Source organism: Sitophilus oryzae, unplaced genomic scaffold, assembly GCF_002938485.1.
Source record: "Sitophilus oryzae breed Bouriz unplaced genomic scaffold, Soryzae_2.0 scaffold_929_pilon_pilon, whole genome shotgun sequence".
Taxonomy (NCBI): Eukaryota; Metazoa; Arthropoda; class Insecta; order Coleoptera; family Curculionidae; genus Sitophilus; species Sitophilus oryzae.
In genome coordinates, this window is record NW_022147560.1 from 1 (window position 1) to 246,293 (window position 246,293).

The window sequence follows — 246,293 nt, forward strand, 5'->3', positions numbered from 1 at the left end:
TATATGTGTATAACAAGAAAAAAAATATTGATAATATTAAAGACGTGACAACATAGGCTGGATGAGGAAGGCTCGGTCGACTGTACCCAGAAGTAAACATGTGTACAAAAAAGGTTGTTTGTCCGCGTTGAGATGTAAATAGTGTAGTCTATATTTTATTTTAAGTCTATGGCCGTAACTGTGTGTTGTCGCTGAAAAAACTACGACACTGGTTACCATCTGGTTACTTTCTGTTGATGGAAACATGGAAACATCGCAAATGGCGGCGTGCGCGAGGATATGCGCGTAGCGTTCCCGCCAAAGCGAGTTAGCCTGCCGTGTGATTTATATGCCGTGGTATAGGTCTTAGTTCTGTTATCTGTGGATAGGTCGGAGAGAGAAATATGTGAAAATCTTAAAAATTAATTTCTTACCTTTTCAAAAATGTATTTAAAACCGTACCAAATCGTTCACTGATCACAACCATATCTAAACCGCCCACTTTTATTCCAAAAGAGTTCTTAAATCTGTGGTTAAGAATAGTTCATTTTTATTACACTTATCCTTAGTAGTTCATATGTTTATATTTCACTATTTACTATTTGACACATCACTAGTCTAGGTGGAAAATATAGGTTATGTCAGTTTTGTTTACGTGTAAAATGTTTAAAAAATGCATATAAGTTAAGCTTATTTGTATAATTTAGCTGACAAAGCTAAGAGATGTGGCTAGTTTGAAGACGAAGTTTTATTTTAATAAAATAAATGTCCTAATTAGAAGCTATAATGGAGGATGTTTCAATGTTATTTGCCTTGGCCATTGTAATGACCATTGGGTCTTTTTTGTCTGGAGCAATTCCTCTTTTCTTTACTTTTTCTGAGGTAACTATGTTGGTTCTAATGTATTTATTTAGTTTTGTGAATTGAAACATGTTTGTTTTAATTTTATTAATATATTTATGTTATAAATACTTTTTAGGACAAGTTGAAAAAAACTACAGTTTTTGGAGCTGGGCTATTAGTGGGGACAGCTTTAACTGTAATTATACCTGAAGGTATGTAATTATAATATGTACCCTATGACCGAAAAAAAATGATGACAGAGGAAAATGAGATGAAATCTTATATTCATTATACATTGGTTTTACAAAGTAGAAAATAATACCGTATAATCGAATAAAAACGGCGTCAGCGATGGCTATGAAATTAAGATCACTGTTATTTTATATGTAAATTTATATGGGAAATGTCATCGATCGTTATTTCCCAGCCAACTGGACTTCATTTTTTTTTATCATACTGTAGGTTTCTAATTTAATAAATTGTTTTTGAACAATTTATTGATTAATTTAATATAAATAGCAAATTTTGATTGTATCAGAATTGTGAAATTTTTCTTGATCTAAATATAAACATATCTCATTATCTAAAATTATTGGTGTAGACAATTATTGTGTAAGGTTGTTATTAAATTTAAACAAAGAAAACTTGAAACTTGTGGAGATGAAACGTTTTAGATTTGGTGTTAAAATTATTGGTGTAGACAATTATTGTGTAAGGTTGTTATTAAATTTAAACAAAGAAAACTTGAAACTTGTGGAGATGAAACGTTTTAGATTTGAAACTTGTGGAGATGAAACGTTTTAATATTATTCTATATAGAAGAATATTAAAGATAACATTACAGATAATAAACAGGTAAACAGATAAATGTAAATGTACGATTCTAATTAAGGAATCAAAAAAAGATGATCTAGTACAACATTTAAAGATATAACATCTGTAAGAATTAAAAGATATATTTAGCATGTATAAGACTTATTTTCGTATTTTAATCATAGGAACATGACTTTCCAAAGTTTATTAATTTATTCAACAACTCTCAAGAATAAAAAGTTCTAAATGTAGCTAAAAAATTATGATGGTTGATATGAACTAAATTAACAATAAATCAAGAATAAATAAATAAACAGATAAATTAAATGCAACATTATTTTAACTCCACCAAGAGTCAAAAAACACATGATAAAGTATAATATTTATTGATTTAATATTAGCTAGAATTAAAAAAATTTGCATAAATTAGAGTTCAGAATTAATTGAAAAATAATATTATAAATAATGAATAATATATACCTTTATAGCGGATTCATTTTTCAATATTAAAATACACACACTGGAAAAGTCTAGGGATATTACAATTTTATCCAGCCATCGTCAGTAATTTTATTATTTGCATTTCTGATATAATAAAATTAAAATAAACAAATAGTCTACAGGACGTATTGGAAATAAAAATGCGAAATTTACCGAATTTTTCAAATTTACCTTGATTTTTATTGAACTCAAAAAAATACACATATTTTTAATTTTATTCTAAGCTATGAATTAAAAAAAAAAGATAAAACCATTTTTACTTAATAAAGGGTATGGCCTCCTCTACTGTTCATTACAGCCCTACATCGTCTCTTCATGCTCCTGATCAGGTTGTCGATCTCTTCTTGAGGTACAGCCTGCCACGCTGCATTCACGGCCCGAACCAGATCCCTACGAGTTTCACGAGGCATACCCATTCTCAAAATTCTGCTTTGGGCCGCGTCCCGTACGTGCTCGATGGTGTTGAGGTCAGGAGATTGTGCCGGCCAGGGTAAGATGTTTAATTGATGAGCGTTGATAAACTCACTTACCACTCTGGCTGTATGAGGCCGTGCATTGTCATGCATGAGAATGAAGTTTCTCCCAAAATCATTGGCATATGGTAACACCACAGGCTCAAGAATTAAATCACGATATGTGATTCCTGTTAGAAACCTTTCAAGAAAAACGAGATCGGTTTTTCGGCATAACTGGACTCCTCCCCAGACCATAACTGTTCCACCTTGATAAGAGTGCACTTCCAGAACATGATCCAACCGAATAAGATTTCCCGGTTCTCTCCATACCCTAAGCCTTCTCTAAGCCGGATGAATTCCAAAGCGTGACTCATCCGTGAAGAGAATATTGGCCCATTGTTCATTTGACCACTGAACATGATCTTGAGCCCACAAATATCGTACCTCTCGATTTCCTCTCGTTAAGGGTTGAGTTCTCCAGGGGCGTCTGCTTCTTAAATTGACCTCTCTTAATCTATTGCGAACAGTGTCAGGACTAACGATTACATTATGTGTTTCCTGGAGAATTAAACTAAGTTCAGGTGCTGTAAGAGTCGGTCGGCGTCGAGCATTTAATAATTGTAAAAAATGATCTTGCTGAGGGGTAGTAATGCGATGTCGCCCTGTGTGCCTTTCAGGAACATCACCACTTTCACGGTAGCGTGCACTTAATCGCGATATTACACTTTGTGTTGTATTTAATGCTCTAACTACGTCGATTTGGCGCATTCCAGCTTCGAGCATACCCATGGCCCTTAGCATTTCGTTTCTGTTAAGATGTCTACGCTCCATAATGTCGTTTAATACTAAACAGAGTTATTTGAATGAATTCTGGCCAGTTATCATAAAAACATAGCCAGTACAGGTTAAATTCGAACAATTGATGCTAGGTGCTTTTTATACATTTGACAAAAAATGCACAAACACTTCTGCAAATATCCCAAATTTAGAAATAACTAGTGTGACTACTTCGTTTCAATCGAAGTAGAAAGAATCGGCCTACAAATATGTGGTTGTTTATTCAAAACATTTATTTTTAACCTTAATAAAATGATATCCCTAGATTTTTCCGGTGTGTGTATATATATAATAATGATCGATAATAATAAAAAACACGGCGTCAGCGCTGGCTATTATTATTATTACAAAAATAGTAGGCAGGTAAAACTCCATGAAACTATTGAATCGCATAACATATTTTTATCTATCATAGTAAAAAAAAATATTCCACTACCTACATTGAATTAAAAAAATAATAAATTTAAATTAAAATTAAGATCACCGTTTACAATCATATGAAGGGAATAGAAAATTGTTCCAGCTCTTCATTTTCATGTCTGTCTATTCTTAAACATATTGACATTGACACTTGTAGCATTTGTTGTCCTCCATTCACGCAGATGTGCCGCTCTGAACTGTTCAAGAACGCGATACTCTCACTCCATTCAGTTGAGTCATAAAGTTCAGAACTCTTCCGCGCCATATGAGGGCACCAGACTATTGCGCAGAGCTCCTTTCAGAACCGTTCTCGAGTAGCCAAGGGCGTAAAGCACTGGAACTTGAAGTTCGCGAATGGAGGACAGCAATTTACTGTCCTCCATTCACGCAGTTGTGCAGCTCTGAACTGTTCAAGACCGCGATACTCCCACTCCATTTGCTGTCCTCCATTCGCGAACTTCAAGTTCCAGTGCTTTACGCCCTGGGCTACTGGAGAACGGTTCTGAAAGGAGCTCTGCGCAATAGTCTGGTGCCTCCATATGGCGCGGAACAGTTCTGAACTTTATGACTCAATTGAATGGAGTGAGAGTATCGCGTTCTTGAACAGTTCAGAGCTGCACAACTGCGTGAATGGAGGACAGTAAATTGCTGTCCTCCATTCGCGAACTTTAAGTTACAGTTCTTTAGGTCCTGGGCTACTCGAGAACGGTTCTGAAAGGAGCTGGGGGCAATAGCCTGGTGCCTTCATATGGCGCGGAACAGTTCTGAACTTTATGACTCAATTGAATGGAATGAGAGTATCGCGTTATTGAACAGTTCAGAGCTGCACAACTGCGTGAATGGAGGACGGCAATTCAATTGAGTCATAAAGTTCAGAACTGTTCTGCGCCATATGGAGGCACCAGTCTATCGCGCACAGCTCCTTTCAGAACTGTTCTGAGTAGCCCGGGGCGTAAAGCTCTTGAACTTGAAATTCGCGAATGGAGGACAGCAATTTACTGTATCATACTGTTCCAGCTACACATTACTCTATTTGTAATGAAGCTTAAGAGACTATTACAGCGTTATTATCCAATTTTCTGTTATATCCTCTAAGGTTGCGCGTTTCACTGATATGGAAGATGTTCATGATGCATCCATATGCTGTCCTCCATTGGCGAATTTCAAGTTTCAGAGCTTTACGCCCTGGGCTACTCAGAACAGTTCTGAAAGGAGCTAGACTGGGTGCGCGATAGACTGGTGCGCGATAGACTGGTACCTTCATATGGCGCGGAACAGTTTTGAACTTTATGACTCAATTGAATGGAGTGAGAGTATCGCGTTCTTGAACAGTTCAGAGCTGCACAATTGCGTGAATGGGGGACAGTAATCGTAGCGACTTGCGATCTTGAAAGCCTACTCTTTTATTAGGTAGATCATTGTGTTAGCTTGTTTGACTATGCGATGATATGACTTTTGACTATCATGTGATACTCCCACTTCATATTTTCCGCAATTTCAATGCCTAGTAGATCTTTGTGATGTTGATCTATGAAATGAAAATTGCTGTCATTTTATATGTAAAATTATATAGGGAATGTCATCTATCGTCATTTCTAAGTCAACTGGACTGGTTTTTTTCGATCATAAGGTATTATGTACAGACTAATATAGTATAAAAAAACTCTTTATTGCAGGTGTAAGGTCTATAATATCCGAACAGCAAATAGCTCGAGCTCAAAATCAGTCAGACACTCACGCACATAACGATCCTTTATCTGTGATAGGTATTAGCTTAGTTGTTGGATTTATATTTATGTTAGTTATTGACCAAGTAAGTAGAAATATAAATAAATTTTATTTAAATATGTCTTAAGCTTAAGGTTAAAAATATACTTAAACACTATATCAAATGAATTATAATATAATATGGTTATTTGTTGTTAATCTCATGATACAAATACCTATAACTGTTATGCTATAACTAATGTTTGTGGCGTCACGTGGATTACACATTATTTTTTAATTAGGTATCTCAGAACAGAAATGACAATGTCAACCCTTCTGAAAGAAAAGCAACCGCAACAATAGGGTTAGTGGTTCATGCTGCAGCTGATGGTGTAGCATTAGGTTTGTATTAAATTATTATTGTTAATTTTAAACTCAATAATAATAATAAATAATGGCGGAATGCGATCAAAGTAATCAAAGATGGTAATTTTTTTTACAGTGGTAAAGAGATGTGAGTTCAAGTTAATTAAGAGAGAATAGTATTTTAAACTATTTGAGCTATTTTTATAAAAATTAAATGGAAAATAATAAAATATTAATATACCTAAAAAGTGTAAATAATAAAATATTAATATACCTGGAATATCAAATATTCATAGTACAAAGTCTCTAGCCTAGGTTTTTAAGTGAGTCATAGTGTTACCATACACTATGCTAACTCGAAAAATAGTTATGTGAGAAGGAATATGTACAGGGTGGTGCGAATTTTATTTAGGAAACTTCGGCATCGTATTCGGCAGATAAAAATAAGTAAAAAAGTTAGAAATTAATGTCCTAAAATGCTTCGTTTCGGAGATACAGTGTGTAAAAATTTAATTTTTATTTCGTTATTTTTCCAAATAATTTCTGAAGTAACGTCAATATTTGAATGAAAATTATTGGGGTATGGGTGTTCTTTATATGAGAAATTTGGTTTCGATGTCAATATGACTCCTACTTGAAAGGGACATCATCTACATGTTTCTTAATTGATTTGAAGTGTAGTAACTTTTCGTCCGTACCTGTATAAAACTACTGAGCGAAAAAAAATATATTTCCGTGATTTATTACGTAAAAAACGTTTCATGGTAAAAATCGCTACGAGCAACGGTTTTCAAGGTATTTACAGTGGAAATAGTCAATACAGGTCCATAACTGATAAAAATTATACATGTTGACTGGATTGTAACTAGTCTGAAATAATAAATTTGTGAAATTTATATTTTTTTAGACTAATTATGATTTTTTTAGAAAAAAAATACGATAAAACAGTTTCTGTCGTTTCTGTTGAATATTTGACACATAAACATTTTAAATTTATTATTTCAGACTAGTGATGTGTCGGTATTTGAGTAACGCGTGTGAGACTCCCCCGTTTTTGAGAAAGCTCACGGACGCCGAGTTGCCTTGGTTCGGTTCCTCGGGCGCCACCCCCAACGTTTAAAGTGTTTGAGAGACCACTAGTGCCAATACGGGTAGCTTTTATACAGTGGAGATACCAGGGAGTGATGAGATGAAAAGAAAATAAAACACAATTAACCATAACGTGACACTAGGTTTTTATTTAATAAATTACTTATGTACAAAAGTAATCAAAGAAAGTTCGCGTTCTCTAATTGTAACAATAATAAAAATAAAACAAATGTTCAGTACCTCGTAGCACAAGATTTACACTAACAACCGTGTGCCTCTAGAGTTTTGATCGATTAATCCCGATACGTAACTCTCTGACTTCTGATTCTATCACGCGAATTCAAAACGCGTTCCCGAAATTACGTTCTATTAAATAAGACGACGCGAGTTCCTGATCGGCGTCGAATTTAGCGGCGTCCTAATGAACATAGACACGTAGATACCGGAGCAACACACTCTACTACGACGCGACTCTCTAAACGGCGGCGACGTCGTTACAGGCGTCCCGATGGTCACAGCTAAATATTTATCGGAACGGCGTCCGTTTTGACAGCGAAACACGGACCTCGGATCGGTGTCGGAGTTAAAAGCGTCCCGTGATACATAAACGCGAGTCCTGGATCGATCCCGAAGTTAACAGCGTCCCGAGGGATACACAAATGCGAGTCCTGGATTGATCGCGAAGTTAACAGCGTCCTGTGGGATACGCAAACGTGGGTCCTGGATCGATCGCGAAGTTAACAGCGTCCCGAGGGATACACAAATGCGAGTCCCGGATCTATCGCGAAGTTAACAGCGTCCCGAGGGATATACAAATGCGAGTCCCGGATCTATCGCGAAGTTAACAGCGTCCCGAGGGATATACAAATGCGAGTCCCGGATCTATCGCGAAGTTAACAGCGTCCCGAGGGATATACAAATGCGAGTCCCGGATCTATCGTGAAGTTAACAGCGTCCCGAGGGATATACAAATGCGAGTCCCGGATCGACGTTGACGTTAGCGACGTCTCGGCGAGTTGTACGTCGTTCGGATGAGCGCAGCCCGCACACACACCGCCCGGTCAGGACAGCCTCGGGATTTCGACGAGATCCCGTCCAGCGTCACTGAAGCAGGGTGTCGTCCGGACGACACACCTAGAAAAATACGGGAGCTACAAAACCAGCTTCGGGATTTGGGCGAGATCTTGTTCTAGCTCCATGAACATTCGCGACTCGTGCGTGTACTGAACTACCCCGACTGTCCCTTAAGAAGATGAATTAATTATTAGCCCGTAATTAGCTTTCCCCGAGAGATACACTGAACCGGAGCAGATGTCCAACCAAACCAAACCTTTAAAAGAAAAGGACATCGTTCCTGGCGACCTGCCCGTAGCACAGCGTAGTCCCTTTCTGCCTGCTCGGCAATCCTGGCAATTTTAATATTAATGAAGAAAACTACGAACTCTCGTCTCATCAACCGAAGGATACGTCAGACCGGAGCAGATGTCAGACAACCTTTAAAAGAAAAGGACATCGTTCCTGGCGACCTGCCCGTAGCACAACATAGTCCCTCCTTGCCTGGTCGGCAATGGTTGTTCTCCCGCGCTTTTAATATCCTAACAATCCCGTCAACTAACTCCCTTATCCCTATAACACGTCCAGGTAGTCGAGTAAACGCTTAATAACTATAAAAATAATACGACCTACCCTCAATCACTTTGGCAGTGGGTGCTTACCTTATACAGTGCGGCGACAGGCGGCTGGCAGCAGGACACTTGGCAGGGCACTCCGGACTCGAACCTCACTGTTTTGCGTGCGACCACAAACTAACTAACTGGAGTTGCTGCAGCCAAGGTACTCGACTGACGCTCCCCTCCACTCAACCTGCACTAGCAGAGTAGGGCGAGCGGCGCAAACGTTTCGGTTTTTCGCATTAAACTATAGCGACCAAAACCGATCAAAACTCTCTTACAAAATGGCAATTAAATATTTAACTTATTTAATTCAACAATAGGAACACTAATGAAGTTCATTACAATAATGAGTTAACAATAAAATACATTGACTGTCATTATTAAAAGAGAATGAAGTCTCTATTATTATAGTATAATATTAACACAATATACAGGGTGTCCTAGAAATTTCATTAACTTCATTACACGCGATTTTGGAGCGGTATTTTTTTGTAACGTCGTGTCGCGCTCCACAACGCATCAGGAACCTGTTACTGAAGAACGACGATCATAATGACGACAAAATTATAAATGATTTATAATTTGCAAATAAATTATCTATAATCGCGACGTGTTTAGCTCCAGCCGTCGCGATTTCGTCGGTCGCCAACAGTAGTATCTCCAACTGGTATGTTCGTAGCGCCGCGCGATCTCGATCGGGACGTGTTCGCTCCAGCCGTCGCGCTCCTAGAGTTGTAGTTACCTGTCGCGAACAGAAGTAACTGCTGCAACTGATTATCGACGCTCGACCTCGGCGGCCACGTACTTCGTTCCAGCAGTCGCTGGAAGCCTTCTAGTGTTTCGGTTTTCCTGTCGCGATTTGGTCGGTTACTATTGGCGTTGGTGCTCCCGTAGCCGTCGCTACGTTACTTTCGAAATAGCGATTTTTGGTATGTACTAGGCATGGTATAAAATAATGTTGTTTGAAAGATGAAACGCAAAAGCAAATAAAATAAAATAAAATTATTTTATTTGCTTTTATACATGTATATAAGTTTTATTGTTTATATCTATTTTTAAGGTTAGGTTAGACCAATAAACAATTTTTTTGACAGTGGTTTGGACTTTGTTCTTGATTTTAACATTAAATATATTATATTGCAATACACATAAATATGACCCGTTCATTTTATTTAAACGAAAATTAACAAAGAAAAAAAAATAACAAGGAATGTCATCGATTTTCTAAAAAAGAGATAGATTGGCTATACACGATTATAAACTCGATATTTGGAAAATGAGTGGCGGATAAAAGTTACATTAATCTACAAATATAGATAAGTTAGATATATTTTTAGCGAGGACCGCAACAGTTTGGAAGTCGGAACCTCGGTTACAAAATCGCGGTATTTTGTCGCGGTATTTTTCTGGAACGGTCGCTATTTGCTGTCCTTCTTTCACGCAGTTGAGCAGCTCTGAACTGTTCAAGAACGCGATACTCTCACTCCATTCAATTGAGTCATAAAGCTCCAGAACTGTTCCGCGCCATATGGAGGCACCAGGCTATCGCGCACCGCTCCTTTCAGAACCGTTCTCGAGTAACCCCAGGGCGTAAAGCCTGGAACTCGAAGTTCGCGAATTGAGGACAGCAATTGTAACGCGACTCACGGGGAACCGGTATTCCCATCACTATTTCAGACTAATAACTAATCCAGTCAACAGGTAAAAATTTTATCATATTATGACATGTATTGACTATTTCGGTTTCAAATATCTGGGGAACCATTACTCATAGCGATTTTTCCCAAGAGACCATTTTTACGTAAAAAATGACAGAATATATGTATATTATATTTTTTTACTCAATAGCGTACTACAGGTACAGACGAAAAGTAATTATTCTTCTAAACCTTTTTAAAGTTTTAAACTGTTAAAAAAAAGTAGTAGTAAAAAAGTGAAGGTGGCGACTCCTACAAGTAGGAGTCATACTGACATCGAATTTCTCATGTTAAAAAATACCCAGACATCAAGTTTCTCGAATACAATTCTTACCATTCTCTGTATACAAAGAATATTGATTTCATTTTCGTATAATGCTATTTAATTAGATAAACCCTATGGATTTGTCTTCTTACTATTATTCTTATTTAGGTGCAGCAGCCACGACTAGCCATACAGAGGTGGAAATTATAATATTTTTGGCAATAATGTTACATAAAGCACCGGCCGCCTTTGGACTAGTCACTTTTCTAATGCATGAAGGCTTAGAGAGGTATGAATACAAGCATTGCTTTTATATTCTATAATTTTTTTACATCTTTAAATTGTAGACAGAGAATTAGAAAGCATTTGCTAATATTTTCATTAGCCGCACCAATCTTAACAATAGTAACGTATTTTGGAATTGGTCAAAAGCAGAAAGAAACTCTGAATTCGTTTAACGCGACTGGTAGTAATTAATTAAATTTAATAAATCTTAAAATAAAAATTGTATTATTTTAGGTATTGCCATGCTTTTTTCAGCAGGGACATTTTTATATGTAGCAACGGTACATGTTTTAGCAGACTTACTGCATAAATCACAACATGATAGCTCCTATACTAAACTGCCTCAAGTAGAATCAGGTAAAACGAACCCATCGCACTCAGCTGGTGCTCTGTCTTTTACAGAATTAATATATTTGGTAGTTGGATGTATATGTCCTTTAATAATATCACTAGGACATCGTGATTAGTAGTTGTTAGTAGAATTAATGATTATAATAAACCGAAGGTTGTTATACTAAGGATAAGAGATGTATAATATGTAATGAGGATAAAAAAAATATTTATAAATTACGTAAAAAACTATTTTCAAATTGTCTAAGAGCTAGCAACGTTTTCGAGAAAGTATTTTAAGACGTCTGGCTCTTTGATATATCTTCTACTATGCTCTCTGGAACAGCATGCGGCCCGTCTGTTTGCCGATACCCGTTGCGTTCACTGCTGCGCATCGGAAGATCCTATATTTTTTTTTAATTTAGTCCTATAAATTCTAGTACTGAATATAAATCGAATATGTCTCCATAGCGCAGTGCGTAGAGTTTCCGCCTATGAACCGATGATTCAGAGTTCGAATCCGGGTCAGGGCAAAGACTTTTATTTTATTTTCGTTTATATTCTGATAGTAAAGTATTAAATAATTCTGGTGATTAAAAAAAAACAAATATTTAATACTTTACTTACTAGAATATAAACGAAAATAAAATAAAAAAGTATTTGTCCTGACCCGGATTCGAACTCTGAATACTCGGTTCGTAGTCGGAAACTCTACGCACTGCGCTATCGAGACATGTTCGATTTATATTCAATACTAGAATTTAAAGGACTAATAATAATAATGTAGGCAACGCAACGTTTACCGGCAGCCAGACGGGCCGCATGCTGTTCTAGAGAGCATAGTAAAAGATATATCACAGAGCCAGACGTCTTAAAATACTTGTTTTTCCGACGTTGCTAGCTCTCGTACTATAACAAATTAGACTAATTTCGCGTTCATAATGTGTGTTAAATATAAAAATATTTACTAAAAGTAACTTTGACATTCCTTAAGTTATTGAACATCTATAAATTATTATTTATAGATGAGATATATTATGAAATGTAATTTTATAAAAGCTGGAATTTATATAGTTCCTTTCAACTGGCTGTTTTAAAACAGAGATGAGTGAATTGTTTCCAAACTCTTTGTTAAACAGAGACTTATCAAATAAGTTACTAAAAAATTGTATTCTAGTCAAAATGCACAAGATACAAATCATTAACATGAAGTTGTACAAAAAAAATCTAGATTATTGTACTAAATAAAATATTTTCAGTTGGTTTGAAATCTACAATACTTCGAAAATCTCATTCTCTGTCAAAAAGCAGTTATGTGATGTATAGATTGTATCTTTATTTTTATATTATAAAACAGTTTTTAGTTATTATTATTCTATACTTTGCTATCAGATATTTATATATATAACCATTTATGTATATCATTATTGTATATTTCTTGTAAATTAATACATTGTTTGACTTTTTCAGATTACTTATATATATATTTTCAGTTGGGATCAATTAAAACAAGCCAAAATATTAAACTTTTTATTATAAATAATAAGTAATTAACAAAAAGGTAACAACAAAATCCTTAACAGCCATTTATATTATAAAGAACAAATAAATAAATACAAGAATATTTATTACAATTCAAACAAAGACAAAAGTATCCAAAACAGAAGTTAATGTAAATATTTAGGGATTGTTCGTGGATAGGAAAGTAAATATTAAACTTACGAAAATAAATAAAATATACTCTTTTCTGTACAATTATTTAACAACTTTTTTAAAAGTTATAAAAATAGGCCAATTATATTTTCTATACTTTTGCTAGGAATACTTCTTTAGACTATATAGGATTTTATAAATCAATCAATGTGATTTTGTGCGGTACTAACTTTTATATTAAAATATAAACTGTCATTTACAGAAAAGTAACTTTTCTTTTGAGTGAAGAGAGGCGTTAAACATATTCATTAATTTGTACTTAGTTTTGTAATATTACCTATTAAAGTACCTATTTATATATAATAATTTAGTCTATTCTTAGAAATTTACAATATTTAAATATTGGTATAAAATAGCCAATCACATAATAATTACTGAATATATACAGTAATGTAATAAATATTATTACAGATTAAAATCCCTCATAAGTAAAAAGGTTATTTTTTAATTACATCGAAATCTATCAGATCTGTCATTTTTTTTTCATATCCTCATATCATAAAAATGTCTAATCAATGTTTTCTAATGATCCAAGTAGAGATAGTTTTCGTATCACCTCTGCCTTTTGATTATCGTTTAGTTTTTCAATTAAGACGTCAACTGCATCAAGTGTCATATCAGGACATTCCTATAAAATATAAGTTATTTAATTTGTGCAGACAAAGAATATACAGGGTGGTGCCTCTCATACGCCGCGGAGGCTCCAAGAAGAACGATAGTTTGTATTGAAATGAAATTCTGTGAGCATATATGAGCATATTCAAATCACCTTTTAAAAATATGGAGAGGGTGTCCCCAAAAAAAGTTACATATCAAAGTTGTGTTTTTTGTAATGGAACACCCAATATATTAATTGACTTTCGGATTCTGGGAGAAAAATAAAGGTGAGTTTTTTAAGAGAAGTATATGACTAAAATGTGAAGTTTTTGACATATTTAACATTTTCTAGAAATAAAGAAAAAAATTTAAATTACAATAAAAGCTACCTAAATTGGAATTTACCCCGTATAGCCTTTATATTATAGTATTTTATATATAGTACTTTAAATCAAATTAAAACTTGATTCCTACCCCTTAAACAAAAGATTTTCCTAGATATTTTCATTTACATGATTTGATCTGAGTAGATCTTTATTATTTGATAAAATCTAGTTGGCTTTGATATGTCTGATGTTACTTCAACAAGCTGTCTAATTAGTCCAACTTTACCAACTAATTATCATTTTGTGTCACAAAAAAAAATTCTCAGAAATTTGCAGAAAATGCAAACTTATCCTACATTAGAGAGAATTAATATGATTTTATTAGTTGGTGAATGCAGTTTGCATTCACCAATTAATAGAATACTTAAATGCACATGGTTTTTTCTAGTCTGGGTTTTTTATGGGGTTTATGGGGATATGTTAAAGACAGTGTTTACAAAACTCGACCATTAATAACCATATTTTGACCATATTGTAGCTGCTTTTCGAGGTAGAACTCCACATATGCCTTTTAAAATGAAAAGATCCTTTTGAAAAGACAATCATTTTATACAGTTAACAGGAAAGGAAGCATTTTGAGTATTTGACTTCATCTAGCTAATTTTTGTCCCATAATTATAGGTTTATATCTAGTTTTAATTCTGTAATAATTAAAATATGTTTTTACGTTTAACAACGTGTATCTTTTTACTACCGTTGAGTATTTTACTCTGCAATCTTTAGTTTTTGTTAAATTAACAAAAGGTATATCACACAGCCACCTTAGATTTCTTCCAATAATAAAGATCTACTTACGCAAAATCATAAAAATTAAAATATCTAAGAAAATCTGTCTGAGGGGTAGGCAACCTTAATAATATTTGAAGATATATAAATTCCCCATTGAACAGCGGAAAAATATACTGGGTGTTCCATTTAAAATAAAGTAGTAAGTTGCTTTTAAAAGTGACTAATGTTCCATATTAATTTTGGTTCACCCTGTATAACTTTTCGGGTCAAATTTCAATTTGGTTTAACGTACAATGGTTACTGTAATTAAATATCAGGCTATACAAGGTCAACTAAAATTTAGGTAGCTGTTAGGTGCTCTAATTTGATCTACTTTGTATCTCTTGGCGTTTCTGAGACGCCATCGCCAGTGCTGAGAGTTGAATTTGAAAAACCCAGTATATTAGGATGAATACTTACTTCTAATAATTCTTTAATTTGACTTAAACCCGAATCCTTTTTAACAGCATGGATGTTATGACTAATGATTGATTTTTCAGCTGGCCTACTTAATTGATCTTCTAACCATTCTACTACCACTTCATTTTTGTCCCACTTGTAACTCTTTAAAATTAAATAAAAAAGTTAATTTATATTGCCATTTGAAGTTATCCAAATTAACTTACTTCTGTTGCTCCTTTATCTTCTATAAACCATCTCCTTAACATAGCTTCACTTTGTCCTAAGGCAATTTCAGGTTGAGCTTCTAAGAGAGCTTTTACAATTCGATCTTGAAGTAATCTTCTTCTTAGCCTCCAGTAAAAGTGATTTCGTGCTTTTTTCCATGGCACAATTTCCTGTAATTAACTTACAGTCTTAATCATTATAAAAAAAATAAACAAACTAGAACTCACAGAAATTGCACCTTTTTCAAGCATTCTTTCGGGTGTATCATGGAGATCGGCAAAATGCAATGAAACTTGATGATACATAGGAACTAAAAGATTTTCCCTTTCTTTTACTTTTTGTTCTAATTCTTTAATTTCTTTCGGTTTTTCTCTTTCCGGCACTGGTTGGCCAGGTGTTATACTTGAAGATCTGCAGTTAATATAATACAAATATTACATACAAATATTGTAACGAATAAAATATACAGGGTGAATTTTTAAAACGTGACAAAGTATTGCAATGCTATGGTGTGGATTCTGTTAATAATATCTATAAGATTTTATTACAATTTACATTACAACACATTAGTCACATAAAATGTTTTATAGAAATATTTTTGTTATTTATATATCGTTTTGTAAATTTAAAAAACACCCTGTATATAATGTGTGTAAAATAAAGTATATACAGGGTGGTCCGAACTGTATTCCGGAAACTTCGGCAACATATTCTGCAGATAAAAATAAGTAAAAAAGTTCTTATAAGTGTATGTCTTAAAATGCTTAGTTTCGGAAATACAGGGTGTAGAAATTTCATTTTTGTTTCGATTTTTTCCAAATAATTTCTGGAGTAACGTCAATATTTAGATGAAAATTGGTGTCTGGAAGTTTTTTTGACATGAGAAATTTGATTTCGATGTCAATATGGCTCCTACTTGTAGAGGGCGCCACCTATCATATTTTTTAACTGGTTTGAAGAGTAATAACTTTTCGTTCGTACCTGCATAAAACTAGATAGTTAAAAAATATACATTTACGACGTTTTTTACGTAAAAAAGGTCTCTGGGTAAAAATCGCTACGAGTAATGGTTCTCGAGATATTTGGAATCGAAATTACCAATACCTGTCATCATTAAACATGTTGACTAAATAGTTATTAGACTAAAATCATAAATTTGAAATGTTTTTAGTTGGTTTGGTTGTTTTATCATCATTTTTTCGAAGAAAAGTTTATGATTAGTTTAAAAAAATAAAAAGTTCCCAAATTTCTCATTTCAGTCAAATAACTATTTACTCAACATGTTTATTTTTAGTCAATAATGACATGTATTGACTATTTTGTTATTGTAAATATCTTGAGAACGGTTGCTCGTAGCGATTTTTACCAAGAGACATTTTTTAAAATCACGGAAATGTATATTTTTTCACTCAGTAGTTTTATACAGGTACGGACAAAAAGTTATTACTCTTTAAAACAGCTAAAACACATGTAGGTGGCGCTCCCTACGAATAGGAGTCATATTGACATCAAAATCAAATTTCTCATGTCAAAAGACTCCCAAACACCAATTTTTATACAAATATTGACGTTTCTTCAGAAATTATTTGGAAAAAATCGAAATAAAAATGAAACTCTACACCCTGTATCTCCGAAACTAAGCATTTTAGGACATACAATTATATGAACTTTTTTACTTATTTTTATCAGTAAAATAAGTTTCCGGAATACAGTTTGGACCACCCTGTATACAGGGTGTATCTTAATAAGTGCAAATATTTTTAAGAGTGGTATATTTCGACCCCAGAACACGTCCATGAGTTTATTCGCGAAAATATTTTATTAAAAATTTGAAATTTTTTGAAAAATTATTTGGATTTTTTTTAATTAGATAAAAAATATAATGTCTTCATCATATGGCAACATAGGTAGTAGATTAAATTTACAAGAAAGAAAACCTATCCAGTGTTTTTTTTTAATTTTTAAAGTAAAATATCTCAGTTATTTTGGACTTATTTGAAAAAAAAAAGAAAATATGCTTCATTTGTCGAGATCTACCAGCCCTGAAAATATTCGCACTTATTTAAGACACCCTGTATATATAACAATTTATAGGTGTAATTGTACCTTTCTCTGACGGGCTGTGCATCTTGGAACTTCTTAATTTGTTCTCCCAGATCTTTCAACACTGGGTCTAATCTGTGCATCGTTTTAAGTAAATCCTTCTTTTTGTACTTAACCTCCACAATACCTTCTGGTTCAAGAACACCACCTCTAGCTATGGGGTCTGCATACATCTCCATATATCTACAAAAAATATTTATATATTTATATAAAGTAATAAGGAATTCATTTTAATTCTTCAACTGTATAAAATATTAACCTAGAATTAATTGTGGGATCTACTACAGCCCATGCTCCTCCTCTCAGTTCGCCATTAGGGGGAATATATACAATAATAGGTTGTGTATATCTTCTCAGTCCATCAACAATATAGGCACCAAATTTCATGATTTCTTCATACATATCTATAAGAACAAAATATTGTACCTATACTGCTGAAATATGTTATGGTCAAACATTACCTTTCATTCCTCCACTAAAACCTCTCCAATTGGCAAAAATGAATAATGGCAGATCTTCTCTAGAAAAGTCTTGGATAGCTTGAGCAGTTTTGTAAGCAGAATCAGGAAACCATACTATAAATTTAAAGTAGGATATTTTTAGAATAAGATTATTACTCTAGTATTATACAGGGTGGTTCTAACTGTATTCCGGAAACTTCGGCAGCATATTCTGCAGATCAAAATAAGTAAAAAAGTTCGTATAAATGTATGTCCTAAAATGCTTAGTTTCGGAGATACAGGGTGTAGAAGTTTCATTTCTATTTCGATTTTTTCCAAATAATTTTTAAAATAAATTAACGTCAATATTTAGGTGAAAATTGGTATCTGTAGTTTTTTGACATGAGCAATTTATTCTGATGTCATATGACTCCTATTTGTAGGGGGCGCCACCTACATGTATTTTAACTGTTTTGAGGAGTAATAACTTTTCGTCCGTATCTGTATAAAACTACTAGGTGAAAAAATATACATTTCCGTGATTTTTTTACATAAAAAATGTCTAGTAAAAATCGCTACGAGCAACCGTTCTCAAGATATTTAGAATGAAAATAGTCAATACATGTCATTATTGACATGCAAATGAAAATTATAAATTTGTAAACTTTTATTTTTTTTGGCACAAAAAAATTTCAAATTTATGATTTCAGTCTAATAACAGTATAGTCAACATGTTTAATTTATGTCAATGACGACCGGTAATGATAATTTCGATTCCAAATATATCAAAAACTATTACTCGTAGCGATTTTTACCAAAGGACATTTTTTACGTAAAAAACGTCGTAAATGTATATTTTTTTGACTCAGTAGTTTTATACAGGTATGGACGAAAAGTTGTTACTCTTCAAACCAATACGCTCCATTAGTGGTGACGTCATATTGCGGAAGGTCAGTGTCGCAAAATCTAAACAAAGCATGAATTAACCCGTTTTTTTTTCTCGTTTATTATTATATTACTGTTTTCTTAAGGATAATTGTATTTTTCCAAGTAAGTACATTTAATTTTGAACCATACCAGTGCACTTTATAGTTAATAAATTCTATAATACTATGGAAATTCGTGTTATTTATTGTTTTAACATAACCTCATATTACTTATCCCTATATGTATCCTTTTATGTAATTATACCTATAGTAAACGCTTATATACTTACTCAGAAAGATACAAATATCTTTTGAACAGAGTAATATAATAAGAAATTAAGAAAAATTAGATTATCCCATTATATTTTTGCTTTGTTTGGATTTTGCGACACTGACCTTCTGCTACATGACGTCACACTAATGGAGCGTATTAAAAAATACGTAGATTGCGCCCTCTACAAGTAGGAGTCATATTGCCATCAAAATCAAATTTCTCATGTCAAAAAATTCCCAGAAACCAGTTTTCATCCAAATATTGACGTTACTTCAGAAATTATTGGGAAAAAATCGAAGTAAAAATGAAACTTCTACACCATGTATCTCCGAAACTATGCATTTTAGGACATACATTTACACAAACTTTTTTACTTATATAGTAAACGCTTGTATAGAACATGCTGCCGAAGTTTCCGGAATACAGTTCGGACTTCGGACCACCCTGTATAATTTAATACTTCAAACTAATTTAGACTGAAGGACTAGTGAATAATAGTAATGTTATGAAATAGGATACCTTGACCAGCTTGTGACACTGTTTTGGCTTCCGAATCAAGATTTGCTGGATCAGCCGGTAAATTTAATTCAACTGTCCTAGTTTCAACAGCAATTACACCTACAGGTATGCCACCTGAAAAATTGAAATTTGTTAATATTATTTTGAAAGGTATTAATGATAAATGTTCTATTTGCTGAGAATTACTTATGGTAAAAATCTGAAATTTTGTTTGCTTATATAAACGTATTAGCCGTCTGTATAAAATATTTTTAGTCATGCAGTGTTATCAGGCTCTACTCATATCGCTACGAGTAAATCTGGCAACATATAAGAAAAATATTTTATACTTGTATATAAAATACAAAAGATTTATAATATATTTAATCAGAATAATTATTTATTTCATATTTGCTAATTTTAAAACTGTAGACCGTGCTGGCAACTGTTACTTTTGGGTCGGTATTTACATGTGTGGAAGTAAATCGCATAAGGGATCTTATTAAGTCGGAGTAAGAGAAATGCGACGGTGTGCTGTTGCTTTGTTGCCGGTACGCCTTTCGCTATCAAGTAAAATTACGATCGCAAACCGCTTATCTTTAAAACTTTTTTTCGAAAAGGTAACTAAATAAAAAAAACGTCAGTAATCGCGATAATTTAAAAACTCAACTTTTTTACACATAACACGCCATAACTTAAGAACTACTTTAGATATTATATATAAGTTTTTTGTTTGCATTCTAAAATTTAAACAACCCATCCATTTACTTTTAGTGCATAGTAGTTTTCAGCAATCGTGTAACTTTTTTATTTATAAAGATTTTTGCGTACTGTCTGCGAAGAAAGTTTTTGAAAAACTACAATCAATCATTTCTAATAGATTTCGAGATATCGATTTTCGAATTCAGAGTTTTAATAGCGCGACCACTATCGAACACCAACTCAATTCCGCTTATTTTTACCAAAAATGCAAGTGTTTCCAACTTGCACTTAAAACTTTCAAGCTATAGGGAAAATTACAACGACTCGTTAATAAAGAAACAAATAAAGTATCACGAGACGTAATTAAATCGTGAAGCTGAACGCATGATGTACACCTTTCCCTAGAACTTTAAGTACTGACGTACTGATTGGGTCAACCGGTCCGATAGCGACACATCTGCTATATCCCCTGCCACGTCTCTTAGCAATGTGCACAGTTTCTCGGTTTATTTCATATGTTTGGCAACATGTTTACTGTTTCCTCTTTGTTCAGTACATTATAAACTTTGAATAAGAAGAATAAGGAAGGAGCATATCAAAAATCTTAGGTACACCGCGATGGGCCTCAAATATGGCCGACTTAAATTCCGGTTTATCAGTGTCGTTCTAATTTTATTTAAAAAATGTAAAACTATGATGTCGGGTAGACGTGGGGTATACTCAATAAATTTGTTGTTTTATTTTACGTTGTGAATAAATGTTGGGAGTTATTAAAATTGTTATAAAAATACATAATTCTAATAAAAATAGATAAGTTATAATAAGTATGTATTAACACAAACATCCGATACGCTACTGAAGCAGGTAAGTCAAATTAACGTATCTAAATTCTTTGACATCTAATCTTTGACAAGTAATAAATAAAAGCTAAAATGCACGAAAAATATAATTTAGTTAATTTAAGTGAATTTCATAAATGATCGGTTTACTACACGTCTGTATATTATATAGTCACTTACTAGCGAAAAGTTGTTCCATTATTTCACTCAATTTTTGCCGAGATCTACCGCACGCTACACAACCAACTATTTTAGAGTCTTTTGCGATAAATCGCGATAGTGTCACTATTAATATAAGTTCTGCCACAATTTCCATCTAGATTTGCTACCTTTATACAACTATCAGTAGTAGAATAAATAATAAATAACATAAAATAAGCTCCGTAAAGACTGACAAATCCACAAAATTTCAAATCAAATTCAAATGTGTCAAATGAATCGTTAAACAGAACTGTCAAGGATCCCCACCCTAGAGTGCTTTTTCCGCCCTCCATGCATGAATACATGGATAGCATTATGCTCCTTCCTTAGTCTTCTTATTCAAAGATTATAAACGCATTGTACTCTTCTTACATACGGAAATCTCGACTCAAGACTAACCTGTGCCAGCCCTTAGTATGTATTTTGTTTTTGAACTTATTAATATTGACTTTAATTTCCTAACTGTTTATAAAAATGGATGTTGGATTTTTACTTACCTAATTTTGCTCTTCCTGTTACTACAGTTTGAGCCCAAGGTCTTAGAATTTCATCCCATGATCCCCTGTCGAAAAAGCCCGATTCCCATACGGTTGGGTCGTTGGGATTTTCGCGTCCAGCCAGCATCCATCTCAAATATTAAAAATTATTTAATATTTAGAATTTTTCTAAATATACACATTATGAGGACCATGTTTGTCAGTATGTGACAAATATATGTGTTTCAACATTATTTTACAAGGTTTATTTTAAACGTATTTTTATAAGGAATAATTTTAATACATACCTAGGATCGTACGGCGTTTTCGTAGGTACATAATCTATATTTCTATTGATGGGATCAGATGACTTAATTATTGGCAGTGGAGACATTTTATCTTTAGGAACATATGAAAGCCATCTCAAAATTGTGTATATACCATCTAAAATAATATCGGTTCATAATATTCAATACAGTTAATTAATAATAAATTAATTGGATACCTAAATCAGACTGTTCAGTTTTATGCGAGATTCCATTGTTATACATAATTTGAATTCCACCTAGTTGGTTATTCGAAGCATACACTTCTCTACCGAGAAGTTTATTTAAAGCACTATACCTATAAAATTCAAATAAAATTAGTGTTTCTACGACAATATTAAAGTAGTTATTTCACATAGCTCTTCCTTAATAAATTTTGAAATTTTCTAAACAATATGAGCTGATTTCAGACACATCCGAAAGGGGATATGAGATAAATAATGATGTAGTATTGTTGAACGATCGTTGTATCACAGATTATACAGATTGTAAACTTTGTTTTTTCTTTCTTGTTTTTCGTGGTTCCAATTTTCGGAATCGGGCACTAGTTAGGTTACTAGTTTGCGCACATAGCACGCCTCTAAAATTGTGCACAGCGCCTGACCGGCCCAGTTATTAGAAAGATATGGGAAAACCGAATAGCGTCATGCAGTATTTACGCGTACCTTATTTTGACAGTTACGATATATGTTACGATATGCGCAAGTCAATTTTTAACGCAACGCCCGCTAATAACGTTACCGCCTGACGTAATTTGGGGATCAATTACACCCAAGAAGGGTAAGGTTAACTGTCTTTGAATTACACCAAGCGCTATTTCTAAATAACGTTTAAAAATTGCTTAAATGGGCATGTGCGGGTATTTGACAACCGGGGCCGGCCGGCGAGATCTTTTATTTTAGGTTATGTTTGAATTGTTTTGAATTATTACTTTAGTTTTATTAGGTAATTTGATATTTAAGGAGCTGGGATTAGTTTTAATTAAATAAATATGGCCCAAAATATGGATCCCACCTCTTCCAATATTAAAGAACCTATAAAGAGGCTTAGGTTTATAGCAGATGACGACTTAGCCCTTCTAAGAGAATTTGTTGCCCTAAACCCACTGACAGACGTTGAACAATAAAGCACTGGAAATAAGCACTTTAGCCCTTTAGTTTTAAAATACCTAGTAAACAAAACAATTTCAAAGTTTTAAATTCAAAGTTAGGTTAAATTTAAATAGCGGACGCGACGCGAACAGAATTCTTTCCGATCCGATAAGTATAAATGAAGAGAGTTAATACCACCTCACGTAAAGGAAATAACATCTGGCCTTATTAACGTCCATGCACGCTATTCGGTTTACCGATATCTTTCTGTTAAGCTGTTTATTGTTATTTTACCTAAGTTTATTTTTGCATACAGGAAATTTTACTCGTTTGCTCATCGTCATAAAAAACTATTTTCGTACCACGAATTAGGGATAAGATTTTTATCTGTATACATATAGTATACCTAATCTGTGGTTGTATCGACTATAGGCTTGATAATTGTTTTGAGTAGTTTATTATGACATAGCCATGATTCAATATTATTTCAATGCGATCAACATGAACGGTAACTAGGACCGCGTGAAATAAGGTGTTCGGACAGTTCTGATTTCTGCCGTACCGAGCGCTGCTGCCGGAATTTAAAAAAACCAGTTGAAACGCACCAAGCCTATACCAACTTTAAAAATATAATTTTTGAATTCTTTGACGCCTTATATTGAAAAATGTTATATGAGAAGAACTAGTATTGTACTATCATTATACAAGGAGTCAGTCTTCGTTGTTGTAGAAGATTACGAACTATATGATCTATTCCGTGAAAGAATATAATGAAAGTGATAGCTATTTTTTATGTTGCCTGTCGAAAATATATATTCTAGAACACCTTATATATTTATAGATTTATGGAAATGTTATTTACCCTGTCAGAACTATATAGGAGTTTTCAATTTGAATTAATCTCTGACCCAACCTAACTAGATATGAGCCAATACCAATCGCTCTACAGCTAACCATAGAAATAGTGACAATTTCGTCATATGCGGTTGATGTTTCACCTAAAATAACATTGTTATACATGTTTATTTCTTAAAATAACGAATAATTGAAACTTACCTGCAATCATACCCGCATACTTCAAATTTTCGACGCCTAATCCATCTTCTTTACCAATAATATCTGTGATTTTGTAACGAGATTCTCCCTCATCATCTATTAACTCAGATCTTACCTATTTAAGAAAGAGTTATAAAATTTGTTGTTGGTATATCTTTTGAATAAAAAGATTAAGGAAGGAGCATGTCAAAAATCTTAGATCCACCGCGATGGGACTCAAATATGGCCGACTTAAATTCCGGTTTATCAGTGCCGTTCTAATTTTATTTAAAAAGTGTAAACTTATGATGTAGGGTAGATGTGGGGTAGACTCAATAATATGTTGTTTTATTTTACGTTGTGAATAAATGTTGGTAGTTATTAAAATTGTTACAAAAATATATAATTCTAATAAAAATAGATAAGTTATAATAATTATTTATTAACACAAACATCCGATACGCTACTGAAGCAGGTAAATCAAATTAACGTATATAAATTCTTTGACATCTAATCTTTGACAAGTAGTAAATAAAAGCAAAAATGCAAGAAAATATACAGGGTGGCGCACCTCATTCGCCTCGGTTGATTATACGAAAACGGAAAGATGTAGAAACAAAATATTTTATGGGTATATGTGGGGAGACAATGTGCATAATTTAAAATTATTTTGAAATATACAGGGTGTTTCAGAACTAAGATCCATACCAAAGTTATATTTTTTTCTTATGGAACACCCAGTATTTTATTTCATTTTTGGATTCTTGGGCCCAAAAAAAGGCATTTATTATAAGGGTTAAATGTTTAAAATCTTTAGTTTTTGAGATATATAAACATATTTAAATTTGCATGTTACAATAGAATAGACTATTAACACCCTGTACATTACTTTTTACGAGTTTAAAGGTAGAGAAATAAACTTTACTGAAAAATGGTATTGGTTCCTTAAATTTATACAGGGCTATCAAAAGTTGCTGATCTATTTTAAGGACATATTTTAATATAAAATAATAATAAAGAATAAAAAAACTTCGTTATTTCAAATGCAACGCCCTGTATTTTTTTGGATAAATCGAAGCAGATTCAAATGCTCTTTCAAACTATATTAGGGTTTCCTATACCTATCTAGCTCAGATTTTGAATAAAAAGCGATTTTTAAATAAAATTGCAATCAAGATGGCTGGTGTCGCCATGGCAATTTTCTAGTGACAGTTAGTAACTATTTTCAAAGTCGACATTAGTTTATGGATATTATTATTTATAATTTATAACAGTTTACTTAAATTTACCTACAATAGTTTAATAACTAAGTATTCATTATTTTATCAAGAAAAATAAAGCAGTATCTGCTGGCGGAACGAATAGATATGTTACTAGTGATATTATTTTGTGAGGAAAATTGTTCAAGGGTTTATGCTCAAAGATATCCAAATAGGAATATTTCTGATAAGCGTTTCTTTGAAAAACTTCTTGTCCTATTTCGCAGAGATGGTAGTGTGGTTTATAAAAAACTTATTAGATTAGGCAGAAACCTGTCGTTGGAAGTGAATAAAATGAATTTGCCGAATTGGCTGTTTTATAGAAAATCCATATATCTACAAGTCATGGTAAAATAATTCAAAGAACTACTTCTTCGTTTTTCTTGATGGAATAATATACAAATATTTAATAAATATTATTTATTAAACTACTGTAGGTAAATTAAATAAAAGTAAACTGGTATAAATTTAAATAAGTCCATAACTAATTCCGATTTTGAAAATAGCTACTAACTGTCACTAGAAACTTTCCATGACAACACTAGCCATCTTGATTACAATTTTATTGAAAAATCCATTTTTATTCAAAATCTGAGCCAGATAGGTATAGGAAACCCTAATATAGTTTGAAAGAGCATTTAAATCTGCTTCGACTTATTTAAAAAAATACATAGTGTTGCATTTGAAATAACGAAGTTTTTATGTAAAGTAAATATTTAAAATAGACCAGCAATTTTTGATACCCCTGTATACATTTAAGGAAGGAATAACATTTTTCTGTAAAATTTATTTCTCTACCTTTAAACTCAGCACAAGAACTAATTCTGAAAAGTAATGTACAGGGTGTTAATAATCTATTTTATTGTAGCATGCAAATTTAAATATCTTTAAATATCCCAAAAACCAAAGTTTTAAACATATTTAACCCTTATAATAAATACCTTTTTTTGGGTCCAAGAATCCAAAAATGAAATAAAATACCAGGTGTTCCATAAGAAAAAATATAACTTTGGTATGTATCTTAGTTCTGAAACACCCTGTACATTTCAAAATAATTTTAAATTGTGCACATTACCTCCCCACATATACCCATAAAATATTTTGTTTCTACATCTTTCCGTTTTCGTATAATCAACCGAGGCGAATGAGGTGCGCCACCCTGTATATAATTAGTTAATATAAGTGAATTTCATAAATGATCGGTTTACTACACGTATGTATATTATATGGTCACTTACTAGCGAAAAGTTATTCCATTATTTTACTCGATTTTTGATCGAGATCTACCGCACGCTACACAACCAACTATTTTACAGTCGTTTTCGATAAATCGCAATAGTGTCACTGTTAATTTAAGTCAAACAGAACTGTCAAAAATCCCCACCCTAGAGTCCCTTTTCCGCACACCATGCATAAATACGTGGGTAGCATTATACTCTTTCCTTAATCTTTTTATTTAAAGGGTATACCTCATTATACTTACAGAATTAAAAGGGCTAATCTTGGCATAATCTTCAGGTGTTAGATACAAATACTTGAAGCCTTTTTCTTCGTCATTATTATCTATCCAAGCTATTTTATATAGATTCTTCACTTCTTCAGCTAATCCTATCCTAGCACCAGAATTTACTGAAATGTATATTCTGGGAATTTTAAGTTGTCTAGCCAGTTCTGATGCTAATCCATAAACCTGTAAATTAATATTTGTTGAAATTATAATAATGTTTTCAATTATAATTTCTTTTGTGATATTAGTTATGGTAGGCAATCAAAGATTTATTTTACCTTATCTTCTCTTGGTCCAAATGATCCAATTTTGTAAGTTAAATCGTTGGCAATTACAATGATATTTCTACCATCAGGGTATTCCGGTGTGTATAATGTTAGATTCCAAGCTACCATTCCAACATTGTTTTCACCTAAACATAAATAATGTATTTATTTTTTCTCTCTTTTATATCAAATGAAATCAGTTCAACAAAAGAGGGGACAGTCAAAAATTAACAACAGATAATTTGAATTAAAATAACATACAACAACTGTCACTGTCTTATATTTTCTGGTACACAGACTATACTTTTGTCAACTTACCAGCAACTCTTTTCTGCTCAATTAATCTGGTTTCTGTCTCTACATCTAAAACTAATTCAACAAAGTCCATAAGTTTGTCTGGAATTTCAACGTCTTCAGAAACTTGCTGGCTATATTGTTTCCATTGAAGATCAACCATTTGTCGGAACATTTCAGGGTAATCATAAACATATGTTGTTCCATTACTTTGTGCCTGGAATCTTCATAAAAAAATAAATAAACTATTGCTTTTAGAACTATGTATTTGAATTTAGGTTGTAGAGGTGCACCGTTCCAATTTTTTAATACAATATAACAAGTTTACACCATCTAATTATACCAACCTTTTTTGCTGTAGGTAATCTTTGGCTAAGTATGGCGTAGAAATAGGTAAACCGTGCATGGGACCCTGCTTCTTTCCATAAGCTTTAAATTTAATCTCTCCAGATTCTGCATCAGTAACTTCTGTATACATGTTGATATCTAAGTAATAGCCACTATCATTTGCTAAACATAAACGTATGGGTGTAGTAGGGGCATTAGGAGCTGGCCTAAAAATATTTATAATAGTTTAATTTATTTTATATTGCAGATTTTTAGACATTTATCCCTGATATTAGATATCACATAAGCAAAATTTAAAAATTGGTCAAGTGCGAGTCGGACTCGCGCACGAAGGGTTCCGTACCATTCATTAATTATACATTAGACACTATATTATTATAAACTTTTTTTCCAATTTAGCTGAAATTTTGAATGCGCGTATAAGTAATTTAAAAAAAATGAAGAAACACATTACTAAAAATTGTATTAATCAATAATAAATATGTAAAAAGTAAAAATAAATATGTAAAACTATGTAAAATTAAAAAAAAAACGATTAAAAAAAAGTCGCGTTGACTAGGATTCGAACCTGCCTTACTACGGCTCCAACGTCATAGCAGCGTAAAGTCCTAACGCTTTAACCACGCGGCCACCGAGGACTTGAAAGATTCTACGTAAAATTCTTACTTAAAAGATAATGTTTAGTGAAAGTACTTTTTAATTTATAAACATTTATTTAATTCTGTTTTTAGTATTTGTTCTTATAGCGGCAACATAGATACATTATCTGAAAAAATTTCAACTGTCTAGCTATAACGGTTCATAAGATAGACCTTTGTGACAGACGGACGGACGGACGGACAGCGAAGTCTTAGTAATAGGGTTCCCGTTTTTACCCTTTGGGTACGGAACCCTAAAAAAGGCATTAAAATTTTGTAGACTAAATGTATGACAAATAGTCACTTATAATTTGATTCACGAAAAAATCGTCCGTGCCGCCTCTGTCTAGTACGGTTTGTAAAGAAGTATATATTTACCTTATCAAGACTTTAATTTCAGCTTGTAGAACTCTAAGTTTCCATAACCTAGGCCCGTATCTTAGAACAGTGTTAGTAACTGCTTCCTCAATTTTAGCGGGATCCATAATCACAGTAGGTATAAAATTGAGGAATATATGATTGCAGTCAGTGCGCTTTGATTGTGGATGTGAAAACGCTACTTCTAGTTCATCCATGGCTTCGAGAAGCACTCTTTCACCTTAAAAAATATACAGATTTTTTTTTAATGTGTAAAAAATATAAACGTATAAAAATTGTTTACCTTCATTTTGTAGGTATTCAAAAGACGCTTCTTTTGTAATTAAGTCGGAATGTCTTATTATACTTCTAATAAAGAAACGATAATCTGTCACTTCCTTTCCTGGAGGTACTTTTGCTTTTCCTAAAGAACTTTGTAGTAAAATGAAATTATAATAAAATTGGGCATACTTACCAAGGTAAAGATGCATTTTCTGATTAGACGTCGGCAATGCTTCTAAATTATAAGATCTCATTCTCGTTAACTCTAATTGGAATGCAGCTGCGGGTTCTAAGTGGCGGTAGATTTTGTCCTCATTAAAACCGTCACGGGCTCTAAATATTTTGAAAAGTAAAACGCATAAATTTATTTTCCACGTTGTTTTTATTTCAACTTTCTTTTACCTGTATGTAAAGAATTTAGGGAACTGTTTATGTTTAAGTGCACTGAAAGTTATTCTTCTAATCCCTCTAGTAAGTAGTTCTTCTTTGTGCTTTTTACAAAAAGTGGCGAACATTTTACTCATTGTAGCATCATCCTTATCTCCTAGAATTGTAAACAGTGAGTAGGTATATGTAGTTTAAAACGGTATAGTTTAAACAAACAGAGTTTAAGAAAAGTATTTATGTAGGTGCCCAAAATTCCCGCAGTGCTTGCACAAAATTCATAATTTAATTTTATATGCTTATTCAAGTTAAAATTCTATGGATTGGGTGGTATACCGAACTGTATTCCGGAAACTTCGGCAGCATATTCTGCAGATAAAAATAAGTAAAAAAAGTCCGTATAAATGTATGTCCTAAAATACTTAGTTTCGGAGATACAGGGTGTAGAATTTTCATTTTTATTTCGATTTTTTCTAAATAATTTCTGAAGTGACGTTAATATTTGGATGAAAATTGGTGCCTGGAAGTTTTGTGACACGATAAATTTGATTTTGATGTCAAAATGACTCTTATTTATAGGGGGCGCCACATGCGTTTTGACTGTTTTGAAAAGTAAAAACTTTTCGTCTCTACCTGTATAAAACTACTGACTAAAAAAATATACATTTCCATGACTTTTTCCGTAAAAAATGTCTCTAGGTAAAAATCGCTACGAGCAACCGTTCTCAAGATATTTAGAATAGAAATAGTCAATACATACATACATGACTGAAATAATAAATTTTTATTTGTTTAAATTAATCATAAATTTTTCTGCGAAAAAATGATGATTGAATAGTTTCTGTTGAATTTTTGACACAAAAAGATTTCAAATTTATGATTTCAGTCTAATTATTTAGTCAATTATATTTAGTCAACATGTTTAATTTATGTCAATGACGACAGGTATCGATAATTTCGATTCCAAATATCTCGAGAACCATTACTCGTAGCGATTTTTACAAGAGATATTTTTTATTTAAAAAAAATTGTGAATGTATATTTTTTTACTCAGTAGTTTTATACAGGTATGGATGAAAAGATATTACTCATTAAACCAGTTAAAACATATGTAGTATGTAGGTGGCGTCCTCTACAAGTAGGAGTCATATTGATATGAAAATCAAATTTCTCATGTCAAAAAACTCCCAGACAGCAATTTTCATCCAAATATTGACGTTACTTCATAAATTATTTGGAAAAAATCGAAATAAAAATGAAACCTCTACACCCTGTATCTCCGAAACTAAGCATTTTAGGACATACATTTATACATTTTTTACTTATTTTCTTCTGTAGAATATGCTGCCGAAGTTTCCGGAATACAGTTCGGACCACCCTGTATAAGAGAACTCTTCGTAACTTACCATCATCTTTAATTCCAACATGTAAAATATGTTGAGGTTCCAATATAACATTATCATCATTTTGTTGCACTCTCGGACCATCTAGTGATAAACTAACATTTATTGATGTTGAATTTTTCCTTGATTCTGAACCTAGAACAATTACATATTAAGAAAAGCATATTATAGTTTTCAAAATATTTTACCTGATTCAACAGCATTTAAATCTCTGGAACTAATAGTAGCAGGATTAGCAAAATCTTCAATCAAATCCAGAATTTCATCAGAATATTGATCAAACTGCTGAAAGTTTTCAAAAGCTGCCATACATCCTGTTCTATGGAATGTGTCGATAATTGTAGGAGGATCTACATATCTGCCATCTAAAATAATCTTATTAACAGTCAAAAGAAGTAATTTTAATTTTTGAGCTTACCAATTTCAATTTTTTCCGTAAAATTATTGATTTTAACTAATCTACTTGGATGAGTTGATGGCAACACAAATTGAAAATGAACCACAGGGATTTCTCCACTAAGCTCAAAATGTTGTAAAGTAAGTATTTCATAACTTGTATATGCCCGCCTTACATAAACCTATTTAGAACATAAAGTAAAATACAGCAAAAAAAATAAAAGCCCGCGGTTACATTGGAAGCGGGCGTTTTTTAAACGTGCGTGCTCTGGCGGAATTTACTCGCACGACTATTTTATTTTAGTGGTTACATTAGATGCGCGTTCATGGTGTCCTGTTTGTCGAGTTTGTCAAAACGGACGCCACTACTTTGATACTGTCTGAGGATTTAATGTTAAAATAACTACTTATGAACAGAAGAAAATGTTAGGTAAATGATTTATATGAAAGAAAAAGCGAAGAAAAATAATACGTAAAATATTTGGTGAATTAAAACAGCAACCGGTCAAATTTTTTGAATATTTTACAATGTTTCCAGCAACATCAATATATCTAAAATAAAAATAAACCTGGTATTCAAAAATATTCAAATTTTTCGGGAATGTATTGGGCCCAGAGATATAAAAAATCGAACGCTCGGACGTGCACGTATTAAAAAAACAAACCAGTTTGTTTTCATCCGACCAACGGAAATTGACGTCCACGGACGCGCAAACTCCGATGCAATGTAACCGCCTGCGTAGATACCATCTGTTAGTTTTTTGCTGCGTGTACGTCCGAACACGTATGACCAAACGTACGGACACGCATCCAATGTAACCACGGGCTAAATTTCATTCTTTGGTACCTCTAAAGCTGCACTTGATACCGTCCTATTGGTATGGTAGAAGAAATCGTGCAGAATATCATAAATAGAAGTTTCCGACACAATCAATTTCTGTAAATTTTCTGGATGGAACTCGTGTCCATACATATCCACAGCCGATAAGAAAATGCTTTCCATTTGGTTATGGCGTAACTCATAAGCTGGTTGATGAGCCGCTATAAGAACTTGACGAGCTCTGCAAAAAGTATTGCCTAGAGATTTAATTACAATTTGAATTTTGCTACAAAATACCTCAACGCTACTTTGGAGTGTTCACTTTTATTTAGAGAAGTGAGCTCGGTTAAAACAGGAGCTAGTTCATCAGTTAAACCTGGCTCATTGGACCATAAATGATCAATCAACATTGTAATGAGAATATTCTTTTTTGCCACCTAAAACATCCATAATACAACCAATTTTATAGTCTAAGAGCTAGCAACGTTTTCGAGAAAGTATTTTAAGACGTCTGGCTCTTTGATATATCTTTTACTATGCTTTTTGGAACAGCATGCGGCCCGTCTGGCTGCCGATACCCGTTGCGTTCACTACTGCGCATCGGAAGAAGATCATATATATAATTTTTTTTTAATTTAGTCCTATAAATACTAGTATTGAATATAAGTCGAACATGTCTCCATAGCGCAGTGCGTAGAGTTTCCGACCACGAACCGAGGATTCAGACTTCGAATCCGGGTCAGGGGAAAGACTTTTTTATTTTATTTTCGTTTATTTTCTGATAGTCAAGTATTAAATAATTCTGGTGATTCAAAAAAAAAACAAATATTTCATACTTTACTATCAAAATATAAACGAAAATAAAATAAAAATGCCTTTGCCCTGACCCGGATGCGAACTCTAAGTCCTCGGTTCGTGGTCGGAAACTCTACACACTGCGCTATGGAGACATGTTCGATTTATATTCAGTACTAGAATTTAAAGGACTAATAAAAATATATGATCTGTCAATGCGCAGTAGGGAATGCAACGTTTACCGGCAGCCAGACGGGCCGCATGCTGTTCTAGAGAGCATAGTAAAAGATATATCAAAGAGCAAGACGTCTGAAAATACTTGCTTTTCCGACGTTGCTAGCGCTCGTGCTATTACTCAAGCAAACAAATAGTTAATAGACATAGGGGTCTCAAAAAGTTTGAAACAAGTGGGAATTTTTTTTGTAACATAATAATTTTGTATGTAATAGTTTTATCAATATATACCTGAGCATGTGAAAAAATTGTAGCAGACACGATTTTCATATCATCTTTGTGTTTTTCTCTTAAATGTGAGACACACTTATCGTATGAACCATGCTGAAATTGACTTTCCACGTCATAATATTGTTTTAAAAGGTCCTGCACAGCTGCCTTCATCCTACCTCTTATTCCATTCCTATACCTATATAAAAATAAAATAACATGTATCGTTGTAGTTAATTTAAAATAAAAATTAATTACTTCTGTACTAATTGAACAATGCCTTCTGTGGCTAAAAAGAATCCATCTCTCTCTGCTCTCTTAGTAAATAATGCTGCATGACTATCAATAATGCTCGCTATTTGTTGACTAGGAAATTGTGCTAAAACTGACGTTATATTTCTTTCATACAGCGTCATCAGCCTTCTAATTTTCTTTTCTACAGCAATGGGAATACGCCCTGAAATTGACGCCATCACTTCTTGTAGTTCAAGAAGTGGTAAGCTTGGATCGCGTAAAGATGACATAAATTTCTCTATCACCTTAAAAATATGAATATTTATAAAAGTTCTCGAATTAATAATATATTTTTTTATTATACCTCTCTTAGTCTAGGAGCATTATAGGGTTCAGGTAAACAATATCCTGCTAAAGTATTTTCTAGCATTATTTTATAGTTAATATGGATATGGTTTAATTTCTCTGGAAGGCCTGAAAGTGATGTATCCATTTCGGGGAAGGGTCCTTTATATGAAACAGCTTTTGTGACAAGACTAGGATCATCTAATTCTAAATTTGCTAAGATAGATCCAGCATCTAAAACAGCGCCGGGTCGTTTCGCGTATGTAATTATACCAGCTTCGCTTGCTGTAAGGGTCATAACCATTTTCATTACTTCAATTTCAGCATAAGTTTGTCCCTACGGAAAATTAATAATTAAATTTACTACGGAGTGGTTTTCGAAGTATGAATATATTTAGATTAAATTATCTACAGATTTAAAGCAAAACATTCAAAGTTTTAAAAGTGCCAATATCATTATTTGGAGCATATTTGGAGATAAACAATATTATTGTTACATAACCAATGTATAAGAAAGGCGGTGTCTTTGTTGAGATTTTTTTTCGATACAGTTAATAGCCGTGGCAGATAGGGTTTTATACAGTGTTTGGCAATAGTGCGTCGGGCATCTGTAGCTCCTAGAATAAAAAAAACTTGAGAATTTTGTTTAAGTGCAAACCTAAAGTATGTACCAGGATGGTACCAGGATGTATTTGCGGATAATATTTTAACTTCTATAGGGTGGCTCAAAAAAGTGTGAGTGGATCTGGATGATTTTTTTAAATGGAACACCCGGTATATTATTACATTTTTGGCTTCTTTTCAGATCACTTTACATAATCCTAAGATATGAGTAAATATGTTTCGATAATTTCAGAAATATTTATAAATAAATAAAAAATGTATATTTTTCACCTCTTCTTAAAAAAAATATTAAAAATACAAGAACTGTTCTGAAATCAAAACTATATTAGATATATACTTTAGATGGTTTGTTCTTACTTTGCTATAAATATGGTAATCGTTAATCATACAGGATGTTCAATATATTACGCCAAACTTTCAAAAATATAAAATAATTTTTCTTCGATTTTTTAAATGGAACACCTTGTATATTATTTTTTATTAGATGTAGAATTAAAAAATGAACCTTGTATTTTTAATATTTTTTTTAAGAAAAGCTGAAAAATTTGTAATTTTTATTTATTTGTATCTCTGAAATTATCGCAATATATTTACTCATGTTTTAGGATTATGTAAAGTGATCTGAAAGGAAGCCAAAAAATGCAATAAAATACAGGGTGTTCCATTTAAAAAAATCATCCCGATCCACTCACACTTTTTTAAGCCACCCTATAGAAGTTAAAATATTTTCCTGAAATACATCCTAGTACATAATTTAGGGTTGCACTTAAACACAATTCCCAAGTTTTTTATTCTAGGAGCTACAGCCCGACGCACTATTGCCGGAAAGTGTATATTATGTTGCTGGTTATGTTGTTGATTATGTTAGGAGATTTTACAAATATAATATGATAAACAGATTTTTTGGCACTTAGAACATTGTTTTTGAACATTGACATTTGAAAATAATCATTGTAAAACAGCAAATATGTGAATAAACAGCAATTTTGTACGTAAAAATTATTTATCAAAATATAAACTTCAATAAAACCACCTGGTATATACCCTGCATATCGGGTGTTTCTCGAAAGTGGCTCACCCCTATAACTTTTTTATTTTTTTAAATAAAAAAAAGATTTGATATTAGTTAGTACATGACATAAATTAGGATTGATTGACGTATTCAATTGTTTCCTGTCACTTCCCGTTTCACCGGAAATACTTACAATTTTTCATTGAATTAAATGACACCCTCGGTATTTTTTTAATTTATTGGATAGAAAATGACAATCTGAATAGCAAGACATATCATATTTCAACTTTTGACATTTTCGCATACGGTTTATTTAAATTGTAACATGCGGTTCATAACGACAATTTGACTCGAAATCTACTTGAAGTACGAGAACAGAAAATATACAGAGCCAATTTAAAAATTACAATTTCAGTGGTAAAAATTTGAATTCATATCATATTCATTCATCATAACATGACTGAAAGGAAAATTTGAAACAGGTAACATTCTTTAGAGCGTTTTCGAAATACTGGATCACCCTGGTATACCTATGGCTCAGTATTACAACTTACTTTTGAGACATGTCCACCATCTTCAATTAAAAATCCAATCAATTTACCAGCAGATGGAGACCTTAAAATTGTAGGGTCGTTTTCTTTTTCAAAAACACAAGTCTGATTGCCAATAACAATTCGATATCTGAAAAAAAAAACAGATTATTGTAATGTCAAATTTTCATATTCTTTTCATCTATTTACCTGTCTACTTCCTCTTTCATATAAGTTGTGAAAGAAGAACCGTCAATAGAAAGAAGTATACCTCCATCACTTAACCTATGTACTTCTATTTCCTTAAAACTTCCATTCATCTAAAAATAATAGATTAATATCATTTGTTGGTCATATAAAATATTTATAAGTTACTTGTAAGAAATATGTATTTGGTCCACTTTTCGTTACTTGAACTTTATATTTATTTCCGTTATTTATCAATTCAACATCAACCACATTAGTCAGTGTGTTAGATGCTTGAATTTGTCCTTTTTCTAAAGAACTAATAAACTCCTGAAAGGCTGTTTCAATTGATTTATCTGCGATATGCAAGGCACCACATACAACTGCAGCACATAAAAACAAACAAAAAGTTAATAATAAGCAATGCAATAAGTTATTTGTTATTATAACCTGCAAGCATGACATCAGGTTTTTCGGCTTGCACTTTTTCAGAAATTAAAATATCCAACCAAGCTGTATCAATCGTATTCTGCTGAAAATCGGCTGTTTCAAGTAGCGTGATGAGGTACTCAACTGTTGTTCTATAACAAAAAAATAATTTATTCAGTTATTAATAAATATCCATTTTTAACTGTTATTTTTTCTTAATTTCCTAACCAAAAAAAAGGACGTTTTTAAAACATTTAACGTTTATCTCTAGTGTATATACAGGGTCGCTGTAATGGATGGAAACCGTCGATTATTAGGTAAAATATAGGAGGTACCGCAAAAGGTTAAATACAAAAGTTATAGAATTTTTAAATATCTAGTAGCGAGTAATAAATTTAAGTATACAGGGTCGGTCATAAAGTCGTGGCATATAAAAGTTTAATTTTTTAAATACAACCCCCTGTATATTATTGCATATTTCAATTATTCCTACAATTCTAAGCAAAAATCGAAATACACAGAATGTAGCTCGAACCAACCGTTTCCGAGTTATTGACTTTTGAAAATATCACTTAAACAATTTGATTTAATTAATTTCGATATATTCAGTTTCATTTAACGATACCATTCTGCCGAAACTGTGATACTTAATAATATTTGACATTAGTTCTCAAGTTGGCATTTATAGATGTATAAAATGAGATTATATCAAGTCTGGAAATTACAAAATTTTCGTTTTAACATTTTAATTCTTTAATTTATGTACATTGTGTATTACTAGGTAAAATATAGGAGGTACCGCAAAAGGTTAAATACAAAAGTTATAGGATTTTTAAATATCTAGTACCGAGTAATAAATTTAAGTATACAGGGTCGGTCATAAAGTCGTGGCACATAAAGGTTTATTGCTTAAAATTTAAGGAAGAATTGAAATATGCAATAATATACAGGGGGTTTCATTTATAAAAAAAAAATAAAGTTTGATGTGCCACAACTTTATGACCGACCCTGTATGCTTAAATTTACTAGTAGCTAATAGGAATTTAAAAACCCATTACCACAGTATCACAGTTTCGGCAGAATGGCATCGTTAAATGAAACTAAACATATCGAAATTAAGTAAATCAAATTCTTTCAGTGATATTTTTAAAAGTCAATAACTAGGAAACGGTTGATTTGAAGTACATTGTATGTATTTCGATTTTTGCTAGATTGGAGGAAGAATTGAAATATGCAATAATATACAGGAGGTTCTATTTAAAAAAATGAAACTTTTATGTGCCACGACTTTATGACCGACCCTGCATATTTAAATTTATTACTCACTAATAGATATTTAAAAATCCTATAACTTTTGGATTTAACTTTTTGCGGTACCTCCTATATTTTACCTAATAATCGACCGTTTCCGTACATAACAGCGACCCTGTATATACAGATGAGTTCTATCCACATATAGTACGAGAGCTAGCAACGTCGGAAAAATAAGTATTTTAAGAAAGCTGGCTCTTTAATATATTGTTTACTATGCTCTCTGGAACAGCATGCGGCCCGTCTGGCTGCCGGTAAACGTTGCGTTCCCTTCTGCGCATTGAAAGAAGATCCTATATTTTTATTAGTCCTTTAAATTCTAGTATTGAATATAAACCGAGCGAGTCTCCATGGCTCAGCGCGTAGAGGTTCCGCCTATCAAGCGAGGAGTCAGTTTGAGACCGGGTTAGGACAAAAACTTTTTTATTTTATTTTCGTTTATATTCTGATAATAAAGTATTAAATAATTCTGGTGATTAAAAAAAAAACAAATATTTACTGCTTTACTATCAGAATATAAACGAAAATAAAATAAAAAAGTTTTTGCTCTGATCCGGTCTCGTACTCCTCGGTTCGTGGTCGGAAATTCTACGCGTTACGCTATGAAGACTTGTTCGATTTATATTCAATACTATAATTTAACGGACTACATAAAAAAATATAGGATCTTCTTCCGATGCGCAGTAGTGAACGCAATGAGTATCGGCAGCCAGATGGGCCGCATGCTGTTCCAGAGAGCATTGTAAAAGATATATCAAAGAGCCAGATTTCTTAAAATACTTTCTCGGAAACGTTGCTAGCTCTTAGACTAATATGCCTAAAAGATATGCCACTCGATAACATCACGCGTAAGAACCTGAAATATCTGATATTTTTGTTAAAACTTACCTAAAATCCCCTCTAATACTTAGTTCCTTTAAGGCTATAACCAAGTTTTCTCTAGCTTGTTCTCGATTCTCACCCCACGAGAAACAATGACCAAATTGGGAATCGGCAAACTCATGAAGTCCTCCAGATGCAGCCACAGAGAAGTAACCCCACACATTCTTCGAGGAACGGAAGTTTAGCTCTTGTACAGTTCCAGAACTTGGTTTAAAACCTACAAAATAATAAGTAATGTTGAAAAAAATGCCTTGTTTTATAGGTTTTTAATATATACCCTCGTCAGGATTCTCAGATGTTATTCTAGCTGCTATAACATGACCCCACGGTTGGGGTTTATGTCTAGGTTGGTCAAAATCAATTTCAGTTTTGCCCCATGGAGATTCACCATACAACAATCTATAAAAATTTAACTCTTATTTAATTGATATTGAAAAAGTTATTAAAAAATCAAAATTTTTACAAATTTAAGGTCAAATATTTTTTTGTAGTTCATATATGTATATGTATACTAAGGGCTGGCAAAGGTTAGTCTTGGGTCGAGATTTCCGTATGTAAAAAGAGTACAATGGCGTTTATAATGTACTGAACAAAGAGAGAACAGTAAACACGTTGCCAAACGTATGAAATAAACCGACAAACTGTGCACATTGCTAAGAGACGTGGAAGGGGATAAGCAGATTTGTCGCAGTCGACCGGTCGACCCAATCAGTGTGTACCTCTGTTAGTACTTCTAGTAAGTAAGTTCTAGGGAAAGGTGTACATCATGAGTTAAGTGCAAGTTAGAAAAACTGTGGTGTTCGACAGTGGTAGCGCTATTCGAACTCTGAATTCAAAAATCGATATCTCGAAATCTATTAGAAATTTTGTTGTAATTTATTGAATTGTAGTTTTTTTCAAAAACTGAAAGTTGCTATGCACTAAAAGTAAATGGATGGGTTGCTTAAAATTTTTGGTTTGGTGGATGGAATGGAAAAAAACCAGTTTATCGGTTTTTTCTTATTTAAACATATTGTAAAAGATCCGATCCTCAAAATAAAAAAAAAGTTTTAATATCTAAAGTGGTTCTTAAGTTATGGCGTGGTTATGTGTTAAAAAGTTGAGTTTTTAAATTATCGCAATTCCAGACGTTTTCGCGTTATAAAAAAATGGACACCTTAACGATATCCTTATAATTCCATATCAGATGCTCAGAAACATATCTAATTATTTTATCTAGTTATCTTTTCGAAAAAAAAGTATTTTAAGAATAAGCGGTTTGCGATCGTGATTTTACTTTACTTGAAAGGCGTATCGGCAACGCCGCAACAGCACACCGTCGCATTTCTCTCACTCCGACTTAATAAGATCCCTATGCGATTTACTTCCACACATGTAAATACCGACCCAAAAGTAACAGTTGCCAGGACGGTATAGGTACCTAATATCTTTAATATAATGTAAAGGTAGACCCATAGCAACTTGCAGTTGAGCTGCAGGTAAGTTAACATCGGACACCATTTCCGTACAAGGATGCTCCACTTGTAAGCGAGGATTCAGTTCCAAGAAGAAGTAGTCTCCAGATGTTTCATACAAATATTCTACGGTACCGGCTGAAACATAACCAACCATTTTGGCTAAACGAACAGCAGCCTAAAAAATATTAATTACATAGGGTCATATCTAGAAGAGATATTAAAAGATGTTTTAAAATTAAATCTGTGAAAATAATATAAATGATGACCACAAGAAATAATAAGAAATTTTCATTCAGGGTCTGCCAAAAATTTGCAGCAAATTCGTATATATGTTATTATAAAATTGCCCAATAATGCATGTACAGGGTGGGTCAAATTCGACGCTTTTAAAGGGAAACAGCCTTTTCTATAGGAGATAGACAAAAACTAATATCGGTGTCTGGAGTTCAATTTTTATTAAAAACATGATGGTGAAAACCGCACATCGATGTCTGTTACCGTTTCGCAGTTACAAAAGGGTGTTTTTCAAAAATGTGCATTTTTAACAAATTGCTGTAACTTTTTTGCTATGGAAAATTTTCTATTTTTATGAAAACATTTCCAAAGCACCTTTTTACGTAGAATTTAATGGTTTAAGTATAATTTTTTAAAAATTAATAATTTAAGAGTTATCAACAGAAAAATTGATTTTTTATTTGGGATGCACTATATATTTTTAATTAAATGAAAAGAACTTAAAATTACCTTTCCAAAAATATAGTACACTTGATATTTTGTTTTAATCATTTTCGAAATACAGAATTTTTAAAAGTTCGCCAGTTTTAACTAGTAGGCTTTGGACCCCTTACTGATGATCTGCCCCCAATGGAACTCGAAAACATATTTTTTCAGCAAGACGAGGCACCGCCTCAGAACGCTGAAATTATCAGCTAACTTTTGCAGCCAATTTCGTGAATAATTGATTAGTTAACCAAGATCCCAGCCGTTGGCCGTCGAGGCCGCCGGACTTAGTGCATATGAATTTTTATCTTTGCGAAAGAATTAAAGGTTCTTACTTTTAAATTGCCTGTATAATCTAGACAAGAATTAGAAGTACTTAGCAGTTATGCGAGGGTATCTTTCACTCATATTTAGTTAATGAATTCCGCGAGAAATGTTCAAAAACTGTCCCGTCTGTCCATAACAGAAGACGGTCGACATGTCAAACACCTGTAGCAAAATCTCATGTCTCGGTTTGCTATTAATTTGTATTGTTATTAGATATAGTTTAAATGTGTTGATGTTGTCAAATATAGTTTAAATTGTTATAAAATTCTAAATCTCTCATTGCAAATATTATTTTCGTTTTAATTGCTGCTCACAGCTACAATTTTTTTGCATTATAACAGGCACAGTTCAAAGCCTACTTATTCAAAGTTGGCGTATTTTTAAAAACTCTATATCTCGAAGAGGTATCGAGCAAAATATCAAGTATGTTATATTTTTGGAAAGGTAATTTTACATTCTTTTCAAGGAATTAAAAATATACAGGATGTCCCATATAAAAAATCAAATTTTCTGTTGATAATTCTAAAATTATTAATTTAAAAAAAAATTATACTTAAACCATTAAATTCTACGTAAAAAGGTGCTTTGGAAATGTTTTCATAAGAATACAAAATTATGCAGAGCAAAAAAGTTACAGCGATTTGTTAAAAATGCACATTTTTGAAAAACACCCCGTAACTCATAAACGGTAACAGATATTGACGTGCGGTTTTCACCATCATGTTTTTGATAAAAATTGAGCTTCCGACACCTATATTAGTTTTCGTCTATCTCCTGTAGAAAAAAGCATGTGTAATAAAATAATTATGTTTTATTATTGGGAAAACATGATTATTATATTTGTCAAGCGATAACTGCCATGGTCGTATTTGTAGCAAACTTTTTGACACATCCTGTATAACGAACTCCCATTTTCCTCAGCTAACTACCCACATTATTGTGGCTAAAAAAATAATTTGCAAAGAAAAAAGAATAATTACTTTCTCCATTTCTTCAAACACTTCAGCGCTAGCAATTGAGGCTGGGGCTTCTTCAATAATTTTCTGATGTCGCCGCTGAATAGAGCAATCCCTTCCAAATAGGGAAATTGCATTTCCATAATTATCTGCCAAAAGCTGAACTTCTAAATGACGAGCACCTTTAGCCAATTTCATCACAAAAATTGGCGAACCAGGTATTTCAGTTTGGACCTACAGAAATAACAATAAATATGTCGTTAAAAATGTCTATACCTATGTGGCGGATTCATCTCTCCAAAAAATCCTTTATAGGTATTTCGCCACTGCACTGCAACAAAATCTACAAAATAAAATAGTTATTTTTTGTAAAAACTTCTGGCGTTAAACCTAAACGGACGCTGCTTGTCAGAAGTTATATTTACAGTAATACAAATTTGCCTAACAAAGAAAAAAATGCTTAACGTTTCGGAAAGCTATCTCTTTCCGTCGTCGGAAGCAAAAAAAAAATACAAAGAATAAAGAAAAAAACTATTTAAAATATTTAAATTCAACTATTCGAGAACACTTCACTTTTTTAAAACAGATGCGTCTACAAGAAACCGTTGACGTTCTGTTAAACTGACGTTATATCAAGTTAAACTTCAAAATTATTAAAACTATTTTATTTTGTAACTTTTCTTGCAATGCAGTGGCGAAATACCAATAAAGGATTTTTTTTGAAATATGTCGTTGTTTTTAAATGTTGTTCTATATCTTTACCTGCCTGAATGCAGCTTGGAATTCATCGGGATGATCGACTTTACGAATTCCTTTACCACCACCTCCTTCTGAAGCTTTGATCATGACAGGAAAACCGATTTTTTGAGCTGCCGCCAAACCTTCTTCCGCTGTTGTAACGCATCCTCTCGCAAACAGTTCAGAAGAAATTTTAATTTTTTTACCGCTATATTGTGCTTTGAGGCCTAAATAGAAACAATGTTTTCGGAAATTGGCTTTTAAGTAATTGATATATCAATAGATACCTGAACCAGACCATGATAATGTAGGAACATCAGCCGTTTGAGCAACTATAGACGAAGCAATTTTATCTCCTAATGCCCACATAGCTTTCTCGGACGGTCCAATAAAAGTGATGCCATTCTTATGGAGCAATTCTGGGAGTTTTGGATTTTCTGACGCGTGACCCCATCCAGCCCACACGGCCTTTAATATAGAAAATTTAATATTACTATTTCTGGACGTCCTGTATAATTATACATAATTGTATTTTTACAATTATTTTCAGAAAAATTTTTGCAAATTGTAAGTTTTAAGTTCGTTAAGTTAAGGACTATTGTAGCTACAATTGAAAAATATTTTTACAAGATACAGAGTGTCCCAAATAAATAAAAAATATCAAAGTTGCATTTTTTTAAATTAAAACACCTTGTATATTATTACATATTTAGTTTCTACAATTAAAATAAAGGTAAGTTTGATTAAGGTTTACCGCATTTTAATCTCACCGTTTTTGAAATATACACAACCAAACTTATATGGAATCATCTATTATTTTTCATAATTTTTGAGATGTATGAAAATTTGACTTTTAATGAGAAATAATCATATAGCAATAAAAAAAAATTAATCAGTTCCCAAAATAAACAAAATGGCATTTTTTGGTTTCTGAAACGAAATTAAGATTTAAATTTTTAATGGCCAAAAAGTATAAACAAAAAGAAAATTGTTAATTTTAATATTCTTTGTTGCCACCTCTAGCCCTTATGCAAGCTTCTATCCGCACTGGCATGCTTCTTATAAAATTATCTACGTTGTCTTGGGGTATGTTTTCCCATTCTGCTAATGCTGCATCAATAAGCTGTGCGAGATTTCCTGGATTGCTTCGACGAGCTCTAACCCTTCTTTTGAGCTAGTCCCACAAGTGTTCGATAGGGTTTAGATCTGGTAGATAGACAGGCCAGTCCAAAACTATGACACCTTCCGTTTCAAGACATTCTCTAGTCACTCTGCTGGTATGGGGAGGTGCACTATCGTGCATGAAGTTAAAATTATCCCCAATTGCAGCTCTCCAAAAACTAACGATTGGTTCTAGCACCAAATCAACATATCTCCGACTCGTTAAAATTTGTTGAAGTGGTAACAGTGGTGTTTTTGCTCCTAGTATAATACCTCCCCAGAACATTACAGTTCCTCCTTTATATCTTGGTACAGATTTGGCAGCCTGTCTCGCTCGTCTTCCTGGAGCTCTGAGAACCCGAATTCGATAGTTATCTGATCTTAGGCAAATTCTGGTTTCATCCGAAAAAAAAAAACATTTTGCCAATTCGCAGTTGTCCAGTTTTGATGTTGAAGGCATCAATTTAGCCGGTCAATTTTATTTTGCCGAGATAGCTGTGGTATCCGTAGCTCTCTCCTACTGTAAAACCCTCGTGCACGAAGCCTTTTTCTTATGGTTTCAACTGAAACGTTCACACTTGTAGCTACCAGAAGTTGTCTTTGTAGCTCTGGATGAGAAACATTGGGATTTATTCTAGCAATTTAGCACAAAAGGCGGTCTTGTTGTTCAGTTGTGACTCTTTGACGACTTTTTCTGGGCCTATCTTTGTGTGTTCCTAATTCCAAGTACCTTGCGTATGTTTTCGATACAACACCCTGGGTAACGCCTACTATCTCTGCTACGTCTCTCTGGAGCATTCCTTGTTCGGTTAGAGCAATAATTCTTCCCCTCTCTAATCTGTTAATCCAACATAAGGCATTAATTTTTTTTTTGGATTGAATGAAAATTACCGGACAATCGTGATTTTACTACTGAACACAAAATTCAAAAGAAAATAAATCGCAGCAGTCGTTTATTCTTTATTATCATGTTCATTCACAACAAAAAGCTTTATCTTAAAGTTGTATATCAATTTTTATCCTTGTAAGAAATTTAGTCAGAAATAAAGAGTGATTCCATATAAGTTTGGTTGTGTGTATATTTACGTTTTTATCAAAATACAGTAATAATTTTAATGCTTTATTTCTCTAGGCGTATTTAAGTTTTTAAAACCAAATATTGTACTGAAGTATTTCTATTTACTAAATTTTGTGTTGCAATAATAAAAATTATACTACCTTATACAGAGTGTCTAAAAATTTAGTTTAAATAATTACTTGCTTTAAACGGTAATAACTTGTTTAATTTAAATGGAACACCCTGTATATTTTATGAGAATCAGATGCATAATTTAATCGTCTATCAAATTGTATTATACCATTTTTTACATATCTCTTCAAGTTTTCGTAGGAAATACATTTTTTTATAATTTAGACCTCATTGATCAATATACCTATGGAATATTGACAGTTTAGATTATTTTTAAAGATGTAACAAATTTTTAAAGTGTACAGATACTAATATTGTCGATATAGTTCATTTATTTCATTAAAAAATAAAAAAATATATTTAAATATTTGTTAAAGAGGACCAATTAATATGATTCCAGTATTCAAACTATATCAATTGACTGTTTGCGTTGATTAATAATAATTACTCCAAATACTAAAAAACTAAATTTTGTTATTTTGTGTATTAGACAGTGTGATAAAAAGTAACACCTAATTTTATTTCATTTTTTGATGAATGCTTATTTTTAAAAACAGACGTTCATTTTCATAACTTATTATTATATTGATTTGTGAGTCAAATCCACATTTATTTAGAATAATTTGTTAACTAACATAATTAAGTATGTAATTAATTAATATTTGGGCGGAAATAATGGTGGTATATTACTTAATTAATGGTATACTCTTTTATAAAGATTTAAATAGTTTTCTTTTTGTATACAAATGGGCTAGTAATATTATCGTTTTTAACACCTGTACATTTTTTACCTTTGTTGCTTTAAAACCAATATAAAATGTCAATATTCCATGGGTATATTGATAAATGAGGTCTAAATTATAAGAAACTGCATTTTCTACGAAAACTTGAAGGGATAGGTAAAAAGTGGTATAATGCAATTTGATAGACAATGTATAAACTCCAATAAATATTTAGTATTAAAAACTTTGATACCCTTGGAGAAATGAATCCTTAAAATTTTTACTGCAATTTCACAAAATTAAAAATATTTTAAAAACGGTAAGGTTTACGTGTGATAAACCTTAATCAAATTTACCTTTATTTTAATCGTAGAAACTAAAAATGTAATAATATACAGAGTGTTCCATTTAAAAAAATAAAACTTTGATATATTTTATTTATTTAGGGCACTCTGTATCTTGTAAAAATATTTTAAAATCGTAACTCTAATAGTCCTTCAACGAACCCAAAACTTGCAATTTGTAAAAATGTAATCGTTTAGCTACAATATACTCCGTGTCGTATGTGGTGAACAATCCTGTATAATATATGTTCTAGGTAATAAACCAATCAATGAAATTCCTTTAGGGTTAGTTTCTTAGTTGTCCCAGTAGCGTATGGATATTTTCGTTATAAAATAATTACACTAACTAACTATTCGAGCGCCACGGATAAACCGAAATTCAAGTTGTCCATATTGAAACCCCTTCGCGATCTAACCAATTTTGTTCATCTTTTAATTCAATGACTTGAGCGAATTTTAGTTAAGGTGGCTACACACACTACTGCAAGCTTGACAAGCATGGAACAATCTTTTTCTACACGCAAACTGTAGCGTCTGTAGGGAAAATTTGCGCAAGCATTTTAATTGTGCAAGCCGCTTGATGATTGATTGAATTTGAATCATGCAAGCTTGGACAAGCCATGCTTGCGCAAGCGAAACGATACGTGTGTACCACATGTATTCAGCTTGCAAAATTAGTTCAGTCCGTACAATCGAGGATTATTGAAAGATTTTATTCGCGCATACGAAAATCAGCCGTGTCTTTGGCGAATTAAATCACCAGAATATCATGATAGGGCGAAGAAGGATGCAGCATACAAAATTTTACTTAATAAGTATAGATTAATTGACAGCCAAGCCGATAAGGATGCCGTTATTAAAAGATAAATGTCTTCAGCATTCCTTCTTCTTTTTCTTCGGACGTCCTTCTTCTTTTTCGCGGCATAAACATAAATAGCTTAAAAAGCTTGTTCAAGCATGCATGTACCGTGTGGCGGCGAAGGTAAATTATGCATGGGCTTGTACAAAAAGATTGTTCATGCATGCTTGTCAAGCTTGCAGTAGTGTGTGTAGCCACCTTTATATTTAATCAATCAACTTACCTGAACTTGATATCTGATGGCTATGTCCACAATTAGTTCAACGTTGGCATAATTATTATTGTTGGTTCCTCCTGGAACAGGTACATATTGGTCGGCCATTTTAATGTATTCCGCATTAGCTTTTAAATCCTCTGGAGTTACCATGACGACAAAACGCACAGCCCTTTCATTTTTAAACATTTCGTAGGACCATCTTCTGACTGAGCGCATACATTTTACCGCCGCTATTCCGTTGTTTGCTATAAGAACCTTTAAGAAAAAGATAAACAATCATTAAACAATTTAATATCACTAAAGGACGGTCCACACTTGCTATATAACACTGCTATATAGCAAAGTTATATAACATGTTATATATTTTTTAGTCATATTTAGCAAATTTCGATGCTATATAACTTGCTAGATGTTATCCATTTGTAGTCGGTAAAGATCAAAAGATGTTGTGCAACACTGCTATTGTAACATGAAACAACGCGTCCACGCTTGCTAAATTTCTAGTTTAGCCGCTCATATTTTCAGGGACATGCGCGACAGAATCTTAGTGAGGTGAGCTGATATTGGTTTGTTTATTTACTGGTCAATAGTGGTCCAGTCGGCCTCCCGTCCAGTTGGCTTGGACATGACGATCGATGACATTCCCCATATAAAATGACAGCGATCTTCATTTCATAGTATGTATTTGGAAAGAGAAAAAGTTGAGAAAAAAATGCGTTATCTAATAGATCAGTTCCAGAGGGAACAAAAGAAATGTAAATCAGGTACTGCATGGTTTAGATGAAGTGGATAATTCAAAATGGTTTGCTTTTAAGTTATTAATGTTTTTAAAAGACAGAAACACACCATGAGAAACAGCAGAGGCAAGTATTGATAAGCTAATTGAGTTCAACTGTATCTAGATCTTGCTGGCAGGCTATGGCGGACCCAAAACCGCTTTTTTTCTCGACTTTCTTTCTCTTTGTTCAAAAATAATTACGCACGCCGCTGCTGCGATCTGAACCTCTTTCTCGCCAAAACGATTCATGATTACAAAAACTATAATGTGGACGGCTCCCGGTATTTTAACATGTGATATGTAGCTTGTTAAATAGCAATGTTATATAACATGTTACTGAATGTGGACCCTCCTTAACATCGTATTGTTGGATCAGATTTTTCTTTAACCATTATAAAAAAAAACAAAATTAAAATTTACTACCTCTTGTGATAAGATTAATTCGATTATTTTAAATTTATAATTTGAAAATTTTTTTTTTACATAAGTACGTTTTCTTTTTTTATACAGGGTCGCTGTTATGTATGGAAATGGTCGATTATTAAGTAAAATATAGGAGGTACCGCAAAAAGTTAAATACGAAAGTTACAGGGTTTATAAATATCTATTAGCGGGTAATAAATTTAAGTATACAAGGTCGGTCAGAAAGTCTTTTTTAAACGGAACCCCTGTATATTATTGCATATTTCGGTTCTTCCTTTAATTCTAAGGAAAAATTGAAATACACACAATGTACCTCAAAGCAACCGTTTCCGAGTTATTGACTTTTGAAAATATCACTTAAACAATTTGATTTAATTAATTTCGATATGTTCAGTTTAATTTAACGATGCCATTCTGCCGAAACTGTGATACTTAATAAAATTTGACATTAGTTCTCAAGTTAGCATTTATAGATGTATAAAATGAGAGCATATCAAGTCTGGAAATTACAAAATTTTCGTTTAACATTTCAATTCTTCAATTTATGTACATTGTGTATTATGATTATTGCTTAGAATTGAAGGAAGAATTGAAATATGCAATAATATACACGAGGTTTCATTAAAAAAAATAAAGTTTGATGTAACACAACCTTTTGACCGACCCTGTATACTTAAATTTACTAGTAGCGATGGGAAGCAATCCATTACAACAGTATCACAGTTTCGGCAGAATGGCATCATTAAATCAAAACCAAATACATGGAAATTAATTAAATCGTATTGTTTAAGTGATATTTTTAAAAGTCAATAACTCGGGAACGGTTGCTTTGAGGTACATTGTGTGTATTTCGGTTTTTGCTTAGAATTGAAGGAAGAATTGAAATATGTAATAATATACAGGGGGTTCTATTTAAAAAAAATGAAGCTTTGATGTGCCACGACTTCATGAACGACCCTGTATACTTAAATTTATTACTCGCTAATAAATATTTAAAAATCCTATAACTTTTGTATTTAACTTTTTGCGGACCTCCTATATTTTATCTAATAATCGACCGTTTCCATACATAAAAGCGACCCTGTATATTTATTATTAGTAATGTGTAATATGAATTTTTGACAATTACCTTGTTAATAACTTTAGTACCATCAAATTTTTTTACAAATTCGGCAGGTGTAGCTACAGTAAAATCTTTTTCCTGATGTCTATTGCTATGTAACATAACAGTTCCTTGGGACATAGACGGCCTATCAGAAAAAATACATGAAAATATGTTAATAAATTAAATAATACATTTAAAGGAAAATATTAAAATATTAATACATATTTATGGTTTCGGGTTAATAGATTTTCAATGATAATTAGTTTATTTACCTTACTTTTTAGTTTTATTACCTTACATCAACCAAAACCATAGTTTAGAAAAAAAATACCAACAACAACAAAACTGACGTAAATTCTGTCCAACGAGAGAATAAATGACAGTGTCAGATACTTCTGTCATTGTAATTAACAGGTTATTCACAGGTTATCTGTCAAAATCCTCCCTGACTCGTTGGACAGACTATACCTAATATCTTTGTCCCAAACTAAACCAGATTTTAACTATACTTACGTCAGTCCTTTTCTCGGAACACCAAGTCTTCCACTAGATTCTTGGTTGGCCCATTCTGTTCTACATTCCACTTGGGGGCTTTCTGTAATGGTGACATCGGGCGGAGTGGGCGAAGGCAATTCATCCTCCCCATCCCCTATGACAAACCTCTTACTATTCCTCCTCCCCAAGAAGTGTTTCTTCAACATTTTATTCGTCACAAAACTAAACGTAGGCGTGAAAGCTTCTTTTGGTGACACTTTTCGTCCGGGATCAAACGAGTCTTCCGGTGTACCGATGTCAGATAAACTTTTAAAAAGATCTGTTTGATTTATGCTATTGGCTACTTGTGCTGATTCTGGAGTATCTGACCCACTTTGATCAACATCCAATTTATCGTTGGAATTCTCACTTTTTTTACTGGAGCAATGTTTATTTTGATCTAGATTTGAGGCTGCCTTTGTAGATGAGGTCGGTGATGTTTTTGATGGTTTCAGTTTATCTTTTGAAGGTTTAGCGATACTATGATTCGATTTTGGCAAGTTCCCGTTTTGTAAACAATCTTTGTTACCTGTCCGATGTTTTTTCACTTTGCTTTTGAAATCTTTAACGGTTTTAGTGGTAAAACTTAGCGTATCCGGCCGCTTTACTTTTAATAAATCACTATCATCACCTCTCAGGTCGTCATTCGATGACTTGACATGCCCGCTACTATTCCTGATAGCGCCCTCCGCCGTTTTGCCCGTGGTGTCAATTGTTGTGGATTCTATAGTAATTCTAGAACAGCACGATTGATTCGTGCCAATATCTAGTTGTGCTTGTATTAGAGGAGACTCTTCGTTAAACGAAACTGATGTGTACACAATCGAACGACAATATTTAATTAAATCGAACAGATGATAAAAAAGAACGAATAAGGTTTCGAAGAAAACGTTCATCGACTTCAAAAATAAAACGTATAATATAGGTAAAATACTAATTGTTATACAATTACACTTTATTTAACTCATTTTCAATTTTTTTACGGGTCAATTACGGGTTTGAACCTAAAAAATAAAATAAAAAATATATAATTTATGTTTCGCGATTATTCGATGTCAAAATAATTTCAACACCGTCAATTACATGGTAGCTTTTAGATGATTGAAGATTTTATATGGCTATGGTCTTCAAAAAGATTTCAATAAAATATTTCTTGTATTGTTTGTTAAATACATTCAATATACAGGGTGGCGCACATCATTCGCCTATAGGTTGACTATATGAAAACGGAACGATATAGAAACAAAATATTTTATGGGTATATGTGAGGAGGAAATGTGCACAATTGAAAATTATTTTGAAATATACAGGGTGTTTCAGAACTAAGATTCATACCAAAGTTATATTTTTTCTTATGGAAAACCCGGTATTTTATTTCATTTTTGGCTTCTTGGGTCCAAAAAAGGTATTTATTATAAGGTTTAAATATGTTTAAACTCTTTGGTTTTTAAGACATTTAAATATGCATGCTACAATAGAATAGATTATCAACACCCTCTACATTACTTTTCAGAATTAATTCTTGTGCTGAGTTTAAAGGTAAAGAAATAAACTTTACTGAAAAATGTTATTGCTTCCTTAAATTTATACAGGAGTAACAAAAATTGCTGATCTATTTTAAGGATTTGTTTTACATAAAAACTTCGTTATTTCAAATGCAACACACTGTATTTTTTTGAAACGAATCGAAGCAGATTCAAATGCTCTTTCAAACTATATTAGGGTTTCCGATACCTATCTAGGTCAGATTTTGAATAAAAAGTGATTTTTCAATAAAATGACAATCAAGATGGAATTATCGCCCTGGTAATTTTCTAGTAACAGTTAGTAACTATTTAAAAAATCGGCATTAGTTTATAGACATTACTATTTAGATTTATTACAGTTTACTTAAATTTACCCACAATAGTTTAATCAGTAAGTATTCATTATTTTACCAAGAAAAATAAAGCAGTATCTGCTGGTGGAACGCGTGGATTTTATTTTGTGAGGAAAATTGTTTCTTGGATTCAAGAGCTTATGCTCAAAGATATCCGAATAGGAATCTTCCTGATAAGCGTTCCTTTGAAAAACTACTAGACCTATTTCGCAGAGTTGGTAGTGTAGTCTGTAAAAAATCTATAGGCAGAAACCTGTGGTTCGAAGTGTAGATAATGAATTTGCCGTAACTGGCTCTTTTTTATGGCAAATCCATATATCTACAAGTCATCGTAAAATAAAACAAAGAACTACTTCTTCGTTTTTCTTGATAGGATAATAAATATATATTTAATAAATATTATTTGTTAAACCGTTGTAAGTAAATTAAATAAAAGCAAACTGATATAAATTTAAATAAAGTCCATAAACTAATTTCGATTTTGAAAATAGCTACTAATTGTCACTAGAAACTTGCCATGACGACACTAGCCCCTCTTGCTTGCCATTTTATTGAAAAATTGCTCTTTATTCAAAATCTGAGCTAGATAGGTATAGGAAACCCTAATATAGTTTGAAAGAGCATCTGAATCTGCTTCGATTTATTTTAAAATATACAGGGTGTTGTATTTGAAATAACGAAGTTTTTATGTAAAACAAATATTTAAAATAGACCAGAGATTTTTGGTACTCCTGTATAAATTTAAGAAAGAAATAAAATTTTTGAGTAAAGTTTATTTCTTTACCTTTAAACTCAGCATACCTATACTACGTAAAGTTTACTTTCTTTACCTTTGTACTATGCAAATAGGCTTTCTATAGATATTAACATGTGGTTGGATATCGGGTTTTTAATTAAAATTAACTAAGTAAACAATCAAACAACACAAATTAAAATTAACTAAGTCAATCAATCAAACAAAAATCCGAAATCTCGTAATAACAGAATTATTGCCACTCGATCTGTAGTATTTTGGTTTTACTCAAGGTGGGCTTTTATATCATTAAGTAACATTATTCTTAGAGATGAAAACTGGTTATTATTGACAAATACGCCAACGACTTGATAGACTATTCAATCTATTCAGAGTTCTTATATCTAATTTGTATTAAAGAAAATATTTAGATTGAGTACCAAGATGAAATAAAGTCTCTTGAGTATTCAACTTTGCGGTTTTGTACCTAAGAATTTGTATTAGCTAATTAGTTTAGAAAATTTCAAGTAATTAGACTGAATTTATTATGAATTTCAGATTTAGCAAAGTTCTCTAATGACACCATTAGGTATCCGTTGAAATGTAAAATAAATTTTGATTATTAGGTAACATTTTTACATAATAAATAATAGATTAACTATTGTCTCTTTGTGGCTAGAAAGCTTTTCGGTACTAGAAGAAAATCTACAAAATAAAAAAGGTATGTTTTGTAAACATCACTGCGTTGATCCAACGGAGACCAATTATATAGTAGTATTTTACTACTAATAATAATTTTACTAATTTCGGGAGACAATAATGTAATATTATCGTCGTGGATAAAACAATATTTTTTTCCATAGCGAGTTACCTTTTAAAAAATATTCAGAAATTATTATTTCAAGGAATTTTTTACGAGTAGAAAAAATATTGTGCTAGGTTGGCGTTGCTTTGATGTTGTAATTTGACATTGATAATAAAGCTGGTTGGCGATGTTGTAATTTGACATTGACAATAAAGCTGTCTCTTTAGTTGTCAGTTTTGAGTCAATATTTTTTAATTCTCTTTCGTGTCGATTGCTGATTGAATTAGAGCATGCCCTAGACACTCAATGGTAATTTTATGGAACTATAAATTTAGTTACTTCCTGATCACCAGACAGCGCAAAAGACATTAAAGTACAGGTTTCTAATTTATATATGAAGATGGCATGACAGCCTCTATATTTACTACCATCTATGGTCTAGTTTTGGTCTAGTTGTCAAAATGTTGGTGATCCGTCAAGTTATTTTTAAATCATTTTTAAATAATTATTAATTCAGATATTCCTGATTTGCCGGAAAGTTCGGTGATTTGTGTTTATAGTTTGTGTTCTTATTAGTTTGTGCATTTTGATATTTACATCGTGTGAGATACTAAACTTTTTTTTAGTAAAGACCTTTTAGACATCTTAGATGAATAATACATTTATGAACGAAATGAAAAAACACGTTTAATCATAAATAAGTAAGTACATAGTTGGTAATATAGTACTTTAACAATTAGTAGTCTATAATATTTTTATTATAGACATCAAAAACATAGGCGCTATGTACTCTATTGTTGGTGTTTAAAATGTATGTATTCATAATTTTATTTTTAGTTTTGAATATGTTACACTTCTAATGATCTAATAAAATATAAAATAGGGTCTTGTGCAGAACAGGTCCCCACGAAATCGTGGTTTTTTAATTTTTAATGTGGATCCCATAGTTAATGGAATGGTTTAAAAGAAAAAAATTGTTGGATGAACCACTTTTTCTACGAAAAAAAATAATTGAAAATTCCAAATTTTCACTACATTTCAATGCGAAAATTCCCTATTATAACCTTCATAAAGACAGTAAAATACAAGGTTATGCACAGTGTTGCCATACTCACCCTGTGTAAAATCGACGAAAACGTTCTACTTTATATTCATTTTTTTTACATTTAGTACGCACTTTAAGAACACGAAAAATTAAAAATATAATAAACGAGGCAAAACAAAAACACTATAAAAATAAATTGACAATAAAATCATTACACAGTATTTAGCACAATTGTTTAAAAATATATTTTTCCCGGATTTGTTCAGTAAGATTCCGAAATGGATGTGATCTGCGTACTTCCAAACACTCCCCACCAACCTAACCTAACCAATGCATTAACACCCCCAAATAACCAGGCTAACCAATGCATTAACACCCTCCAAATAACCAGACTAACCAATGCATTACCACCCTCCAAATAACCAGAATATCTAACCTAACCTAACCTAACCAATGCATTAACACCCCCAAATAACCAGGCTAACCAATGCATTAACACCCTCCAAATCACCAGGCTAACCAATGCATTAACACCCTCCAAATAATCAGGCTAACCAATGCATTACCACCCTCCAAATAACCAGCCTATCTAACCTAACCAACCAATGCATTAACACCCCCAAATAACCAGGCTAACCAATGCATTAACACCCTCCAAATAACCATGCTAACCAATGCATTACCACCCTCCAAATAACCAGGCTAACCAATGCATTAACACCCCCAAATAACCAGGCTAACCAATGCATTAACACCCTCCAAATAACCAGGCTAACCAATGCATTACCACCCTCCAAATAACCAGGCTAACCATTGCATTAACACCCTCCAAATAACCAGGCTAACCAATGCATTACCACCTTCCAAATAACCAGGCTAACCTAATTGAGCCTAATGACAAAACTTCATTGATTACGCGTCGAAAAACAGTATATATTAAAAAAACTTATATTTTCGTAGAACCTGAAAAATCCGCAAATTTTATTTCAGAAATTGCTTTAAAATAATCCACACTAACGAATAAGCTACTAGACAGTTCAATTTTTGTTGCACTAAAGTGATAACTTACCGTTTTAAGTCCCTCCACAACAACTTTATTTCAGAAGAAAATCATATAAAGTAATTTTATTGACAACGTCGCAAATTCTATGCGAAGGCCATAGATGACATACCGATGATCGATTAACTGTCAATCGAAAAAGTCATAAAATTGCTAGCTTGAGCTGATGTAAATAAATATATTTTCTTAATTTTTATGCTTACAAAGAAGATTCGTTACATTTTTGTGCTTAAATTAGATCATTCCACGTCTATATAAGGTAATAAAGTACTAATATGTGATGTTTTTACTGAATCCGTGTAGAAAATTTAACATATTTACTGTCCGTCGCCTGTACCTAAAATACGTTTTTTTGCCGCTTTTTAAAGATAAAACACATTCATCCAACAATTTTTATGCTTAAAAATATTCCGTTTAAGATAATCTTGCAAAAAAAACCCAAAAAAGTGTTAAATGCGTGGGGACCTATTGTGCACCAGAGCCTATAAAATATAGTAAACAAGTCTATATTTATTATTTTATATATTACAAGGAATAATTTTGCGCTTGAATAACGTTACCGTTTTAGTTAGCTAGTTAGTTAATAAATAACGGAACGCTAAAATTATGTTATGCCAAAACTCTCCATTAGTTTATTTCGGATCACCAGGTGGCTCTAAGGGCTCAAACACACTGACGACCACAACTGACGACCAGGTCGCACCGGCCAAGCCGCACCTACGTCTAAAACCATTGAATCAAATGATATATAGCGCACACTAACGTCTTGGCCGTCCGTTGGTCGTTGCGACCAGAAGACTGCACGCAAATATTATTATTTTTGGCCGCTTGTTGCCGGTTTTCTTCCAAATTAATAATTTTTCAGATGAAATCCCTCAAATTCAAGGCACAATATTTTATTTTCTATAAGATATAGTGTTTTAGTGTAGTTTTCGCACACGTGCAGAAAATCCAAAGAAATAGTATACAGACTGGATCAAAGGTAAACTTAAATCTAATCCCTTTTTTTATCAAGGGTCGATTCTAGTAAAAACTCAAAACATTTTTATATGACATACCTACTCTATTTATAGTTAGTATGATACCTGTTATTATACCTTTGAGTTTCGATGTTTAAAAAATAAAAAAAATAATATTTAAAGTTTTTCTACAACCACTTGTTTTTTTTTATTAAATTAGTTTTTTTAGTTGTATTGTAGTCATGTACAAGGAGGACAACTATATTTTAAATATGATATTTAATTTAACGTTCTTCAAACAGGGTTCATTAGACTATATTTCTACTAGGTACATTATTTTGAAAAAAAAAATTAAGAAAGTAACTTAAACATTCATAAAAATAGAAGTAATTACTGTTGTAGATTCTTGGTTATATTGTAAACATTGAAATAACTGGAAGCTAAACTTTCTACCTGCTTATATTTAGAGCCAGTGTCTGACGATCTTTTTTTACGATGGCCCTAATATGTTTACTTTTAAAGTCGATAAGGGCGCCATATCAGTAGAAAATAGAAACAGTATCTCCCTTTTTGTCGGTCGCGCGTACACAATGCTTTTTGTTTGTTGTGAATAGCAACTTCGCTTTTTAGTTAACTCGGATATTTTAACATTTCTGAAACAATATTTTCTAATTGGTAAAACGTAAAAAATCGTTAGATTTGACAACTCTGTTGAAACTGGTCGTTCATCTGGCCGCAGCTAAAAACGCAATACATCCGGCCAGCCGACCGCCAGGTTGTTGCGACCTGGTCGTCAGTGAGTTCGAGCCCTAAATGACAGACTTATTTGTTTTATATCAGTGTCCAATCTATCTCTAGTACGTGGCATTAGTCTATGAAGTAGAGCCAGAAAAGGCTCAAAACGAAGTAAGTAAATTACCAACAGATATTCAGGCTGAAGCGACAACCGCCATATTCAAACTACTTCCATTTAAATCTCGAATATCTTTTGAAAAGGAATACAAACATTTTCAAAAATGGAAGCTATTAAAAAACGTGCGAGAAGAAATAAAGTTTTTAACCTATCCTCGCTGTTAAAGTATCATTTAATCTACCCTTGCGGTTAAAGTACTATTTTATCTACTACTTTTGATAGAGATAAGGCAATTTTAACAGTTGCTATGGAAAACAACAAATTTGCCCAATGGACAAATATGCTTAATGTTTCGGGAGGTATGTCTCCTCCCCTCTTCAGATGCAAAAAAAAATCAAAGAACAAAGAAAAAACTAGTTAAAATCAAAATACAACTATTCAAGAACACTTTTTTTAGCAGATACGCCTGTTATAAACAGTTGGCACTCTGCTAAAATGCCATTATATTATTATTTTTTAAGCAACTTTGTTTTATTAGTAAAATACTAAGACAAATTGGTCTCCGTTAGATCAACGCAGTTGGTGTTTACAAAAAATAACTATTCTATTTTGTAAATTCAAAAAATCAAGTCCTTTCAAGAAATAATGTTTGATCTTTAATAGCCAAAATACAAGAATTGATTTCAAACACCTGACTGTATGATCGAAAAAAAAAAACGGTGTCACCGCATTTAAAATAATAAAACGATAATCATTTTTGTATGGCCGACGTATGCCTATAATACCGGGTGCGTATCAAAAGTGGCTCACCCCCTATAACTTTTTTATTTCTTCAGATAAAAAACGAGATTTGGTATGTAAGTATATGACCTAAATTAGGATTGATTGACGTATTCAATTGTTTTTGGTCACTTCCTGTTTCACCGGAAATGACTACAACTTCGATAGAAAATCACACTCAGATAGACATATCAGATGTAAACTTTTGACATTTCCGCTTAAAAAAATCGTATTTTAAATTTCCATCTAGAGTGGCTGTGTTAAAAACACTAATTTTTAATCAAGGCGTCTTGGAAAATTAGATATGATAGTCTGATATTTTTCGCGTCTTATCCTGGTCAGTTAAAAGATGCCCAAAACGTATTTTTCGACATATCTCAATTTTTTCAAATGGAACAAGGAACAAGGGTGGCTCATTAGCATATTTGGAAAAAGCATCATTTTTTTTACGAATAATTGATAGGTACCTCACACTTTTTTATTCCGTATTTCGAGTCAAATTGTCGTTATGAACCGCATGTTATAATTCCAAATAAACCATATGCGAAAATAAACCATATGCGTAAAAGTTGACATATGATATGTCATTCTATCCAGAGTGTCATTTTCTATGGAATAAAGTAAAAATATACTGGGAGTGCCAATTAAAAATCAAAAATTGTGGTCATTTCAGGTGAAACAGGAAGTGACCAAAAACAATTGAATACGTCAATCAATCCTAATTTATGTCATATACTAACATACCAAGTCTCGTTTTGTTATCTGAAAAAATAGAAAAGTTATAGGGGTGAGCCACTTTTGAGACGCACCCGGTATGCGATTTAAAATCTGACAAAAAAATCACGTTTAAAAAAAGTAAAGCAATTCAGCACAAAATGTCAGTGTTTTCGATCTTATGATACCTATATTTCATTTTGAACTTTCAGTCTTTCAGAATTTGTTTATACGTAGTATATTCTTAAAAGACATTTTAGAATTACTTTGTGTACGTTAACAAACGACAATGCTCACTTATTTTTTTGCTGACGCAAATGATCAAATGTGTCAAAGTACAAGGTAAAGTAGTCTTATTAAATGTTTTTTCAAATTAAATTGTAGACTCGTCATTGTCCATTGGTTGTCACGTAAAAAAATAACAATTGTTACACAGTTTCAGAAAAAAATACATAAGGTTTAGGGGGAAACATTATTTGCTCGTAAAAGGTTTATAAAACTGTAAGGTTAAATACAAGCCGCTAACGTAATAGAATACATTAATTATTCATAAGAAAATATTAAGGAATTGGTTTGAAGTTTTAATTAATATTTAATTTGAAAAATTCTACGTCAGTATAAATTAAAAATATTAACATACCTATCTACCAAGAAAAAAGTTATTAATTATAACTTATTCGCGGTTTTTTTATTCAATAACTTGTAAGAATATGTAAGAGTTATAAAATTTAAGATAATTGATATGTAATATTTAACCGGCAATTTTCTGTTTAATTTTTTTTATTAATTTTATTAAAATAATATTATAAGCCCTAATGCGGATACATTACGTCCGAGAATAACAAACTTAACCTATACATAGCTTAACCTCAAAACCTAAAATATTTACACACCCACTTTCGAATAAAAATCAATAAAATCGGTCATAAATCGTGAATTATTAATAATATTTTTGTCGGAAAACCTTTCCAATTCATAATTTGGAAATGTCAACATCCTAAAGTAATTTTTTTTTATAAAAACTTTCTTACGAAAGTAGATCTTGTTTTTAATATCTGTAGGCCATTAAAACTTGTAATTTTCAGTGTTGAACATTGTTTCGACTGTCTAGTTATTTTTTCTTGTTGTAGAAGATATTGTTCGAAACACTCACCGTTTTCTCAAATATTCGCTTTTCCTTGCACGATACCTAACCCAAAACAAAGCCCAAAACAAAATTATTGATGTAATGACGCGATCTCGTACGATAGCTACACAACACAACGCAACTATTGGCGGGGAAAGCACACGAGTGAGTCGCGCACAGACTGGAGGTCGCGTTTAAAAAGGAACGACCCGCGCTTTCCGTCAATTACGTTTCTCTTTTTAATTTTATTATAACAGGTGGATCTTGGAAGGGACATATTTATTTATGTCTACACAGTGCAAATAAAAACTACAACATCTACACGATTAGTAGTTGTTTCTACAGTCTGTGCAACGAAAGAGTTTACAATGACCGTTGCGGTCGTTCACTCTAATTCAAAGGTACATTGTTTTCTCCAAAAAAATCCTTTATAGGTATTTCGCCACTGCACTGCAAGAAAAATCTACAAAATAAAATAGTTATTTTTTTAAACACTTCTGCGTTAAACCAAAACGGACACTGCTTGTCAGAAGTTATGTTTACAGTAATACCAATTTGCCTAACAAAGAAAAAAAATGCTTAACGTTTCGGAAAGTTTATCTCTTTCTGTCGTCGGAAGCAAAAAAATACAAAGAATAAAGAAAAAAACTATTTAAAATATTTAAATTCAACTATTCGAGAACACTTTACTTTTTTTAAAACAGATACGTCTACAAGCAACCGTTGCCGTACTGTTAAAATGACCATTATATCAAGTTAAACTTCAAAAATAACGATTACTACCTGATAACAATTATTTAATAAGGTAAAACCAAAAATCCCAAACTTTCTGTATGATTATTTTTAAATTTTACGTATGTTATGTTTATTTATGTTATGTTCTTTAAAATCAAAGAAGCGATTGCCATACATTACTAACATTTACAGATGCATGAGCAATACATTTATTTTTATTAGATTGAATTAAAAAAGCCTCTTTTCTTTTTCTTTTAGAGGCTATCGCTTCTTTCATTATAATTTTGGCGTTATTCAAATTTATTCTGTGGCCTGTGTCCCATGAATGCTGACAAATCTTAAATTTGTGAAAATCTCCCTTTCTTAAATAATCTTTGTTCTTTAATTATAACATTTAAGGATCTAGATGTTTCACTAATGTAAAATTTATCGCATTCACAGGGTATTTGGTATATTAAATTTTTTGTTGTTCTGTATTCATTGGTTTAGTATGCGATAAAATTGATCTAAGTGTATTTTGCGTTTTGAAGGATGTATGTTATATTGTTTTCCTATCCTTCTTATATATTAATTTAATTAATTTGTGATTTTCTTTTATTTTGTACAATAATATGATCTATTTGTATATTTTATATTACTTAATCAATTGTTATTTTCTCTTGCTTTGTTTTTGTTTTGGTTAGTTTTAAGGGGTTAAGTGGTAGAATAGCTCTCTAGCTAAACTTCGCCCTATGTTTACCCTATGTTATACCGTTTGTTTCAATTTTTGAGATTAATGAATAAGGACGTTTTATTATTATATTAGTATTATTTTTTCCGAAACGCCTCGTATGTATGGAATTGTAAGTTGTATATATTGTGTATTGTTATCATTGGTCTATGATTTGGGATTTATATTATTTTTATTCTATTTTATTTTGTAGATTTTTCTTGCAGTGCAGTGGTGAAATACCCATAAAGGATTTTTTTGGAGAGATGAATCCGCCACATAGGTATAGACATTTTTTACATTGTTTTTTTCTGAACGTCGTTGTTCTGTGGACATCATAATATATTCTCTCGCCTGGATAAACTATAGTTGCACATATCCTCCAAGATAATTTTTTTATCTAAAATAAATCATAGATTGCTAAGCTGTCATAACTAGTCAATTAATGTTTAATTGTTTTCGCGCGCGCGGTCACTTATAATATGCACTTTCGGTTTTTTTACCTTAATTTTTTACTGCATTTGATAGAAAATGATATTCTGAATAGAATGACATATATAATATGTCAACTATTGACATTTTTAATTAAAAAAAAAGCATTTTAAATTTCAACTTAGAGCATGGCCATAAATGTAACGACAATTTGACCGATGAGCTACAGGCCAGTTATGATTAAAAATACGATTTGGACATATTTTAATTTAATCGGCCAGGACAAGACACGAAAAACATTAGAGAATCAAATCTATTTTTTCGAGGCTCCTTTTATTAAAAAAAATAGTAAAAATTATGATAACATAAAACTTTATAATAATATCCTAATTTTAGACAGGTATGTCAGAAAATATTTAAAAGTTTAAATAATACAGAAGTAAGATATCAGAAAAAAACAACTTCGGTTACAAATGTTATTATATAATTTAATTAAAAAATTAGAACATAAAAAAGGACTAAAAAAATTAAAACTGCACATCAATTTTACCATTATTAAATATGCCACAAATAATTACTACAAAGCAAATAATGTTAGCAGAGACAAGATAATGCAAGTAACCTATGTTTCATTAGTGATATCAAAATGAAAAAAAAATAAAGCTGGTTTCGCATGTGTACGCATTTCCGAATTTTTTCCCAAAACAACATGAGCAATTTCAATAATTTTTAGCAAATTTTTCACCTGTCAGACGTATTACGATATTACCCATTAATTTTAGCCAAACTATTTTTTATATTAAACTGCTCAACATCTCTCACTAATAAAACTTCTTTAATCGCTAGAAAAAAAGTGAAAAAGTAAATAATCCAAACTAGTAGGCCGCCTTTATAATTTGACAATCATAATATCGGACGTGGAAATAACTCAAATGAGTAAATTAAATGTGTCTAGTAGGCTGCCCTCATAATGACTTGTTGTTTGCAAAAGCGGCCGTAAAGAAAAAAAGCGGCCAAAAAAGATACACTTTAGGGACGTTAATAGATCCGTAAAACTTTTTAGTGACACTCGTTTAAAAAATACTTTAGTTAATTTGTTTTTTGGTTTGGTTTGGTTTGGTTGATTGACCTATTCAATTGTTGTTGGTCACTTCCTGTTTCACCGGAAATCACTACAACCTTTGATTTTTAAATGGCATCCTCGGTATTTTTTTACGTAACTGGATAGAAAATGAGACTCTGAATAGAATGACATATCATATGTCAACTTTTGGCATTTTCTCATATGGTTTATTTGAAATTATAACATGCGGTTCGTAACGAACATTTGACTCGAAATACCAAGTCCAAGTGTGTGGTACCAAATTCAGTGGCGGCTCGTCAGGGTAGGCAAGGTAGGCGGCGCCTACCCTACAATTCTGTCTAATTTTTTTACATTATAATATTTATTTACTCTATTAATGTTGCCAATACATATTAAAATACTATTAATACACGGAAATGAGTTGTAACAATTAATAATAATTTAATATTTGTAGTCTTTTTTATATTAATATATTAACTACCGCTGGCGTATGCAGCGTTAGAAATCAAAATAATTTTGACCGTTGGAGTATAATGCCTGCCGTCTTTGTTCGGCGATTTCTAGCATCGCCTTTCAAATTAAATTTTGATCTCCCACTCAGCCGTCGATGTGTGTTTTTTGTCTCTGTCTAACTCATCGCGCGGTAGCGACGGAAATCGATGACTACGTCGAATTAAGGCGGGGTTTAGGCGATATCTTCAGTCGCCTCTGCATGCGCGTGGAGCTCGATAGGTTTTAGAAATTCGGTATTCGGTGGTTTCCATATTTATTATATTATTCATTATACGTTATCAGTATTTAAAACTTTAATTAAAATATGTTTGTCGACTGCCTATTATTGACTTGAATGGTGCATTTGGTGTTCCTGTTCGTGTACAGTGCATTTGGTTGTTAATTTCTAAATTAACAAGGAGGAGATATGGATAAGTATTAATTAAGGTTAAAATTTGGAGCAATTAATTTTGATTTTCAATATGGATAATCCTATTCACACAATTTATGCGACGTATAAATACATTCATACCATTTACTAGTACTTCGGTTGAGAGACATTTTTCATGTTTGAAACGCATTAAAAATTACACTAGAAATTCAATGAAAAATAAACGTTTATCTTCACATGCCTTACTTTGAATCGAAAAAGATATTTTCATAGCCATTCAACAATCTGATAACTTTACAAATATAATAAATAAATTTTCTTTATTAAGAAATCGGCGAATCAATTTAATATATAAAAAGTAATTATTCTTTCCCTTTGTTTATGAGTCTCGAAATATGTACCGTATGATCGAATAAAAACGGCGTCAGCGATGGCTATGAAATGAAGATCGCTGTCATTTTATATGTAAATTTATATGGGAAATGTCATCGATCGTCATTTCCCAGCCAACTGGACGCCGTTCTTTTTCGATTATACGGTATATGAATAAGGCAATCTGTTTTTCTTTGTAAATTTATTTGTCTATATATTTACCTATTGTTAAGTTATGTAAATAAATAAAAATAAAATAAAATCCTATGATGAACTGCCATGGTACTATTATCTACCTTATTTATGAAGGTATAAAGGAAAAAATCAAGGTAGAAAGGAAATAAATAAAACACACATATACATTATGTTAATCTCATTATGTTGAATGCTGTTAGTTTAGTTTTATCCTAAATATTCTTAAGCTAAGTTACACATAAGCTAACATATTGGTTTTTACGAACTGGGTTAGGATATTATATAAATTTTGGGGAACGAATAGACGCAATTAAAATTTTGTCGCCTACCCAGTCCCACAGACCACGAGCCGCCACTGACCAAATTATTAGTAAAAAATGCTTTTTCCAAATATGCTAATGAGCCACCCTTGTTCCATTATTTGAAACAATTGAGATATGATTAAAAATACGATTTGGGCATCTTTTAACCGGCCAGGACAAGCCACAAAAAACATTAAACGACCAAATGTATTTTTCCAAGGCTCTTTGATTAAAAATTAGTGTTTTTAACACATCCATGGCACTCCAGATTGAAATTTAAGATACTATTTTTTTAAAGCAATAACGTCAAAAGTTGACATATGAAAAGTTGTTATTCTATTCAGAGTGGCATTTTCTATTGAATAAAGTAAAAAAATACCAATGGTGGCATTTAAAAATCAAAAGTTGTAGTCACTTCCGGTGAAACAGGAAGGGATCAAAAACAACTGAATGCGACAATCAATCTTAATTTATGTCAAATACTAATATATCAAAAGTCGGTTCTTTATCTGAAAAAATAAAAAAGTTATAGGGGTGAGCCACTTTTGAGACGCACCCGGTATATAATTTAAATAAAACCAAAAAAATAGACTTATTTCAAATTAATTTAATTTAAATACCTAAGTTAAATGTCCATTGGTCTTTTAGATTTATGCTATATTTTGTTGGTTTATAAAATACTAACAACACATTTTAGACAACACATTCTGACTTGTGGACTGCTGAATTGTTAAATCTAATTACTGCGGATTTTCTGGTTTTCAAGTCTACCGAATTAATATGTCCTTAAAAATAAATTATGGAAATCTTCAGGTTTAAAAGTAATTTATTATCATTTACCACTACTTAGAGTCAAAATAACTGAAATATAGAAATAAAAATAAACAACATAAACTCGCCAAAAGGTGAAATAAGGTCGACAATGTTGTACGTTGTAGGTAAACAAAATATCGGTTGTATTTTGTTGTTGTTGGTATATTTTTATATCAGATGGTTATAATTATTTCATAACTTACTTTAATCGTTTTCTTCTTTCAAGCAGTGCGATCTGATCGGCGGGAGATAAACCTCCCAGGCCACCTTGCCCCACCGAGGGGGCTGCTGGGGGTAAATTGTCAACGTCATCGTTTGGTGGAAAGTCGTCGTACGATTCTCTACTGTCATCGTCCCCTATAAACAGAAAAATACAATTATAGACGGTATTATAATAATATATAGGGTGTCCCGATATGTTCGGTCTTTATACCGTAGTACGTTATGATTTACTATTTCCAAAATTAGCTTTTCCATCATACGATATTTGCGGAAAAGACAAACCGTTTGAATTTATAAACAATGCGTGCGTTGCGGGTTGCGGGCAAACAAAATCGCCCGCGCGACGTTAATCGCATCGCACGCACCGCACAGCACGCAACGCCCATATCGTGTTCATGCTGGACGTAGGATTAGGGGAACATCCGGTACACTTCATTCAGGGCCAGTCCAAGAACGGTAAACTTATAGGATTGCTCATCCTCATAAGACGTACGTTCGCCTCTTCAACAGGCAGTTGTGACGTCATTGTAGTCCTTGTCATGATAGTGTGTATTATTGGTTGCCTATGGTAAACTAATAAAAATAACAGCTGAGAAATATTGAGTTAATTATTTTGTCGATATTAAATGTGAAAAAGGTGTTTTTAAAGTTTTTAAAGCTATATAGTTTATAAATACGTACATTTTGTGTTATGGATTGTGATTAAGTGCTTACTAAGCGCCTACGATATTGTTTATTAATTATTTTAAAGCAAAATGTGAAAGTACTCTAAAAATAATGCCTGCAAAAGGTGATGCTGGAAACTGGTGTTCTTAAAAATGCATTATGCAAATAATTAATACGATTTATACAGTTAATTTTCTATACTGCATACATACAAAGTGTTTAAATAAATAAATAAAATAATGAAAGTTTTGCATACGGCAACCAATAATACACACACTATCATGACAAGGACTACAGTGACGTCACAAAGCGAAGAGTTTTCGCATGCACCTGGGAGACACATTTCGGCTGAGCAGTCCTATTAGGTTAACTGTTCTTGGGGCCAGTCAACTGAGATATACGACCTTGAATGATCTGTTAATTGCATATATATATTAACTAACTTTTTTAACGATTTGATATGTATATGGTTAATTGACATAGCAAATTCCTGGTGCGCTAGATGGCGTATTAAGGTTTTATAGTTGCCTAAAAATTGCGTATAAAATTGTAAAATTTTTATAGTTGACTAAAAACTTACAAAAAGGGAGATATTTTGTCAAGGTTAACTAGATAAAAAATGACAAGTGCACTATATGCGTATATTTGAAGTGAAACTTCTTACTAACAACTATTAAATTGAAGGATTTGAAGGACATGTTTGAAAAAGTGTAGGTTGAAATGTTGAAAAAGTAACAAATTAAAAATTAATAAATAAGTTGATTCACTTTCACAAAATTTGTATTGAATTACAAATAATGTACCTATAAAACTATTTCGAGGAAGTTTTTTCGAAAAATCTGATTGTTTCTGATAGTTTTGTATCTACATTTCAAACAACTTACATAAAAATAATAAAATATGGTATATTCAAATTTTCCACTAGGTTTAGTTCATTCCTGGTACACTAGATGGCGCCACTTTAAATTCGAAGCTAAGAAATACACGGAAGGTAGCGTTCTTCAGTATGTTCTGTAGTGTCGATCGATTTTTTAATAAGAAAATATCTAGGAGAGCTATACCGGAACACCTGGTATATTTAATACGTAGAAAACACCTGTATAGAAAACGTATAGGTAGTTTATAAAAAAAATATATAAATTTATAGTTTAATCGTTCTGCAAATTCATTACCTACTCATATTTTGATAATAAAAATTAAAAATTTCGAAAACATCTTTTAAATTATTCAATTTAAAAAATTTTAAATTAAAAGCTTCATTAAGAACCTCGAAAAAATTAGTAGTTTCAATTAGTCGTAGAAGTTTGTTCACCTAATTTTAATGTAAGCATTCAGAACGTTATAATTAGTGGTAGTAATTTTCATTTAGTGGAAAAAGTTAACAAACTTTTGACTTTTCCACTAATTATACTTCAAAATTTGCCAGGAATGTCATTTTGGCCTTTCATTATCACCCGTCAAGAAAAATTTTGGTTAGAAATGTATGTATGTATGTATGTATGTATGTATGTATGTAATTGTCTTTATTTCCCACAAAAATAAATACAAGAGAAGTAATGATACAATAAACACAATGATATGAACATAACAGAATAAAACAAATTCAGTGGAAAATGGAGCGAAATTAAGAACATAAATTATTATGTTCTGCTCTTCCATTTAACTCCAGAAAATAAATAAATGTTAAATAAAAAGAAAATGCAAACAATCGCGAAATTATAATTAAACGATTATAATATAACAATACAAATACACTCATTTATACATCTTTGCACTGCTCTTCGAAAAGCCATAAATAAACGAGCCCTGGTCTTGAACGAAATACTCGTGAAACTCTTTAAGTGAGATGGTACCTGAGCATAGATCTTTGAGACCGAATAACTGAATGTTTCGGGAGGTTTTGTGGTAAGGAATTGATATATTAGTTTTATGACGGATATTAATACTATGAGCCTCTTGTCTCAACTGAATTTTATTGAAAAGATATTCTGATCTATGCGATATTAATATATTGTGATATAATATAATATTATTTAAAAGAAATCTATTTTTCATATTTAACCAATGTAGTGTTTTAAAAGTATGTGCTACATGATCATATTTTCGCAAACCAAATATATATCTTAAACAATAATTTTGTACTTTCTGTACTCTCTACTCTGTATATATCATCCATACTTAATGACTGTGAGAAAACGACGGAACAATGAGAGAAATGGGACAAAACTAAGGTATTGCATAGATTGGCTTTTACCTTACTATTTAAAAAATGCCGCAGTGGATAAAGCTGTCTTAATGCCGAGAATGCCCTTTGAATAGATGCAGATATGTGTTGCTTGTATTTCAAATTGTGATCAATTATTATAATACCTAGATTTTTGGCTTCGGTAACAATATCAAGATTGACATTATTAATCTTAAATTTAGCTAATTGGCAAACTACATGATAGCAATTTTTACTTGAAAATATGACAACTTGTGTTTTAGTTGGATTCAACTGTAATTCATATTTTAGAGACTGTGCATATACAGGGTGTCCCAGGCAGTGCCAAACGAAAAAAAAAAAAACAGCGCAAAATTGGCTCGAAAATGATGCTGCTTTTTGAACAAAGCGTCAAAATATGACATGGCTAGATCTAGTGTTTTACATCACTTGACGTTTAAAGTCATAGGCTACTGGTCAAAATCAAGAAAAATATACGCTTTAAAACTAAATCTTAAATAACTCAAAAACGATTTATTTTAGGTACAGGAACATGTATAGTTAAAAAGTAACGAATTGAAAAGCCTTTTCACTAATGAAAGAAAAAAAAGTGGGTTTCCATTTGAAAAAAATGATTTATGATAATTTTTAATCGCTCAATTCTATGACAGCTGCGGCCATTATTATATGACATTCGAACAATTTAATATTTGAAAAAAATAGCCACATGTTTCCTCTTTATGGCACAGTGGCTGTGACAATCATTAAGTTGGACGTTTAGGCTAGACACATATTTTTGACAGGCAGATTTTTTCGTTCAAAAATTTTAAATAATTTTTTCCTCAAAAACGGTTAATGTTAGATATAAAGTGTTTAATATCAAAATTCATAAAATTTTACAGAGAACTTAAGTACATAATAAAAAATGAAGGCACCCATTTAAAATAAGAAAGTTGCTGTCAACTTCCGGTATTTCCGGAACTGTCGCCATATTGAAAATATTTTTAATCGATAGATCTCGTTGTGAAACTATGATGTGCAAAAAATCTCCAAGCTAGATGTTGTAGTTCTATAGAAACTTCTAATGCACGCTCAGCCTGTGACACCCTGTATATGTTGTAAATCTTCATTGATCATATTAATGGCAAAATTTAAAGAATTCCTAGTGTAGAACTCAGAGGAGTGTCATCAGCGTACGATCTTACAAAACTTAACATCGTTGTGAATTAGAGAGGTTATATATATATATATATATATATATATATATATATATATATATATATATATATATATATATATATATATATATATATATACAAAAAAGCAGAGGTTCAAGGATTGAACCCTGAGGAACTCCACGTACTAACTTTATTGGACTAGATGTTTTATTTTCCAGTTTGACTATTTGTTGCCTGTCAATAAAATAGTTTTTCAATAAATTTAATGCACTAAGAAGAAATCAAAAGTTTATTGTTTTATAAGCTAAATATTATGCTTTCTCTATGGATACAATAGACTACCGCAAAAAGCTTAATTCAGAATCTCCCAATTAGTGAAATAAATTAGTGGTTTCAATTACACTTTATACTTTTTAGTTTACGATCATTCACAATGTCTAAAAAACACAATTAAAATTAATAAAATATCCTAGCAACATCTTGCGGTAGTCTGTTGTATCCATAGAGAAAGCATAATATTTAGCTTATAAAACAATAAACTTTTCATTTCTAACCAAAATTTCTCTCGACGGGTGATAATCAAAGGCCAAAATGACATTCCTCGCAAATTTTGAAGTATAATTAGTGGAAAAGTCAAAGGTTTGTTAACTTTTTCTACTAATTGAAAATTACTACCACTAATTATGACGTTCTGAATGCTTACTTAAAATTGGGTGAACAAACTTCTACGACTAATTGAAACTACTAATTTATTCCACTGATTTCGAGGTTCTGAATGAAGTTAAAATGTCACTAATTACAGCCAATAATTATTTTTCTATGATTTTATAAAATTAGTAGAAATTCTAGTAGTGTATGTATTATAATTTCTAAAGTTCCATCCCAAAAACTTGTAGATATTTATTTTTTTAGTAATTACTAATTACCTATAAGTACTTACCGATTGTCCAGTGTCCAAGATCTCCATTTTGAACACCATTCTCTTGACTTTCTGTCATTATTATTTCGTGATTTTCTGGGGCTTTCACTTGCGACACATCAAGGGTTTTGGTTCTATCCGATTTGCCAAAAAGTAGATAAAATGATTCTGAAAGAAACATTTCAGATTAAAATTTTTGTTAATAGGTGTAACAAAAAATATTACCAAAAATTACACTTCTACTCGGCTACACATTATTAAATGTAATTCTATTTGAACATTGTAATAAGTAGTATTTCATAAATAATTCTCTTTAAAACCTCTGTTAATTTGCTGATGTGTAAAAAATGTTTAAGCTTTATGTCACCGTTTGTCGTAAAAAAACTATATTTTGGAATAAATGTCAAATGACAACACTCTTACGTAAATAATTAGAAAAAAATATTCTGAGAAAAGTTAAATACCTGAATAAAGAAAATATTAATATAATGTAATAGTCATTATTTATAAATGGTTTGTTTTTATATAATTATTTGGATCTTATCGAGGAGTAATATTGAAAATTTAGAATTATTAATTATTATACCTGATTAGACATTAAAACACCTGCTTCATTGATGCCGCTTCATTTAAAAAGTAGCAGTATCTTTATTATTTTAAATAGGACATCCGATATATTATTATATTTTTCAAAGATACTCGTACTATTTAAAGTATTTACTATTATGTATTTGCATTAGTAAATATTAGTAAGAAATTACCAAATATTTAAGATCAAAATATGCTATTAAAAATGTATCTACGTATGGAAAATACTCATAATGATTACGATAATAGTTATTTATATTTAACTTCTTTCTCATTCAAAGGACTTTCAATGTCATGACATTTAATAATTTTGTTGCTCTAATTCGAAGAGGTCAAAAATAGTTTTTAGTACGAATTTTTGACTTCAAAAATAATATAGATTTTAAATAAAATCACTATTTACATAGAAATTAACACAGCAAAATAATTTGGTTTTTGATGTAAAATACAGGGTGAGTCAAGTGCAAATATTTTTAGGGGTAGTATATATTTTGACTCCAGAAACACGATTATGAGGTTTTTTTCGCGACAAACTTTTGAAAATTTCTTGATAATATGACCACATAGGTAGTTAAAGTAGTAGATTAAATTTATAAGAAAGAAAACCCAGTAGAGATCCAGTTGTTCTTAAAATTTAAGCAAATTTTTTTTTGGAAATATTTAAAATAATATAACTCAGTTATTTTGGACTTATTTGAAAAACGGTAAAGAGAAAGCATGTTTCTTTTATCGAGATCTACCAGCTCTGAAAATATTTGCACTTGTTTAAGTCTCACCCTGTATACAAGGTGGTCCGAACTGTATTCCGGAAACTTCGGCAGCATATTCTGCAGATAATAAATAAGTAAAAAAGTTCGTATAAATGTATGTCCTAAAATGCTTAGTTTCGGAGATACAGGGTGTAGAAGTTTCATTTTTATTTCGATTTTTTCCAAATAATTTCTGAAGTACCATCAATATTTGGATGAAAATTGGTGTGTGGGAGTTTTTTGACATGAGAAATTTGATTTTGATGCCAATATGACTCCTATTACTAGAGGGCGCCACCTACATATTTGTTAACTGGTTTGAAGATTAATAACTTTTCGTCCGTACCTGTATAAAACTACTGAGTAAAAAAATATACATTTACGACATTTTCCACGCAAAAAACGTCTCTTGGTAAAAATCGCTACGAGTAATGGTTTTCGAGATATTTAGAATCGAAATTATCAATACCTGTCATCATTGACATAAATTAAACATATGTTGACTAAATAGTTATTAGACTGAAATCATAAATTTGAAATGTTTTTGTGCCAAAAGTTCAACAGAAACTGTTTTATCACAATTTTTTGTAGAAAAATTTATGATTAATTTAAAAAAATAAAAATTTCCCAAATTTATTATTTCAGTGAAATAACTATCTACTCTTAACGTGTTTATTTTTCGTCAATAATGACATGTATTGACTATTTTCATTCTAAATATCTTAAGAACGGTTGCTCGTAGCGATTTTTACAAAGAGATATTTTTTACGTAAAAAATCACAGAGATGTATATTTTTTCGCTCGGTAGTTTTATACAGGTATGGACAAAAAGTTATTACGCTTCAAAACAGTTAAAACGCATGTAGGTGGCGCCCCCTACAAACAGGAGTCATATTGACATCAAAATCAAATTTTTCATGTCAAAAAAACCCCAGACACTAAATTTCATTCAAATATTAACATTACTTCATAAATTATTTGGAAAAAATAGAAATAAAAATCAAACTTCTACACCCTGTATCTCTGAAACTAAGCATTTTAAGACATATATTTATACGAACTTTTTTACTTATTTTTATCTGCAGAATATACTGCCGAAGTTTCCGGAATACAGTTCGGACCACTCTGTATACAGGTTGTTAATTTGTTTATTACTCGCGGCAAGAGTTTTATGGTTGGAATATGGCAACCTCGGCCCGCTCGTCGATAGACGACGCGACGGGATGAGTCGGCAGAAAACCCTATGCGTTCTCAATAAGCAGTGTTGCCATTCTGTTCCCCTATAAGTAGCTGTCCAGTTAACAACCTGTATGATGCGTCTCAAAAGTGGCCTATAACTTTTTATTTTTTCAGTTAAAAAAAACACGAGATTTGGTATGTTAGTATACGTAACTGTTCACTTCCTGTTTCACCGGAAATGATTACAACTTTTGATTTTTAAATAGCACCCTCTGTATTTTTTTACTTTATTCGATAGAAAATAACACTCTGAACAGAATGATATATCATATGTCAACTTTTGACATTTCTGCATATGGTTTATTTGAAATTATAACTTGCGGTTCGTAACGAAAATTTGACTCGAAATACCAAGTGTGTGGTATCAAATTATTCGTAAAAAAATGCTTCTTCCAAATATGCTAATGAGCCACCCTCGTTCCATTTGAAAAAATTGAGATATGTTTATTAAAAATACGATTTGAACATTTTCTAACTGACCAGGACAAGACACTAAAAACATTAGACGATCAAATCTATTTTTCCAAGGCTCCTTGATTAAGGATGAGTGCTTTTAACATAACCATGGCACTCTAAATTGAATTTTAAAATATAATTTTTTATTAAGCGAGAATGTCAAAAGTTGACATATGATGAATGTCATTCTACTCAAAATGTCATTTTCAATCGAATAAAGTAAAAAATACCGGGGGTGCCATTTAAAAATCAAAAGTTGTAGTCATTTCCGGCGAAACAGGAAATGACCAAAAATAATTGAATATGTCAATCAATCCTAATTTATGTCATATACTAACATGCCAAATCTCGTTCTGTTATCTGAAAATATAAAAAAGTTATAGGGGGTGAGCCACTTTTGAGACGCACCCGGTATAGTTGTTGCAGTTTTTGACAATAGAATAATGCACAGAGAAGTTTGCAAATAAAATTCAAGGAAAACAGAAGGAATGTCAATTCATTCTCAAATTAATTGATGGGAATCAAAAGTAGAAAGTCAATAAATAAGAAAACTAAAAATCTAGTCCCAATTAACTTGAAAATCACAAGACGGGATTAATAAAAGTTGTATAGTCGCATTAATAGTATGGCTGATGAAAATGAAAAGGTATATGGATTACTCATACCGCTGCGGAAGGAAGCGTTATTACTCCTCATTTATATCGCTGTATATTTTGGTTCCTTATGACAGCCAAAATTGCAGCAGTGTTTTTAGCGGAAACTGTATGAAGGGGGGGGGGGGACTAATTAACATTCGTCAGTAAGATAGTGAATAATACTTTTATGGCTTTTCTAATCTATATAAAGTCTTACATATCGGTAGGGACTCAGAACTTCACTGTATACATTGTTTTGCTATTATGCAGAAATTAGTGTAGGACATATCGAAATATAGTATATCAAACTTAAAAAAGCACTATATTTTTCATATTTCAATTAATGTTTGATATTAGGAAGAGTTTTCAAACTTACAAGTTTTCAATATTAGTCTGAACCTATCTTGAGTTATAACAAGTTATAACTCATCATACAGCCTCAGGGCTAGTGTTGCACAAGACAAGAATTCTTGTCTTGAAAATCAATTTCTTGTCTTGTCTTGAAATTCAAGACAAGAAATTTTCAAAGTCTTGTCTTGCAGATTTCTTGAATGGCAAAGTCTTGTCTTGTCTTGCAAGACTCTTGAAATTTCTTGTCTTGAAAAATTTTACATTCTAACAAAAAGATAATAATATTTCTATATTTTATTTCATAAAAAGCGTCGTATACAAAATGTAATACGGAAAAATGAACAACGATGCTAATTTTAGCAAAAAAATCTTAACGGACCACAAACGAACTATGTCAACTCGCCCGTTTGACAAAACAGGAGCCATTACCAGGTAAAAGCTGTTAATTCTTGTTGGTTTATTATGTTCTATTTTGGTTACCCGTTTGTTACTTTTATTTTTTATGGTATTTATTTTATTTTTTTATTATGGAAAATTGGTTGGAAAAGTTTGGACACAGGGTGTACGAGGTCATGCTAGAGTGTATATACTATTTGCGCTATTTGATACCACTTTTTGTTCGCGGGGCAATTTCGTGCATGAAAAGTATTACCAAATAGCGCAAATAGCGTGCTCCACGAAGCCACCATTAGTTTCAACTACCGTTAGTTTTTTTTATAATACCATTATACCAATATAATTTTGTGTATAATACTAATTACCAATATACGGTTTGTTGCCTCGACTTTATTTTATTTCATTCTCAACTCTAAAACACTGGCTTTGATAGAAAAAAAAACACTAGTCAATATTAATGCCGGTTTTATACAACATTTGCATAAGTCGTAATCATAACCACAGTCTTAATCATCGTCATAATCACAACGCAATTTTAATTGCGTTTATAGAACATTTTCATAATCATAATTTTTATATCAGTGAAGTTGGGTAACATAATTAAAAGCTAAGGTCATGGTGGTGTCAACACGTTTATAAGAAGTGGATAGTTTAACTTTTATGATTATGACTATGATTGTGATCACGACTATGTAAATGTTGTATAAACCCGGCATAACTTAAGCGAAGACTTAATTATCACTTAAAAAAATATATTATTTCTAACTTTCAAGAAATCTTGAATTCAAGAAATCTTGCAAGACTCTTGAAATTTCTTGCATATTAAAGTCTTGTCTTGTCTTGAAATTCAAGACAAGAAATTTTGAAAGTCTTGTCTTGAATTTCTTGAAAGAGTCTTGGTCTTCAAGACTCTTGTGCAACACTACTCAGGGCTTTGACAAAACTGAGACGGTTTTACCAAAGCTTACAGAATATATTATTTGGTTTTACAGAGGTTAGTTTTCCATCTCCGAATACTTGTGTGTCTAGCCCCAGCAGGCAACTATGAAGCCCGACCAATTACGTTAGAGTTTTTGACCAAACACAAATGAATTAACACCCTCCAAATAACCACGCTAACCAACCTGATTGGTCAAGCTTAATACTTCCCTGCTGGGGCTAGACACTTCTCCGAATCAGTCGTACCAAAGCTTATGGCGCGAATGCGCGAATGGTTGTCCTCTCGGCAACCATTCTGGGTCACCAACTTTCAAAATAAAAAATAGAGGACAAGAGGGTAAAACATAGACATAAACTTTTTTTGAAACCTTGCCCAAACGTCAAGAGAAAATACTAGACATATAAATACCCTAAAGTTACTTAAACGTTATAATTTTACTTCAAAACATAAGCTAATAGTAGTAAGTAAAGATAAACAAGTAAACATAAATACCAAGCAAGTAAACATAAATACCAAGAATATACAACTTTGAGCAACACTTCACTGTATAGTACTGAGCAATAAAAATGATTGGAAGAGAGAAAAGTTTGCTCAGCATGTAAAAGACCATACCATAACGTGGTATGATACCAAACCAAAGCAGGGATTTGGGCCGAAAACTAAATACTCCGAATTAATGGGCACCTACACCAGCATCCTTCAGGCCGAAATCTACGCTATCGAAAGATGCGTACAATTTATCTTAGATAAGAACTATCGAAAACAGGAAATAACCATCTTTTCCGATAGCCAAGCAGCACTAAAAGCGACAACTCAGTAACCATCAATTCGAAGTTGGTCAAAGAATGCCTTGGGAAGCCGAACAAATTAGGCAAAGAAAATAAAGTCCTCCTACTCTGGGTGCCCGCTCACCAAGGGATAGAAGGCAATGAAAAGCAAACGATCTAGCTAGAAAAGGAGCGAACACTCCACTTGGACCAGGACTGTTTTGCTTTCCAAGCGGAAATCAACTTAAAGAGAACTCAAGACCCTGAAAGACTCAATTCGTAACCTGGGAATTAAAAAGTTTTTGAGAACTTACGACCAAGAAAAATCAAAGATTTTGCTCGATTTAAGTACCTATAAGAACAATCTTCGGATTGTCATGGGGTTTCTATAACAGGCCACTACGAACACCATATACGTATTATTTACAAATATACTCAGGGTTCCCTATTTAACCCCGTGTGCAATTTCTGTGCCGTAAGAAAAAGACAACATAACCCAGCTCCATATTAAAACTGCATAAGTCTATTTCACCCGGATATGGATTGAACTGCGATTGCGCCAAACTCCGATTGATTGTTGTTTTAGTTCTGTTTGGATTACTTTTTATTTGTGCGCGTAAAAGAGTGATTTTGTTTAGTTTATTGTTTCCAACTATTTTTTGTATTTTTCCAACTCCAAGATAATGTGTTATAAATAATAAAAATATAAATAAAATTGAAGGTTAGGTGAAATGTCAGTCAACCACTTCCCTTTAAAAACATCGACCAATGAAAACTTCTTCAGGTGAGGCATGCTCAGTTAAATGAATATCCGGGTGAAATAGACTTATGCAGAATTCCATATTGTTCTTTCACTGTTTGGGCACTTTTGGAGATTAGGCTGAGTATATTTGTAAAAAGTAATACGTATATGACGAACACCTCAGTAGATTGAAGCTTAGAAACAACAGCGAACGCAGAATCTATGGGGAAAACGGGGAAACCCCAGAACACCTTATTACTGCGCCGAGACGACAACCGTTGTTGCGTTGTTGCCATAAACTTTGGTGCGGCTGATATCGGAGTTGGAGAGCTTGTCTCTGTGAAGCCATATCTCAGATACTGGCTTTTGTCAAAGCCCTGAGACATAACTCGTTATAACTCAAGAAAGGGAAACACAATTATCTGTTAAAGTCGTGCTGATTAATCCCCCTCCTAAACATTCTACAAATAAACATAAAAGAGCTAAACATAATTATCGCTTCTACAAATATTTCTTATACGTAAATATTTCTTTTTTGTATATGTACTACTTTTCTGTACGAACGAGTGGGATAAGCAAAAGAAACATTGTTTTCAGGTTATTGATTTGGTTTACAGATTTGGAGCTTTGTGTGTAAAAAAGAAGACTTTTTCAATACGTGAGATAAAAAAAATGAATGTCTCTGGAATAGAGGACGATTGGCGACCTTACCTAGGTAGCCTCGGAATCTTACAGTAACATTATGGTTTATGAAAAACAGTTTCATATTCTACCCTGATAATAATGATAGGCGAATAATAAGAATAATTACAGGGGAAACCCAAAACAAAACAAGAAAAATAAAGCAGGTCAATATCCTTGTTTATTTACTTTTGATACAAGTGGGCGCAGGTGGTCACGTGAGCTCGTTTGTTGCGTATTGAACCACAGAGTGTACAGAGAATATCTCTGTATGAAATTGTACGAGAAAAAAAATAGTATTTGAGATATGGAAACCCAAATATATCATAAGACTATATTGCTAGTACCGCATTTACACAACGAGTGGAAAGTGAAGCCAAAGAAAAGAAATAGGAATATCAGTCTTGCATAAGTCTATCCTTTTGGTTCAACAGGATTTTCGTGCGCACGCGCCAAATAAAATTATCTGATTCGTCTATTTCATCGCTGAACGCTGTCACCTGCCCGCGCACTATTTTAAACTCTAAATATTAATAATGTATAATAATATTTTTTTTATTTATAATGGCATTATTTCAATCTGTTATTTTAGATATTCATCATAATATCTACCCGTTTCTTGTTTTTATTTAAATATGTCAGAGATTAAATTTAAATTCATAAGTAAAGGCGCGAATAGTCAGACGCTAAATTGATTTACGTGGTGGATAGAAACTTAGAAAACTACTTCTATTGGTTAGTATGAAATAAATCAACTAATCACAAAGCACTTCTCACGCTTGCGTAGTTCAAAGCTGTTGAGCGAAAAGGACCGACTTCTGTGGATTTTGTATAGCTCCATCTCAAAAATTTGGCTTCAATTTCTGTTCCTTACTAGCAATATAGTCTTATAATATATTTATGGAAACCCAATGGCCAAGAAATCCAAAGAAATCCCTTTTTAAAAGAAATTATATAAGAATTATAGACCGTATGGTCGAAAAAAAAACAGCGTTGCGTTGGCTGGGAAATGAACATCGATGACATTCACCTTATAATTTTACATATAAATGACAGCGAACTTCATTTCATAGCCATCGCCGACGCCGTTTTTTGCGAGCATATTGTATTTTCAAAAGTGAAATTTACGGGGTAAAGTGTTATTTATTAGAAATTAGGTGAATAGCATCATTAAAATTTGTATAAATGTATAAAATTTTCTAAATAAAATGTCACAGTTTTAAAAAGAATCCGCCAAATGTAGTTATTCAATAATTAAACAAATTATTTACCATAATCCTATTTTTATAAACTTTAGTATTTGGCATATTATACATGGTTAATCGAGGGGTTGTTTTTTTACCGTAATTTTGAAACACCCTGTGCAATAATTTCGTGTGTAAAATTTCCTAAAATATAATTTTACGGTTAAAACAATGTATCATGAGTATTTTGTTTTTTGGATCATGTCAATACATGCCTTGGTTAATTTTTAAGAGCGAAATGAACTTGCCTCCAACAATTTGCAATTTTTTAAATTATAATTTTTTTTTGAAGTTATTTTTCAATATGACAAAGCGGCTTTGGTGATTATTGTTAACTATATACTACTATGAACTGCCCATCATGTTCGACGTTTGGGAAAGGCTTGGCAGGAGGGTTAGTGGTCACGAGGCGGTTCCAGCTTCATTAAATGAACTTCGCTTGGTCTTTAAAGAAGAATGGGAAAACCCATAACGCAATATGATATAATATGCAGCCTCAATGACAGTATGAACGGACCTATACAGGCAGTTATAGCAGCCAAGGTAGACAATACAAAGTATTAGGGTAGTTTTTACATATTTTTTTCTGTTTGTATGATGATGGTGTTTTCTTTAATATCGTTAGTTTATTGTTATTAATGTTTATTAAAACCCAGGCTGTATTGTTAATCTTTAACGTTTTTTTTAATCTAGTATAGAGTATCCAATGTAGTGTATTATGACGTTACGACAATAGTCACCAAAACTATCTCATATTAAAAATTACATCAAAATGTAATGATAATTGAAAAAAATTGCAAATTGATCCTGATCAGTTTATTTCGCTCTTAAAAATTAACCAAGGCATGTATTGCCATGATCCAAAAAACAAAATGCTCAGGAGACATGTTTCTGACCGTAAAATTATATTTTAGGAAAATTTACACACGAATATAATACACAGGAATATAATAATATGCCAAATACTAAAGTTTATAAAAAAACTGAGTTTAGGAATTAAAGTTGATATAATTATATACAGTTTGCTAAAAAATTCATGAAAATAGGGCTAAAAATAACAAAAATATAACACTTTAAATGTGACCAAAAATTTTTCCGTTGCGTTTTATTGCATCGGAGTGTATAAATTCTTTACTACAGATTATAAACTCACTTGTAAACGTTGAAACGAGCCACTTAGATGACAATATTAATCCAACAACAAAGAGTGCCACGATGATCATACACCAGATAATCCAAAGACAGAGAGGAGCACCGAATTTTCGTAAACTGTAATCCAGGACCTACGAAATATGAACGGTGTAGGAATCATAAACCGTACTGACAACCACTAATCTGGAGAAGCGCAAATAAATTGATGTAAATTTTAAATTGGAATATTACTGATAACCTTGACGTGATTGGCCGCTGTACCCTTGCATGACTTTAAGGAAAAGAAAAAGCGCCTATTGAAAAACCGTCGAACATTTGTCAAAACAAATTATTATTTAAGTCGATGATAAGGAGAGCCTGGCACTAATAACGTTAAGCGCCCACAGCAGTTATCACGCCGGCCTATGTGTGACCGTGATAAGTTTTTGGGGAATACTGTGATGTTGATTTCTCTGTAAACAGAAGAAGAAAAAAAGAGTACCATTAGCTAGTACTAAGATTTTTAGAATCTAAAATTGTAAAAAAAATTCTAGCACTAAGATAATGTCAATAAAATGAGAAGATGCATGACAATGAAAGTTGCTATCTGTCATTTTAATTCACAGGCAAATGGTAATTTCTGTCAGATTTTCGATGTCTGTCTCATATTTTATCATTTAGTACAATGTGTTGTTCAATGTATTAGTTATCCAATGAAAATCACCTAACCCATTACTACAAAACAAACACATGAATGTTAAAATTAAACTTGTTTTAAATTAAAAAAAAAGTTGTAAAAAATCTTTGAAATAGATAATAATATAAAATTATGTCATTATATTTTTCCCCAATTTCTTCCCATCAGAGATCCACAAAATGACAACCACAGCGCAGAGATAGTTAATTCCGACTTGTCGGAAAGTATCGGTTAGATATTAAGTCCCGAACGGGAGATAGCGGCCTGCGTGCAATGGTCTCAATCCCAAGCTCACCTGATGATGGAGTAGGGCTCCGAAACCGGTAGTGAGAGCAGGTTGGTCCGCATTATGACAAACACAGCGTAGAATTAAATTTTTATATTAGCAGTTAAGTGGCAAGAATCCTTATATAATTTTATTATTATATATTACCTCTACTGCAAGAAATTTGTTTTCTATTTTATAATTTGGCTTGCCTGAAAAAAAAGCCTTTTACCATCCTTTTACTATCGATAGTTGCGCCTCGGTGGTACGAAAGTACTACCATTGCACGCAGGCCGCTATCTCCCGTTCGGGACTTAATATCTAACCGGTACTTTCCGACAAGTCGGAATTAACTATCTCTGCGCTGTGGTTGTCATTTTGTGGATCTCCCAAGCTCACCTGATGATGGAGTAGGGCTCCGAAACCGGTAGTGAGAGCAGGTTGATCCGCATTATGACAAACACAGCGTAGAATTAAATTTCTATATTAGCAGTTAAGTGGCAAGAATTCTTATATAATTTTATTATACCTATACCTCTACTGCAAGAAATTTGTTTTCTATTTTATAAATATAGAGTTATATTTTATTAAAGGTATATTTAATATTATTAATCCAAGAACAAAACACATATATTTGTGTTTCTGAACAAAATAAAATAAGAACAATCATGGTAGTATCATCATACTGCAGTAAATACCGAATCCTATGAATGAAACCAAACTAAAAACTTAACCAAACCAAACCAAACCAAACAACGCAAACAGCTCGAGCGCTTCGAACTGCCGCGCCGTAAAGTATGCACGCATGGCTCCGAAGCGTATGTTTGATGTACTGCGACATGACTGCGACAGAGCCGAACCTAAACGCCGAACAGTCGAAACAGGCATTTTATGTGATCGCAACAATAGGGGATCGCAAGCACGTGGAGCACCGCGAGCGTCGCGAGCGCGGCGAACATCACGCTCCGACTGTTTGCCATGTTTTTCGTGTTTCACGTGTTTGTTTGGCCTGCTTGCGAGCAATGTGGATGCAGCTTATAACTCATCATACAGTCTCAGGAGGAGAATTGTCAAGTCAGGGGCTCTAGCTATAAAGTTAGTTAATAAGAATTAATAGGTGTAGCATATTTCAACATTATTCACTGGTTTTAAAAAGATCAAAAAATATGCATGTGTGTTTATAGTATAAATGAATTGCTCCTTACGTTAGTTCTTATTGATATAATAGCAAAAAAGTATAAAGTATAAGCGCAATTTTATTAAAAATATGTTATTCTAAGTGATGATTGATGCTTCTGAAACCAAAGGACACGGATAGGAGTATTTAGGCCGAAAACTAAAAAGATGCGTAGGTACAATTTATTTTAGATAAGGAACTATCGAAAATAGGAAATAGCCATTTTATCCGATATCCGATAGATCCGAGAAATTTTGATTTTTATCTTAACGCACATATTTAAAAATTTACATTACAAAATACTTATTAGTAAAGATGTCACGTTTTGTCATAAATTTTTTACTACTTTCAAATTCAAATATCATTAAAATGATTTATTATTTTTACGCCAACTACGAAATAACATGTTCATACGATAGAAGATTTGCTTCAGCCTACCGCTATAATATGTTATTTATTAAGAAACTGACCAAAATTAGCATTAATTAGTAAAAAGTAAAGTATCGAAATACGCCATTCCGATTATTTGTACGCAAAATTATCCACTGAAAATTATTTCCTGAAAATAATGTCCAATAACATTTTTGTCTAATAATTCTAATTTTTGACAACTCTTTCTCTTAATGATACGATATTTAGGTACATATTTGCAATTCGACATTAGATATAGGCTTGGTGCATTTTAGTTGATTTCAGCAAATTCCGACCGCAGCGCGCTCTACTGCACAAATCAGAAATTATCAATATATAGTTCAAGCCGTCATGTCGATCGTATTAAAATAATATTAAAATCGGGGTTTTGTCATAATATTTAAGTATTTTAGTTTTTTGCTAGTGCAGTTATTGAGACTATAAAACACTCAGGTACGAGGTTTGTGTGATGTAACGCTGTTTCGGGTAGTAAAAAATAAGTGAAAAAGAATTCGAACTAGGCGTCTTGTTGTGTTGTGACAAATTCAAATGTTAATAAAATTGCCCAAAAAAAATGTTGACGCGTAAAGGAGAGCGTAATTAGGGCATTGTTGGGTGCAATAACATTCAATAATTCAACTTTCCCGGATATTCAACTCTCCCGAAACAACATTTTATAGCTTCATAATTTCTTACACCGATTTCATCAATAGCAAAAATGGATTCAAGCAGTTCGACGAAACAAGTGAGTAAACATAGTGCTCGTTACATAATCAAAAAATTAAATAGACACTATGATAGGATGAAATATAATTTGCAATATTAATGGTATACCTTTTTAATCAACTAGTGATTAAATGTTTTATGAACATCTTCTAAAATTATAATTATGTACCTTTAAAAAATTTCGTTATAGCCGAATTAGCTCCAATTATGCCCCACTAGCAAAACCGGTGATAAAACTATGCTCGTTACCATAGCTGAACTCATCTAAAACTTTTTTTTAACTGGAATAATAAATTATAATGCAAGTTAGACCTTCTGAAGATATCAAAATATTTATTTACTTTTTTATTTTTTTGTTTAGAATTTCCACAAATTATACTTTCTAACACTTTTAGAATAATTATATACTAATTTTTTCGTTTACTCGCCATTTAAACCCGTGTATTTGTATGTATTCGTTATTTACAATATTCTCCGGCGGTGGCAGCACCGGCGGAGATTGCACCAAGCCTATACTGAGCGATTTTTGTCACTTTTCTAAGAGGATTTGTCACATTAATAAACAGGGTAAATAGTAAATATCGTGTTCTTGGCAAAAGTCATAAACAACGATAATAAATTGCAAATCAACAATAACAAAACTTTATTTATTAATTTTAATAAAAAAAACATTCTAATTTATACCATCACACAATCTATTTTTAGCATTAATGTGAAAATATTATGCATAAAAAAAAAATAAAAACATTGTATATAAAATATAGATTTAGTTATACAGTATTAAGCCATGGTACAAAGAAAACAAGGTATGATCGATAGCGGCTCCAATTTCGTTAAGTTTGCGCATACCGCCTGTGACGTCATACGCCATACAAAAAAATATCCATATTGTTCAATTGCCACTAATAAAAAAAGACCTAAAATAGGGAAGAATTAGGACATAACCCCAAAAGTTATGTTTTGACATCGAGCTTGACATTTGAAAAATTATTTTCACATTTTGACACAATCAAATTTCACAGATGACACAATCTCTTTGACAATTTGAAATTGGCGCGCAGAGCTTGCCGACCAATGGTGCCGTTTATCACCTGTGACGTAGTAACCAACCTGCGCAATATCATTGTATTATTATCATTGTATTATTATATACCTTGTATTCTTTGTATCATGGTATTAAGCTATACATACCTATAGCTTATTCTTATTATCAAAGTTTGCAGAATGTATAATCTGCTATAATACTGACTTTGGAATTATTCTCTTCATGTCAATTCATATAAAACAATTAATAAATTTGTCATGTTAAGATGTATATAATAATAGTCTCCAGCATACAGTGTTTACATACCTTGAGACACCCTGTATTATAAGGTTCGCTCAACTTGCCAGTTTATTTTATTAGGCCAGTCATCTAAGACATTTAAAAAGGCGAACATCGCAAACGGGATTGTATCTACCATTTTTTAATATATTGACCCATGAGACTAAGTTATGCCCAATTTTGCAACCCTCAAAACCCTGTGCTACTCCCGTGATACTCAAAAAACCTCAAAATTTTGGTACTTATTTCAGTTTTTTTGAAAAAACTATGTTAAGAAAGCATTTTTCAAATTTAATTGTTCTATACTTTTATAAAGTCAACTAAATTTCCTAGAATCTAAGCCCAACGCGAACCCTCTAGGCCAATTCGTTGTCGAAATACAGCCAGTCAAATATCGGCTATTTTTTTGAAAAATTAAAAATGTATGAGTACGGTCACATTCCAAAGCACGTATCGCCTAAACTAATAGCTCTAGAGAAAAGTCATGAGGAATAAAGTTGTAGAGAATTTATTCAGCTTTAATTTGATATAAGAATAGGGCCGCTAGGTGTCGTATTTTCCTCAAAAACGAAAAAATTGTTCACTGAAGAAGGAATGCGCAAGGGTACTAAATCTTCCTTCTATTCAGCATTTACACCGTTCGCTAAAAACATTATCCCAGAAAACAAGGCGTTCACAGTGGTCGATGGTGGTTACCTCCTACACAAGGTAGTCTGGCATCGAAATCATTCAGTAGTATATTGCGGCTGGATACGTCAGCTACGTTTTAAACAACTTTGGTAAAAATGTTGCAGTGGTTTTTGATGGATACCCAGAAGATGCGGCTATGAAAAACACTAAATCAGCTGAATGTCTGCGGCGATCTGCTTCTCTTCCTGTGGTGACATTTTGTTTGATGAAGCGACACTCATCAAAGTGCCGCAAGCAAAAGTGCTCTAAAATGAATCGAACAAACGTCGACTGATCACCATAATGTACCGAATTTGAGAGACAGGGTATCGAGGTACATCAATCACCAGAAGACGCCGATGCTGAGATAGTGAGAACTGCCCTTTCCAAGAGCTCATCGTACGACTATGTTTTTAACATGGGAGAGGATGTTGATTTACTGGTCCTCCTAAATGGCTTGAGCTGTAGACAAACAAACGTCTACATCCAGAAAGGCGGTAGAGGTGGATCTGAGTGCGCTCAATATGAGGCAAATTCTTTCTTAAGTGGAAAAATGCAGCTTCCAGGAGAGATGGTTTTGTTTCTGCATGCAATCAGTGGGTGTGACACCACTTCTGCTCTTTTCTGGCAAGGCAAAATGAAGTGGTGCGAATGTCTACAAAAAAATCCCCACTGGATAGACCTCGCCACCATTTTCTTTGATCCAAACTCGACGCAGGAAGAAGTAGGAAATGCTGGCGAGAAGAATGGAAGGGATCAGGGCACGCTGAACAACATGCTATACTTGGCATTCGTAAAATCGGCAGGAATGGCCAAAATAAACCTTGCCCGCCTTCCCTCAACTACAGAAGCTGCCAAATATAATTTCTGGAGAATCTACCATCAGGTCCAAAAATGGTTGGGGGTCGAGAAAAATCCATCCGACTGGGGATGGACCACCAGTCAACAGGGTATTATGCCAATAACTATGCGTGCAGAGCCCGCCCCTCAAAACCTGCTTAAGATGGTTGCTTGCAGATGCAAGAAAGGCTGCATAGGATCCTGCACTTGCAGAAAAGCAGGACTGAAGTGCTCCACCCTCTGTTCCTTTTACCAACGGCAAAGCTGCAGCAACGTTGCTCTCATCATCTTGGATGAGGAGGACGAGGAATTGGACGATTTAACATATAAGGACCCACATCCTTAGTCCATCGTCAGAGAATGTCCTTCCTCCTCCTCCTCCCCCCTCTCCGGCTGATTCGGAATGGATGGGGCCCGGTCCATCTAAGAGGGCCAATCCCCTGAATGTCCGACAATATGCTTATCAACAGGGAAAATCAACAGAACTGGCCCTCAACAATTTGGTAGGGGAAATTAAGAGTACCTTTGATCGCAAAGAAATTGCGGTAGGGATATTCTTAGATATTGAGCGAGCATTCAACAATGTCACCCCTCAATCGCTCCTAGGGAGCACGAGGAGTCGAAGCAACCATAACTGAATGGATTGAGCAAATGCTCAAAAATCGAGTAGCAACGACCTCGCTCAGTGGTGAGTCCGTTAGGTTTGTTCCGGGCAGGGGATGCCAGCAAGGAGGCTCTCTCCTCTTCTGTGGACCCTGTTAGCGGACGACCTGATGGCAATCATCGATGCATACGAGGTTGAAGCACAAGCATATGCAGACGACCTGGTAATCCTAGTAAAAGGACACAAAGAGGAGGACATCTCCTCAAAAATAAAAAGTCCTAGATGCAATTCACGGCTGGTGCACACTGGAACAATTAAGTGTAAACCCACAGAAAACCGTGATCATACCATTCACCAGAAGAAGGAAAACAGACGAACTGAAACCGCCCATTCTTCTTGGTGAGACAATTCCGTTTGCGGAGGAAGTTAAGTATCTAGGATTAAACCTGGACAAAAAACTTAGCTGGACCTCTCATCTGGAAAAAACATCAAAAAAGGCTTGCTATGCTCTATGGGTATGCCGCCGAATTTGCGGTAGAAACTGGGGATTAAACCCCAAAAATATGTACTGGCTATACGTGACGGCCATCAGACCTATTATCACGTATGGTGCAGTTGCCTGGTGGCAGAAAGCCAACCAAACAACGGCAAAGAATAAATTGTCGAAACTACAACGACAAGCATGCTTAACGGTGACTGGTGCCTTCCATTCCACGCCGTCAAAAGCTATGGAAACCCTACTCGACCTACCTCCTCTTCAAATTCTTTTGGAAAGAGAGGCGAGATGGGCTACATATAGGTTTCTAAATATAGCACGAGGAAGCCAAGGAACAATTATGTTCATACAAAACCGACTAGTAGAAGAACTACAGTCGGATGAGATTCTGGGAATGATCTCGGATCTTACACCACCAGTCCAACTCTTGACGCGCACCTACAACGTCCTGTGCTCACTGCAGTGTACACGGGCCACTGCCGGCTGAGATTTCACCTACAGAGGACGGGACTGGTGGAAAACGCCGAATGCCGACTCTGTATGGAAGATGACGAAACAATGAAGCACGTTATGTGTACCTGCCCCGCTGGGAGCAGGACCAGGTTTGAGATGTTTGGCAAACCCATGCTAGACCTATCAGACCTAGGAGACATATCGCCCTCAGACATAACGGCCTATATTAGGAGGCTGGGTCTTGAGGGTGAACTTTGACGCTCTTGTAAATTAGAGCGTGTAGAAACTGAGCCACAATAGGCCCTCGCGGCCTCAGTGGAGGGTCCCCCCATGGGACCCACTCTTAGTCAATACAATACAAGAGGGCCAAGTAAAGTACGGCTTTTGTATTATATTTTATACATATTATATTAATGTTGTTTATTTTTAATTACGTTTAATAAAATATGTTTTCATGATACCTCCCAAACTTCGATGTTTTACTATACTTTGGTTTTTGAGCAAAATACGACGCCTAGCGGCCTCATTTTTACATCAAATTAAAGCTGAATACATTCTCTACAACTCTATTTCTCATGACTTTTCTCTAGAGACATTAGTTTAGCCGATATGTGCTTTGGAATGTGACCGTACTCATAAATTTTTAGTTTTTCAAAAAAATTGCCGATATTTGATTGGCTGTATTTGAACAACGAATTGGCCTAGAGGGTTCAGGTTGGGCTTAAATTGTAGGTAATTTGACTTTATAAAAGTATAGGACAATTAAATTTGAAAAACGCTTTCTTAACATAGTTTTTTCAAAAAAACTGAAATAAGTACCAAAATTTTGGGTTTTTTTGAGTATCACGGTACTAGCACAGGGTTTTGAGGGTTGCAAAATTGGGCATAACTTAGTCTCATGGGTCCTAACAATATATAAAAAAATCGTAGATACAGTCCCGTTTGCGATGTGGGATGTTTTAAATGACTGGCCTATATAAAAAAATGAAAAAAAAATTTTAAAAAAAAATGGACAAATAAAAATTAAACTATTTAATATTGTATTACATCAGCATAACATTTTCCTATTATTGGATCTGTACTGGTACTGGTATACGTAAATCATTTTATGACTTTAGCTCTTTTAACAAACTTGGTAACAATTCAGATAAACGTTAAAATATAACAGAAAAATAAAATTTTCTGTTATTTTTACTAAACCAAACTAAACTGACAACTCATCCTTTTACAAATACTATAGTTATATAATTTTTTATCTTCATCAAATTAAACAAGCCCGAAATTTTGTTCTGCTAGATAAACTATCACGGAGTATGTTTATTATTAATAGCAAAAGATCATGATAGCTAGGAAATACATTGAGTTGACAGACACTGTGCAGTATTATACAACAGTGAAAAAATTGTACAATAAGGTAATTGTTTTGGTAAGAATAAGGGAGCTACTGTTAACAGAAATTGACAAATTCCCGTTTTGGTATACTCCATCATAAAATAAATAGTGTCTACTGCCTAACTTAACACTACTTAAAGGTTGATTCTCACTATACCTTCCGTTTCCATTCCATATCTATTCCGTATTTTTTTTTATTGTATTGACGCTATACGTAAGCTTTCGTTCCGTATCAGTTCCATACTTTTTATTGTACAATTTATATCATTACAAAAGTTTTATTTTAAAAATTTGTATCTTTTGAAAAAGGTTATAGATTTAATTAAGAGGTGAAAGAATAAATAAATATCAGCAAAATGTTAACAGTGCTGGACAAATGTAAGAACTTGACAACACTGTTTCCGATATGCTTCAATCCGTCCGCCAAAAAAAATGTATGGAAGGCAAGGATATGGAACGGAAGGGAGCTGATACGGAAGGTATAGTGAGAATCAACTTTAATTAACCAACGGTCAGGCCCACAAATTTAGATATTGCCTCCACACTACCTGATACACATCCGAAGCCGGATAAGAAAACAAAAACTTGACTGTTGTTGTGCGAAATCTAGAAAGCTTAGAAATTTTCGGAAAACGGCATTTAATTGGCCAAGATCAAAAATATAAAACTACCAACTTACGTTGCAATAGATACAATAGTTCTGAAGATATTGTCATTTAAAATAAACGTATTATTTTATTTTTTTTTTGGCATAAATCCGAAAAAGATACCGGGGTCTTCTTCATAGGTGTTTGTCAAACTTTTAATTACGCAACTTTTGTCCCATTTAACCGAATTCGTATCTCTCGTAGTTTCTGAGATGCCAATGTTCACACACCAATGAAATTGTCACCACCAAAGATATTTAAACTCAACTCGAGTTTAAATATCTTTGGTCACCACCACTGTGTATATACACCAACCAAACTTATATGGAATCACTCTTTATTTCTGACTAAATTTCTTGCAAGGATAAAAATTGGTATACACCGTTAAGATAAAGCTTTTTGTTGTAAATAAACATGATAATAAAGAAGAAAGGACTGCTGCGATTTATTTTCTTTTGAATTTTGTGTTCAGTAGTAAAATCACGATTGTCCGGTAATTTTCATTCAATCCAAAAAAATTAAAAAATCCCTTATGTTGGATTAACAGATGTATAGAGGGGAAGAATTATTGCTCTCACCGAACAAAGAATGCTCCAGGGTGACGTAGAAGAGATAGTAGGTGTTAGCCAGGGTGTTGTATCGAAAACATATACAAGATACTTGGAATTAGGAACACACAATGATAGGCCCATAAAAAGTCGTCAAAGAGTCACAACTGAACAACAAGACCGCCTTGTGTGCTAAATTGCTAGAATAACTCCCAATGTTTCTCATCCAGAGCTACAAAGACAACTTCTGGCAGCTACAAGTGTGAACATTTCAGTTGAAACCATAAGAAAAAGGCTTCGTGCCCGAGGGTTTTACGGTAGGAGAGAGTTACAGATCCCACAGTTATCTCGGCAAAATAAAATTGACCGGCTAAATTGATGCCTTCAACATCAAAACTGGATAACTGAGAATTGGCAAAATGTTTTTTCGGATGAGACCAGAATTGGCCTAAGATCAGATAACCATCGAATTCGGGTTCTCAGAGCTCCAGGAAGACGAGCGAGACTTCAGGCTGCCAAATCTGTACCAAGATATAAAGGAGGAACTGTAATGTTCTGGGGAGGTATTATATATATATATATATATATATATATATATATATATATATATATATATATATATATATATATATATATAAACTCCATTGTTACCACTTCAACAAATTTTAACGGGTCGGAGATATGTTGATTTGGTGCTAGAACCAATCGTTAGTCTTTGGAGAGCTGCAATTGGGGATAATTTTAACTTCTTGCACGATAGTGCACCTCCCCATACCAGCAGAGTGACTAGAGAATGTCTTGAAACGGAAGGTGTCATAGTTTTGGACTGGCCTACCTATTTACCAGATCTAAACCCTATCGAACACTTGTGGGACTAGTTCAAAATAAGGGTTAGAGCTCGTCGAAAAAATCCAGAAAATCTCGCATAGCTTATTAATGCAGCATTAGCATAATGGAAAGGCATACCCCAAGACAACGTGGATAATTTAATAAGAAGCATGCCAGCGCGGATAAAAGCTTGCATAAGGGCTAGAGGTGGCAACAAGGAATATTAAAATTATCAATTTTCTTTTGGTTTATGCTTATTGGCCATTAAAAATTTAAATCTTAATTTCGTTTCAGAAACCAAAAAATACCATTTTGTTTATTTTTCATTATAAGTAATTTTTTTTTATTGCTATATGGATTATTTTTCATTAAAAGTCATTGGTAAGGACTAAGTTTTATTCATAAACATAAAATTTTCATACATCTCAAAAATTATGAAAAATAATAGATGATTCCATATAAGTTTGGTTATGTATATATACCTGTACATTTAGATGAACAGTCTCATTTTATAAAAGGTATTTCCGACGACCGCATAGTAAATACTTGGTATAATACCAGAAATATGCTGTTTTCGCTTGTGAAATTTCTGATGAAATAGTTGCGTAACAGTGGTGTGCTGTATAGGGGGGCACGGGGGGGGCGACTGCGCCCTCCGCCCTTAGCTCTGACTGAGTTCTGACTAATAGTTCCATTATAGATGAATACCAAATGTTTTGTAACTTACTTGTAGAGCTTAGACATGATGGTAATAATCTTCTGACAGAAGAAATTCTTCCTTTTATTATGACAAACCATTTAGATGCCTCATATCCTGCTCTCACTGTTTTGTTAAAAATATTTTTCACCATACCCTCTAACAGCGCTGGAGCAGAAAGATCGTTTAGCAGGTTAAATAAAATTTTGAATTTCCAAAGATGTTCAATGACTCAGGAAAGGACAAACAACTTATTACTTAGTATCGAATCGGAAAAAGTGCAATTAATCGATTATGATAAGTTATTAAACAAACTTTAGTCTGTAAACAAGACGCTTAAAATTTTAATTAAGTATTAAGTAGATAGTTTTATTTTTTGTTCGTATTTTCCCTAGTAGTACAGTAATGTAATAATGTATGAATAAATACATCCTAATACAACCCCTATAATCCGAAGTACTGTATAATCCTATAATTCAAGCGCCCCAATCGTGTAAAATGAACTATAATCTGAACACCTTGAATTCGGCAATTTGAATTACTCTGCATGTACCCGGCGCTCTCAACATAGCTCGCCCACCACGCCCTTTTACCTACGGCACGCTACTGGTGCGTAATCCTTTCATTGTTGTATAAGCTAGCTGCACAATGGTATAGTTTGTCCAACGATTCAGGGAAGATTCCGACAGATGTCCAAAAAATGACAGAAAATACATTTTACCTCTGTGATTTAAAATAATAGACACAAGTGTCACTGTCACGAATCCCCCCATACTATAGTTCAAGTTTAGATTACTCTTTTCTTAAAGGGCAACGGCCCAGCTACGTCAAAACACCGGTTCCCATTAGAACACCGAAGTTAAGCGACGTAAGGTGATACTAGTGGATGGACGGGTGACCGGTTCGAAACTCTGTATCGTGCTGTTGTCCAATAAAGGCAAAAGTGTAAAATCTATTGACACACACTGCTCATTCACGCCGGTTCGAGGCCGGATGAGATCGGATATCTCGTGAGTAAGAGTTTATTTAAACACTTGCCAAGTCGGTAGGCCATTATTGACCATGATATGGCCGAGGACCGCGGTTCGGGTTCCGCGTAAACAAAGTAGGCCCCGTCCAGATTAGCCCTGGCAGCAAAAAGGAGACGTTAACTGAAATCTTTACTTTACTTTACTTTATTCTTTTCTTCTAAATTGTTTTTATTTGCCTTTAAAACAGTACGTCATCGATAATGGTATTCCTCCTTGGCCTTGGAAAAAACAAAAATATAGACTCAGTTCATAATGTAGAATGTTTAGCAGTGGGCTTAATCACCGCGACCTTACAGATCTATTGTGTGTTTCCTTTTCTTGAGTTACATACAGTCTCAATGCTTTCAGAAAAGCCAGTATCTGGGACGGCTCCACAGAGGCCAGCTCTCCATCTTCGACATCAGCCGTACCAAAGTTTATGGCACGAACTGTCGTCTCGGCACACTCGGTGATAAGGTGTTCTGGTGTTTCCCCATTTTCCCCACAATGAAAATATAAATTGTTCTCCATTATGATTATTGTTAGTTCCCAGTAGTTAGTACACAGAAAAAAAAATCGTGGGTGTTTGGAAAGGCTTGAAAGGAAACAATGTTTTTGCGACGTTTCGCGACTTTATTGTCGCTTCTTCAGGCACTATAGGAGAAGCAGTTTTTTTAGAAATATCAAAATGCAATTAACTGGCCACTTACCCAAAACATATATTAATCCATTTTATGCCTACAAACACCCTAACCTAAGCGAAACGTCGCAAAAACATTGTTTCCTTTCAAGCCTTCCTAAACACCCACGATTTTTTTTTTCTGCATAAATTGTTCTATACATCTTAATCGTATTTCTAGAATATAAAATTAAATACAGTTTCCTATTTCCTTCATCATGTAATGAACTGATAACATTCACATTATACAGTGGTGATCAGGGTCAGGGTTACTGTTTCTAATAATGGATTATAGTGCGCGTGATGGTAAATTCACGCAAGTTTGACACTTTCTGGACTTTCATTATCGTAATAGATAAAGCAAAAATGTTTTATTCGAGTAGAAAAATTGGTAATAAGCTTACTTATACCCTTCTTATACCTATGTAGTACACGCAAAAAGAGTACGCAAGAGAATATACCGCTCATGGCAAGAAAAATATTTCACTGATAAAAATATAACTGCAAGTACGATAAAATCATCGTAAATATTGTATAATTCCGACATAGCAGAGATAAATATTTATATCTCCAATAAAAATGTTTTCATTTTGAGAAATGTAGTAAATCACCAAACAATTTTAATCACCCAACAATTTACAAGATAAAAAGATTTAGATACGTTACAACATTACAAGATAATTCTGATAATCTGATAACATGAAGTGACTTCATGTTGTGACGTCATATATGGATTACATTGTGTATACTACCCTTAAATACTATACTATTCAAAAATCAACGGCATTAGAGTTGGTTAGGAAATAAGGATCGCTGTCATTTTTAGGGTTCCGTACCTAAAGGGTAAAAACGGGAACCCTATTATTAACACTTTGCTGTCCGTCCAATGCGCTATGTAACCCGTCCGTCTGTCACACAGGTCTATCTTATGAACCGTTATAGCTAGACAGTTGAAATTCTTACAGATAATGTATCTATGTTGCCGCTATAAAAACAAATACTAAAAACAGAATTAAATAAATGTTTATAAATAAAAAAGTACTTTCACTAAACGTTATCTTTTAAGTAAGAATTTTACACAGAATCCTTCAAGTCCTCGGTGGCCGCTTGGTTAAAGCGTTAGGACTTTACGCTGCTATGACGTTGGAGCCGTAGTAAGGCAGGCTCGAATCCTAGTCAAGGCGACTTTTTTTAATCGTTTTTTTTTATTTTTTACATATTTATTTTTACTTTTTACATATTTATTATTGATTAATACAATTTTTAGTAATGTGTTTCTTCATTTTTTATAAATTACTTATACGCGCATTCAAAATTTCAGCTAAATCGGAAAAAAGTTTATAATAATATAGTGTCTAATCTTGTATAGATAATGAATGGTACGGAACCCTTCGTGCGCGAGTCCGACTCGCACTTGACCAATTTTCTTTGAAATATCATAGCAAATTAACACTGAACTACGGTAAATTCATCTGTATGTAATAAAAAAAATACTACTCGTATATCACACTATATCTTATAATTAGCTGGAGACTTATTAATATAAAATATAACAGCTTTTATAACAACTAATAATAAGACGTAAGTTATACTTTTTTTGGGGACACTGAGCATCATACGTATGAGTATGTAACCGAGCCACTGTTGCCAGAATTATCGCCATTTGGCCTACTTTTAAGGGATGGCTTGCCATCCCAATATGGATTATTTAAGGCTATCTGTTTTTCTTTCAATTTTTAATCATCTAAATCAATTTTAAGAGTTGTGGTATTACGAATTAATTAATTTATTAATAAGAAACCCAGTTCATAATATACCGTGTGATTCGGTGTGATCCTTCCTTTCCAAACAAACTGTGGCGCAAAAGAGCGTTGCCTAGAAGACGTTTGATCATATTCTGTGGATAAGTGCCTTTACTCTATAATATCCCTCGATATGTATAATATACAGTATGTCCCCGGATTGTCTTTGCAACAGAAAAAACTTTTTTATTGTTGACATTTTGAGAAAAATGCATTCTTCGTGAAAATTTTTGCTCGTCGTTCTAGAATGGGCAATCCCGTTTATACTTTTTCAAATAAATTTCCATATACCGAGAAAATTAAAAAATACATGAAAATAAGGTTGAATTTTTTTCCTAAATATCAAAACGTGTTTCTATGGTAATATAATTTCGTGTTCATTCTTTGATAGATTGTTATTGTAGAATTTTAATTAACGTCATATTTATTGCTGTTTTAAAATGTTAAAGAAGCCAAAATTTATTTATTCCGGGTGTTGCATCGTCGGACGGGACATAGGAAATCCCATGTAAATTTTAATGGGGTCAATTACCTATTGGCTTCCCTAATTATTTTAGAGAATAATTCTATTTAGGTTTATTGAAGAGCACTAAAACCCACATTCAAAAGAATAACTTTAGACTTTTTTGATTAGCCCGTTTACGAGTTATCGTCGATTTCTTTTTAAATATTTCTCCTTTCTTATGGCCCTGTATTTACTTATGAGCACCAGTCAAGGTAAAAGATAACTGTCAAATGAAGTTGTCATTTCAGAAATTTATCTATTTAGTGCTTTTTATTATTATTAAAACTCATACCTACATCGATAATATTAGCCATGAATTACACTACCGAAGAAAAAGTATTGATGATTAAATGGCATTATCAAGGAAATAGTTATCAAAAGGTGTCGGACATGTTTGCTGCTCTGTATCCGAATAGACCGATACCTGGAAAATCTACAATCGCAAGGAATATCCAGAGATTTGACACCAAAGGTACCCTAATAAATAACTGCAGATGTGAAGCAAGGCAGGAACAAAGAGAAGATGCAAGAAATGATACCGACTTGGAAGTTTTATTGTGCATGGAAGAGAACGATGGAAAACGATCAGCACAAGGAAACTTGAGGATGAAATAGGAATAGATCACACTACAGCGTTTCGAATTTTGAAACGACATAAATAATATTCCTCAAACGTGAAAAGCACCAAGAGATGGCGACGAAATACGGCGGCATACGTTTTGTTTTGATATGATGGAAAGAGCAAACACGGATAGGGAATTTTTAAAAAAACATATGTTTCACTGACGAATGCACGTTTACCTTAAATAATGAACCCAATGTTCAAAATTATCGATATTGGAACAAAGAAAACCAACACAGGTTTGTCGAAACAAGGACGCAATATCCACAGAAAGTAAATGTTTCAGCAGGGATATTCGGACACAATATTACCGGGCCATTATTTCTTACGCGAAATTTAATGCAGAATATTATTTGGAACTACTCGAAAATCATATTTAACCTGCTTTACATGATGCCGCTAGGGAAAATCAGGAAGTTTGGTACCAAATGGATGGCTGCCCGGCACATAGTACCCTGGCTGTTCGGGAATATTTAGACAATAGTTTTAACGGAAACGTTTTTGGCCTAAATCATACAAATGATTTCTTTCTCTGGGGCCATTTAAAAAACAGGATATACAAGGATAAAAAATACCCAAATCTAGACGAGTTAAAAAATGCTATTTCTGCCGAATGCAATAGAATTTCAGTTTGCCAACTAGCGAATCTAAGAAGAGAATGTTATGATCGCCTGGGTTATTGTCTAGCAGTCGATGGAGGAATATTTGAACATGTTCTTAAATTCAAAAGTTCTAACAATTTAATAGTACCTAAATTAATAAGTTCTTGAATATTGTAATAATAATATAATTAACCTTGTAATTGATTACTTTATTTAATTTACTTTAATTCATATTAATTTGTATTTATAACTACATCTTTAAGATTTCCGATGTAGGAATGCGTTTTCAATAATAATAAAGCACTAAATAGGTAAATTTCTGAAATGACAACTTCATTTGACAGTTATCTTTTACCTTGACTGGTGCTCATAAGTAAATACAGGGCCATAAGAAAGGCGAAATATTTAAAAAGAAATCGGCGATAACTCGTAAACGGGCTAATCACAAATATCTAAAGTTATTCTTTTGAATGTGAGTTTTAGTGCTCTTCAATAAACCTAAATAGAATTATTCTCTAAAATAATTAAGGAACCCAATAATTGGCCCCATTAAAATTTACATGGAATTTCCTATGTCCCGCTCGACGATGCGACACCCGGTATAGTTCAATGCTACAGAAAGGGTGATAATAGTTATGTATAATCATAGAGGTTATAATAGATACGGTAAATATGATACCCAAGCAAGTATCAACTTTAAGAATAGCAAAAAATATGACGTTAATCAAAACCTTAGATCTTATTCATAGATAAATGAAACAAATCTTATTAGGTATTTATATAAGATCTGATATTACCATAGAAACGCGTTTTGATTTTTAGAACCTCTGTTTAGAACTTCAAAGAGCTGCAAAGGAAAGATTCAACCTTATTTTCATTTTTTTTAATTTTCTCGAAAACTGTATGGAAATTCGGAAAAGTATAAACGAGATTAAACCATTTATTTCTAAAAAAGGTTTTTAAAATTAGAACAACCAAATTCTTTTATGAAAAATGCATTTTTCACAAAATGTCAATAATAAAAAGTTTTTCCTCTTGTAAAAACAATCCGCAGGGACGTACTGTATAATTGTCAAAAATAATAATTTAAATTTAATTTTAATTTAGAGTCTTAAGCGATACAGATAGGTGAATTAATTAAATGCGTTTATAATTTATAAATAAATTTATAGTTGTTACGTAAAAATGCAATTTTATCGTTAACACAACATATAAATCCAATATTTAACTTACGAAATAGATATTGCAACATATCGTGATTTTCTTATTAACTCATGCTCTGGATCTGTTGGTTAGGACATGTTGCGATTATGGCTTATTACTTTTTGGCGACATTTTTATAGAATTGCATGTTTACATGGTAAAATCTGGCAATGCTGCCTTTGGATGCTTTCGACTGTAAACACAACCATGTGGCCTGTTCGACTTGCGCCAATCACGTGACGTGCACCGATCTTCTGATACCTTGCAACCAATCAAAATATGCAATTTTTCAGAACGATATTTACAGGCAACTCAATATTTAAAATGAAAAAAATTACAAGAAAATCATTAAAGAATGCTTTTAAGGACAAAATCTGACAATAATTGTTAGAAAAATCTGACTTTTTTTTATTAAGCTTCACTAATCATAAACATTAATAGCAGATAGGTATATAAATTAAACAATGTTAAATAAAACTTTTAGGATTGTAAATAAAAGTCAAGTGATCATAGATATTGATAGTATTAAATCATGAATCATTTGTTTTAATACAGAAAATGTTTTTTTTATAATATCAAAACTGTCCTAAATAGGAAATTACTGAAATAAAATGTATGATTATTGTAGTATTCTAAGTAAAATTTTATTTAATTGTTCCGCTCTATATTAATAATAGTGACAGTGACACACATTTCTAGATAAGCAGTATTCTCACCTGAATTCCACACAATAATTACAGTTTAATTATAAGAACAGTAAATTGCTTCTACATAATATTTTAAAAGACAATAATTATTAGATTTAGAGTCAAATGCCATAAAGCTTCAAACAAAGCAAAAATATTAATAAAATTTAAATAAATTACACACGTAGTTTAATTTTTAATTAGTGTTGGCAACAGAATATATTTGGAATTCCATTATGTGCATACGCCTTAGTGAATTTAAAAAACATAAATTAAATAATATTTTAAAATGCATAGACATTCTTGCTACTTACTACATCTTACCTAAATATTATTCCAAATTATTGATAAATATCTGTAAATATAAAATATTGCACTTAACCTCACTCTGCGTTTACGATGCCCCGAACCGATAAATACTGAACCACCCGTTTACATTCGTAGGCTGATAGCCAAACGGACAAAAATAAATGAATATTCATTTTTTAACGCCCTGAACACGAGTTCAGGGTGCATAGGGCATTTTTTGAATAGAATATTGATAGGCTTATTCAAAAAACTTAGATATTGTAGTACCAACTCACAGAAATTTGCCTATCGAGTCGAGTAAACAAACACCTTACTACCACATCGACAGAGTGGGGTGAAGCAAAAGTAGGAGGAAGTCAGGAGAGAAAGGAGAAAATAAAAATAAACAGTTAATCTACTGTCATGGTCTACAGTTATTTCCAAGTTGGTAGAATATTATAGGCATGAATCAATTTCAAGATAAAAATGAATACCTATTACAAAAAAAAATTTTTAGTAATTTTTTTATTTTTTTACAACCCTGTATTTAATACACATACCTGAATTAAAACACATACCGGTAATTAAATTCCACATTATCATTTTTATTATGTCGTATGTCTGTATAACAGTTAAATCATTAGTAAATTATTAGTTAAAAAAATACATTTAACAAATACCGACATGTATGTACTTAAAAGAAACGCATAATCAAATTACATTTACTCATTTACATTACTGTGTTAGTAATTATAATAAAACTGTTATTTGCATAATTAGAAAATAATTAAGAATGGTATTTACTGCTAAAATATTTGAGTATTATTAAATTTATCATTTATAAAAAACTAACTATTTTAGAAAAACAATACCATGAAATTCCCGTTTATCTAAATTATCTTACTAAAATACCAAGCGTACTTTTAAAAATTACAGTTATAAAAGACGTGTCAATGAAATTTTACTTGACGAAATGGCGAATGCAATTTAATATTATACGGAAAAAGAAAGTTGAAAATTTCTTGTTTTGATCCTAAGTTTTCCTACACATTTCTATACCGTATAATACAATACAATCAATACAATCGTTGATAATTTATGTCGGGTTGTACTCTGTAATATGTTCATACTTTAATAAAAACTTAATAAAAATATTGCGATCCAATATAACGGACTTTTATTATATTCCGGTTTATATAATATACAGGGTGGTCCGAACTGTATTCCGGAAACTTCGGCGGCATATTCTGCAGATAAAAATAAGTAAAAAAGTTCGTATAAATGTATGTCCTAAAATGCTTAGTTTCGGAGATACAGGGTGTAGAAGTTTCATTTTTATTTCGATTTTTTCCAAATAATTTCTGAAGTAACGTCAATATTTGGATGAAAATTGGTGTCTGGGAGTTTTTTGACATGAGAAATTTGATTTTGATGTCAATATGACTCCTACTAGTAGAGGGCGCCACCTACATATTCTTTAACCGGTTTGAAGAGTAATAACTCTTCGTCCGTACTTGTATAAAACTACTAAGTAAAAAATATACATTTACGACGATTTCCACGTGAAAAAGGTCTCTTGGTAAAAATCGCTACGAGTAATGGTTTTCAAGATATTTGGAATCTAAATTATCAATACCTGTCACCATTGACGTAAATTAAACATGTTGACTAAATAGTTATTAGACTGAAATCATAAATTTTCAATGTTTTTGTGCTAAAAGTTCAACAGAAACTGTTTTATCGTCATTTTTTGCAGAGAAAATTATAATTAATTGAAAAAAATAAAAATTTCCCAAATTTATTATTTCAGTGAAATAACAATCTACTCAACGTGTTCGTTTTTCGTCAATAATGACATGTATTGACTATTTCCATTCTAAATATCTTGAGAACGGTTGCTCGTAGCGATTTTTACAAAGAGATATTTTTTACGTAAAAAGTCACAGAGATGTATATTTTTTTGCTCGGTAATTTTATACAGGTGCGGACAAAAAGATATTAAGCTTCAAAACAGTCAAAACATATGTAGGTGGCGCCTCTCTACTAGTAGGAGTCATCTTGACATCAAAATCAAATTTCTCAAAAAAAACTCCCAGACACCAATTTTCATCCAAATATTGATGTTACTTCAGAAATTATTTAGAAAAATTCGAAATAAAAATGAAATTTCTACACCCTGTATCTCTGAAACTAAGCATTTTAGGACATACATTTATACGAACTTTTTTACTTATTTTTATCTGCAGAATATGCTTCCGAAGTTTCCGGAATACAGTTCGGACCACCCTGTATATCAGTGCTCTTCTAATTGTATTCACGTGTAAAATTTAATGTAAAGAAGACAATAAATATGTTATTTTATACAGGGTGTTTCAAAAAACATATGCAATCTCTTGTGGAGAGATATATTATGTAAAAATAAGATTTATTTTTCATATCAACAGGATCGATTCTGCTTTGTTTCGAAGCTACAACATTTTATAGCTTCCTAGCCCCAACAACATTTTATAGCTTCATAATTTCTTACACCGATTTCATCAATAGCAAAAATGGATTCAAGCAGTTCGACGAAACAAGTGAGTAAACAAAGTGCTCGTTACATAATCAAAAAAATTAAATAGAGCAATTGGATGGAATGGAAATGGATGAAATATAATTTGCAATATTAATGGTATACTTTTTTAATCAACTAGTGATTAAATCTTTTATAAACATCTTCTAAAATTATAATTATGTACCTTTAAAAAATTTCGTTATAGCCGAAATGGGTCCAATTATGCCCCACTAGCAAAACCGGTGATAACACTATATGCTCGCTACCGTAGTTGAAAGAATCTAAGAATTTTTTTTAACTGGAATAATAAATTATAATGCAAGTTAGACCTTCTGAAGATATCAAAATATTCACCTTTTTATTTTTTTGTTTAGAATTTCCACAAATTATACTTTCTAACACTTTTAGAATAATTATATACTAATTTTTTCGTTTACTCGCCATTTAAACCCGTGTATTTGTATGTATTTGTTATTTACGATATTCTCCGGCGGTGGCAGCACCGGCGGAGAATGCACCAAGCCTATATTGCCCTGCAGAGTTTATACATTTTGTAAGAACCAGTTAGTTTATTATAATATTCTAAAATCTTAAAATTAAGAAATTGGCGCTTATCAAGTTTTTTCCATGGGCCCTTCAATTGCTAACAGACATTATAAAAAAATATAAACAGCTATTAATTATTGTAACACGTGGGAAATTAAATCGCGAACAACGTCGCGGGCGTCAGCTATTAGCTAGTGTATACCGGGTGCGTCTCAAAAGTGGCTCACCCCTATAACTTTTTATTTTTTCAGATAAAACAACGGGATTTGGTATGTTAGTATATGACATAAATTGGTATTAATTGACGTATTCAATTGTTTTCGGTCACTTCCGGTTTCACCGGAAATGACTACAACTTTTGATTTTTAAATACCACCCTCGGTATTTTTTTTACTTTATTCGATAGAAAATGACACTCTGAATCGAATGACATATCATATGTCAATTTTTGACATAGTCACTCAAAAACAAATTCTATTTTAAATTTCAATCAGCCATTGCTGTGTTAAAAACACTAATTTTTAATCAAGAAGCCTTGGAAAAATAGATTTGTTCGTCTAATGTTTTTAGTGTCTTGTCCTGGCCGGTTAAAAGATGCCCAAATCGTATTTTTAATCATATCTCAATTTTTTCAAATGGAACGAGGGTGGCTCATTAGCATATTTGGAAAACGCATTTTTTACGAATAATTTTATACCACACTCTTGGTATTATGAGTCAAATTGTCGTTATGAACCGCATGTTACAATTTCAAATAAACCATATGCCAAAATGTCAAAAGTTGACAAATGTCAAAAGTTGATATGATATGTCATTCGATTGAGAGTGCCATTTTCTATCGAATAAAGTAAAAAAATACCGAGGGTGCCATTTAAAAATCAAAAGTTGTAGTCATTTCCGGTGAAAGAAGTGACCGAAAACAATTGAATACGTCGTTCAATCTTAATTTATGTCATATACTAACATACGAAATATCGTTTTATCTGAAAAAATAAAAACGTTATAGGGGGTGAGCCACTTTTGAGACGAGCCCGGTATTTTTCTACTAATTATAAAACGTGAACTTGTCAACTATTGATTTAAAGCAATCATTGCGTTAGTTTGCTACTTGTTTTATTGTAATTTAATTATAGTCCCGATTTTTAAATGTTTTAATTTCGTGTTTAACAAATTTTTTGACTAATGTTTTAACGCATTTTAAAAAATTATTTTGTTGAGCGAATTTTATACAGGGTGCGGCAATAGTGCGTCGGGCATCTGCAGTGGTGAAGCTATGGGGGGTGATGGGGGGGATGCTCACCCCCAATGCATAATTGAGTTGGGAAATTAGTCATGACAACGCGACGTCTAAATCGACGACACTAATGCTCGGTAAAATCTCCTGGTCTAATAAGTCGATGAGACCACTCGGATGTGGCGTCCTCGACCGGAACATATATAAATTGTACTAAATACAGAGATATAGATGTCTATATATTTGACTAAATAGCGTTTTCGGTTTATGCGCTAAGGGTAGTCCTATTTCTTATTACTTCACTAAATCATTTTTAGTACGTCACTAAAAAAATAGAAATTACTTTCACATGACGCTCAAAGTAGGGCCACAGGCACACGCTACACTTTTGTTTTGATTTTGTGTTCTTTTTATTAATTAAATTTTGGTTGGCAACAACGCGTTCTGCTGAACTGGAGTCTGGAGTTCCCCGTTTAATGTGCAGGTTGCAGTTATATTTTATATCACGATACATTATTACATGTATTATGGCCTCTAAAAAAAGTAGGATGTTGGGAAAATTGCTTGTCCTTCAAATGTCGCCAATACATAAAAATACTATTAATACACGGAAGTGCGTTTTAATAATCAATATTATTTTAATATTTGTGGTTTTGCATATTAACATATTCACTACTGCTGGCGTACGCTGACCGCTGACTGTGCCACTGAGTTAGAAAACAAAATAATTTTGACCGTTGGAGTGCCTTTGTTCGGCGATTTCTACATCGCCTACTATCAGAGTCGATGCACGACGTACGGCAGTTTTCTGTCTCTATCTAACTCATCGTGCGGTAGTGACGCGACGTAAGTCGGAGTTGTATCGTATTAAGGCGGGGCTTAGGCGAAATCTCCGGTCGCTTTCGCATGAAGTCGTGGAGGCTCTGTTATAGGCTTAGAAGTTAAGAGGATATTTCCGATATTTCATAAGGGGATATATCACATTTCGTTAAGGGGATATTTCATATGATTCATTACGCAGCATTTAAAACGTTTATATGAAAATTCAAAAAGCGTTTAAAACAAATTGGAAACGTTATTAAAAATGATATAACCGGTTGTATTTCAGAACACGCCACAAAAATAAAAGAATCCGAAATAAAATAGCGCGTTATTTTATGCGGTGTAAGAAGACGATACAACATATATTACAGAACTAAATGTTTTTAACCCAGAGACAACATATATTTACGAACTAGGGTATTATGTAAATTTAGGAGGGGGGGGGGGCAAACAGACGCAACCAAAATTTTGCCGCCTACCCAGTCACACGGGTCACGAACCGCCACTGGTGTTTAATTAGTATAAATTGCGTGTAAATAGTAAATTTCGAAGAAAAATAAATTCGTTAAGTATTTTATCGTGAGTATAATTTAGTGGACCCACAGAATCTGTAACAATACTTTAGGTTTGCACTTAAACAAAATTCCCAAGTGTTTCATTCTAGGAGCTATAGATGCTCGACGCACTAGTGCCGGACCCTGTATGAAGCCTTGCAAGTTTATTTTAAGTCTATGCTTGCAAGACAGTTTAGTTTTATACCTCAAACTAGTTTTGTCGATCATATTCTATTAAAAAAGGTCTAAAACACCAATCTTATATTACACACTATATATTTTCATTATACAAATAAATTTATTTACTAATATACAAATTATATTATAGGTACTTATTGACTACAATATACACATGTAATAATTTTGCAAATTAGTTGTATCTACTAATAAAAAATAACACTTAATATATTATATACAGAGGATAGTTATAATAACTTATGACGCATTTATAATAAGGGCAGTTATATAGGATTTAAAGGAATTTAATGCTTACTTTCTAGTCATTAAAAAAGAATAAATAAGCTGTAAATATAAGTTTTAAAAACTATGTTTTTAGTATTCCACCGTAACACATTTTGTTTTCAAATATTCATTGAGAGCGTCTTGCCCTAAATCTTTTCCGAAACCGCTTTGTTTAAACCCACCAAAAGGTGCAGCTACGTCAGTTTTATTGTACGTGTTGATAAAGACCGTTCCTGCGTCTATTTTTTCCGCAAATTTTAAAGCTTTCGAAATGTCCTTTGTAAATACGCCCGATGCTAAACCATACTCTGTGGCATTGGACCTTTTGATTACACCATCTATATCGCTAGAAAAAAAAAGTTTAATTAAAATTTGATTAAAATTCATATCAATTATACAGGGTGTCCCATATATAAGTGCAAGTATTTTAACTGGGAGTATAGTTCAACCGCAGAAACACGCTTATGAGTTTTTTTTCGCGAATTTTTTTTTGTAAATTCGGATTTTTTTGAAAAAATTTTTGGAATTTCTTAAAATTTTTAGTTAAAAAACATAATTTCCTGATAATATGGCAACATAGGTAGTAGATTAAATTTACAAGAAAGACAATCTAGAAAAGATCCAGTGGTTCTCAAAATTATTGCAAAAAATATATTTTATAGTAAAATTATCATTTTACTGTAAAATTTTTATTTTACTATATTTTATCACCACAATACACCAAAACACTTTTACACTGGACGCGCGTTTCGCTAACCATGTTAGCATCATCAGCAGATGATTATAAACTAAAGTACAATCTACAAGTTGAGCGTTTATATACTCGCTCAGTGGGCACCGAGTGGGCGTGGCAAAATCTAGCCAACCGAGTCAGAGCCAACTGAGCGTAACACTAACTATTACGCTCAGTTGGCTCTGACTTATAATCTTGGCTCTGAGTTTATAATCATCTGCTGATGATGCTAAAGTAAAAGTGTTTTGGTGTATTGTGGTGATTTAGTGTTTTTATTTTGCTGTGTAACACCAAAGGTTCCAACCCTCAACTGTAATTTACTATATTTTATTAGTAAAATTTTGGACTTATTTGGAAAATGATAAAGAGACAATATGTTTCTTTTATCGAGATCTACCACCCCTTAAAATATTTGCACTTATTTCTGAGACACTCTGTATAACATACAAGCGATACCAATTAAACTTTTAGTTACGTAATCGAGGGCGCGATTTTTAAATTCATTGTTGCCAACCATGGACAATGGGATCCAGGTGGTATCTCATCTGGTGTAAAAATGTGAAATTGTCACATTTATTTATTTATTTCCTGACATGGTCATTCGTTTTGACACTTTAGATTTGTATTTACGAGTTTTTAGATTAAATGAATTGTATTATGATACTTTAAGCATAAACATTTTTACTAGCAGACCTTGCAGTCGAACATTGTTCTTTTTAGAACTTCTTTTAGTGCGAAGTGCACAAGATAGCTTAATAGTCATTGCAAAATACTCATCGCAACTTTATTAGAATATTTTAAACAGAAAAGCGGTAGTAATGGCCCTTTATGTCTCTTAAGTGCTGTTAAGGATGTGAGTTTTGTTGATGTAAAGAATAACTGTTTATATATTTATAATTAATTTATTTTTGTTTCCTAAAATATTTTGATTAAAAGAAAATATGTAAAATTGGACAACGCTGTGCCGGTCAAGCTTAATCACGTGACTAAAAGTTTATTTGATATGACCTATTGTATAATCCTAATTCTAAGTAGTAGTAATGTCCAATGTCCTGAAATTTCTATATCCTTTTAAATGCAGTGTCCAATTACTGGTTTGGAAATGATGATCGATGACGGGAAATGATTTGAAATTTAATAGAACATGAAAATAGATAAAAGTTGTGTTGGTTTATGATATAAAATATAGTGCGTTCCATTTGAAATAACGGTCAAAATTATTATATCTAGCTTTGGCTCACCCTGTATATACCCAGCAATAAAAACTGTTTTAGTATTATTATAAGTATTATAGTATTGGAAGAAAACAGTATCTTCCTTTTAAATATTAATTATCCTTATTAAAAACATGAATAATTTATTGAGTTTTAAATTTGCAGAAAATTTAATTTAAAAATGGTTTCCATTTCGAAAATTATTTCCATTAAAAAAAATATCGAAAAATATTTTTGAAGCAACTGACATATCAACGAAAATACTGTTATAATGAACGAACAAAAGTGGCTTACCCCCTATAACTTTTTTATTTCTTCAGATAAAAAACGAGATTAAGTACCACCTATGTTAGTATATATGACATAAATTAGGATTGATTGACGTATTCAATTGGTTTTGGTCACTTCCTGTTTCATCGGAAATGACTACAACTTTTGATGTTTAAATGCGATTCTTAACGACAATTTGACTCGAAATACCAAGAGTGTGGTACCAAATTATTAGTAAAAAATGCCTTTTCTAAATATGTATGCTAATGAGCCACTCTTGTTCCATTTGAAAAAATTGAGATATGATTAAAAATACGATATGGGCATCTTTTAACCGGCCAGGGACAAGACACGAAGAACATTAAACGATCAAAAATATTTTTCCAAGGCTCCTTGATTAAAAATTGGTGTTTTAACACAGCCACATGGCACTCTGGAATAAAATTTAAAATTCGATTTGTTTTTAAGCGAAACCGTCAAAAGTTAACATATAATATGTCATTGTATTCACAGTGTCATTTTCTATAGAATAAAGTAAAAATATACCGAAGGTGCCATTTAAAAATCAAAAGTTGTAGTCATTTCCGGCAAAACAGGAAGCGACTAAAAACAATTAAATATATCAATCAATCCTAATTTATGTCATATACTAACATACCAAATCTCGTTTTTTTATCTGAAAAAAAATGAAAAAGTTATAGGAGTGAGCCAATTTCGAGACACGCTCAATAGAAAACCAGATATTGAGCTTGTACGGAATACTGCTGGATAATACTGGACTACCCTGTACATACGAAATCACTTACCCATTATTAAATTTGCTAATAACCATAATTGGACCGAATGATTCCTCTTTAGCAATATACATGTGATCTTCAACGTCGCTAAATATCGTTGGTTCAAAGAAGTATCCTAGTCTTTTAACTCTTTTGCCACCATATTCTAATTTTGCACCTTCTTTAATACCTTTGTAATAAAAAAAACATATTGTTAGGATTAAGCCCGGACCCCATTAGCCAACACGCTATGCCACGTGATGCCATGCTACCCCACGTCATGAAGATCTGTGCGTATGTTTTTCTATTTAATTAAATGTATTTTGCGTACACACTAGGCAACACGCGACGCCATCTGACGCTATAACACGCTATGATACGTGTGATGTGTGATGGTCGATTCGTCAGTCCCAGATCTCACCGACGTGTGTTACGGCGTGTTGTTCCCCGCTTGCCTGTCTAGTCCCGCAGCTATCTACTTTTGTAGTTGATGTAGGTATGCCCCAAAAATAAAATAAATCGATATTTTGAATCGATTCAACAACGGATATAACAAGATAGATCCAGAAAAAATCGGCAACAAAAGATTCATCCCCAAAAGATTGATTTAATAATATCGATATCGATAGTCGATTCTGAATATATTGGTGTACTGGTATTACGATTATAATCTAATATCGGTATGGGTATCGATAATTCTAGTATTTTCGTAACCCTAGCTACTGATAACTTCTTTTAACTCTAATAAAAATTTCAGGCGTGTTAACACGTGTTACCTAATGGGTACACCCATTTCCACGTCGCAACACTTGCCTTGACGTGGGATAGCGTGGCATCGCGTGGTATCACGTCGGGTATTGGCTAATGGGGTCCCGGCTTTATTCTTATCACTATACTCCGAATTAGTTTAAAGAATTAAACATTTTTGTTAAGTATACAGTATGTCCCCGGATTGTCTTTAAAAGAGGAAAAATATTTTTATTATTGAGGTTTTCAGAAAAATGCATTTTTCATAAAAACATTTTGCTTTATTTTGAAATAATTAATTCCGTTTATACTTTTCCAAATTTCTATACCGTTTTAAAGAAAATTAAAAAAGCATGAAAATATAGTTCAATTTTTCCGTAGTAATAATAAATTATTAAATAATAATCAAGTAAAATATATTTTTTTTCCATAGCAACTGTTAAAATTGCCTTATATCTATCAAATTAATATAGTAGATAAAATAGTACTTAAACCGCAAGGGTAGATTAAATGATACTTATACTAAAAAAAATAAAATAAAAACTAAAACAAAACGCAAAAAGGCCTCAGCCTGAATATTTGTTGGTAATTTACTTATTTTGGTTTTGAGCCATTTCTGACTCCAATTCAATTAGAAAGAATTAAAAAATATTGACTCAAAACTGACAACTAAAGAGACAAATTACATACATAAAAAAGAGACAAATTACATAAAAACCAACGCTAACCCAACACAATATTTTTTTTACTCGGAATAAATTCCTTGAAATAATAATATCTGAATATTTTTTAAAACTTAGCTCGCTATGGAAAAAAATATTGTTTTATACACGACGATAAAATTGCATTATCGTCTCCCGAAATTAATTCACGAGCGATGAAATCGCTCATGAATTAATCTTTTCGGTCGACGATAAAATACCATTTTATCGCCTTGTATAAAAAATAACTATTCCTTTATCTATGAGTATAATTTCATTTTCCTTCTTTGATAGATTGTTAATAGAATTTTAATTATAACGTCATATTTCTTGCTGTTTTAAAATGTTAAAAAAGCACAACATTTATTTAGGTCATAATAGTTATCGGAAAATGTGATGCTTTAACGACAGCAAAGAATATGACGTTAATCACATGTTCTTTCATTTAGTTACTTGACTTAAAAATTCAACCATATTTTCATATTTTCTTTAAGTTTCTCTTAAACGGTATGGAAATTTGGAAAAACATAAACGGGATAAATCATTTTAGAACAAGCAAAATTTTATAAAGAATGCAATTTTTTTTAAAAATGTCAATCACAAAAAAAGGTTTTCCTCTTTTAAGACAATTTGGGGACATACTGCATAAATGACTCCCTCACCTATTTGAACATATTGTAATAATTTATTAAGATGGGCTAAGTGGTTCTGAGGTCCATGAGCTGTAGACTTATTAAGTGGATCACCAATAGCAATTTTCTTAGTTTCTACAACGACTCTTCTTATAAACTCATTGTATACGTCTTCTTCTACAAACAGTCTACCAGCTGCTATACAATTTTCACCTTTGTTAAAGAAAACTGACTGCATGCCCTATAAATATTACAAAATACTAGTTATAACAGTGTATCTACCTACATCTCAACTATTTTGAATTCTCATTCGTTATCGAGATTGATGTGTGATTTACTTCTTAAAGTTTTTTTTATTTAAAATTAAAAGTTTTTTTTATTAAAAGGAAGAAATGTAAAACAATAATATTAAGTAATAAGGGGATATCTATACCAATACCATTTTGTTATATAATCTTTTAAATATAGTTCATTTCACGTTATTTTTCCTTGTTTCGATATATTGTGTAAGAAATTAATAGATTAAGAAATATTGAGTGGCATTATTTCTATATAAATATTACAGGATTTCAGTCATATCGTTGGAAAAATTTCGCCGTTTGGGCAGTTTGGGTGTTTATAAAAACTCAAATTATAAAACAACCTAGGTTTTGGTATCGTTTATCGCGTATAATATTTGGTTTAGTCAATATAAATCAATATTTAAATTTTTAATATAGAAAAAAAATTAGTTTTAGTTGCCGTATCTTTGTCGTAGCCGAGGGTTTGAAATGCAGCGCGAAATTTGTGTAGGTAATAATTCATAATTTTCTGGTTCTGGATAAATTATGAACTCTTGTTGATTGATTTTGAAATAGATATTTTTAAATAGACAACATATGGTGTTTAGTTTGTAAAATCTTGCGATTAAAAGAAAACAATTGCTTACATTTCGAAAAAGGTTTAGAGAAATAATTCACTTATAAAATATAAAAAAATGTAAAGTAAAACTTTTAGAAATGTGCATGTGTATATATTTTTGTGACATTATTATTTAAGTGTCTTTTAAATCCTACCGTGGAAAATTTGTGTAAAGAACATTGACTGGATTTTTAGTGAAATGGCACTAGACCACCTGTTTAAAAATGTAAGGGTAGGTTTCATTTTAACATAATTTGTATTTATTTTTAGATTTATTTTCCTTTAACTAAACGTACAATTACCTTGTAAGAAACCAATTAAATTTGGTCGTGTCTTAAAAAGATCGACGCAATATTTTTAGATATAGACCTCCCTACAATAATAACCACGAGCCGCCATTGATATCAACACTATAAACAACCATTAATTCGTTTCTTATTTTAAATATTTTATAATAGTGAACCCTTTTCAAAACTAGTTATACCAAAACGCAGTATAGTATATTGCCTCGTATATACGGGAGGAAACTATCAGCCGAAGAAAAGAATACGAAATTTCACTAGCCATAGACTTTAAAGACTTTTAAGAAGGCTTTCCACTCAGACAAAAAGTAGTTGAGTTAGCCTATCACGGCTGGCTGATGCCGAATGTTGGAGGCCCGCAACAAATTAGGAGGTCACTGCTGTCAGCTTAATTTTCATTTCCGTTTCCGGTTATTCAATGGCGGGTCCTCTTTCAGTTCAAATGTATTTTGTATTTTTACTTTTCATAAATAAAACCAAAAATAATTTATTCACATATATTTATTTGAAATATGGAACAACGTGACTAAATAAATATAAAAATATAGAGGATTGTATTGTTTCAATACCAATTAGTTAATTATATGCACTTTTAACGTAAATTAGTTAAGGTATAAGCATGACTTACAGTAATTTGTAAATAAACACACGCATTCGCAAACTTCAAGGACAGAAAACGGACACAGGAACATGAAAACGGGAGCCTTATACAAAAACCTGAAAACAGAAAAACAATTTTTTTATACAAAAATTAACAATGTAAAAATATCAATAGGTATAAAATATAAATAAACTGTTTAAAAAAAGCGTCCATTATTCCCAAAGAACCTGGCTTATAAATCAAAAAGATGCAAAAAGAGACTTTTAGTCGGATAACATAATCAGATTATCAGTCCGATTTATTGCTTTATTGACAATAAATCGCACATACTGGAGATAACTAATGTTGGCTATAGTTAAAAATGATCTTACCTTGCTGTAAATTGTTTCCATTTTCAAAAAAATCGCCGATCAAAGAGATTATAACACCATTTTCTTGCATCTAAAAAATGTAAAAACAGTGTTTATTTACTACCTATTTTTGATATACATGGGACATACCTACTACTGCAGAAACGTCATTTTCTCCAGGATTCTTCATGTAATTTATATTTTATATACTTTATTACCTTTATATTTATAAATTTCAGCCGAAATATTAAATTGAACTTCCAAAACGAAACTAAACGGAATGAATTAAAATGGCGTCGAATATTTTCGAATTTGTTCTAGAACAAATCTGAAGTTGTCTCTGAAACTGAAATCTGTCAATTCTAAACTGTGAAGTTAGACAATAGTTAGACAAAAACAATGCTGTCCTTGTCTAGGCGGCCATACTTGTCGTGAGGAGAATGACAGGAATGACACTAATGACTGTTTCCAATTTTCCTATTTCACTGTCACCCCCCTGTTCACACCTAAGCGGCATTTGGCAGCAGCAGAACCGAAACAGTAGAGCAGGTGGATGACACTTCTTATGGGAGAACTGGCAATGGTTGAAAACTTGACTACAAGCGATTTTCTAGGAATCTTCCTTACCGATAAATTATTGACAAGAGTGACAGATAAAACCTTGACGTTCTTTCAGTATTCCAGTTCATCTCTTTTTCTTTCTAAAGTGTGCGTTGAAAGGAGACAAAAACAATTTTTGGTGACCCATAATCATAGATAAAAGAAAATAATCTACTATTAAGATAGATATGAAACTTAATAGTAAAATTTTGGGTCAAAGCGCCCCTCCGTGTTTTTAATGGAGACTACGTTTAACCCAGCGCCTTCGCCTTTTCTGCTGTAAATGTTTTTTATGTTTATATTTGGGATTTATTTTTAAAGTTACACTGATATATTAGTATATCAGAGAGTATAATAATATATATAGATATATATATATATATATATATATATATATATATATATATATATATATATATATAATATATATATATATATATATATATATATATATATATATATATATATATATATATATATATATATATATATATATATATATATATATATTTTACAATTTATTTTTTATTTATTTTACAGAGTTTCATGTAAATGATCGTAAGTCGACTGGCTGTCTAATGAATAGACCGAGATTTATAGATTTTAAAGCGAACGAAAAACCTATACCATATATTTTCTTTTATCTAAGATACATACCTTATCGTCTTTTGGAAACACGTACATTTTTGCAGTTTTGTTAGTTTCTTTGCAAGATGCAACACAACAAGAAAACACCATTTTTACAGTTAATAAATAATAAAACTATTTCTGACTATGATATTTAAAATTTAGATAAATAGAAAATTAAAAAACAAACGAGTATTTGCAAACGCAGGCTCAAATTCAATAAAAATCAAAATTTTTCCTGCGAAAATCAGGCTTTTTTCACTGAAAAGGTATTTGTTGATTTATCAGCAGTCATTGTCAAGTTGACAATATACAGGGTGTTTTCGAATTAGCCTAAAAAAATTATGGTGTGATTCCTCATGCGTTCTTAAAACAATTTTTATATAACCATTAGGTCTAAAGTACTTCCTTTCTGATCTACAGGGTGTTAAACATTTAAAAATCGATTTTTTTGCTTAACATAAATGGTACCCTACTGCTTTTTAAAGCAAATATATTTTTTTCTTGACTGGCCATAGTGGCCATCCTTTTTCAACAAAATTGATCTTTTCAGTTTTTCTTGTTCATCAAACGGTTGCCGAGAAAAAAATAAATATACTTATTAAGAGCTTAAGCCGTTTTCTAACGATTTTTTATTTTTTAGGTTAACTAGGAAACACCCTGTATATACCACAGGCACATATGTATATATCACAGGCAACCAAATAAACTAGTAACTTCTAAAAATTATTTTTGCTACCACTAGCGACATACCGTGTTTTTAGTGAGTACTAAATTATTTTATCAAAATTTCACCATATAAGTTTCCAGGCAATGCCCATAATTTGTTATTCGAACACCACTTTTCTCCTTGTCGGGTCGTTGACGTTGACTTGTCGCCATTTTATTTCTTTTGTTTGCACGCTGCATTTTGCTTTGCAAATTTAATACATAAATTATTTAGGCAAATATAGGTTTTTAATAAAACTCCTCGGACTAACGTGTAGGTAAATGCTGATAATTTTTTTTTCATCTTAACATGCTCATTGTCGTTCTCCTGATTTTAGGTTTTAGGTCACAGAAAAGGACCATCAAATCAAATTGAATTTTATATTTTCCTTCCTATTTATCCTTCCTAAATATCAACGAGATGAGCCATCGGAAGAAAGGGACCATAGTACAAAACAGAAAGGTGATCTTTTTTCTTTCCACTTCGGATATTGAAATTATTATATACTGTAGTCGTGTTCGGCATTATGCTCTGAGAAATATAGATAAACAAAGAACAACAGATATAAAGCATCCCAGAGGAAAAGAGAGGCAATACCTGTATGTACTCTCTCTGATATTTGTGAAAGTTACAGCAAAGTATTGTTGTAAATGTCATCTTTTTGATCGACCTGAAAACTTCGAGCAAAAAGATGACACTTTCAACAATACCCTGACAGATATCAGAGACGATACAGGTTTTTCCTCTCTTTTCCCCTGGAATACTTTTAATTTATTATTCTTTGTTTATCTAGATTTCTCAGAGCACTATGAACGAACTCAGCTTGTATGTTTGAAATAATCGTCCAGTTGGCTTAAAAATGATGATCGAAGACATTTCCCATATAATTTTACTTTCAAAATTATGATATATCTTTTATTTCTAAGCCATCTATGACGCCATTTTTTTCAGTTTTGTTATAATTAATTTTGTCTCTTGATCTACTTGTAACATTATTCTTTTAATTTTATTAATTTATTGTGGTGAAATTAATTTCTGTTGTATATTTGATATTGATATTAAACATATTTTTAAAAAATGGTGTATTTTTTGTGTTTTTGTGTATGTCATAATTAAAAATAAATGAAGAAAAATTTTTTTATTTTTTTAAACTTCCCGCCATGCGTGACAATTTAGTCCGTAGTTCCTACAAGCGAAATTGGGGGCGCTAGTAGCAGTAGACTTGTCAACAGTGTCAAATTTAAACGTCAATTTCACTTTCCAATATTTAGCAAGGCGCTCGCACTTCTTCTTGTGTATGTGTTTTGTGCAGTAGAGTTTCGTTGGTATTTGAGTGTATACGTAGGTGGATGACAATGATTTCGCACACGTTAGATGATTCAACATCCCCATCATCAGCAATATTACAAACAAGTACTCAATATTACAATAATACAAACGAGTACTATCAGTCGATCAATTTTTTCTTGTCCATGCTTTTTCAAAACACTACAAACACAAATTTTTACAATTTAAGTAACCTCTTCAAGTCGTCGCGTGGCTTGCTTTTGACGCTTCGTGATCCTCACTTGGTCGTCAGCAGGCGATCACGCGCGAATTTAGACACGCGTGCCGCGAGCCAACGCTCCTGGGAAAGTATCTCGGAGTATATGTCAGAATGTTTCTGAAAAGGTTTAGGAGCATGAAGTAGTAGAGCTAAATTTTCTTCTTCTTCGTCATAAAGCAAAAGAATCGCAGCAATATTACGACGAATAGCGTTCATCTTAATAAACTGCACTGCTTCGAACGACTTGCTGAACTGAAGTGTCGCATGGTAAGAAAAAATGTTTGTCGCAAACCCGCAATCCGCATCGCCAGTGTCGGAAAGTAAAACATCCTATCTTTAGGTGAGGACGGTATCATTTGATTAAACACAAACAGTTGGAAACGTCATTTTGAAGCGCTTAATGCCGCTTGAATGCTTCGCTTGATGCCGCTTAGGTGAGAATCGGCCTTTAAACTTACCAGACGAACAGCTTTATCTAAATCACAGTCGTTGAATATAACTAGAGGTGATTTTCCCCCCAGTTCAAGCGAAACTTTTTTCAAATTCGAGTCGGCACAATTTTTCATTATGACTTGTCCAATTTCAGTACTACCAGTGAACCCAAGCTTCCTTATCAGATGATGTGTTGCGACAGCATTTCCAGCCTCACTCCCTGAAATGATATAATTTGTTAATGTAGTTTCGTATTCCAATTAAATGTACCTATAGATTAAGACAAATTTTACGTTGTTGCAATTCGACAAAGTGTCTTTGTCAAATTTAGCTTTGTATTATACGAAAAAAATGTATGATCGAAAAAAAAATTGGGTAAGTGCGAGTCGGACTCGCGCACGAGGGGTTTCGTACCATTCATTATCTATAGAATATTAGACACTATATTATTTATAAACTTTTTTTTTCAATTTAGCTGAAATTTTGAATGCGTGTATAAGTAATTTAAAAAAACATGAAGAAACACATTACTAAAAATTGTATTAATCAATAATAAATATGTAAAAATAAATATGTAAAAATTAAAAAAAAACGATTAAAAAAAGTCGCCTTCGACTAGGATTCGAACCTGCCTTACTACGACTCCAACGTCATAGCAGCGTAAAGTCCTAACGCTTTAACCACGCGGCCACCGAGGACTTCGAAAGATTCTATGTAAAATTTTTACTTAAAAGATAATGTTTAGCGAAATTACTTTTTTTATTTATAAACATTTATTTATTTCTGTTTTTAGTATTTGTTCTTATAGCGGCAATATAGATACATTATCTGTAAAAAATTCAACTGTCTAGCTGTAACGGTTCAACCTTTGTGACAGACGGACGGACAGCGAAGTCTGAGTAATAGGGTTCCCGTTTTTACCCTTTGGGTACGGAACCCTAAAAAACAGAAAATAACTCATTTTGCATTACTTTGTTCATTTCTAAGCTATCTTGATATCATTTTCTTTCGATAATATACGTTATATTTCGTCGAAGGAGAAAGTTACATGAGAAAAACTATTTTAGTTACCTCTGCCTGGAACAACGTTGACAACACCAGGTGGGAATCCCGCCTTGACTGTTAATTCGGCAAATTTCAAAGCCGTAAGGGGTGATACTTGTGCTGGTTTAATCACTACAGTATTTCCAGCAGCTAAACACGCCGCCATTTTCCACGATAACATCATCAAAGGATAGTTCCACGGAGTCACCAAACCGCAAACCCTAATAAGAAAAAGTTTTTTTGTTAGTACATATTTATTCTTATATCCTTTGATCATAATATATCCTTTCTTGCATACTGCTATACCCCATATCGCGAAAGATATATAATTATTAAATTGTTAAATTATAATAATATAATAACTGTTTTTTTTCAACATTTCTAAGGATACTAAATTTGGCTTTATATTTCTTTGGAAGTGTTCCCGGATAAAACCGTGTTAAAAACAATGTTTTGTAACACGGTTTTATTAGCTTCCTCTCAGGGTGGTCCGAATTATATTCCGGAAACTTCGGCAGCATATTCTGCAGATAAAAATAAGTAAAAAAGTTCGTATAAATGTATGTCCTAAAATGCTTAGTTTCGGATATACAGAATGTAGAAGTTTCATTTTTATTTCGATTTTTTCTAAATAATTTATGAAGTAACGTCAATATTTGGAGGAAAATTGGTGCCTGGGAGTTTTTTTATTTGAGAAATTTGATTTTAATGTCAATATGACTCCTACTTGTAGAGGGCGCCACCTACATATTTTTTAACTGATTAAATGATTTGAAGAGTAATCACTTTTCGTCCGTGCCTGTATAAAACTACTTATTTGTGAAGTTTTTTACGTTAAAAATGTCTCTTGGTAAAAATCGCTACGAGTAATGGTTCTCGAAATATTTGGAATCGAAAAATTATCAATACCTATCATAATTCACATAAATTAAACATGTCGACTAAATAGATATTAGACTGAAATCATAAATTGGAAATGTTTTTCTACCAAAAGTTCAACAGAAACTGTTTTATCATCATTTTTTCGCAGAAAAGTTTGTGATTAATTAAAAAAAAAAAAAAAATTTCCCACAGTTATTATTTCAGTCAAGTAACTCTCTCAACGTGTTTATTTTTTGTCAATAATGACATGTATTTTGATATTTTGATTCTAAATATCTTGAGAACGGTTGCTCGTAGCGATTTTTACCAAGAGATATTTTTTACGTAAAAAGTTATGGAAATGTATATTTTTTGCTCGATAGTTTTATACAGGTACGGACAAAAAGTTATTACGCTTCAAAATAGTTAAAACACATGTAGGTGGCGCCCTCTACTAGTAGGAGTCATATTAACACCAAAATCAAATTTCACATGACACCAAAATCAAACTTACCGACACCAATTTTCATCCAAATATTGACGTTACTTTAGAAATTATTTAGAAAAAATCGAAATAAAACTGAAACTTCTACACCCTTGTATCTCTGAAAGTAAGCATTTTAAGCCATACATTTATACGAACATTTTTACTTATTTTTATCTGCAGAATATGCTGCCGAAGTTTCCGAAATACAGTTCGGACCATCCTGTATAATCTAGGACAATCTCTTACCCAATCGGTTCTTTTTTGGTAAAACTAAGATTTCTGTTCGGCCTGGCATGAGAAATTGGTATGGTCGATCCTTGAATTTTATCCGTCCAACCGGCAAAGTACCTCCACGTTTCGATACTCATTCCTATGTGCGTCTTCAGGGCCAGCGTGTAAACAGCCCCCGAATCTATGCTCTCAATTATTGCCAGTTCTTCTTTGTGCTCTTGCATTAGGTCGGCTAATTTGAACATGAGCTGTCCCCTTTCTCTGGCACTAATTTTGCTCCACTGTCCCTCTTCAAATGCTTTTTTGGCAGCTATCACAGCCTTATCCACGTCATTGACTGAAGCGCATTGTACGTCACAAATAACTTCTTCCGTAGCGGGATTTACGGTAGATAGATATTGACCTCCCTCGGCGTCTACGAATTCCCCATTGATAAACAGCTGACAAGGAAACTTTATCTTGCGTTTATTAATTTCCAATTCTATGGCTCTAAATAAAAAATAACTCATTAATACACTCAGATGCAAAAAAACGAAACGGAGAAATTTTTGGTCAAATTTAGAGTGTTATATTTTTGTTATTTTTAGCCCTATATTAATTCGTAAACTCAGTTTTTTATAATCTTTAATATTTGGCATATTATACAGGGTTAATCGAGGGGTTCTTTTTTTACCCTAACTTTAAAACACCTTGTGCAATAATTTCGTGTGTAAATTTTCCTAAAATATAATTTTACGATCAAGCAAAGATATTTAAACTCATTATTATTAGTGTTTTTGTATTTACCTGTATTTAATTTCAGCGTTGCCTATAGCTCCTCTACTTTTCAAAACTACGTTTAAAACAAATTCGGAGAATATAGGTGCCATGAAAACATCGTCATTTTCAAAGTCGACGTTGAAGACATCTTTAACTTCTTCCACCAATCTATAAAATAAGAATATTTCACTCATGTACAAAAAATCCCATATGAAGCGGGTAATTTTCGGCGAAAATTGCCCGCTAAAATCGAAAATTACCCGGCAAAAAATTCCCGCAGAACTGTCGTCACTTAGACGTAAATTATTTTTAATAGGTATTCTAAAAATGTCTCGATTTGGAAACGATTCTTTAAGTGCAGTTGAAGAAAAAGTTGCCGAAAGTAAGCCGAAAAACACTATAATTAATCACCAATGTTTGGAAACAGTTTATGGACTTTATAAAAGATAGAAACTACATTTTGAATGCGAACATCTCAATCTCGGCACTGGCAAATATTTTGACCGATTGGGCATTTAATATGAAAAGGAAAAACGGCCAAGGCTATAAGGATTTTAGGGAAAAAACTATTGGAATGTAACAGCCAAGCTATTAATGGAAAAATACCAAAAAGAATATAATATTAAATTTAATCGTTTTACTGACACCGAATTTAAAATATCTCGGGAGGCAAAAAGTGCCAAAAGGAAGAAATTGCAGATGAACCCTCTAAAAAGAAAAGAAAGCTCTAAGGCACTCAAACACGAAAAATTCAAATTGATGGTACGAAATTGTAATGAAGAATGACCCGATGGTTTGCAAAACAAATTATTTTTTGTATTATCCTACGAATTGGCATGGCGAGGAGGAGAGGGAGGAAAATGTTTTGTTTCTTATTTTAAAGATGATATTGATAATATAGGACAACCCATCGGTCGCATTGAATACAACCCGATATTCGATAAAACTACTCGGAGATAAACCTTGTGCTCCGTCAAAATGGCTTGTCATAAATAGAGGTCAACCGGATATATTTCCAATAAGGCTATTCAAAAAAGTTATGGAAAAAAGAAAATTAATTAATATTCCAAGATTGTTTTTAACTGTAAATCCTTCCTGGAAAATGGGTAAATGGTTCAAGAACCTTCCTGTTGGGAAAAATACGATTGCTCAATGGGTATCTATCGAAGCGAAAAAATCAGGTTTGGCTACGGGGAAAGTAAAAATTACTAATCATTCGCTACGTGCAGCAGCTGTATCGACACTAGCAAAGAAGGGGGTTGAGGAGAACACAATGGTCAAAATAACTGGGCACGCAAACCCGAAGTCTTACCTTCAACTCGATGATGAACATTATGCAAATTTGGCAGAAAAAATGAGAGACAATGAAACTGCTACAAATTCTAATGATAATACTAATAATTTTGTACCTTCTATAGGTTCTTTTAATTTCAATTCAAATTCAGCATCTTTAATTACCGCAACGGAATCTAAACATAATAATTTTTATAACTGTGTTTTTCACTGCAATTCTTCATGTAATTTTTAATTTCTAATATTATAAGTTCTGTTTCATTTTATTGCTTCATTTTTAAATAGATTTTTTTTAATATGTTCAAATAAATGTTTTTAAAAAAGCTATGTATTTTCATGTTTTTTATTCGGGAAATATTCTACCGAATTACACTCGTGCATCAAAATTAACCTGATAATTTTCTCATTTAAGCAAGTTGTCAATAAAAAACAGCATTCGTTTATATTCTTATTTTGGAAGAGCCATCCTCCTTCGGAGTCGGGCTGTTATGGCAAAATATGAATATAAACTCATGCAGTTTTTAAACAACATGCTTTCATGAAAAATTATCGGTAATTTTGATGCACTTGGGTAATTATTTCCGATAATAATTATTGGAATAATAAAATTATCTTTATACACATTTTTAACTGGACAGTTACTTATAGGAGAACAGAATAGCACCACTGCCTATTGAGAACGCATGCACTTATAGCAATGATTAAAGAATCCAAGGACAAATAACACCCGAGAGCAAATTGTGCCGATGTCACCAAACAGTGCCGTGGCACATATTTTTCTTAACCTAGCTGTTTAAAGCAATATTTATATTTTTTGATAATTGTTTTGACTACGCCTATGGTGTATCATCCTAATTAATTACGAAAAAAACGTATCAAAATGTTAACAAAAGGAACAAAACTAGTATCGACGTATAGCACATATCAAGTACATATAGATGTTAATTGAAATTGAAGAATAATTATCGAATTCAATAAGAAAACGCTAAAAAGTTGGAGTGGACTGTTTATTTACCTATGAAACGTAACTCCTGGCTCTTTCTGATCGCTGCTGCTTTTACACTTGAAAGCTGATCAACTAATCACCATTGTAATAAAGTTTATACAAAGTTTACTACACAAAAACTATTAAAAATCGCTAAAATTGTCGCTGGTGACCAAATGATGACTCATTGTTTGCCACCAAAAGAAAGGTCTCTAAGGTCACAAATTCTGCTGTAGCCCGTATAGGGGCGTTACATGTCCTTATATTCTTTAGTCATTGACTTATAGGGTTTTCTGCTCGGTTTTCTGTCGAATCGTCCCGTCGTCGCCGCGTCGTATATCGATGAGCGGGCCGAGGTTGCCATATTTCAACCATAAAGCTCTTGCCGCAAGTAATAAACAAATTAACAACCTGCATATTTTTTGTATATACCTTACAACATCCATAGAACCTGCACCTGATGCAAAGAAGTCCGTATCGTCTTCTATATCTATACTTAATATAGCCTCCCAAATGTCCCTTACTTCTTCTATATGACCGTGCTCTTCATGAGTGTAGTCTAATTTGACTTGTTGGGTGACTTGGTCAATAGTTGAAGCATTCTTCATTCTGCCTGTAATTAGATGCATTAATATTAAAAGTGTATTTTCGTTCGACTTTTTTTACCTCCAATTTTTATTTTTTTAATATTAATATATTCTCCATCTGAACCTCTAAGTAATAGCCCTCCATCATGTAGAATAGCGGGTGAAGTATTCTGAATTTCAATCTAGAAAAAAATTAATTATGTATTTTTAGAAGACGAATTATAATTTTTTCTATTATTTTCTTATTAATTATTCTCATTAAATTATATTTCTGATAAAAGTACAGCTTGTTAAATACAGGGTGGCGCAGCTCATTCGCCTCGCTTGATTATACGAAAACGGTAAGATGTAGAAACAAAATTTTTATGGGTATATGTAGAGAGGCAATGTGCATAATTTAAAATTATTTTCAAATGTACAGGGTGTGTCAGAACTAAGATCCATACCAAAGTTATATTTTTTCTCATCGAACACCCGGTATTTTATTTCATTTTTGGATTCTTGGGCACAAAATAAGGCATTTATTATAAGGGTTTAATATGTTTAAATGTTTTAGTTTTTGAGATATTTAATGATATTTAAATATGAATGCTATAATAAAAAAGTTTGTTAACACCCTGTACAATACTTTTCAGAGTTAATTTTTGTACTGACTTTGAAGCCAGAACTTTACTAAAAAATTTGTTTGCTTTCTTAAATGTATACAGGGGTATCAAAAATTGCTGGTCTATTTTAAATATTTATTTTATATAAAAACATCGTTATTTCAAATACAACACTATATATTTTTTTAAATAAGTCGATGCAGATTTAAATGCTCTTTTAAACTATATTAGGGTTTCCTATACCTATCTGGCTTAGATTTTGAATAAAAAGCGATTTTTCAATAAAATGGCTATCAAGATGGCTGGTGTCGCTATGGCAATTTGCTAGTGACAGTTAGTAGCTATTTTCAAATTCGACATTAGTTTATGGACTTTATTTAAATTTATAACAGTTTACTTTTATTCAATTTACCTACAATAGTTTAATAAGTAAGTATTTATTATTTTATCAAGAAAAATAAAGAAGTAGTTCTTTGATTTATATTACGACTTGTAGATATATTGGATTTTCTATAAAACGACCAATTAAGGCAAATTCATTTTCTTCACTTCCAACGATAGGTTTCTGCCTAATAAGTTTTTATATGCCACACTGTCACCTCTGCGAAATAGGAAAAGTAGTTTTTCAAAGGAATGCTTGTCAAGAAAATTCCTATTTAGATATCTTTGAGTATGAGTATAAACCCTTCAGGCCAACAAGCAATTGTCCTCACAAAATAAAATCATTAGTAACATATCTATTCCTTCCGCTAGCACAGATACTGCTTCATATTTCTTGATAAAATAATAAATACTTGCGGTGGTAGGTAAATTAAACAAAATAACCTGTTATAAATTAAAATAAAGCTCATGAACTAATGTCGATTTTGAAAACAGCTACTAAGTGTCAATAGAAAATTGCCGTGGCGACACTAGCCATCTTGATTGTATTGAAAAATCGTTTTTTATTCAAAATCTGAGCCAGATAGGTATAGCAAACCCTAATATAGATTGAAACAGCATTTAAATCTGCTTCGACTTAAAAAAAAATACATAGTGTTGTATTTGAAATAACAAAGTTTTTATGTAAAATAAATATTTAAAATAGACCAGCAATTTTTGATACCCCTCGATACATTTAAGAAGGCAATATTTTTTTTAGTAAAGTTTATTTCTCTGGCTTGAAAGTCAGCACAAGAATTAATACTGAAAATAAATGTACAAGGTGTTGACAAACTTTTTAAGCTTTTTAATAGCAAACATTTTAAGAGATCCGTATGATCGAAATAAAAAACGGCGTCCACTTGGCTTGGAAATGGCGATCGATGATCGATGATATTCTTCACATATTTTTCCATACAAAATGATAGCGATTTTCATTTTCCAAGACGTCTTCGACGCCGTTTTTTTTTACCGCATGGTATTAAAGTTAAAAGTTCGATAAAAGCTTTACCTCTTTGCCTATTGGAACCGAACCTTTCCATATACTTGAACCAAAGAGTAAAGCTTCTTGAAAACTTTCTGTGTCAGGAAGTTTTATTTGACAGCTAGCTCCTGGTACTGAGTCCATACCTCTGATAAAGTTATGAAGTTCCAAGCCAGTCTTTGTAAAGTCAATCTACAGATAAATATTAATTTACAATAAAACTTTTGGTTTCAAAAAATATAAACACATTACCTTTTGCAATTCCGCTTTATTTAACATAGGGTCGTACGTTGCTCCTTTTTCACTTTGTATTATTTTAGGAGCAGTGCCATCGGCTACCATATCTACAGCTCGTGCAACAGCTGACACTCCGACAGGATATAAAAACCTAAAAATTTTTAAAAACTATTACCTTATTTTTTTTAATATAGAGCGGTTTATATAACCGACTCTCTGTCTAATGGGTATTGAGAAATTTGCATATCATGCTATAGGTCTGGTGCATTTCAGTTGATTTCAACAAATTCCGACCGCAGCGCACTCCACGGCAGAAATCAGAAATTATCATTATATACTTCACGCCGCGCCGCCGTCATGTTGATCGCGTTAAAACAATATTCAAATCGTGGTTTTGTCATAATATTTAAGTATTTTTGCTAATGCAGTTATTGAGACTATAAAATACTCAGGTACGAGGGTTGTGTGATGTAACGCTGTTTCGGGTAGTAAAAAATAAGCGAAAAAGAATTCGAACCACGCGTCTTGTTGTGTTGTGACAATTTCAAATGTTAATAACATTGCCGAAAAAATGCTAACGCGTAAAGGAGAGCGTAATTAGGGCGTTGTTGGTGGCAATAACATTCAATAACACAACTTTCCCGGATATTCAACTCTTCTGAAACAACATTTTTAAGTTCATAGTTTCTCATACCGATTTGATCAAAAGCAAAAATAAATTCAAGATTCAAGCAGTTCGACGAAACAAGTGAGTAAACAAAGGTCTCGTTACATAATCAAAAAATTAAATAATACTATGAGAAGATAAAATATAATTTGCAATATTAATAGTATACTTTCTTTAATCAACTAGATTAAATGTTTTATGAACATGTGCTAAAATTATAATTATGTACCTTTAAAAAATTTAGTTATAGCCAAAATAGCCCCACTAGCAAAACCGGTAATAAAACTAAACTATGCTCGCTACCGTAGTTGAACTCATCTAAAAAGCGTTTTTAACTGGAATAATAAATTATAATACAAGTTAGACCTTTTGCAGATATCAAAACCACACAAAACATTTACTTTTTTATTTTTAGAATTTTTACAAATTATATCTACTTCCTAACACTTTTAGAATAATTAAATAATAAATTTTTCGTATACTTGCTATTTAAACCTGTGTATTTGTATATATCGATTGTTTACGATATTCTCGGATGGTGGCAGCACCGGCGGAGAATACACCAAGCCTATAGTATCTGACGATCTTTATGTAATTCATGTAATTGCAAGTTTCTTATGATCGTAAACTATGAAACTATGAACCCTTCCCGGACACAAACGGTACATTGTGAGACAGGAAATTGTAGAGAGAAAAAGCCCTATAACATAGGATACAACATTTTAATGAACAGTGCTTTCCATAAAATCAATATGATGAAAAATATACGAAATAATATACATGTACTGATTTCTTTCGAAAATCGACAACTATGAAACTATGAACCCTTCCCGGACACGAACAGTACATTGTGAGACAGAAAATTGTAGAGAGAAATAAGCCCTATAATATAGGATACAACATTTTAATGAACAGTGCTTTCCATAAAATCAAAAAATGAGAAATATACGAAATAATATACATGTACTGATTTCTTTCGAAAATCGACAACTATGAAACTATGAACCCTTCCCGGACACAAACGGTACATTGTGAGACAGGAAATTGTAGAGAGAAAAAGCCCTATAACATAGGAATCAACATTTTAATGAACAGTGCTTTCCATAAAATCAATAAAATGAAAAATAAACGAAATAATATACATGTACTGATTTCTTTCGAAAATCGACAACTATGAAACTATGATCCCTTCCCCGACACGAACGGTACATTGTGAGACAGGAAATTGTAGAGAGAAACAAGCCCTATAACATAGGATTCAACATTTTAATGAACAGTCGTGCTTTCCATAAAATCAATATAATGAAAAATATACGAAATAATATACATGTACTGATTTCTTTCGAAAATCGACAACTATGAAACTATGAACCCTTCTCGGACACAAACGGTACATTGTGAGACAGGAATAAATTGTAGAGAGAAACAAGCCCTATAACATAGAATACAACATTTTAATAAACAGTACTTTTCAAGGTTGGCTTGGCAATTATGATGCTTTTACCATACAATATTCCATATAAACCGCGATCTTCATTTCCAAGCCACCTCTAACGCCGTTATTTTTCGATCGTATAGTACCTTTTGTATATGGTATCGACTGTGTCATCTTCCAGAACTTCACATTCTTCCTGTAACAAGATTGGGCCAGTATCAAGTCCATCGTCGGCCCAGAATATGGTCAGTCCCGCTTTTTTATCTCCACAAATAAGAGTCCTGCGCATAATATAATCATTAAAAAGAGTAATCATTAAAAAAATCACATAAAATTATAAAAAAGAAAGAATTACTTACCAATTAATTGAACTGGCTCCTCTATGCCTGGGTAGTATTGAAGGATGGTAACATATGCTTTTTAATCTGTGAAAGACACAATAAGGTTATATTGTTCCTATATACAAGAAAAAAGACAATCTAATATATACAGGGTGGGTCGAACTGTATTTCGGAAACTTCGGCACCATATTCTGCAGATAAAAATAAATAAAAAAGTTCGTATAAATATGTGTCCTAAAATGCATAGTTTCGGAGATACAGGGTGTAGGAGTTTCATTTTTATTTCGATTTTTTCCAAATAATTTCTGAAGTAGCGTTAATATTTATATGAAAATTGGTGTCTGGGAGTTCTTTGACATGAAACATTTGATTTTGAAGTCAATATGACTCCTATTTGTAGAAGGCGCCACCTACATGTGTTTAATTGTTTTGAAAAGTAATAACTTTTCGTCCATACCTGTATAAAACTACCGAGTAAAAAAATATACATTTCCGTCATTTTTTACGTAAAAAATGTCTCTTGGTAATAATCGCTACGAACAATCGTTCTCAAGATATTTAGATTGGAAATAGTCAATACGTGTCATTATTGACAAAAAATGAATGTGTGGAGTAAATAGTTACTGGACTGAAACGATAAATTTGGAATTTTTTTATTTTTTTTAAATTAATCATAAATTGTTCTTCGAAAAAATGATGATAAAACAGTTTCTGTTGAACTTTTGACACAAAAACATTTCAAATTTATGATTTCAGTCTAATATCTATTTATGTCAATGATGACAGGTATTGATAATTTCGATTCCAAATATCTTGAGAACCTTTACTCGTTTACTCGTTTACTACTAAGTTTCCGGAATACAGTTCGGACCACCCTGTATATACAAAAAAATCTTCTGGGTATTTGGCCACTTGCACTGTAAGAAATTGTATGGCCACTTGCACGGTATAACAAAAAATAACTATTTTATTTTGTAGATTTTCTTACATTAAAATGGGGAAATACCCAAAAAACTCTGTTGGAGAAATGAATTCTCCACAGATGTATAGACATTAATAAAAGATACATACTTAGGATAGTTTATGACATCCATAGGTATAAATTGTGAACAGTAAGGTAACACGTTCAAATCCGCATTGACACTTCGGTATTTTTCTAAAATAGCTGGTAAGGCCACTCCCTTGCTTCTCCAAGCTTTGATTTTAAAACAAGGAATATCGTGCTCAGATGCAGCTTTCGCTGAAAAAAGAAATCAAGCTATAATCTAGAAAAAAATCTTGTTTCAATAATTTTGATACAGAATGGTCTTGTTAAAGGTTGATTCTCACTATACCTTCCGTTTCCATTCCATATCCGTTCATTATTTTTATTGTATTGCCGCTATATAAAGGTTGATTCTCACTATACCTTCCATATCATCTCCCTTCCGTTTACATAAAATATTATATCATGTAAATGAATAGGACAATGCACACTATCCGTTCCATTTCCCTTCCGTTCCATATCCTTTCCTTCCACACATTTTTTGACGGACGGACTGAAGCGTATCGGAAACAGCGATGTCAAGTTTTTACATTTGTACCAGCTCTGCTACTCGGAAATAGATTTAATTAAAAGGCGAAAGAATAAATAAACATCGGCAAAATGTTAACAGAACTGGTATAAGAAATTTAGAGCAGGATGCAACAGGGGTATAGCAGCGCAAGCAGGAACCAGTTTCGGCGATCCTACTTCTCATGTGTTGCTAACTGGGAAGTTAGCAACCAAAATAAAAGTAACTCTAGCTCAAAATTGGTAGGTGTGGCTGAGTTGGGATTTGAAGCAGGATAAAGCAGGATTGTAGCAGCCCAAGCAGGATCGTATTTTATAATTCCTGCTTTCAATGAGTTGCTAACTTCCCCGATCTGTTATAGATGGCTGGTCGCTGCGACCTAGTCGTCTGTGCGTTTGAGCTCTAAAGAAGCACAAAAATTATGCCGTTGAGTAATATCATTTTCATTCAAAATTCAAAATGTGAGTCAATATGAATTGCTAAATGTTGAAATAAAGAGTAAATATTACTATATTATATTACTTTCTTTCTATAAATGTAGGTATGAATGAACGATCTCCATGCAAATATTTGTATCAAATGGAAATATTCATTATTTAAAAATGGTATATGCGGATCACATATTAAGATAATCTGTGATCTGGATGGTCTCTAAAAGTTAATATTTGTTTAAAAATACATATTCGCACAGTTTAAAAATAGAACTTGTCGCCTTATAGGCAATTTTTCCATACAAACGGTATAACAGTGACACGAATTTTATCTTTATACGAAGATGAAGGATAATAATAATGTTACAATAAATTTCCTGATAATATTTAATTCGCGCAATGGAAATTACCAATATTTTTCAACAAATGAGGCGTCAAGTTGCAAAAACCGCCTTATTTATTTTAAAAAAACTGAATAAAATCTGTCTTGTACGGTCTTATCCACTTATATTTGTTTTTTTTTACTGTTGCAAATCCCGCATTTTTTATAGATTTTTTACACAGGTAGGTATAATATTACTACTGTCTTATCCATTTAAAATCCTTACCTAATTTTATTGAAATATCATACTTAATCTTAATAATGCCAAGTTAGGATGCAAATATCTTGCTGTTTTATATTAATATTTTTTGTGTTTTTTTCTCTTTAAACATTAAATATTAATGTGGTTGTAGGTGGTAACACTGCCAGCAAGAGAATATAATATGACAGCACAGATAACATAATCATGATAGTGACAGTCTTCCATTTTCATTCAAAAAACTTGCAGGGCAGAATTATAGCTTTAGAATATTATCTCATGTAGCTCCTTTCTATAGGGTAGTTCAAAAAAATGTAAGTAGATCGGGATGTCTTTTTTAATTGATCATCCTGTATATTATTGCATTTTTGGTGAGATCACTTTACATAATCCTAAGATAAATTCTATTTTTAGTTTTAAAGATATTAACAAATAAAAAATATATATTTTCAGCCTTTCTTAAAAATATTATTAAAAATACAAGAACTGTCCCGAAGTCAAAACTATATTAGGTATTTACTTTAAACGGTCTGTACTTAACTTTGCTATAAATATGATAATCTTAAATCACACAGGGTGTTCAAAATCCTACGCCAAACTTTCTAAAATACAAAATAATGTTTCTTGTTTTTTTTTTAATTGAACACCCTGTATATATTTTTTTCAATAGATCGAGAATTAAAAAGTGAGCATTTTTTGTATTTAGAGTATTTCAAAATTTTTGCAGATATTTGCAGTTTATTATTTCATATTAGTACGGAAGCGTTGTGTGTCCCGTGGGAAAGTTAATGAAGGGAAGGTACTAGTGGTACTAATCGATAGATAAAAACATGTAGTCCAATAATGTCGATGGTGACACTTTCACAGATGTTGCGTGTGGCTATGATGACGTCATCCAAGATGGTCGTCACTTCATTATGAACCAAGTGGCATATCCCGGTCCTTGCTAAACCGATTCCAATTTATCTTATTTTGATCGAAAGGTATTAGTACTAGCTGAAAAAATATTCATAACATGCATTGCGAAAAAATGATAGATTCGATGATATTCCATCTTAAACTAAAAACAGATTATTTTATGCTATCAATGTCAGTTTTTGGAATATATTTTGAATTTGTAAGACTTTTCAATTTTATTTCTTTTATTATATTATAGAGACGGAACAATGCATCAGTGCCCAGCTAAAAGTAAATTAATTCAAATCTTGAAGTCTGTAGTGGAATCCACTGCCAAAGATTCTTTGTTATCTGCTCAAGTTCACCAATCAAATAACTGCGTTGCAATTGTAGATACAATGGGAGAATTGCAGCCTCTTGATAAAACTAGCGCAGTGAAAACTTGTAAAGATCTTGCAGATTTGTTCGCCCAAAAGATCCAAGGAAATACTGACAATATGATGAACTTCATGTTATTTTCGACACGTACTTGGACGAATCAATAAAAAAACTGACTAGGGATAAGAGGCTTCATGACGGTGTCACAACACAGTACAAAATATGTGACACAACTGACATATCAAATATAAATTTGAAAAAGTTGTCGTCACATACTCGTACCAAGAATGAATTAACCACCTATGTTGCACATACAATTCTAAGTCATGCCAAAATGTCAGGAAAAAAATATGTTGTTTCATGGCACTGAAGTTTCTGCGACGCACTACTCTATGGATTGTTTAAAGAGTACTCAAGAAGAAGCCGACACAAAAATTATACTTCATGCTATTAATGCGAAAGTTAGAGGTGGAGATACACTACTGGTATTTGCTAATGATACAGATATTTTAGTTTTGCTAGTGAGGCGCTACGCAAGGTTTCCCGAAAACAAAGGTACAAAACCTGTTTTATACCATCGTCAGGCGAGGCAATATCAGTTAAAAACATATATATTTCACTCGGACCACTAAAATCTTCAGCACTGCCCGTGTTCCATGTAATATCTGGTTGTGACACCATCGGAAGTTTGTTTGGAAAAGGAAAGTTGTCATACTGGAAGGCATTTGTTTCAGCGAGTGAAGAAGAACTTGGAGCCTTGCAGAAACTTGGTATCAGTCATTTAGTGCCGATGATGTTTTGCATCAGCTAGAAATATTTATATGTCGAGTTTATAAAGCAAGCACTCTAACAAAATCACTTGCGGAATTACGATGGTCAATGTTTACTGCCAAACAAGCCCTTGGAGATAAGTCACCCCCCACTAGAGGTTCCCATGTACCCGTAGTTAAGAGAGCTAACCTTCAAGCCTTTGTGTGGTCAAAAGGTGATAAACCAAATGCAGTCATCCCTAATCCAGTTGGACACGGCTAGTATTTGGAAGAGGGAGTGCTTACCCCTGTTATGTGTGAACAGAACAGAAAAAGAAGAAATATGAAGAGTCTCTTCTTCAACTGATTAGATGTTCGTGTCTTAAAAATCGATGTTTACCACCATGTAAATGTTTAGCAAACAATATGCCTTGCACAGAAACGTGTAGTTGTAATGCGGACCAATCAACTTGTGATAATTTGCATCCGCCTGATTTTGCCGACGAAGGTGGTGATGAAGTTGGTAGTGATGATGCCGATTTGTAATTTTATTAATATATGTGCAAATGTATCACTTAATTTTTTTTTAAATACATGAACGTAGACCATATTTTATTTTGGTAAAAATAATATAACACAATATTTTTCAATTGTTTTCACTTTAAATCCAACCAGCAACCAAAATATTATTTTTTCGCAATAATTTCAAGAATTAGTTGTTTTCCTCTTTACATTACCTATGTAACAAGCTAAAAAATTTGAAATCGGTTAAATAGCGGCGACGATGGCGCACATTGTCTATATTGCTATGGCGGCCATTTTGTTTAACGCACTCCAAACAAACGCAACATCTGTGACGGTGTCACCATAAAAATTAATGGAATACATCATTTTTCTGATAAAACAACTCCACTGGCACCTTCCCTTCATGAAGTTTCCCACGGGAAGCTTTTTATATATGTTGTGCTCCCCAACTATATGGCATTTTCCACAGTAAATTTAAATAAAGAGCCATATTAAAGAATACTGCGTGTATCTGCGGAACTACTAAAAATTTTGAAATACTTTATATAAAAAAAAATATTTTTTAATTCTCCATTTAATAGAAAAAGAATATAGAGGGTGTTTCATTTAAAAAAATACAAGAAAATTTTTTTTATATCTAAGAAAGTTTGGCGTAGAATTTTAACACCCTCTACGTTTTAAAATTATGATATTTATAGCAAAGTAAGTATAGACAATCTAAAGTAAACGCTTAATGTAGTTTTGATTTCAGGACAGTTCTTGTATTTGAAATATTTTTTTAAGGAATGTTGGAAAAAAAATATTTTTTTATTTATTTATTAATATCTCTGAAATTATCGAAATATATTACTCATATCTTAGGATTATGGAAAGTGATCTGTAAGGAAGCCAAAAGTGCAATAATATACAGGGTGTTCCATTTAAAAAAATTATCTTGATTCACTTACACTTTTTTGAGGCACCTTATAGAACTTACTATATTTTCCTGAAAAATACTTTCCTTGTATATACTTTAGGTTTGCACTTAAACAAAATTTCCAAGTTTTTTATTCTAGGAGCTACAGATGCCCGACGCACTTTTGCCGGACCCTGTATAAGTTAATAATTAATGCTTGACACGGATAAAAATTTAAAAAATAGTATATTTACCTAATGGATCTTCTCTTTTTCCTTGATCAGGTATGGTAAAAACGCCAACTATGAGATGTCCATGTTGTATTAGTTTTTCCATAACATCTACAGCAAAGGGGCTTTGTCCAATGATGGCAATTTTCAAGGATGTGACCGAAGCCGCTACATTATTTTGCTAAAAAACATTTTTTTATGTAAATAAAATTTATAACATTCATTTACCGGGCAAATATGAATGATAAAATAAAACGACAAGTTACCTTAGAAATGCGACCGATTTTTGTCAATGTAACTTGACGCCGTTTTTTTTTCCTTAATCATAATACCGTTCAATAATATTAGTAAGGTATTAATAAAAAAATAATTAAGATATATTTTATAATCCATTATGTTGATTACTCTATAAATATTCAATGTAATAATTGTAATAACAAATTAACGTAGCATATACAAAGAAAATTAATAAAACATCTTAGAACCCCAGAAACAAGAAATGTTTATAATAAGATACTAAATTTAAAAATCCGTATTACGAAATCGAAAACCGATAAGAAGTTGAACCTTACCGATAACCTCTCTAAGAGAAAAAAATCTAATTAGGACATATCCATACTATAGCGAATGAACTGTTTAGGATGTGAGCTAACAATGTAATAATAGTAACTAAATATTATTTTTGTGAATCCCTGGGCCTACTTTTATATACACAGGGATATTATTATATTTTCAGAGGGAAATACATAAGTCAGTAATCCAGGGGAAATACATATACAGGGTATACTATTAAATAAGTGCAAATATTTTTAGGGGTAGTATATTTCGATCCCAGAAACACGTCTATGAGTTTTTTATGAGGAAAATTTGGAATTTAAAAAAAAATTGGAAACTTTTTTGGTTTTTAGTTAAAAAACATAATTTCTTGATGATATAAAAATATAGCTAGTAGATTAAATTTAAAAGAAAAAATAACCAGAAAAAACAATAGTTCTGAAAATATGACTAAAAAATATTTTCTACGATCATGCAAAAATAGCTATTTTTTACACTAACTACTGAATTAAAAGTCAATTTTTTACACTAGTGCAAAAAAAATAACTTATTTTTTATGCAAAAAACACATTGACATTATTAATTATTAATCATAAAAATAATAAATTTATTATTTTACTAAAGAGAAAAAAATTATTGTACCTTGATATTGTTAATCCAAATATTGTTACTAATGCAAGTACCGTATGATCTAAAAAAATGGCGTCCAGTTGGCTGGGAAATTACGATCGATGACATTTCTCATATAAATAATTCAATAGCAGAAATAAAAATAATTCAAAAGACTACCGGAAATGAAGTTTATCCCTCAAAATTACCTTAACGAATTGTTCAAACTGAGACATTAAAATAAAAATAAATTCAAAAAAAAGTTATTAAGAAAAATATAAATAATATTTGTTTATAGTGTCAATGTTAGTGGTAATATTATTCTGTGAATTACTGTAAACATTTTTTAATAAACACTTCAATTAGAATTTCAATTTAATCGTAGAAAAAATGTGACTTGTGAGCTAATTTTTCCGTAAGACATTTATAATTATTAATAAAAGTAAATGTATACTTCAAGTCCAAATACTACATGTTTGAAAATGAGGGATATTTCAATCTTTTGCATAGTGATGCTTTATGGAAGACCTATTCAACTAAAAAGTAAATAACTAAGTTTAAAACTAATTACTATACAGATTTAATTAAATTTTATCAAAAATAGAAATACCTACATAAATACTAAAAAATCACCTTCTCTTTTAAAATAAAGCTAAATAAATACAACAGAGAGATAGAAGGAAATAAAAGATAAAAATATTTAAAATATTTAAAAAATGTAGATAAAACAAAAAAAGAATTAAAATAAATAATATAAAATATAAAGATGTAATAAGTAAAATATTGATATTAAAAATATATTCGAAAATAAGCTTCAAATCTGAGGACAGTACGAAAATATATTTAGGTGTGTTTTTAGATGTATTTAAATTTAAAAAAAAATTGAAAAATTAATATCTATAAAATATGTAACAAAACGGTTTGAATTATCTTTAGTCATAATTTCAACAGATGCAAATGGATTAGTATTAAAATACCTATCATCAGCAATTCCAAATTTCATAAAACATTTTTTTTTCTAAATTATATTACATATTCACAAAATTCGTTTATATTATTAGGGTATTTATTAGTTATTATTTAAGTACAAAAAATAATGAAATATGTAGAATATAATATATATTTGTATTTTTTCTAAATCAAAAAGATTATTAAATAATTAAAAATAATAAAATATATTAAAAAAATAATAAAATATATTATAAAAATATATTAAAATCGGCAAAAAAGTATCACATTTTAATAGAAAATATTAGAAAAGTGTACTTACATTGGGCGGCATATTTCCCTTTTACTAATAAATCGTGTTCCTTATTTGTAACTAAAGATCACTAAACAATCTTCCGAGAACTAAATTTTCCACTAAAAATCAAAACCTGCGCGTTTCAACGCCAAACATCCGCAACTGGACTGGACGTTTGGGTGTCTTACGACCAATAATTTATAAGAATTCCGAACCCCAAACATTTTCTTATCACAGCGTGTTCTCAGTGGCGGCCTTTCTCTTTCAAAGCGGTCCTATACAAACACATAATGTACCCGCAATATATATTTTACTATACCTATTCTATACAGGTAGGGGATACAGTTGATTTTTCACACTGATTACTACTTATCGTTCAATTATTTTTATTATAAAAAAATAATAAATAATAATTTGTAAATATAACTTTACTTTTTTGTTTTTTTTTCGATTAAAAACATATAGCGTATGATCGAAAAAATACGGCGTTCAGTTGGCTTAGAAATGACGATCGATGACATTCCCCATATAATTTTGCATATAAAATGACAGCGATCATTTATACCCCTATAACTTTTGTATTTTTCTCAGATAAAAAAACGAGTTTTGGTATGTTAGTATATGACATAAATTAGGATTGATGGACATATTCAATTGTTTTCGGTCATTTCCTGTTTCACCGGAAATGACTATAATTTTCGATTTTTAAATGGCACCCGATAGAAAATAAGACTCTGAATAGAATGACATATCATATGTCAACTTTTGACATTTTCGCATATGGTTTATTTGAAATTATAACTTGCGGTTCGTAACGAAAATTTGACTCGAAATACCAAGTGTGGTATCAAATTATTCGTAAAAAAATGCTTTTTCCAAATATGTATGCCAATGAGCCACCTTCGTTCCGTTTGAAAAAATTGAGATACGATTAAAAATACGATTTGAGCATATTTTAACTAGCCAGGACAAGACACTAAAAACATTAGACGATCAAATCTGTTTTCCAAGGCACCTTGATTAAGAATTAGTGTTTTTAACATACCCATGGCACTCTAAATTGAATTTTAAAATACAATTTTTTATTAAGCGAGAATCTCAAAAGTTGGCATATAATATGTCATTCTATTCAGAATCTTATTTTCTATCGAATAAAGTGAAAAAATACCGAGGGTGCCATTTAAAAATCAAAAGTTGTAGTCATTTCCGGTGAAACAGGAAGTGACCAAAAACAATTGAATACGTCAATCAATCCTAATATATGTCATATACTAACATACCAAATATCGTTCCTTTATCTGAAAAAATAAAAAAAAGTTATAGTGGTGAGCCACTTTTGAGACCCACCCGGTATATTTGCGCGTCCATTTTTGAATTAGTTTGGTTTTAATCTGTGTATTTAAAATTTATTCCAATAAAATTCTAGATATTTTTTAGTGTAGTTACAGAATTTTCAGAGATACCTATTTAGTGCCATAGAATGCAAAGTTCTGAACTTGCTGATCGTCTTTTTTGAATTAGTTTGGTTTTAATCTGTGTATTTAAAATTTATTCCAATAAAATTTTAGATATTTTTTAGTGTAGTTACAGAATTTTCAGAGATACCTATTTAGTGCCATAGAATGCAAAGTTCTGAACTTTCTGATCGTCTTTTGTGTATTTTTATTTCTCTTTGTGGCGATTCAGGTAAAACCTTACAGGTAAGTCCTACATTTAAAGTATTTTTACTACAATAGGCAGGTATCGCACTAAAACTCCCTGAAGACTCTGTGCATGCAAAGATAATGTCGATAAGAGCTTTGATATAAAATTTTTAACGTTATTTATCAAAAAAAATCATTTGCCTAAATTTAAACAAGAGTGTTTAATTTATTGAAAAGAATCAAGCACAAATTAAACAATAGTCACATTTTTTTCCTATTGCTACACAGTGGAAGCTGTGTCTGTCATTTTAATTCATAGGATGAAAAAAAACGTCATTTTTTGAATGTAATAATGGATCCTAAATAATAGATATTATTTATGGATCTATTATGGTCTTTGATTCTATCATTATCTAATCATTATCTATAGGTTTTAGGTATAGATTTCTTAATATTGCCCATATTTCTTTTAGAAATATTCCTAGAAACTGGAAACGATGAAGTCAAAGCTTTGAATTTTTCATGATTTACACAGTTACAGTTTTTGGTTTAAATAAATAGTGTTGTGATACTTTAAGCTTGAAAATGTTTACTAGCAGACCTTGCAATCGAACACTGTTCTTTTTAGAACCTCTTTTAGTGCAAAGTGTACAAGATAACTTAATAGCCGTAAAAAACCCATTGCAACTTTATTAGAATATTTCGAACGGGAAAGCAGTAATAATGGTCCTTTAATGTCCCTTAAATGTTGTTAAAGAGGTGAGTTTTGTTGATGTAAATAATAATTGTTTATATATTTTTAATTAATTTATTTTTGATTCCTAAAATATTTTGATTAAAAGAAAATATGTAAAAGTGAGCGACGATGTATCGGTGAAGCTTAACAATTACTACCTGATAACAATAATTACTTAATAAGGTAAAACCAAAAAGTCCCAAACTTTCTGTATGATTTTTAAATTTTACGAATGTTATTTTATTTATGTTATGTTCTTTAAAATCAAAGAAGCGATTGCCATACATTACTAACATCTACAGATGCATGAGCAATACATTTATTTTTATTAGATTGTATTAAAAAAGCCTCTTTTATTTTTCTTTAGAGGCTATCGCTTCTACCATTATAATTTTGGCGATATTAAAATTTATTCTGTGCCCTGTGTCCCATGAATGCTGACAAATCTTTTGTGAAAATCTCCCTTTCTTAAATAATCTTTATGTTCTTTAATTCTAACATTTAAGGGTCTAGATGTTTCACCAATGTAAAATTTATCGCATTCATATGGTATTTGGTATATAATTACTTAATAAGGTAAAACCAAAAATGCATTAATGATATACAACATTATCTTAAGAATATCTTTTTTATTATAACACAATTACTAATAACCATATCCTCTCCAAGAACGCCATCTAACAGGCTCAATATAAAATATCATAATTTAAACTTGTAATATAATTTTACAAATTGTTAAAAGTAATATTTCGTTGTTATTAAAATATTTACCTATATATTTGTAAAAGGTTTGGTGTACCTTATGCTACAAGAAGTTGTTCCGCTCAGCCAGAGATTATGAAATTAGTGCTAATGCATATTTATGGCTTATAATTAAGCACAGGTAGAAGGTAGAAGACGTTATCCACCAATAGCTGTAGTAAAATTTCTATATCAAATTTATTAATTTTTAAATTGTGTGTACTGATAGTAGGTAATTTAATATCTACCTAGGTAATTTTTACTTGTTAACAGTACAAATAAATAGTTTTTATTAATAAAAAAAAATAATCTAACCATTTATATTTTATGTTTTGTAAAAAATTACTTTAGCAAATATAAATATTTTAAAAATTATTAATGATAATATATGACCGTTATTTCTTATCATATAGCTTTTGCATTATACAGGGTCTGTCAATAGTGCGTCAGGCATTTGTAGTTCCTAGAATAAAAAAAAATTGAGAATTTTGTTTAAGTGCAAACCTAAAGTATGTATGAAGATGCATTTCAGAAAAATATTTTAACTTCTATAGAGTGGCTAAAAAAAGTGTGAGTAGATCGGGATGATTTTTTTTAAATGGAACTGTATATTAATATACATATAATATTGCATATTTGTATTGTATATTATAACTTGTGTTGTAACTTGTAATCCTAAGATATGAGTAAATATAAGTCGATAATTTCAGAGACCAAAGATCCCAACCCCCAACTGTAATGATATTAATAAATAAATAAAAATATATTTTTTTCAACCTTTATTAAAAAAAATATTAAAAAAAAAATAAATAAAAAATAAAATAAAAAAAAATTAAAAATCTAAATTTTCTAAAATATAAAACAATTTTTTTTTCAACAAACTTTGTTTTTTAAATAGTACACCCTGTATATTATTTTTTATTAGATGGAATTACTTGTATTTGGTTTGCAAACTGTTTAATGATTTCGCAGATATGCAGTATTATTTCATACGGGTCTTCGAACTGTAAAATACGAGAGAAAAAGCATTGTGTGGATTTGATAAAAATTTAATGTGGAAAACGTCATATGAAATATAAAACCGCGAATATCTGCGAAACCGTCAAAAAAATATTCATAAAGATGTTCATATACAGGGTGTTCCGTTTAAAAAAAAACGAAGAAAAATTATTTTGTATTTTAGAAAGTTTGGCGTAGAATTTTGAATATCCCTATATGATTTACGATCACCATATTTGAAGCAAAGTAAGTACAGACCATCTAAAGTAAATACCTAATATAGTTTTGAAATCATCCCAATCCACTCACACTTTTTTCAGCCATCCTATAGAAGTTAAAATATTTTCCTAAAATACATCCTAGTACCATTGCGATCAAAAAAAGTAGTACAAGAATTAGTAGTCCCAGATAGAACTCCTGGTCTATAAGGATATCGAGAAGTAGATATCGTCGAATAATACAATTATGCCACCTAACTTTTTAGGCGTTACCATGAATTTAGTAATAATTGGTAGGTATACGTCGCGAAATAAAAGTATAACAAATTTACCTACCTTTTAAAAATGGGCAATTTTTCAAGTTTTTTTTTATTTTATTATAGACCAGCAGATTAAATCATATTTTGTTATACAATTTTTTTTTGATCGCAATGGTATATACTTTAGGTTTGCACCAAGTTTCCTTGATCATAAAATTTTACGCATTTAATTAAAAACTCTTAAGCTTCATTCAGAACCTCCCAATTAGTGGTTTCAATTACACTTTATATTTTTTAGTTTACGATCATTCACAATGTTTAAAAAATACAATTAAAATTAATAAAATATCCTAGCAACAGCTTGCGGTAGTCTCTGTTGTATCCATAGAGAACGCATAATATTTAGCTTATAAAACAATAAACTTTTGATTTCTAACCAACATTTTTTTTGACGGGTGATAATCAAAGGCCAAAATGACATTTCTCGCAAAATTTGAAATATAATTAGTGGAAAAGTTAGAAGTTTGTTAACTTTTTCCAATAATTGAAAATTACTACCACTAATTATGACGTTCTGAATGCTTACCTTAAAATTAGGTGAACAAACTTCTACGGCTAATTGAAATTACTAATTTATTCCACTGATTTCGAGGTTATTTTGAACCTCGCAATTAGTGGAATAAATTAGTGGTTTCAATTAGCGTAGAAGTTTGATCCTTTAATTTAGATGTAAGCATTCAGAACGTCAAAATTAGTGGTAGACATTTTCAATTAGTAGAAAAAGTTATCAAACTTTTAACTTTTCCACTAATTATACTTCAAAATTTGCGAGAAATGTCATTTTGGCCTTTGATTATCTTTCGTCAAGAGAAATTGTGGTTAAAAATCAAAAGTTGATTGTTTTATAAGCTAAATATTAGGCTTTCTCTATGGATACAACTGACTAACGCAAGCTGTTGCTATCTATTAATTTTAATTGCGTTTTTAGACATTGCGAATGATCGTAAACTAAAAAGTATAAAATGTAATTGAAACCACTAATTTATTCCACTAATTGCGAGGTTCTGAATGAAGCTTTAGGTGACACCTTAACCTTATAAATTAACTAGATAAAAATACAGTAGTATTAAAATTTTTATGATAATGCTGGATTTGACTTTGATTGTTAAAAAAATATAACATATTTTGCCATAAAAATTATTGATATACAAAACATTCTTGATCATATTTTATAGGTGGTACTTGATTTGTGATATAAAATTACTCCTCTTGTGGTATTGCTCTGTTCTCGTCCTTGGCAGATTAATAATAATTATTATTCTAACGCATAGCTGCATAGCAAAAATTGCATATATGTTGTAATAGCGCTGAAAGTTTCAACTTGTTGATTTATTTTTACCGCTGGCGGTAGTTGAATTCTTTCATACCAATCAACGTCAAGCGAACTATCGATGGCAACATAAATATGTAAAAACAAACCGCAGCCCATTATAAAATTTCTTCAAACTGGATATAACCAGTTCGGTTTTTAGATTTCTTGACCTGCTGTTCCATAATGGGGAAATAATTGTTTACGTTTCAACGTAACTAACTTATACCGGTTGAACGGAAAATAGAAAGTCTACTAGTAGACAGAACTCTAATAGGATTTTTTTCTATAACAATAACTACACAAAACGGATGAAACTAAACAAGCATACCTAATATGGTAATACCAATACCAATCTTGCTATCAACTCTAATACAAGTCAAGTACCGTCGTTTGGGGTGAAATTGATCTCCGGGGGTGAGACTGATCACTAGGTTGTTTTATTAATTCAAATGTAGCGCGCGAATCGTCGGTTCGTTTAATGTTAAACCGCCAAGTGTGTTTAGTAGAAACATGACCAAAGGGAATGTGTGCAGGTCACGTCGTTAAATCGCTGTTTTTTGTCTAAAAAATACATTCAAATTGTTTATCTGTTTTTGCTTTCATTTACAAGTTCTAGAACTTTGATTGGTAAGTCAAATTGTGATATAGTAACGAACACACTGGTTACATGGCGCTATTTGTTAATGTTTCTGCAAGTCATATTCCGAAATTTAGTTATTTTCGATCGTGAATTATGAAGTTATACTTTAATTTGTTCGAAGAGGTCAGATTAATCGCTTAGTATGGGCGAGATTGATCATCGAATGATCAATTTCACCCCGAGAACAATCTCACCCTGCGTGTCAATTGTGGTAAAACAAGAAAGAACTGTTGGTATTTCTTTCTTGTTTTTGATTCAGAAAATAAATATTTAGTTTGAAAGTCTAATCTTGTATTTTTTTACATCGCAGCAATAATCATTTCTCATTGATCACTCTCACCCGCACCATACAATCTCACCCCAAATGCTAAAGAATCCTATAAAATTTAAACCATGACTTTAAAACAGACCGGGGTTAGATTAATCAGTTTCTATGCAGGTATACGCTTATTCAATGCATTAAATAAAACGTGATCAATCACACCCCACACGTAGTATGAGATTGTTCAGGACATTTTGTTCGTTCCAGGCCCTTAATATATTTTTTTCAAATATTCTGATTATTTGGTGTTGTTCCCATCACTAACATCTACCGAAAAAACTTATTTACAAAAATAAAATTTACAGAAATACCAAACTCGGCTAAAAACTTTTTCTTATGATCAATTTCACCCCAAACGACGGTAATGGTAATATCAATTGAGCCGAGATTTCTAGGTACCTGTCAAAATTTAATATTAAAATAACGATTAAAATGAATAAAAAGTGAGAATATCATTCACATGAAATTATACCGTATGATCGAAAAAAGAACGGTGTCCAAATTTAAATTTAAATATAAAATGACAGCGATCTTCATTTCATAGCCATCGCTGATGCCATTTTTTTTCGATCATACGGTATCTATTACGTATAAATAAATAAATAAATAAATGCCTTTATTGTCAAAAAATTTTTCAATTTGTAAACAAAGGTAAACTAACAAACAAAGTAAAAATAACAAGGTACACAAACAAACAAACAAAAGATAATACAAAACATTATACAAATAATATAAACCCCAGGTAAATATACAGGGTGCTACAAATTCGAGGTACGAGCATTGGTATCTCGGTAACCGTAATAGATACGAACATAGTTAAATTGGGGCAAAGTTGCGCTTTAGTTTGTTCACTCAGATGCAATCAATAAAGTTTTAAAAATTTCAAGGATTGCTGAGTTTTTCTGGAAAAAACGGATTTTTTTGAAAATCAATTTTATGTTTTCCTGTCGTTACTTATTAGAAAATCAAAAAACTAATTGCACATTCTGATAGCCACTTTATTCGTGCTACCTGATGATATTTTGTAGATTTTCAAATTAGCTGATAATTTGTGAGATACAGAGGCCAACTTAATTTTTTTAAATACGGACCTGCATTTTTTATTTCAAGTTTTGAAAGAACTCAGTCCCTTGAGTACAATGATATGCCACACTTGATATTTTTTTTTTGTTTTGGACATTTGAACACAATTTATTTAAACTAATTTCAAGTTCTGCTCTGTTTTTTAATATTTAATTTATTCATCGTTACAATATTAAGTGATATTGATAAGCTTTCAAACTTAACAATGACGTGGGGTAAAACATTGAATACGCAAAAAAAATATCTAGCTTCTTCTTCTTTTTTTTTCTATCTAGCTTCTTCTTTTTTTGACACCCTGTATAGTCTGCCCAACGGGAGGATACATAACACTGGCAGTTTCATTTCACAGGTAAATTGTCTTGACATTTTCAGGATGTGGTCTGTCGAAATATTCCCTGATTTTTTGGACAGACTATGACAATTATTTTAAAAAATAGATTTGTCTGGAAAGTTCTTACTTTTATTTATATTATACAGGGTGCCCCAGAAATAAGTGCAAGTATTTAACTGGTAGTATACATAGTTCAAGCCCAGAAACACGCCTATGAGGTTTTTTTCGCAAAAAAAAATTTTTTTTAAAATTCTTTGAAATTTTTTTTAGTTTTTAGTTAAAAAACATAATTTCTTGATAATATGACAACATAGGTATTAGATTAAATTTACAAGAAAGGAAATCCAGAAAAGATCCAGTGGTTCTCAAAATTTTAGAAAAAAATCATTTTTTTTGGAAATTTTCAAAGTAAAATAACTCTGTTATTTTGGATTTATTTGAAAAACGATAAAGAGAAAATATGTTTCTTTTATCGAGATCTACCACCCCTTAAAATACTTGCACTTATTTCTGGGACACCATGGATATGTTAGCGAAGCGCATTTCGAACGTTTTGTGAACGTTAAGGCAACGTTCAGAAGAGTTTAGGAGTCAACAAAACCAACGATATAAGATATAAACCATTTTCCCTTTTGATTTACGGAATCTGCACATAAATTCTCTGTCAGTACTGTCAACTTTAAGTACCTGTTGAGCTTCCAATCTTCTGTTAGTGACCCGCTACAGTCTTTCTGTCTTTGCTTATCAGGTCTGTTTCGCCAAAAGTTCACAAGTGTTTCGCCAACGTCTCCTTGTCTTTGCGAATTTATCACAGTGGATGGAAGATACTTCTTCTATAATTTAGAAGTTTCTTCAAGCCTTCAAGCGACACTATTATGAAAAATATTTAATTATGCAGGGTCAGTCTTAAATAAGTGAAAAAAGATGTTGAAAATCGTGCATTTTCTTTTAAATTTCCCTGTATATTTTTCGAAAACTTTTTAGAACTGCCTGTTCACCGCAAATTTTCCCACGGTATAATTTCTTAATCTCTGATATAACCATATAGTTACGGCTTTACTCCATGATTACGGCACTAAAAGGGATATAAATATGGAGTCTAAAAGGAGGAGGCGAATCGAACGCAAAAATTATGGGCCCAGTTTTTGAGATCTAAATGAAGTTCGAAAATCGCCGTTAGGGGCGCTTGTGATGATTGGGATACTAGAAATACACAGCTTCTTATGGCAAGAATAACTATTTTGTTATAAATTATAGAGCCAAGTTAATATTTGGGTTACGTTCAATAACCTATAGCCGGTTATTTTTAAAAAATCGTACTAGTTTAAAACAAGTAACAATTAAATATTAGCTGTTTGAATGGTAAATTTCGAAGAAGCGAACGGCACGGATCTTCCAGATATTACGACGATAACGGGAGATCCTGCCCCCGCCCCCAAAACGAAAATATATACATCAAACATCAAATGTCAAAATTAAATCAGGCATCAGGCGAACCCTGATGATAATAATCAAAACAACAGCCGAATGGCCCTGACAGGTCAGGCCGTAAAACAAAGTACTAATGGCATAGACTACTACTAGCCACCAGCTAGCCAAGTGATACAAACCTAACTTCAAATAGATTCTCTAAATTCTATATTTAAATTTTAACCCACTTTAACGGATTTTCAACGGTTCTTCAAAAGTTTTCCATGGTTTCGCCTAGTTTCACCCACGTTTCACCGTAAATATATTTTATTTGTAGTTTGAAGTCTCTCTTGAAGCTTAGACTAAAGAATACAAAATTGAAGTTCAAGTAATGAATGAAGATAATCTTTCATTATCTATTCATTCAGTCTCCTTATTTTTTTTTTGGTATTTGATTAAAATAACTTGGTTGTAGATTGTAGAACTTGTGAGTTGTGTGGTTTATTTGAACGTTAAGTAATTACTAGTTTTAATATCATATACATGTCTACTCAAAAAAGTGAGGTTAGCATTTTTATTTAAATTCATTTTGTACATATACATATTTACATTGCTACACTCTCTATTTAACTATAACTAAGTTTATTATCTAAATTTGAAGTAGACCTATGGAGTGTAGAGGTAAGTAAACCTATAGGAAAACTAAATATTTAGTTTTGCTAGGTTAGGTTATTTGAATAACCGGTTAATTTGTGTCGGTTAATTTTGTCAAGTTATTATTTTTTAAAGATAATTCCGGTTAACCTATAACCGGTTTTTTACCAATAACCGCCCATCTATGGCCCGCCCTCGGATGACCTTAACATCGCATAGACACCGCAATGATTCATTCGTTCGAGAAGAATCGAGACCCACTAGAATGGACTCGTACATACGAGAACATTCGAAAACCTTCTCTATGCGCCTAACGATCTTTGGACTATTCTAGATTTCTTTTACCTGTCGGTATAAAAAGCCGGCGGCAGTGGCCTAGAGGGGCAGTTATAAATATACAGTTGACGCGCTAAAATTAAAAATAAATTCTTAGTTATAAATCGTTGTAAATAGTTCTATAAGTCTTTATCGTTATTGTTTTTGTTAATTAGTGTTAAATAAATAGTGTTTAAATAAATTGTGACTTTCTATCCACACGGAACCGACGAAAAAACGTAACAATTGGTGTCAGATGTGGCGTGTGTGATAAGAAAATAAAAAACTAACAATGGCTCCAGAAGAAATTGTTGAAAGACTTGAAAGTGTCGAACTGAAATCCATATTGGAAGAGAGAGAGTGCGAGACAGATGGAAAGAAAAGTATTTTGCAAACCAGACTGAGAGACGTTTTGATTGAGGAAGGTGAGGATCCTGACACATTTTTGCTTTGAGCTGGAAGGTGACCTTGACTCGTCCTTACAAAAATTAGAAGACAGTTTGAATGATAAAATGACAGAGAATTCTCAAAAATTAGACGACAACTTGAACAATTTGAATAGTAAAATAACTGACTTGGAAGTTAATTTAGAAGATAAGATCGCAGAAAATTCTAAAGACATACAGGCCAGCTTCAATAATAAAATATTGAATTTAGAACAAAGTTTATACAACAAGATAACAGAAAACTCCAGGGAATTAGAAGAAAAGATAATAGATACACAAGACAAAATAGCACAGATTGAGGACGATGTTAACAGAAAAATCGAAATTTTAAACAAGAAATAGCAAAGGCAAATTCACCAAAATGTCAAGAAACATCGGAGGCACCGAAACTAGTCGAAAATAAGTATATCTCAAAGTCAGTTATTAAGCCTCCACAGTTTGACGGAAAGACCGCTTGGGCCAATTATTTTTGCCAGTTTGAGGCCGTTGCGAGAGCGAACGGATGGACAATCGCTGAAAAGGCTACCGCTTTGACTGTCGCACTGCGAGGAGATGCGACTGATATTCTGCAGACATTGTCACCATCGGAACAGGGAGATTATCAGCAATTGGTACGACATTTAGAAATGAGGTACGGCCAAGCTCATTTGGAACATGTCATTCCCAGCTAAAAAATCGCATTCAAAAGTCAAATGAGTCTCTGCAGGAGTTTGAAGCCGACGTAGCCCGCCTCGTTCGCCTTGCGTACCCTGCTACGCCAGAGAATGTTATGGAGCGGTTGGCAGTACAGGCATTCTCCGACGACTTACGTGACAACGAGACAAGACAAGCACTTCTCCTAGCCCACCCAACGCACTTGGTGGATGCTTTAGCACGTGCCCTAGAATTTGAGGCCGCGAAACAAAGTTCTCGGTCTTTAGGAAGAGTACGGGCCATCGACGAATGTTCTGACGAATCCGTGGAAGGGATTATTCGGAAGATAATGGACCAGTACATGGGCAAGAAGGGACCGATTCATTGCTGGAACTGCGGACAGGTAGGACACGTGCGAAGCCGTTGTAAGGAGAAGAACGAAGAACCGGCTTCGTCGAGGTCGGAAAACTACTAAGGGTCGAAATGAAGGGGCACACGTCGACCTGTACCCAACATGCCCCAACGAAAACTGCTCGAGTCGCCTCGCTACAACACAAATTCAACAGCATGTTTGTGGATGGTTTTGTTGATGGAGAGTTCCGGACTATGCTGTTGGATACAGGAGCGACGAAAACTATTATCAGACCGGACATTCTTAAAACATCGAAGAAGGTTAAAACAACACAATGGCGACTACGTACTGCTACGGGGGGCTCTGCTGCTGTCCATGGAGAAGTAAACCTTAATTTTGTTATTGGGAGCACCAGTTTTGAACATCCAGTGGTAGTAGCAGATATCGAAGATGAACTTATTCTCGGAATGGACATCATGGCCACTAGAGGTTTTGAACTAAACTTCAAACAGGGAATTTTGAAAATAAATGAAGAAGAAGTGGTTCTACATCGAAAATGTGAGGAGACGCTTCGCGTGGTGGTAGCAGAAGATGTTTCGATCCCTGAGCGCTGTGAGATATTTTTGGATGGTTGCCTGGAAGATAAAATGAATAATGGGAGTATTATTCTGTTGGAGCCAAGGAACCATGACAGCGAAATAGGACGGGGGATCGCTGTTGGAAAAGCCCTGCTACGAGCGAAGAAAACTGTACCGGCGAGAGTAATGAACACAAATTATTATTCTGTATCCTTGAAGAAGGGAACCCTTTTAGGGTACTGTTGTTCGGCTCCTCAGTCATTCGAAGCGTGGAAGCCTCCAAAGTTTCGACTTCAAAAATTCCGGACAAAATGGTGAAGGAGTTAGTAAACGTTAAAGGATTATCTCCCGAAAATAGTAGAAAATTGAGAAACCTAATAATCAAGTATCAAGACGTGTTTGATAAAGGAGAAGCAGGAGATAGAGGTCGTACCAATTTAGTACAACATAAAATTGACACCGGAGATGCACGACCAATCAAACAAAATCCGAGAAGACTTCCGCTCGCCAAACGTGAAGAAGCTGACAAAATCCTTCGAGAAATGAAAGAAGAGGGTGTCATCGAACCATCTAACAGCCCGTGGACATCGCCGGTAGTACTAGTAAAGAAGAAAGACGGTACCACCAGGTTCTGTGTTGATTATCGGCAGCTCAATAATGTTACCAAGAAGGATAGTTATCCCCTGCCGAGGATAGACGATACTCTAGACACGCTGGCGGGGTCAACGATATTCTCTACGTTAGATCTGAAAAGTGGATATTGGCAAGTCGACATGGCGCCGAAAGACAGAGAGAAGACAGCGTTCTCGGTGGGCTCCGGACTGTGGCAATTTACCGTCATACCTTTTGGATTGTGTAACGCGCCAGCTACCTTCGAAAGACTAATGGAGTCTGTGTTAAAGGGACTATCCTGGACTACCTGTTTAGTGTACCTGGATGACATCATAGTGGTTGGGAAATCCTTTGACGATCATCTGAAGAATTTGGAAGAAGTTTTCAAGCGACTAGGGAGCTCTGGTTTGAAACTTAGCCCCAAAAAATGTCATCTGTGTCAAGAAAAGGTACACTACTTGGGACATGTAGTCTCCTCCCAAGGAGTTGTGGTAGATCCACAGAAGACCAAGACAGTGGAAGAGTGGCCAATACCTAAAGATAAACATGAACTACGAAGCTTTTTGGGACTATGCACATACTATCGCCGCTATGTACAGGGTTTCGCCACCATCGCAAAACCATTGACCAGACTTACCGAAGGCGAGAGGCGTTTCTCTTGGGACTCAGATTCTGACGAGGCATTCCGAAAATTGAAGAAGGCCCTGACTAGTGCGCCCATACTTAGCTACCCTCTTGGCAACGGAAACTTTATATTGGATACCGACGCTAGCAATGTTGCGTTAGGCGCTGTTCTGTCTCAGATCCAGGATGGTCAAGAAAAAGTCATTGGTTATTTTAGTAAGACCTTGTCAAAATCGGAAAGGAACTACTGTGTAACCAGACGAGAATTACTAGCAGTAGTTAAAGCAGTGGAACACTTCTACAAGTATCTCTATGGAAGAAAGTTCTTGTTAAGAACAGACCATGCTGCTTTGAAATGGCTGTTGCAGTTTAAGAATCCTGAAGGGCAGGTAGCTAGATGGATTGAACGATTACAAGAATTTGACTTCGACACAGAACATCGAGCTGGGGCAATCCATCGGAATGCCGACGCACTTTCCAGAAGACCTTGCGCTAAGGACTGTAAGCATTGTTCCCGAGCAGAAGAGAAAGAAGTGAAACTCCTAAGGACAACTGTGGTTAATGATAGTTGGCAACCCGAAGATCTTGCAAATGACCAAACCAGTGACCCAGAATTAGGTTTAGTAACTAACTGGAAAAACACAGGCCAAGACAACGTGGGAAGAAGTTTGCAGATATTCGCCGAACGTAAAGTCGTACTGGGCCCAGTGGAATTCCTTGGTAATAGATAACGGACTACTTCGCCGTGTGATCGAGCGACCGGAGGGACAAGAAGAGAGAAGGCAAATCGTCATTCCAAAGAAGAGGGTCCCAGAAGTCTTGGAGGAAGTTCACAATGGAACCAGCGGTGGACATCTTGGTGTTACCAAGACACTTGGCAAGCTGCGTGAACGGTTCTACTGGGTGAACTGCAAAGAAGATGTGAGGGCCTGGTATAAGAAATGTGACACTTGCGCAGCCCTCAATGGGCCATAAAAGCGTGGTAAAGCCCCTATGCGCCAGTACAATGTTGGCAGTCCCTTCGAACGAATACCGATCGACGTGGCTTGTCCTTTTCCGGAGACGAACGATGGCAACAAATACATTGTGGTACTAATAATGGACTAATAACTACTAATGGATTACTTCAGCAAATGAGTCGAGGCCTACGCGTTGCCAAATCAAGAAGCGTCCACCGTTGCTGATGCCCTTGTTAAAGAATGGATCTGCAGGTTTGGTGTTCCCATGGAGCTTCATTCAGATCAGGGAAGAAACTTTGAATCCAATCTGTTCCAAGGCGTCTGTGAAATCCTGAACATCCGAAAGACCAGGACGACTGCTCTACATCCACAATCCGATGGGATGGTTGAACGCATGAACAGAACTATCAACCGTTATCTGGCCAAAATAGTCTCTGACCACCAAAGAGACTGGGACAAATTTCTTCACCTGTTCCTGTTGACCTACCGTTCATCCATCCAAGAATCTACAGGGCAAACTCCAGCCAGCATCGTTATGGGACGGGAAGTGCGCCTACCTTGTGATCTGAAATTTGGTTGCCGACCGGGAGAAGAAGTCGCCGGAGAAGATTATGTCCACACACTACGTCAAAGGATGGACGACATTCATCAGAGAGTCCGCCTAAATATTCAAAGTGCTAGTGACCGAATGAAGGAACACTACGACATTCAAGCTGAGCATGGAGGATACCAACCAGGGAAGTTGGTGTGGCTATATAACCCGCAGAGACGTCGTGGGTTATCTCCGAAGCTACAATCCTCGTGGGAAGGGCCATACGAAGTCATGGATAGAATTAATGACGTCGTATACCGTATCAGAAAATTGCCAAAAGGAAAACCGAGGGTAGTCCATTTCAACCGTTTGAGCCCCTACCAAGGCGAAATAGAAGATCGTGCTGGGACCGTGAGAACCTGCAGCTTTGATCCCCCTGATTCGGAGATGTCCTTTGACGATTTCATGGCCCGATACAACAGCAGTGAGAAGGCTCGCTATGGTGTAACCAAAGAAGATCAACGAGACCTCTTTTCCGTGCCTCCTGATTATTCGCTCGCTCATTGTGTGGCTCGAGATTTGCGGATGTCCAGAGGAATCGCTGCGACGTTCAATGAGAAGTTTGGGCGTGTCGGAGAACTACGCCGACAGGATCCAGAGGTTGGAAGCGTCTTGAGGCTAACCGACAATGCACATGGTCAAGCAAGGCACATCTTCTACCTGGTCACCAAGGAATGGTCCCCGAGTAAGCCGACTTATCTCAATCTATGGAAGACCCTGATTGAACTGAGAGAAGCCCTGCTAAACAACAACATTGCACGATTAGCCATTCCGAAGCTGGCGTGTGGACTCGATGGTTTGAGTTGGCGTACAATCCGGAACATGATTGAAGTCTTGTTCAGATTTACGGGAATCGAGATCCTCGTTTGCTGCTACAACCCAAAGCTGAGATCGGGAGAGAAAACTGTAGACTGCTATTTCTACCAGACTTCGCAATGTACCAGGGGCCAGCTTTGCAAATACCTTCATTCACCGTATACATCTCGGGACGAGCATGTGCCTAAGAAGGGGGCAGTGTTGCGAGCCGGTGTGGACTCGACCTAACCTCACAATATGGCCCGCCCTCGGATGACCTTAACATCGCATAGACACCGCAATGATTCATTCGTTCGAGAAGAATAGAGACCCACTAGAATGGACTAGTACATACGAGAACATTCGAAAACCTTCTCTATGCGCCTAACGATCTTTGGACTATTCTAGATTTCTTTTTACCTGTCGGTATAAAAGCCGGCGGCAGTGGCCTAGAGAGGGCAGTTATAAATATACAGTTGACGCGCTAAAATTAAAAAATAAATTCTTAGTTATAAATCGTTGTAAATAGTTCTATAAGTCTTTTATCGTTATTGTTTTTGTTAATTAGTGTTAAATAAATAGTGTTTAAATAAATTGTGACTTTCTATCCACACGGAACCGACGAAAAACGTAACAATACAGAAAAAAAATCCGGTGGCTCTCAAATTTTTTTCAAAAAAACACTATTCTAGATTTCTTTTACCTGTCGGTATAAAAGCCGGCGGCAGTGGCCTAGAGAGGGCAGTTATAAATATACAGTTGACGCGCTAAAATTAAAAATAAATTCTTAGTTATAAATCGTTGTAAATAGTTCTATAAGTCTTTTATCGTTATTGTTTTTGTTAATTAGTGTTAAATAAATCCTGTAGAGGTATAATTTTTGGAGACAAGTCTGTTGGAAAGTCAAAACTGGGCATCATAAACGATTGAAGTCAATAAATAAATACAACATACACTATGTTTGTGTGTTTATTTGTTTGTGAGACAAAATACAGGTTATTTTGATTATATCTTGTTTACAGTTTTGAAAAATTAATTTGAAAATATTTTGAAATTTAACAAATAACTTCAGTAAACTAAATAAAACCCGATATAAAGTAGTTTTTGAGGTCATTTGTGCCAAATCGTGATTATCTCTTATAAAACATATGACTATAATTTTGATTAGCTGGAAAACGAGTGATGAAATATTTTGTTAAATTGTTGTCAACAGATTTTTATTGTTTCTAAAAGATATTCTATAACATCAAGACTTAAATACCGAAAAAGACTGGATGTTGAAATTTTTAACAATGAGATTTATCGATTGAAAATATTTTCAATTTGGCGGCACTTCCAGAAATACCGGAAGTTGACAACAACTTTCTTATTTTAAAGGGGGTGCGGGCGCCCGCATTTTTTATTACATACTTAAATTCACTGTAAAATTCTATCATTATTGATGTTAAACACTCTATACCTAACCACAGACCTCAGGGGCGGATACAGGAAATTATTTTAGGGGGGTCCCGGGATATATTTTAGGGGGGGCCCAAATAAAAAGTAATGTAGAATATGCTTATTAGAGCGCCATTTTTAACCCAAAAGCCTAATAATTAACCCAATTTATAGATTTTATGGCCCCCCCCTCTGTATCCGCCACTGACAGACCTAACATTAACCGTCTTTGAGAGAAAAATGATTTAAAATTTTTGGAGGAAAAAACTGCCTGTCAAAAAAAATATACAGCCTAAACGTCAAATTTAGTGTGATTACCACAGCCACTGTGACTTAAAGAGAAGACAGGTGGCTATCTATTTCAAAAATTAATTTTATTGAATGTCATATAATGTTTGTCGTAGCTGTCATGGAATCGAGAGATTGGAAAATTATCATAAATCATTTTATTTACAACCACATATGTAGTACTGACATTACTGACTTTTAAAAAATTTGAAAGTGTCAAATTATCTACATTTCTTCCTTTTCCATTTCCCTCACCCATTTCCCTCACTCGGTTTTTCTTATTTCTCGCCTCATTTAATTAAGCAAAATATTCTTGTAATATCTTTATTAAATACTTATCTAACATCAACAAAGATAAATAAGAAGATTAACAATAATAATTGAATATTTTAATACATTTATTTGTTGAAGGTAAAAATGCTAGCCTTCTTTGGCTTAAAACCTACATTCTGGCGTTTTAAAAAAGCGACGAGTTTGTGATATTTTGATATGTCAGTCTTTTTCCTTAATTCTAGCATTGTCCATATATCAAACTGTAACCAAACTGTGACCATTCTTCCAAACAGTGCTGTGGCACATATTTTTCTTAACATAGCCGCTTGAAGCGATATTTATATTTTTGGTAAATGTTTTCACTACGCCTCTGGTGTGTCCTGTGGTATCATACTAATTAATAACGAGAAAAAAACGTATTAAAACGTTAACAAAAGGTACAAAACTAGTATCGACGTATAGCACATATCAAGTACATATAATATCAGAAAAATAATTATCGAATTCAATAAAAAAAACGCTAAAAAGGTGTAGTGGACTGTTTATTTCCCTATAAAACGTAACTCCTGGATCTTTCTTATCATTGCGCCATTTACACTTGAAAGCTGAACAAATTACCATTGTAATAAAGTTTATACAAGGTTCACTATACACAACCAACTATTAAAAATTGCTAAAATTGTCGCTGATGACCAGCTGATGATTCATTCGTTATGTCCAAAAAAATGGCGTCTAAAGGTCACAAATTTTGCTGCTGCTCGTATATGGCCGTTACTTGTCCTTGTATTCTTATTGGTCCGTATTATGCTGTACGTAGCCCAAAGAGTAGATGGATTTTTCTGCGTTACCATGTCGTTGTTGCCATGTCGTTGTATGCCATGTTGCCAAGATAAAATATGCCATCAAGTCTGTCTCCGAAGCAATATTCTTAGCATTTCTTTCGGCACACCATTCTTCGTATACTTTCAATGCTATTTCATATCGCCCCCTACTTTTCTCTGGAAGTAAACTGGCTTCTGCACTTTTTGCAGTTTCTGTAAGTTCTGGTGGAGTGCCAATATTAAAGTAGTCTTCATTATCAGAACTTTCCGACAACATTCTGATTTTCTATGTTATATAAATTCGAAAAAGCGAACGAGAAATTCAAAACTGTCACTTAGTTCTTTGATTTGCTGTTGAAGGTTTGCGCCATAACAACCACTGGTATCGGTAACTATAGATATAAAAATGCCAAAACAGAAAACGACAAATTTTCGCATATTTATTTTTTTTTTCAAAATAAAATACTGTCCCTATTTTTTAATTAATGGTGAGGTTGTAAATAGAATAGTATACAAACCTCGGAGGAAAGTTCTCATTATTGTCTCGAGATTTAGTTAATCTCTCGACAGTAATGAAACACTTCCCTCCTCGGTATGTAATATACCATTAATATAGTATTTTTCAAATGGAAACCCACTTTTTATATTTCATTGGTGAAAAGGTTTTTTAATTCGTAACTTTTTGATTATGCATGTTCCTATACCTAAAATAGATCGTTTTTAAGTTATTTAATGTTTAGTTTTAAAGCGTATATTTCTTTGGCTTTTAACCAAATCATAGGATAGACTTTACGTCAAGCGATGTAAAACTATATCTGGCCATGTCATATTGCCATTAGATATCACTAAATCACGAGATATATTTTTATAAATACACTTTATAAAGTTTTAGCAGCAGTATTTATAATATACGAAATTCAGATAATTGTTTTTTTTTTGACAGAAGGAAATAAACTGTCTGCTGGTTTCACCTAAGGGTCATTTTAAGTTTTCTATATTTAACCTAAAGTAATACCCTAGATTAAGGGGCAATACAGACGTACCCTCAACTGCTTCGAAGTTTTCTGTCTTTGCTATGATGAATTAGAATAATTGGTCTCAAATAAGTATTATTCTGTAACTCAGTGGCGGCTTGATCGTGACTTGTGAGACTGGGTAGGCGACAAAATCTTAATTACATCTATTTGTTCCCTAAAATTTACATAATATCTTAACCCAGTTCGTAAAAACCAATATATTAGCTTATGGGTTAAAACATAGCTTAATAATATTTAGGATAAAACTGAACTAACGATATTTTTTGAAATTTTTTTTAGTTTTTAGTTAAAAAACATAATTTCTTGATAATATGACTGTATGAGGTATTAGATTAAATTTATAAGAAAGAAAATCCAGAAAAGATCCAGTGGTTCTCAAAATTTTAGCAAAAAAATCATTTTTTTGTGAATTTTTCAAGGTAAAATAACTCCGTTATTTTGGACTTATTTGAAAAACGATAAAGAGAAAATATGTTTCTTTTATCGAGATCTACCGCCCCTTAAAATACTTGCACTTATTTCTGGAACACCCTGTATATTAAATTGATTTGCCAATCTCTTAATAATGAAAATTTATTTATTATTATATCAGTAATGTTATCAGATTGTTGAAGGGCTATGAAAATATCTTTTTCGATTGAACGTAAGGCCAAATGACGATAAACGTTTATTTTTCATTGAATTTCTAGTGTAATTTTTAATGCGTTTCAAACATGAAAAATGTCTCTCAACCGAAGTACTTGTAAATGGTATGAATTATTGTTTACGTCGCATAAATTGTCTGAATTGGATTATCCATATTGAAAATCGACATTAATTTCTCCAAATTTTAATCTAAATTAATACTTATCCGTATCTCCTCCTTGTTAACTTAGAAATTAACATCCAAATGCACTGTACACTAACAGGTACACCAAATGCACTGTCAATGCAATGCAAGTCAATAATATAGGCAGTCGATAAACAGATTTTAAATAAAGATTTAAATACTGATAACATAATGATGAATAATATATTATGGGAACCACCGAATTTCTAAAACCTATTGAGATCCACGCGCATGCCGAGGGGACCGAAGATATCGCCTAAACCCCGCCTTAATTCGACGTAGTCATCGATTTCCATCGCTACTGAGCGATGAATTAGAGAGAGACACAAAAGATACACATCGACGGCTGAGTAGGAGATCAAAATTTAATTTGAAAGGCGATGCTAGAAATCGCCGAACAATGAATGCATTATACACCACCGGTACTCTAGCGGTAATAGAACCTAATATAAAAGACTACAAATATTAAATTAATATTAATTGTTACAACTCATTTCCGTGTATTAATAGTATTTATATATGTACTGGCAACATTAATAAAGATAAATATTATAATGTGCAAAAAAAAATCTGACAAAATTGTAGGGTAGGCGGCGCCGAACAATGAATGCGCGCCGAACAATGAATAGGTGCGCCGAACAATGAATGCATTATACACCAACGGTCAAAATTATTTTGATTTCTAACGCTGTATAGGCCAGCGGTAGTTAATATATTAATATAAAAGACTACAAATATTAAATTAATATTAATTGTTACAACTCATTTCCGTGTATTAATAGTATTTATATATGTACTGGCAACATTAATAAAGATAAATATTATAATGTGTAAAAAAAATCTGACAAAATTGTAGGGTAGGCGCCGCCTAACCTTGCCTACCCTGACGAGCCGCTACTGCTGTAACTGTCAATCATCATACTTTTATTGTAGACTTCTAACGATTTAACCCTTTCTTCTATTTTACAATACAAAAAAGATAAAAGCCGGTAAATACTTATAATGTTTATATTACCAAAACTTAAGTAAAGAGACGGTCAATTTACAGTAAAAAAGTAAACTACCGCCAAACTGAATATATCCAGTTCAAAACTGTGATAATCCGTCATGCTTTTGCACAATAGTTTATCACTAGGCTAAAAAATATAAAACATAATCTTAAATACTTATTGCGCAATCTGTTAATTATTATAAACAAAGACTTGTAATAAACAACAATTGCGTAAATTGGGATATTTATAGTATTCCATTAAATTTAAATGATAAATAACATTCGCTAAAATCACTAATGACGATGCATATCCAATTATTACGTTATAATTAAGACGTTTATAATCGATTGACTTTTATATTATATAGGTATTAAATTACATCATTCCTGAGAGATTCCTAATTACAGTTCCTAATGGCATACCAGAGTGATTCGTGTGCAGCGAAGGTGTGTTAGTTTTCCAAAGGATTTTACCATGATTTTACGTATTTTTTAAAGCCAATTTACAAATTTTTCTATAGGTACTACAGGGTGTCCCAGGCTGAGCGTGCATTAGAAGTTTCTAGAGAACCACAATATCTAGATCGGAGATTTTTTGCATATCATAGTTTCACAACGAGATCTATCGATTAAAAATATTTTCAATATGGCGGCACTTCCGGAAATACCGGAAGTTGGCAGCAACTTTCTTATTTTAAATAGGTGCCTCCATTTTTTATGATGTACTTAAGTTCTCTGTAAAATTTTATGAATTTTGATTAAACACTGTATATCTAACATTAGCCGTTTTTGAGGAAAAAATTATTTAAAATTTTTGAACGAAAAAATCTGCCTGTCAAAAATATGTGTCTAGCCTAAACGTCAAATTTAGTGATTACCACAGCCACTATACCATAAAGAAGAAACATGTGGCTATCTTTTTCAAATATTAAATTGTTCGAATGTCATATAATAATGGCTGCAGCAGTAGAATTGAGCGATTAAAAAATTATCATAAATCATTTTTTTAAAATGGAAACCCACTTTTTTATTTCCCTAGTGAAAAGGTTTTTCAATTCGTTACTTTTTAACTCTACGTATTCCTATACCTAAAATAAATCGTTTTTGAGTTAGTTAAGATTTAGTTTTAAAGCGTATATTTTTCTTGATTTTAACTAGTAACCAAACTTTAAACATCAAGTGATGTAAAACACTAGATCTGGCCATGTCATATTTTGACGCTTTGTTCAAAAAGCACCATCATTTTCGAGCCAACTTTGCGCTGTTTTTTTTCGATCATACGGAATATTAATAATATCAGCTATTAGATATCACTAAAGAGCGAAAATACGAGGTATATTTTTATAAATACACTTTTTAAATTCTTAAGGCAGGCAGTATTTGTGATATAGGAAATTCAAATAATTCGTTTTCTGACAGATGGAAATAAATTGTCTGACCCTTAATGTCAAAGGAAGCTAGATAAAATCAAGAAAAATATACGTTTTCTAACTCAATCTTAAATAACTTAAGAACGATTTACTTTAGGTATAGGAACATGTATAGTTAAAAAGTAACAAATTGAAAAACCGTTTCATTAGTGGAATAAAAAAACTGGGTTTCCATTTGAAAAAAATGATTTATGATAATTTTTTAATCACTCAATTCCATGACAGCTACCGCCATTATTATATGACATTTGAAGAAGTTAACTTTTGAAATAGATAGGCACATGTCTTCTCTTTATGTCACAGTGGCTGTGGTAATCACTAAATTTGACTTTTAGGCTATACAAATTTTCTTGACAGGTAGTTTTTTTCGTCCAAAAATTTTAAATCATTTTTTTCTCAAAAACGGTTAATGTTAGATATAGAGTGTTTAAGTCAATATTCCTAGAATTTTACAGAGAATTTAAGTACATAATAAAAAATGGGGGCACCCATTTAAAATAAGAAAGTTGATGTCAACTTCCGGTATTTCCGGAAGTGCCGCCATATTGAAAATAATTTTAATCGATAGATCTCGTTGTAAAACAATGATGTGCAAAGAATCTCCGATCTAGATATTGTGGTTCTCTAGAAACTTCTAATGCACGCTCAGCCTGGGACACCCTGTATATCCTCCTTTTTATTCACTAACACTGCTGGACTTGTATTGGCCTTGTTTTAAATTTTCGTGGTAGTTTTAGTAAGTCGATCCCATTTCTGATGTCAGAATGTAGTACGTATTTCCAACATGCCACATGCCACGTTAAACATTTTCTTCTTCCGAATAAAAAAAAATAAAGATAAACTAAAAAACTGTTCAACAACAGAGAATACATCCCATACAGCACATCAAATCACATTTACGATGTGTTTACATTATTAGATGTAGACACAGGGTGACACAATTCCCCCGATGTAAATATGCTACGTTTACACATTGTAGTTCAACAAGTATGCACAAAGGTTAAACGTCCGCCTCACAATGTAGCCACAGTATAGCATTTACGTATACACAAAGTAAGGGATACCCAGTGTGCCGTAGGATACACAGTGCTTGTGTATTACGTTTAAACTATGTTTACACATTGCAGTTGTGACTACCGCGTGTATACGTATGTATTTTGCTTCGTATCTATTATTATCTTGTGCTAAGATAAAACTACTTCTTATGAACGAATTTAGGAAATAATACAAATTTTGATGCCTAACTTTTCATTCTTTTTAAGAAATGATACCAATTATATCTTTTTAGAACGAAAATTAGGAAGGCAACACTTTGTATTTTCCAAAAGTATCTCGATCGTAAGTTCAAGAGAAGTAGCCTTAAAATTGTTCCATTTTTGTTTTGTATTAAATGTACCATTTTTCTTCCATAAAATGGATTAAGTGGTTAGAAAATAAAATTCTTATATTTCTTTATATCATGGAACGCAATAGCGCAAATAACACAATAATAATAATTATTTACACTGCAGAACCCAAAGGTAAGAAAACACTGTAAAAGAATAGAATTTGTATCAAAATGTATTAAAAATATAAGTACCTAGTATAACAACATACTAAAATTACAGTTGAGGGTTGGAACCTTTGGTGTTACACAGCAAAATAAAAACACTAAATCACCACAATACACCAAAACACTTTTACTTTTACACTGGACACGCGTTTCGCTAACCATGTTAGCATCATCAGCAGATGATTATAAACTAAGTTTATCAGCAGATGATTATATAAAAATGACTAAACGAGGTCCACCAAATTGTGGCGATATACTAGTGTTTACCATTTTAGTATGTTTGGCAAAATAAAAACACTAAATCACCACAATACACCAAAACACTTTTACTTTTACACTGGACACGCGTTTCGCTAACCATGTTAGCATCATCAGCAGATGATTATAAACTAAGTTTATCAGCAGATGATTATAAAAACTTGAAAAGAATCCAACTAGATGGAAAGGAAATACTGCCAACCCAGGAAGTTAAATACCTGGGAATAACCCTGGACAGTAAACTCCTGTGGAACAGGCATATTAAGAACACTACCAGCAAAGCCATAAAGGCTCTCATGATATGCAGAAGACTGGCCGGAAATAGATGGGGCTGCTCCCCTAACATTTTGCGCTGGATGTATACCATGATAGTAAGACCCATGATTACTTATGGAGCAGTTGCCTGGTACACAAAACTAGAGCAACGGACGGCAAGGCTAAACATATGCAAAGTCCAGAGACTAGCATGCGTTTGCATCACAGGAGCCATGAGAACCTGTCCAACAGCAGCAATGGAGGTCATTCTAGATCTAACACCACTGCACATTGTCATTGCATATATGCCAATGCGACAATGATTAGAATGGTCACTAACGGAATTAGTACTGGGAGAATTGTCAGATCAGGGGCTTGGAACACCCTCATAAAGGAAATACCACTCCTGCAACTCCCAGTGGACGATATGCCAAGAACCTACAACTTTGAGAAACATCTCAATGTAGTATTGGGCAATAAAAAGGATTGGAAGAGCAAAACGCTTGCCCAGCAGTTAAAAGACCATACCATAACTTGGTATACTGATGCTTCCTAAACCAATACGGGAACAGGGATCGGAGTGTTTGGGCCGAGAGCTAATTACTCCGAACCAATGGGCACTTACCCTAGTATCCTACAGGCAGAAATCTACGCTATCGAGAGATGCGTACAACTTATCTTAGATAGGAACTATCGGAAACAAGAAATAGCCATCTTATCTGATAGTCAAGCAGCGTTAAAGGCGATCAACTCAGTCTCAATCAATTCGAAATTGGTCAAAGAATACATAGAGAAGCTGAATAAATTAGGCAAAGAAAACAAAGTCCTCCTACACTGGGTGCCTGCTCACCAAGGGATAAAAGGCAATGAAAAAGCAAATAATCTAGGTAGAAAAGGAGCGAACACTCCACTAACTGGACCAGAACCGTTCTGCTTTCCAAGTGGTAACCAACTCAAGGAGGAACTCAAGAACTTGGAAGATTCCATCCGCAACCTGGAATGGAAATCTTGCAATGGTCTAGGACACTCGAAGAAGTTTCTGAGGGCTTATGATCAATAAAAATCACAGATCTTCCTAGGTCTGAGTAAGAACAATCTTCGGATTGTCAGGGGTTTTTAACAGGACACTGTCTCCTCAATGAACACCTCAGTAGATTGAAACTAAGAAGAAACGGCGAATGCAGATTCTGTGGGGAAGATGGTGAAACACCAGTACACCTCATCACTGAGTGCGCCGAGACGACAACCATTCGTGCCATGAATTTTGGTACGACTGATATTGGAGATGGAGAACTACCCTCTATAAAACCGTCCCAGATACTGGCTTTTGTCAAAGCCCTGGGACTGTATGATGAGTTATGATTCAAGAAAGGGGGACACAATGGATCTGTAAGGTCGAAGTGATTAACCCCCCTCCCACTCATTCTAAATTCTAAATTCTAAAAAATGGGATGACAGTTGTATTCTGTCCTTTTAATCCCAAATAAATTGTTTTATCCGTTATTTTCTGGATGGCATCTATCGAAATCTTTCCCGATTCGTTGAACAGACCCTTGAACACTATTAAGATGAACGTCTTTGTAATACACAAGTAAATTATCTTTTTTGTTATTCTTTGTCTAAATATGGTCGTTTTCTGTCTTTACGGTACATCAACACCTTCTATACAGGATGTCCCATAAATAAGTGTTAGTATTTTAACTGGTAGTATATAGTTTAACCCCAGAAACACGCCTATGAGGTTTTCTTCGCGAAAATTTTTTTTTGAAAATCCGAAACTTTTTGAAATATTTTTTAGATTTTTTTTTAGTTTTTAGTTAAAAAACATAATTTCTTGATAATATGGCAACATAGTATAGACATAGTATAACATAGTATTTGATTAAATTTACAAGAAAGAAAATCCGGAAAAGATCTAGTGGTTCTCAAAATGTTAGCAAAAAATCACTTTTTGGAAATTTTCAAAGTAAAATAACTCCGTTATTTTGGACTTATTCGAAAAACGATAAAGACAAAATATGTTTCTTTTATCGAGATCTACTACCCCTTAAAATACTTGCACTTATTTCTGGGACACCCTGTACACTTGTATCTGGTAAAAGAACGCCCAGTTATTTCCTGTAATTAATTTAATAACTAATAAAATATTAATTAAATAATTCTATTAATTTAATTGTGTTAAGTCATCATTATTTTTCTGGTATTCTCTAAATTTAATCAGTCGAAATCATTCTATTCTCTTACAGGATATACTATATGTGTTCAAATATCAAACTACTTAAGATAATCTTCTCCTAATTACCGCGAATAAAAAGAAAAAGTCAATTTTAAAATTTATTGCCTAATAAAAATTTTAAAAATATAATGTTTACCTAATCGATTTATGCAGGGTAGGGAGAGGTAGGTAACGCTCCATAGATTGATTGCATACACTACTATTCGTACAACGTTCACAGAAAAAATATAAACTAAAAATTCTTCAGTACCCTGGAGAATAGTAAATATAGATAAAAATATAAATATAATACTTTTATAATAAAAGAAAATTTCAATTATTTTCTAAATGTTCTGATTCTTTGCTGCCTCAATGCTAAAGTGTTACAATATGCGAGTCTCTGAGATTTGCTTACAAATCGCGTAAATCTCTCAAAGTCATTATCGTTTAATAAAATCTCCATTTTGGATTTTCCCATTCCTAAATTTATAGTACTTGGTGCCAGTCCAGATTTATAAGCTTCAGCAAAATTTTTGATTCTACTTGCACTAGGTTTCTTCCTAAAAAAGAAAAAAATAATAAATATACAAGGTAGTCTAATATTAAAAAAAGTTTTGTGGGTAAAACAGCATGTTTACTCTTCGAGAATTTTACTTAATTCTCGACTTACTACAACTTTAGTGTAAATATACAGGGTGTCCCAGAAATAAGTGCAAGTATTTTAACTGGTAGTATAGTTCAATCACGCCTATGAGGTTTTTTTCGTGAAAAAAAAATTTTGAAAATTCGAAATTTGTGGCAATTTTTTTTAGTTTTTAGTTAAAAAACATAATTTCTTGATAATGCAACATAAGTATTAGATTAAATTTACAAGAAAGAAAATCCAGAAAAGATCCAGTGGTTCTCAAAATTTTAGCAAAAAAACATTTTTTTTGGAAAATTTCAAAGTAAAACAACTCCGTTATTTTGGACTTATTTGAAAAATGATAAAGAGAAAATATGTTTCTTTTATCGAGATCTACCACCACTTAAAATACTTGCACTTATTTCTGGGACACCCTGTATAATTCAATAACATTGTATAAACTTGAGTTATTTCTAGAATATTTTTGCAATATGTACTACTATTAGCACATATTTTTCAGAAAAGGAAATCACAAACAGGAAATCTGATATGAAAACTAAGAATCGCATTGATTCACTGAGCATTTACAATCACAGCTAGAAATCTACAGGGTGATTCCTGTTAGTCGGTCATGTTTTCGGAGAATGATACGGGACGTCGAAATATTAATTTTGATATAGCACGCTATGGGTCGGAAATACCTCTTACGCAAGATACAGGGTGTTAAAGTTTTTGAAAAATTAAAGATATTCTTTAATAGTTTTTTAACAGTTGAAGGTATCGTTATACAATTTTATTGTAGGAGTCTACCTAACAGAGACACTTTACAGGTAAAAAGAAGAGGTTTTATTTTCAATCAGTGGCGTACCTAGATGTGTTACCTGTTACGCATCTGGTAATTTAAAAAAAAAAAGTACGTACGCCACTGATAAAAAATATAATTTTTACAGTTTTTTTATTTACTCTAAGAAAAAATGTATCTTGCAACTTTCTCCTATCTAACATCATTTTGTCACAATTTAAAAATAAATACATTTTTTAATGAGAATCTTAAATACAGCGAATTATTATAATTAGAGAAGCACATGTGCATTGTTAGCTCCCTTCATCACTTACATGTGAATATATATAGGCGAAGGTTAGAGTTACACACGTTGGGTAATTTTAGTACTTTTTACTATTAGCTGTTTAAATAAACTTTTAAAAAATTATAAATTTAAACTAGAATTTTTTTTATTGTTAATAATAAAATTCTTAGTTTTTAAGGTACCTAGTTATAATAATTCGCATATTTAAGGTTCCCATTAAAAAAAATCACAGATTTTGCAACATGCGCAACCATCATAGGCGTATTGAAAATACCAGACACAAAAGTCGGCGCGGCGGTGGTCAGCAATCACCTGTTTTTTACATTTTATATTAACTTGTGACGTCATTTGGAAGAGCTCGATAGAAATATAAAAGAACTAAAGCTTGTTTGGAAAGCAATTTGACATTCGTGACATCAGCACTCCGGCAGTCTAACGTATCGCTAATTGCCATTCGCAGATATATTCCAGATACGTATAGTGAACAAGTGAACCCTTCGCAATGTTAAATAATTTTGATATTTGATTTTTATCGTGATGGCTTTTTAAAAAGTGAAGAATTTAGTAAGAAAAATATTAATGATGAAGATGAACGTGTACGGATTCATGAATGGTCACGATCACGGTCACGACACTATAGAAATGTGAGGTATGTATGTATATATACTCGTATATATAGAATTAATGGCATTAATTTGCAATAGCACCTCGAACCCACAGTTTCATTATGGAGCCAGATTAAACAAATCAGAATGAGTATTATGTTACCGTAAAAGCCCGAATATTGGTTAAACGTAGGGTTACCCACGTAGGAGCCCGAAATATGCAAAAAAGGTCACTTTAGGTTAAGTTTAGATTAGGCCTATATTTTTATTAATGCAAAACCAACTAAAACCTAATTCTAATATAACCTAAACTCACTCCCTCTTTTGCATATTTCGGGCTATTACCTGGGTATTTCTAGGTTTAACCAATATTCGAACTTACGGTGTAAATTTATGGACGGTCCATAAATTTAAATTCGCCGTACAAAAAATAAGTAATAGTTACTGTAGATAAAAATAAATTAAAATATAGTTCCACGATAATTCAGTTTGCAGCTTCTTTTCATCATACCTAGTAAAAACCCGTCACAACCACTACTCATAGTATGTATGCCTATGTATTTTTAAACATCATTATGAGATTTAAGTCATAGGTGCCCATAATATGAGTAGCGGTATTGACGGTTTTTTGTTATGATGAAAATGTTGTGTGATATGAAAAAGCAACAAAATATATTATCGATTGCAGCAACTATACCTAGTTTTACATTCAGTATGTCCAATTAATATAGAAAATTATTTGTTAGCTTCTTAAACAAAACAGACCCATAATAATTCAAATCTTTATCATCCAAGACTTCCAAGAATTATAGAGTAATCTCACGTCAAAACTTTTTAAAATTATTGCATGCCTTAAATGTTTGCAAAATTAACAAAAATATGTCTTTGATTACCTGCAATTAATATATTTGGTCCAATTTATCAGTTCTGCATCATATCCGAAATTCAGATTGTGTGTGACACAACGAAGAGTCAACGTACAACGTGAACGATAAGAAAATGGCAAGTAAAAAAAATTGTAAAGTCTTAATTACTAATTACACAGTCTTGAGTTCTCCTGCCTAAAATCTATATTGCCTTCCCTAAGATTTTAAATATAAATGATTGAAATTCATACAAGTTTACCACAATTTAAACTTAAGATAATTATTTAATTATTATAAATCCATAGTTATATTAAAATATAACACTTACGAAGTTACTAAATATTAACTATTTCTACTTAATCATTTAATAATTCTGATAAAAACACGCTTGATTATTTATTTTAGAAATCATACGGGCTATAATCATTAATATGACTATATTAACAATACTTAAATCAAAATTTATTTGAAGGAATGCTACTGTATTACAATAAAATTGTAAAACAAGTATGTAATAATAACTCGGAATAATTATTAAAAACTGCTCATCTTGATATAGAGATCTCAAAGATCTGTTAGCCGATTTTATTGAAATTTCGCCGTGTTGTGAAATTTAATAAGTTAGCAGTAATTAAATGATAATTATTATTTACAACAATATTTAAACGATAAAAACTTATCCCAATAAATATTTGGCACCGCCTTGAATTCATTTGTTTTACGTTGGCGGTGGAAACCATGCAAGCTTTTTCTTTGTCCTAAGTTGTTAATTAAAAAAATAATTATCATATAAAAAAATATAGGTCCTAATAGCCTAAATTTTATCAAAATATATCAGCAGATCCGATGAGACCCGAATATGTTTTGGAACTTAATGATTTAATTAATTATTCCCTTTAATGCATCGATTGTGCGCATTATCCTACGCGCTAAGAAAAAAATATTGCATTAGTCTAAATTTATTATTTATTTATGTTATTCCGCTCTTTCACGTATAATTTGCCCCCTGCTTCTCATACGGAAAGAGTTAGATTAAAATAGCCCAACTGTACTTAACAACCCATGCCTTGACGCATATTCTTTTTTATAATAATATCGGCTTTCAGAGACTAAACGTCCATGTCCATAAAATAGTTGGCCCACACTAATAAGACCTCATTTCGGCCCTCGGACGGCCTTGCTATTCAGCTATCGACTTACGTGTTGACAAGTTGATTAGGCAGGTTAATGAACTCCATGTCGCCTCTAGCATGTCGTTTTTTCAAAGATGGGTCCCATATAAACGCGGCCAGAAGTATTTTCAATACTAAAATTATTTATTTGTAAGTCCATTTTCAAAGTAATTATTGCTATCTTGTGAGAATAATTTAGGTTTTATTTACTCAAACCCGTGATAATTATTGTGAAAAGTGGCATTAAAAACTTAAAAAGCTATGCTGTGAACTGTGAACTGCAAAAACCATCGTAATCTTGGCATAGCGTCGGTTTCCAATGTTTCATAGGTATTTCATACATCTCCTTATATAAAATAAAGTTTCTTGTATGCAACACACTGTATTTTATTTATAAAATTAAAAGAAAATAATAATAAATTTGAAGAAATAATATTTGCCGATATAATTCCGGAAAAAGCCGAACCGCTCCAAAATTTTCAAAAGCTTTATTGGGTCGCGACCGTTGCGTTGCAAGAATGGCGCCAAACAGTGTTTACATTGTCCTTATGGGCACTTTCCAATCTAAACTTGTTTCAATTATGTATGTTATTATGTATGTTAAGCACACTTACCCATCAAATAAGTAACTTTTACTTAAATTAAGAGAAGATCCTTCCATTGGTCTATCACATATTTTGCATCGACTTCTGCCGAATATATCTTTATTTAGAGGATCAGGTAGCCATCTTTCATTCAGTTTAAACTGGTGAACGCATGTATGGTCGGTTTGGGAACTTCTATTATCTAAATTTAAAAAATAAAAAAATTAAAGTACTATTTATTTCGAATATAATATAATAATTGATATTTCAAAAGATTTAAATAAATTAATCGCAAAATATTTTGTAGTTATTTTTAACCATGCATATTCATTAGACAATCCGCTTATAGTCTGGCGGTATATCAAAGGATGAATTCTTTCGGATTAGCCTTCTACCACAGCCCGAGTCTACTTAACAAGCCGGGAACAACCATTTGGCAACGCCGCAACCGGCAAGAGATTCAGATCGGTTTCTAGCGAGCGCGAATGCGCGACGGGCCGTTTTACCGGCTCTCGAGGCGCGTATTTTTAAATTAATTTAAGGTTTGCTCAAATTTGCCACATAAAACTAAAAAAAAATTGCCACATTACTTGTCAAAAACAGTCCCTGCTCCCCGAAAAAGTCCTGCTGAAAGAACCAAAGAAATGCTTAAATTGCTCACTTCGATCTTGCATTTCTTTGATTCTTTCAGCAGGACTGTTTTTACAAGTAATGTGGCAAATTTGGAAAGATACTAGGCACTGTATTTAACTTTAGTCTAGTTTTAGCAGGTACCTTTTGCATTGATCCATCTGGCAAGCGATAATCCTCCTCCCTAATAATGTCACTTTCTACAAAATGCTTAGCACAAACCACAGAATATTTTGAGGGTGACCATGCCTCCTTAGGAATATTCCTAAACCATTGGGCTTTAATATGTTCATCCTTTTGAAAGATAAAAACAAATACCGATGGTTCTCCTGCATCAAGACAAGTTTTATAATTGAATTTGCGCCCAGGCACACAACAAGGACTTACGAGCCCTAACAACTATATGTTGGAACAAGGTCTTTTTTTGCAATAAAAATAGTAATTTGTTAAAACGACTCAATTTTATTTTGTTTATTATTCTAAATTCAAACACTACGATATGATCTAGACAATTTTACTATATTTTTAAAACTTTGCAAACAAATCACTTTTCATAAAAGCTTATTTTGACAAAATCAAGCCAAATTTGCTGACAACTATATATTGGGACAGCACAACAAGAAATTTGTTTAATACGGAGTTACACCACCTTTCGCCTTAACAACTGCCTGAACTCTTAAGGGCATTGTATTTACCAAAGATTGGGACATTTGAGGAGAAAAATTATCCCAAATTTCCTGCAGTTTTGTCCCCAAATCAAAAATTGTTCGTTGGGGGTGGTTTCTTAAATATTGCTTCATTTTATGCCACACAGTTTCTATAACATTGAGGTCCGGACTACTTGAAGGGAAGGAAGGGATAGAACTTTTCTATTATTATTACCGAACCAATTTTTAGTTGATCTTGCTGAATGGCACGATGCTCCATCTTGTTGGAAAATACAGTCTTCGTTTGGAAACAATTCTTGAGCACTAGGCAAAAGTGATGTCTCAAGAATATGTTGATATTTTTGGGCGTTAACAGTGCCATCTATAAAATTTAATTTGCCCAAACCTCTTGCTGACATACAACCCCAAACCATAATCCCCTTAGGAAATTTAACAACCCTCTTTAAGCAATCTTTATGAAAGGCTTCTGCTTTATTTCGTATTATTCGTTTTCGATGATCTCCAACGCAAACATCAAATTTAGACTCATCGGTAAATATGACCTTATTCCAATTATTTTGCGTCCATGATAATTTAGATTTTGCCTAATTGTAGCGATTTTTCTTTTGAATTTCTGTCAGTAGCGGTTTTTCTTTGGCCTAAATAAGAATTTGTATCAATAATCTTCAGGTAATTGATTATCCACACAAAATAAAGTTTACCTTGTAAAACCCCAGACCGCATTTGTGGATATATTTCGGCAACATTCTCTTGATATATTTAAACCAGTTACAGTATTCCATTTAACTGTTACTTCGCGAAGAGTACTTCTTCTCGCAGACTTGAAAATTTTTACTAAATTTCGTAAATCTCTCTGAGATACAACTTTTGGCCTTTCAGAACTTTTACCTTTAACGTCTACGTTGGCAGATTCGCCGTATTCTTTTATTATATTAAAAACCGTGGTTTTTGGAATACATAAATCATCAGAAATGTTTCGAATTGTTTTTCCTGTACTGTATTGACGATTGATAATTTCGCGTAGTTTTTGATTTGTAGCTTTTCCACGGACCACTACTTTGGATTAAATTAACAAAATTGAAAATTAAAAAAATTAAAATTTCTTACAGTAAATCTCACTACTCAAAGTATCGAGTACTTACAAGCTGTCAATGCTGAAGTAAACAATAAACAGTTTGCGACATTTGTAACGTTTATAGCAAAGCCGCCTATGATGATATTAATTATTTAAAAATACTTGTCCCAACATTTAGTTGTCAGCAAATTTGTCCTTTTATGAACAAAATCCGCTACTGTAAATATGGATTGATTTACAAATGCATAAAAACATTGTCAAGTTGTTTAGGATATATGGCTATGTTTATATTTAAAAAATTAAACATATATTTTTCAGTCATTTTGAAAAACCAGGGCAATAATTCCATAATATGACCTTGTCCCAACATATAGTTGTTAGAGCTTGATGACATGGTAATTTTTGATTACAACAACAACATGGGACATATGGCATGGTAATTTTTGATTACAACAACAACTAACTTTCGATAAAGTGTTTTAAAAAGCACCACAAGATGTTCATTCGCCGCCGAATTTACCGCCATTCTTTGAAGAAAGCACTTAACCTCGCTTATAACCCGGCGAATTTTTCACCCACGGATATTTGTTTTTACGCAATGTCTACGGAAAAAAATTGTCCCGGTAACTTACAAATCTCACACAGTAAGACTTTTCACAACTTTAGTCTTTAACTAAACAATATTTTCTTTCAAAAAAGCGCATTTATTTACAAAAACATAACAGAGCAACAGGTCAATGAACGTAAATCATAGCCATATGAATGTGTATCGATCGATCTGAAACCAGGGTTGCCAGATTTCCTTGTTCACGGCTTGTTAAGTAGAGTCGGGCTGTGATTCTACATATATCTAACTGTATGCACCTTAATGAATAGGCTGTGATTAAAACGAGAGGTGCAAAATTCGAAAATTTCTACAACTGAAAATAAATAATTCAGATTATAATATGAAGTTTCTTACTAGCTATGTTGTTAAAATTGTGCGTTTCAAAATAATATTCGTTTCTGAATTCTGGTACTGAATACGCTTCGTACTTTAGAGATTCAGGTCTAGATTTTGTAGTTGTTCTGGACGGATTGCCATATCTTGGAAAACTCTCATTCATAAATTTTTGCGAAGTAAAATATTCATCGTTGTTTGTTAAAGATGTTTCGGTATCATATTTTTTAGTACCTAAAACAGGTTTTATTTATTAGTTAAAATTATTAGTTTAAATATTGTGTTAATTAGTGATGTAAACGGTAATATTACCGGTAATTTTGGTAATATTACTGAAAGATCTGTAAGAAAATATTGCTTTTTTCCGCTCTACTTTCATTTGTCCAGCTCCAAAATAAGTATGTTGGCTGTAGACACTTTAAATTTACCATCGTCAACAGCCGCCACCGAAAGAACCTTAAGTATAGGTACTTATAGATTTGTTTTGGAGAATGGAGAATGGCCAACAAATATCTAGAATGGTGGAGAAACTCACCAGGGCAGACAGGCGAAAAAGTTCATAGTAGAACATTCGCCTAAATGCAGACCTGATAAGGGAAGACAGAAAAGACTTATATTGCCCTTCATTATAATTTACTAAATGGAGAAGATTATACTAATATAAGATATAAGAGAACTTACTTACGGATCCCAGACCTGAACACTAACAAAATCAAATATGGATAAGGTAACAAAAGCTAAAAGATCTATAGAAAGACAAATACTACATGTAAGGCTGACAGAAAAAATAATGAGTAGATCAGAAGGGATGTTAGAAGTGAAGTAGGCAAAATTGAAATGGAACTTTGCTGGTCACAATGTCAGACAGAAGGATGATCGATGGAACAAATGCATCATAAACTGGACGCCTGGAGAATAGAAGAAGTAGAGGAGAGGAAGACCTCAGATGAGATGGGAGGACGATCTGAGGTAATATGCAGGCAGGAGATGGATGAGCACGACGACAAAGAGAGAAGAGTGGAAGAGATTGGGGGAGGCCTATGTCCAACGATGGACCGAAGAAGGCTAAATAGAATAGAATAGAATATAAACGGAGAAGAACTGGTAAGAAGAAGTATGGTAGAAGCTGCTGAGAGAGATATGGAAGAAGAGAAAGATACCAATTGCGAAGTAATAGACTTTTGACTCAATTAACGAAAGAAAAACTTCATTCAGAACCTCCCAATTAGTGGAATAAATTAGTGGTTTCAATTACACTTCATACTTTTTAGTTTACGATCATTCACATGTCTAAAAAACACAATTAAAATTAATAAAATATCCTAGCAACAGCTTGCAGTAGTCTGTTGTATTCACAGGGGAACTGTTTACATTTTATGCGAATGCCAACATCCTATTGTTATTGTTTGGTATGTTGCCCAGTATTTCTCCGCTTTTGTTTATTTTTAATTTTGTATACGTATACTTTGGGGAAATCTTAAGAAAATAATAATATAATTAGCTTACTACTTTTCAAAATTTCGACATTTATAATTTTATTTAGTACTTATTAAGATTCAGTCAAGATTACAAGAAAAATAAACTTGAAATATTTGTAAATTTCGTCATTTTTCATCAGCCGTTAGGATTAATTTTTAATCTGACAACGCCGCTCTGTTGTTATAGTATTTTCTATAGTAGGGGAATTGGACGCGGTCAACAGTGTCAATACTGTCGATAAACAGCTGATTGGCATGATCAGCTGTTTGCCGTGCTTTTATTTTTCCATATTTCTTAACTATTAATAAACTATTAATGTATAATTGTTTCATTTTATATAAAAGACCAAAATTAGCATTTAAAATGGGTCTACACTGGCAAAATGTGTGAGAATAAAAGAATTTAAACATCGTCATTTCAAAAGTAAGTACTGTTCTGTGGTAATACAACATCTCGTTTTATTTACCTAAAATATTTACCATATTTGTTAAAATTTGTTTATTTGTTTTATAATATAATTTTGTGAATATAATATATTATGTATATTATAAGAAGTAATGTTTATATTTTTGTTACAATATTGTCCGATTTAAAATCGTATATTTGTATTTAATTATGAATACAAATAATTTGTATGTTTACATAAATTATAATTGGTATGTTTACATTTGTAAAATAATGCCTATTTACGTTTTCTATTACTAAGATAAATATTTTATTTCAGATTTCTAAAAGATAGTGAGAGAAAAATTAAATGGTTTTCTCTGTTAGGATTTATTCATAGCATAATATTAAAAAGTCGAGCAAAAGAGAACTCAAGAACAGCTGATTTTTTTATAAGGAATTGAAGAAAATATTTAAAATCTGATGATTTTCACAGCCATTTATGTCGCGATTTGTGGTCTTTCAGTTGTTTCAACATCACCTAGGAAATTAACATTAAGATATCAGGATCCTGCATATAACGAGATAAGAACTATGATCTTGTTAGGATACCTATTCCGTCACAATATGTAAGTACATATATATTTACAGTTTAATTTTTTAATATAAAATATTACTATATACTAATATGTATACACAGATTCAAAGTGTACAGGGTGGTGCCTTTCATACGATATGAAGGTTTCAAGGATTTTTGTTGATGGAAGTTTGTATTGAAAGAACAAATGGAGGGTTTAGAAATCAATCAAGTCATACAAATTCACTTTCATTTTCCTTGGAGCCTTCGCGTCCTATGAGAGGTGTTACCCTATATGTATATAGATTTGTATATATATATATATATATATATATATACATAATATATATTATATTAATATTATTTTACTAAAATTACACTATAGTTGTATAAGATCTCACCATCGAAAAAAAAAACAGCGTTAGGGTTGGCTTTGAAAGCAAGATTTATGTAATTTTATAAAATGTAAATTTATGTGGTGAATGTCATTGATCGTCAATTTTATTTTGCTCACAATGTATACTCAATGTAGATATTTATATTCACCAACTTCATGTTTATATTTTGTTTTAGGAAGTGAAGATATTCATGGTGTGGAAGTCGTTACTTTAATTACATAGTGCATATGAAATTGGTCCTTTACATCATGTTTAAAATTGACGTAATGCTACTATGCAAAATAGTGAGAGATGTGAACCCTAGGCAGAGCTACAGAATTACTTTTGTTGAGAGACAAATTATGATAGTGATTAGAATCGCATATTCTAGACTTTTACTTAAAAAATGATTTGTTCGGAATGAACTTTTATAGTGTGGAGGAATACCTGCAAATTATAATATGAGGCCTACGTATATGATAATTTTATTATGATCTGTTGTGTTTGTTTTTTTATATTTTGTATTATATATTTGTGTTAGCTTTAAGAATTTATTGACTATTCCTATACAATTGTACATTGTTTTATGGAAATAAATAAATGATTGATTGATTGAATAAGTTAGGAAACCATACGATCGAGAAAAAAACGGCTTCAAAGGCGACTGGGGAATGAAAATATGATAATTTCAGTGAGGTCAAGCCCTAGAAGTCATTTTCTTGGCTCGTACTATTTTTTAAAGGCGCTCTAAGGTTGTAATTTATTTTTACATTAAGTAAATATGATTTTTAAATGGTGTAGTTTAAGATTGACCTCGCTAAATTATCAATCGTCATTCCTCAGCCGCCTTTGACGCCGTTTTTTTTAGACTATTTGCTATAACTATGTTATCTGTTATGCAAATACATATGTCAACAAGTAAAAAGCCAATGAGAAATTAGTTTCTGCTTGGATCCTTACAGTGGCATTTAACAAAATATATATTTTTTCAGGTTACAATATTTTATTTAATATGAACCTGTAAATGTAAGAATATTATACATATATTATATTTTTTACTCAGTCCCTAAATATATTATTAAAATACAACACTTGTGTTTTTTATTAATATCGTGTTATGATTAATACCTAATTAATGTAAAATTATATGGTATGTAAATATCCTTACACTGAGAATTCGTTTGGTCAAAATATTACTCTCTTACTAATATGAATTTGAAAACTACAGAACATTGTTTTTTTTTAGTTTTTGTGCTAATATTTCCACTTAAAATTACCGAATATATTTATGGTATAGGTAGGAAAAGATGAATTTTGTGCTTTTTAATTATACATTATATTAATTATATTATTATTGTAAATAATATCTACTGATATTTAATATAAAAAATAGTTATTCACATGCATCTATTTTTCTTTTGTAATTAATACTATCTAAATAACAAGACATCTTATATAATAGATCCATTAACATTTTAGTTTATCAATTATCAATCACTATACGATATACAATACGTATAATATCTTTTAATTATATCTAACTTTTAATTATTGAATATTTAATAAACAAATTTTTTATAGTGTTTGTTAAATATTTTATAGCATATACTATTATGTATTTATAATAATTTATTAGTTTTATTGCATGAACATATTTTTAAAATTTATTATTAAAAAATATTTTATCTTTGCCTCTAACCACCTACTTCTATATCTCTGGCTTTTACTTTACTATCATCAATGAATCTCAAGGTTAATTCTGTTTTGATGCTCTTCCGCTGTAAACTCCCCTACCACTTTCCTCTTTACCCCGCTGTCCATAAACTATGGTAGTGGGGGCACTCACCGATAAAACGATGTAGGCACCTCGATTTTGTGAATTTATGAATGACTTGCTCTATCTATTTTTATTCTTAATCTAAGGTTGTATTCATAGAGAAAGCATAATATTTAGCTTATAAAACAATAAACTTTTGATTTCTAACCAAAATTTTTCTTGACGGGTGATAATTAGAGATGGGCAAAAGTAACCGGTTTTTTGAATAACCGGTATTTTCCTCTAAAATAACCGGTTATTTAAAGGTAGGTTTTTTTTTCATCAGTTAACCTAATAACCTTGCATTACGTTCAATAACCTATAGCCGGTTATTTTTTAAAAAATCGTACTTGTTTAAAACAAGTAACAATTAAATATTAGCTGTTTGAATCGTAATTTTCGAAGAAGCGAACGGCACGGATCTTCCAGATATTACGACGATAACGGGAGATCCCGCTCCCACTCCCAAAACGAAAATATATGACATCAAACATCAAATGTCAAAATTAAATCAGGCATCAGGCGAACCCTGATGATAATAATCAAAACAACGGCCAAATGGCCCTGACAGGTCAGGCCGTAAAACAAAGTACTAATGGCATAGACTACTACTAGCCACCAGCTAGCCAAGTGATACGAACCTAACTTCAAATAGATTCTCTAAATTCTATATTTAAATTTTAACCGACTTTAACGGATTTTCAACGGTTCTTCAAAAGTCTTCCATGGTTTCGCCCAGTTTCACCCACGTTTCACCGTAAATATATTTTATTTGTAGTTTGAAGTCTCTCTTGAAGCTTAGACTAAAGAATACAAAATTAAAGTTCAAGTAATGAATGAAGATAATCTTTCATTATCTATTCATTCAGTCTCCTTATTTTTCTTTGGTATTTGATTAAAATAACTTGGTTGTAGATTGTAGAACTTGTGAGTTGTGTGGTTTTTTGAACGTTAAGTAATTACTAGTTTTAATATCATATCCATGTCTACTCAAAAAAAAGTGAGGTTAGCATTTTTATTTAAATTCATTTTATACATATACATACTTACATTGCTACAATCTCTATTTAATCATGCGATTTAACTAAGTTTATTATCTAAATTTGAAGTAGACCTATGGAGTGTAGAGGTAAGTAAACCTATAGGAAAACTAAATATTTAGTTTTGCTAGGTTAGGTTTTTTGAATAACCGGTTAATTTGTGTCGGTTAATTTTGTCAAGTTATTATTTTTTAAAGATAATTCCGGTTAACCTATAACCGGTTTTTTACCAATAACCGCCCATCTCTAGTGATAATCAAACATGGTACAAAGAAAACAAGGTATGATCGATAGCGGCTCCAATTTCGTTAAGTTTGCGCATACCACCTGTGACGTCATACGCCATACAAAAAAATATCCATATTGTTCAATTGCCACTAATAAAAAAAGATCTAAAATAGGGAAGAATTATGACATAACCCCAAAAGTTATGTTTTGACATCGAACTTGACATTTGAAAAATTATTTTCACATTTTGACACAATCAAATTTCACAGATGACACAATCTGTTTGACAATTTGAAATTGGCGCGCAGAGCTTGCCGACTGTGTTGCCGACCAATGGTGCCGTTTATCACCTGTGACGTAGTGACCAACCTGCGCAATATCATACCTTGTATTCTTTGTATCATGATAATCAAAGGTTAAAATGACATTACTCGCAAATTTTGAAGTATAATTAGTGAAAAAGTCAAAAGTTTGTTAACTTTTTGTCTGAATTACTACCACTAATTATGACGTTCTGAATGCTTACATTAAAATTAGGTGAACAAACTTCTACGCTAATTGAAACTACTAATTTATTCCACTGATTTTGAAGTTCTGAATGAAGCTAAAAAGAAGAACGAGATAAAGAGATTGAGGATGATTTATTCTCCACTCTATTACGTGCTATAACATAGACAATTCTGACTCTTACTAGTTTGAAAAACGTTCTTGCCTTTTTTATGTTTTTATAGTTTTGAAATAAAAGAAATAATATAATTTAAAAAGGTGTATTTTTATAAATTACCAATATTACCGTAATGTTCCGTAATATTACCGATTTATAAATTACCGGTCATTTTACATCACTAGATTTTTACTATACCTAATATAGTATCAACATCAGTAAAGTCATCACGGTTTTTGTCTAACGAAGGGAAGAAAACTTCATGCTTTCTATAATCGTCTAGCTCTCTTCTATATTTGTCATCCTCTTTCTCTCTATAATCTTCATAATTTTCTCTCTGTTTAGTGAACTGCAAAGCTGCGCTATCAGACGGTTGTTGTTCTTCTTTTAATTTAGACGTTTCGGAAACTTTTTGAGTACCAGCACCAGTATTTTTCTTGCCACAAATACACAATAAGGATTTTCTTTTTAAGTTACCTTTATTGCGTGTAGTATCGTCATAACTTATACAAGTATTTGGTCGTCTAAACAAAGTCGGTTTTGGAGGTTTATCGTCCAAGCAGTAACAGTTGTTTCTGCTTAAGATATATTTTTCCACTACGGCGCCTTGGGTTTTTTCGCCATATCTTAGACGAGGGGATGTTAAATGGTCTTCGGGGTGTAAAAGGGCATTTACGCTCGACGAATCATTCCGCGAGAACCATGTGGATGAATTCAAACAATTTTCGTTGCTATGCTATTAATATAAAAATATGTTAATTTACAGGGTGGCCCGAATTATATTCGGGAAACTTCGGCAGCATATTCTGCAGATAAAAATAATTAAACAAATTTGTGTAAATTTATGTCCTAAGTCCTAACTGTATAAAAATATAATAAACCATTTTGAAATTTCGTGCAATTTTTTATTTAAAATTATTATTAAAATGGCTATTTTATCAAAATAAAAATAGAAAACAGAAAAAGAAAATTCAGTGGAACTGGCAACATTGTTTTTCCTTTTGTCTGTCATCTCAAATCAAGTGCATAGATAAAGGAAATGAAATAAATTTAGATTGGAATCAGGGGCGGATACGGGAATTTATTTTAGAGGGGGCCCAAATAAAAAGTAATGTAGAATATATATGCTTTTTAGAACGCCATTTTTAACCAAAAAAAACTAATATTTAAACAAATTTATAGATTTTAGGGGGGCCTTGTGGGCCTTATGGCCCCCCCCCCCCCCTCTGTATCCGCCACTGATTGGAATGTCCGCCAAAATTTTAGGTGGTTAGGTGGCGAAATTGTCTTGGGTCGCGACCGTTCGTTGTATGCTTTGAATTAAGGACTAAGGAAGGAGCATAATGCTATCCATGTATTCATGCATGGTAGGCGGAAAAAGCGCCATAAAAGCACTCTAGGGTGGGGATCCTTGACAGTTCTGTTTGACGATTCATTTGCACATTTGAATTTGATTTGAAATTTTGTGGATTTGTCAGTCTTTACGGAGCTTATTTTATGTTATTTATTATTTATTCTACTACTGATAGTTGTATAAAGGTAGTAAATCTAGATGGAAATTGTGGCAGCACTTAAATTAACAGTGACACTATCGCGATTTATCGAAAAAGACTCTAAAATAGTTGGTTGTGTAGCGTGCGGTAGATCTCGGCAAAAATTGAGTGAAATAATGGAACAACTTTTCGCTAGTAAGTGACTATATAATATACATACGTGTAGTAAACCGATCATTTATGAAATTCACTTAAATTAACTAAATTATATATTTTTCTTGTATTTTAGCTTTTATTTATTACTTGTCAAAGATTAGATGTCAAAGAATTTAGATACGTTAATTTTACTTACCTGCTTCAGTAGCGTATCGGATGTTTGTGGTAATAAATACTTATTATAACTTATCTATTTTTATTAGAATTATATATTTTTATAACAATTTCAATAACTACCAACATTTATTCACAACGTAAAATAAAACAACAAATTATTGAGTCTACCCCACGCCTACCCTACATCATAGTTTTACATTTTTTTAAATAAAATTAGAACGACACTGATAAACCGGAATTTAAATCGGCCATATTTGAGGCCCATCGCGGTGTACCTAAGATTTTTGATATGCTCCTTCCTTAGTCTTCTTATTCAAAGGTTGTATGCGATCTTGCGCTGCTATAGCGGTTGCTAAGTACAACGGCAAACAAAAACAGAAATAATTTTCTCTTGTCCATATCTCTTGTCAAAGTCAGAATCTTTAAAAATTATAAAACCTTTCAAAATCTAAACCGCTCTCATTGAAAAAATTCCGAAAAATGTTTAAAGCGTCCATTTTTAAAGTAATTATTACTATCTTGTGAGTTTTATTTAAGTTTTATTTACTCAAACCCGTGATAATTGTAAAAAGGTGGCACTAAAACTTAAAAAGCTGTGCTGTGAACTGCAAAAACCATCGTGGATCGCGGCATAACGTCGGTTTTCAGCAGTGTTTCATAGGTATTTCATACATGTCCTTCTATAAAATAAAGTTTCTTGTATGCAACATACTGTATTTTATTTATAAAATTAAAAGAAAATAATAATTAATTTGAATAAGTAATATTTGGCGATATAATTCCGGAAAAAGCCGAACCGCTCCGAAATGTTCAAAAGCTTTGGGCCGCGACCGTAGCAAAAATAGCGCCAAATAGTATTTATATTGTCCTTATGGGCACTTTCCAATCTAAACTTATTTCATTTATCTATGATCAAGTGCAAATCAAGTGTTAAAATTATCCATAACGTCAAATATGTGTCAAAAACTACTAAAATTAAATTAAAATATTTTAAAATTATGTGCATAATCTCCATTTTTTTAAAACTACTACTAAAAATGGTTACTTTTTGATAAAAAAAAAGAAAAATCGCGTGTCAGGATAGTTCACCGGACCCGATATGCACATTATAAACCATGCAACATCTTTTTTTCATATCTTTGTCAACAACAACGATATTGGACTTCCTCGCACTCATATGGGCCACCCTGTATATTTTCTTACAATTTAAGATACGCTAACTATAATTTTAAACTACATACTAACATTTCATTGATTTTTTACTTTAATAAACTGCTTATTAATATAGATCGTGGTGATAACGTGCACAATTAAATATTAAACATAATTTAACGCTTTGTATTATTGTTCTATTGATTTTAGCGGCAGTTATACTCACCATGGGCAAAATATTTTTGCAGACTGATGGTTGTCGATGTGAGAATAGCCTTTACTGGAAAACATTGGCTTGAAAATGTTCGAATATAGTAAAACCGCGACATAAGAGTGACTCAGGTCAAACACTATTACCCTGACAACGCTTACTGTAGAGAGAACTATACAAACACCTTTGGTAAAATAGGTGTTTTAATTTCTCACCTGAAATTGATCCGTTAACAGCTTTGAATAAGAAGACTCTGAACTCTGAAGAAGACTAAGGAAGGAGCATATCAAAAATCTTAGGTACACCGCGATGGGCCTCAAATATGGCCGACTTAAATTCCGGTTTATCAGTGTCGTTATAATTTTATTTAAAAAATGTAAAACTATAATGTAGGGTAGACGTGGGGTAGACTCAATAATTTGTTGTTTTATTTTACGTTGTGAATAAATGTTGGTAGTTATTAAAATTGTTATAAAAATATATAATTCTAATAAAAATAGATAAGTTATAATAAGTATTTATTACCACAAACATCCGATACGCTACTGAAGCAGGTAAGTCAAATTAACGTATCTAAATTCTTTGACATCTAATCTTTGACAAGTAATAAATAAAAGCTAAAATGCAAGAAAAAATATATAATTTAGTTAATTTAAGTGAATTTCATAAATGATCGGTTTACTACACGTATGTATATTATATAGTCACTTACTAGCGAAAAGTTGTTCCATTATTTCACTCAATTTTTGCCGAGATCTACCGCACGCTACACAACCAACTATTTTAGAGTCTTTTTCGATAAATCGCGATAGTGTCACTGTTAATTTAAGTTCTGCCACAATTTCCATCTAGATTTACTACCTTTATACGGGGTGCAAGGGGTATTGAAGCGATACATATAGCCTAGCTTACCCAAAAGTCAACCTCACCTTCACGTGGTGCACCCTGTTTACACAAACGAGGCTCTGACGTCCGAGTATAGGCGGTATAACCTTATACAACCCTCAGACCTACCATCTTCTGGGGAAAAAGAGTAATAAAATACACCTAGCCGGCCGAGAACGTAGCACAAGGGAACTATCGTCGCAGTCCTCACTGTGCCATAGCCATCCCGTGCTACAGTTGCAGCAAAACTGTGCGGCAGCGTAACCGCCACAGTTAAACCTTTCACGCAGCTTACACACAGCAATGATGGAACATTCGAGTGGGACAAAATTATCGTCCGGAGGTAAAATACCCCCTCAATCGGATCTCCGGGAGGGGGTGCCTACTCGAGCGTATCATCGGAGAAACAAAAAACATCAATGTTTCACGTTCGCGGCGTGGAACGTCCGCACTCTACTGGACAAGATAAATTCAAATCGACCAGAGAGAAGAACAGCACTGGTCTCACAGGAACTCCACCGATTAAATATAGATGTTGCCGCTCTAAGCGAAACACGCTTTGCAGATAAGGTAGTCTCACTGAGGAGCATTACACCTTCTTTTGGAAAGGTCACCCCGCAACACACAGGAGAATTCATGGTGTAGGCATTGCGATCAAAAACGAAATCGCCACCAAGTTAACAGAAGTACCTATTGGTGTCTCCGAACGTCTTATGACCCTAAGGTACCCCATATCAGACAAAACTTACGTCAACAACATTAGTGCCTACGCTCCCACCCTTGACGCTAAAATTGAAGATAAGGATAAATTTTACCAAGCATTACAAAATGCCTTTCAACGAATTCCAAAGCACGAACGAATCATCTTGCTAGGTGACTTTAATGCCCGTGTAGGCAAACAACAGGAAATATGGCCTGACGTATTGGGAAAACAATGGAAAACGCAAATAGCAATGGTGAACGCTTATTAACAACATGCGCAGAGTATAATCTTTGCATCACCAATACGTGGTTCATGTTGATGAACAAGTTTAAAGATACCTGGAAACATCCTAGATCAGGCCACTGGCATCAATTGGACCACATAATCGTTCGAAGGATGCATCTAAAAGATGTTAGGCTCACAAAAGCTAGAATAGATGCCGAATGCGGCACTGACCACCGACTTTTAATTTCAAAAATGAAAATCCAGTTAAAACCCAAACATCCACGCTGTAAAAAGCAAAACAACATGACCAGATTGAACGTACGGGATCTAGAGAACAAGAATACCGCCGACGCCCTCCGGGAAGCCATCAAAGAATCACTTCCACCGATAACTTCAATCTCAATATTGGAAGCTGAACAAGACTGGACACAATTAAGGGATGCGATTCATAAAACCAGCGAAGCAGTACTGGGAAAGTCGAACAAAAAGAAACAACCAGACTGGTTTGACGAAAATCAACAGCATATACAGGCTTTTTTGGAACAAAAGCATAGAGCACATCAAGCCGTCACTGCAAATCCACTTAATCCAAGACTGGTAGATAACTTTAAAGCAGCCAACAACACCCTTCGAAGAGAACTGCGCCAAGTAAAGGATAACTGGTGGTCACAAAAAGCGAATCAGATTCAAGAGTACGCCACTCATCACGATTATCGTAAATTCTTCGAGGCTGTAAAAGAAGTATACGGTCCAACTAAGAAGGTAAGCTGCCCAATCATGGCTCAAAATGGCGAACTTCTAAAAGAGGAAGAACAAATCAGAAATCACTGGAAAGAACATTACAGCCATATCCTTAACCAAGAAAACAACCCCAATATGGAAGCACTAAACACAATACCTCAGTATAACAGCCTCGATGTATTAGACATCCCAATAACAGAACAAGAAATAAAGACCTCCATAAAACAGCAACAAATCAGCTGGCTGTGACGCGATTCCGGCGGAAATCTATAAGTGTGCAAGTAAAGAAATTATGGATCATCTTAAGGCTCTCTTTGATGTCGTATGGGAAAGCGGAGAGGTACCTCACGATTTTCGCAACGCGAATATAGTGAATATATTTAAGAACAAAGGAAGTGCATCAGACTGCGGTAATTACCGGGGAATTTTGCTATTAGCTATCGGCGGAAAAATTCTTGCAAAAATAATGTCAAACCGCCTGCACCCATATATAGAAAAAAAATCCTCCCAGGATCGCAAACGGGTTTTCGTACCAACCGCGGCACCGTCGATTCCATATTTTCCATCCGTCAACTACAGGAAAAAGTAAAAAAGCAGCAGTCTAAACTTTATGTTGCATTCATCGATCTAACAAAAGCCTTCGACTCTGTGAACAGAGATGCGCTTTGGGCAATTATGGAAAAGTTCGGTGTACCCAACAAATTTCTTACAGTGTGTAAAAGCCTCCATAACAACAACAAGTCAAGAGTGTCACATCATGGATCGCTGAGCGACCCATTCCTAACAAATACAGGAGTTAGGCAGGGATGTGTCTTAGCGCCTCTCCTATTCAACATATTCATGGCAGCGCTCTCCATTATAGTGGACAGCAAACTGCAGGAGAGAGGATTGGGCATTAGATACAGATATGACGGCGTCTGTTCAACATAAAAAGACTCAGGGCAAAAACACGTACAAAATTTATCACAGAACTTCAATACGCTGACGACTGCGCTCTAGTTGCAAACACGGTACAACAATTACAAGAAATGTTGAACACATATACCTGGGCATACGAGGCTTTGGGCCTTAAGCTGAACATCGGCAAAACTAAAATCATGTGCACTCCCCCGGAAGATCACAACAATGCTATAAAAATCGGAGAAGAACTATTCGAATATGTGGCGGAATTCAATTACCTTGGCAGTTTGATTTCGGAAAAGGCCAATATTGACTCTGAAATTCAGCACAGGATTAGTAGCGCCTCAAGAGCATTCTGGAAATTAAAAGACAGGGTTTTCTACAATCATGACTTGAGTACAAAAACAAAACTTGCAGTATACCGAGCAATTATAATCCCCACCATGATATATGGGAGCGAAACCTGGGTGCCTTACCGCCGACACATGAACGCATTGAACAAGTTGCAACAGAGACACCTTAGACAACTCTTAAGAGTCCGGTGGTTCCATCATGTCTCAAACGTATCGGTCCTTGAAAAATCTAACTGCGAGAGTATTGAAGTCATGGTCACAAAATCCCGCTTAAGATGGGCTGGTCACGTATGCAGAATGCAAGAAAACCGCATACCAAAATCTCTGCTTTACGGTGAGCTTGTGGACGGTAAGAGGAGGCCGGGTGGACAACTGAAAAGATACAAGGACATTTTCCACGAAAATTTAAAGGGAATTAACATGCAGAATGAGTGGGAAAAAGCAGCTCACAATAGAACTCAATGGAGAAGGGTTGTAAACTCAGTTAACAGCGGCAACCAAAAAGTAGAGAGGCAACAAAGCAATGAGATTTTTGAATGTCCGGAGTGCGGTAGGCAGATAACATCACGTATCGGGCTTTTCAGTCACAGAAAAGCTCATGAAAGAAAACGCCTTGCGTGACCATTTTCTTTATGTGTGTCGAATACTCGTCAGCGAGTAACGGCTGTATGTATGTATGTATGTAGTAGTAGAATAAATAATAAATAACATAAAATAAGCTTCCTAAAGACTGACAAATCCACAAAATTTCAAATCAAATTCAAATGTGTCAAATGACTCGTCAAACAGAACTGTCAAGGATCCCCACCCTAGAGAGCTTTTATGGTGGCTTTTCCGCCCACCATGCATGAATACATGGATAGCATTATGCTCCTTCCTTAGTCTTCTTATTCAAAGGTTAACAGCTTTGAATAAGAAGACTAAAGAAGGAGCATATCAAAAATCTTAGGTACACCGCGATAGGCCTCAAATATGGCCGACTTAAATTCCGGTTTATCAGTGTCGTTCTAATTTTATTTAAAAAATGTAAAACTATGATGTAGGGTAGACGTGGGGTAGACTCAATAATTTGTTGTTTTATTTTACGTTGTGAATAAATGTTGGTAGTTATTAAAATTGTTATAAAAATATATAATTCTAATAAAAATAGATAAGTTATAATAAGTGTTTATTAACACAAACATCCGATACGCCACTGAAGCAGGTAAGTCAAATTAACGTATCTAAATTCTTTGACATCTAATCTTTGACAAGTAATAAATAAAAGCATGATAAAAGCTAAAATGCAAGAAAAATATATAATTTAGTTAATTTAAGTGAATTTCATAAATGATCGGTTTACTACACGTATGTATATTATATAGTCACTTACTAGCGAAAAGTTGTTCCATTATTTCACTCAATTTTTGCCGAGATCTACCGCACGCTATACAACCAACTATTTTAGAATCTTTTTCGATAAATCGCGATAGTGTCACTGTTAATTTAAGTTCTGCCATAATTTCCATCTAGATTTACTACCTTTATACAACTATCAGTAGTAGAATAAATAATAAATAACATAAAATAAGCTCCGTAAAGACTGACAAATCCACAAAATTTCAAATCAAATTCAAATATGTCAAATGAATCGTCAAACAGAACTGTCAAGGATCCCCACCCTAGAGTGCTTTTATGGTGCTTTTTCCTCCCACCATGCATGAATACATGGATAGCATTATGCTCCTTCCTTAGTCTTCTTATTCAAAGGTTAACAGCAACCGTTATTTTAAACTTAAATCGTAGTACAATCGTACAATGATGACAGGTATTGATAATTTCGATTCCAAATATCTTGAGAACCGGCCATTATTCGTAGCGATTTTTACCAAGAGACAAATGTATATTTTTTTACTCCGTAGTTTTATACAGGTACGGACTAAAAGTTATTGTTCTTCAAACTAGTTAAAAAATATGTAGGTGGCGCCCTCTACAAGTAGGAGTCATATTGAGACCAAAAAAAATTTCTCATGTCAAAAAACTCCCAGACACCAATTTTCATCCAAATATTGACGTTACTTCATAAATTATTTGCAAAAAATCGAAATAAATATGAAATTTCTACACCCTGTATCTCCAAACCTAAGCATTTTAGGACATACATTTATACGAACTTTTTTATTTATTTTTATCTGCAGAATATAACCGAAATACAGTTCGGACCACGAAGTCTCCGGAAGCTGCCGCGAAGTCTCCGGAATACAGTTTAGACCACCCTATATGTGATCATGCAGACTCTTATACCAATTTATTCATTGACTTTATAGATGCGCAAAACATTTTGATTATTTTCGTATTTTCCTATCCTCTTTACGCAGCGCACACTAACGGTCAGATATTTAAAACGTTTTATCCCGTCGTTGGCGTCGTTACAAAACCCTTAAAGGTTCTAACTAGAGTTTCCAAACCAGTATCCCGATACAATAAAATACATAGCCATCTGGAAAGCTTTGAGAGGAAAAGGCATGCCTGACAAAATAATCCGCATGATTAAAATGCTTTATCATGATGCTACAGCTGTGTATTACATAAAGGTCAAGTTGGGGAGAAAATTTCTATTGCAGTAGGTATACAGAGCCTGTATATTTTCGTTACTCTTTAACATCGTTATGGATGTAGCGCTAAACAGAGCATTTAAAGAAAAAAATCCCCATATACAATAGGGATTCCTCTTGGGGGATTCCTAAGCAGGCTAGAAGTCCTCTGGATTATGCAGACGATCTATGATCTATGTGTCTGATGGAAACATCACTAAGGCATGACGGGAACTTATATATATCCCGGGCCCGGGATCCCGATGTATGTTTAATCCCGAAATCCCGATATTAAATCCCGGGAACCTGTAAATCTCGAAAAATTTAAATGCTCAATCTAAAATGATTCAATCGACTTTATAGGTATACACTTTAGGGTAGTCTTTCCTTTAGGCTTTAAAACACATATTTATTTATACTAAGTAGAACGTCAATATCTAAAAATTATATTCCCGTGTTTGCTATATATATATTTTTTCAACAAGAATTTATTTTTTTAAACACTAAATATGAATGTTACTTTGTTTTCTTTCTTTTAATAAATTGAAGAATGGAAATATCAAAATGCCAAATTTTTCAATACAATGTTATACCAAACCAAACCAAACCAAACCAAAAACGTAATAAAAATACTATGCTGCATGGTCCTAACCTTGGTCCTAACAAAAGTTACAAATGCCAAGCAAAAGCGTCTATTGTTTATGTATATTATATGTATTCTAAAAGATTTTTTAAATTTATTAGTTTCAGTTCTACTGTTTTTCTCATTTATCTCGAAAAAATAATTTTGGCACTTTACCCCCTTTGGTATTTCCACTCTTCAATTTCTCATCATTCTTCGCTCTTTCCTCATTTTCTTTTTGATACATGTATTTGCATTTTTATTAAGTATTTCTTTTGACTAACATTCTCATCCTGATTAGTCAATATCGGTAACACGGGATACAGGGATATCATTTACACCACGCCATCCCATAAAAGATAAACATTTTTACAGGTTTATTTTATTTATTTGTTAGAATAAAAAAACACTTTAGTTTTCCTTGAATATTTGTTTACAGCGCATCTCTAATAAAACGCCATCTAGCAATGAATTGAAAAATTAAGTGTAAGTGCTCGCTACCGCCTGCGTCGATGTCTGTATAATATGTTTATCACTTTGATATTAGGTGTCAGATTTTTGTCGGTGATTCCCATATTTCGATATTTTATAACAGAATATTTTTTTTGATTTTAGCTTCTTTCCAACCGACTGATATATCAAAATTACAGAATTTACCGGCACATATTCTGTGTCAAAATCATCATAAGCATGCAAAAAGCCGAATATTCTATTTTAACATTGTCATAGTATTTTTAATTTTTACAAGTATATCTCGGTTTGTGGGTGTTTCTGGTTCAGTTTGGGATGACTCTTATTCAATTTTTTAAGTGTGTTAATAAACGGTTTTACGATTTTTATGTATTTAATTTTTTTTATGATTATATCGTATTTTTATTATATCAATACACCTATGCATTCAGAATCGAATATCGATATTTATTAAGATCGATCTTTTGTTACCGATTTTTTTCTGGATCGATCTCGATCTGGATTTTCTGGATCGATCTTGTTATGTCCGATCTTGAATCGATTCAAAATATCGCTTTATTTTATTTTTGGGACATCCCTACCATATAAATGAGAAACAAAATAAATCATATTATCACAGAAGCTACGCAATCTACGCATTATGGAGTCTAAAAGGAGGAGGCGAATCGAACGCAAAAATTATGGGCCCAGTTTTTGAGATCTAAATGAAGTTCGAAAATCGCCGTTAGGGGCGCTTGTGATGATTGGGATACTAGAAATACACAGCTTCTTATGGCAAGAATAACTATTTTGTTATAAATTATAGAGCCAAGTTAATAGATGGCGCACCAAAAAATGTTGTCAGGATCTTATGTAAGAAAAATTTCGTTCTGTATTATTTTCTCCTGTGGTTACGTCCAAAAAAATGGCTGTACCCTGTATATCGGCAAGATATGGACATTAGATGTCCTTGTATTTAGTAGTACTTTAGTCATTGGTATGTTCGAACTACTTTTACATAATGCGTATGGTCCATCCCTAGTTTACAAGTAGGATCTATGGTTGCATCTAGCTTTAATCCTGTTCTATGGTTATCGATTTATATATCATTTTATCGTTGAACTGCTGAAAGTGGGGGCTCTAGCCGTTGAACTAAAACTCTCACTTGTTTTTACACCAATTTTATTTGGTTTATTTTTCAGAAAATTTAACAAATACTTAAAATAATAACTCGAAGTAGTTTTGCGTGATTAGCGGGAAATTATTGACACTACAGCTTCGTGTTGCTTGATTCTGATGACACCTGTCTTCTGTCAGTCAGCACAATTGATCTGTGGGGACTTGTTGCTACAGACCAAATACGTTTAAAATAAAGTATACGGAGGGTACCGCTTAAATTCCTGTCCCGATATTGAAGGATGGCTATAGAATTTCAATGCATTTCCTACATAAGTCTATCCTTGGTTTGTAGGAGGTTTGACTAAACAAGGATGAACCTATGTCTTGAAACCATTCGACTCGATTTTCTGTCCTCCTTCAATACTGGGACGTAAATCCTCTCATTGCTCTTATGGGGAGGCCGTCGTATATTTTATTTAAACGTATTTGATGTCAAGCTTGTCTAGTGATGTCCCAAAAATAAAATAAATCGATATTTTGAATCGATTCAAGATCGGACATAACAAGATCGATCCAGAAAAAAAGTCGGTAATAAAAGATCGATCTTAATAAATATCGATATTCGATTCTGAATGCATTGGTGTACTGATATAATAAAAATACGATATAATCATAAAAAAAATTAAATACATAAAAATCGTAAAACCGTTTATTAACACATTTAAAAAATTGAATAAGAGTCATCCCAAACTGAGCCAGAAACACCCACAAACCGAGATATACTTGTAAAAATTAAAAATACTATGACAATGTTAAAATAGAATATTCGGCTTTTGGCATGCTTATGATGATTTTGACACAGAATATGTACCGGTAAATTCTGTAATTTTGATATATCAGTCGGTTGGAAAGAAGCTAAAATCAAAAAATATTCTGTTATAAAATATAAAAATATGGGAATCACCGACAAAAATCTGACACCTAATATCAAAGTGATAAACATATTATACAGACATCGACGCAGGCGGTAGCGAGCACTTACACTTAATTTTTCAATTCATTGCTAGATGGCGTTTTATTAGAGATGCACTGTAAACAAATATTCAAGGAAAACTAATGTGTTTTTTTATTCTAACAAATAAATAAACCTGTAAAAATGTACAAATAAAATAGATCTTCGATTTTGAAAAAAGATCGATTCTACCAAAAGATCGTTTGATAAAAATCGATCGATTTTAATCGGTATTTTGGGCAAAAAGATCGATCTTCAATTAAAATCGATTCGAATCGTACATCCCTAAGCTTGTCTAAGGGTGCAGCCACACTATCCTAAAAACGGCGTATCGGCGTAACGGCGTAATGACCTTGAATAGATTTCCAGTAATTCTATTGGCTGAAACATTCATCTGTCAGAAATTTTATCTGCCAAATTCATCTGTCAAAAATTTCAGCCAATAGAATTACTGGAAATCGATTCAAGGTCGTTACGCCGTTACGCCGATACGCCGTTACGCCGATACGCCGATACGCCGTTACGCCGATACGCCGTTTTTAGGATAGTGTGGCTGCACCCTAAGATGCCAAGAGCCTGGTGCCTTCTATTAAAAGATCTTTCAAAAGAACGGCAGTAGAGATGGGCGGTTATTGGTAAAAAACCGGTTATAGGTTAACCGGAATTATCTTTAAAAAATAATAACTTGACAAAATTAACCGACACAAATTAACCGGTTATTCAAATAACCTAACCTAGCAAAACTAAATATTTAGTTTTCCTATAGGTTTACTTACCTCTACACTCCATAGGTCTACTTCAAATTTAGATAATAAACTTAGTTAAATCGCATGATTAAATAGAGATTGTAGCAATGTAAGTATGTATATGTACAAAATGAATTTAAATAAAAATGCTAACCTAATTTTTTTTGAGTAGACATGGATATGATATTAAAACTAGTAATTACTTAACGTTCAAATAAACCACACAACTCACAAGTTCTACAATCTACAACCAAGTTATTTTAATCAAATACCAAAGAAAAATAAGGAGACTGAATGAATAAATAATGAAAGAGTATCTTCATTCGTTACTTGAACTTCAATTTTGTATTCTTAGTCTAAGCTTCAAGAGAGACTTCAAACTACAAATAAAATATATTTACGGTGAAACTGGGCGAAACCATGGAAAACTTTTGAAGAACCGTTGAAATTCCGTTAAAGTCGGTTAAAATTTAAATATAGAATTTAGAGAATCTATTTGAAGTTAGGTTCGTATCACTTGGCTAGCTGGTGGCTAGTAGTAGGCTATGGCATTAGTACTTTGTTTTACGGCCTGACCTGTCAGGGCCATTCGGCTGTTGTTTTGATTATTATCAGCGTTCGCCTGATGCCTGATTTAATTTTCACATTTGATGTTTGATGTCATATATTTCGTTTTGGGAGCGGGAGCGGGATCTCCCGTTATCGTCGTAATATCTGGAAGATCCGTGCCGTTCGCTCCTTCGAAATTTACGATTCAAACAGCTAATATTTAATTGTTACTTGTTTTAAACAAGTACGATTTTTTAAAAAATAACCGGCTATAGGTTATTGAACGTAATGCAAGGTTATTAGTTAACTGGTGAAAAAAAACTACCTTTAAATAACCGGTTATTTTAGAGGAAAATACCGGTTATTCAAAAACCGGTTACTTTGCCCATCTCTAAACGGCAGTGTCATAGGGCAGTGTCAAAGAGTCAGGGTGCAGCCACACTATCCTAAATACGGCGTATCGGCGTAACGGCGTAATTTAATTGTTACTTGTTTTAAACAAGTACGATTTTTTAAAAAATAACCGGCTATAGGTTATTGAACGTAATGCAAGGTTATTAGGTTAACTGGTGAAAAAAAAACTACCTTTAAATAACCGGTTATTTTAGAGGAAAATACCGGTTATTCAAAAAACCGGTTACTTTTGCCCATCTCTAAACGGCAGTGTCATAGGGCAGTGTCAAGAGTCAAAGAAACCAAGAAGTATAGAAAAAGTCAACAAAAAGAAATTTTAATTTTGTTTTTGAATGTTTGAAAATAGTGAAAACATTTTAAAATTATAATTTATGTTTTTTCGTTTTTTGTGATTTAGTAAAATTTTGGGTATTACCAAATTTTGTTTTAATAAAATAAGTTAAGTCGATATTAGGATTGTTAGGGACAGTATATAATGGACATACATTACAACTATTGAAAACATTAGTACAAAATAAGGTATTTTGTAGAATAAAAATCGTATTAAACTAGAATTATGAGTTTCTCAAATCAATCTCTGTCTGTACAAAATGAGAGTAATACAGATACAACTGTTACTTCGGTAGTTGATGAGAGTTCTAGCCCTAGAGATCTAAGTATCCAATATCTATGTGGATACTGTAATGGCTTTTATGAACATGAAGCTCAATTTGAAAAGCACATACAATTGTGTATGATTATCAATGATAGCCATGGGTTAATTAATAAGAACCAATCCTTAAAAAAGCGTAAGCTCACTGAAACTGAAAGGCAACCTCTGTCCTCTGATATAAGTGTTGAGAATGAATACGAAATAACTAGTGAAATAATTAATGAGAATGAGATACTTATTACATTACATTCTAATAAGAACAAAAAACCATCCATATGTACCAGTTCAGGTAAGATACTTTTACTCATAAAGATAATTTAAACATATTGAAATAAAAGTACTAACAGATAATACTACATATTGTATTTGTTTCATTTAAGATGTGAGTATTTTGAGGACATTTTCAAAAATAGATAGTACACAATCAGTAGATGCAGAAAAGGAAAGTAGTGTTAGTGAGCCCCATAAATTGGTAAAAAAGTTAGATAACAAACAAGAAAAAATAAATAAAGTAAGAAATTGTATAAATGGTAAGTTTTTATTTTATTAATTATAAAGAAATTATCTAAAAATAACAAATAACAATAATTCCATTGAAATCTATTATTTTTTGAAATTTCATATGTTTTCGTATTTCAAAAATCTATATACAGGATGTCAAAAAATAGTGTATCTAACTTCGGTGGTTGACTCTACAGATAAAAATAAAACAAAAAGTGTGCAACTTTTAAAAACCTAATATTTTTGCATAGTTGCACAAAATAATGTAAGTTTACAAAATTGTTTAGATATTTAATGATTATTACCAAACGATACTACAAAAACACAAATATATACCCACCAATAGTTGCACCACCGACAAACTACCCTAGATCATATACAGGGTGTTTCAAAAAACATGTGCCATCTCTCGTGGGGAGATTCCTCGCGTAAAAATAAGATTTATTTTTCATATCAACATAGTTCCGATTCTGCTTTGTTTCGTAGCTACAGGGTGTTAAAGTCTATTTTTTCGATTTATTATAATTTTCGTCCAACTACTTTTAGCGTTTCGAATGAAATTTTGAGGGTAAAAGTTACTATAAATGCGACATATTTTAAAGTCAAAAAAATGTCGACATATTCACCAGGGACATGCATATGGGTTACCATTGGAATATTTTTCTAAAACAAGCATGCACGCCACTGACTTTTTTCTCTTATTAGCGAGAAGACACAGCAAAATAAAAACACTAATTCACCACAATACACCAAAACACTTTTACTTATACAGTGGACGCGCGTTTCGCTAACCATGTTAGCATCATCAGCAGATGATTAAAAACTGAGTTTTTATTATTAACTTGCTGATGGCGAGTTTTTATTATTATATATTATTAACTTAGTTTATAATCATCTGCTGATGATGCTAACATGGTTAGCGAAACGCGCGTCCAGTGTAAAAGTAAAAGTGTTTTGGTGTATTGTGGTGATTTAGTGTTTTTATTTTGCTACAATATTTGATCTAAATTTATCCTTTCATAGATATAAGCGAAAACACGGATACGTCAAAATTACCAAAATTATATGAAGTAATACCGAAAATCTTCAAAAAGAAACAGGAGCCCCAAGATGTGTACGATTTTTTTGACGAAGAAGAGGAAAAAATTAAGGAAAAAGAATTAAAAGAGAGAGAACAAGCTATAGAATTAAAAAAAAGAACTTGCTGGTAGGTATTATTTTTTTCTCTTACTACAAAGCGATTCAAAATGATTGAAATAGTTGCCTATTCTGATTTTGTTCATTTGATTGGCAATAAATTTAAGAATTTCAAATATTTGTCAACTTTTATTACATAATAAAAGGTAAAACAAACTAAAAATTGACATATGATATGTCATTCTATTCTGAGTGTTATTTTCTGTCTAATAAAGTAAATAAATACCGAAGGTGCAATTTAAAACCCAACTGAAAAGAATTGAATACGTCAATCAATCTTTGTTATTTCAATAATCTACAGTGTTGCCGGTTTTTTACGTTTGTAGGAAAATGTATGTAGAAAAATATAAACTATTTTAAAAACTTTCATGTATACTAATGAAATGACGATAATATATCTAAACTAAATATAATCTACTACAGCTGTAGTAAAATGAGTAACTGAGTAGTGAAAAATAAAGTTCCAACCCTAGATGCAACATTTTTCGTAAACGCTTAGTTGGTTGTGCAGTTTGAAATTTTGATGCAAAATCCGGCAATACCGCATAGAAGAAATGTGTCGACCCATTTTTAGCTCTTTTTAAAACATTTGATGTTCCATTAAGCTGTCTACATCACTGTCTTACACTTTAAAATCCAGACCGCATAGTTTCAATGACCAAATCGGTTTGTTTTGAAAAAAGATAGAAAAATATAATTATCTTACAAATATATGTATTTTAATATAAATTCTAACGGTTATAACGTGTATCAGAAGAATATAAATCTAAATATTATTGGCAAAAATATAAAACTTATAAAAAGCTATTCTCCAGTCTAAAGAAAAGATGGCGAATAAAAGTATTAAATACCAATAAATTATATTATTTATTTAATAGTTTTTTTCCAAAATTGAAAGCTAATATAACTAAATTCTTCTTGCCATCTGCACGTTGCTTGTTTTTTATGCACCTGCACGGAAACAAAGATAACAGCAGGGATGGGTATAGGTAGGTACAATGACCAGAAATACTATATAGGTGAGAACAGCGATACTTCACAAGCCAGAACCTCGGTTACAAAATCGCGGTATTTCTCTGGAACGGTCGCTATTGTAACGCGACTAATGTGGAGCCGGTATTCCCATCATAGGCCAGTAAGCGAGGATAAAAATAGGGTATTACCAGAGAAGAACAATCGTAGAGAAGCGACAAAACGAATCCCGCCTAAAAATTTGGAGTGGGAGGTCTGTCATCTCAGCGTGTTTTCGGAATACGGCCAGCGTTGCCATTGTTAATGATAAAGTCCTGAAATCTTACTATTTTTTATTTGTGTACATAATTAATCTTTTTGAATTACCTAATTATCTATATTTACCGTATGATCGAAAAAAACGGCGTCCAGTTGGCTTGGAAATGACGATCGATGACATTTCCCATATAATTTTACATATAAAATGACAGCGATCTTCATTTCATAGCCATTGTTGATGCCGTTTTTATTCGATCATATGGTATTACTTAAAGAAGGAACTAATTTTCAGAACCAAATATTATTAAAACTTAAAGTAGATGCAGGTTGTTAGCGTTTAATAAAAAATAATTAGAAAATTAAAACTCTGTATTAGAAAATTAAATAATATTTTATCGCAAATATAATATATTAGCGACGCTAATTTAAGTTATGTTATCTTCAAATATAATATGTTTTAGAAAATTAAATAATATTTTGTCGCAAATATAATATATTAGCGACGCTAATTTAAGTTGTGTTATCTTTAAATATAATATGTTTTTTTATGTAAAATATGATTTTTTAATATACAGGGTGAGATAAGTGCAAATATTTTCAGGGCCGGTAGATCTCGATAAATGAAGCATATTTTCTCTTTACCGTTTTTCAAATAAGTCCAGAATAACCGAGATTCTTTGAAAATAAAAAAAATTGCTTACATTTTCAGAACCGCTGAATCTTTTCTGGGTTTTCTTTTGTAAATTTAATCTACCACCTATGTTCTTATATTATAGAGATATTATGTTTTTTAATCATCTTAGTTTTAATCATCTGCTGATGCACTGCAGAAGTAAAGTGTTTTGGGGTATTTTGGTAAATTAGTGTTTTATTTTGCTGTTGTAACACTCCGGTTCCAACCCTCAACTCTAATTATTATGTTATTTACTTTTTGGTTTGTTTTAACTCTTGTGATAACAGCTGATAAATATTCGAAATTTTCTTAAAATTGTTTTATTTATAATTTTGATTAAAAAACACTTTCAAATATTAATTTCGAAACAAACAATATTATCAGATACGATTTGAAAATGTCCCTCTAAAAGGAATAGGTTATGAAAACGCGATAAATCCACAAACCGCGGAAACCTGTGTTAAATCTTAAAAGATAGTTACTATTCAATATGATTCCTAAATATTTATAATATACTTTTTATTGAACGCATGTTTTTTCAGTGTATAGCTTTTTTCATTTCTTTTGCCTTCATTGAATTTCTCTCAGTGTATCTATAAACCGGCGATCTCTCAAGTACGCCAATTTGAAGGTCACAAAACTTCGTCCCCCTCATTTCAATAGTGCCGACTAGTAGTGGGAACTATCGAATGAATACTATCGAAACATTCGATAGTTGCAATTTATTCGAATAATTCGATAGTTAGTAAGAAAACATTCGTTGAAAACTATTCGAATAAAAATTATCGAATAGATCCGTCATCTGCCTTGAAATATTGTATTCTAGTAATTCGGCAGCAAAAACCATTCATTTATAAAATTCATTCATTTATGAAATTCATTTATTCGTCAGGATCGATTATAATAAAATATTAACTGAATTTTAGTTGTCGCCCGGCGACGTAGGTTTCTTTCCGAGAAACCCGACAGGCGGTCGGTGGCAATGCTATGAAAGAAGCCGGCATCTTTGATTTTTTGCGGAGTCAGATAAAAATAAGGACACATTATTTTTTTTATTGAGGTGCTAGTATTTACACAGAAAATACATTATGAAAGGCGCTGTTGCCATATTTTGGTATTAGTTGATATTAGCAAAGAATATTAATTGTTTGGCTTTAGTTAGTTAGGGTTAGTATGTCTATATATTCTGCATTTTTTTTATTAATATTCTGTTGTTACACTGCAATAATACTTGTTATTTTGGATGTAGGAAAATGATTTTTAATGTTTTTTAGCAAAGACTGGTTTAATAAATAATAATAACAGTAATAATTTGTTATACCTATTAACAACAAAATTTAAAATCATTTAATATAAATATTTTTTTTTAAGTAGTAACAAAATATAAACAACAAATTAGATGTCAAAATTATTTATATTAGATCCTATTTAAAAATAATATAGTCTCTAAATTTTTTGTGTGGCAACGTTGGTTTATTAAATAATAATAATTACAGAACTAATTTGTTATATTAACAACAAATTTTAAAATCATGAAATATAAACATTTATTAATTTTCTAAGCATGCAGTGTAATGGAAGGAAAATGTAAATAGAAAATTAGAAATCAAAATTATTTATATTAGGTGCTTTATATTACTATTTAAAAATTATATTTACTTTTACTGGCATTTACTTTAAAAAATAAATGAAATATTTCTTCGCAAAAAACTACATGTAAGAGAATTAGCATAAACAAAATACAAACATCGTTAACTTTTTTAAATTGGCACGTTTCATTTTAATTTTCTCACCCCATAGTTTGAGTTTGATAACCCCCCATTTACTTAATCACATTACTTAAATATGATTATTAAGTTCAACTAATTCATATTATTAAAACATCTAAAATACAAATATGTATTTTTAAAATTCATTGTAAGTTCATCTCATCTCTCTTAAAAATTGCTACTTCTCAAAATTTCCCATTAAAAAATAGACCATATAAAATTAAATAATTGAACGATCGGACTACGGAAAGCCACACAAATTTTCGGAAAAATTTTGACCACCTGCACATGCACACAATCGTCAATAAATAAAATTAAAAAATAACTACTATTTTAGTATTTTAACTATTTTAATAAACGCAAAAATAGCACAGTATTTATACGGCGAAGTTATAAAAATTTGGAAGAACTAATAATGCACTGAAGCCCCGTTCTCAGAACTGCGACACGACGCAGTTCTGAGAACGGGGCTTAACGCATACAAAAATCAAACGAATACTAAATTTCATTTATCAAAAGCATTCGATAGTCGTGGCTCAACGATAACCATTTAGTCGCACGGCGAGGTTGTCACATATGCTTTAGTATACAAATGAATGAATGATTTTATTCGAATAAAACCATTCGATAGTTGAAATCATTCATTCATTAACCATTCGATAGTCTAATTCATTCGATAGTTCCCATCGCTAGACTGCCGACGGTTTTTGTCGCTTCTCTACGATTGTTCTTCTCTGGTATTACCTCCGAATTCTTGACACTCGCACCAATGGACGTGAAATTTTAACAGTGAATAGAAATAAAAGTTATATAGTAGCGGTGTGTCCTATCACCCTGGGGGTGAGTGCCACCCCTTCTCGGGGGTGAAAAATAAATCACCCATTTTAATTGCAAAAATCAATAGAGATGAATTCTAAGCAAAAATGTTCTATAACATTTTTTTCAGAAAATTAATATTTTCCGAGTTATTTAGGATTGAAAATGTTGATTTTTCATCTAAAAACTGCAATATTTCTGCCATTTTTGATAAATAACTCGAAAACCTTGCGTTTTATCGCAAAACTCATATAAATCAAGCATATTCATGAAGCTTTTGGAATAACAAATCGACTCATTTTTTGTTGATTACGGTAGGTGGAATAATAGCGGAGTTATCACTCTGTAAAGGTGATTTTTTATTTTTCGAAAAATAAATTGCGAACTTTTACCGTAAAATAATGGCGAAAAAACACATTTTTCGAAGAAAATAAATATGACCTTTTTTAAAATGCTTGAAAAGACCTTTTAAATACTTTTTTAAAAAGTCTTTTCAAGTTTGTAGCTCAAAAACTCGCGTAGTTATGATTAAAATAAAATTTAGCAATTTTTTTTTCGGATTTTCCTTTCGGAACGCCTCATTTTTTCGGAAAAAAATTAACAACAAAATCTGTGACTAAAATCATAAAAATAAAAACTATCTATTTTTAGGAAATTGAACGAGCTACAAATTAACCTCTATGGTTGAACAGTCTTGAACTCTTCATTTTTACGAGATTTTTGTGTTTTAAGGGCTCAAAGAAGGTGGTCCTTACACGCAAGTCAAACTAAAAAAACGTAATATCTACGAAACAGAGAAATCTACAGAAAAATTGAAAGATGGCAAAAATATTGCAAATAAAAACACCTTTAATTTTACTTTATTGCATTTTTTTCGTATCTTGCTTAGTTTTTGAGAAATGTAAAAAAAAATTAAAAATAAAATATAAAAATTTTTCATTATTTTCAACTTTTTTACAAATTTAGGCATTCTAAACCGCTCGAACTTGCAGAACCCATTGTTAGTACATAATTATAGCCAACTGTACATGTATTACGCTTAGTTTTTATTTTTATGATTTTAGTCATAGATTTTGTTGTTATTTTTTTTCCGAAATAATGAGGTGACCATTTTATTTTTATCAAAACTCCGCGGGCTTTTGAGCTACAAACTTTTTTTAAATAAGCATTTAAAAGGTCTTTTCAAGCATTATAAAAACGGTTATATTCATTTTCTTTGAAAAATATGTTCTTTCGCCATTTTTTTACGGTAAAAGGTTGCAATTTAGTTTTCGAAACATAAGAAACCGCCTTTACAGAGTGATAACTCGGCTATTATTACATCTACGGCAATCAACAAAAAATAAATCGTTTAGCTATTCCAAAAGCTTCATTTTTGGTTTATACGAGTTTTGCAATAAAACGCAAGGTTTTCGAGTTATTTATAAAAAATGGCAGAAAAATATGCCGTTTTTAGATGAAAAATCAACATTTTCAATCCTAAATAACTAGGAAATTATTAATTTTCTGAAAAAATGTTATAGAACATTTTTTGTTTAGAATTCATCCCAGTATTGATTTTTGCAATTAAAATTGGTGATTTATTTTTCACCCCCCGAAAAAGGGCGGCATTCACCCCCAGGGTGAAAAAACACATCGCTACTATGTAACTTTTGTTTCTTATATATACAGGGTTGGAAAAAATCATGATTTTTTTAAAAAAATCAAAAAAATCAGATTTTTTTATCACCTATACAGAAATTTTAAAATAAATCCTTGTGTTTAGCGGTCTAATGGATTCACACGAAATTAGTTCAAAAATCGGTCCAACAATTAAATTGATGAATAGATATTTTTATATAGTGTTGCGGACCCGTGTGGACTCGACCTAACCTAACTATATGTCCCGCCCTCAGATGACCTTAACATCGCATTAAAGAATAGACACCGCAATGATTCATTCGTTCGAGAAGAATCGAGTCCCACTGGAATGGACTAGTACATACGAGAACATTCGAAAACCTTCTCTACGTACCTAACGATCTATGGACTATTCTAGAGTTCTTTACCTGTCGGTATAAAAGCCGGCGGCTGTGGCCTACAGGGGGCAGTTATAAATATACCAGTGCAGTTGACGCGCTAAAATTCAAAATAAATTCTTAGTTATAAATCGTTTGTAAATAGTTCTATAAGTCTTTTATCGTTATTGTTTTTGTTAATTAGTGTTAAATAATAGTGTTTAAATAAATTGTGACTTTCTATCCACACGGAACCGACGAAAAACGAAACAATTGGTGTCAAGTGTGGCGTGTGTGATAGACTAGAAAAATAAAAAGACTAACGATGGCTCCAAAAAAATTGAAAGACCTGAAAGTGTTGGAATTAAAATGCATACTGAAAGAGAGGGAATGCGAGACAGATGGAAAGAAAAGCATTTTGCAAGCCAGACTGAGAGACGTTTTGATTGAGGAAGGTGAGGATCCTGACACATTTTGCTTTGAGTTGGAAGGTGACCTTGACTCATGCCTACAAAAATTAGAAGACAGTTTGAATGACAAAATTACAGAAAATTCCCGGGAATTGCAAGACAATTTAAACGGCAATTTGAATAGTAAAATAATTAACTTAGAAGACAGTTTGAAAGATAAGATTATGGAAAATTCCCAGGATTTAATTAATATTTTAGAAGATAAGATCGCAGAAAATTCTAAAGACATACAGGCCAGCTTTAATAATAAAATACTTAATTTAGAAGAATAGATAACAGAAAATTCCAGGGAATTAGAAGAAAAGATAACAGATACACAAGACAAAATAACAGAGATTGAGGAAGATGTAAATAGAAAAATCGAAATTTTAAGAGAAGAAATAGCGAAGTCAAATTCACCAAAATGTCAAGAAACATCGGAGGGGCCGAAACTAGTCGAAAATAAGTATATCTCAAAGTCAGTTATTAAGCCTCCACAGTTTGACGGAAAGACCGCTTGGGCCAATTATTTTTGCCAGTTTGAGGCCGTTGCGAGAGCGAACGGATGGACAATCGCTGAAAAGGCTACCGCTTTGACTGTCGCACTGCGAGGAGATGCGACTGATATTCTGCAGACATTGTCACCATCGGAACAGGGAGATTATCAGCAATTGGTACGACATTTAGAAATGAGGTACGGCCAAGCTCATTTGGAACATGTCATTCCCAGCTAAAAAATCGCATTCAAAAGTCAAATGAGTCTCTGCAGGAGTTTGAAGCCGACGTAGCCCGCCTCGTTCGCCTTGCGTACCCTGCTACGCCAGAGAATGTTATGGAGCGGTTGGCAGTACAGGCATTCTCCGACGACTTACGTGACAACGAGACAAGACAAGCACTTCTCCTAGCCCACCCAACGCACTTGGTGGATGCTTTAGCACGTGCCCTAGAATTTGAGGCCGCGAAACAAAGTTCTCGGTCTTTAGGAAGAGTACGGGCCATCGACGAATGTTCTGACGAATCCGTGGAAGGGATTATTCGGAAGATAATGGACCAGTACATGGGCAAGAAGGGACCGATTCGTTGCTGGAACTGCGGACAGGTGGGACACGTGCGAAGCCGTTGTAAGGAGAAGAACGAAGAACCGGCTTCGTCGAGGTCGGAAAACTACTAAGGGTCGAAATGAAGGGGGCACACGTCGACCTGTACCCAACATGCCCCAACGAAAACTGTTCAAGTCGCCTCGCTACAACACAAATTCAACAGCATTTTTGTGGATGGTTTTGTTGATGCAGAGTTCCGGACCATGCTGTTGGATACAGGTGCGACGAAAACTATCATCAGACCGGACATTCTTAAAACATCGAAGAAGGTTAAAACAACACAATGGCGACTACGTACTGCTACGGGGGGCTCCGCTGCTGTCCATGGAGAAGTAAACCTTAATTTTGTTATTGGGAGCACCAGTTTTGAACATCCAGTGTTAGTAGCAGGTATCGAAGATGAACTTATTCTCGGAATGGACATCATGACCACTAAAGGTTTTGAACTAAACTTCAAACAGGGAATTTTGAAAATAAATGAAGAAGAAGTGGTTCTACATCGAAAATGTGAGGAGACGCTTCGCGTGGTGGTAGCAGAAGATGTTTCGATCCCTGAGCGACAAAAATGTAATTAAAATAAATGCATAATACTATAAACTAAGATACGCCTTTATTGGGCAATGGCCCAGCTATGTCGAAATACCGGTACCCGATAGATCGCCGAAGTTAAGCGACGTTAGACAATGCGAGTGGATGGATGGGTGACCGTCTAGACACTCTATCGTGCTATTATTCTGTGGCCAGAGTGTAAAATCTATTGACACACTGTTCATTTACTCCAGTTTGTGACCGGGTGAGATCGGATATATCGTGATTAAGAGTCGATTTAGACATTCACAAAATCGGTAGGCCACTGACAGCGATATGGTCGCGGACCGCGGTTCGGATTCCATAGAAACAAAGTAGGCCTCGTCTTGATTAACTTTAGAACCGAAAAGGAGACGTTAACTGAACAGACGTTAACCGAACAGCAGTACCCTTTTAGGGTACTGCTTTTCGGTCTCCTCAGTCATTCGAAGCGTGGAAGCCTCCAAAGTTTCGACTTCAAAAATTCCGGACAAAATGGTGAAGGAGTTAGTAAACGTTAAAGGATTATCTCCCGAAAATAGAAGAAAATTGAGAAACCTGATAATCAAGTATCAAGATGTGTTTGATACCGGAGATGCACGACCAATCAAACAAAATCCGAGAAGACTTCCGCTCGCCAAACGTGAAGAAGCTGATAAAATCCTTCGAGAAATGAAAGAAGAGGGTGTCATCGAACCATCTAACAACCCGTGGACATCGCCGGTAGTACTAGTAAAGAAGAAAGACGGTACCACCAGGTTCTGTGTTGATTATCGGCAGCTCAATAATGTTACCAAGAAGGATAGTTATCCCCTGCCGAGGATAGACGATACTCTAGACACGCTGGCGGGGTCAACGATATTCTCTACGTTAGATCTGAAGAGTGGATATTGGCAAGTCGACATGGCGCCGAAAGACAGAGAGAAGACAGCGTTCTCGGTGGGCTCCGGACTGTGGCAATTTACCGTCATGCCTTTTGGATTGTGCAACGCGCCAGCTACCTTCGAAAGACTAATGGAGTCTGTGTTAAAGGGACTATCCTGGACTACCTGTTTAGTGTACCTGGATGACATCATAGTGGTTGGGAAATCCTTTGACGATCATCTGAAGAATTTGGAAGAAGTTTTCAAGCGACTAGGGGCTCTCTGGTTTGAAACTTAGCCCCAAAAAATGTCATCTGTGTCAAGAAAAGGTACACTACTTGGGACATGTAGTCTCCTCCGAAGGAGTTGCGGTAGATCCACAGAAGACCAAGACAGTGGAAGAGTGGCCAATACCTAAAGATAAACATGAACTACGAAGCTTTTTGGGACTATGCACATACTATCGCCGCTATGTACAGGGTTTCGCCACCATCGCAAAACCATTGACCAGACTTACCGAAGGCGAGATGCGTTTCTCTTGGGACTCAGATTCTGACGAGGCATTCCGAAAATTGAAGAAGGCCCTGACTAGTGCGCCCATACTTAGCTACCCTCTTGGCAACGGAAACTTTATATTGGATACCGACGCTAGCAATGTTGGTTAGGCGCTGTTCTGTCTCAGATCCAGGATGGTCAAGAAAAAGTCATTGGTTATTTTAGTAAGACCTTGTCAAAACCGGAAAGGAACTACTGTGTAACCAGACGAGAATTACTAGCAGTAGTTAAAGCAGTGGAACACTTCTACAAGTATCTCTATGGAAGAAAGTTCTTGTTAAGAACAGACCATGCTGCTTTGAAATGGCTGTTGCAATTTAAGAATCCTGAAGGGCAGGTAGCTAGATGGATTGAACGATTACAAGAATTTGACTTCGACACAGAACATCGAGCTGGGGCAATCCATCGGAATGCCGACGCACTTTCCAGAAGACCTTGCGCTAAGGACTGTAAGCATTGTTCCCGAGCTGAAGAGAAAGAAGTGAAACTCCTAAGAACAACTGTGGTTAATGATAGTTGGCAACCCGAAGATCTTGCAAATGACCAAACCAGTGACCCAGAATTAGGTTTAGTAATTAACTGGAAAAACACAGGCCAAAGACCAACGTGGGAAGAAGTTTGCAGATATTCGCCGAACGTAAAGTCGTACTGGGCCCAGTGGAATTCCTTGGTAATAGATAACGGACTACTTCGCCGTGTGATCGAGAGACCGGAGGGACAAGAAGAGAGAAGACAGATCGTCATTCCAAAGAAGAGGGTCCCAGAAGTCTTGGAGGAAGTTCACAATGGAACCAGCGGAGACATCTTGGTGTTACCAAGACACTTGGCAAGCTGCGTGAACGGTTCTACTGGGTGAACTGCAAAGAAGATGTGAGGGCCTGGTGTAAGAAATGTGACATTTGCGCAGCCATTAATGGGCCACAAAAGCGTGGTAAAGCCCCTATGCGCCAGTACAATGTTGGTAGTCCCTTCGAACGAATAGCGATCGACGTGGCTGGTCCTTTCCCGGAGACGAACGATGGCAACAAATACATTGTGGTAGTAATGGATTACTTCAGCAAATGGGTCGAGGCCTACGCGTTGCCAAATCAAGAAGCGTCCACGATTGCTGATGCCCTTGTTAAAGAATGGATCTGCAGGTTTGGTGTTCCCATGGAGCTTCATTCAGATCAGGGAAGAAACTTTGAGTCCAATCTGTTCCAAGGCGTCTGTGAAGTCCTGAACATCCGCAAGACCAGGACGACTGCTCTACATCCACAATCCGATGGGATGGTTGAACGCATGAACAGAACTATCAACCGTTATCTGGCCAAAGTAGTCTCTGACCACCAAAGAGACTGGGACAAATTTCTTCACCTGTTCCTGTTGGCCTACCGTTCATCCGTCCAAGAATCTACAGGGCAAACTCCAGCCAGCATCGTTATGGGACGGGAAGTGCGCCTACCCTGTGATCTGAAATTTGGTTGCCGACCGGGAGAAGAAGTCGCCGGAGAAGATTATGTCCACACACTACGTCAAAGGATGGACGACATTCATCAGAGAGTCCGCCTAAATATTCAAAGTGCTAGTGACCGAATGAAGGAACACTACGACATTCAAGCTGAGCATGGAGGATACCAACCAGGGAAGTTGGTGTGGCTATATAACCCGCAGAGACGTCGTGGGTTATCTCCGAAGCTACAATCCTCGTGGGAAGGGCCATACGAAGTCATGGATAGAATTAATGACGTCGTATACCGTATCAGAAAATTGCCAAAAGGAAAACCGAGGGTAGTCCATTTCAACCGTTTGAGCCCCTACCAAGGCGAAATAGAAGATCGTGCTGGGACCGTGAGAACCTGCAGCTTTGATCCCCCTGATTCGGAGATGTCCTTTGACGATTTCATGGCCCGATACAACAGCAGTGAGAAGGCTCGCTATGGTGTAACCAAAGAAGATCAACGAGACCTCTTTTCCGTGCCTCCTGATTATTCGCTCGCTCATTGTGTGGCTCGAGATTTGCGGATGTCCAGAGGAATCGCTGCGACGTTCAATGAGAAGTTTGGGCGTGTCGGAGAACTACGCCGACAGGATCCAGAGGTTGGAAGCGTCTTGAGGCTAACCGACAATGCACATGGTCAAGCAAGGCACATCTTCTACCTGGTCACCAAGGAATGGTCCCCGAGTAAGCCGACTTATCTCAATCTATGGAAGACCCTGATTGAACTGAGAGAAGCCCTGCTAAACAACAACATTGCACGATTAGCCATTCCGAAGCTGGCGTGTGGACTCGATGGTTTGAGTTGGCGTACAATCCGGAACATGATTGAAGTCTTGTTCAGATTTACGGGAATCGAGATCCTCGTTTGCTGCTACAACCCAAAGCTGAGATCGGGAGAGAAAACTGTAGATTGCTATTTCTACCAGACTTCGCAATGTTCCAGGGGTCAGCTTTGCAAATACCTTCATTCACCGTATACATCTCGGGACGGGCATGTGCCTAAGAAGGGGGCAGTGTTGCGGACCCGTGTGGACTCGACCTAACCTAACTATATGTCCCGCCCTCAGATGACCTTAACATCGCATTAAAGAATAGACACCGTAATGATTCATTCGTTCGAGAAGAATCGAGTCCCACTGGAATGGATTAGTACATACGAGAACATTCGAAAACCTTCTCTACGCACCTAACGATCTATGGATTCTAGAGTTCTTTACCTGTCGGTATAAAAGCCGGCGGCTGTGGCCTACAGGGGGCAGTTATAAATATACCAGTGCAGTTGACGCGCTAAAATTCAAAATAAATTCTTAGTTATAAATCGTTTGTAAATAGTTCTATAAGTCTTTTATCGTTATTGTTTTTGTTAATTAGTGTTAAATAAATAGTGTTTAAATAAATTGTGACTTTCTATCCACACGGAACCGACGAAAAACGTAACAATAGTTTTATAACATTTACAATTATTTTTCGATTTATTATCTGCTACATCTGTTATAGAAAATGTTTATAGTTTTCTAGGACACATTTTTATAACTTTTACAGTTATTTTTTGTTTATATATATATATATATATATATATATATATATATATATATATATATATATATATATATATATATATATATATATATATATATATATATATATATATATATATATATATATATATATATATCTATTCACTGTTAAATGTTATTCACTGTTATATATATTCATTATTCACTGTTATATATATATATATATATATATATATATATATATATATATATATATATATATATATATATATATACATATATATTCAAACAGGTGTCTTGGGGATGCAGTCTAATAAGAAGGCCGTTAGTTCAAGGAAAAACCCTTTATTGTTTAGTTAGTTTAGTTTCCTTGAACTAACGGCCTTCTTATTAGACTGCATCCCCAAGACACCTGTTTGAATATTTTTCTCAACTAGTCAGTCGCGTAGACTACCCATCTCTTTATACATATATATATATATATATATATATATATATATATATATATATATATATATATATATATATATATATATATATATATATATATATATATATATATATATATATATATATATATATATATATATATATATATATATATATATATATATATATATATATATATATATATATACATATATCTCTATTCACTGTTAATTTCACGTCAATCGGTGCAGGTGTTCAGAATTCGGACCCTAAGCCCTCGCTTACTGGCCTATCACTACTAGGTATATTCTATGATATAAAAGGGCAGTTCTGGGTAAAAAATGGATTTGTTTTGATTTTTTTTTGGTAATACTCGTGATCTACGATCATGTACAAATTTTTATGAAAAAAGGAGGATTTCCAGTTTTTCCAATGATTACCGTTGTTTTTCCATCTGTACCAATAACTAATCCTCTAACAGTTTTGTCAACTATTTCAATCATTGATCTGTCCGTATTTATATTCATATAAATGCCTTTTAGCTATTGCAAAGAAGTATTTCCTGATCCTATAGATGTTCTTCGTCACAAAAGGGAATTACATCAATTCCCTAAAACGTTTTTATCAAAAGAGGAATTAGCTCCTTATATGGAGTACGAAAATATATCTGAATGCCCTATATGTTTTAAAACTATGCAAAGAATTGAGTGTAAGTCTATCTATTTGAAACATTTATTAACCCATTCCAAAGATTACAACAATGAATGCAAAATTTGTGGGAAAACATTTAGAAGGATGGATCATTGCCAAACACATGAAAAGAAGCATATTGTAAAATTAGACTGACTATTATTTCTATTTTGTAAAATGACTTATTTAAACAGCCTATTAAATGTATGTGGTTTGATTATAATCTAATAATAAAATTAGCCCAAAAATTGTTAAAATTCAATATTTGATTTTTTTTTTGTTATAGAAACTAACATACCTAACAATATTTTAATTGTAGTATTGTAAAAATATTTTTGTATTAAATGACAATGTATTGTTGTAATCATAATTAGTCATTGTGTGCCAAACATACTATTACCACAGATTATAAACTTATCGTCAAAAGCATTGTTTTTCGTGGTTCCAATTTTCGGAGTCGCGCACTAGTTTGGTTACTAGTTTGCGCACATAGCACGCCCACTTATGGCCTCTAAAATTGTGCACAGCGCCTGACCGGCCCAGCTAGTATGCTGTTTAAACGCGAGTTTATTTTTGCGCACAGGAAATTTTACTCGTTTGCTCATCGTCATAAAAACACAATTTTTGTACCACGAATTAGGGACAAGATTTATATCTGTATATATAGTATACCTAATCTGTGCTATTAGCACAGAGATTGAGCCTTTCCTTATTTCTCAAGAGTTGTTTTGGTTTGATTTCCTTGACTGACAGAGGAGCATAACTAATCTAGAGAAATCTGTAGAATTTGGGCAGACAACATTCAAGAAATTATAGAAAAAACCAGGGTTGGAAAAAATCATGAATTTTTTAAAAAAATCAAAAAAATCAGATTTATTTGATTTAAATCAGATTTTTTTTTATTTAAATCAGATCAGTCAAACAATATTTAAATCGGATTTCCAAATGACTAGGACTTGTTTCCAATTAAAGTCCTATCCTAAATGGCTAAATCTTTATAACTCTCCCTGATACCGATAACATTACAATTCTACGGCGCGTGTCATTTTTCCACATCGGTCACCAATATATTCCGCAAAACAAGTCGCTCGCTTCAGATCAAAAGGATTTTTTTCAAACATCTCAAAGATATTAACTTTTTGTCATTTTAACGCCTAGGCATAAAAGTAAAGCACTGTTACGCCCAAAGACATTATAAAAAAATCTTACTAAATCTATGGTTATGCCTAAGCACAAAAGTACAAAAGTATATTATTAAACTGATATTAAGTGACAAATTCAACGAGTGTACAAATAGTTGCTCGATTACTGTTCATATGATTTGCAATGTTTGAAATTGATTAAAAAATTATTTGTAATGTTTTAAAAGAAATAGTATCTTCTCTTCGGAGTAAAATTGTACTTTTTGTGCTCCCTTTAACGTCGGAATAGCTTTATGATGGTCCTTCAAAGGTACAGCATCGTCAAAAAAAGTATAATTTTTACTCCTAATAAAACAATACACTGTTGTTAGGAAATAGTCTTAAGCAAAATTCGGAAGTAGTTAATTAAGACGTAATTTACCTGATTAACTACGTGTAGTTTTTCTTCAAAAACTACGTCTTTTCCCGTTCATTAACTACATGAAAACTACGTTAATAAACTATGTATTGATATTATGAATAATTTGCCTTTGTATGAGGTGTAATAGAGATAATATTATGTAAATATTATATTTAAAGCCATATTTCTTCTGTTTTTTGTTAAATACATTATGTGTTTTTAAAGCTTCAACTTATTATAACCTCACCTCAAAGCTTTGATATTTGAAAGTTACATTGTAGCATTTTTTATTTCCTTTAATAAAATTGAATTTAAAAATCTATTTTTATTTAAATTTCTTAGTATTGGCGCCATCTATTTGCTAGATGCCAAAGATACCAAACTTCATTTCTTACAGTTTACTTGTCTTGTTTATTAGCGCCATCTATTCGCTATATGCCAAACTTCCTTAATTGCATTTCACTTGTCCCGATATTTAATTTTTATTAGCGCATCTATTCGCTAGATGTCAAACTTCATTTATGACAGTTGGGTTCTGAAACAGAACTGAGAAGAAGGTCTTTTTTCTTTTTTTCTGGGAATTTGGATCTGAAGGAGACGCGTGTTTCGGCGTCCGACAAATTTTCCAGTGAAAAGCACTCTGCATCCACTTTTCGATTTCATTTGCATGGGTATCCGATTTGGAGATTTGAAAACCTTGTAAAGTATGCAATCCAGAGTATAGATCGTATTTGTTTGCTTTCTTCTTGGAATGATCACCGTAAGTTTATCCACCATTTTATATAGCCCTATCTAACTAAATTCTATTTCAGTTATTTCCGTTTTTTATTTCGTTTATTTGAGTATTTAATTACTGGTTTGGATCGGCATATGGTTTGAATATATTTATGTAAAGCTGACTTTCAGACCGTAAGTTGTTTTTTTTATTGAGTATCTGTCCTGAGAACTATTTTTTATTTATAGAGTAACTACCACATAGTACTCAGTAACTACCACATGGTACACAGTAACTACCACATGGTACTCAGTAATTACCACATGGTATGCAGTAATAACGCAGTAATTATTGTATGTTTCACCCACTTTTATTTTGTATGGACCTATGCAGACCTTAAGACAGTGTTCCTGACATTACAATCGTTTCTTTTGGCTGATATCGAAGACTTCTCCTGCCATAGTCATCTGCATCCACTTCTGTTAGTCTGGAGAATACCTAACTACCTGTTTACATCATAAGAAACTATGTACAGATAAGTCTTAAGTTTGATACACAAGGTACGCTTTTATTTTATAATTTTTGAGGCAACAGATTTAATAACCTGGTAAATTATCACTATTTATCCCACATATTGTAGTCAAAATTATTTTTAATTTAACGTTATAAGTTATAATTTGATTCGTACAGTACACTCATACTTAGCTATGATATTTTATATGAAAATTATTAACACGTATTCATTTTAAAGGTTTTTGTACACTACATGTTTCGAAACATCATCGTATTGAGACATACATAAATTTCACCTGTTTTTATTAAGTAGCTTACTTAGTTCAAAGAATACAGTTACTAAATTCAAATCTATTTAAAAATTGGCATCACTGTGACTAATTGATGATACTTGTGTTCGTTTTCAATAAATGTTTAATGTAGGATAGTTATTTCTGACTTTTATTCCTGATAAACATTATAGACCCTTAATGTTGTTGATTACTTTATTTTAGCTATGTTATGATATCGTATTTTTCTTTTTGGTTTCTTACTTTACCACTCTCATAAACAAAGTAAGTGGCGCCCTTTCACTCTCTTTGACCATACCTATTTGAATTCTTAACATCGATATTAAAATCTCTGCAGCCTATATATTATCATTTTTTTATTTTAATATTTAACAACATTAGAAAGTCACTATGAGTCAGAAGCCTTACCTACGAACCCAGCTTTCCTCTAACCCTGAGCAACGGATTCTTTTTTCATTCTATTTGGATAACGACAGAAAAGTCGTCACACATAGAAGAATAAAGTATATGACGCCCTGTAACGTGGGGCTCAGCTTAATTTGATTGGCTCATGTTCTATTTAATTGGATCAACTTAGTTTATTTTGTTTGACTTTTATTGGTAAACTTAATTTAGTAAAATAATTTCTATTGGGCTCAGATAAATTTTCTTTAAGGCAAAGACTATAGTTTTGAAATTTTGTTTTCATTATTTCTGTAATTTAATTTCTATAATTTCAGTACAACAGCAATTTTTGTTTTTTATGTTATAGAGGGTGTTTGTTTATCGGTTTAAAACTCAGAGATAAATAACTTGATACTTCTGACTACATAGTTTATTGAAATTTTGATCTTGATATAAATATACAGGTAAGGTTATATTTTGAATATACAGAGTGGACATAATTTTAGTATACAGGGTAGCGTTGTTAGTACTTCGTAAAATTTTGGAATTTGTTTTGAATATTTGAGTCTTTTTAGGTTTTGACATTGAACATAATTTCTTTCTGATAGATTGCGTCGAGTCATAACAGCTTTTTGTTAAAATTAGTAAATTTTTCTGAATTATTTAGTCTTTAATATCTTAATAATAACAACTGAATTACAATGGAGAAAGAATCTTTTAAAGTTAATCATTTACGACAAGTAGAATTAGATTATGAACTTCTTATTAGGGGTATTAAGACATCTAAAAATGTTGAGAGTAAACGTAAAATTTTGTCAGGTCTTTTAAGTAGAGAAATTAATAACCCTTTTTGTTTAGTTAATATGGAAAATTATCCTCTTTCTTTTGATCAAGAAATTTTCGAAATTAAAGCAACTTTAGATTCAATTTCTTTGTCAATTTCTGAATTCGAGGGTGGAGTAAATGATTCAATGTTTAAAGTTATAAAATCTCGTTTTGTACATTTGGCTGGTAGAATTAGAAGAATAATTTTAGATGAAAATCGTGCTGATGCAGAGACTATTCAAACTGATGTTTATACTAGTTGTTATCAACTTGAAGCTGACTTATTTTCAAAAATTTCTGACACAAATGAAATTTTAATGTTAGTTCTGTCCCTTCTGGACCGGTTATTAATGTACCGCCTCCTATTGTGACTTATGTTGCTAAACCTTGTCCAGTGTCAGACTGGCCTATTAAATTTAATGGTGATCCTCAAGATTTATTTTCATTTTTAGAAACTGTTACTGAGCTTTCTGAATCACGTAAAGTTAGTGAACAAGATTTATTTTCTCCGCAGTAGAACTTTTTACCGGGAATGCTTTTATTTGGTACAGAAGTATTAAACAACATGTTACAGATTGGAAATCTCTTGTAGAAAGATTAAAGAAAGACTTTTTGCCACCAGATAATGATGACAATATTTGGTCGCAAATTAAATCTTATAAACAACGAAAAAATGAAAGTATTTTAATTTTTATAGCAACTTTAGAGAATCTTTTTAGTAGATTAAGTAAATGCCCTAGTGAGGTTAATAAGATTAAAATTATTAGACAAAATTTACTTCCTGAATACATTACTCAGTTAGCTTTAGTTGATGTTTTATCTGTGTCTGAACTCTCTAATTTGTGTAGAAAATTAGAAAATGCTAAACATCAGAATGAAAAACGATCTAGAAGTTTAAATGTTTCTCAATTGAATACCACTCCTGATTCTAGCTCGTCTGATTCTCATCGAGTACAGTTTTGTAAAAAGTCTAAGAATGTCAATGCTCAAAACAAAAATAAAAATACTACTGTTCGGTCTGCTAGTTATTCTGTAGCGTCGTCGTCTTCTGACCCTGATATGGTAAATACTTCTTCGAGTATGCCCAGATCTGTAGAAAATTCAGGTAAGGAAGCAACCTCGCGTTTAGTTTGTTGGAATTGTTCTGGTCCAAATCATACATTTCATGATTGTCGACAGAAACGTAAGGTTTTTTGTTTTAAATGTGGTAATTTAGGTGTTAAGTCACCGGCGTGTCCCAAATGTTCAAAAAACTAATTGGACGAACTCGTGTTTCTGGTCGTGCAGTTCAAAAATTCAAACCCAGAAATTTATTTTCAGAATCTGATTGGAAGAAGTGGTTATTATGTGTTAAGAATTTTTATAGATCCACCACTACCAATCATAAAGTTTCTCCTTCAGATATTTCAGATAATGATTCTTTTGTATGTCCGCAAATTTCCGTTTTGAATATAGATTTAGACCATACTGACGCATGGTATGAGACTATGAAGCAAAAGATTTTAGCTTCACCTGGTTCATTTCCACAGTGGAAAGTTGAAGATGGTTTTCTTTTTAAGTTTATTCCGGTACAGCTACCATTTTCATCAAATCTTCAAGAATGGAAGAAGGTTGTTCCACGTCCTCAACGTCGTAATATTATCGAATCATGTCATAATCCGCCAACTTGTTCGCATTTGGTTTTATAAGACTTTATCGAGACTTCAAAGAACAATTTTATTGGCCCAAGATGAGGCCGATGTTCTTAAATTTGTTAGGAGTTGTCGTGTTTGCGGAGCTCAAAATCTTCTAATACTATGCCGTTAGGTAAGATGGGAAAAAGAAAGCAAGTTAATATGCCTTTTCAGACAATCGCTTTAGATCTTATGGGTCCTTTTCCTAGATCGAAAAGGGTCATAGAAAGTGGCTTTTAGTTGTTGGCGATTGGTTTCGAAGTATGTTCTTCTGTGTCCGTTGCGTTCATCAAAATCTCCCTATATTGTGAAGTATCTTGAGAATGAAGTTTTCTTACCTATGGGTACCTCAACATATAATTTGTGACAATGGTCCTCAATTTGTTGCGAAAGAATTTAGAGATTTAGCTAAGAAATACCAAGTTCAGAAGATCTGGTATAATGCTGTGTATTCTCCTCAATGTAACTTTGTTGAGCGAATGAATAAAACTGTAGGAACAGCTATTAGAACTTATATTAAACAGCATACAGATTGGGATGTTCAGCTCTCTAATATTCAGTTTGCTTTAAATACTTCTAAACTTGAGGTCACAGGTTTTCTCCTTCATTTTAGTTTTTGGTAGACATATTCCCATCTCTGGTAAGTATTATGGTCAAGTTAAATTTTCTGAAGATTTTTGAAATTATGCCTGGCGATCGCAACTCTTACGCTTCTGAACTCAAAAATCTTTATAGTGTCTTTAGCGAAGTCCGTAAAGAAACTTCATGCTGCTTATGAAAGAAACTCCAAGTCTTATAATTTGCGTAGGCGTGATTTATCTTTTCAGGTTGGTGATTTGGTTTGGAGACGTAATAAGGTCTTATCAAATGCTGGTATTAACTTTTCAGCCAAGTTAGCTCCTCGTTTTATTTTATCTTCAGTGCGAAAGAAAATCTCGAATTTAGTTTATGTTTTAGTAGACAAGAATGGTACTAACGCAGGCCGCTGGCATATAAAAGATCTTAAACCATACCAAGGTCACACGATTGACGACGATGATACAGAAAATGTCTCTACTACGTCACAGTAATTCAAATAATCTATTATGTCCGATTCCTTTTTAGGGTTTAGTCTAACGGATACATAGATTATATTTTAGTTTTTTTTTAGTTCAGATTAAACAGTTATACAACATTGGCTTCTCGTTTTTTTTACGGATTTGTCGCGAATCAGTATAACTATATTGTCATTTAGTTTTTTTTGCGTACCTATATTTTTGATATGTTATAGTATTTCTATTTGGAAATGCGAGCATATGACAGTATTTTTCTTCGAGTATTCTACAGATTACCTAATTTTGAGTAAATATTTTGTGGGATGGTAATTCTGTTAATCACTCATATAGTTTTATGTCATTTGCTCTATTCTTTGTTATTCAGTTCACAAGAATCTGAAATGTAAGAGATTCTTGTATTTTGTGTATTCTGAGAACACAAACTTCGTGAAAAAAGCGAAAAGTTGTTATAATTTTGATTGCAACCTAGAAGTGAGACGTAGCTAACCTCATGACTTCGTAAGTTTTACTGTGTTTTGGATATTATTGTGATCTTCTTTCCATATTTGCAATAGCGTTTCATAGGCTGGAATCCTATGTTACGGATATTTTGGGTCATTAGTGACAATCTTTTTTTCTCTTTCTTTGTGTCTTTCTATTGTGTTCTCTATTGTAATTTTCCTTCTTTTTCTCATACAGGTGAGTTACCTTGAATGGTTAACCGGTGAGCACACGGTAGTGATCCGTAGCATGGCTTTTGTTGAGGTTCTTTTATTGTTTGTTTGTTCTCTGCTTCCTTGGGTGTGAGGGGTCGCATGAATGATTACACGCGATTTGTGAATCATTTCGTTGCCTCATACTAGGTGGGTTGAGTGCAGGTGATCCGCGGAGGAATTTCTTCAGAAACATCTGCGCTTCCATGGGATTCTTTTTTCTTTTCCTATCCCATACCTTTTTAGTTTTAAGTTCAGTTTTAGTTTATCATATATTTTGTATATGATTTTGTTTTTTTTTTGATTATGTGGTGATTTTGACTTTCCCGATTGTGTAACCTCCCCTGATTTGACATACCGATTGTGACTTACCAATTGTGACTCCTTTATGGACGTGTGATACACGAAGTTATCATCCACCAAATTTAATTTCAAAAATCTAAAAACATGTACCAATTTAATTTAGTTTTCCTTAGTGTTGTTTGGGCGAAAGTCCTCTTTGAGGGCCTTTCTTTTTTTTGGAGGGGGGCAGGCGCCCAACGTGGGGCGTAAGCCAATATACTTTATTCTTCTATGTGTGACGACTTTTCTGTCGTTACCCAAATAGAATGAAAAAAGAATCCGTTGCTCAGGGTTAGAGGAAAGCTGGGTTCGTAGGTAAGGCTTCTGACTCACAGTGACTTTCTAATGTTGTTAAATATTAATTTAAAAAAATGATAATATATAGGCTGCAGAGATTTTAATATTGATGTTAAGAATTCAAATAGGTATGGTCAAAGACAGTGAAAAGGGCGCCACTTACTTTGTTTATAAGAGTGGTAAAGTAAGAAACCAAAAAGAAAAATATGATATCACAACATAGCTAAAATAAAGTAATCAACAGCATTAAGGGTCTATTATGTTTATCAGGAATAAAAGTCAGAAATAACTATCCTACATTAAACATTTATTGAAAACGAACACAAGTATCATCAATTAGTCACAATGATCCCAATAAAACCGCAAGTTATTTTAATTAGATTCGAATTTAGTAACTGTATTCTTTGAACTAAGTAAGCTACTTAATAAAAAAACAGGTGAAATTGATGTGTGTCTCAATACGATGATGTTTCGAAACATGTCGTGTACAAAAACCTTTAAAATCAATACGTGTTAATAATTTTCATATAAAATATCATAGCTAGGTAAGAGTGTACTGTACGAATCAAATTATAACTTATAACGTTAAATAAAAAATAATTTTGACTACAATATGTGGGATAAATAGTGATAATTTACCAGGTTATTAAATCTGTTGTCTCAAATTATAAAATAAAAGCGTACCTTGTGTATCAAACTTAAGACTTATCTGTATATAGTTTCTTATGATGTAAACAGGTAGGTAGGTATTCTCCAGACTAACAGAAGTGGATGCAGATGACTATGGCAGGAGAAGTCTTCGATATCAGCCAAAAGAAATGATTGTAATGTCAGGAACACTGTCTTAAGGTCTGCATAGGTCCACACAAAATGAAAGTGGGTGAAACATACAATAATTACTGCATTATAACTGCATACCATGTGGTAATTACTGAGTATCAGGTGGTAGTTACTGAGTACCATGTGGTAGTTACTGAGTACCATGTGGTAGTTACTCTATAAATAAAAAATAGTTCTCAGGACAGATACTCAATAAAAAAAACAACTTACGGTCTGAAAGTCAGCTTTACATAAATATATTCAAACCATATGCCGATCCAAACCAGTAATTAAATACTCAAATAAACGAAATAAAAAACGGAAATAACTGAAATAGAATTTAGTTAGATAGGGCTATATAAAATGGTGGATAAACTTACGGTGATCATTCCAAGAAGAAAGCAAACCTGCATAGGTCCACACAAAATGAAAGTGGGTGAAACATACAATAATTACTGCATTATAACTGCATACCATGTGGTAATTACTGAGTACCAGGTGGTAGTTACTGAGTACCATGTGGTAGTTACTGAGTACCATGTGGTAGTTACTCTATAAATAAAAAATAGTTCTCAGGACAGATACTCAATAAAAAAAACAACTTACGGTCTGAAGTCAGCTTTACATAAATATATTCAAACCATATGCCGATCCAAACCAGTAATTAAATACTCAAATAAACGAAATAAAAAACGGAAATAACTGAAATAGAATTTAGTTAGATGAGGGCTATATAAAATGGTGGATAAACTTACGGTGATCATTCCAAGAAGAAAGCAAACAAATACACGATCTATACTCTGGATTGCATACTTTACAAGGTTTTCAAATCTCCAAATCGGATACCCATGCAATCAGAAATCGAAAAGTGGATGCAGAGTGCTTTTCACTGGAAAAAGAAATTTGTCGGACGCCGAAACACGCGTCTCCTTCAGATCAAATTCCCAGAAAAAAGAAAAAGACCTTCTCAGTTCTCAGTTTCAGAACCCAACTGTCATAAATGAAGTTTGACATCTAGCGAATAGATGCGCTAATAAAAAATTAAATATCGGGACAAGTGAAATGCAATTAAGGAAGTTTGGCATATAGCGAATAGATGGCGCTAATAAACAAGACAAGTAAACTGTAAGAAATGAAGTTTGGTATCTTTGGCATCTAGCAAATAGATGGCGCCAATACTAAGAAATTTAAATAAAAATAGATTTTTAAATTCAATTTTATTAAAGGAAATAAAAAATGCTACAACATACATAGGTTACATAAACTACACCCTCTACATAAACTACATTAACTACATGTAATGTAGTTTATGTAGTTTTTAAAAGTAACATGTAGTTTTCCGAACCCTGGTCTTAAGTCGAGGATGAGAATAGTATGTATTATCTAAAGTCACAGTGTAAACTACTTAATGCAGATCAAAATGTCGGTAGGAATTTGGAAACAACTGTTTAAAAAAAAAATAAAACATTTCGTTTTCTGACAACGATTATTCTCGGGAGATTCTCGGGAACGAAGATATAGTCTCTATATCAGAAGAACCTAGTTCTGGCACTAGACTTTGCGAATGATATGTATTCGAACAGAGAGTTTTTGTCACTTATACATAAATTTTAAAATTCATTAAATTTTAAAATCATTAATCCTTGCGTTTAGCGGTCATACGAAATTACTTGAAAAATAGGTCCAACATTTAAATTGATGAATAGAAATTTTTTCTAGTTTTCTAGGACACAGTTTTATAACTTTTACAGGACATGTTCGACTTATATTCAATACTAGAATTTATAGGACTAAATTAATAAAAAATATAGGATCTTCTTCCGATGCGCAGTAGCAACGGGGTATCGGCAGCCATATCGCATGCTGTTCCAGAGAGCATAGTAAAAGATATATCAAAGAGCCAGACGTCTTAAAATACTTTCTCGAAAACGTTGCTAGCTCTTAGACTATTACATGGATGTGGTTTATATTGACAGGACAAAAAGATCAATTATGTCTTCATTATTTCTCATATATATTTTATATAAAAAAATAATAAATACAAGTCAGATAGACTTCTAAGTGGAGGTAAGGGCTTCTGGAGGCATATGACCTGCATCTCCAAAAGTTCTTAGAACACATCTTCCACTAGGAGTTATTGAAATCCATGTTATACTTGCATGATACAGTGACAATCTCAGCCATGCTTCAGCAGGAAACTGTAAGGCCCTAATTATAAGTATCGTTAGAAATTGGATTATAATTTGATACATAATCTTACCTGCAAACTAAATATCTTATTACATTTCCATGACAAACAATAATAGTATAAGAATCATTCTCTTGATCTGGATCAGCCCTATGAAAATATTTTCTAAAAGCAGCTTCTATTCTGGCACCATCTTCATAAAACTTCTTGAATAATAATAATAATGATAATAGAAGGTTTATTTATTAAGGCGCATTCTCACGACTCGTGTACTTGACAAATATTTGTTATTGGAATATATTCGCCATGTCGTGAGAACGGTTTCCTTGGTCACTCGTCGCGTCCCCACTCTCTGTCGGTAAATATAGCGAGTCAAAGGATCACAATAATTATTCGTATACTTGCCAAATGTACTTGGCCAGCCTTGTCTATACTTGCCAAGGTACAAAAAAACGACTGCGCCAATAATTGTACTCTTATAGAGTATGTCCCGTTTATTTCCGGATCGTAGTGTTTTTCGAGTTAATTGCGGATAATTTAAAACGTTTAAACAATAATAGATTATATAATATCAAATTTACATTAATAACTTCAATATTGGCTACATACGTAAATCGTTCTCACAGCAATACATGGAGTGGACAAATGAAGACTACACGGGAAAAACCAGATATGTCACATTTATATAGAAATTAAGATAGCGATACAACTTTATAGACAAATGTTAACGTCATTCGAGAAAAAAGAAAGCAATAATACTCTTAGTCCCAGAGATATTACAGTACGTCTGCTGGATCTGTGTCTACGAAAGGAATGCGGACAAAAAACATTTAAATAAAGAGCTATATATTTTATACGTCGACTTGACGAGTACGTCACCGCAAATCGCTCCGCCCACTCATTTTATTGGCTACTTGCAAATTTGTCGAATTTTTATTGATGGGACGCGTCGTCTAATTTTTTACGAAAAAGATCGAGAGAATATCGTTTCCCCTCTCACGGATACCCCGTAGCTACAGAACGGACAGACGTACTGTACACCTAGGTTATTTTGCCGTACAAAGGAAAAACCAGAGTAGTCCACGCGTAAATGACAAAAACCACAGATGTACTTACGCATGGGCGACAAGCATGCATCTTGCAATTAGTATTATATGTTATAAATTTATGTATTGTAATAAAAACCTACTTAAATATTAATTTTCTTCCTACAACAAAAAAATAATAGTTTAGATTTAGGTTTTATACAACCTTTAATTGGACATCCCTGGTTTTCCCCTGTTTTGTTTTGCATTTTGACATTTTAATTTCGGTATTTCAGAATATGGCGATAATTCATAATATTAATAATTCAGAATTGGTAGTAATATATATTTTTCTAATTATTCAACCGAAAATAACATATTTCTTTAAAAACACTAAATTGGATTTTTCTCGGCGCCAATTAAAATGGACAAAACTGGGTTTTTCCGTGTAGTCTTCAAATGATGTTGTTTTGGAATTTATGGATTTATACGAAAATGAGCCCTTCATATGGATGGCCAAACATAGAAATCGTATTGCAGTGTACAGTAAAAGAACTTAAAAAGAAAAAAGAATCACTAGCAACGACAATTTCGGGACGACCGGTATCCATCGATGCGACTGTACTGTTTACTTGCCAAGGATTTAAACAATGTTTGTGCTGGCGAATTTGTTGAAAAGGACACGTCGTGTGAGCGCTACACTTGCCGATGTTGTTTACAAAGTGGGGACTGGTGGGGATACTTGCCAAGTACGCAAATACATCGCAAATATTGGCGTACTTGCCAAGTAGACGAGTCGTGAGAGTGCGCCTTTAGAGTTTAAATGTATGTATAGTCCGTTCAACGAGAGAGTATAGTCTTCTGTTGATTTAATTCAAAGACAAATTGTTTTAAATGCCGTCAATCGAAATCGTTCCATTTCCCCCCCCCCTCATTGGTGAGAAGATACCGTACGATACGTGGTATATACCGTGTGGTGCATAGGAACACAGGACAGGAAATCACATGTAAATTTTGAAAAGGTCATATTATATTATCTCCCTAGATGATTTTATGAAAAGTTGTATTAGACTTTGTTGAATTTGAATTAGAAGTTGTACTCTTGTCTAGAATTTTGTTTTATCTGGAGTAGACATTTAAATGTTATTTTCAATCATTTCATCAAAGTTCATATCATCAAAATCTACCTTCAAATTACTAAAAAAATTATAATACGGCCCAGAGTCGAGTCACAATTAAAATACCAGCAAAGCGTATTCGGAAAGCCCGTCAAAATATATTGTACGTTGCAATATACATAGTTGTTTTGGGTCGCGATCGTTGTACGCGATCTGGCGCTGCTATAGCGGTTGCTAAGAACAACGGCAAACATTAACAGAAATAATTTTCTCTTGTCAAAGTCAAAATTATAAAATCTTTCATAATTTAAATCGCCCTCATTGAAATAATATCGAAACATGTTTAAAGTGTCCATTCTCAATAATTATTGCTAAATTGTGCGTTTAATTTAAATTTTACTTACACAAACCCGTGATAATTGTGAAAAAGTGGCATTAAAAACTAAAAAACTGTGTTGTGAACTGAACTGCAAAAACCATCGTGGATAGTGGCATAACGTCGGTTTCCTATGTTTCAAAGGTATTTCACATAGATGTCCTTATATAAAATTAAGTTTCTTGTATGCAACACTGTACTATATTTATAAAATTAAAAGAAAATAATAATAAATTTGAATAAATAATATTTGGCGATATAATTCCGGAAAAAGCCGAACCAATCCGAAATTATCAAAAGCTTTGGGTCGCGACCGTTGCAAGAATAGCGCCGTTGCAAGAAATAAGTGTTTACATTGTCCTTATGGACAATTATTACTGTCGCGCAATTAGAACGCGATACTCTCACTCCATTCAATTGAGTCATAAAGTTCAGAACTGTTCCGCGCCATATGGAGGCACCAGGCTATCGCGCACAGCTCCTTTCAGAACCGTTCTGAGTAGCTCAGGGGCGCTATTCTGTACACGGCCTCGACAATCGTTGGTATCGGTAAGTTACGATAGCTCTCGATACGTATTTGTATGTAGTAAAAATGTGTTAATTGTTGTCATAGTTACCGATCGGTCCTATGGCAGATATCGCAAATTTGTACCGACGAGGATCGGTATCTCTACGTGCCCTTGTAAACCTCACGGAAGTGATATCGATAGTGGTCGGTACAAATTTGCTATATGACCTATTAATGACAGCTAAAACTATGACAACAACAATTAATAAGACGCTCATTGGCCGTACGTACCGATAGCTGTATCTCTATCGTGGGGTTAACAAGGGCACGGTAGAGATACCGATCCTCGTCGGTACAAATTTGCGATATCTGCCATAGGGCCGATCGGTAACTATGACAACAACAATTAACACATATTTACTATATACAAATACGTATCAAGAGCTGTCGTAACTTACCGATACCGACGATTGTCGATGCCGTGTACAGAATAGCGCCCCAGGGCGTAAAGCTCTGGAACTTGAAATTCGCGAATGGAGTACAGCAAATGCACTAACAGCTACTTGTTTCATTTATCTATGGGTATGATTTTGTCATTGTCAAATTCGATGTCACATTTTATTTACAACATACTTATAAGAATCTGTGTGATTTGTGGGGCATATTACGTTGGTCTTGTTTTATTATAATAAACGATGTTTAAATATTTGACTTATAAATAAAATCTTTAAATAATAAATAATATTTCACATGTTTGACTTTGATTTTATTTAATAATTGTATAAATTATACTGTCAAATCTTATTTTTTACACATCAACGATACTTGATATTAGTGTTGTTGAATTTGTGTAAAAAATAAGATTTAATAATCAAATTTAATTATTTTAGAGTAAAATTCAATAAATACGCTCATTTAAAAAGCCCGCGCTACGATCCGTTTAAAACAAGCCCTACTCAATAGATGGCGCCACTTCTGTAGGACTATTTTTCAGTATGGCAGAGTCCATTCTTTTTCTAGCTAGGTATATTCTTTGATTTGTGGTTTGGAAAGGGTGGTTAATTATTTTCTTAATTGGAATGACCATCTCAAAAGAATTAGTTGAACTGAAATAGTATTCGCGGTGTATGACTTTTTAACTGTTCATTGCTCAATCACTTTCGGGCCTTGCTCATACCACAATAATTTAAGAAATAATCGAAATATGTGTAACTAAAGAAACTTTATAAAATAAATATACTAATTAATAAACTGTTCACATAATCCCCTATTCATAGCCAAACAATACCAAAAATGATATTGAAACGAAATTCTAGACAAAAAACTTTAACGCCTTTTCAAAAAAGTCTTATAAAACTTGCATAAAATTATCTGGCGAAATATTTTCAAAATTTACATGGGCAGACTATCCTTATCATTTATTGGTTATATAGGATCGTATAAACTATACTAAATGATAAGGACAGACTATCGGAGATCCTCCCGTTGCAGTTGGGCAGACTAAGGATAGTCTGTCCAACTGCAACGGGAGGATCTCCGATTGTGACTGTTGTATGTAGTAATGGGAAAAACCGATTAATTTCAATAATCGAGTACCCGAGTATCAAGCGATTGCAATAACCAAAGCTAAATATCGCTCGTATTTAAAAATACGGTTTTTCGACCGTCGCTTGTTGTAAGTACTCGTTAACGCCAAGCAGTCAGTTGCGTGCGCAGGGCACATATTCTTTCGGTGATGAATGGCAAGTAGCAAGCGATTCGCTTTATCGCTTGATTTAGTTTTTAGCAACTTTGCCCCAATTTAACCATCTTCGTATCTATTATGGTTCTGAGACACCAAGATATATAGCTATGCAGATATATATATATATATATATATATATATATATATATATATATATATATATATATATATATATATATATATCTGCATAGCTATCTTAGGTGCCTCCGTATGTACAACAGACGACCAAGCCTCCACCTTTTCTAATAATATTTCAAGTGTGTATTCTAGTGTAAAATGTTAATTTTTATCTAATAAATAAGTCTGCCTAAAGAGGGGTAACAGTTTTTTATTATTTTTTATATAAATTCAAGGCATATATCAAATATGAATTTGATTGAACAAGCGCATTTGCCTCTTTTTGTATATAATGACGATATCGACCATACGAATTTACCTTCAGCGGTGTTGCCTATGTCTTTACATTTTTAAAGAGCTTTTGGAGGCAAGAATTAACATACATACTCAGATCAAGCTTATATTGACTTGATTTAACATTTCGTACTTTAAGTGTTTAGAGAATTCAAATCTCAAAATTTCACAAAATAAAAACAACGGAATGAATTCACTCAGAAACTTCTATATCCTTTCAGTAAATAAAGGTTCATTTTTAGGCCAGTAAACGTAGCCGAGTATTATATGTAAAGGTGGAAAAAATTAGTAACCAACCGATCTCAACGGGAATGTCTAGATAATGATCTCCTATTTAAACCCTCAAAAGTCCCATTCGGTTCCAGTGGGAGAAGTTTGAAAAAAACTGCCGCCATCTTGGATTTTTTAGTTTTTTTCAAATATCTCCGTTTGCATATATTATTATATCCTTCATTGAAGCGGTTAAATTATGCAAGGGTGCAAAAAAATTGATTTATTCATAAAAGAAAAAATATAAGCCTTTAACTGCTTATATATTTTGAATCTACGTTAAATTTCCTACAATTCACGAAGTTTTCATAATTTTATCGATATGTTTACTATTTTTCTTAGCGCCTTGAAAGTCGCTTCATTGAAGCGGTTAAATTTTGCAAGGGTTCCAAAAAATTGATTTATTCATAAAAGAAAAAAATATAAGCCTTTACCTGCTTATATATTTAAATCTACGTTAAATTTCCTACAGCTCACGAAGTTTTTATAATTTTATCGTTGTGTTTACTATTTTTCTTAGCGCCTTGAAAGTCGCTTCATTGAAGCGGTTAAATTATGCAAAGGGTCCAAAATTGATTTATTCATAAAGAAAAAATGTAAGCCTTTAACTGCTTATATATTTTAAATCTACGTTAAATTTGCTACAATTTCCGAAGTTGTCATAATTTTATCGCTACGTTTACTATTTTTCTGAGTGCCTTGAAAGTCGCTTCATTGGAAACTGGTTAAATTAATACAAGGGTCCAAAAAAATTGGATTTATTCATAAAAAGAAAAAATGTAAGCCGTAACTGCTTATATATTTTAAAATCTACGTTAAATTTCCTACAATTCACAGAAGTTTTTATATTTTTATAACTGTTTCATTTTTTTCTGAGTGCCTTGAAAGTCCTTCACACTGAAGCGGTTAAATTATGCAAAGTCCAAAAAATTGGTTATTCATAAAGAAAAAATGTAAGCCTTTAACTGCTTATATATTTTTAAATCTGCGTTAAATTTCCCTACAATTCACGGGATTTTATAATTTTATCTTCATGTTTACTATTTTTCTGAGTGCCTTGAAAGTCGCTTCATTGGAAGCTGTTAAATTATGCAAGAGGGTCAAAAAAATGATTTATTCATAAAGAAAAAAAATTAACCAGCTTTAACTGCTTATATATTTTAAATCTACGTTAAATTTCCACAATTCACGAAGTTTTCGTAATTTTAACTTACGTTTACTATTTTTCTTAGCGCCTTGGTTGCTTCATTGAAGCGGTTAAAATTATACAAGGGTCCAAAAATTTGGTTATTCATAAAAAGAAAAAAATGTAAGCCTTTAACTGCTTATATATTTTAAATCTACGTTAAATTCCACCACAACTCACGAAGTTTTCATAATTTTAACGCTGAGCGGTGTTTGTTATAACGACCAACAACTCCATAATACAAGACTAGGTTTTGTAATAAATAGTGATTATGAGTATAATCTATCAAACTATAATGACTAATAATTTAATTAATTAGAAACAAAAACTTTTTCCATTTTTTAGGAATTCTTGATACAGCAGCATTATTGGAATATTCTTAGTTGAATTCTTTAACAACTCTAGTGTAACTAGTACCAACTTTTACGTAACAGTAAAGTAAATACATACATACATATTTTAAAATAGCAAAAAAAATTTGGTTTCCATTTATAAAAAAAACATATGTTTGTGTCATATGTCAAAAAAGCCAGGCTTTAGAAAAAAACAGAGAACACAATCTCATTAAGGATATGATTATCTACAACTTTTATCTAAAATATACTAAAACAAATTAAGAACATTTTAAATAGCAAGTTTTTAAATATCCATTCCTGCAGCCATAAAGATCCAGCATATGTTTGTCCTCACAAAGCTGCAGTTCTTTCCTATTGCTCCAGCAGTTTCCTCCTGCTCACATTTGGTCTATCTTTGTGGGATTCGGTCTCAGTGTGGTCTGGGGCTGTGGGATGTCCGTTCTGTGGTCTGGTCCTCCATGGTTCACTGTGTGTGTGTGTGTGTCCTCTGTCTGGCCTCTCTCTCTCTCTCTGTCTCCGTGTGTCTGGTTCGGTTGTGTCTCCTTTCTTTTTCCTGCCTGCCTTGCTGCCTGCTGTCTGCCTGTGTGTGTGGATGGGCGCTATGTATGTATGTGTATGTGGATGGGCGCTATGTATGGATGGGCCTGTGGATGGGCGCTATGGATGGGCACTATGGATGGGCGCTATATGTATGGATGGGGCCTGTGTGTGGATGGGGCCTGTGGATGGGCTATATGTGGATGGGCACTGTATGTATATGGATGGGGCGCTATGTATATGTATATGGATGGGCCTGTATATATATATGGATGGGCACTGCTATATGTATGGATGGGCGCTATGTGTATGGATGGGCCATATGTATGTATGTATGGGATGGAGCTGTATGTATGTATGGATGGGCCTGTATATGTATATGGATGGGCCATATGTGTATGTATGGATGGGCTGTATGTATGTATGGATGGGCACTATGTATGTATGGATGGGCTATGTATGTATATGGATGGGCTGCTATGTATGTATGGATGGGCGCTATGTATATATGTGGATGGGCTATGTATGTATATATGTGGATGGGCATATATATGTAAGATGGGCTATATATATATATATGAATGGGCGCTATATATATATATGTATGGATGGGGCACTATATATGTATGTATGTTTGGTGTTAAAGATCGACCAGGTCGGACCCGATTGCGTTGAAGGATGGGCTGGAATCGGACCAGGGATTGTATCAGGACAGAAAATGTTCAAGCGATGCCTTCAGGCCCTGATGCTGGACCGTTTAATTTGTCCCATTTATATAAAAAATAGAGGTTTATTCGTTTTCGCCAGACCCACGACGTTGCCGCTTTTAATTCTCAAATATTTATATTAGAATTAGAGGAACGGACCTTTTGACGCGGTAATTGATGACAGTGCAGAAGTAAAAACGGTGCATTTCTGCTATAGTGAATATTATTGTACTTATTGTTAGTATTAGATATATTCTGTCTTATAAATGCATCTGTACGAAAGCGTTTTTATCTGAAATTTCTTTAAAAATCAAATTTCTTTGTAATAAGCATAATCAAGTTGCAATGCATTATCAATTTTGTTTAGTAGATTTTGTAAGTGTTTACTATGTGATGATGGAACCCCGTTTATTATCTTTATACTTTAAAAGAAAAAATATACTCGTACAATTTTTTGACACGACTATCGATTCCGACAAAAAAAATTTAGTTACTTCTACAACGATATCGTAGTATCGATATAAATATTTAGGTACTCGTACAATTTTTTGATACGACGATCGATTCCGACGACTGTCATTTCTAAAGTAATTTGACGCCGTGTTTTGGAATCATAGGGTATGTGTGTATTTATCATTAACCTTTTTTTCTATTTTGTTGTAAAGAATTATTTTAACTTATTTTTTTATTAAATACAGATATGATGGCGGCAATTTAAAAATTTGCACTGTGGGCAAGACGCGTAGAAAAAAGATGCTCATTTAGAATATTAAGAAATTCAGACAAAAAAATGAAAATAAGCATACTTTAAAGATTGTTTCTACTAGTTTTATTTAAAAATATAAATAATATAAGGTCTCTAATCTGGCGAGTTGAGTTTGGATGAGACTGTAAACAAAATTTTAAAAGGTATAAATGTAATAATTTAAATTTTCTGCGTCTGATAAAATTCATGTAGCAGTAAAGTAGGAAAAAAGTTTAGGTTTAAAAGCATCAATTTCTGGAAATTCCCTATTTGTAGAGGTTGGGAACCACCTACTTTTCTGGGAACCCCATATTTTCAAGTTTAAATTATTAGAACTATGATTAAAACAAATCACTATTTTCATTCATATTGCAATCAATGAATAATAAGAATATTATATTATCAAATATTACACTAATTAAATTTTCGAATACAAAGTAAACATAGAAGATAAAATATATTATAGAGATGCAACCATAAAACGTGTTTGTCATATTTACATGGTGTTGGTAGATAGCATCCAGCCGTAATTACTGTAGTGTGTAGCCACAGTTTAAAGTATACGTGTAGCCGTCAAAATTTTTGTTTCACTGAAATTACTATTTTAGATCTCACTGAACGAAATAATGCAATAAAATTAATTATTGTGAAATAACTGAATTCTATCATATTTATGATCGAAAAAAAAACGGCGTCAGCGATGGCTATGAAATGAAAATTGCTGTCATTTTATATGTAAAATTATATGGTGAATGTCATCGATCGTCATTTCCAAACCAACTGGACGCCACTTTCGATCATACAATACCCTTTGTTTTAAACTTTTTTCCTGTGGGAGAAATATCATACAAAACAGCCTTATCGTACAGTCACTATCATATACGATGATCGTAATTATTTTGATGTAATTACTTCGACAATGAAATGAAATCATACCACCAGAAATAAATCTTTAGTTACTCGTACAATTCTTTGACCGTCGATCGATTTAGATGAAAAAAATCTTTGAGTACTTCTATAGCAGCCAATCATAGCACGAAATAAATTTTTAGGTACTCCGTACAATTCTTTGAAACGACGACCAATTTAGACGTAAAAACTTTAGGTACTACTACAACGAAATCATAGTACCGAAATAAATTTGTGGGTACTCGTACAATTTTTCGACACGATGATCGATTAAGATGAAACTTTGGTACTTCTGTATATGTTTAACCATGTACGAATATGTCAAAATTGACATATTATGATGTCATTCTATTGAGGTGCATCCACACTATCCTAAAAACGGCGTATCGGCGTAACGGCGTAATGACTTTGAATAGATTTCCAGTAATTCTATTGGCTGAAAAATTCATCTGTCAGAAATTTTATATGTCAAATTCATCTGTCAAAATTTCAGCTAATAGAATTACTGGAAATCGATTCAAAAAATCGACACATAATACGCTCGATTTAGAGATAATGTGGATAATATCAAGTCATAATTTGTATCGAATAATGTCAAAACACAAATACGACGACTGATTTAAACGAATAGGTACTACTACAACGAAATCCATGAGTACCAAAAGCAAATTTCTAATACTCATACAATTCTTTGATACGACGATCTGTTTTCTGAGGACGAAAACATTTTTAGGTACTTCTACGTAAATTTCTAGGTATTCGTACAATTTTAACCCATCGATCGATTTGGATGAAAGAATCTTTAGTACTTCTGTAACGTATTATAATAGTACCGAAATAAATTTCTGAGTACCTACTCGTACAATTTTTCGACACGATGATCGATTTAGATGAAAAAACTTTAGGTACTTCTGACAGAAATCATAACATCGAAAAAAATATTTAGGTACTTCCATAACGTAATCATAGCACGAAATAAATTTTTAGGTACTCGTACAATTTTTTAAAACGACGATCGATTTAGACGAAGAAACTCTTTAGGCAGTTCTACAACGAATTCATAGCACGAAATAAATTTTTAGGTACTCGTACAATTCTTAGACACGACGATCGATTTAGACGAAAAAACTTTAGATTTTCTACTACAGCGAAATCATAGTACCGAAATAAATTTTTTAGGTACTCATTTAGTTTTTCGACACGATGATCGATTTAGATGAAAAAAACTTTAGGTACTTCTGTATATGTATAACCATATGCGAAAATATCAAAAATTGACATGTTATGATATGTCATTCTGTGAGGAGTGCATCCACTATCCTAAAAACGGCGTATCGTAACGGCGTAACGACCTTGAATAATTTCCAGTAATTCTATTTTGCTGAAAAATTCACCTGTCATAAAATTTTATCTGTCAAATTCATCTGTCAAAAATTTCAGTCAATAGGAATTACTCGAAATCGATTCAGGAGTCGTCACGCCGTTACGTCGTTTTAAGATAGTGTGGATGCACCCTCAGAGGTGTAATATTTTATATCGAATAATGTCTAAACACAAATACGACTTGACCGATTTAAACGAAAAATTTTACGGTACTACTACAACGAAATTATAGTACCGGAATAAATTTCTAGGTACTCGTACAATTCTTTGATACGACGATCTGTCTTTTCTGAGTAAGAAAAACAGTTTTAGGTACTTTCGTAAATTTCTAGGTACTCATTACAATTTTTGGACCCATCGATCGATTTTAGATGAAAAATCTTTAGGTACTCCCTCTTGTAACGAAATCATAGCACGAAATAAATTTTTAGATACTCGTACAATTTTTTGACACGGTGATCGATTTAGATGAAAAAAACTTCAGATACTCGCACAATTTTTTGACAAAACGATCGATTCTGACGATTGTCATTTCAAAGGTAATTTGACGCCGTTTTTTGGAATCATATATATGCCATGTGTATACTTATCTAATAAGTAAAGTGTATTCATTTAGAATATTAAGAGATTCAGACGAAAAAAATCAAAATGGGTAGTAAGTATTTTTTAAGATTGTTTCTACAAGTTTTATTTAAAAATTGTAACAGAGAACTATTATTATTATAGGGCCCCTCTCGGACCGCTTGGACGAGTCCATTATAAAAAAGAGCGAGGGATAGTAGGTAGAAAAAACATATGATTTGATTTGTCACGGAAACGTGAAGTTTATTAATAAAAGTGTTTTGTTGAAATTCTTCGAGTTTTATCATAAAGTTGATGGTTCGACATCCAACAAAATAATTGTAACGAATCCCCGTCACAAAATATAAATAATTTAAAGTCTAATCTGACGAGTTGAGTTTGGATGAAACTGTAAACAAAATGTTTAAAAGTGTAATGTATCATTTAAATTTAAATAAAATTCGTATAGCAGTAAAGTAGTAAAAAAAGTGTAGGTTTAAAAGCATGATCTTTTGGGAATTCCCTATTTGTATATAGTCTGGGAACCACCTACTTTTCTGGGAAACATACTTTCAAGTTCAATTTATTAGAATTGTGATTAAAGGAAAGCACTATTCTCATTCATATTGCGATTAATGAATATTAATATTAATAATATTATACTACCATATATTACTCAAATTAAGTTTTCGAATACATAGTAAGTAAACATAGATAGAAGATAGAACATATTATAGAGATGCAACCTGCAACCATAGAACGTGTTTGTTATATTTATATGGTGTTGGTAGATAGCATCCAACCGTAAACTGAATATGCAACGTATTACTGTAGCAATCAACATTTTTGTTACACTAAAATTACTATTTTAGATCTTAGTGAACGTAGTAATGAACCAAACCAAACCAAACTACCATATAATCGAAAAAAAAAAACGGCGTCAGCGGTGGCATGAAATGAAGATTGCTGTCATTTTATACCGGGTGCGTCTCAAAAGTGGCTCACCGCTATAACTTTTTAATTTTTTTTTAGATAAAAAAACGAGATTTGGTATGTAAGTATATGACATAAATTAGGAATTATTGACGTATTCAATTGTTTTTGGTCACTTCCTGTTTCACCGGAAATGACTACAACTTTTGATTTTTAAATGACACCCCGGTATGTTTTGTACTTATTTGATAGAAAAATGACACTCTGAATCGAATGACATATATCATATGTCAACTTTTGACATTCTCGCTTAAAAAAAAATTGTATTTTAAATTTCAATCTAGAGTGCCATGGGCTGTAAGTTAAAAACACTAATTTTAATCAACAAGGAGCCTTGGAAAAATAGGATTAGATAATCTAATGATTTTCGCATTGTCTTGTCCAAATTCGTTCTTATTATAAGATGCCCAAATCGTATTTTTAATCATATCTCAATTTTTCCAAACGGAACAAGGGAGGGCTCGTTAGCATATTTGGAAAAGCATTTTTACGAATAATTTGGTACCACACATATGGTATTTCGAGTCAAATTGTCATTTCAAGGAACCGCATGTTACAATTTCAAATAAACCATACATGCGAAAATGTGAAAAAATTGACATATTATGATATGTCATTCTCTTGAGGCGTAATCCACACCATCCTAAAACGGCGTATCGGCGTAACGTAACGGCCTTGAATAGATTTCCAGTAATTCCCATTGGCGGATGCGTCTCCAAAAGTGGTCCACCGCTATATCTTTTATTTATTTTTTTTTGGATAAAAACGAGGATTTGTATGTTAGTATATGACATAAATTTGGAATTGATTGACGTATTCAATTGTTTTTGGTCACTTCCAGTTTCACCGGAAATGACTACAACTTTTGATTATTAAATGACACCCCCGGTATGTTTTTACATTATTCGATAGAAAATGACACTCCACACAAATGACACACATGAATAGAATAATATATCATATGTCAACTTTTGACATTTTCGCTTAAAAAATAGTATTTTAAATTTCTATCTATTATAGAGTGCCATGGATGTGTTAAAAACACTAATTTTTAATCAAGGAGCTTTGGAAAAATAGATTTGATAGTTTAATGATTTTCGTGTCTTGTCCGGGCCAGTTATAAGATATCAAAATCGAATTTTTAATCATATCTCAATTTTTTCAAATGGAACAAAGGTGGCTCGTTAGCATATTTGGAAAAAGCATTTTTCTACGAATAATTTGGTACCACAATTTGGTACTCGAGTCAAATTGTCATTATGAACCGCATGTTACAAATAAATCATATGTGAAAATGTCAAAAATTAACATATTTATGATATGCCATTCTATTCAGTGTGATTTTCTATCGAATAATGTAAAAAATATACCGGGGTGCCATTTAAAAATGAAAAAGTTGTACACATTTCCGGTGAAACAGGAAGTAACCAAAAAACAATTGAATACGTCAATCAATTCTAATTTATGTTATATACTAACATACCAAACTCCTCGATTTCTTTTATCTGACAAAATAATAAAAGTTGTAGGGTGAGCTACTTTTGAGTGACGCACCCGGTATACGACGAGATCGATTTGGGAATGAAAATAATTTTAAATACTTCTACAACGAAGTCATAGTATCGAAATAAATTTAGGTACTCGTACACACTTTTTGACACGACGATCGATTTAGACGAAAAATTTTGGAGTAGCCCCACTTCTACAGCGAAATCACAGCATCGAAATAATTTTGCAGTTACCCTACAATTCCTTTGACACGACGCGACGATCAAGCTGATCGACTTAGATAGAAAAATTAGGTATTATTTCTACAACGAAATCATAGCATCGAAGTAAATTTGTAGGCACTCGTACAATTTTGACCCGCCTATCGAAATAATTTTGTTTCTAGTATTTATTAGCCGAACGACCGGTTTCGGAAAATAAAAGTTTAGTTACTTCCTACAAAACCGGTGATGACAGCAATTCAAAAAAAGATTAGACCGTAAATTCATTGATATTTTTAAATGAAACTAGTAGGAATAATTTTAAAGAATACAATTTATTTTCATTGTTTTCGTCTGAATTCCCTTAATATTCCTTAACATTAGAGTATGAGCATTTTGTTTTCTATGCAAATATAACACGGCTATATCTTCGTTTCCTTTAATAGTTTGTTTTACCGCAAGTTGCCGGTTCTTGGTCTGAATACATCGATCCAACGTAAAATCAGATTATACACTTTATACTAATGTCGAAGCCATGGCGCCGCCCAAGTGACAATACACTCGGTAAAAATACCCCCAATCGTATATAAAACATAAAACCACTTTTTCAGGCCCAGCTGAAATTTGGTCAGGGAAGCTGGGAAACCGTTCCAGACGATAAACCACTGAAATTGTACCTCAGACCCCGGGACCCCGGGCCTGAAATGTCGAATCGGGTCTGAGCCCAATGAAGCAAACGTAGTTTTTGGGCTCGTATAAGCGGTTTAATAAATCTATATATAGATAGGCACTATATATATATATATATAGATAGGCACTATATATATATATAGATAGGCACTATATATATATATATAGATAGGCACTATATATATATATAGATAGGCACTATATATATATATATAGATAGGCACTATATATATATATAGATAGGCACTATATATATATATAGATAGGCACTATATATATAGATAGGCACTATATATATAGATAGGCACTATATATATATAGATAGGCACTATATATATATAGATAGGCACTATATATATAGATAGGCACTATATATATATATATAGATAGGCACTATATATATATAGATAGGCACTATATATATATAGATAGGCACTATATATATAGATAGGCACTATATATAGATAGAAAATTATATATAGATAGGCACTATATATATAGATAGGCACTATATATATAGATAGGCACTATATATATAGATAGGCACTATATATACAGATAGCAACTATATATACAGATAGGCATTTATATATATAGATAGGCACTATATATATATAGATAGGCACTATATATATAGATAGGCACTATATATATAGATAGGCATTATATATATAGATAGTGGCACCATATATACATAGACAGGATATATATATAGATGATAGGCATATATATATGGATGGGCGCATATATATAGATAGGCACTATATATATGAATGGGCACTATATATATGAATGGGCATATATATATGAATGGGCACTATATATATGAATGGGCACTATATATATGAATAGGCACTATATATATAGATGGTACTATGTATATGAATGGGCATATATATATAGATAGGCACTATATATATAGATGGGCACTATGTATATATATGAATGGGCACTATATGTATAGATGGGCACTATATATATGAATAGGCACTATATATATATATGAATGGAAGCGCTATATATATAGATAGGCACTATATATAGATAGGCACTATATATATGAATGGGCACTATATATATGGATGGGCACTATATATATGAATAGGCACTATATATATGAATGGGTATATATGTATGGATATGGGCACTATATATATGAATGGGCACTATATATATAGATGGGCACTATATATGAATGGGCACTATATATGAATGGGCACTATGTATATGAATGGTACTATATATATATGGATAGGCACTATATATATAGATAGGCACTATATATATAGATAGGCACTATATATATAGATAGGCACTATATATATAGATAGGCACTATATATATAGATAGGCACTATATATATAGATAGGCACTATATATATAGATAGGCACTATATATATAGATAGGCACATACGCCCGTAAAATATGCGATGCGGTTATTGGTAAGCCCAAAAATACGTTTGTGAGCCCGGACTCGGGCTTGCCAAGAGTTATTACTGTATTAATGTTGTAGGATGCCTAAATAGCCGTTAGACCAAGTTTCAGGGGGGCTCACCAAAATCAGTTTTTATGTACCATATACACCATAAGCTTCACGAAATAACCATCTAGGTGGCGCTCTCCATATACACCAATCTGTGTATATGTTTCTGATGTCGTTAGCATTCTGGTGAGCCCTCCATTTGGCAACACCGTTTTACGTGTTTTAATATAGAGGCAAACGTCTTTCTTGGTAAATTACGAGCGATTTAAATCAAATTTTATAGTTGAAGGACGTAGACATATTATGTATACAGGGTGGTGCATCCAATTCGCCTCAGTTGATAATACGAAAACGGAAATATGTACAAATCATTTTGTTTTTGGGTATATGTGGGGAGACAATGTGCACAATTTAAAATTAATTTGAAATGTACAGGATGTTTCGACACTAAGATCCATACTAAAATTATATTTCTTCTTATGGAACATCCGGTATTTTATTTCATTTTTGGATTTTTGGACCTAAAAAAGGCATTTAATATATGGGTTTAATATGTTTAAAAATTTTGGTTTTTGAGATATTAAAGATATTTAAATAGGCATGCTACAATAGTGGGGGGGCAGGGGGTGAGGAAAGATTATAAATGCCCTGTACATTACTTTTCAAAATTAATTCTTGTGCTGAGTTTAAAGGCAGAGAAATAAAGTTTACTGAAAAGTTGATTGCATCCTTAAGTGTACACAGGGTTACCAAAAATTGCTAATCTATTTTAAATATGTATTTTACATAAAAACTTCCTTATTTCAAATGCAAAACCATAACTTTTTAAAATAAATAGAAACCTATTTAAATGCATTTTAGGGTTCCGTACCCAAAGGATAAAAACGGGAACCCTATTACTAAGACTTCGCTGTCCGTCCGTCCGTCTGTCACAAAAGTCTATCTTATGAACCGTTATAGCTAGACAGTTTAAATTTTTACAGATAATGTATCTATGTTGCCGCTATAAGAAGAAATACTTAAAACCGAATTAAATAAATGTTTATAAACAAAAAAGTAGTTTCACTAAACATTATCGTTTAAGTAAGAATTTTACACAGAATATTTCAAGTCCTCAAGTGGTCGCGTGGTTAAAGGCGTTAGGACTTGAAGGCGTTGCGTTGAGCCGTAGTGAGGCAGGTTCGAATCGTAGTCAAGGCGACTTTTTTTAATCGTTTTTTTTTTTAATTTTTTCATATTTTTATATATTTATTTTTACTTTTTACATATTTATTATTGATTAATATAATTTTTAGTAATGTGTTTCTTAATTTTTTTTAAATTACTTATACGCGGATTCAAAATTTCAGCTAAATCGGAAAACAAGTTTATAATATAATGTCTAATGTTGTATAGATAATGAATGGTACGGAACCCTTCGTGAGCGAGTCCGACTCGCACTTGACCAATTTTTCAAACTATATTAGGGTGTCCTATACCTATCTGGCTCAGATTTTGAATAAAAATCGAATTTTTAATAAAATGTCAATCAAGATGGCCGGTGTCGCCATAGCAATTTTCTAGTGACAGTTAGTAGCTATTTTCAAATTCTAAATTAGTTTATGGACTTTATTTAAATGTATAACATTTTATTTTATTTTTTTGTTTGATAAGTAGGTATTTAATATTTATTTTATTAAGAAAAATGAAGCAGTCTGCTGGCGGAAGACATGGATCTATTACTAATGATTTTATTTTGTGAGGAAAATTACTTCTTAGTCTGAAGGGCTTATTTCCAAAGATATCCAAATAGGAATCTTCTTGCTAAGCTTAGAAAAACTACTTTTCCAATTTGGCATAGTTGGTAGCGTGGTAAACCTATTAGGCAGAAATCTGTCTTTGGAAGTGAAGAAAATGGATTAGCCATAATTGGCTCTTTTATAGAGCATCCACTATATCTAATAGTCATCCTAAAATAAATCAAAGAACTATTTCTTCGCTTTTCCTGATAAAACAATAAATATCTATTTATTAAACTGCTATAAAAAAAGTAAACTGCTATAAATTTAAATGAAGTCTATAAACTTTTTTCGAAAATAGCTAGGAACTATCACTATAAAATTGCCATGACGACACCAGCTCTCTTGGTTGCTATTTTATTGAAAAATTGCTCTTTATTCAAAATCGGAGCTAAATATTAAATTTTAACAATTTGATTTTGACTTATTTAAAAAATACAGAGTATTACATTTGAAATAACGAAGTTTTTATGTAAAATAAATATTTAAAATAGACCAGCAATTTTTGATACACCTGTATACATTAAACAAAGCAATCAAATTTTTCAGTAAAATTTATTTGTCTGGCTTAAAAGTCAGCAAAAAATTAATTCTGAAAAGTAATGTACAGAGTGTTGACAATCTTTATTTATAGCATGCATATTTAGATATATTTAAATATCTCAAAAACCAAAGCTTGTAAACGATCTTAGTTCTGAGATAGCTTGTACATTTCAAAATAATTGTAAATTATGCACATTGCCTCTCCATATTTTTCTCCAGAAATTTCTAGAAAATTACAATATCTAGATCGGAGATTTTTTGCACCTCATTGTTTCACAACGAGATCTATCGATTAAAAATATTTTCAATAATTTAGTGATTACCACAATCACTGTGACATAAAGAAAAGACATGTGGCTATCTGTTTCAAAAATTGAATTATTCGAATGTAATATAATAATGGCGGTAGCTGTCATGGAATTGGACGATTAAAGAATTATCATAAATATTTTTTTTCAAATGGAAACTCAGTTTTTTTTATTTCACTAGTGAAAAGGTCTTTCAATTCGATACTTTTTGCCTGTACATGTTAAGGATACCTAAAATAAATCGTTTTTAAATTATTCAAGATTTAGTTTTAAAGGGTATATTTTTCTTGATTGGTTCTTGGTTTAATGGTTTCTTGAGGGTGTCCTATCTGGCTCTAGATTTTGAAAAAGCAATTTTTAAAAATGTCAATCAAGATGACTGGTGTCGCCATAGCAATTTTCTTGTAACATTTAGTAGCTATTACCAAAATTTAAATTAGTTTATGAATTTTATTTAAATTTATAACATTTTACTTTTTTTGTTTAATAAGTAAGTACTTATATTTATTAAGAAAAATGCAAGATATACAAATAGGAAACTTCTTGCTAAGCTTTGAAAAACTACTTTTCCAATTTGGACAGCTTATAGTGTGGTAAACCTATTAGGCAGAAACCTGTCTTTGGAAGAAAATGAATTAGCCATAATTGGCTCTTTTATAAAGCATCCAATATATCTAATATTCATCGTAAAATAAATAAAAAAATTACTTCTTCGCTTTTCTTGATAAAATAATAAATACTTATTTATTAAACTATTGTAGTAAATAAAAGAAAACTGCAATGAATTTAAATGAAGTCTATAAACTTTTTTCGTAGTTAATAACTGTCACTATAGAATTGTCATGACACCAGCCCTCTTGGTTGCCATTTTATTGAAAAATTGCACTTTATTCAAAATCGGAGCTAGATAGGTATAGGAAGCCCTAATATAGTTTGAAAGGCCATTTAAATATGCTTCGACTTATTTTAGAAAATACAGAGTATTGCATTTGAAATAGACCAGCAATTTTTGATACCCCTGTATACATTATACAAAGTAATCAATCATTTTCAGCAAAATTTATTTCTCTGGCTTAAAAGTCAGCACAAGAATTAATTCTGAAAAGTAATGTACGGGGTGTTGACAATCTTTATATAGCATGCATATTTAAAAGTAAAGATTTCAGTTAACCTCTCCTTTTTGCTGCCAGGGCTAATCTGGACGAGGCCCACTTTGTTTACGCGGAATCCGAACCGCGGTCCTCGGCCATATCGTGGTCAGTGGCCTACCGATTTGGCAAGTGTCTAAATCGACTTTTGCTCACGAGATATCCGATCTCATCCGGCCTCGAACCGGCGTGAATGACCAGTGCGTGTCAATAGATTTTACACTTATGCCTTTTTATGACAGCGATACAGAGATTCGAACCGGTCACCCGTCCATCCACTAGTATTACCTTACCTCGCTTAACTTCGGTGTTTTAATGGGAACCGGTGTTTCGACGAAGCTGAGCCGTTGCCCGCATACATATTTAGATATATTTAAATATCTCAAAAACCAAAGCTTGTGAACATATTTAACCCTAAAATGCCTAATTTTGTGTTCAAGGATCCAAAAATAAAATAAAATATCGGGTGTTCCATAAGAAAAAATATAACTTTGGTGTGGATCTTAGTTATGACATACCCTGTACACATCAAAATAATTTTAAATTATGCACATTGCCTTCTCACCTATACCCATAAAATATTTTCTACCTACATCTTTCCGTTTTCGTATAATCAACCAAGGCGAATGACGTGCACCACCCGGCATATAAATATAATTAATATGTCAAATAACATATTGTATTATAAAAATATATATTATATTATTATTTGATAATGATGTGCAGAACTGATTTATGGTCTTTTTTCATTGGCAATAAATGAAACAATTTAGTAAAATTAAAATATTAGATATTGCATTTCAAAATTTCTTATACTTTTTAATTCAATATTACTAATTTACTTTATATAGTAATTGGAATTTTATTTATTGTTATTAAAAATTCGTTTTTGCATCGCGCAAAATATCCTTGCCACTCTTCAAATTTAAACTGCACATTGAGCGTTCACGACACACTACGGATAAACGATTTAACGGCAATCCAGTCATATCTCTACGTTTGAGAGTTTGGCAACACCGCTGGGATAACCAAGGGCCGTAGAACAACTATTATATATGAAATGGGCTTACCAATAATCTGTTAATATATCTGGGCTGACCAAGACCCTGAAGATATATATATTTTTTTATTATTAATATTTTCTTTCCCCTTTCTATGGCCTATTGAAAAGGCTCACAAAAATTACCAAAAATATACGCCAAATATACATTGCTAAGTTATACGCAAATGCCGGGTGCACGAACGACCCGTCGATATAGCGGGCTCACCAATATACTATTAAACAATATATATATATATAGAAGAAAAAGAGTAAACGGCTCAGCCCTCAACAACTCGTAACCGTATACACCAGTGCAGACACGCACACTCACACAACCACTAGTGTACACTGATGTAACTGCCTTCAGGCTTCATCAGTACGGTCAGGAATCAGGAAGCGATGAAACCGATCCTAAAACACAAAAAACCAGGAAGCAAACGATGTAACGACGCACCGTGTGCAACCCAGAAGATGGAAAAAAAATTGATGAAGAAGCGAAAATAAATTATGGAAAATAAAAGGAGCAAACGGGAGCCTAAAGCCCCAATTTGCAGCCAAGAGCCAGAGTCGCCCAGGATTGCGGGCTTCGTCCAGAACAGCTGCGGAGGTAGCCAACAGCAACCCGCCGCAATAACCTTAGCCATGGTACCAATATGAATAAGAAATAAATAGTGAGAGAAATGTATAAAAAAGAAGAAAAAGATTAAACGGCTCAGCCCTCAACAACTTGCAACCGTATACACCAGTTCAGACACGCACACACCAGTGCAGACACGCACACTCACACAACCACACCTACACTAGCTTTTCAAGACTTTATATTATGCTCTATCCGCATAATTGCCATTGTTAAAAAAATTATTATTATTATTATTATGCGCATAATTGCGATTATAAAAAAACTTCCATACATGAGCTTCTGGTCTGTAATCTCCTAAAGGTGGTTCTGGAGGAATTGGAGCACCTTCCCTTAGTAAATCACAATGTGATACTGGTACCTAAAAAGACTATTTCATTTAAAAAAAAATATATGAATATCCAATTCTTACGGTAGGTAGCTGCACTGAAATAATACTTCCAGTCTCATTTGCTCTAGCCATTGTCGATTTAACAATATTAGTATAAGGCAAATTAAGTTCTCTTAACCGTTTTCCAGTGTATTCAGCTTGTAACCTTCCTAAAATGTTTTTGCCAAACTATAAAGAATCATAAATATGGAATTAATATGTAAACAACTATTTTTAACTCTAATATTAAAAACATATGACACACCTACCTAGCACTGTTAAATATCTTTCTTTATCTGATAATCCTTTCAAATTATATTGACCATGTCTAATAAGAATCAAATTTCTGCATGCTTTAGGTGTGTTTTTTTCAATATTAATGTTATTGTTATTATCTTTATTAACCAAAGATGTTTTTCGGGAACGAATATGTTCAGGAGCACGACTAAAAGATTTTTACAATAGATTATTTGTTATTTTAAGTGTAAATATAATTATACAATAAAATATATTAAATATTGTATAATAATTAGGATAAAAACTAAAAATCCACACCAGAAACTTTTTTTTTCATAAAAATTTAGTGTTTTTGGATTGTAGGTTTTAAATCTGCATTTATGGAATTTCTAACTGTTTTTCAAGAAAAAAAAATATATTAAAAAACTATTTGGTATACCAACTATTTTTTTACTTACTGATCCCAGTTCTCATCCCATTTAGCGCAAGGAGATGGTTCATAATTCGATGTCCATGAAGTAAATGCAACATTCTTTTCCTTCAGATAATAAAACCCTGCTAAACCAGAAACAGCACCTAACATACATATATTTTTGATTTTACTATAAACCGGCATCTAAAATTATCACCACTATGTTATCCCCTTTTAAATTAACTAGTATTAATATTTACCTTGTTAGCACTAATTTACAGTAACTGAAAATTATACTTTTCTTCTAGTGTTTCTTAACGCTCTATATTAGGTACTTATCAAATCTCAAAAAACTTTACTTTGGGTCTTAAATGAATTTTTTCTTATTCCTAACTTGATAGATGATTACTTTAATTGTACCTGTTAATTGTACACATTAAGAACTCAGTGAAGAACTGAAAAAAATGTCATAAATAATAAATAATCCAGAACTCAAATAAAATCTACTATTCACATTATTGATTCCAATTATGATAAAATACGTATAAAATAAAATAAGAAAGTTGATTATATGGGATACCCAAGAACAGTTAACCTAAAGTCCCTAGATATATATATAGGGACTTATATATATCTAGGGACTTTAAGTTAACCTAATTAGTTAACCTAAATTAGTTTACCGTAGAGATGGGCGGTTATTGATAAAAAACCGGTTATAGGTTAACCGGAATTATCTTTAAAAAATAATAACTTGACAAAATTAACCGACACAAACATTGACACAAATTAACCGGTTATTCAAATAACCTAACCTGCTAATGCTAACCTCACTTTTTTGAGTAGACATGGATATGATATTAAAACTAGTAATTACTTAACGTTCAAATAAACCACACAACTCACAAGCTCTACAATCTACAACCAAGTTATTTTAATCAAATACCAAAGAAAAATAAGGAGACTGAATGAATAAATAATGAAAGATTATCTTCATTCATTACTTGAACTTCAATTTTGTATTCTTAGTCTAAGCTTCAAGAGAGACTTCAAACTACAAATAAAATATATTTACGGTGAAACGTGGGTGAAACTGGGC

At 32.8% G+C, this 246,293-nt stretch overlaps 6 protein-coding genes and 1 long non-coding RNA gene across 11 annotated transcripts; 3 read left to right on the forward strand and 4 right to left on the reverse strand.

Moving 5' to 3' along the window:
- Positions 1-578: 578 nt before the first annotated feature.
- Positions 579-11,580, forward strand: LOC115890831 (zinc transporter ZIP9). The gene is made up of 7 exons (XM_030911179.1): positions 579-861; positions 959-1,034; positions 5,525-5,661; positions 5,858-5,957; positions 10,814-10,934; positions 10,993-11,111; positions 11,165-11,580. Exons 1-7 carry the CDS (start codon positions 766-768, stop codon positions 11,395-11,397), a joined length of 882 nt encoding a protein of 293 aa, XP_030767039.1. The 5' UTR covers positions 579-765; the 3' UTR covers positions 11,398-11,580.
- Positions 11,581-12,775: 1,195 nt separating this feature from the next.
- On the reverse strand, positions 12,776-100,456 carry LOC115890825 (acetyl-CoA carboxylase). Of its 3 annotated transcripts, none has more exons than XM_030911173.1 (44): positions 100,332-100,456; positions 71,227-71,373; positions 66,221-66,374; positions 50,029-50,149; positions 47,705-47,953; positions 43,494-43,674; positions 43,231-43,433; positions 42,493-42,702; positions 40,429-40,640; positions 39,286-39,407; positions 39,015-39,225; positions 36,837-36,967; positions 36,576-36,769; positions 36,411-36,520; positions 36,225-36,351; positions 34,054-34,371; positions 33,714-33,994; positions 33,477-33,654; positions 32,514-32,653; positions 32,244-32,457; positions 31,419-31,578; positions 31,189-31,365; positions 31,004-31,135; positions 29,616-29,757; positions 29,407-29,546; positions 29,236-29,355; positions 28,953-29,172; positions 27,936-28,142; positions 27,613-27,812; positions 27,307-27,440; positions 27,005-27,211; positions 24,284-24,398; positions 24,090-24,225; positions 22,316-22,434; positions 22,119-22,254; positions 21,832-21,962; positions 19,614-19,727; positions 17,916-18,029; positions 17,714-17,858; positions 17,458-17,637; positions 15,579-15,762; positions 15,351-15,521; positions 15,145-15,288; positions 13,232-13,601 (listed from the first exon to the last, which is right to left on the reverse strand). In XM_030911173.1, exons 2-44 carry the CDS (start codon positions 71,282-71,284, stop codon positions 13,482-13,484), a joined length of 7,062 nt encoding a protein of 2,353 aa, XP_030767033.1. In that variant the 5' UTR covers positions 71,285-71,373; positions 100,332-100,456; the 3' UTR covers positions 13,232-13,481. The 3 variants fall into 3 exon arrangements, with proteins under 3 accessions (XP_030767031.1, XP_030767033.1, XP_030767032.1); XM_030911172.1 differs by lacking the exon at positions 100,332-100,456 and adding an exon at positions 81,147-81,340; XM_030911171.1 differs by lacking the exons at positions 66,221-66,374; positions 71,227-71,373; positions 100,332-100,456 and adding exons at positions 50,518-51,542; positions 60,520-60,665 and having other exon boundaries at positions 12,776-13,601.
- A 5,855-nt stretch (positions 100,457-106,311) lies between these two features.
- Positions 106,312-137,383, reverse strand: LOC115890824 (cytosolic 10-formyltetrahydrofolate dehydrogenase). Its single transcript, XM_030911169.1, has 16 exons — positions 137,218-137,383; positions 134,808-134,964; positions 129,616-129,784; positions 128,563-128,628; positions 128,350-128,484; positions 126,117-126,252; positions 125,892-126,056; positions 123,934-124,036; positions 123,700-123,880; positions 121,017-121,157; positions 120,246-120,719; positions 118,679-118,872; positions 117,634-117,827; positions 111,571-111,781; positions 109,491-109,650; positions 106,312-106,813 (listed from the first exon to the last, which is right to left on the reverse strand). The coding sequence occupies exons 1-16, from the start codon at positions 137,227-137,229 to the stop codon at positions 106,558-106,560; spliced, it is 2,754 nt and encodes a 917-aa protein (XP_030767029.1). The 5' UTR covers positions 137,230-137,383; the 3' UTR covers positions 106,312-106,557.
- Positions 137,384-164,991: 27,608 nt separating this feature from the next.
- On the reverse strand, positions 164,992-183,129 carry LOC115890826. The gene is made up of 5 exons (XM_030911174.1): positions 182,914-183,129; positions 179,908-180,445; positions 173,166-173,378; positions 169,862-170,033; positions 164,992-165,451 (listed from the first exon to the last, which is right to left on the reverse strand). The coding sequence occupies exons 1-5, from the start codon at positions 182,914-182,916 to the stop codon at positions 165,229-165,231; spliced, it is 1,149 nt and encodes a 382-aa protein (XP_030767034.1). The 5' UTR covers positions 182,917-183,129; the 3' UTR covers positions 164,992-165,228.
- LOC115890827 lies at positions 174,860-176,973 on the forward strand. The gene is made up of 3 exons (XR_004051706.1): positions 174,860-175,046; positions 175,348-175,636; positions 176,158-176,973. It is a non-coding gene; the product is annotated as an uncharacterized LOC115890827 (long non-coding RNA).
- Positions 183,130-194,432: 11,303 nt separating the features above from the next.
- On the forward strand, positions 194,433-210,932 carry LOC115890829 (zinc finger protein 200-like). The gene is made up of 4 exons (XM_030911178.1): positions 194,433-195,131; positions 195,223-195,372; positions 196,367-196,550; positions 210,528-210,932. The coding sequence occupies exons 1-4, from the start codon at positions 194,747-194,749 to the stop codon at positions 210,829-210,831; spliced, it is 1,023 nt and encodes a 340-aa protein (XP_030767038.1). The 5' UTR covers positions 194,433-194,746; the 3' UTR covers positions 210,832-210,932.
- Positions 210,933-221,812: 10,880 nt separating this feature from the next.
- On the reverse strand, positions 221,813-245,952 carry LOC115890828 (serine/threonine-protein phosphatase Pgam5, mitochondrial-like). 3 transcript variants are annotated; one of them, XM_030911177.1, is made up of 9 exons: positions 245,851-245,952; positions 245,712-245,792; positions 245,458-245,652; positions 245,244-245,401; positions 244,818-244,993; positions 244,591-244,718; positions 244,453-244,539; positions 222,083-222,213; positions 221,813-222,030 (listed from the first exon to the last, which is right to left on the reverse strand). In XM_030911177.1, the coding sequence occupies exons 4-9, from the start codon at positions 245,399-245,401 to the stop codon at positions 221,880-221,882; spliced, it is 831 nt and encodes a 276-aa protein (XP_030767037.1). In that variant the 5' UTR covers positions 245,458-245,652; positions 245,712-245,792; positions 245,851-245,952; the 3' UTR covers positions 221,813-221,879. The 3 variants fall into 3 exon arrangements, with proteins under 3 accessions (XP_030767037.1, XP_030767035.1, XP_030767036.1); XM_030911175.1 differs by having other exon boundaries at positions 222,083-222,216; XM_030911176.1 differs by having other exon boundaries at positions 222,083-222,216; positions 245,705-245,792.
- Positions 245,953-246,293: the final 341 nt, after the last annotated feature.

What these genes read in the sequence shown, in the direction of transcription:
- LOC115890831 (XM_030911179.1), top strand. Translation starts at nt 766, where the DNA reads ATGGAGGATGTTTCAATGTTATTTGCCTTGGCCATTGTAATGACCATT. An exon ending in TTTTCTTTACTTTTTCTGAG is followed by an intron (nt 862 to 958) that starts GTAACTATGTTG and finishes AATACTTTTTAG; the next exon opens with GACAAGTTGAAAAAAACTAC. An exon ending in GAATTCGTTTAACGCGACTG is followed by an intron (nt 11,112 to 11,164) that starts GTAGTAATTAAT and finishes GTATTATTTTAG; the next exon opens with GTATTGCCATGCTTTTTTCA.
- LOC115890825 (XM_030911171.1), bottom strand. Translation starts at nt 51,434, where the DNA reads ATGAACGTTTTCTTCGAAACCTTATTCGTTCTTTTTTATCATCTGTTC. An exon ending in ATGAAAGAGGAAGTAGACAG is followed by an intron (nt 36,352 to 36,410) that starts GTAAATAGATGA and finishes TTTTTTTTTCAG; the next exon opens with ATATCGAATTGTTATTGGCA. An exon ending in AACAGGAAGAGCAAAATTAG is followed by an intron (nt 19,728 to 21,831) that starts GTAAGTAAAAAT and finishes TCAATTTTTCAG; the next exon opens with GTGGCATACCTGTAGGTGTA.
- LOC115890824 (XM_030911169.1), bottom strand. An exon ending in GTCGATACCATATACAAAAG is followed by an intron (nt 126,253 to 128,349) that starts GTACTATACGAT and finishes AAAAATTTTTAG; the next exon opens with GTTTTTATATCCTGTCGGAG. An exon ending in ATTACAATATGTTCAAATAG is followed by an intron (nt 109,651 to 111,570) that starts GTGAGGGAGTCA and finishes TTTATTACAAAG; the next exon opens with GTATTAAAGAAGGTGCAAAA.
- LOC115890826 (XM_030911174.1), bottom strand. An exon ending in TGATGTTGATACTATATTAG is followed by an intron (nt 173,379 to 179,907) that starts GTATAGTAAAAA and finishes AACCTGTTTTAG; the next exon opens with GTACTAAAAAATATGATACC. An exon ending in AAAAGTTACTTATTTGATGG is followed by an intron (nt 165,452 to 169,861) that starts GTAAGTGTGCTT and finishes TTTCTTTTTTAG; the next exon opens with GAAGAAACCTAGTGCAAGTA.
- LOC115890829 (XM_030911178.1), top strand. Translation starts at nt 194,747, where the DNA reads ATGAGTTTCTCAAATCAATCTCTGTCTGTACAAAATGAGAGTAATACA. An exon ending in AGTAAGAAATTGTATAAATG is followed by an intron (nt 195,373 to 196,366) that starts GTAAGTTTTTAT and finishes ATCCTTTCATAG; the next exon opens with ATATAAGCGAAAACACGGAT. An exon ending in TTAAAAAAAAGAACTTGCTG is followed by an intron (nt 196,551 to 210,527) that starts GTAGGTATTATT and finishes AATGCCTTTTAG; the next exon opens with CTATTGCAAAGAAGTATTTC.
- LOC115890828 (XM_030911175.1), bottom strand. Translation starts at nt 245,401, where the DNA reads ATGCCGGTTTATAGTAAAATCAAAAATATATGTATGTTAGGTGCTGTT. An exon ending in AAGATATTTAACAGTGCTAG is followed by an intron (nt 244,719 to 244,817) that starts GTAGGTGTGTCA and finishes AAAACATTTTAG; the next exon opens with GAAGGTTACAAGCTGAATAC. An exon ending in ATTACAGACCAGAAGCTCAT is followed by an intron (nt 222,217 to 244,452) that starts GTATGGAAGTTT and finishes TTATTATTCAAG; the next exon opens with AAGTTTTATGAAGATGGTGC.